Here is a 288,358-nt window from a genome sequence, read left to right as displayed (position 1 = left end):
TGTGACAATGGGTTTTAATCTATTAACAAAAACCTTTGCTATAGTTTTGTATAAAGTGTTGCAAAGGCATATGGGCTAAAATTGAGTAGCTGATTCTAGGTTTTTGCACTTTGGAATGAGAGCAATAGAGGTTTTATTTATGTCTTCATGGAAAACACCCTTCTTGATGAATTCCTTAACTATTTTTTTGAAAATTGGATCAACATATCTCCAATATCTTTGAAAAAAAGAGTTTGGATACCCATCAGGACCTGGAGATTTATGGGGCTCATTTGACACAAGGCCTCTTTGATTTTCTCATCATCAACTTCTCTTTGTAGTCAGGAATTATCTTCTTCATTAACAATTTCAGGAATTACATTCTGCACTTCTATTCCAAGAATTGGGTTTGCTGATTTAAACATTTTTTCAAAATGGTTTATTAGAAGTTTTATGATCTGATCTTCACCTGTAGCCTAGTTGTTATTTTCATCCTTCAGGGTTATTACTCTGTTCCTAGCCCTTCTTCTCAAAGTTGCTTGGTGAAAAACTTTGTGTTTTCACCCTAGCTTTAATCAATTCGACCTAGATTTTTAAGCCCATAAGATTTCCTTCCTCTTTAGTTCTTCATCTAGCTCTTTCTCAAGTTGGTACACATTTGATTTCTTGGAAAAACATCTAGGGGCATTCTTTTCTATGTTTAATTCCATTTAGATGGATTTGATCCTGTCTTGGATTTTGCCGAACACTTTTTTATTCCACTTCCCTAGCTCAATCTGCAAATTCTTGCATTTTTTTTATTATTTCTCTTTGTTTCCTACCATAATCCTCCTTTCTCCAAATATCCTCATTGATTTCTAGGTAGTCCTCATGAATTGTCCAAGCATTTTCAAATATGAAAGGTCTTTTGGTCTTTTTCAGCTCTAGGTTTGTCTCTAGCACAATAGGAATATGGTCTGGCCCTCCAATTGATAAGTGTATAACTCTTGTCTCCTTAAACAACTCAAACCAATCATGGTTTTCCACAACCATATCCATCCTTTTTCTAACATTATCAATCCCTTCCCTTTTGTTATTCTAGTTTATTTTGTTTCATAACTAGGTAAGATTTTACAACCAATGTCTCTTAGAAAATCCATATTCCTCCTTAATGTTTTCCTATTCAATTGTTTCCCTCCCACCTTATCTTTCCTATTAAAGACAAGGTTAAAATCCCCCAAATTTACCCAAGGGCCACTGATTAAAAAAGTCACTCTCCTCTAAATTTGTCAAAAAAGAAAAATCTTCCTTTTCTCTTTTATTTGGCTCCCTATATACAAAAGACATACTCCACAGACTCAAATCCTCTTCTATTATCTCTGCAATTATCATTCTCTCACACACATTTTTAATTTTAATTTTGATATCCAATTTCCAGAGCACTAGTAAACCCCCGACTAGTCCAGCCGCATCTACCCCCCCAAAGAATCCTTTTCCTATACAATAGAACAGAGCACTTTGTCTCCATCAAGAAAATAATATTAGGTCTTATTTCCACACAAGTTCTTTTAAGAGGTCGAATTGTCAAGGGAAAGCCTAGACCGTAGCTAAGGATGATCATTGCTCCTTTGGGGGCTGAGTAAGGGTAGCCTCCTAGACCTTATCCACAGAATTCTGAATTCCTATTAGTTGAAGCATCATTACTTCCCAAGAGAAAATCATGCCCATTTACCAATGAGTTTTCTTTTTATTTTCATTACATTCATGAATCCAAAAATTCCTTCTTTTTCTTTTAAAATATCTATACAACTTTCTTTTTTTGGCAACTGTTTTCATGTTTGTATGCTTTTTCTTGACATTACGTCTTTTTGTTCTCATGAATTCCATTCTTTTTTTTATTTAAACACTCACTATTGTCAATTTTCTTTTGGTTCCACTTCTTCCAGGTATAAAACATGCAATACATAAAGAGAGTATTCTTTGTACCTCAATTTATGTTTCTGCATCATCGCCTCCAACGAAGTTGGTTCCAACTTTGGCGTCTTCATTCTCAGATTTATCTTTAAGACTTTAAACATAGTGGCATTACCTTCCATCTAGGTATCTGATACGACTTCCATCTCATTTATTACCAGGTTCTCACTTTCTTTCTTCCTTTTTGGTTCTTTTCGATCTTCCTCATTAGGGAGGTCAATGAGTTGGGCTAAATGGTAAAACCGACTTGATAGGGTCGGATTAGGATCAAGTATATTTGGTTTAGGGTCGGGTTACGGGTTTTGATTCTTTGACCCAAGTCAAGTTCGGGTTTTGGCTGACTTGCCCCATCAGGTCATGATACATTGCATATATACCGTATTCTTGCAATTCTTTGACTTTTAACTTTATAGGCTTAAAGTTTATAATTTATTTATTTGTTGATTTTGATATTCTTATTTTTTAAATGGAAAAAATAACACCTTAGAATATATAAAACAATTTCCTTATTTAAATTAATGTATTTTAGGTCTTCAAAATGAGTTAAAAAATACATTTAAAACTATATAGGTCAAGTCGGGTCGAAATTGAGTTAAACCCTATATGGTTGAGTCAAGATTGGGAATCGTATTTTTAAGCCGGGTCAAGTTTGAGTTTGGGTTGGAGTGCTATAGGGTCGGGTTAGGGTTGAGGCAAGCTCGTGTCGAACCCGACTCATTGGCATCCCTTCTCCTCATCACTAGTATCCAATATAAAAGATCTAGCTTGGAATGACAACAAGGTGGGGTAGGACCAGGTTTTGCTTGCCCCATCCCCGACCCCAAACTCAAAGGCCCTGCCCCATCCCCACCCCGAACCCTAGTGGGGCAAGAAATTCTAACCCCATCCCCGGTCCCTTGGGAACAAGGATCCCCAAATTTGCCTTGCCCCGCCTTGGTCGTTCCTATTTGTATACTTGGGATGGGGTGGACAAATACCATCCTTGCTCGTCCCCAAACCCAATAAGTAGTCATAAAACCCGCCCCGAGGGTAGAGCAAAGTGGGGCCCGTAGGGATGGGTCAAATTGCCCTTTCTAGATTTAGCCCTTTTTTGCAATTTCCTGAACCCGACTCCATATCTTACCCACTATTAGCAGTATTGTTCTCAACCTCATGCTTAGGGATTTGGATTTCTATATCTTCTTTCCTACATCAACTCTCAGTTGGTAGTAGACCTATTCATGGGCTAGGTAGCCCGATGGCCCAGTACGGCCCGACTTGTTATTTTTCAGTCTTGGACAAAACTTCAGGCCTATGGGCTTGGGCTCGGGCTTTAAATACCAGGCTCGATGATTTTTTTGAGTCGGGTTTGGGCTTTCTCAAATAAGCCCGACCTGATAATATTACATATAATAAAAAAGCATTTATGTTGTATATAATATATATTTGTTTCTTAAATTATTAATAAATATTAATTTACTGTTAGGAAATACAAATTAGTTTATTAATTTATTAAATTATTACTAAATTAATAGAATATTAGTTTATAAAAGTACACTGAACCCACTATTAGCAGTACTGTTCTCAACCTCATGCTCAAGGATTTGGATTTCTAGATCTTCTTTCCTACATCAACTCTCAGTTGGTAGTAGACCTATTCATGGGCTAGGTAGCCCGACGACCCAGTACGGCCCGACTTGTTATTTTTCAGCCTTGGACAAAACTTTAGGCCTATGGGCTTGGGCTCGGGCTTTAAATACCAGGCCCGATGTTTTTTTTGAGCCGGGTTTGGGCTTTCTCAAATAAGCCCGACCCGATACTATTACATATAGAAAAAAGCATTTATGTTGTATATAATAAATATATATAATATATATTTGTTTCTTAAATTATTAATAAATATTAATTTACTCTTAGGAAATACAAATTAGTTTATTAATTTATTAAACTATTACTAAATTAATATAATATTAGTTTATAAAAGTACATTGAAAATAAGACATTTTGTGTACAGATCGGGCTTTGGGCTCAGGCTTGGGTTTCAAGCTTTATATAAGGATCGGATTCGGGTTCAGGCCTGCACATTTTCTGTTGATAAAGAGGCAAAGGCTGGCCCGAGCCCGACCTGACCCATGAACAAGTCTAGTCATGGTTTTCAAAACCTCACAAGACTGGATGGTCAGATTGAAAAACCGGGAACTGGTTAACTGACTAGTTTCGTTTTACCCCAAAACTGTTATTCCAAAAATCGTTAACCCGGGCGGTCGAATCATTCGAACCGTCCAATGGTTTTGGCCATTTTTTAATTTTTTAATTTTTTTTTGTCAGAACAGGCCATCCATTCGATTCAAACGGTCAAACTGTTTGACCCAGGAATTGGACCCTGACTGGGTCATTGTTCGGTTCGGTTTTACTTGGGTCTAGTTGGTAGTAACTTGTCTAATCCAAGTCGCCTTTACTTGCTTCTAACAATCTCTACAAATCTTTCAGTCTTGTCAGAGTCCTCTTCAAGTCTTCATTTCTTTTCATCCTGCCCGTGGATTTGACATCAATCCACAGTCAGGATTCATTCCACCCCTAGGGTGAGCTAAGATTTCTAGGGGTGAAGTGAACAGTTAAAACCCCTTGATTGATCTTTTCTATCTCACTAACTTGTCATGGGGCTAGTCATTGGGGCCCCATGCGGCACTTGAATGTGACGAGTAAGCCTAAGCAACAAGCAACAACACAAGAAAAGGCAACAAATATGGCAAACGAATTTGACAAAAGGCAAATTGTATGGCATTAATGGATGAGAAGCATAAGCACATAGTTCAGTGTCGAGGGGATCTCATGCTTAATCTTTACATGCTCTTGATTCACTCGACTACCTACCTTCCCTCAAAGAGTACGTTAAGCTTTTGGGGGAGTGACAATAAGAAACGTAAAAAATGTGAAAAATCATACTACAAAATTACAGTAATGTCATTGGCATTCCCCTCATACAAAATACATGCAATGCCCCACCCAAGACATACACTCAGACACTCGGATGGCAGGCTATGGGCGTGGTGAAGGCACTTGATGGCGCGGAAAATTGGTCACTTGTGACAGTCTCCCCCACTCAATTCGATCTTCGTCCTTGAAGACCAACTTCTGCTTGTGACGTGAAATTGCTGTTGGTGAAGGATTCTTCAGTGGCTCCATGAGCTTCTTTCTTCTCTTCCAAGGCCTGGGCTAGTGCTTGGGTGATGGGATTGAAGGTTCATGTGATGCTGGGGAGACCTAAGGCTAGATGTTAGATTAAGTCCTTGGCTAGCGGCTTGTAGGTATGTCAAATGAGGCCTAGGTTGGCTTGCACTACTAGTTAAGGGAAAGATTGGTGCAAAAGGTGAGTTTGTGATTGAGAGGGGGTTGGACGCGGAGGGGTGTTTCCCAAGGTTCTCTCCTCACAGGGCTACTATATGGGTTGGATGAAGGTCAAGTGTTGGAATGGTCCCTATTGAGTTGGGGAGGCACTCTCTTCCCATTATGGTAGGTAAACTGGGTGTTGGAGTTGGCCTTGGGTCTTCCCTTGGGCCCATCACTTGCGGGCGCTTGCGGCTTTTGCTGTGAAGTTGGCTTCTGCTGATGTTGATGCTGATGTTGGTGCTGGCGCGGGCGCTGGTGTTGGTGTTGGCACTGGAAATGGAACGGCTTTGGGGGAGACTTCTTCCTGGCAACGACTTCCCAACTCGTTCCAGTGCTGATGTGAGATGATTGACAGGGGGTCTTCCGTGTTGACACGACGCTGGCTTCATGGTTGCTTGTTTCTTGGTACAACTGTAAGGCTGAAAGCTACTTCCCATGTATCTTCAGGGCTGATGATACAAGAACCATGCAAGGGGAGTGCTCATCCAAGATAAGTAAGCTGCTGATGTGTGGCATAAGTGTTGCTTCTGCTTGCGTGAGGAACTCTACTCCAAGAACAACCTGAAAATCATCCAAAGGTACCATAGATAGATTGATGGGTCCTTTCCATGGTCCAACTTGGAGTTCTACTCCACAAGCCATGCCTTCTATTGCTTTGGCCTCAGAGTTGACAGCCTTGACCTACCCTATTTGTTTGGTGGTGGTCAAGCCGAGTCACTTTGCCTCTGCAAGCGAAATGAAGTTGTGGGTGGCCCCAGTGTCCACCAAGGCTTGGGTCGGCCTCCCGCCGAGGGTGATGTCTACATAATTCAGCTCCTTGTGGGCTTTGGAGGGCCGCTTGGATGTGGCCTCTTTCTTAACCATGGCATTGATAAGTTGAAGGGTGTCTATTCTTGGCGCCGCTGTGGTTTTCTCCTCATCACTCTCTTCATCATCATTGAGTTTGGTAATGAAGGCATTGATTTTCTTCCGCACAAGACAGTCGCTAGTCCAGTGCTTTCCATTGCAAATGTAACAAGGTGCGGGAGGAGTAGTGGGTCTTCTAGTGTACCGGTGGCCCTGATGGCTTTGGGCTCCTCGTGGCTTCTTCCCTTGTTGGAGATTGATGGGCTTGTCAGTGCGCACTGGCTTCTCCTTTGTAGAGGTTGATTGTTGATCTCCCCCATTCAAGCTCATGGTACGTGGGCTGGATGGTTTTTGCTCTTCTTCCCTAGGTGCCCTCAGATCAATAAGCTGCTCAGCTATGGCCATGGCAGTGGCGAGGTCCTTAACCCCGCGTCGTTGAAGTTCAAGCTCAGTCCATGGCTTGAGACCGTTCATGAAATTGAACTGAAGGTCCTTGTCTGACATGTCAGAGATCTCAAGTGTCAAGGCCGAGAATTCCTTGGCATAGTCATGTAGTGAATCTTGATGTCTAAGGTTCTTCATTCTTCGGCGCGCCATGTACTCCACATTTTCAGGGTAGAACTGACGCTTGATCTCAAGCTTGAATCCAACCCAAGTGTCAATGGTGCGAGTTCCACATTCAATGTCTTGGCAACACCTACGCCACCATAACATTGCGATATCAATCAAATACATAGCAGTTATACGTACCTGAGTTTGGTTGTCAATGATGCCAGTGGCAAAGAAATATTGCTCCAATTAGGGCTGTTCACGGGTCGGGTTGGGTCGGTTTACTACAGTTTTTCCAACCGACACGACCTGGTCGGGTTACCTGACATAGAAAGCGAAACCAATCCAGTGTTAAGAAAAACTGACCTGATCGATTTGAGTCGGTTTGGGTCAGTTTCGGTTCTATGTTCATCCCTGTGATAAAATCTTGCTAATTTTAAAAACAATCATAAATTGAACATCATTTCAGCCATCTCCTATGATAAAATTTAAATGAAAAGTTAATCACAAAAGTTGTTCATTAATCACTATTCACTAATCCAAAGTTTCCTACAACCATTCAAAAACTAGGTGGCCTAATGGGCTTTGGAACTTCATGTTTGAACTAGGAACTAAGTCAGTTCGGTTCGGGTCAGTTTCAGTTTTCTTGTGTGAAAACCGAAACCGACCCGAATCATCGGTTTAGGAATTTGCACAACCCGAAAGTGATCCGTGCTGATGAAAACCCAGCCGACTTGGGTTGGGTCGGTCCGGGTTGGTCGGTTTGGTCGGGTTGGGCCTTCTAATGAACAACCCTAGCTCCAATTGCCACAAGAATTTGTCAAGCTCCCTAGCATCCCGAGCACCCGAATAAGGTGTTGGCTCGTGGATCTTGATGTGCATGGAAGCTAGGGTGGAGGGAGTGCTAGATGAGTTGGCCACCGCCCTCTTTAGGAGAGTCATCTCGTCCAATTGCGCTTGAAATTTGTCTAGTAAGCCCTATAGGCTACTTTGGGAAGTTCCCGCTCCCGAGTTTTATAGGGTGGTGTGCATGTCTCTGAAGGTGCCATTGAAACGCCCTTCTAGTTCCACCAACTGCATTCTCAACAGTCTCTAGGTTGAGGTAGAGTTCATCGACCCGATCTCGGGTTTCTCCTACTACCGCCTCGCAATGTAGGATGCACATGCCCATGCTAGATAACTGGTCGACTGACTTGTTGCGCTTGCTAGCTTTAGTTGTGCGGCCCTTTGGGGCTTGTGTCTTGGTGGATTCATCGAGTGGTGCCTCATCAGTGTCGTGGGCTTGGTGCAGCCCGTGTAGTGTGTCATCGGAAATGTCATGGTTGCTCTTCTTTGTATTGAAGTAAGGGCGAAGACAGGGTCCAATATGTGTATAAGGAACTCCTACTCTGATACCAACTATCACGGGGCTAGTCGTTGGGGCCCGTGCGGCACTCGAATGCGACGAGTAAGCCTAAGCAACAAGCAACAACACAAGAAAAGGCAACAAAGATGACACACGAATTAGACAAAAGGCAAATTATATTGCATTAATGGATGGCAAGCATAAGCACACAGTTCAGTGTCGAGGGGATCTCATGCTTATCCTTTGCATGCTCTTGATTTACTCGACTACCTACCTCCCCTCAAAGTGTACATTAAGCTTTTGGGGGAGTGACAATAAGAAACACCAAAAAGGTGAAAAATCATACTACAGAATTACAATAATGCTATTGCCAATCCCCCATATAAAATAGATGCAATGCCCCACCCAAAACATACACTTGGACACTCAGATGGCACGCCGTGGGCGTGGTGAAAACACTTGATGACGCGGCAAATTAGTCACTTGTGACACACTGGCATTGCTAGAAGGCCACGTGGTCCTTTTCCAACAACCACTCTAAACTTTGGATTTGATCCCTTGTATGCACCTTCCTCTACCTGCCACTCCTGGCAATTTATTTCACTGGCCCCAAGATTTCTGCTAACTGATTTTACAGGTGAGAAGATCACCTCGAAACTCGTTCCATTAGGGAAGGGTAGACGGACCGATCCCAATGATGAACTAGGTTCTCCAATGAATAATCTTCGGCAAGCTGGAGGAGATTTCTCATCGAGTGTGATCAGCTCATTGCTTTCCGGCCGACTTCTTCCACCCTTGGATGATGCCAACACCTGTCCTATCTTCAGACACTGCTGATTCACCTGAACCCACGCTTCCAAAATGTTATTGTTGCTTGTTCGACATTGAGGATTTTTTTTCTGCTTTGCTTGTATTCGCCCTCAGCCAAGGTCCAAATCCGTTAACACTTACTTCGATTGTGAACTTTTGATCCCCTAACATGTTAATAACCTTCCCAACTAGGTCCTCACCCTCTAGCATGTTTAACCTTTGGTCCTCCAACTTGTTGATGCCTCGACCTTCCACATTTTTCATAGAAAATAGGTAGCCTTTCATATTGAATGGGATACCATTTGCTCTGTCCATTTAGTAATCTCCGTTATACTGTGCAAACCAATGGTTTGGAGATATCTATCTAGACCCTGATCTTAAGGTTATGTTTGTTTTTAGGTGGATATCACTTATTGGGATGAGTGATACCTAAGAAAATAAAATTTCACTGATTTTCACATAAATCTTAAATAAGAACATGGGATTTTTGGCTAATAAAATTTTTCCCCTCTCAAAATCCGAAAAAAGAACACCTCCTAAAGAATAAACCTGCTACCAGAGCATTACTGGTATCCTCAGGTTTAATTTCCTTCACCGCCGGCACCTTTCCTATTTGCCTTCCTAGATTTTCCCCGATTGCTTTTGTCATACATTCCACCCGGTATTGAGATCCAGCTCCCATTCTTTCAGAACCATCGGATTAGAATAGTCCTTGATGAGCCAGGGTTCTCTGTTCAAGAAAGTCATTTTATCCTCAGCTGTCTTGAATCTGAACCAAATAATATCGCCCCTTAGCATTTTGACCTTGTAGCCCCTTCCAGTTGTAGGACGCTTTTTGCTCGTTCAATGATGCCTATAACATTCAATTTTTTGTCAGCTAAAATTTGCCCAAACACGCTCTCTTTGCATTTTTTTCTTCGCTAGGTTTTCCTCGCGAAATTCTTCTTTGTGCACCATCCCATCAGCTTTTCCCTTTTTCTTTGTACACCATCAGCCTCCTTGAAGTCGACATATCACACTGTAGATCCTACTTTAGTCTCAACAGAATTTATCACCTTGTTTTCTTCTTACTCAATCTTCTCGAAGATACTACCTACACTTCACAGTTTACAGAGCGCGACTCCTTCGCTCTTCACAAATCTTAGACCCACTTCAACTTACAGTGGAAAGATCATGATTATTCAAGTAGTAGATTCAGAAAAGGAACCAGACCGCCTTCAATGAAAAAGGAAATGGTTCCCACTTTATATGAAAGAAAACAAAAATTGGAGGAGAGTTATTTATTTGAGAGTGTGATAAGGAAGCCAGATGTTGTGATCCCCACTTATATGAGAGTGAATTGAAGAAGTCGGGATCTCCTGAAAGCCAAACTATGTATGCATGGAATTTAGCTGCACAGCAGAAATATCTCCCATGTGTAATTCAGATGTTTTCAGGATGCTTGTGCTTTCATAGTGTGTAGAATTTTTGCTTTTAGGGGATCTTGTCACAAGAAGAAGGTGATGCAAAATTTGCACCAGTTTTTTAGGTATAAAATTTGCACTACCAATGAGTACAAATGAGAAAAAAAAAGCTATTAATTTTACACCACACAAGAGTAAAAAATTATAATCACAAATAAGCAGAAGCAAAACTGAACCAGCTACAAAAATTTGTACTTAATTCAGATTTGCACTTATAACAAACATGGCTTAAGAACTTTCATTGTTTCCAATCACAAAAAACACAATTATAAGGCAAATAATGATAATAATAATATAACAACTCGAAGAGGTATATGATTTTTATTTTCTATGAAAAGAAAAATAAAATACTATGGAAAAGAAGAAAATAAATAAATACCTCATTATATTTATATACTATTAAGTGTTCATAAAATCTTTGAAGGAAAATTCAAAAGAGAAGGGGAAATAATAGAGTAAAGGACGATAATATGACTATGAGATGAAGGTAAATGGTGAATGGAAAGGTAGATAAAAAATTAGTTGATAGAAGTGGTCATGGTGGCTAAAATCTTTCTTTCAGTACCAATTTTAGGTTGTATTTAGCATTTCTAAAGATTTATCTCCCTTTAGGGGTTAAAAATTCAGTGTTTAATATTTATAAGAGCATTTTAACTGTAAAAAAAAGATAAGCCCTTAAAATAAGGAATGCTAAATGCAGCCTTTAATCCCCTTTATGGGCTTATTGATAGGGTGATATATTTCTGGCCCGGGCCCAGAAATTTTAGACCGCGGACGTAGATTTTGTGTCTAAGCCCGATATGGTTTATCTCTTTTAAGGGCTTTCACTTGAACTGTAGCTCCAGATTTTCTTGTTTCTACTATTGTATCGGACATTTCTACCGAGAAAGATGAATGCAATTTTCCTAAAAAACCTTTGAACTGCTCATAATATTGAGTTCGATCATAAATTTCAAAGAGATCGTATCTAAGCTCATCTCAATTGATTCAAATCAAGACACTTAGCATGCTGTTCATCATTAGCGTGAGTGAAATGAATTAATTAAATTAAGGGAAAGTTCTTGATCAGTACTACTTTGGCGACAATTTGGTCCCTGAATTTTAAAATGCGACAATTTTATACCCAAATTTTTAAATGTGATAATCCAATACCCAAACTATCAAAATATGACAATGTTTGGATTTGGAATTGTTCAGTTTTTGGTCAACGTTTGGATTATTGATATAGAGAATAAGATGGTATTTGAAAAGCACTTTTGACTTTCAAATGCCACTTAATAAGTGATTAACATACTGCTTAACCACAGGTATTGGATTGTCACATTTTGAAAGTTTGGATACTGGATTATCACATTTTGAAAATCCGGATACTAAATTGTCGTATTTTAAAGTTTGGAGACCAAATTGTCACTTAAGCCAAACTATAAGGTACTGATTGAGAATTTTTCCCTTAAATTAATTATACGCTTGGATAGATTAGTTTTATCTTAGGTGGCGTTTGATAATTGGAGTCCGGTACGAAGCACAATTTTAGATCTGAAAAGGAAAGTTGAGTCAGTCTCTTCTACATTTACGTAAATGACTCGAGATGTTCCAGATTCCACCCGATATTGAGGGCATTCGAACTCTTCTTCTCAAAGAGGAAAGGAGCTCCACCACCGTCTGGCTTTTCTCTCACAGGTACATTCTTCATCCAATTCTCCATTTTTAACTTTTCTTTTCTGCTATTTTCTTAAGTTTCGAACTCTCCAACTCAAATCTCCATTTTTACTTCTTGTTTTTCAATTCAAATCTCATTATTTTGTTTATTTTTTTTTCCATTTTCTCTAGGGTTTTACAGCATTACGACTGGTGAACGCTTAACAGTGGTGAAGTAGCGGCAAAGGTGAATATGCCCAATACACCAAGGTTTCTTCTAGATTTTTCTTTATTTTATTTTGTCTTGTTCATTTTTTCTTGTTTTGGTTATATCCGTTTTGCTCCTAGGTTTACTTCGGTAAACAGGTCGTAATGCTAGCTCCATTTTCTCCTGGTTTTCTTTTAGCTCCATTTTTCCTTGTTCATTTTATATTCTTTTGCTTGCAGCTAGTGACGACAACCCCATTCATATGCAAAACCTTACAGATGTTTCCATATATTTCTGTACATTACGAGGTTTTTTGGCATGGATGGTGTTTATAAGATAAACGTTTTGTACGATTTTGTCTTAAAAAACGAGACAAAACCTGTTTTAAACATTGTGTAAGATTTTTTCACACATCAGCGCCATTATTTAGGCGCCACTAGAAGCCATCAGGCATCATACAAGCTAAATAGTAAAAAATTGATCTTGAAAATGAAAAACGTCAAAATTAGTGCTTTTTAAATAATTGGTTCACACGATTTTCGAGAGAGCCATTTATCAAATAAACGTCTCAACCAAATAACTTTTTAGGCGTTTTTTTGTTAAACGCATTTCCAATGTTGAACTGGCACCATTTCTTTCAAAAGCTATATCGATACCAAACACCATCTCTACATCTCAAACGACTGTTAAGTATATTTTTTAATAATTTATTTTTAATTTTCAAAATTTTCAAGTTGAATTCTTAAATTTGTACATATTTTCGATTTTATTTTTATTTTAATCAATTATTTGTAATTTTTAACGTATTCATAATTTTCAATGTTATTTTGAATTGAATAATTTTTATTTTTTATCAATTATTTGTATTAATTATTTATTATTTTTATTAAGTGTTAATTATTTTAATTTTTACTAGATATTAATAATTTATTTGTTTTAATTATTAATTATTTTAATCTCTATGTAGTGTTAATTATTTTATTTTTTAGTAATTATTAATTATTATATTAATTTTTTGTTCGTATTATTTCAATTATTTTGAATTTGATAAATTATTTTTATGAGATAATGCAAATTGATCTCAAATTTACCAAATAGTCTGTTCTAGGGATAAAATAATAAAATCGAGGAATTTCATATGTTAAAGGTTTGATCCAATACAAACAAACTTGTCTATTTAGAGCTTCTAAAAAGTCGAAAAGCATATATTATTCTTTTCAGATTTTAGAAACAAATAATATCCTTTTAACTTTTTCAGACTTAGATTTAAGATTTATCAAAGTCACCATAATCTATTACTTTTTTTTTGGATAATTATTTTGGATTTGTGTATGCATGAATTAAGATGAAATCCAACTTGGAGTTGTTGCCAAAGAATTCTCCTTGGCAAATGGAACTCCCAAAAGATTGTTGAATCTCTATGACGATAGTTAAGAGAAGAACCCAAATATTGAAACCTAACACTATGTTTGGTTTGAATGGAAAGGTAGGAAAACCTTGAGATGAATATCGACATCCAACTAGACATAACTCTCAAATTTAGGAAATTATAAATTAATCACATATCCACCGTTCATCACATCAACTTCCTTTTTAATGGCCTTGGTCCAACGATCTATTGCCTCAAGAGCACTAGGATATATAATCAACTAACAAATCTTACTATAAGTCTACAACAATCAACCTTAAAAGCGCCAAGATCTTATTCTAACATCCTTGCGCAACTAGAATTAGAAAACCTAGATTAACCATTTCTTTTTTAGATCAGAATCATCCACTTGGCTCCTCACCTTAATCCATGCCTACTCACCAAATTTCATCCCAAAATTCCCCTATTATACCTACTATCAAGCCTAGATCCTATTTTAGCAAATCTCATTGATTATAGCTTATCATCCATCATCCTAGATTCATTTGACCAAACAAACCTCCCCACTATGTTCGTAAACCCATAAAACCCTGGCACGTCAAATTTCATAACCAAACTCCTTCATTTGACCATTAAAAAAGTGAGATTTCATTTTGAGCCCTCTCGTTAACTAATAAACCATTGGCTGAAACCTGGAAGTCCCGAACCCAAACTAAATATGTAATTCTACACCTTTGGTCAAAGATCCATCACTTCTATCAGATTTAGGATATTTAAAAATGCCTACCCATCAAATTTCATCTCAAAATTTTCTTGTTTGACTTACCATTAAGCAAATATTCTATTTTAATAAATCTTGTTGATCCGAACTTGGCAGCCACAGATCTCCATCATCTCGACCCTATTTGGCCAATCAAACATCACCACCATGATTAGAAATCCAGAAAACCCTAACATGTCAAATTTCATAGCTTAATTCACCCATTTGACTGTTAAACTAAAAAGATACAATTTTGATATACTAAATTAAATTGCCACGTCATTTGTTCCAACCTGAAACCCCAAAATGGTGTTGGCTGATGTTAGTCCCTTTCCTGACCCACTAAGACACCAAGACAAATGAAGTCAAGTTTAATAGGCTTAAAAAGCTCAAAATACCAAAGATATCGTTACTTAAAACTAAGAAAAGACAAAACCACATTTAAAGTCCATCAAATTTACATTTTTTGCCACTAACAAGGGGTGAGCATTTGGTTATTTGGTTAAAAATTGAACCGAGTAAACCAAAATTTTAAAAACCGAACTAAAAAAATTAAAACCAAAATTGAAACCGAAACCAAATTATAGAAAAACCGAAATAATCAAAACCGGATTTTTTTATTCGGTTTTAGGTTAAAATCTAATTTTAATAATATAAACTTTATTATATATATTGTAACATATAATATATATAATATATTATAAAATATATATTATGAAATCAAAATTTATTATATTATATATATTATATATATATATATATATAATAGAAAGTTCGGTTAACTGAATTTCTAATTCTAAAAACCGAAACTGAAAACTGAATTAGTCAAAAACCAAATTAACCAAAAACCAAAAAGACCGAACCAAACAAAGCGAAACTAAAAATTTTTGTTTAGTTTTTCAATTTTAACCGAATAGTGCTCACCCTTACCACTAACAACCCCAAATACAAGACTGCTATGATAGGCATGCCCCAAGTTCTCAATGGACACACAAAACCCGTGAAAACCACCTCCAAATCAAAGACAATCTTTCAACAAAGAAGAAATGTTGACTAATCACCTTTTTCCTTGAAAAATCTTTGCCCATTTTCTTGTAAAAACCCTTTTAAAGCCCAAGCTCTTTGATGGAATGAATTTTTGAACTCTCCCCCTTCCTTTCTTTATAAATGCTGATCCAACTCGAGATCAAAAAAAGAGAGAGATCTAAAAGGGAAAGAAAGAAGAGAGCATTTTCCCAGTCTTTATATTTGCCTTCCTTCCACCCAAAATCCCAAACTACTCTGAACCTCAAATTTCAAACTCTCCTCCATTATTTTCAAGCGGAAGTTTTTGCAACCAAAAGCACTCCCTAACTCAAGAACCCATTCAAACTTCATTCTAACTCATCCCTAGCTTCTAGAAAACTTTTGACAAAGTTACATACGACAGTTAAATCTCCCACTCCATCTATAGCTCGAGTTTGTTTTTTTAGGTTGCTTAAAGTTCTGAAACCTCGAAGAACATACATTCTTGACTTCTTCTAAACTAAGTTTAGAGGTGGAGAGGCGAGGGTCTTAAGGAAATCAATACCTAAGGCCCAACAACATCACCTCAAGGTTGGTTTCAGGGGGAAGTTGAGAGCATGTTTCTCTAGATTTTGGAAATTCTAGCAATCATTTCTCTTGGTTTTCCATAAGAAATTAAGCTTGAATAATTCCCGTATTGGGCTACTACAGTAGATTGAAGAGAGGGGTCCCTAACACCTTCCCTTTCCCAATCCCTGGAACTTGAAGTCTCTCGGTTGTGTGCCTTTTTTGAGGAGAACAGAGTCACTTCCAAAGCAAGTGAATTGGTTTTTGAATCTAAAAGCGAGGGCCCATTTCCTCTGAAAAATGGGTGACGACGCCATTTCTTTGAGCTAGCCATGATCTTTCTAGAGCTTATAGCTAGAGAATGGGAAGTCCTCCCAATGGTGATGGCTGGCAACTTGGCATTCAGAGAGGGCATTGAACACATCAAGGAGACATGGACCAAAGATGTGGAAAGGATTACCCAGCATCAGAGCATTTGATAACCAGTAGAATCTTCTCATAGGGTTTTAGCGATTGAAGCATATCCATATGAATACTTGTCAACACTAGGAGTGATTCCTAATGGGGTAAGTCAGCATGTATACTACACGATTATAAATCCGGGTTCCATTCTGGCTTTCCCTTTTGCAACGCTCCTGACTAGGGCTGAGTTGCACCTAGTTACTATAGAGACGAAGGTTCAGGTTTCTCAGTCACTCTCAAAGACATGATATGGGTATAGCCATATAGGACATTGGGAATATAATAGTTTCAAATGTTAGGCAAAATCAATAGGGGGAGGCACCAAACCAAAGAACAAGAAAAATTGGAAATGAAAGGTGAAGCGATGAAGGAAACGAGGAAAATTCCTCTCATTTGAGAACCCCGTTCCCTTAAGGTCCGAGAAGATATGATTGGAATGTTGACCAAATTGACAAAGACAACAACTTCTCCACATAAGCTCTCTTAGAATCTGTTTTCAAGAAGAATTTGACATTTTCTTGGGTTTTATTAGATGGGTTTCATTTTGAAGAAGTTCTCTTGAACCAATTCCCTCAACTTCCTCAAAATTTCCATCAAATGGGTTTTATTTTGAAAATTTGAGGAATAGTGGAGGGTAGATTTGATATTTTGTTGTTTTCTGTTAGTGCTTAATGCCAATGTCAATTGTTAGAAACAGTAGGGGTACTTTTAAGGAAATAACATAATAGTAAGGGTAGAGTGCCTCATTTGGCGCATCTTTTTTGCGCGGTCTTTTGGTTGTTTACAAGCTGCACAGACTATGCCGTGATCTTTTACCGTTTGGTTTGTAACAGATCTAGCCACCAAAAGTCAATGTGCCGAAAAGACGTGAGAAACCCATTTTGGGCTGATTTTGGGAAGCTCCAAATGGAGCTTTTCGCGTCTTTCTCGCTTTATTCTCACGCAGAAAACATGGAAAGACGCACAGTAGCCAAACTTGCTTCAGGCTGTTCAGATCTTCATCTTCATAAAAAAGCTCAATGTGTCTTTTGACTGTTAGAGCTACCAGAAGATCTTCCTAAAAAGATTTTCCAAACGACCCCTTAGTCAATTAGCTAAACCATAAGGATAGTTTAAGAAAGTTGCCCTTCAATTAATTTGTGATATATTTTTTATAATTTTAATAATTACTGATATTATTGTATATTATTCAATAAATATCAACACCTAAACTATACTTTTTTGTAATTTTGGTAAATTGGAAAATTTAATTACTAAAAATTACTTGCTGAAAATTATTGATTTTGGTAATTTAATTTCAAAATTTTTTGAAAATTAATTATTGAAATCAATAATTACTTAAAATTAATAATTAGTTCAAATATTAATAAATACAAATTTAATAATTAAGAATTATTAGTAATGTTTCATATGAAAATTTATTTCAATAAATATAAATTTATTTTGTTACATTTTCAGTAATTTTTTAGCAATAAGTAGTTCTTGATATTTTCAATAATTTTGGTCAATTTATTATTTAATGATATTATCATATAGTAATTAAATGTTTTTAGTAATTTTTCAATAGAAAATTAGTTTCAATAAATATAAATTTATTTTTTTATATTTTCAGTAGTTTTATTATTTACCATAATTTTTTAGCAATAATTAGTGATTTTGGTAATTTAATTTAATGAAAGTTAAATTATAAAACTTTCAATTATTCTATAAATAATTGGAAAATTTTAATAATTTCCATAAGTATTGGATACTACATTTATAACTACCATAATTATTGGAACTGTATTTATGGGCTTGGGGGATGACCCTCAATATAGGCTCATCTCATTTTCTAATCAAGTCGAGATCGAGCCCAGTGAAGGTCGGCTCATAAGACTTGCGATCCTAATCGAGCCTAGTATAATAAATAAATCTTTTTTATTATATACATACATACATACATGCATATACATATAAATATATATAATAAATAATTTTTATAATTATTATTTTTTTGTATGTAAAATAAAAAAAATATTTTTATATTTATAATTTTTATTTTCTAGAAAAAAACTTGGCTTGCAGTCAAGCTGAGCTCGAACTTGCAAGCTTTGAACCAAGCTGAGCTTGAGCTCAAGTCTCGATCTCGAGCCTAACACAATTTCAACGAGTAGGGGTAAGCAATATAGAAACCAGTTCGGTTTTGGTTTGGTATTTTTAAAAAATCGAAGGTACCAGTTCGGTTTCGGTTAACTAATATAGAAACCAGCGGTTAACCGAACCGATTGGTATACATATATTTCTATATATTTGCAATATTTTTATGTATATTATATATATTTTATATATGTATTATAGATTAATAAATATGCATTATATATATATATATAAATATATATATATAATATGATATATTATTTATTATTTAAAATATAATTTTTTATATATTTATATATTTTTATAATATATATTGTAAAAATTAAAAAATAAAAAAACTGACGAACCGAACCGACGGTTACGAATTGATCAATCTATTAACCGATAGGTTTCGGTTCGGTTTCAGTTACCGGTCTTCCAAAAACCAGTACTACCGGCTCGGTTACAAAATATGCCCCATAGTTCGGTTACCGTGAGCACCCCTATCAATGAGCCAAGCTCAAATAGCCAAGCATTTGGCTCGGCTCGGCTCGAATACACCCTTAGAACCCCAGGTAGGAATGGTAATGGGAATCCCTCCGTCTCTAACCTCAATCCTTATCGGGAAAAAATATTGCCTACAACCTTGGTCCACAATGGAGATAGGTTCCTCATCAGGGACGTGAAACCCTAAATGTTTTAATTAAAAGATTGTTTTCAAAATGGTATTTGTTTAAAATAAAGACAAAATTATAATGCAAATAATATTTTAAATATATTTTGATATATAATATAAATAACATAAATAATATTATATATTTATATAATATATACACATATTTACTATATATAATTGTGTCAGGGCGGAGTATAGACTCCACTCCCGGTCCCCGTCCCCAATCGGGTATTCCTATTAATCCCATCCCCACCCTGTCCCCTCTAAAACAGTCTCCATCCCATCTCCACTTGGTCAAAAAGGTCGGTTATCCCATCTCCCCCTGGTCAAATAGGCCGGGTAATTGATGGGAATGGAAAAAATGTAGCCCATACAGCAATAAATTTTAAATTTTCACATTCATTGATGATCTATCCCCACACCAATGAGGCAATGATTCCTCCAAAAACGTACTCTCTTTCGCGTCGCAACCTTGACTTGCAAAGCTTTCTATCCCCTTCCAAACTAAATAATACGCAAAACTATCTCTTATCCAACTCCGGATCTCCTGTCCACGCCTATCCACAATACACTATTCTCATGGAATATCTCACCCTACATAATATTATGTAGAGGATGAGATATTCTCTACGTATGACTACAATAAACATAGGCAGAGTTCTCGTGGACAGAAGATCCGGACTCCACTTATACCCATATCCAAATATATAGTTCCTGCTCCCATACTTCTCTGCAATTAGCTTCGTCCACATCATTCATCAGTTGTGTGCTGAAATTCCACAACATACCTTCGATGATGGGAGCCATGTTCCATGGAGTGTCCACGCTACCTTGAAAACCACTGATAACAAGTGAATATTTAGCACAAACCTCAATAATTTACCCAATAAAAAAGAAAAAATTCCCAAAATATACCGTATACTATACAAGTGACAATTTATTATCCGAATATTAAAATGCCACAATTTCATATCCAAACTTTCATTTTGCGACGATTCAATATTCACATTAGTTACCATCAATCAGAACCATCACTAACCTTTAATAAAATATTTGAACCGTTATACCTTTTTCCCTTCCTACTCTCTTGGATTGATCGAACGAGAGAGGAAAGGTCACTCAGTTCCGACCATTTTACCCGGTGTTAACTCCCGCTCTTCGTTCCGAGCACGGTACACTCAACTCCGGCTTCGCATTTTGATTGTTGGCTTCACCCGCCGTAGTACAAGTGCTGACTGGTAGTGTTTGACAGGGGTGAGAGCATGCATTAAAGCTTCTCTACAATTGTCTCTGTGCATTCTGTAACACTTGTTCGAAACTAGTTGTCTCAAGTCTCAACCTGACTTGAGCAAAAAGGTTAGCTTCGCCCATATATAGGAAAAGGGAGAAAGAAAAGCGATGGATTACCGGGAACATACATAGACGGGCCTCTTCCATTTCTTTCTCCAATTACATAACCGAAAAAGACCTCACGAACAAGGTAACACATTGAGCTTGACAGATTGGGTCTCTCCAAAGCTCTTTTTTATGATTCTCTTTTTCTCTTTCTTGTTTGTTGTTTCTTTGTGAAAGCTGTAATTTAAGAGGAACGGAATTTCTTTTGTTTGATCCTGGTTCATATATATCTGCTTTCAATTTCTAGGGTTTAATCTAATATTTTGTCTCTCTTACTGTATGTTTCTATTGATGCTGTGCAATCTGGCTGCTCCTAGTTGGTGGTGGCTTAGCTTCCAGTAGACGACGGACATGGAGAATCTACATAGAAAGAATCAGAGAACCTGGGGGTGCTTACCCGGTAAGATCGATCCGATGCTTAAGTCAGTATGTGTGAGCCGAGAATAATAAGAGAGCAAGAGAGCTAGTTAGCAGTAAAATGCGCATCCCTTGGTTCCCGGGAAAGAGGCCTTTATATAATGGAGTCCTCGCGGGCTTTACGGAGTAGTTCCGAGATCTTTGCCACGATAGAATTTGTTTCCGCGTTATCTGGAGATAACGTTATCAGTTGACAAGGCTAATCACCTCTGCCCGGATCGGACGGGAAGATAATGCTTAGCTGTTACAAGGCGTGATCGCGTGAAATTCAGGAACCGTTGGAGTGACTTTCGGGATTATATCGAGGGCAGATTGACATGCCCGAGCTGGTTTCCTCTCGAACTGATGTTCTCGAGCTAAGGCTCGTACACCTCGAACTGAACTAGGTGCTGGTGTCACAACTTGGTACCGAGGTGCCCTTAGCTTGGGGTGATCTTAGCTCGAAGAATTTTAGTTCGGGGTAGTGGAGTATCACTTTGTAGCGAGCTGGCCATGCCGAGTTGGCACCTATGTCGAGTCATGTCCACGTGTCCCCTTATTATGAGGTCAGGCCAAATCACCCTTCATCAATTGCCCCCCACTCCCCGAGCCAGGGGTCCTAACCTGGTGTGGGGAGTTCACGACAAGACGGGTGGATTTGGCTCGAAGTCTAGGCCATCCAGTCGAATAATTCGTCGGTTGGACCAGTTCATTGCTAGACTCAATCAAGGATAGACTGGGTTGCGTATAGTTTACGCGCGGACGTCACGCGATCTATAAATTCCGTGGACACCAAAAAACACGCTAAATTGATTTCAACCTCGGGGGTCGCGCAGCCGGTTTTCTTGAGAGCCGTTAGATTGCCTTGATCTTGACCATTGATTCTCGGATATTGTTAGACAGTTTTGTATGCCCTTAGCTCCAATCGGTTTTGATGTACTTTTGACATTTAGTGTAAATGAATAAAGTGCATGTTTGATTCATGTTGTGTGGTATGTTTCTGTGTAAGACCCTTAAACTGGACACTTAATGAGACTCGTGTTAGTTTAGAACGTTCACAGCCAGTGGATAAGTCTGGGGAGATTTATCCTGCCAAGGCTGACACTGGTGTGCTACCAAGTGTTGGGGTAGCCTGTCTCAGCTACCAGGGTGAGACCCAAAGCACATGTAGTGTGGGATTACTTGAATCTTTGAACCGGACCAGATTTCCAGTATTGCCCTGGACGTTGGTGATTGATGGGCAAAACTGAAAAGTTACACCTGACCCCTAGACTCGATTATGATACTGCACTACGTGTCGGATTGGGCTGTCTTTGATATGCCAATCAGTGAGATCCTTAGCGGGGGTCAAAACCTGGGTATGTTGGGACAGTCTGAGAATTCATCTGAGTGGGTGATCATAGTGACAGGATCAGCCCCTTTGTTGGACAAAGGTCATGATCAGGGATGCACTCTCTCTAATGGAAACCAAACTGCCGACAGTTGATTTCAATCGTTGGAATTTTGTTTTGCAAAATTTATATATAAGATATATAGATATGTATGGTTTCAAAATGTTTGCAAATGGTTTTAATTCCCAGGATCCATAGGAGCGGAGAGTGCAACACTGTTCCTTGCAGCCGAGGGAGAGATCCTCTCTTGTCGGGCAGTGTTTGATCATTATGGGCTGAGAGGTTAAGTGTAAGGCCATTTAGGGTTACACCTGATGGCCTAATCTTGCATCTGCCCACAGTCCCTGGGTTTTTATAAGATGGCTTGGCCCAGGGACCACTTAGTGTAAGTGTTGGGCCCATAGAGTCCATGTGATGGGCTTAGGGGGTTCGCTGGGCTATCCAATGAATTTGGCTAGGCCTTGTAACAAAGGTTGGGCCGAACTCATGTGGCTGATGTGTAGATCATAGCTTGGGTCCCACGCCATACAAAGAAGACCAATTGGGCAGCAGTTTGGAAGCTTGTTGAGCACTTAATACTTATTGGGCCTAAAACCCATTTCGAACTGGCTGATTTAATAATCCTCTTAAAGGGGCGAATTTGAGATTCAAATAAAGATTTGAATCTGGTAACCTCCTGATAAGATCAGGAGTGGACTGACCTAATCTGCAGATAGGATTAAGATAATTTCCTATCCAAATACAGATTTGGATTGGGATAACTCCTAATAGGATTAGGAGGTTTCTTAATCATTAAGAAAGAGGAGAAACCCTAGTCTTAGATTACTAGAATTCGAACCAAGGTTTCAGTAGAACTTTCTCCTGCAATTTGAGATTGGATCTCAGAAACCCTAGAGAGAAGAAAAGCAAATACGCCAACTTCAGCTCTAGAGTTCTTCTTCAGCCACCGCCGCCATTCACTGCCTAGTTCGATCTCTCTGAGAGGGAAAGATCAATAAGGTGTTCTTGATATCAGTCTTTGTTGAAAGGCTGATTGTGTACGGTGCTCTTCGCTTCCATCGAATTCTTGTGAAGAATTTGGTTCGTGGGACGAACACTACTGGTTCTGCTCCAGCATCATTGCGTCATCTTCAATGGGAGCAGATCTTGGGAGTATTCTTTGGGCGTGAACACCGACGTTGGGAGATACCGATTCTCCGTATCAGGTATAACCCTTCCCTTTCTGTTTGGTTTAGATCTGGTTCGGTTTTGGTTCGATTAGATCCTTGAATATTGTATTCTAAAATCAGGGAATATGATTCCCAGTTTGAAGGGACGAGAGAAATTTTTGAAATTCACCCACCCTATTCCCCTGCATTCTTGGTGTCCATACAATGGATCTCTCCCTCCTTTCAGTGGTATCAGAGCCACATGTTCAAATATTGAACCAAGAAAATCATATCTGAACCTGCACAAATGGGCAGAAGCTGTTCTACCAGGATTTGCGCAGATTGTTGTTTTTATTCCAAGAAATTGTACCTAGATGTGGGCGATTGATCTAAAATTAATTTTTGTTAAATCTGAAATTTATTTGGTTCGGTTTTTGTTCTTAATTATTTCTTGATTTAAATGGGTTGTTCGTACATGGAGACTGAAGTGCAGATTTGGCACAGATAGTCTGCGCAATCTTTTTGCAATTTCTATTCTATTCGGTCTGTAAAATATATTTTTTTTCTAGACTGAATGTATAGGATTCAATAAAGAATGTAATTAATTAATAGAAATTAGGGTTTTGTAATATTTTATTTTCTTGATTAGAGATGGCGGCGGCGTTGGAGATTTGCAAATCGTGATATCACATTCTGTGTTTTGCAATTTATGAAACTGCAACCCTTGATTGGACCAAAGCTGTTTGGACCGTTTCGGACTAGATTGTTTCTTGAATTAAAAATTGGTTTTGGACCGTTTCGGACCAGATTGGACCAAAGCTGTTTGGACCGAATCTAGGGTTCGGACGGGGCTGTTCTCAACTCTGTTTTCTCCCACTTTCCGGTCTGAAACTAATCTTTAATTGGAAGAACCAATTCGGCCCAACCTATAAAGCCCAGTTTTAAAGATTTAAAACCGCAAAAGCCCACTTTTGTGTAAAAGCTATATGGGCCGAACTGCTACCTGCTATTCAGCCCATATACCTAGATAATGTTATTTGTTAATATTATGGTTTTTAAATGGGATTGTTAATGGGCTTTACAACAAGTAATTGATTGGATCAATTCTTCCATTAAATGCAATGTGTAGATGTTTGATGTGCTGCGACCATGGGCCATAAGCATTGGCCCGTGATGATATGATAGTGGCTCTTTCGCACACCATGGATGAATGCACATCATTGCCATGGTGTCCCTTACAGTCATTGGATGACCCCTTCCCTTCGTGGTGGGCCTCACAACCCTGAAAGGGGTCGTGTGCGGAAACCCTAGCCGAATTGGGCCACCAGAAATCTGACTTTATGAAATTCAGTGGGAGCCACTTTGGTTTTACCTAAATTAACTGGGGCGTAATTACTTGTTCCCTCCAGTAATAGGAGTGCATGTGATAGGGAGATCCATATGATGGACTCTCTAAAGGTCTTCCATCACTAGCACAATGATAGATCCTTCAGTAATGAGGAAACGCCCCATAAAATTGGACTATCCATTTGTTGTTGGGTCTGTCAGAGTGTTTCATAAGATGATAGGGGCATCATAGACCGATGTGGGAGGGGCTTCACCAGAAAATGAGAACTCTCTCACGGTACCTTGGCGTAACCTGAATATGATGGGTGAGCACTCACTAGACATAAAGGTTTACCCTAAAATGGCTATGAACCTTTTCTAGGTGAGTCTCTCCTAACCTCTTTTTCAATTTAGTTCAGTTCGTAGTTATGTCCAACCTTAGTTTTGATAGTCTTTTAGATGAGCCCGATGAAGGTACCTCGGCTCAGGTCGGTCCTCCCGAAGTGGAGTCATCCTGGGAGGCGCGAGTGGCAACCAATAACCCAGCGTCCACTTCTCATCGAGGTACAAGTTCGGTCCCTCAACGCTGACCGTGGATAGACTTAGGGCTTTAATAGGTCAATACCACCTCTCGGACGAGTACACCTATAGTCTCCCCGTAAGTAACTTCCCTTGGGAACACGATCATAATGAGATCGTAATTTTCGAAGAGCAGCTCGTGGCTAGTCTTCACTTACCTTCGCACCCCTTGATCATAGAGGTCCTGAAGTTCTTCAACATCACCATAAACCAATTACACTCGAACTCAATCCGAAATGTAGTAGGGACCTGAAGGGATGAGAGATCCATCGTATGGACGCCCAAATCTTGCGGAATAAAGGGGGCGAATTTCAAAAATTTTTCTCTCCCTTCAATTGAGAATCGCATTCCCTATTTAGAAAATCATCTTTTCAAGGATCAATCTTGAACCATAAACTGAACTAGATCTGAACCAAAAGGAGTATGAGAGAGGTATACCTGATACAGAGAAATATTATCTCTCAATGAAGGTGTTCACGCCCAAGGAAGGATCCAAAGACTGCTCCCACAGAAGATGACGCAGTGTAGGATGGGGCAGAATCAGCAGTGTTCTTCTCCAAGAACTCTGTCCTTCGCAAGAAATAACAGGATGGCACGTGAGCACAACTTCCTATCAATCCTTTCACAAAGAACTGATGTCAAGATCGAATCTTGACTTCTCCCACAACTAGAGATCGAACTGGCAAACTTGGGCGGCAAGAACAAGGAGGCGGCAAGAAAGAATTCTACAGGGTTGCTTAATTCTTCCTTCTGTGATTTCAGCTCTCAAGGGGATGTGAGTAGGTGTGTCTTCTAAAAGCTGTCGCGCCCTCCTTTTGCAACCCTAAAAGATCACCTCCTAATCCAATTAGGAGTTGCTGATCCAAATCATATTTGGATGAGACATCCTTTTAGGTGATAAGGATAAACCCTTATCTTATCTGCAGATTAGATCAGCCTTCTCCTAATCTCATTAGGAGGTTTCTAGATCTGAATCATATTCAGATCTGGACTCTCTGAGTGGATGGGGTTAAGACCCTATCCTATCTGCTAATCCATCTCAGATTTCGCCCATATTTAACTTATTAAATTAGTCCAGTTCAAAATGGGTTTTAGGCCCATTAAGCTTATGTGCTCACTTAGCCTTCCTAACTGCTGCCCAGTTGGGCTTCCTTGTATGGCGTGGGACTCAAACATTGATCTACACATCAGCCACATGGGTTCGGCTAGCCTTTGTTACAAGGCCTGGCCGAATACACTGCTATGGACAGTGCACCCCTGAAACCCAACAAATGGGCTCTATGGGCCCAACACTTACCCTAAGTGGTCCCTGGGCCAAGCCACCTTGTAACACCCAGGGACTGTGGGCAGATGCAAGATTAGCACATCAGGTATTGCCCTCAATGGTCTTACACATAACCACTCAGCACATAATGATCAAACACTGCCCGACAAGAGAGGACCTCTCCCTCGATTGCAAGGAACAGTGTTGCACTCTCTGCTTATATGGATCCCGGGAATTGAAACCTTTTGCAAACATTTTAGAAACCATAATATATGTATACTTTTATATCTCATATAAAATATATTTTGCAAAACAAATTTCAACGATTGAAATCGGCTGCCAACAGTCTTGGTTTCCGCAGTGAGAGTGCATCCCCGATCATTACCTTTGTCCGACAAAGGGGCTAATCCTGTCACTATGATCACCCACTTAGATGAACTCTCAGACTGTCCCAACATACCTAGGTTTTGACCCCCCCTAAGGATCTCACTGATTGGTACATCAAAGACAGCCCAATCCGACACCTAGTGCAGTATCATAATCGAGTCTAGGGGTCGGGTGTAACTTTCCAGTTTTGCCCATTAATCTCCAAGGTCTAGGGCAATACTGGAAATCTGGTCCAGTTCAAAGATTCAATTAATCCTACACTATATGTGCCTAGGGTCTTACCCTGGCAGCTGAGACAGGCCACCCCAACCGACTTGGTGGCACAACAGTGTCAGCCTTATCAGGATAGGTCTCCCCAGACCAACCCACTGGCTGCGAACATTCTAAACTAACACGAGTCTCATTAAGTGTCCAGTTTAAGGGTATTACACAGAAACATACTAAGGGAACATGAATCAAATATGCACTTTTATTCATTTACAATAAACTCATAAAGTACATCATTCTGATTGAAGCTAAGGGCATACAAAACTGTCCAATAGGACCATCTCTCTTTTTTACGAGTACTGTCTACCTCTTGACCTCGATATTTTCTCTTCTATCTTGTCAATCAAGAGGAACTCTTCCAGCATCCTTCCCGAGCATAGGCGAACCTACTATCTGTCTCCTCACCCAGGCTATAAGCTTTTGCACGAACTACCCAATAGGATCCCGACCTGGAAACGGAGTTATTTCGTAGTTCGTAATCCCGCAGGGTGGCCTTTTCCTACCCATTGGAGGGCTGCCATTCAGGATTCCGATGTTAGGCTGGACCTGAAGACAAGGGAGACGCTCCATTCTTGGGCGGAGCTCGACTTCCACTATAAGGACTACCTTGCCAAAGATAAGCTCATGCAGTTCGGCTTGAGTCTTGGTAGGTCATCTTGGATTAGAGTTTTATTCTGATAGCTGGTACTCTATTCTTGTTGACGTCACTAACGTTGAGTTTTGTTGCAGATCCCATGAATCTCAGTGCGGACAAGCTTCTTGGGCAAATGAAAGGAAAGAAGAAGTGAGCTACTAAAAGAACTCATACTGAGTCCCCAGAAGGTCCCACCTCGTGCGCCGAAGACATCTTCAGGACCCGCCCCTACGACAACTGTTGCTTCTTCAGGGAGCGAAGAGACAGTTCGGAGTATCCTGACTCTGCAATGCAACCTCCAAAAGAGGAAAGGAGCTGTGTATTCTGAGGAAGTCGCGAGCTGGGCTGAACTAACACCTGCTCAGCTCGGGGCTCTTGCGGCTACCCACTGTATGGTGGTAAGTCTCGTTCTACTTTGATTTTTGTATTTGTAGCTTTGCTGGTACTAATTTATACACTCTTGGCAGGTGAACACCGTGGTGCACGCCTTGACTTACCAATCCGAGCAGCACTTGAAGCGGGCTTTAGCTGCTAAGAGTTCATCCCGCGAGGCTCATACTGAGCTGAATTTAGCTCGTGGCAAGATCAGTTAGCTGGAGAACAGTGTGCGAGCTCAGAAAGAGCTTATCGAGTCGCTGATGTCGGAGAAGGTGGATCTGAAGCGCCAGGTGGAGAACCTTGTGGCCGACGTCAAGGAGCAAACTGAAATTCTTCTCCATGCCGTAGAGGAAGCCAAGGTCAAGGCCGTCAAGGATTATAAGAGCTTGGAAGAGTTCGAGGGAGAGTTGATCGAGGCCAGGTCGGAGGGCTACCGTAAAGGGTTCAAGCTCAGTAGGTGGCTGACCAACCTCAAGTTTCCACAGCTCGATATGAGTGCCATCACTACTTTGCGGATCACAAAAGAGATGGCCCTTGAAGCCGTCGGAGACCCGGACTCCAAAGCAGAGAACGATGATGAGCTACTTGACACTGAAGAGGTCGGTGCCGACGACAAGGTTGGTTCTTCCGCCGAGACTTCGGGCAAGGGTGATGAGTCCCCCGAATAGTCCTTTGTACTCCGAGCCTGCGAGCTCAGCATCTGTTCCTTTTCTCTCCCCTTTTGTAACGAACTCTTTATAATGAAATATACTTTTTTGCTAAGTATTGTGCAATTAACCTTTTCTGACCGTAGTGATGATTTTTTTTTCGAACTGTTGAGCTATCGAGGTAGATAACCGAAGTGGGGGGTTCCCACTTGTCGTTGCCCCGAACTATCGCCCAATACTTAGGGCAGTTTTATGGTGTACGCCGAGGTGAGCGACATAGTAGGGTATATGCCCGACCTGTCTGCACACGGGCTACTTGAAAGTACTTTGCCTATGCCGATGAGATGATTAGGTCTTATATGGTGCCAAGGTCTTTCGTGAGCTCGGCGCTTTTAGCCCTTAGGCTGAGGGAGCGACTCATAGTCCACTCTCCTTTGGAGTTCACCCATGCCGATGAGGCAACTGGGTCTTGTGTTGCCGAGGTCTTTTTATTAGCTCGGCATCTTGGCCCTTAGGCCTTGAGGGGGGCGACTCGCTGTCCACTCCCTAGTTCGGCAATTATAGATAGTATTGCCTTAGGTTGACGATGTTCCATGCCTGAGGTACCTGTTTCCCTTCTAAGGTTTCGAGCTCGTACGTGCCTTCCCCGAGCTGCTGCTTTACCCGGTAGGGTCCTTCCCAATTTGGTCCGAGCTTACCAACACGGGGCTCAGGCACCGTAACTTTGCGAAGAACCAGGTCTCCAACGCGGAGATTCCGCTTCTTGACTCTGGCGTTATAGTACCGAGCTACTCTCTGCTGGTAGGCCGCGGTCCTAATGTATGCGAGGTCCCGTACCTCTTCAAGTAGGTCGAGGTTGGTGCGTAGCTCGCTCTCATTCGCTTCTTCGTCGTGTCCCTCCAGGCGTAGCGTAGGCACCTCAATCTCAGCTGGGATCACTGCCTCCGTGCCGTAGGTGAAGTTGAAGGGGGTCTCACCCGTGGCGGTTTTCACAGTGGTTCGATAAGCCCAATGTACACTAGGTAGCTCGTCAACCCATAATCCTTTAGCTCGGACTAAGCATGCCTTCATTCCGCGGAGGATGGCCCTATTCGTGACTTCCGCTTGGCCGTTGGCTTGAGGGTGTGCCACCAAGGTGAAATTTTGTTGTATCCCCATGTCTTTGCACTAGTTTTGGAACTTTATGTCTTCGAACTGCTTGCCGTTGTCAGAGATGAGTACTCGAGGTAGTCCGAAACGGAAAACTATATTCCTCTAGAAGAAGTATTGTATGCTTCGCGCTATGATCGTTGCAAGAGGTTCGGCCTCCACCCACTTCGTGAAGTTTTGTAAGCTTCGAACTGCTTTCCATTGTCAGAGATGAGTACTCGAGGTAGTCCAAAACGGAAAACAATATTCCTCTAGAAGAAGTTTTGTATGCTTCGCGCTATGATCGTCGCAAGAGGTTCGGCCTCCACCCACTTCGTGAAGTAGTCCACTGCTACCACTAGGAATCTCCTCTGTTCTGTCGCCGGCAGGAATGGTCCAAGTATGTCAATTCCCCACTGTGCAAAAGGACAAGGACTGGTGAGGTACTTTAGGTCGGCAGTGGGCTGGTGGTGGATGTTGGCGTGCCTTTGACATTTACCGCATCTTTAGATGAGCTCGATCGCATCTGCCTTCATCGTTGGCCAGTAGTAGCCTTGTCGTAGCGCTTTTTGGGCGAGAGCCTTCCCCCCAAGTGTCCACCGCAGAAACCTTCATGAGTGTTGCGGAGTACAAGCTTAGTCTCGGAAGGTCGTAAGCCACGCAGATAAGGAAGTGTGTAGGATCTTCGGTACAGCCGTCCATCTATCATGACGTATTTGGCTGCCTAACGCTCTACCCTTCTAGCAGCATTACGATCTGTAGGGAGGGTCCCGTGGAGCAGATAGCTCACAAGTGGATCAATCCAACTCAGCTCTGCTTGCGCAACAGGAGCGACCTCTCCTCCCCCCCCAAGAAAGCTAGGCTGAGGCAAGTTCTCTATGTACACGATTCTCATGGTGTTGTCGCTTGTGCTGGCTAATCGGGATAGGGCATCAGCCTCAGCATTCTCGGACCTCAGGATCTACCTGATGAAGTGGGACTGGAAGTCGTGCAGAGCTTCTCTGACTTTGGCTAGGTAAGCGACCATGGTCGGTTCGCGGGCTTCATAGTCACCGGTGACCAGGTTGACCACGAGCTGGGAATCGGTGCAGATAACGAGGTGTTTAGCTCGTACTTCGTTTGCTAAGACAAGCCCGACTATCAACGCTTCGTACTCTGTTTCATTGTTGGACGCAGCGAACTCGAACCGAAGTGCGTACTCTAGTTTCACCTCGCTTGGCCCGTACAGAATGATTCCAGCTCCACTACCTTGTTGATTTGACGAGCCGTCCACATGGAGGATCCAGGGCTCCTCGTCCCAGGTCGGGCTCGTTCCAACCGGAAGTGGTGTCGCACTAATTGAAACTTCTCGGTGCTCGGGCTTGATCAAATCAGGGACTGCAGTGCTGAAGGTACATTCTGCGACAAAGTCGGCTAAGGCTTAGGCCTTGATGGCAGTTCGGGGCTCGTACTGGATGTCATACTCGCTTAGCTCAATCGCCCACTTTGTCAATCTACCGGAAACCTCAGGCTTGAGCAAGACTTGCTTCAGAGGTTTGTTGGTGAGGACGACGATGGGATGAGTCTAGAAGTATGGCCGAAGCTTCCGAGCTGCAATGACTAGCGCGTACGCTAACTTTTCAATTTCTGGATACCTCATTTATACGTCCTACAAAACTTTAGTAACATAGTAGACGGGTCGTTGAACCCGATCCACCTCTTTTACCAGTACCGAGCTAACTACCTTGTCGCTCGCGGACAGGTTCAACTTCAAAATATCTCCCTCCTCGGGTCGGATCAAAACCGGGATGCTGGCGAGCTACCTTTTGAGCTCGTTGAAAGCGAGCTAGCACTCTTCGGTCCATTCAAAGTCTTTTCTTCTTTTGATTGCCTTGAAGAAAGGCAGGCAGCAATCTGTCAATTTAGACATGAAACAGCACAGAGCGGCTATTTGACCGTTCAACCTCTGAACCTCTTTCAATTTTCGAGGCGGTCTCATGTCTAGGATTGCCTTAATTTTCTCGGGGTTGGCCTCGATACCGCGTCGGTTAACAATGTAACCCAGGAACTTACCCAAAGTGACACCGAAGATGCATTTATTGGGATTCAATTTCATATGTATTTGCACAAAATTTGAAAAACACAATATAAGTCTTTTATTAAATCATTGGAAAATTGAGTTTTGACGGCCATGTCGTCTACATAACACTCTACTTTTTTGTCGATCAACGGCTCAAACAATCGGTTTACAAGTCTTTGAAAAGTTGCCTCGACATTTTTCAGTCCGAAGGGCATGACCTTGTAATAGTACAAGCCGAGCTCGGTTATAAAGGTTGTTTTTTCCTCATCGACAGGGTCCATCCTGATCTGGTTGTAGCTCGAATAAGCATCCAAGAAGCTCAGCAACTCGTACCCTGAGGTCGCGTCCACCAAACGGTCGATTTTGGGAAGTGGGAAGCAGTCCTTTGGGTAAGCTTGATTCAGGTCGGTATAGTCGACGCACATGTGCTGTTATGGACACACCACCCGGCAGCGCACTGCAGCGCAATCATAGGCAGCAGCACACACAGCGGGCCGCCCAGCAGCACACACCGCCCGGCCACGCCGCACAGCAGGCTGGCAGCGTGCGGCACATACTGCCCGACAAAGCAGTGCACGCACACGCCCGGCACCGCATGACAGCAACACCATGGCGCGCAGCACGCACCGCCAGGCAGCAGCGCGCACTGCACGACAGCGGCACCCTGAGCCGCGTGCACGCACCCGGCAGCAGCAGCAGAGTGGGGCCCACACAATAGCTCATAGGGGTGGGCCCACCCTTATCTGGACACGTCAACTCGCCGCCAGCTTAATCTTATCCCTTATCCCTTATCCCTTATCTTATCCTTATCTTATTTTATCTTCTTAAGTAAGAGTTATGAGTTTTAGTTTGAGTTTGAGTAGGAAATTAGGAGTTTAAGTTAGAGTTGGATTACCCTAGCCTAGCCAAATCCAACAAGGAATTCTCTTTTGTAATCTCCTATTTAAGGAGCTACGAATTAAAGTAAAGGCATTCAGTTTTCCAGTCAAGAAACGAGTGAGGAGAGTTCGGGTGGTCTCTTGGACAAATCACCCACTAGATAGGCAAAATAGGGTCTGTGCGCAAGGCCAAAGAGAAGGGAAGATCAGGGGTTCCTGCCGTGGAATGACCCATGACGCGATCCTACGCTCAGGTCTATAACATTTTGGTATCAGAGCCTACCGTCATGGGGAAACAGAAGCCGCTATCTTCCAGGGTCCACGAGCTAGAGAATAGGTTCGCCGAAACCTGCTTGGAAGTTCGTGAGGTCAAGGATGATGTCCGGGAGCTGCGACGCCTTCTGGAAGCGTTTCTCTCCAACAATGAAAGAAGCTCGGAGGGAACCGCCACCACCAACAGCCGCCGTCCAGATAGGGCGGAGACATCCAGCGAACAGCAGACCGCTACCCCAACAGCCGCTGTTATTCCCAAGTACAGCCGGCTGGAATTTCCATCCTACAACGGCGCTGGAGACCCACTAGGATGGTTGCACCGCTGTGAACAGTTCTTCCGCAACCAGCGCACCGATGACAAGGACAAGGTCAGCTTGGCCGCGTTCCACCTGACCGAAGAAGCGCAGCTCTGGTTCTACCAAGTGGACCAGGAAGAACCAAGTCTTAGTTGGGGGCAGTTCAAGTCGTACTGCCTCCTTCAGTTCGGACCCCCACTAACAAACAACCCTTTGGGGGAACTCATTAATCTCAAGCAGACCGGTACCGTAGCAGAGTATCAGCGGCAGTTCCAGACCCTTCTCGCCAGGGCCTCTTCAGTACGCCCAGACTAGCAGGTTGATATGTTCACAACTGGTCTAGCTGAACCCCTGAGAGTTGATGTAGAGATGCAAAGCCCGCCTAACCTGGTCACGGCAATGAATTTAGCCCGAGCCTTCGAACGCAAACTGCAGATTAGCAGAGGGTTGTTCAGCATGGGATGCCCAGCGGTGGCTTGGACAAACCCGAAGCCTACTAAAGGAGGGTCTTTGCTGGCAGACAACAAGGAACCACTCGGAATGGCACCATATCCAGCAGCCAGCCCAGAACGGAAGCCACAGACGAGCACCAATTCCAGATCAGCATCCAGTGTGGGGAGCAGCGGCGATACACCCCCTATCAAGCACTTGTCAATGGCTAAGATGGCAGAACGCAGGGCGAGGGGGCAATGTTTTAATTGCGATGAACTCTACTCGGCAGGGCACAGGTGCAAGAGACTTTTCTACCTCCTAGTGAAACAAGAGGAAGATGAGGATGAACCCCCTCCATGGGAACCCGATCCAGGAGGGCAAAGCCACCCAAGATTCCCTTTAGGGTGTTTTGACACCTAATTCGAGCTTGGGGACAAGCTCGTAGTCCAGGAGGGGTGTGATGTTATGGACACACCACCCGGTAGCGCACTGCGGCGCAATCATAGGTAGTAGCAGCACACACAGCGGGCCGCCCAGCAGCACGCACCGCCCGGCTGCGCCACACAGCAGGCTGGCAGCGCGCAACACATACTACCCGATAGAGCGGTGCACGCACATGCCCGGCACCGCACGGCAGCAGCACCCTAAGCCGTGCACACGCACTGCGCGGCAGCAGCACTGCGCGCACGCACCGCGCGGCAGCGGCACCATGAGCCGTGCGCACGCACCCAACAGCAGCAAAGTGGGGCCCACGCGATAGCTCATAGGGGTGGGCCCACCCTTATTTGGACACGTCAACTCGCCGCCAGCTTAATCTTATCCCTTATCCCTTATCCCTTATCTTATCCTTATCTTATTTTATCTTCTTAAGTAAGAGTTATGAGTTTTAGTTTGAGTAGGAAATTAGGAGTTTTAGTTAGAGTTGGATTACCCTAGCCTAGCCGAATCCAACAAGGAATTCTCTTTTGTAATCTCCTATTTAAGGAACTACGAATTAAAATAAAGGCATTCAGTTTTCCAGTCAAGAAACGAGTGAGGAGAGTTCGGGTGGTCTCTTGGACAAATCACCCACTAGATAGGCAAAATAGGGTCTATGTGCAAGGCCAAAGGCAAGGGAAGATCAGGGGTTCCTGCCGTGGAATGACCCATGACGCGATCCTACGCTCGGGCCCATAACATGCGCCACTTACTGTTGACCTTTTTTACCAGAACGGGGTTAGCCCCCCAGCTCGGGTAATGGACCTCCTTAATGAAATCGGCTGCAAGGAGTTTCCCGACCTCTTCGTCAACTGTTCTCTAGCGCTCTAGGGCTAAGTTGCATTTCTTCTGTCTAACGGGCCTAACTACAGGATCAATGTTCAACTTGTGAGTGATTATTCTAGGGTCTATGTCGGGCATCTCTGCCGCGGACCATGCAAAAACATCTAAGTTTTGAAGTAAGAAGCTTACCAGCTGAGATCGTAGAGGCTCCTCAATCGAAGCGTCGATCTAGAGAGTCTTGGCTGGATCTTCTGCTGAAATGGGTATAGAGGTCGTCTCTTCTATTGGTGAAGCTCGCTCCTCATGGTACTCCGTAGGTCGCTCCAACTCGAGGTCGTCTGCTGCCTTGGCTTTCCCTTTGAGGGCAGCGACGTAGCATTTGCAAGACTCGAGCTGGTCACCTCACGCTACCCCAACTCCAAAGTCCGTGGAGAACTTCATGGCCAAGTAATTGGTTGACACCATGCACGTAGAGTGTGGGTGATAGGTCGACCTATTATGGCATTGTACGGGGAGGGAGTTGCGACCACTAAGGAAGTATGGTCAAATCTCACTATGCTAGGCCAGGTACCGACCTCCACAGGTACTGTAACTCTCCCCAAGGGCCTGACTTCCTCTCCGTTGAAGCCTACCAAAGGAGTGTTCGCGGGCTTGATGTCGCTCTCCTAAAGCTGTAGCTTGTCAAACGCATCCCTGAAGAGTATGTCTTCCGAGTTGCCAGAGTCGACCAGGACACGCTTCACCTCAAAATCATTAATTCTCATCTTTATGATGAGCGCGTCATCATGGGGGTACTGGACTCCACGCGCGTCGTCTTCGGTGAAGAAAATGGGTTCTTCTAGCCTTAGCCACTTCGAAGGAATTTGTTCTTCTCTTTCTATTTCACGAGCTGATGTCTTCGCCGCGGCTGAGGTGCAACCCGCAACAATCGATCCGCCGGTGATCATGTGTATTACTCCTCGAACTAGCCTCTCTTCGGGCAGCTGTCTCTATGGCTGCTCGTTTTGTCTATTGTTGGACTCGGGGACATCTCTACTTTGCTCCCCCTACCGACCTGTTTGATTTTTATTATCATTTAGTACAAAATTTTTCAGATATCCGCGATGGATGAGTTCTTCTATCTCATCGCAGAGGTTTTTACAATTCTCGGTGCTATGACCGTGATCTCTATGAAAGTGGTAGTATACACTTCACGTAAAATGCGTCCTTGATCGCCAAGAGGATTTCTGCTCGCTTTACGTTCAAGGGAGTGTAATTTCTTTCAGCTTAACGAGCTCGGGAATACTGATCCGGTTTTCCTCCACGAACTGGCTTGTCTTTCTTTCTTTTGTTGTCCCCGTTAGTTGAGGTCTCACCTTCTCTGGTGGATTCTCGCTCTTCTGGTTCATCTCTTCTTTTGTTCCGATGAACTGGTCAGCAAGCTTGAGAAACGCTGTGACATCCTTTGGTTTGTTAGCGACCACATGCCACCTGAATTCTTTGTGGGTGATTCCTCTCTTTACAACTGTAAGTCTCACAGTGGGGTCTAGATCGGGAATCTGCAAGCACGCGTCGTTGAAACGCTTGATGTAATTCTGGATGGATTCTCCCTCTTTTTGGACTATTCCAAGCAGGCTTTCCTGGGACCTCGGGCACCTCTTACTAGTAATGAAGTGCGAGGTGAAGATCTGTACAAACTGCGCCCAACTCTTGATTGTCCCGGGCGCAAGGTTTCTATACCATGTGCGAGCTACCCCCTTAAAAGTTGTGGAGAAAGCAACGCACATGCAGGATTCATCTGCTCCGGCCAGGTGCATTTGAGATTAAAATGAATCTATATGGTCGTTCAGATCGAACGACCCATCATACTTGTCTAAGGGAGGTACCTTGAAATCCTTTGGCATTGGGATGGCCAAGAGTTCGGGAGATAGGGGAGAAGGCATAGACAGGAGCGGAATGGTCTTCACGGTCCCCGAGCTCGCCTCTTCTTTTCCCTTAGGCAGTTCGGGGGAGTTCTGGACTACTGCTCGGCGAGCTCTACGGCATCACCTTTGTTGCCTCTTTACCGGTTCCGCATTAGTGCTACTAGCTTCAGTATTGTCAGGTACCGTTCTCACTAGCAACTGCTCGGACTGCTGACGACGGCTACTGTGGACTGAAGGGCCTTGTCAGGAGTCCGCGGCCAGAGCCCCAAACCGGTTCTTCGTGAGTGGAACTTCGAATTGCGAAGGCTGAGGTGAAGCGGGCCTGGTGGGCTGGGTGTCTCCCGACCTATCTACTTGCTGCGAGGTGGGAGGAGTAATTTGTCTCTCCCTCCTGCCGCGAGACGAGACTTGACTTCCCAGAAGGTTCTGGATTTGGGGGGTCTCTCCCCGGCGAGGAGGGCGTTCACTGTGGCGGCGAGGCTTGGTTTGCTGCGTAGCCGAATGCCGAGGTGGAACAGGCTGTTGGTTCTACGGCAGCAGGGGAACAGTTGCTGGTATTGCTGCTGATAAACATGGTGGAGGACTTGCTGCTGGTACAACTGGAACTGCTGGACTTGCTGCATTTTGGCCTGCATGGCCCGCATGCAGTGTACCAGGTCGTCGAGTTGATTCTGTCCTACTACCGGGGGAATAACAGAGGGCTCTGCGAAGACCGTACCCACTGTAGAAGGGAGCGACGCGTTCACTGGTGCAATGACTTGAGGCGCGTTCAGTGTAGGGACCCCGTCTGCAGAGAAGGGTATTGTGAATTGTCCAATGCACACGGTTGGGACTTGGAGTTGTCCCCCGGAGACGTTCATGTCAGCGCTGCATCCGGCGTTACTGGAAGATGCCATGGGAACAGGATATGAAATGCTTTGTGGAAAAGGGCTTTTGAAGCGTTCCCACAGACGACGCCAATTGATGTTGCGCAATCTGGCTGCTCTTAGCTGATGGTGGCTTAGCTTTCAGTAGATGACTGACATGGAGAATCTACACAGAAAGAATCAGAGAACACGAGGGTGCTTACCCGGCAAGGTCGCTCTAATGCTTAAGTCAGTATGTGGGAAATGAGAATAATTAGAGAGCAAGAGAGCTAGTAAGCAGTAAAATGCGCATCCCTTGGGCCCCAGGAAGGAGGCCTTTATATAGTGGACTCCTCGCGGGCTTTACGGAGTAGTTCCGAGATCTTTGCCACGATAGAATTTGTTTCCACATTATCTGGAGATAGCGTTATCAGTTGATAAGGCTAATCACCTCTGCCCGGATCGGACGGGAAGATAATGCTCAGCTGTTACGAGGTGTGATCCTGCGGAATTCAGGAACCGTTGGAGTGACTTTCGGAATTATATCGAGGGAAGATCGGCATGTTGGACAATTTTTGTATGCCCTTAGCTTCAATCAGTTTTGATGTACTTTTGTTATTTAATGTAAACAAATGAAGTACATGTTTCTTTCATGTTGTGTGGTATACTTCTGTATAAGACCCTAAAACTGGACACTTAATGAGACTTGTGTTGGTTTTAAATGTTCACAGTCGTTGGATAAGTCTGGGGAGATTTATACTGCCAAGGCTGACACTGGTGTGCTGCCAACTGTTGGGGCGGCTTATCTCAGCCGGCATGGTGAGACCTAAGGCACATGCAGTGTAGGAATACTTGAACCCTTGAACCGGACCAAATTTCCAGTATTGCCCTGGACCTTGGAGATTGATGGGAAAAACTGGAAAGTTACACCTGACCCTTAGACCCGATTATGATATTGCACAAGGTGTCGGATTGAGCTATCTTTGATATGCCAATCAGTGAGATCCTTAGAGGGGGTCAAAACCTGGGTATGTTGGGACAGTCTGAGAATTCATCTGAGTGGGTGATCATAGTGACGGCATCAGCCCCTTTGTCGAACAAAGGTAATGATCGGGGATGCACTCTCTCTGATGGAAACCAAACTGCCAGCAATTGATTTCAATCGTTGGAATTTTGTTTTGCAAAATTTATATATATGATATATACCTAAGAATGGTTTCAAAATGTTTGCAAATGGTTTTAATTCCCGGGATCCATGTAAGTAGAGAATGCAGCACTGTACGTTGCAGCCGAGGGAGAGGTCCTCTCTTGTCGGGCAGTGCTTGATCATTATGGGCTGAGAGGTTAAGTGTAAGGCCATTTGGGATAATACCTGATGGGCTAATCGTGCACCTGCCCACAGTCCCTGGGTTTTTATAAGATGGCTTGGCCCAGGGACCACTTACTGTAAGTGTTGGGCCCATAGGGTCCATGTGATGGGCTTAGGGGGTTCATTGGACTCTCCAATGAATTCGGCTAGGCCTTGTAACAGAGGCTGGGCCGAACCCATGTGGCTGGTGTGTAGATCAATGCTTGGGTCCCACGCCATACAAAGAAGCCCAACTGGGCAGCAGTTTGAAAGATTTTTGAGCACTTGATTCTTATTGGACCTAAAGCCCATTTCGAACTGGGCTAATTTGATCAGTCATTAACAGGGGGCGGATCTGAGATTAGGATGAGCCCATCCAAGAGTCCTAATCCAAATACAGATTTGGATAAGGGCAACTCCTGAAGCTGATGAAGTATACATGTTGGTTACGACTCCTAACATTCAGGGGTCCGCATACATCACTATGTATGAGGTCAAGCGTGCCTGTACATCTTTCAGGCTTGCCACCGAATGGTCGTTTTGTCATCTTACCACGAAGGCAAGACTCACAGGTGGGAATATCTTCTACAGTTAGAAAATCCAAAGGACCATCCTTTACGAACCTTGTGATTCGGTCAATACCAATATGGCCAAGACGGTAATGCCACAAGCACGTGGGACTAACGGTATCACAAGTTCTTTTGGGAACGTCAACCGACGTAGTTTCGGCTATGTTGGTTTCTAGAGAAGGATGCAGAACCTAGAAACCGTTCTCCAGTTCCCCGTATGCGATGAATTTGTTGTTTCTTTTAATAATAATCGTATTACTAAAGAAAATAGAATATCCATCAACACATAGTTTTGAGACAGAAATCAAATTTCTTCTTAAATTTTGTACATAAAGACAATCTTTAAGTACAAGTGATCCTTCTCTAAAAAACAATTCTACGGTTCCGATGGCAGTAGCTGCACGCTTGCAGAAGTTCCCAAGAAGAGCGTCAATTCTCCCTCACTCAGTCTTCTGCTTATTTTGAAACCCTGCAATGTGTTACATGCTTGAGTCAAAGCCCCGGAGTCAATACATTAGGAAGCAGAAGTAACCAACAAATTGGTTTCTATGACATAGGATTCAGGATTACCTTTCTTGGATTCCAGGTAGGCAGGACAGTTCCTTCTCCAGTGGCCGGTCTGGTGACAATGGTGACAGGCATCGGATGCCCTTTTTCTGGGGCCTTCTCCAGTGGCCGGATAGTTCCTTCTCCAGGTAGGCAGGACAGTTCCTTCTCCAGTGGCCGGTCTGGTGACAATGGTGACAGGCGTCGAATGCCCTGTCTTTCTTCTGTCTCTTGGATTTGTTGCCCTTTTCCTGGGGCCTCTTCTTAGACCTCCTCTTCTTTCCACGCTTGCCTGCTTCCATAAGCATAGCGACGGGCTCATCCTTACGAATCAGTTCCTCAGCTTGTTGCAACATATTGTTGAACTCTTGTAAGCTGATGTTCAGCTTATTCATGTTATAATTCATGATAAACTGATTGTAGAACGGAGGCAAAGAATTCAGAATGGTGTCTACCTTGGTGAAGTGGTCTAGCCCGGACCCTAGGGCTTCCAGCTTGTTTATGTATCCCATCATCCAAAGACAATGGTCATGCACTTGTTGTCCCTTGGTCATTTGAGCGGTCATGAACTGTTTCAAGACCTTCTGTCGAGTAGAACGATTCTGCTCTTCGTACGTAGTTTTCAGACTGTCCAATATATCCTTGTTCAGTTCGATCTGATCGAACTGCCTCTGTATTGGATTGTCCAGAGAAGCTATGATATAGCAGCGGGCTAGGGAGTTCTTTTCCTCCCACTCAAGGTAGTCCCTTCTGCGGGCCTTAGAAGCCCGATCAACCGGACGCTTTGGGGCAGGGTTTTTGGCAACTTTATCCAATTTTTCAGAAGTCAATACCAGCATGAGGTTACGGTACCAGTCAGCGTAATTAGGGCCTTTAAGTTTGTTGTCATCAAGAAACTTGGCAAATTGTCCGTTAGCCATTTTCTGGTAAAATAGCAAGACATCAGTCCACAACCTAATTTGATTCATGTTAACTACATAGATAAGGCTTTTAATCTATCCCATTTCCATTTGTTCATCACCGGGATTTCCCTCCTATCTCAATGATGGAGACAGCGACAATTATGTCTCTTGGAAATGTGAGAAACCACATAGGGTGCATGGAGCCAACTGTTTCAGTTGCATAACCCCACCACCTTTCTGTGAAGGATCATATCCACTCATCACATGAGCTTTCCCTTTGTTCTCTGTCAGACAAGGTTCATAGCCGTTTACGGGTAAACCTTTCTATCCAGTGAGTGATCACCCATCATATTCGACCACGCCAAGGTACCGTGAGAGAGTTCCCATTTTCTGGTGAAGCCCCTCCCACATCGGTCTATGACGTCCCTATCATCATATGAAACAATCCAACAAATCCTACAGCAAATCGGTTGGCCCATTTTCTGGTGCTTCCCCTCATCACTTGAAGGACCCGTCTTCATGCTAATGACGGAAGGCCTTTAGAGAGTCCATCATATGGATCTCCCTATCACATGCACTCATATTTCAGGAGGGAACAAGTTACGCCCTAGTTTTAGGTCAAACCTGAGTGGCTCCCACTAGCTTTCATAAAGCTAGATTTCTGGTGGCCCAATTCGACTAGGGTTTCTGCACGTGTCCTTTTCAGGGGTGTGGGGCCCACCACGAAGGGAAGGTCATCCAATGACCATAAGGGACACCATGGCAATGATGTGCATTCAGCTATGGTGCGCGCAAGAGCCACTATCATATCTGCATGGGCCAAGTGCTTATGACCCATGAACGCAGCACATCACACATCCATACATCACATGCAGGAAGAATTGATCCAATCAATTAAATATCTGTAAAGCCCATTTTAAAGCCCTTTTAAAGTCCATAACATTAACATTTAATATTGTCTAGGTATATGGGTTGAATAGTAGTTAGCAGTTCGACCCATATAGCTTTCATGCGAATGGTGGGCTTTTGCAGTTTTAACGATTTAAAACTGGGCCTTATAGGTTGGGCCGAATTAATACTTGCAATTAAACATCAATCTCTAACCCAAAAGTGGGAGAAATCAGGACTGAAATCAGCCCCCATCGAACCCTAGATTCGGTCCAACTGATTTGGTCCAAATCTAGTTCGAATTGGTCTGGGTTTGATTTTTAATTCAAGAATTAATTCAAGATTAATGATCAGAAATTAAATACTGATAAAAAGACATAAATCAGTCAAGTAGGGCTGTTCGCACACTCCATTCTGCAAAAATAATAGTTCACAGTTTTGCAGTTTCACAAACTGCAAATCACAGATAGCGATTTTCATATCTGCGAATTTTCCTTCCAGCGCCGCCAACTTCAATCCAAAAATAATACAGAAATAGAAAAACCTAATTCTCTATTAATTATTACATCAGATCGAATCCTATACATTCAGTCTAAAAAAATAAAAAAAATTATTTACAGACCAAATGTAAAGAATAAACAAGAATCTGCAAATCGCAGATATCCACGTGTCAAGAATAAAAGATTTCGATCTCCATTGTACAAACAGCCCATAAATCAAGAAAATTATAAAGAACCATTCCATATAAAATTCAGATTTATATAAAATTTAATTCCAGATCATTCGCCCATATTTATGGGAACAATTTCCCAAAAACAAAATCTGCGCAAATAGGGTAGAATGCCTTCTGCCCATTTGCGCAAGTTCAGATCTGAACAATTTTGATTCAAGATTTGAACCATGGCTCTGATACCACTAAAGGAATAGAAAGATCCATTGTATGGATGCCCGGATAAAGTGGAATGGAATGGGCGAATTTCAAAAATTTCTTTCCTTCCTATAACTGGGAATCGCATTCCCTATTTTAGAAAACTAGTTTTCAGGGATCAATCTTGAATCAAGAACCGAACCAGATCTGAACAAAACAGTAGGAGAGGGAAATACCTGATACGGAGAATTAGTATCCCCCAACGAAGGTGTTCACGCCCAAAAAAGTCACCAAAGACTGCTCCCACTAAAGATGGTGCAGTGTAGGACGGAGCAGAATCAGAAACGTTCTTCACAAGAACTGGATCCTTCGCAAGAACCCACTGGACGGCAGGTGAACACAACTTTTTTTCAATTCTTTCACAAAGAACTGAAACCAAGAACGCTTCTTGATGACGCCCACATGAGTGGAGACGAACTGCTAATGGCGACGGCGGTAGGAAGGAGGCAGCAGAGAGAAATTGGCACAGTCTCACTATATGCTGATTTCTCTCTTTTATGTTGTATCTGTATCTCAGATGAGTGTGTTTAGAGGCTGCCATCCCCTCCTCCTTTTATAATCCTAAAGGGATCAGCTCCTAATCCCATTAGGAGATGTTGATCCCCTTAAGTGATAAGGTAGAGTCCTTATCTAATCTGCAGATCATGATCAGCCCTCCTAATTTGATTAGGAGTTTCCAGTTTTGAATCATATTCAAATTTGGACTCTTACTGAGTGGATAGGGACTTTCCCTTATCCTTTAAGGCTGGTCCACATCTCAGATTCACCCCATTCAAGCCAATCTAATTAGCTCAGCTCGTATTGGGCTTTTGGCCCATTAAATGTATATGCTCACTTAAGCCTTCCAAATTGTTGCCTAGTTGGGCTTTCTCTGTATGGTGTGGGACCCAAACGTTGATCTACACATCAGCCACAAGGGTTCGGCCCAGCCTCTGTCACGAGGCCTAGCCGAATTCACTGGAGAGCCCAATGAACCCCTTGAGCCCATCATATGGACTCTATGGGCCCAACACTTACACTAAGTGGTCCTTGGGCCAAGCCACCTTGTAACACCCAAGGACTGCGGGCAGATGTAAGATTAGCCCATCAGGTTTAACCCTCAATGGCGTTACACTTAACCTCTCAGCCCATAATGATCAAACACTGCCCGATAAGGGAGGACCTCTCCCCCGACTGCAAGGTACAGTGCTGCACTCTCCTCTTAAATGGACCCTGGGGATTAAAACCTTTTGGAAACAATTTTGGAAACCTATAATATATATATATCGCATAAATATATTTTGCAAAACAAAATTTCAATGATTGAAATCAACTGTCGGCAGCTTTGGTTTCCATCAAAGAGAGAGCATTTCCCCGATCATTACCTTTATCCAACAAAGGGGTTAATCCTGTCACTATGATCACCCACTCAGATGGGTTCATGAACCATCTCAACATACCCAGGTTTTGACCCCCTCTAAGGGTCTCACTGATTGGCATATCAAAGATGGCCTAATCCGCCACCTAGTGCGGTACCACAATCGAGTCTAGGGGTCAGGTGTAACATTCCAGTTTTGCCCACTAATCGCCAAGGTCCAGGGCAATACTGGAATTCTGGTCCGGTTCAACGTCTCAAGCTGATCCCATACTATATGTACCTTGGGTCTCACCCAGGTGGCAAAGACAGGCCACCCCAACCGACTTGGCGGCACATCAGTGTCAGCCTTATCAGGATAGGTCTCCCTAGACCGACCCACTGGCTGTGAACGTTCTAAACCAACACAAGTCTCATAAGTGTCTGGTTTCAAGGGTATTACATAGAAACACACCACATAACATGAATCAAATATGCACTTTATTCATTTACAATAAATGTCATAAGTACATCAAACTGATTGGAGCTAAGGGCATACAAAACTGTCTAACAGCATGTGCCTTGGGTCTCACTCTTGCGGCTGAGACAAACCACCCCAACACTTGGCAGCACACCAGTGTCAGCCTTGGCAGGATAAATCTCCCCAGACTTATCCAATGGCGATGAAAGTTCTAAACAAACACGAGTCTCATTAAGTGTCGAGTTTAAGGGTCTTACATACAAACATACCACACAACATGAATCAAACATGTACTTTATTTATTTACACTAAATGTCAAAAGTATATCAAAACTGATTGGAGCTAAGGGCATACAAAACTGTCTAACAGCTCCCATTTGCACTTAGGTCCAATTTGGTACAAGCCGGAGTCCCATACTTTCCACATGTTTCTCAAACGCCTTCTATGTTAGTGGCTTAGTTAATGGGTCTGCCACATTTTCCGCTAATGCTACCTTCTGAATCAGGACGTCCCCTCTACCAACGATCTCCCACAGTACATGGTACTTCCTCTCGATGTGCTTTGACTTCGAGTGGGCCCGAGGTTCCTTAGCCTGGGCGATCGCTCCATTGTTGTCACACAACAACGGGATAGGTGATGTGCTAGACAGAACCACTCCTAATTCGTGAACGAACTTCTTCATCCACACGGCTTCCTTGGTAGCTTCACTTGCGGCAATGTACACGGCTTCGGTTGTGGAGTCTTCCGTGGACCTCTGTTTGCTGCTTTTCCAGCAAACAGCACACAATCCTATCGTGAAAACATACCCAGACGTAGACTTTCTATCGTCTGGATCCGACTGGAAATCGGCATCAGTATACCCCAGAATTTGTAGTAAACTACCATCGAATACCAGACAAAACTCTTTTGTCCTTCGAAGGTATTTGAGTATGTTCTTCACAGCAGTCCAATGCTCCTGCTCTGGGTTGGCCTGAAACCTGCTTACGACACTCACCGCCTGAGCAATGTCAGGGCAAGTGCACAGCATGGCATACATGAAGCTCCCTACGGCTGAGGCATAGGGAACGTCTTTCATGCCCTCAATCTCCTCAAAAGTCATGGGAGACATCTTCTTGGAGAGTGTGACTCCGTACCTGAAAGGAACGTTTCCTTTCTTGGAGTTCTCCATGTTGTACCTTTTGACAATTTTGTCAATGTAAGCAGCCAGGAATAATCCAATTATCCGCTTTGATCTATCTCTGTAGAGTCAAAGACCCAGTATATAGGAAGCTTCTCCAAGATCTTTCATGGAGAATTGCTGCGAAAGCCACACCTTGACCGAAGTCAACATTCCTACATCATTCCCAATGAGTAGGATATCGTCCACATACAACACCAAGAAGGTGACCTTATCCCTACTGGACTTCCTATATACACAAGGCTCATCCAGATTCTGCTCAAAGTTAAACGATTTGACGGCAGAGTCAAAACGGATGTTCCAACTCCTAGAAGTCTGCTTAAGTCCATATATGGATCTATTAAGTTTATATACCATGTGTTCCTGACCAGCAGCAATGAAGCCTTGCGGTTGCTGCATGTAGATATCTTCACTAAGATCTCCATTCAGGAATGCGGTTTTTACATCCATTTGCCAAATCTCGTAGTCATGGTATGCTGCTACAGCTAGCAGGATCCTAATGGATTTAAGCATGGCCACGGGCGAAAAGGTTTCCTCATAGTCGATGCCTTCTTTTTGAGTATACCCTTTCGCCACCAAACAAGCTTTGTAGGTCTCAATCTTTCCATCGGGGCCCTTCTTCCTCTTATAGATCCATTTGCAACCAATTGCTTTTACCCCGGAGGGCGGATCTACCAAAGTCCAGACTCCATTGGCATCCATCGAGTCCATCTCAGCTCTCATGGCCTCCACCCACTTCTGGGAATCTATGTCCAACATAGCTTCCGCGTAAGTCACGGGATCCTCCTCACTAGTCAAGGCTTCCACCAGGTAACTATCCTGGTCATAACCATAACGGACCGGCGGCCTGGATACCCGAGTGGATCTTCTAGGTTGGTCACTACCAGGAACTTGTGGGACATCTCCCACTGCTCCTGAGCTCTCCTCATCAAGAACTATTTCCTGATGATGGGTGTCCAGGATGTAATCGATCTTTAAGAACTGGGCATTTCGACTGTAGAACACTTTCTGATCACTTGGGTCATAGAATAGATAACCCACCAAATCTTTTGTGTAGCCTATAAATAGGCAACGACTGGTCTTAGATTCCAACTTGTCTGCACTTGTTCTTTTAACGTGCGCAGGACAACCCTAAATCTTCAAGTGTTTAACACTTGGTTTCTTTCCGGTCTAGAGTTCATATGGAGTTTTCGGAACCGAATTGGTTGGAACCCGATTCAGCACGTAGATAGTAGTCTCTAATGCATATTCCCAAAAGGATGTGGGCAATTCCGAGTGTATGAGAAGTGACCAGACCATGTCCAACAAGGTCCTATTCCTCCTCTCTGAAACACCATTGAGTTGTGGTGTAGCAGGAGGAGCTAATTGTGATACTATCCCGTTGACCTTCAAGTAGTCCCTGAATTCGTCAGAGAGATACTCACCACCTCGATCCGATCGAAGGGCCTTAATTTATCTCCCTAACTATTTCTCGATTTCTTGTCTGAACTCTTTGAACCTTTCAAAGGATTCGAACTTATGTCTCATTAGGTACGCGTAACCATACCGAGAATAATCATCAGTAAATGTAATGAACTACACGTGTTGGTTACGAGTCCTAACACTCAGGGGACCACATAAATCAGTATGTATAAGGTCAAGTGTGCATGTACATCTTTCAGGCTTACCGTTAAATGGTCATTTTGTCATCTTGCCTCGGAGGCAAGGCTCACAAGTAAGAAGATCTTCTACGGTTAGAAAATCCAAATGACCATCCTTTACCAGCCTTGTGATTCGGTCAATACCGATATGGCCAAGTCAGTAATGCCATAGGCACGTGGGACTAACTGTATCACGAGTTCTTTTCTTTGGGTTTTCAACCGACGTAGTTTCGGTTAAGTTAGTTTCTAGAGAATGACGTAGAACATAGAGACCGTTCTCCAGTTCCCCGCATGCGATGAATTTATTGTTCCGTTTAACAGTAATCATATTACTAAAATAAACAGTATATCCATCAGCACACAGTTTAGAAACAGAAATCAAATTTCTTTTCAAGTTCTGTACATAAAGACAATCTTTAAGTACAAGAATTCCTTCTCTAAAAACTAATTCTACGGTTCCTATTGCCACAGTTGCAACACTTGCAGTCGTTCCCAAGAAAAGTGTCACTTTCCCTTCACTCAGCCTTCTGCTAACTTTGAACCCCTGCAGTGAATTACACACATGAGTTGAAGCCCCGAAGTCAACACACCAGGACACAAAAGTGACTAACAAATTAGTCTCTATGATACAAGTTTTGAAGTTACCTTTCTTAAATTCCAGGTAGGCGGGACAGTTCATCTTCTAGTGGTCGGCCTGCTTGTAGAAGTGATAGGCATCGGATGCCTTGTTTTTCTTCTGCTTCTTAGGTTTGGCAGCTTTCTTCTGGGGCTTCTTTGCCTTCCTCTTTTTCTTTCCCGATTTGCTAGCTTCAACAAGCATAGCCACAGGCTCATCCTTTTTGATCAAATCCTCGGCCCTCTGCAAGTTGCTGAGTTCCTGGACGCTGACATTCAGCTTGTTCATATTGTAGTTCATTATGAACGGATTAAAGGAAGGAGGTAGAGAATTAAGGATGGCATCCACTTGCGTGGCAAGATCTAGCCCGGATCCAAGAGCCTCGAGTTCGCTAATGTAGCTCATCATCCGAAGACAATGCTCATGAACTTTCTGCCCCTTGGACATCTGCGCGGTCATGAACAACTTCAAGACCTTCTGCCAAGTAAAATGATTCTGCTCTTGGTACATCGTCTTTAAACTATTCAATATGTCATTGGCTAGTTCGATCTGATCGAACTGCCTCTGTATTGGATTGTCCAGGGAGGCAATGACATAGCAGCGAGCTAGGGAGTTTTTATCCTCCCAATCTTGGAATTCTCTCCTTCGGGCATCAGAAGCCCTGTCACCCGGACGCTCCGGGGCAGGATTTTTAACTACCTTATCCAACTTCTCGGAAGTTAAGACCAGCATAAAATTTATGTACCAGTCGGCATAGTTTGGGCCCTTAAACTTGTTATAGTCAAGCAACTTAGCAAATTGTTTGTTTGCCATTTTCTGATAAAACAGCAAAACGTTGGTCCACAACCTTAGTTTTGATTATGTTACCTACATAGATATGGCTTTTAATCTATGTTCTATTTCCATTTGTCCATCTTTGAGATTTCCCTCCTATCTCAGTGATGGAGACGGCGAAGATGTCTCTGGAAATGTGGGAAATCACATAGGATGCGTAGAGCCAACTGTTTCAGCTGCATAACCCCACCACCTTTTTGTGACAGATCATATCCACTCATCGTATGAGTTTCCCTTTGGCCTTTGTCAGACAAGGTTTAGAGCCGTTTTCAGGTAAACCTTTCTATCCAGTGAGTGCTCACCCATCATATTCAGGTTACGCCAAGGTACCGTGAGAGAGTTCCCATTTTCTGGTGAAGCCCCTCCCACATCGGTCTATGACGCCCCTATCATCTTATGAAACACTCTGACAGACCCAACAACAAATGGATAGCCCAATTTTATGGTGTGTTTCCTCATTACTGAATGACTCATCATCGTGCTAATGACGGAAGGCCTCATCACATGAATCTCCCTATCACACACACCCATATTTGCTAGAGGGAACAAAATTTTATGCCCTAGTTAATTTAGGTCAAACCAAAGGGGATCCCACTGACTTTCATAAAGTCAGATTTATGGTGGCCCAATTTGGCTAGGGTTTCCGCACACGTCCCTTTTCAGGGTTGTGGGGGCCCACCATCAAAGGAAGGGGTCATCCAATGACTGTATGGGACACCATGGCAATGATGTGCATTCAGCCATGGTGTGCGCAAGAGCCACTAACGTCCATAATATTAACCATTAATATCATCTAGGTATATGGGATGAATCGCAATTAGCAGTTCGGCCCATATAGCTTTTATGTAAAACTGGGCTTTTGTAGTTTTAACCCCTTAAAACTAGGCTTTACAGGTTGGGCCGAATTGGTTCTTCCAATTAAAAATTGATTTCAGACTTGAAAGTGGGAAATAACAGGACTGAATACTGTCCCTTTCGAACCCTAGATTCGGTCCAAATAGTTTTGGTCCAATCTAGTCCAAAACGGTCCAAAAACAATTTTTAATTCAAAAAACAATTCAATGAAAGATCTGAAATTAAAATTCCAAATTTTTGAAAATCAAAAACTGATCTGGATTGTTCGTACAACCTGCAAAACAAAGGTTAGTAATCAGGGTTGCAGTTTCCCAAACTGCAAAAACGCAGATAGCGAACTCCTCATCTGCAAATCTCCAGCGCCGCCGCCTTCTCAATCAAGAAAAAAAAAATAAAAAATAGAAATCCTATTTCTATTAATTAATTACATTCTTGATTGAATCTTATACATTCAGTCTAAAAAAAAAATTATTTTACAGACCAGAATGAATAGAAACTACAAATAATAGGTGCGCAGACATTCTGCGCCAAATCTGATCTTCGAACTCCATGTATGAACAGTCCATTAAATCAAAAATAAAATAATAACAGTTCTAAATTAAATTTCAGATTTAACAAAAATTAATTTCAGATCAATCGCCCATACAAGAAACAATTTCTTGAAATAAAACTGCAATCTACGCAATACCCGGATAGAACAGCTTCTACCGAATTGCACAGCTTCAGATCTGATTTCTTGGTTCAAGATTCGAACCTATGGCTCTGATACCACTGAAAGGAGGGAGAAATCCATCGTATGGATGCCAAGAAAGCAGCGGAATAGGTGGGTGAATTTCAAAAATTTTTCTCCCTTCAATCAACTGGGAATCATATTCCCTTATTTTAGAATCAATTATTCAAGGACCTACTCGAACCAAACCTAACCATTTCTGAACCAAGATCAAGGGAAGGGTTATACCTGATACGGAGAATCAAAATCTCCCAACGTCGGTGTTCACGCCCAAAGAAAGATCCAAGATCTGCTCCCGTAGAAGATGACACAGCGATGGTGGGGCAGAACCAACAGTGTACGTCCTACGTACCGAACTCTTCGCAAGAATCCGTTGGAGGCTTAGAGCACCGAACCAAATTAGTCTTTCAGCAAAGACTAATCTCAAGAACCAGCTTCTTGATCATCCCTTTAGAGGAGTTTGAACCAAGCAGTAAGGTGGCGGCGGATGGAGGAGTTTCTAAGGCTGAAAGTGGCGTGGATGCAGATTTCAGCTTAGGAAGAAGAGATCCTATCTCAAACTTGTAGAAGTTGTTACTACAAAACCCTAGGTCAAATTCTTGCAATTCAAGATCAGGGTTTCCTCCTTTCATAGTGATTAAGAAACCTCATAATCCTATTAGGAGTTATCCCAATCCAAATTAGCATTTGGATAGGGGATAATCTTAATCCTATCTGCAGATTAGGTCAGCTCACTCCTGATCTTATTAGGAGGTTACCAGATTCAAATCACATTTGAATTTGGTCTCCAAGAGTGGACAGGGTTAGAACCCTAATCCTTTAGCTAACCCTAATCCCAGATACGACCCCTTAAGTGGGTGATCATATTAGCCAAGTCGAAATGGGCTTTAGGCCCAATAAGTAATTAGTACTCAATAAGTTTCCAAACTGCTGCCCAGTTGGGCTTCTTTGTATGGCATGGGACCCAAGAATTGATCTACACATTAGCCACATGGGTTCGGCCCAGCCTTTGTTACAAGGCCTAGCCGAATTCACTAGAAAGCCCAATGAACCCCTTGAGCCCATCACATGGACTCTATGGGCCCAACACTTACACTTAGTGGTCCCTGGGCCAAGCCATCTTATAAAAACTCAGGGACTATGGGCAGATGCAAGATTAGCCCATCAGGTATTACCCCCAATGGTCTTACATTTAACCTCTCAGCCCATAATGATCAAACATTGCCCGACAAGAGAGGACCTTTCCCTCGGCTGCAAGGAACAGTGTTGTACTCTCTGCTCACATGGATCCCGGGAATTAAAACCATTTGCAAACATTTTGAAACCATATATGTATATATATCATATATATAAAATTTGCATAACAAAATTCCAATGATTGAAATCAACTGCCGGCAGTTTGGTTTCCATCAGAGAGAGTGCATCCCCGATCATTACCTTTGTCCGACAAAATGGTTGATCCTGTCACTATGATCACCCACTCAGATGAATTCTCAAACTGTCCCAACATACCCAGGTTTTGACCCCCGCTAAGAATCTCACTGATTGGCCTATCAAAGACAGCCCAATCCGACACCTAGTGTAGTATCATAATCGAGTCTAGGGGTCAGGTGTAACTTTCCAGTTTTGCCCGTCAATCTCCAAGGTCCAGGGCAATACTGGAAATCTGGTCCGGTTCAAAGATTCAAGTAATCATACACTGCATGTGCCTTGGGTTTCACCCTAGCGGCTGAGACAAGCCACCCCAACACTTGGCAGCACACCAGTGTCAGCCTTGATAGGATAAATCTCTCCAGACTTATCCAACGGCTGTAAAGGTTCTAAACTAACACGAGTCTCATTAAGTGTTCAGTTTAAGGGTCTTATACAGAAATATACCACACAACATGAATCAAATATGTACTTTATTTATTTACACTAAATGTCAAAAGTACATCATAACTGATTGGAGCTAAGGGCATACAAAACTGTCTAACAAGGACATGGACGTACATCTTCGTCGCACGGTGTTCATACTTTCCTTCCACAACTATCGAATTTGGTCTTTTCTAGGGCTCGGGATGACCACTTACACCGCCCGGTATCTGGCCAAGCCCATCAACAGCAACTCTGAATGATTTGTCTTGCTTCTCTCAGCCACGTCTTAGTTCATCCACCGTTAACAGATCTATTCATTCCAAGACCCTGACCCCTTCAAACCTTGAGGATCACTTCACTGCTGAAATCTCCTCGTCGTCCTGGTATTCAGATTAGACAGCGTCGATCTTTTCCCCATCTCACAAATCAGTGGTTCTCAACCAGTTCCGGCAATAACAGAGCATGCCATCGCCAATCAATCCTAATGCTTTCTCCCCAAAAATCGTTGATCATTCACTCTTACAGTTATCTTCTGGTGTTCCATCCCCGGGCAGGATGTCTACCTTGAAGCATGGAACCTCTCTCCGATGAGCTCTCAACTCTTGCATTTGCTCAGTGTGAGAAGCAGCAGCAGCAGGGTATCTGTCGAGAACTTCTCTCCACTTGCAGAGAAATTATAACTGAAGTCAATTTTGTAATTTTGATCAGGAATCATGCATTGCTCAAAATAGATGATGGATAATCAAGTCTTTGTCTTCTAACGATAAATTATGTACTAAAATTATTATCGCAAAATAAAAATTTAAAATTGACACTCAACTTAAAAGAGCAGGTACTTATCGAGAATTTTCCCAAAAAAAAATACTACGAATTGCGACCTAACGTTTTGGGGATGAGGACAATGGTTCAGTTCTTTCAAAGGAAGGATCCATGTGTGTATCATCCTACTCATACCTTACCTAACAGGATACGCAGAGGGATAGTATAAGGTGACTGATGATGAAAAATGAACACCGACTGAAGTTGGCTAAAAAATTGCTAACAATTAGCCCCTTTTACTCCTAATTCCTAAAATCGTAGATAGTGCAAGCATTGACCGCCTCTAATCCAATTTACCATCCGTCCTCCAAGAAATTTGTCTGGCTACTTACATTGCAACAGCAACATGCCAACCTGTGCCATTCTCAGATTCTCTTCTTTCGAAATGTCTGTATCCCTACCGGAGGAAAAGCATCAATTACATAAACAGAAAAATATTTATCAACCGTGTTCTAAGAGCTTTTAAAATTCCTGAATTAATAATTTAATTGGCATTGACTAGAGCTGTAGTTTCTTTCTTTAATTAAAACTCCAAATCCTAAGAATATATCCCTTTACATGGCTAACCCAGTATTATATCATCATCGTCATCGTCATAGTTTCAAGTTTTCAAAGATCCGCTCTGGGCTCAACTTGAACCCCTGGCTTTTCTTACACCCAACTATTGAACAGACTAGTTGAGACCCCAAAATCCAAATTTGCTTAGAGGAGAGGAGTTGCAGTTGCAGGATTCAAATTTACTTGGCCAACACACAAATGAGACTAGAGGAAATTAGCGAAGCACCATAGTCCATAGAGATTTTATTCACATAGAATTATACTTAAGTACCTTCATTACTGCAACGGCCTCATGGAGACCACCACTTGACACCAAGAGAAAAGAAACATTTAAAGGTTTTTTTAAGTTTTTAACTTTTCCAAATTAAACAGAGACACAGATCAAAGTAGCAGGATCGACATGATACGAATTAAGGGAGCCTAGCCCGTTCAGAAACCACCACGAAGACGAAGGACAAGGTGGAGAGTGGATTCCTTCTGGATATTGTAATCGGCCAGAGTACGCCCATCCTCAAGCTGCTTTCCAGCGAAGATGAGACGCTGCTGGTCAGGAGGAATGCCCTCCTTGTCCTGGATTTTCGCCTTGACATTATCAATCGTGTCCGAGCTCTCCACCTCCAGAGTGATGGTCTTCCCTGTCAGGGTCTTCACGAAAATTTGCATCCCACCACGCAGACGCAGCACCAAGTGGAGGGTTGATTCCTTCTGAATGTTGTAGTCGGCCAAGGTTCGGCCATCCTCAAGCTGTTTCCCAGCGAAGATGAGCCTCTGCTGGTCCGGGGGAATACCCTCCTTGTCCTGGATCTTGGCCTTTACGTTGTCGATCGTGTCGGAACTCTCTACCTCCAGGGTGATAGTCTTGCCGGTAAGGGTCTTGACGAAAATCTGCATTCCTCCCCTGAGACGAAGCACAAGGTGGAGGGTGGATTCCTTCTGGATGTTGTAGTCGGCGAGGGTTCTTCCATCTTCGAGTTGCTTTCCGGCGAAGATCAACCTTTGCTGGTCTGGTGGGATACCCTCCTTGTCCTGGATCTTGGCCTTGACGTTATCGATGGTGTCCGAGCTCTCGACCTCAAGAGTGATGGTCTTGCCAGTCAAAGTCTTGACGAAAATCTGCATACCTCCCCTCAGACGGAGCACGAGGTGGAGGGTGGACTCCTTCTGGATGTTGTAATCGGCAAGGGTCCTGCCGTCCTCGAGTTGCTTGCCGGCGAAGATGAGACGCTGCTGGTCAGGGGGGATGCCCTCCTTGTCCTGGATCTTGGCCTTGACGTTGTCAATGGTGTCGGAGCTTTCGACCTCGAGGGTGATGGTCTTACCGGTCAAGGTCTTGACGAAGATCTGCATCCCACCCCTAAGACGGAGAACGAGGTGGAGGGTGGACTCCTTCTGGACGTTGTAGTCGGCAAGGGTCCTGCCGTCCTCGAGTTGCTTGCCGGCGAAGATGAGACGCTGCTGGTCAGGGGGGATGCCCTCCTTGTCCTGGATCTTCGCCTTGACGTTATCAATGGTGTCGGAGCTTTCGACCTCGAGGGTGATGGTCTTACCGGTGAGGGTCTTGACGAAGATCTGCATCTGCACGATTTAAATTAAAAAAAAAAAAAAGAAGAAGAAGAAAAAATCTATGAGATTAATTTGCAGGAGTAGTATACCCGCGTCGGGGGCTCTCTCAGACAAAAATGAAAAAAGAAGGAAAAACACAGAAGAAAAAGAAAAAGAAAAGAAAGCGGTGGTGGGAGATGTACCTTGAAAATTGGAGAGACTGGATGAGAAGATGAGAAATCTGGATGAGACTTGAGAGAAGAATGCAAAAGGAGAGGCACCGAGAATCCCTATTTAAAAGTGGCGATGGGCGAAAAAATATAGAACCCGTGAATCAAGTCAAGAAACTGCCCCTATAAGAAATCCAATAACACGATGACACGTAGAAGAGATGTTCTGGCACGCATCCGTCTACACGCCAACACGGAACGTCTTATATTTTGTTGTGTGTTCCTTCTCACCTCCGAACTTCTGCCATTAATAATTAATAATAATTTAAAAGTAGGTTTAGGTTTAGGTAAGCATTATGTTAATAAATGAAACATAAACGCCGTTAAAGGGGGAAAGGTCCACTTTACTTATAATAGAAGAAAATCATAACGGAATTAGTGGACAAAAATAGGAACTCCGTTACCTTCTTAAATTATTAAATCCAGTGGACCCCATTTTAGCAAGTTGCAGTTGCAGATTGCAACAGTGACGTTAATAAAAGGGAAATAGACCGACTTTGCCGGTGAAGCCGTAGACTTGTAGTTGGTTGGTAGATGCACAATCCTCTTCGGCTCTTCCTAAACCTACTAAATCCATTTCCTAAATGTATATCTATATATATATATATATTAAAATCGGTCCTGCCAGGTCAGTATAGCTTTTCTTACCGAAAACTCCCTTCTTAATTTTTTATTTTTTTTTAATTTTACATAATTACCCATTAAACCAATAAAGAAATTACATATATCTAATTATTTCTAACAACCATAAAGCTTTTCTAATGTTTAGCTAAGTGGCACCACTTCCCCCCACTTCTTCCTAACTTATCTCTAATTCCAATTAATCTCTTAAATTATCTCTAACTCCTATTTAACTCTTAAAATATCTCTAATTTAGTAGAGAGATTCTCTCCTAAACTATTTCTAATTCCTATTTATCCTCTCTCCCACTTTTTATTTATATCTATCTAAATATAATTTCAATTAAAAATCAATTCAGAACTATTTAAATGTTATAACAAAACTATATACTAAATTTAAAATATTTATTCAAAACACAAAATTAATAGATTTAATCATATTCATATTATTAATAATTCAATCTTTTTACAAAATTCATCATGAAATTATGTAGTAACAATAAAAATTATAATTTGATGAATTATTCAATTTAAATGTTATTCAAATAATAAGAATTTAACATTAAAAATAAAACAGTATTTAAATATTTCAATAACTAAAACTTAAAATAAAAAAGATTAAAATAGCTAAATAATATAACAAAATATTTACTATTATGTAATAACATTAAAATAAATAAAATTCAAATAATTTAAATTTTTAAATATTTTACATATTATTTAAATATTTAAATAACAAAATATTTTACATGACAAAATTTTGAATAGTTAAAATAACGAAATTATGTAATAAATTAAAAAAATTTCTTAAAGTAGAAAATTAATTATAATAGAATTCATAATATTCATATTAATAATAATTTAATATTTTATAAAATTAATAACGAATTATGTAATAATAGTATAATTATAATTTTACGGATTATTAAATTCAATAAATAATTAATATTTTAAGAAATTAAATAACAATATTATTTAAATAAGTAAATAATATTGTAAATAACTAATTTCACTTATATCAATTAATAATTATAGAAAATAACTATCAATAAAATTATATTTATTAGTAATAATTTTACAATAATAGTGTATATTTATTATATATTTATATTTACTATAATTAATATTTATTTTATTTTCAGTATTTATTTATTTATTTTTAATAAATATGCTTTCAATAATTATTTTTAAATGTATTTTTATTTTGTTATTTAAAGCAATAGGAAAGTATCGGGTTGCCCTACACCCTAATGAATTCCTAAAATGCATCCCCCCAATCTATATCCACTCTCCCTCATTTAAAATATCCATATTAATTAATAAATAGTTTAATACGATTAATATTTAATCCCACCCATATTCAATGAGCATTAAATAGTGTTATTAACAAAAGTTAATAAATACGGTTAGTAAATTACCAAAAGTTAATAAATATTGTTATTAATTAACCCATTAACAACATTTTACAGAAATTGAAAACTCTTTAACTAATTTCTATAAAATTGAGAATTATATTAACAATTATCAAAAAGTATAAAATTTTAGTTATTGTTATTATTATAATTAATAATCAAATACAAGTAGGGAACAAAATATTATAATGTTAGAAAATGAAACTATTAATTAATTTATATTGAAAAATAAAAGATAAATTAGTGTAATTTTGTTTGTAAACTACCAAATAAAAATATATATTTAATAACAATTTAAAAAAAAATCTAAATCACCATAGTTTACACAAATGTAATAAAATTTTCAAAATTTTTCATAAAGCTACATTTTCATAAAATAACATTTTTGAAATTAAAAGATATAAAGTATGTGAAAGTTTATTTAAAATGCACTAAATAATTATTAAAAATTATTAGAATATTTTGGAAATTTTAGGAAAATTTATTACATTTGATAGATTTTGGATCATTAAAAAATTATGTAATTTTCATTGAAAATTATTAAAGATAAATGACTATGGGAAATGAAAAACTATAATTTGAACAAATAATTACACAAATTATTAAGATAAAATAGTATAATATTGGAAAAGGAAATTATTGGTTAGTTTATATTAGAAATTATAAGATAAATTAGTATAATTCTGTAATTAAACCATTTTAAAAAGAAAATAAATTATTTAATAAAAATTTAAATAAATTTTCAAAATTACACAAGCACAATAAATTTTCCAAAACTTTTATAAAATTACATTTTTGAATACTAAAGACAATTTAGTATACTTTTAGAAATTTACCATGTGGTTGATACTCAATATATCCTTTTGATCATTTCTATCATCAAATTGAATATTGGGCTGACGGGGACAGTGTTTTCAAAACTGGATCAAAACAAATGGTTAGACCAAAAAATTGAGAACCGGACACTGTTTCTCCTCAAAACCTCTTTTTGTCCAAAAACCATTTATTTGGTTAGCAAACCGCTAACCTGGGCAGTCGAACCGTCAACCCGGACAATTGTTTTTGGCCTTTTTTGTTTTTATATTTATTTATTTTTTTTGTAAGAGTGGGTCATCTGTTTGACAAATAGTCTGTTTTGACCCCATAATGGTTCCCTATCCGGTCCAATTTTAAAAACCTTGGACAGGGAGTGGGTGCCTTGCCTTGAGATTGGCTTGGTGTGTGGCATGGCCTGGCCCATGGACCAACCCGACCCACGGCATGGCACGGGCCCGTGTGGGCTCGAGTCGTGGGCCGTGCCGAATTGACCCCCCAAATTATCCTAGAGGAGGAAGGCATGGCCCGGGATGCCTCGTGGGCCAACACATTACAGCTTGCACTTTGTGCGGGCCAAATGTGGGTCGTGTCGTGCTGACCCAGCACGACCCAATTTACACCTCTATTTGAACCCACCTAATACTGGGGATGGGGCAATGAAATTCGAGGATTCTTCATCCTTGATGAGGAGTGGGGTGCCTTGCCCTTGAACTCACTCGACACTGAGGAGTGGTTACCTTGCCTTGAACCCGCGTGACATTGGGGACGGGGCGGGGATGGGGTGCCTTGCCCTAAATCCACTCCGTTGTCATTCCTTTATAATTATTAATTATTAGTGGAATTAATAAAAATGTTAGGTTTTATAATTATTTTTATTTATTTTAAAAATAATCAAAATTTCATTTAAAAATAATAAAAAGGATAAAAATTATTAAAATTACTACAAATTATTAATAAAACTAAATTTATTAAAAAATATTTATTCATATTCAATTAATAATTATTATTTTCTATAAATCAACATTAAATAAAAAATAAAATTATTAAATCTTTCAAATTTTTTCCATGCATCGCACGGTCCGAGCTAGTTATTTAATAAATGTATATAACAGTACTCTGTTTGTTTGCTTTTGCAAATTGCAAATTGCAAATTCCAACGTCTCCGTCTCGGCTTTCTTTTCAATGCAATTGTCCTCTTTTTCCTTTCCGTAGGTGTATGCATATGTGGTCAAGGATTCACCACTATGACTCTGCTAGGACTAGGAGGCGGCCCACCGACTGGTGGACAATTATAACGAGCCCACCATTAAATGGAGCCGATCCCATTATGACAGATTCTGATCTGAAAATGAATGAATTTGGACCATGTTTCCATCTCCATCTGATTTTAATTTTTAAATTTAAATCTTAATCTTCTTCTTTGTGAAGAGAAGAGAATCATTAAATGAAAACTGGAAAAGCAGTTAGCCGGTCCCCTTCTTCCAATAGTCCAATGGGGTTACATAATTTATCTATCTTTTGTTCTCCACCGTTCGAGTGGGAGTGGCGGTCTGAGCAGCTGCTTTTGGCTTTTCAATCCTATCCATCTCTCTTTTTTTTTTTCTCTCTCAATTTTATTTTACTATTTTTTTTTCTTTCATAAACTCATGTCATCCATTTCCACCCATTTTAAAACATGGGAATGGGTATGGGAGGGACCCATGAAGACTAAAGAGATCTACACTCCTACGTTTCTCTCAACTAACTTCATTTTTCATTTCATGATAAAGCAGAATAAAGAAAAAAAATTAAGGCCACATAAACCAGTGAATAGTGATCCTCCAAATCAATGCTCAATTCTAATGAACTTTGATTGTTTCAAAATATGACTTAGACTTATGGGTTGTAAAAGAAATTCATTCAAACTCTATTTTTTTCTTTTTTTAAAGGGTAAATTACAGACCCTCTATACTATAGGGTTTCTGACAAAGACCCTTTTGTACTTTGTTCTGCGACAAAGACTCCCTTGTACTTTGATCATGAGAGAAAGACCCCCTTTGATCGTTAAGTTAGATAACAGAATGTATTAAGTTACCAAAATACTTTGCTAAATTTTTTCTATTTTCTTTTTTTGCCCTTTTTCTCTTAAAACCTATTTAACCTATTGTTTTCCCTTTCTTCTCTTCTTTTCCCCTCCCTCACCATCCTCTCTCACTCTTTCTCTATCCCAACTCTCTTAAATTCTGTATTCTCTTTTCCGTGGGGCACAAGTGATGATTTCATCAGCTCTAAGTATCATCTCTGTAGATTCAGTTGTAGAAACTAGCACGGTTTGTTTGACTTTGAATGACTCTGAGATTCCAAGTTTCTCCATGCCTCCTACTGCCCCTAAGAGGATGTCGATTCCAGCAGTACACCCTTCCTTGTGATGCTCTGCACGAAGCTGAGAAATCAATTCTGCACTGTCCAAACCTGCATTATCTGCAATAGTTGTAGGGATGGCCTGTAAGGCCCGTGAGAATGCCTCAATTGCATGAGACTTCTTTCCTAGAGTCCTACGGGCCAATTCATCAACTTCCTTTGCCATCATTGTGCCACCCTCCTCCAAGTAAAACTCTGTTGTCAACAACAGTTTGAGAGAGTACACACAGGGCATCATGTAGAGACCTTTCAGCCTCATCAAGCACATGAAAACTAGCACCTCTTAATACTATGCTGCAAGCTTGACCCATTTCAACCCCAGGGAAGTGAATTAATTTGTCTTCACCAATCATGATTTCTTCAATGAGCTTACAGTGCCCAAGCTTAATCGACTCTGGATTATCAAAGGTTGATGCAATCTCACCACCAGTTACCAGAGCAAGATGCTCAATTCCATCAAAATCAGCATGCTTAATCGCCAAAATTCCCGCATATGCAAATAGTTCCTCAGGGAAATTGTAAATCAATCGTCTATTCACAAAGCAATTGATCCCATGCGCTATAATCTTCTGCACCTTCTCTTTCATTTTCTCTTTTTCTGCCCCTTCAATCTGTGCAACTATGACATAGAATCAACACGAACACATGCCCATAGATCTTTACTTTGTCAGTGTCCATTGTAGTGTTTGCTACCAAAATCTTAGTAATTTCTATGCGCTTCGGTTGGAGGCATTATTTATGACTACATTTTTAACAGGTTAGAAATGGAAAGTTATTGGGCAGCTCCAATTTATGGCAGGAAGGGGGAGTGTACGTGTTGAATGGGGTTGGGGGTAAATAGGGGTCAGGGGGAGGGTCAAAAAATTGACGAATTCATGCTGAGTGGTGAGGAAGGAACCCTAGAGGCCCTAAAATGCACCACATGCGACTGCCACAGGAATTTCCACCGGAAAGAGATGAAGGGGGAGCCTCAATCGGGGGTGAATTGCTATTACTACCATAACAAGAACCACGACGGCAGCAGAAGTAGGATCTCACCTACCCAACCCCAACTACCTCCTCCACCTCTTCAACAACACCAAAAATTCCAACTGGGGTTACCTACTAGTTCATCACCGAGATCAATTCCTCCCATGATGATGGCCTTCGGAGGCGGTGGTGGAATTGGTGGCAGAGCAACTAAGTAGTCAAGCGAGGACCTCAATGCGTACCAATCCAATGCACCTGAGGGAGCAACACAACTTCCACAACCATTGTCTCTATCAAAGAAGAAAGACAGCATGTTGGAGGGGAACGAAAAACATTTACTCTCTCTCTCTCTCCATCTGCAAGGAATAGAAAACAGAGGAAATCGGGAAGAAAGGAGAGGAGAGAAAGGGGAAGGGGAAGAAGAGAGATCGGGAGAGAGAGAGAGAGGGGACTTCGGAAGTCTACCGCCGCTACAACAACTACCATTGCTACTATTCGTATATCCTGAGGTCAGAGAAGATGAATAATACTTTTTCTTTGAATAAGTATTACAAAAGTAGTATGGGGATTAAAAAATATTGCAACGATGGATTTTAACGAAAAGCTAATGGAAGGGGGTTTTTGTCTCACGATCAAAGTATAAGGGGGTCTTTATAATTTACCCTTTTTCAAATTATATTGACTTATATCAAAATTCATACCATCACAAAAACCTGTTTGGTATAGAGTCCAATCGCCCTGCAACTCAGTATTGTGGTGGAGGAGTTGCAGCTGCTCCAACTGAAATGCCAGTGGTTTGGCGAATTTTGTGCTTCAAGTTCTAAATCATTATCGTTGGCTAATTCCAACCAATTAAGCGACAGCCTTTGCTGACCCACTCCCAGTATAGAAGTCTTCTATGGTTTCTTTCACTTCCAAAACAGTTGTGGACGATAACTCTCCATTCATTTTGTACTCCCTGTCCTCAACACTTATGAAGATCCTCATCTTCTTATCCTCGTTAATAATAAAGTAAGAGTTAATGTAATTAAATGAATTTGTAGCTAGCAGTAGCAGTAGTAGTAGCAGCGGGGAGAGAGCTAGTTAGACTCATGCATTAGTATTAGTATTCTCACCTACCGTCCTCCTTCGCTACTTTCCGGGTTGGCCATTGATGACGATCACGTACGGAAAATAATGTTGCAACAAGTAAGAAAAGAAATTACCAAGAAACAAAATTATTAGTAAAGATAAGGACAAACCTGTTGTAACATGATGGAGGGAGATTTGGCCCGATCCTTTAGTCATGCGACATGTGGAAGCAATTGAGAGTGACCTGGCAGAAGTGCTAGTTCGGTACGGCAGCGGGCTCATAATCCGAGCTTCGAGAAAAGGAGTCCCGAGTTCTCCCGAAAATGGAACCCACGACCTGAGCTCCCCAAGGAAGAACCCGAGCTCTCCGTTGGAGGTCCTGAGCCTTACAAGGAGCGCAAAGGGCAAAAACCCGAGCTGACCCACCCCGGGGCAGTTCGGGCCACACTTCTATCCGAACTCAAGACTTCACCTCGCACACCACTTCGGCTCCAAGTTGCCTGACTGAACAACCGTACCTGACGCCCAGGAAGCTCGTACACGGAGGCGGGGTGCCTGACTGATTAGGGGTCCGACACATGACATCCGCCCTCCAACGGCCACCTGCCACCGCCATCTCAGACGTGGCAGAGACGGCCCTGACAATGAAGACAGTGGCGGTTATGACACCCGAACTGGCAACTGGCAGAGGTTATGACACCCGAACTGGCATCTGGCAAAGGTTATGACACCCGAACTGGCGTCTGGCAGAGATGATGACACCCGATCTGGTGGAGGTGATGATGCCCGATCTAGCAGAGGTATGGGAGTGAGTGTACCAGGGTGATTATAAAAGGCCCCTTTCCCCAAAGAAGGAGGTACGTGATTCTTGTGCTTTCTGGTCTTGAAATCCCTCATTCCCCTTGCCTTCTCAAGAACACTAACTTGAGCTTCGAAGTGTTCTAACCGGGTTCCTCCCCGGAAGTCTCCAATTTTTTCCTTGTTTCAGGCACCTCCAATTAGTCAGAGGCAAGGTAACCGGCAGCGAGGACCGACCGGATTGCACATCATCATTTGGCGTCGTCAGCAGCAAGTACTACACCACATTTCTTAGTGTCACTACCAGCAGCAGTTCCCCCAACTGCCTCTGAACCAACTGCAGCTCTCACCTCGGCACCCTGCTGCCAAGCCGGTCAAGCCCTCCCCTCAAGGCGGGCGCCTTCACCGAGGGGAAGCTTCCCAACTTCAACACCCCTCTAGCCAGGCCTCATCCCCGGGCAGGAGTGAAAGACTGATTACCCCCGCCTCGCAGCTCGCCAGTGGATCAGGAACTTCCTTGCCGATCAAGTTAGCACCTCGGCACTCCAAGTTTGAGCTCTCGCTCGCAGAGAACCAATTCGGCGTCCTGGCCCATTGAGCTCGGCAACACCGAGGCAAGCAACGCCAATACCAGGCCTTCTAAGCAGCAGCGAAGACGCCAGCGAAGTTGCCGAACTACCACCCGCATCCTGCCCGAGCTCCGAGGTAAAGAAGAAACAAGCTCGGATGAGATGGAAGTTGCCCCTATTCTTTCAATCCCTTTCCCCCTGTCATCAGAACTCCTTGCAGTCCCCATGCCCAAAGATTTCAAACTCCCTCCTTTAGACAAGTATGATGGGTGCTTTGACCCCAATGACCATGTCAATGCTTTCCAGTCCCAAATGCACCTGGCAAGGGCCAGTGAATCCTGCATGTGTGTGGCGTTCACTACAACCTTCAGGGGAGTGGCCCGCACCTGGTACAGGAACTAGCCCCCGGGTCGATAAGAAGCTGGACCTAGTTCGTGCAGGTCTTCACTGCACACTTTGTTACCAGCAAGCGGTGTCCCCGAACCGAGGAGAGCCTCCTCGGAATAGTCCAGAGGGAAGGAGAGTCCAGAGGGAAGGAGAGTCCATCCGGGGCTATATCAAACGGTTCAATGACGCGTGCTTGCAGATACCGCGCCTAGACCCCGCGGTGCAGCTCGCAGCAGCCAAGAGGGGAGTGGCGCACAAGGAGTTCAAGTGGCACACGGTAGTTAACCAGCCCACGACCGTGGCTGAATTCCTCAAGCTCGCGGACAAATTCATAAGAATAGAGGAGGAGATCAACCAAAGGACTGAAAGCGGGATCGAAAAAAGGAAGAGGGAAGGCGAGCCCTTCAACCCAGATGACAGGAAAAGGAAAGACCCACCTCAGGGGACGAAGCCAAGCCAGCCATTCTGAGCTCCCTTAGCAGGTCGGACAGACTACACGCCCTTAAACGCGAAGCAGGCTAAGATCTTAATGACGATCAAAGACGCCTCGTACGTGAAATGGCCACCTTGTCTGAAGGGAAACCCGAACGAGAGGAATAAAAACTTGTACTGCAATTTCCATAGAGACCACGGTCATAGCATCGAACATTGTAATAATCTCCGCGACGAGATAGAAAAACTTATCCGTCGCGGGTACCTAAGGAATTTTGTACAACATAATAATAATAATAATAGTAATAAGACAGGTCAGCAGGGAGAGCACAACAGAGATGTTCCCGAGTCCAGTAGCCGGCCAGCTGAACCCCAGAAGCAGCCCCCAAAGGAAAGACCAGTTCGGGGAACAATCCACGTAATCGTTGGAGGATCGATCGTAGCAGGATGCACCTCGGTAGCAGCTCGAGCATCAACCCGAGAGGCCGCTAGAGAAGAACAAAATCCCCCAAAGCGGCCTAGGACAGAAGACCCCATATTCTTCACCGAAGACGATGCGCGCGGGGTCCACTACCCCCACGACGATGCACTTGTCATAAAGGTAAAGATCAACGACTTCGAAGTCCGGCGCGTACTCGCTGACTCCGGCAGTTCGACAGACATCCTTTTTAAAGCGGCATTCGACAAACTCCAGTTCCGAGAGAGTGACTTGAAGCCCGCGAACACCCCGCTGGTCGGCTTCAGTGGAGAAGAGGTTAGACCCTTGGGAAAGGTCACAGTACCTATGGAAGTCGGCACGTGGCCTAGCACGGTAAGACTCAGTCACGATTTATTGGTGGTCGCGACCCCCTCCCCCTACAATGCCATAGTAGGTCGGCCGATCACCCACGCTTTAAAAGCCGCGGTGTCCACTTACTATTTGGCCATGAAGTTCCCAACGAACTTTGGCATCGGGGTAGTGCGGGGTGACCAGCTCGAGTCCCGCAAGTGCTACGTTGCCGCCCTCAAGGGAAAGGCCAAGGTAACTGGCGACCTCGAACTGGAGTGACTGGTGGAACAGAACGAGGAGCGAGTTGCACCAACGGAGGAAACTGTTCCCATCCCTGTCTCGGCAGAAGACCCCGCCAGATCACTTCAGGTTGGTGCGTCCCTGGAAGAACCCCTGCGATCCGAACTGGTACGCTTCTTACTCAATAACTTAGATGTCCCCGCTTGGTCCGTGACAGAAATGCCCAGCATAGACCCTAAGCTCATAACTCACAAGTTCAATACTGACCCTGTAGTTAGACTCATTAGATAGAAGAAACGCAACTTAGCCTCAGAACGCTGGAGGGCGGTCGATGAGGAGGTTGAGAAGCTCCTCGCAGTAGACTTCATAAGGGAAGTTCATTACCCGAGCTAGGTAGCCAACCCCGTTCTGGTAAAAAAGGCAAACGGCAAGTGGCGCATGTGCGTCGACTACACTGTCCTGAACCGAGCTTGCCCAAAAGATTACTTCCCCCTCCCTAGGATTGACCGCCTAGTGGATGCAATCTCGGGACATGAGTTGCTAAGCTTCCTGGATGCCTACTCAGGCTACAACCAAATCAGGATGGACCCAGTTGGCGAGGAAAAAACCACCTTCGTAACCGAGTTCGGCCTGTACTGCTACAAGGTTATGCCCTTCGGAATGAAAAATGCTGGGGCAACCTTTCAAAGGCTTGTGAATAAGCTGTTTCAACCCTTAATTAGCACAAAGATAGAATGTTATGTAGACGACATGGTCATCAAGACACAGTTTTCACATCAATTAATACAAGATTTGCATTCTGCCTTTCAAATCCTGCGTCAATTTAACATGAAACTAAACCCAAATAAGTGTGTCTTCTGACCTTGGGTAAGTTCTTAGGGTACATCGTCAACTGGCGCAGTATTGAGGCCAACCCGGACAAGATAAAAGCCATCCTAGATATGAGACCACCCCGAAAAGTGAAAGAGATTCAGAGGCTAAACAGCAGAATAGCCGCTCTGAGTCGTTTCATGTCTAAGTCAGCAGACCGTTGCCTGCCCTTCTTCAAGGAAATAAAAGGCAAAGGGTTCAAGTGGAACCCGAAATGCCAGCTCGCATTTGACGAGCTCAAAAAATACCTCGCCAGTATCCCTGTGTTGACCCGACCCGAAGAGGGCGATGTTTTAGAACTATACCTCTCAGCAAGTGACAGAGTGGTCAGTTCGGTGCTGGTAAAGGAAGCAGATCGGGTCCAACGACCCATCTACTATGTTAGTAAAATATTGCAGGGAGCAGAAACAAGATATCCGGAGATAGAAAAGCTAGCCTATGCGCTGGTCATTACGGCTCGCAAACTCCGTCCGTATTTCCAAGCCCATACCATCATCGTCCTCACTGACAAACCCTTGAGGCAAGTATTACTCAGGCTCAAGGTCTCTGGTTGATTGACGAAGTTGGCCATCGAACTCAATGAGTACGACCTCCAATACAAGCCCCGAACCGCTATCAAAGCCCAAGCCTTGGCGGATTTTGTTGCAGAATGCACGTTCAGCTCTGAGGTCCTCAGCCCGGTTGAGCACGAGGCTCCCAGTTCGGGTGAGCTCGGTGCTCCCAGGCTGGTTGAGTCCGAGCCCCGTGAGGTCGCACCCAGTTCGGTATCTCTCCTGGTTAGGCCGAACGCGAACTGGGATGAAGAGCACTGGGTCCTTCACGTAGATGGCTCCTCAAATCAGCAGGGCAGCGGAGCCGGTGTAGTTCTTCACGGTCCGAGTGGCACGAAACTGGAGTACGTGCTACGCTTTGAGTTCGCGGCATCCAACAATGAGGCGGAATATGAGGCGTTGATAGCAGGGCTAGCCTTGGCGCAAGAGGTGAAAGCCAAACACATAGTTATCTGTAGTGATTCCCAACTCGTGGTCAACTAATTTACGGGGGAATACGAAGCCCGCGAGCCAACTATGATCGCTTACTTAGCAAAGGTAAAAGAGGCTCTGCTTAGTTTCCAGTCACACTTCATCAAGCAAATCCCGAGGTCAAAGAACACTGAGGCCGACGCCCTGTCCCGGCTAGCCAGCACTAGTGACAACACCATGAGAACTGTGTACATAGAAGACTTACCTCGACCTAGCGTTCTCCGGGGGGCAGAGGAGGTCGCTCCTGTCGCCCAAGAAGAATCGAGCTGGATTGATCCACTCGCGAGCTTCCTGCTACACGGAACCCTCCCCGCGGACCGCAACGCCGCCAGGAGGGTAGAGCACCAGGCAACCAAGTACGTCATGATAGACGGACGGCTGTACCGAAGATCCTACACGCTCCCCTACCTGCGCTGCTTGCGGCCTCCCGAAGCCAAGCTCGTACTCCACGACATTCATGAAGGCCTATGTGGCGGACACCTGAGGGGCAGGGCCATCGCTTAGAAAGCACTACGACAGGGGTACTATTGTCCAACAATGAAAGCAGACGCCGTCGGGCTAGTCAGAAAGTGCGAGAAATGCCAAAAGCACGCCAATATTCACCACCAGCCCGCCGCCGACCTCAAGTACCTCACCAGCCCGTGGCCCTTCGCACAATGGGGTATCGACCTACTTGGGCCATTCCCGCCAGCAACAGGAGGAAGGAAGTTCCTATTAGTGGCAGTAGACTACTTCACCAAGTGGGTTGAAGTTGAAACTCTCGTAACCATCACAACTCGAAACATCCAGAACTTCTTCTAGAAGAATATAGTGTGCCGCTTCGGGCTACCTCAGGTGCTGATCTCCGACAATGGCAAGCAGTTCGAGGACATCAAATTCCAAGAGTGGTGCCAAGACATGGGGATCTGGCAAAACTTCACGTCGGTTGCGTACCCATAAGCAAACGGTCAGGCAGAAGTCACGACCAGAGCTATCCTCTGCGGATTGAAAGCCAGGCTAGACCGAGCTAAAGGGTTAAGGGCAGATGAGCTGCCCATCGTCCTATGGGCATACCGAACTACAAATAAGACCGCCACTGGAGAAACTCCCTTCAACCTCACCTATGGCACGGAGGCATTCATCCCAGCCAAAATCGAAATCCCCTCACTTCGGTTGGAAGCATACATCAACAATACTAATAACGACGAGCTGCGTACCAACCTCGACTTACTTGACGAGGTGAGGGACCTCTTATACATCAAGACAGCGTCATACCAGCAAAAGGTAGCTCGGTACTACAACGCCAGAGTTAAGAGACGAAACTTCCGCGTCAGCAACCTGGTTCTCCACAAGGTCATGGTACCTGAGCCCGGCGTTGGCAAACTCAGGCCGAACTGGGAAGGACCCTACCGAGTAAAGAAAGCACTCGGGGTAGCATACGAGCTCGAGACCTTGGAGGGTAAACAGATACCCCGGGCATGGAACATCGTCAACTTAAGACGATTTTACCTATAATTTATCAAACTAAGCAGGCCATGAGTCATTACTAGAGCCTAAGGGCCAAAATGCCGAGCTAACAAAGACCTCGGCACCCTAAGGCTCATAATGCTGAGCTAACAAGGACCTCGACACCGTAAGGGCCAGAATATCGAGCTAAAGATGACCTCGACACCTCATCAATGAAGCAAGCTGCACGAGTATGGATCTTGAGGTGCATAGCCCAGGGCCCAATTCTAAGCCTATGTTAACTAACCCGGGCAGAGAACAGATCGGGCGTATAGCCTTACTATGTTAACTCGCCTCGGGGCCTAAGTCTAGCAGTTCGGCAACATAGTCAGCTCGGCGAAAAGAGAAAATGACTGCCCAACACTTAACCAAAAAAGGGGGACTATTCATTGCAAAATAATCTTGCTTACACTTCATTCCAAAAAAAAAAAAACAAAAACAACAACAACGAGCTCACAGACCCGGAGGCACATCTTCCTCGCCTTTAGAAGGGACTTTGACAATACCCGAAGGTCCCGCTTCGTCTTCGGAATCTGCGTCATCATCAGTTGCAGCATCCATTTCCGGAGTGATGTGCGAAGTGGTTATGGCACTAATGTCGAGCTTGGGGTACGTGTTCCTTATCATCCATCGGCTCAACTTGAAACCCCTTCTGTACGAGCCCACCATCATGTCATCAAAGCGCGGAGAAGTGATGTAATCGTTAATGGCCTTCACCTTCGCCTCCTCGATGGCCTGAGAGAAGATCTCAGTCTTCTCCTTGATATCATTCTGAAGGTACCCGACCTGATGCTCCAGGTCCAGCTTCAGGTCCGCCATGTGTTTCACCACCAATCCTAAGGCCTCGTTGTCCCTCCGAAACCTCGTTAGCTCGACTCGCGCAGCGCGGGAAGCCTTTTCGACAGCTTGCGCTCGCTTCAAGCCCCTTTCCGCCTGGATTGTTAGAGCGTGGATAGAGGAGTTCACCTGCCAAAATGAGAACAAATCAGCCCGGCAAAAAAAAAAAACTACTTCGATTTACCACCATGGCGTGAGTAGCAGCACGCACGCCTATGTGTTGCGGAGGAAGATCAGCCCATGCCGCGACCTCCTTAGGGCAAATAGCCTTCTTACTTTTTCGGAGAGCGTAGCTCGACGTCAGCACGCTCCCAGCCCCATCTTGACTTCCCGGGCCTGAAGGCACAGCCCGCGTATAAGTAGTATTGGCATAGGGGACCCCTGCCGCTTCATGAACTGGAGGGGCCACCTCGGGCTCACCAAGAGGCTCCATTCTCGGTGCCTCGGGCTCCGCAACCCGGGAAGGATCGGCACAGACCCGCTTAGCAACTCGCTTCCTCCTCCTCATACCATCAAACAAGTTCGCACCTCGAGTCTTCTCTGCCTCCATAACACCTGCAAAAAGAGCTCGACGTCAAAAGACAAGAATAAAAAACAAAGCAAAAGCAAGCCTCTGAGCAAGAAACCTACCCGAACTCAGACCGGCCTGGATAAGCTTGACCTCCGTCAGCTAGACTTGGCATTTGAGTCCAAGCCGAGCCCAGTCCTGGAGGCCCTTCACCGTTTCTTCATCTAACATGGCATCGGGATCAGGAACGGCCAATCCCCACTCAGTAGGAAACGACCACCCCGTAGTACTTCGAACCACGAAGTAGTCCCGCTTCCATGCCGGGACCTTATTCGGAAGATCGTGCAAAAGCTTGAACCTCGGACGAGGAGACAAGTAGTAGGCCCGCCTACGCCCGGGCAGGGGACCCGCTTGTTTCTTGAGCATAAGAATGGCGGAAAAGATTTCCAGGTCCAATGGAAGGCAGTGTTTGCAACAAAGGGAGATGGTCCCAACAAGGTTACGAATGAAGTTCGGGTGGAGCTGACTGACAGTAACGCCGAAGTGATTCATGACCTCGACGATAAGGGGATGGAAAGGAAGGCGCAGCCCGGCAACAAGCTGCTCCCGGAATATCACGATCTCGTCCGAACTGTGCTCCCAAGGAAAGTCGCCCGAGGGTAAAATATAAGTATACTCCCCGGGCAGGTTATACTGAGCGATAAGGGACCAAAGTCTCTTGGGCGTCATAGTGGAAGGCTCGAACTTATCTGGCACCCGACCTCGACGGGAGGTGGATGCCAAGCTACTCGAGGTGACTCGGCCTGTGGGCTCGAACTCGAGCTCTACCTCGGGCCCCGCCTCAGACTCACTAAGGCTGTCTGAGGCAGCAACTCGGTTTGTAGAACCAGCATCTGACCCCCCCAGAAGACTATCTAACCTACCCGAGCTAGACATTGAATCAAAAAGAAGGCTGAGGACTCACTGGGGAAAAGCCACCGAACTACGAAGAATGACGCGAGCTGACAGCCTTGGACGCGAGCTCAAGAAATGAATGCTGAAGAATGGCGAAGGAAAGTGACCAGGGGCCCCCCACTATTTATAGCCACTGTACTCGCACATCAATGACCAAGATCAAAACCATCCAATGGCTCCCCGCAAAACCGGCTGTGCGCCCCCCGAGGAGAAGTCAGTTTAGCGCGCATTTTCGACGTTCAAAAATTTAAAATCGTTTGGCGTCCGTGCGTGAGCTGCACGCAACTTGGGATTGACCCCTGGTCGAACCAAGCTGACCCTGATTGGGCCAAAAACATAAGCAGGTCAGACCGGAGAAGCTCCAAACCAAGGCCAAAGCGTCACAAGGCAAATCCACCCATCATCCTGTGAACTTCCCACGCCAGGTCAGGACCCCGGGCACGGGGAGTGGGGGGCAATTGATGGAGGGAGATTTGGCCTGACCCCTTGGCCACGCGACACGTGGAAGCAACCGAGAGTGACCTGGCAGAAGGCCAGCTCGGCACGGCAGCGGGCCCACAACCCGAGCTCCGAGAAAAGGAGTCCGAGCTCCCCCAAAAAAGGAACCCATGACCTGAGCTTCCCAAGGAAGAACCCGAGCTCTTCCTTGGAGGTCCTGAGCCTTACAAGGAGCGCAAAGGGCAAAAACCCGAGCTGACCCACCCCAGGGCAATTCGGGCCACACTTCTATCCAAACTCAAGACTTCACCTCACACACCACTTCGGCTCCAAGTCGCCTGACTGAACAACCGTACCTGATGCCCAGGAAGCCCGTACACGGAAGTGGCGCGCCTGACTGATTAGGGGTCCGACACATGACAGCCGCCCTCCAACGGCTACCTGCCGCTGCCATCTCAGACGTGGCAGAGACGGCCCTGACAAGGAAGACAGTGGTAGTTATGACACCCGAACTGGCATTTGACAGAGATGATGACACCCGATCTGGTGGAGGTGGTGATGCCCGATCTGGAAGAGGTATGGTGAGTGTACCAGGGTGATTATAAAAGGCCCCCTTTCCCCAAAGAAGGAGGTACGTGATTCTTGTGCTTTTTGGTCTTGAAATCCCTCATTCCCCTTGCCTTCTCAAGAACACTAACTTGAGATCCAGAGTGTTCTAACCGGGATCCTCCCCGAAAGTCTCGAATTTCTTCCTTGTTTCAGACACCTCCAATTCCGTCAGAGGCAAGGTAACCAGTAGCTAGGACCGACCGGATTGCACATCATTATAACACAAGATATTAAGTATTATTATTGTAGGAGCTAGTGCATATAGTAGATGAATTTGATTTGATCTTTTAGCTAGCTATAATTAATTTATATATGGAACGCATAGTGGAATGTTAGTGGGTTCAGATTTATACATGGGAAATCATACCAAAAACATACTTGCATGGAGTACTGTACTGTTCATTCGAAATAATTAAATACATACATGTCTCAAAAATCATGATATGATTATTAAATTGGGCATATTTAGATGAAAATTTGATTAGTTAATACTTTAATTTAAATGAAATCTTACGCTATGTTTGGTTTAAAGGAAAAAGTAGGGAAAGGAAAAGAAAGAAAATAAAACCTTTTAGGCTCTGTTTGATTTGCTGGAAAGAGGTGAAAAAGATGGAATATTCCTAATATATTCCACTTTCCCATGTTTGTTTTGTAAGACACACGGAAATGGGATGGAAAAATAGGGGAACGCACTTTCTCAAAAACTGGGATTTGGGGCCGCACAAAAACAGTGTGACCCCAGTGAGAAAATAAAGGGAAAGAGTATCGGGCTGGCTTGTTAAAAGAGTTTGTTGTCTGTCTTCTCCACTTCCTATGCCCAATAGCAACGTCCAAGCTTCCGGTGACATTTTCAGATAGATGTTGTTTCCACTTCCTATGCTGCAATTACAATGGGCCTGGCTGCCATGGTTTCCGACAACCAATGCCAATTCTCTCTCTCTCTTCCGCGTTTGATTTCCTTCTACCAATTTACTTCGATTAAGATACAACCTATTTTTTCTTGAAAAAACAGAGCTCTTTTCTTCTCTTCAACTCTCCATCTCTTACTCTATCTTATCTCCTACAATGATTTCCACCAAATGTTTCCAAACACCACTATCGTTCGATTAAAATTGTGATTTTCATAAATTATTTCCAAATGCACTCGACTCATTCTGTTAATTAATTATTTTCAGAATTTATCCAACTACAGAACAAATAGGTGCCCTTCAATTGTAACAGATACAATGTTCAAAGCCCAGAAACCAATAAACGAATCCCAACTTTGGCAAGCCAGTAGTGTTGAAGCCCAGCTTTAAATCTCCTCTAAACCTGAAAAATTGCAATCACCCACCATATGTTCGACCAAGTTCCTTGTCAAACACCTTCGCTTGGAACAGTCTCATCCAAGCCCATGTCACCAGTCGTGATCCCTATCATCTAATTTGGAGCCTACGGGCACTTGAAATCACAACAGGAAGAAAAAGAATTTATGAATCATGATACTATAGGACAAAGTGGGTTAAAGTGCCTTCTCACAAATGACATTTCATGGATAGCAGTGGTCCCTTGTTATGTGAAAAATTATAGATTCAATGAGAGTTTGAAACTTTTTAGAGGGGCAATTGTTTTTTGGACCTAAATAGGCTAAATAGTTTTATTTTCAACTCTGATTTATGTCATATTTTTTCTCAATAATTTTCTCATAAACCAAATGATGGAAAATGAAAACTTCACACTTTTTCATTACATCCCATCCTTTCCCATCTCACTCAAATCATCCCACAAACCAAACAAAACCTTACAAATCTTGTATAGATTTTCCTGCATTTTCCTTCATTTCCTTACCTTTTTCTTCAAACCAAACATAGCCTTAGTGATTGAATTTAGATCGGACTTAAATATTGAATACTGTAGTGTTGTTTCAAGCAGTAACAACTGCCTCTCAATGCCATGTAGGTTGTTTGATTTCAATGGTTGAACATCTATTTGATTTGAATACATTACTTAAATGGTTACAAAACAAGATTCAAATTAAAAAAAAAACAAATGGTGTTTTTGTTTCAAAATGGAAGGGTGTTCCAACTTAATTTCAACCCAAAACACTTGGGCTGAAACCCATTGTGCCAAAGACGATCAGTGGTTGAACCATCTGAGTTAAAACTCAAATGGTTCAACCTGCAATATTGTATTAAATAAAATACAAAATATATAAATATAAATAATTATAAAAAATGAAAAATTACAAAAATCTGTGAAAATTGGACACATGCTATATATCCAATATTTTAAATAGAATAAATATGATGAAAATGAATTATTAGCTAAAACTTAAAAAAAAAACAGGTTCATGAGCTGCTGATCGGATTGAAGGATTCAGCTATTCAACCAGCAAATTAAGTCATTAGATTGTTTACCAAGTCAATGTTTTCTGATAACTGCATGGTTCATGGTGAAATGGAAAGTAATGTGGCTAGGTGGTGGATTGAATGATCCAACCATTTGGGCAGGACCACGGGTTAAAAACATTGCTCATAACAGAAACAATTAATCCTGCAAAAACCCTTTTTTATGAGCAACCATTCTATGCCTTCTGATTGTTCAAATAAAAAAAAAAGCTACAGTGAGGTCTGTGGATTCCCACAACGAGATGTTTTATGATTATTAATTTGGACAAAAGAGTTGAAATAATTAGAAAAAAAAAGGAAAAATGCCCCAATTATCTTTTCCCCAAAGTTAGCCTTAAGGCCCCATTCGTTTATTATTGGGTAAGTTGGTCAACCGGGTAATTGATCGTGATTCTTATGTTCTTATGTCATTATACTAGGTCCCATAGTAAGCGGATTTTCCATAGAGTCAATTATTTGGGTAATTGATACCCTCCAAGTAGGGGTATAACTTGGGTGGGCCCAGTCTGAAATTTTATATAGGTTGGGCTTCAATTTTTGGTCCTCGAGCTAAGCTCAGGCCCAAGAAGTTGAGCTTTTTTATTTTTTGGCTGAGCTTAGGCCTAGCCATTAGGTAGCCTAAACCTGGCCCAACCACACACATACACATGTATATAAATTTTGCATACATATTTGCAGAAATACATGTATATGTATAATTTTAGAGTAGGTTCATTGACCAAACCGAGTGCATCAAATTACATAAGAACGCTGACACCAATCTTACTAGGGCAACTTTTGCCCGAATAAACTCAACTACCCAAGTAAGTGAATATGGACAGGGCCTAAGTAGTCCAAAGAGAATCACCATCATTGGTGAAGAAAAATTGATCAGGTGTGATTGAGACCAGTCTCCCATCTTGCTGAGTAGGGGTGGCCATGAGACGAGCCTTTCACGAGCTATTCGAGCTTGGCTCAGCTCGGTTAAAATTGAGCTTCGAGTCGAATTTGAGCCCGATATATAGGCTCGTTTGCTAATCGAGTCGAGCTCGAGCCTAGTGAAGCTCGGCTCGTGAGGCTCGCGAGCCTAGTATTAAATAAATAAATTTTGTTATATAATAAATAATTTTATTATATATATAATAATATTTATTCTTTATGAATAATATTAAATATTTTTATACATAATTTTTATTTTCAAAAAAAAAATTTGGCTTATAGTCGAGTTCGAACTTGCAAGTTATGAACCAAGGCGAGCTCGAGCTCAAGTCTCTAGCTTGAATTGAGCTCAAGCCTGATACTATTCCCGTGAGCCGAGCTTGAATAGCCAACTATTCGACTCGACTTGGCTCGAATCCACCCCTAATGCTGAGATATTTAAGATTTCCAAAGCTACAGATGTGTTAGAATCAACATTTATTTATTCGATCTGTTTGTTCTTCAAAATTAATTAATTAGTCTAGGTGTAGACACTCACCACTCAGAGATTGAAGCTTTATTAGAAGAGGTAGTATTTAAGCCTACACAAAATAAGAATACTGTAGCCTTATAATTAGGCCTATTCACCAGTCGGGTTCAGACCAGGCTTTTTCTTTGCATCAACAAAATACATTTAGGCTCGAGCCTGAACCCGACCCTCAAATAAAGCCCGAGCCCAGTCAGAAATTTGAAAACAGATTTTTTTTTCTTTTTTATTCAATAGAAAAAGTGTTTTATTTATGGAAAAGATATGGTATCTAAAAAAGATATGATATGGAAAAGATATAATAAAGGGTGCCACTATGATAGGGAAAAGATATGATATCTGAAAAACAACTGACCAATAAAGTGGAATCATAAATGTGGTAGCAAATAAAGGGTTTTTTTTTTATCAAAATTCATGGGTGGGTTTTGATTGGTCAAAACTCTTTCTATACCATATCTTTCCTGCATCATAGATTTACCCTATATTAAAAACCCTCAAAACCAAAAAGTAATAAAAGATCTCACAAATACTTGAAAAAAGAGAACATAAACAAAGAAAAAATGTTGTATATGTATTTTTTATTAAATACAATATTCTGTTACATATTGAACTTGATTCTTTGTTAATGAGATTCAGACAGTTTTTATTATATAATATATATTATCAAGTCGGGCTTGAACTCGAGCTGGGCTTTTCTGAGAAAACCCAAGTTGGCTCAAAAAAGGTCAGGCCCAATGTTTTAGGCTCGAGCTCAAACCCACGGGCCTAAAATCATATCCAAGCCTAGTTTAGAATGGCCTGAGCCAGGCAAGCCCGACCGGCTATTCAGCTCATGAATAGGTCAACTTGTAATAAAAAAATATAAAAAAAGAGAGAGATTGATTCGTTGGTAAGGGTTCCTTCTGCCTGTAGCGGAGACTTGGGAATGAATCCCTCCTGAACTAGGGTTGGGTGGTTTATGGGTTTAGGGATAGACCACCCCTTAGATTTTTTTTTTTTTTTTTTTTTTTAATGCATGAGAAAATATCCGTAGGGTTAGAAACAGATTAAATTGAATTCAGTAAGAGGTATGTCCAACCGGATTTGATAAAAAATCCAATCGGATTTTTAATACTATGATTCGAATATCTCATCAGATATACGTTTCGAATCTGATCGATTTGAATTGTGGAAAAAGTTGATGATATAATGTAAATTATAATATATAATATTAAATAACTAACAAATCGAATCAGGTTATGGCGGATCAGATTGGAGAATATTTAAATAAGATCCATTTAACTAAATGGATCAACTTTTTCAATTTGATCTGATTTATTAGGATCAAATGAAATATCCAAATCCGACTCTTACTAGATCGAATTCAAATAGGATCTAATCCAATTTATTTACAACCTTAAATATACGGTGAAGGCAAAATCCCAAGTCACAGCTACAATCATGGTTTTTAAAAACGAACCGGTGACTGAATCGGTTAAGAGTTGGGTTATCGGTTTGAATGGTCCGATCGTTCGATCTGAACGATCAATCATTCTGACAAAAAAAATAAAAAATAGTTAAAACTGTTTGAACGATTAATCATCCGATTCAATGGTTTATTGACCAAAATCAACAGTTTTAAGAAAAAACAATATCGGTCAAATGACCAATTCCCGGTTTTTCCGGTCCGACCGACTACAACCAGCCAGACTTCAAGAGCAAGTAACTGGCACCATCACAAGCTTCATCGCTTTGACCTTTTCATAAGGACTTCCTTACTTTGTCGCTAAGGATTTAGAAATTCTGAGTTGGATAATGGATGAATTAGGTATTTGACATGGTGGTCTGACGTGAAGCCAAAGCCAGTATCGGCGTAATATAAATGAGATAAGGATAACCATGAAAGAACTTCAATTATCTGGAGATGCAAACACAGTTCGGTTTGGTTGAAACTTGAGAGACAATCCAGGCACAAATCCACACCGTCAAAGTCAAACACAATCAAATATCCAACCCGAGCTAATCTTATCAAACACTTTGCCCATAAAATAAAAAAATCAAACACTTTACAACTCTTCTTGGGTCGTCCAACTGATGCAACTTCGCTGGGTTGGGTTGAGAGAAAACACCCATGCATGAAGAATCCACACCATTGCAGTTGAGTTTCTTATTCTTTGTTCCACCTGGCGCATGTGCTGATACGTGAGATCGATCGATCAAGATCAATTAGCATTCCATCTTAGAGCTCATAAAACTCCAACATTATAATCATCTCCTATTTTCAATCCACAAAGCCAGAGGGTTTGCCTTTCCACCTTCTTACTTGAACTAAGAGTCACGGTTGAAAATACATCGATTATGCATAGTTGCCCCTCTTCGTTTGAAACCATGAATATTGTCTCACTTGAGCTAGGGGTGTCAATGGACCGGTTTTAGATTGGACCCTGTCCAAACCAAAATCAATTTGGACAGATTGTAAGAACCAACAAGACATATTGAATCGGATCAGCCCAGACTTAATGGTTCAAAGTATTTATTGGATTAGATTGGACCTGGTCCATCTGTAATGAATTTATATATTGGATTGGTTAGATTGAGCCAATATCTCCTTTGATAAAAGATAGGAATATATATATAGGTGTCAATAGACCAGGTATGGGTAAGAATTAATCTAAATTAAAACAAATTTTTGAACAGATTGATTGGTTCAAAATATTCATTGGATTGGATTGGACTTGGTCGATTTGCAAAGGGCTCACATTAGACTTGATATATGGGACTACTTGTTTCCTCACAGTTTGATGGAATATGCCTCTCATGCATCTCTTGATTGTGTTATTCTTAGAAACTGAAGTTTTATTTTTCCTGTGGAAGTCATGATAAAAGGAAAGAGTGTTGTGAGTTGCATGTTTAACTCATGCATCTTATGATTGTGCACGACAAAACCAGAGCTTAAACCTGGTCGTTGAAGCTAAACCAACATCATAATTAGTATGATGAGATGCAATAGAACCTAGCTCCCACGCTCCATTTTAGAAGCAATTAAAGTATTTCTTTTCAATTTGGTGAACCCAAAATGCGTGAAATGGCCAAACATTAATTCCCAATCTGAAACGCGTTGGGCCTGCTACTTTTTCTAACATTTGTTGGAGTTGGGACCTATTTTCTGTGTTTTATTAAAGGGATACGAGAGATTTAAAAGTATTATCTTTTATGAAGTTAAAGATTCACAAGTGATGAAATCAAGCTACAATAATTCATAAATCACCACATTGAACTATATTTTTTGATAATTAATACAAACTATAACAATGTTTTTGAGGAAGCGTAGGTTGGATTTGTCATTTGTGTATATAAATCCAATCCATCTGCAGCCCAAATATACATTGAACCAACATATATAATAGATAATACTGGGTCGTGTATTGGATGATAATTGAACTTAATATGGCTTTAATTAAGAAGCCAATTAATTAAGCAAATTAAAACCACACAGTAATTTCTGCCTACATTGATTGTATTATCTTATGTCAAAAGAAGAAGAAGAAGAAGAAGAAGAAGAAGAAAATTCAACAACAATTAATAAAAGAGAAGATTCAGGATCCACCAGTTACAGTCCCATTAAAGATCTCTATTGTGTCACCTTGTCGCACATTGTGCCAACGAAACGAGCGATCATCATCCATTACGTTCTGTTTATAGATAAAGAAGTATCCTTCACTAGGAAGATGAAGGTGACGATTTTTGTGCAACCTTTGCAGTTCTTTCCTCAATTCCCCAACATTATCTGAAGGGTTCACCTCTATTTGAATTTTCTTCGTACCACACTTTGGCAGAATCAACAACTTCAGTTTTTTCGAATTCACTGAATTACCTCCTGCACTTGTTATTGTTGTTGGTGTTGGGGTTGGGGTTGGGGTTGGGGTTGGCGTTGGCGTTGGCGTTGGCGTTGGCGGTGGTGGTGTAGTAGAAGAGAAGGGTTTAAAAATGACAGTCACCTCTGATAAATCGGAGAGTCCATAATCACCAAGTGATCGATGAGCATCTTGTAATTGGATATCGGAATGAAGTAATACAAGTCGACTAACACAAACTTCTTCCACTTCTTGAATCTTCTCTTTCAATTGGCCAACGCAATCATTAACATCCATTTCAAGGGAATACTGTTTCTTGGTGGAGGGCACCCTTATAGGGAGTTGAACTTTGGTTGATGGCACCGACTCTTCTACCTTAACAACAGTTTTTGCTGCTTCTGGTTCAAGCTTAAGTTGAATGCGAGACCCTTGTAGGACTTGATAGAACTCGGTGTTTTTATCATCGGCCATGACTTCGCCATTGAAAACCAAGGTTTGTTTGGAAACGGGGACCCCTTGATACTTGTTGATCTTCTCTTTTATCTCAATCACAGTGTCAAAGAAACCCACCTCAATGGTGAACTGCTTTCCTTTTGGGATCTCGAATGTCACATCCATGGCTGAGAGTTACAGAACTCACCTGGGTCCCTTCTGCCTCTTCTGTTTGTGAGTTTATCCTATATTCATGGATGAAGATTGGTAAGGTTAACTGCAAACCCGATACCTTGGGAGAAACATCTTTTCCAGCCGCAATGGTATGGTTTGCTGGATTTCACACCGACATGATTGCAATTTTATGGTAGTTTTGAATTTGAACATTTAATACACGTACCCTGTATGATTTTCAGTTATCCGGACATTAATATCTTATGAGTAACTTTTGATTGTTTACTTGGAATAAATGACGGGAGTGTTAGTGTTACGTAGCAGAAAACTTTTACCAATTTGACGATTTTTGGAGGCGGTTTCCAGCGAGTCCGAAATTAGAAATTGTGGAAAGATAAAATCTCAACGGGACGGGTTTTATATAATCTCACCAACCAAACATTGTTGAAGCTGTCATCGTTTCAGATCCTGTCTCTCTCCATTTGATACGCTCACGACAAACTAATTTGCGAGAGAACATAGCAATTAAACATGACCAACTTTTTGTACTCTCTTCTTCTCTTTCCATTTCATCCTTTTTTTGTGGTGTGGGAGAGAGAGAGAGAGAGATATAATCAAAGGAAATGTAAACCTTACATCATTTGCTCATTTGCCTCGCAAGAAAAAATAATGTAAGAAATAAATTAAGAAAGAAAAAACAACGAAACTTCTTCTATATATAATACATGTTCATCTTCTTTCCAGCCACCTCTTTTCAAAATGAGATTAAAAGAAGTTGCAAAAAATTCTGCATTTTCAGTATTTCTTTCAAATTTCTGCATTGTCTTGAAAATTTTACATTTTTCTGCATTTTTTTTGCAATTTTATGGAAAATTTCTGCAATTCCTTCAGTTTCTTGCAAATGCTCTTAAATAAAATTCTGTAATTTATATTTAACAAATTAATAGAAATTATTGTCAAGTAACAGAAATTAGTGTAAATTAACACAAATCATTGAGTTCTACCTATCTATCAAGTAATAGAAATTAGAGAAAAGTAAAAATACTGTTAATTTGCTAAATAAAGTTAATTACTGTTAATGGTATACTATTAATTTATTGTGAATAAAAGCCAACCTTTATGAGTAAAGGTTGGTTTATATATACACTGTTAATTTATTGCTTTTTGATATAAAATTAAATAAAACACCGTTACTCAATTGAAGTAAATTTGCATCATTTTAGGTGTTAATATGCAACCTAATAACTTAATGTTTAAATTTATAAATAAATTAAGTAAATTAATTAATACTATTTCATGCCAATAATAACCTAATAAACCGATTCGGTCTGGTGTGAATAATCTAGATGATTAAATTGGGCCGTGTCACTTGCGGCCCGATATGATGGCACGCAGGCTGTGCCGAGCTTAAATTTATAAATAAATTAAGTAAATTAATTAATACTATTTCATGCCAATAATAACCTAATAAACCGATTCGGTTTGGTGTGAATAATCTAGATGATTAAATTGGGCCGTGTCACTTGCGGCCCGATATGATGGCACGCAGGCTGTGCCGAGCTCGGCACGATCATGTGGGCCGTGCTGGGCCTAGGGTTTTAGGTTTGCGGGCTGGCCTGGCCTGGCACGACCCATATATTATTTATTATTATATATATAATATTTATATATAATATATAATATATTATATAAATTATAACTATATAATAATATAGTATATAATATATTAATAGAATAAACAATTATTTTCAATTTTATTATACTAATTTATTTAATTATTGTATACATATGCAATTGTATGCATCAGAATTCATAGAAAATTAAAATTTTAAGTTTTTTTTTTCAATTTTTTTAAATAAATAGTTTTGGTCCGATCCACAGCCTAGCTTGGCCCATGGGCTAGCCCAACCCACGGCACAGCATGGGCTCGCATGGGCTTGGGCCATGCCAGGCCGGCCCCCAAGTTTTCTAAGGGAGGGCGGCATGGCCTGGGGTGGCCCATTGGTCAACACGGCACGGCCCACACTTTGTGTAGGCTACCCGCGGGCCGTGCTATGCTAGCCCGACATGGCCCGTTTACACCTCTAGAATAATCTAACCCATAATACTTACTTCCCTTACCTGAATTCTATCAGCAATGTAGGGTCAATACAACTAGGTGTGATTATTTCAGCCTGGCCCGACTTGGCCTGGAAATTCCGGGCTTGGGCCTAGGTTTTGTGTTCAGGCCCGGCCCAGGCCCGGGCCCACATCAAGCCCGCAAATTTTAGGGCCAGGCTTGGGCTTAATATTCCAAGATCGGCTTGGCCCCGGCTCGGCCCGCATATATTTAAACTTACACATTTTATGTATAAGGTATACATACGTATACATGTTATTTTACATTATATTATATATTTTATATATAAATATTATAACATGACATGTATAATTTATATTATATGTAATATTTTTATATTATATAATATATAAAATAAAAGTTTATATGCATATCATGTCATTTAATATAAAATATTATACATGTGTAATGTTTTTATATATGAAAAACATTGGCTCGGAATCAGGCCCGGCCTGGCCTGGGCCCGTGTAGACTTGGGTTAGGGTTTATGTTATAGGCCTGGAACCCCAGGCCAGGCTGGGCCTGAGACTCAGCTATAGCCCTTATCATAAGTGCAAAGCCTGGCCCGGACCCGGCCCATGATCACCCCTAAATACAACCCCATCCTTATCACATCTAAGTAACTATGGATAGGGGTGTCAATGGACTGGTTTTGAATTGGACCCATTCAAATCAAAATCAATTTGAATGGATTGAACGGGCCAATAAGAGATATTGAATTGAACAAGTCCAGTCTTATTGGATTAGATTGGACTTGATCCAATTATAATGGATTTATATTGGATTAGGTCAAATTGTACCAATATCTAGTCCATTGATAAAAGATAAGAATACAGGTGTCAATGGACTAGGTTTTGATTGGAACAAATCTAAATTAAAACCAATTTAAACAGATTGGACAGTCCAAACATTGAATTGGACTGGTCCAAAATGGTCCAAAGTCTTCACCGGATTGGATTGGACCTGGTCCATTTGTAATGGACTCATATTGGAATGGATTAGATTAGACCAAATCTGGTCCAATTGACACCCTTTTGTGGATGCTGGCTGCTCTCTCAGAATCTGATTTCCAACATGAAGCCAGGCAGCCAGCCCAATGAATAAAAAATTTTGAAATGAGTGTGACCCTGTTCAAAGTTCTTTGTGATAAAGGAATAGAAAACACAGATTGGCCATACCTGGTATAAATTGGATGGAAGATCTATTTCGCTCTGTACCTTCCAGATGTAAAAAACTTCTTATGACTTAAAAAAGTTAAGACTTTTGATATTGGAAAATTCCCCATTTTGACAGGTTTCATTTCTTAAAAATATAATGAAAGGGGATAGAGAAGGAAAAAAGGAAGGCGCTAACATGGCACTAAAGAGAGGGCTAGAAAGGAGAAAAGGAAGAAAGAGAGAGTTAAGGAGCATGTGGAAAAGGGGAAAGGGATCAAGGAGAGGGCCAGTGAATTATATCTATCTATCTTTCTATCTATCTATCTATCTATAGAATTCAACTATGATAAATTCATTGCCACATTAAATCCAGATCTCAACCAATCATGTTAGAATCATCTCACTTTTCATTGGTTCACTTTTCACAAGTGTACTTTCACATAATATGAACCAAAGATGTAATTGATTCATGTCTTTTGCGGCATGGTATAGCAGATGCAGCATAGATTGTGTGTGTTGTCATCAATGTTTTGAAAAAAGGTCTGGAATTAGAACTGCTTTAAAAGGTAGCTCATAATATTTTAAAAACTATTGCATGGGTCAGTGGTTCAACCATCCAACCCCAATGAATCAACACAATGTTTTTTAAAAAAACATAAAAAATAAAAATTGACTCAAAAACCATTGTCTAGGTCAAACAGGTTGATGATTCAACCGCCTAATTTTACAATTTTTTTGGAAAAATAATAGTTCGGGGTTGAAACGAGACCAGTACCCTGGCCGATTTCTGAGCTGACCAGTTTGACTGTCCAGTTCAACGATGGTTTTAAAGTCTTACCATTGATCCCTACTATATCTTATGAAAAAGCTCCCCCATCGACATGGGTATTGTGAGAAGAAAAAGATCCTGTAGGACCAGTACCAAAATGTTGTCCAGGCCTCAAATGAAATTTTGCACCCAATTTCTCCAGTAAAATTATTTATTAGGATTGTAGAAAAGAATAGGTATATCCCTTCTTTTTCATACTTGTAGCATCATAGGATTGTAAATGTACTATATGAAATTAGGGTTTCTATAACTTTGGCCTTTTGATTAGAGCTACCTTATCTTCTTTACCATATAATGCGATTACTTGCATTGGCTTCAATGACCATAGAGAAAAAAAATTAGTAATTTATAATTTATTTTCCTCCCCAGTCCCCAGTCCTCTCTCTCTCTCTCTCCACTCCCCAGTCCTCTTTTTCCATTTGCAAATTCACTGCAGATCATCTTGAAATGTTTATCCATATATTTTCCTTAGCTCTGGCCACTTTCTCTTGCACGGGCCACTCAACTACCAAGTCCCTTTGCCAGATTTTCCTCAGCTGTTAGACCTCCTAACAAAATTATCTTTATTCACTGACATGTTTCTGCCTGCTGTAGTCCAATCCTGTCTAAGATACATTAGAATATTAACCATTCCTTACTGGATTAGTAGGAGGATGCATGTGCTGAACAATACTGGATTTTTTCCAATGCAAACAGTGGATTCAGTCCTATATTAACCAACAATTTTCGATTTAATTACTTTCAAGTTGTAACCGGACACGACTCCTTAAACTATATTTGAAATTTAGTAAATAAATGGATTACCTCTTCGTGAATCCTGATGTTCAATTGTGGTGGTTCTTGAAAGACTGCTCGGCTAAGGATATGAAGATGAATCTCATTTTGCTTAAAGAGTGTTGCAGCAAGGGTCATCAAATTACTTTCCTCTAACGAACTCAAGGCTCTGTGGCATATTGCATCTCTTGTTGAAGAGAAGTCACATCTGCCCCCCACAGAATGCGTCCCAAAAACGTCCCACAGCACATCCTAACCGTGTATTTAGATTATCTCCCAGGATATGTTCTCAATGCACGCACACTAAGATGTGCATGTGGGACATTTTTGGGGCACGTTCAGTTGGGGGGCAGATGTAAACTCTGCTGAAGACTAGAGAGATTATCATTACTTTTCAGTTTTGATAAATCCTATACTCATGCATCTCGTTTATGTATTAAGGCAGCTTACGAACAAGTTTCTTTTGCATGTAGATACCGTAAAACAATGGTCTTCGCCACCTCATTTTGATAGGTCATTGTTTCTAAATGAGACGTGATCTTTTGATGGAAAAATGGAATCGGCGTTGGGGCTTTCTATAAAAATAAAAATAAAAATCGTTTTCTTCTTAACATCAAAAGAAACAATTTTTGGAGAATAAAGGAATTACAAAGATTCTAAGCTCTGCTACTGAAAACTGGAATACATTTTTCACTGACTAGAGCTAAATCTATTTTCGGTTTTGTTGTGGGTGGCAACGCTTGAACACGGAATAGAGCTAAACCTATCGTGGCCACACTTGACCGTAAACATCTTTCTTGTAATATCGCCTGTCCCATGACCAAGGCACGTCTGAAAAAGGGCCAGAGACGGGGAACAAAAAGTTAAAAAGGACGCTAGAGGAACAAAAACCAATCATAAGATTCATGACAGTCAAAGAATTAATACAAAAGAACTGGAAATAACCAAAAAATACCTTCAGGTGAGTAGGGTTGTGGAGGAAGTTCATATGGCACGGGTAATTGAATTACTTCAGATGAAGAATTTGAACTTTGGTTTCCTTGCCAACGCAGAGTCACTAATTTTGTTCTGTGTCCTTGGGTATTAGTTTCGGAGGATTTATGGAGATCCTGGACCCAAAGAGCAGAACGTGGACAAAGCAAAACAAAACATAATCTCGTGAGTCTGAAATTCACATAAGCCATAAGCTGGGGATTCTCGTTAACTAACACCTTGATACTAAAACACCAGTGCTAAGTTAGAAGATCATCCGGAAATTAATTTTATTTTGTTGCACATAGCATTTGGAATTTTTGTTCCTCGTAGCACTTGAACAAATCATCTAAGACATGACAAAGCTACAAACAAGGTTTCTGAAAGAAAAAAATGATTTTCCAATGATTTTGTTTCAGGATACGCAAGTGCTTCAAAGAAAAAAATGAAATGATTTTCCAATGTTGTAGGAGGTGAAGGTTATAGTTGTTTACCTTGATGGTATCTCCATTATCTGTACAAGAAAATCCACAGTAATGATCTTTGCTGACAGATGGCAAGAATAGCACCCCTAGCTGAATAGGTTGGGAAAACACCTTTAGGTAAAAACATTCTTATTAAACATTAAGTGCAGGAAAGAAAAGAATGGATGCATCAAGTACTTCTTGCAACAGAATAGATCTTGGAAAGAACCCCAAAGAGGCCATATGGCATGGTTTAGTATCCTCAGATGAAGAGGAAATGTAACCATCCAACAAATTTTCTAGACCGTCTTTAGATAAGTGATGGACATTCGTGGCAGAAAAGGCTATAGAATGTCAATAGAGAAACCTTTTATCTTAAACTTGCAATAACTGAGTTCTGCTGCCACATTGAAAAGTGAAGTGAATTTTAGATAAAGTTTGCAGTTAAGTGAATATCATCTGTGCTCTGGTAAGAAAAGATGTTAACCGCAGCTATTTTGAGCAAAAAAGAACGACCATAGCTTTCTCAAGGTGCATGCAGATATCCTATAGGCTTTCACGCACAGAAAACATGCCAAAATTTAATTCTTAAGTTAAAGAATAAAAAGATGTTGAATTCTAGCAGGCTTTGCAAAGAGTAGCAGCTAACTTCAACCCACTGCAAATATATGGGACCCACGACATCTGACACTAATGGACAAAGCAGACAGGCATCATACCGTGTCTGCACTCTGCACTGTCATGAAATTTACTGACAAACCATACATGACACATGGTAGCATGCCTCGTAAGATAATTATCAGAAAGATGCAATATAGTCTGTTTTTGGACCCAACTCTTTTTCAGCATAGAGAGCTCCAAGGTTGATATTATTTATAAAATACCAAGTTACTTAGCTAATCAAATATAACAATAAAGCTTTTCGCCATAGAATTCATTGCTGCCTTGATCCACAACATACACTTGTAGACAGCCTTGCATTGATCATTAAAATAAAAATAAGAATCTAAGATGGCAAACAGTTGTTGGTTTTGGCTGATCCTCTATTCTGTAAGTCATTAACATTTTATGGTGTAGAAGAAAAAGCTCATTTCATACTATGGAAGAAATAGTATCAATGATATCAAGTTTTATTATATGCTAATAACAAGAATATAAATTGATGTAATATGTTATATTTCCAAACAAAATTCTCAGAAAGGAAAAGTATTAACTAATAATTATTGGTTTATATTATGACAGTAGTAACTGAAAGCTTGCAAATTATCATGAGAGTAAATCATGATTATACATTTATACTTAAATTTTGCTTGTTCGAGTACAAGAGGGTTAGCATGAAAAGTTGTGATTGGATGGGTGAAAAAAGCTGCTTTTCTCATTTCATCAAGTATACCAGTTATCCATCATCAGGCTCAACTAGACCCATGGTGATGAATTCTCTTGCTCTTGCTGAAGATCTTGTGGTGCAGCATCAGTGGGCCTTGCTCTTGGGGCCTTAAGCCCATATCCACTTGGCTACCAAAGTGCCTAAATGCCCCACAACTATAGTAGCTTTGCTCAATGGAAGCCTATTTACTCTTGGTCCATATGCAAGTCCATACCAACCCGAGTTCAGCAGGCACAAGGAAGAAGACACTAGATTGTAAACCTTCCAAAGTAGATTCCAAAGGGACAAGGATGGAATAGAATTGTTGTAATTTTGTTTTCTTGCTTTGCAAGACAAGCCAATCTTTTCCCATAAAAGGAAGTAATAGAAATCACTAATTGCAGATTTAGTCGAGTTTCTTGTGAAAGGAAAGAGGGGGAAGATGAAGATTTCAGCAGTAGAGAAGAAAGGAGAAGAAGAAAAGAGTAGGAAGTCAACCAGGATTGTAAAATTAACCCTATCCGCCTACCTCTCATTATATTTATACTTAACTTAAATGATGAGATATTACAAGGATTCCCTTGGTAGGGCGGCTACTAATATAGCTGAACAATCACAACTTAAAAAAACATAAACTAATGGGCCTAAAGCCCAACAACTTCCTAACTAAATAAAAAACAACTCGGACCAACTCAACACTCCCCCTCAAGTTGGGAGTAAATGTCACACATTCCCAACTTGCGTAGATCATGCTCCAGCTTGTTCTTTGCAACACCTTTTGTGAGAACATCAGCGAGCTGCAGATCAGAAGCAATGTATGGAAGACAAACTTTTCCAGAAGTTACCCTTTCTCTGATAAAATGTCTATCCACTTCAATGTGCTTAGTTCGGTCATGCTGGACTGGGTTATGGGCAATGTTAATTTCTGCCTGGTAATCACAGTATAGCATCATAGGTTCTTCTGCCTGTACACCAATTTCTTCTAACAGGGAACGGATCCAGAGAAGTTCTGAAACTCCATGTGCCATGGCCCTGTATTCGGCTTCAGCACTTGATCTTGCCACCACTGTTTATTTCTTACTCTTCCATGAGACAAGGTTACCCCCAACAAGGGTGCACACTCCTGAAGTTGATCTCCTATCATCAAGGCATCCTGCCCAATCTGCATCTGTATAAGCCTCTAGTTTCAACTGTCCATGATCAGTAAACAATATGCCTCTGCCCGGGTGTTGTTGGACAGTTTTTGTATGCCCTTAGCTTCAATCAGTTTTGATGTACTTTTGATATTTAATGTAAATAAATGAAGTACATGTTTGATTCATGTTGTGTGGTATACTTGTGTGTAAGACCCTAAAACTGGACACTTAATGAGACTTGTGTTGGTTTTAAATGTTCACAGCCATTGGATAAGTCTGGGGAGATTTATCCTGCCAAGGCTGACACTGGTGTGCTGCCAACTGTTGGGGTGGCTTGTCTCAGCCGCTAGGGTGAGACCCAAGGCACATGCAGTGTAGGATTACTTGAACCCTTGAACCAGACCAAATTTCTAGTATTGCCCTGGACCTTGGAGATTGATGGGCAAAATTGGAAAGTTACACCTGACCCCTAGACCCGATTATGGTACTGCACTAGGTGTCGGATTGGGCTGTCTTTGATATGCCAATCAGTGAGATCCTTAGCGGGGGTCAATACCTGGGTATGTTGGGACAGTCTGAGAATTCATCTGAGTGGGTGATCATAGTGACGGGATCAGCCCCTTTGTCGGACAAAGGTAATGATCGGGGATGCACTCTCTCTGATGGAAACCAAACTGCCGGCAGTTGATTTCAATCGTTGGAATTTTGTTTTGCAAAATTTATATATATGATATATATTTAAGTGTGGTTTCAAAATGTTTGCAAATGGTTTTAATTCCCGGGATCCATGTAAGTAGAGAGTGCAACATTGTTCCTTGCAGCCGAGGGAGAGGTCCTCTCTTGTCGGGCAGTGCTTGATCATTATGGGCTGAGAGGTTAAGTGTAAGGCCTTTTGGGATGATACCTGATGGGCTAATCTTGCACCTACCCACAGTCCCTGGGTTTTTTATAAGATGGCTTGGCCTAGGGACCACTTAGTGTAAGTGTTGGGCCCATAGGGTCCATGTGATGGGCTCAAGGGGTTCACTGGACTCTCTAGTGAATTCGGCCAGGCCTTGTAACAGAGGCTGAGCCGAACCCATTTGGCTAGTGTGTAGATTAATGCTTGGGTCCCACGCCATACAAAGAAGCTCAACTGGGCAACAGTTTGGAAGACATTTGAGCACATAACCTTATTGGGCCTAAAGCCCATTTCGAACTAGGCTGATTTGATCAATCACTATTAAGGGGCGGATCTGAGATTAGGATGAGCCCAAAAAGCTTATCTAATCTGTAGATAAGATTAAGAAGAGTTCTAATCCAAATACAGATTTGGATAAAGGCAACTCCTGATATGATCAAGAGATCTTTTTCTTAATCATTAAGCAACTGGAAGAAACCCTAATTCGAATTACAAGAATTCAAACCCTAGGAACACAGAACATACATCCTGCAGTTTTGTGAGATAGAATCTCAGAAACTCTAGAGAAGAAAAGCAGTTCGCCACCTTCTTCTTAGTTTCCTCCAGTTGCAGCCGCCACCATCTGTCATAGTTCGTTTTTCTCTGTCAGAGAAAGATCAAGAAAAGTTCTTGATATCAGTCTTTGTTGAAAAGCTAATTCGGTTTGGTGCTCATTGTCATCCAAAGGATTCTTGTGAAGGATTCAGTGTGTAGGACGCACCCTGCTGGTTCTGTTCCATAGTTGTTGTGTCATCTTTAGCAGGAGCAGATCTTGGTGCCTTCTTTGGGCATGAACACCAACTTTGGGAGATATTATTTCTCTGGATCAGGTATAATTACTCCCTTTACTTTTTGGTTCAGATCTGGTTCGGTTCTGGTTCAAGTAGGATCCTTGAATCTTGATTCTAAAATTAGGGAATGTGATTCCCAGTTGAAAGGTAGGTAGAAAATTTTTGAAATTCGCCCACCCATTCCGCATCTGTTTTGGCGTCCATATGATGGATTCTACCATCCCTTTCAGGTGTCCCTTCAGATAAGCAAGAATCCTGTCAACTGCCTCCCAATGCTGGACTCGTGGAGCATGCATGTATTGACTTACTACACTTACTGCATAGGAAATGTCTGGTCTTGTCATACACAAGTATAGCAGCCGACCCACAAGTCTTTGATATCTCCCAATGTCCTTTATTGGTTCACCTTCTGATGCATTGATTTTATGGTTATGATCAATAGGGGTGCTGATTGCCTTTGTTCCAAGCTTCCCTGTCTCTTGAAGAAGATCCAAGACATACTTCCTTTGAGAGATAAAAATTCATGTTTTGATCTTGCAACTTCAATGCCTAAGAAGTATCTCAGTTCTCCAAGATCCTTAATTTCAAATTCTTTATGTAGGTTCCTTTTCAGACCATCAATCTCACTCAAATCATTCCCGGTGACAACAATATCATCCACATAAACAATTAGGACTGACACCAAAGATCCCCTTCGCTTCACAAACAAGGTGTGATCGGATTGAGTCTAAGTGTAGCCAAAAGCAATCAAGGCCGTTCTGAATCTGTCAAACCATGCTCTGGGAGATAAGCCATAAAGTGACTTCTTAAGCCTGCATACCTTTCCCTTTTCAGTATCATTGTAAAAGCCAACAGGAAGATCCATATACACTTCTTGAAGATCCCCATTTAGGAAAGCATTCTTCACATCAAGTTGAAACAAGGGCCAAGAGTATGAGGCAACAAGAGAAAGAAGTATCCGAACAGAGGTCATCTTTGCAACTGGTGCAAAGGTCTCTAAGTAATCAATGCCATAGGTCTCTGTGTACCCTTTTGCAACAAGTCTTGCCTTGTACCTTTCTATACTTCCATCTGCCTTATATTTTACTGTGTAAACCCATCTGCATCCAACTATCTCCTTGCCTTCTGGTAGATCCAGAATGTCCCATGTCTGATTCTTAATCAAAGTTGTCATCTCTTCCTGCATAGCTGTCTTCCACTCAGGTTTGGAGAGAGCCTCACTAACACCCTTGGGTATAGACACTGAATCAAGAGAGGAAAGAAAAGCACGGTAGGAAGGAGAAAGTCCACTATAGGATAAGTACTGTGAAATACAATGAGCGGTACACTTTCTCTTCCCTTTTTTGAGAGCAATAGGGAGATCAAGGTTATTTGTAACAGTGTTAGTAGAATCAATGGGAACTGAAACAGTAGCGGGACCAAGAGGAATACCTGAATCCATGTCAGCCGAATCTGGAGTCTCCAAGGAATCCATAGGAAGTGATGTGAGTTCTGCTGTAGTGGAATCAACCTCCTTGTGAAGTCTTTGTCATAAGTAATGATGAGAAGCAGAACGCAAAGGAGGTTGCAAGGTAGGTGACACAGGGTGGTGGTCAAGCACAGGAGTAGACACAGGAACTGGAACTGGGAGAGGAATAGACTGCTGACTCACTTCCCCAAAACACTCCCCCTGAGAAGGATTCTTTGAGAAGAAGTATGTGGATTCAAAAAAGGTGACATCCATGGTAACATACTGGCTCCCAGAGACTGGATCATAGTAGTAGTACCCTTTCTGATTCTCTGCATATCCAAGGAAGACACACTTCTTTGCCTTGGGATCAAGCTTCGAGCGGTGAGGACCAAGGATATGTGCAAAGCAGACACACCCAAACACCCTGAGAGGAATATGAAACATCTCCCCCTGAGGAAAAAGGAGACTGAATGGGGTGCTGAATCCAAGTATACGAGAGGGCACCCTGTTAATCAGATATACTGCTGTGAGAACTGCATCACCCCAAAACCGAACTGGAACTGTAGATGTGATCATCATGCTTCTTGCAATCTCAACAATGTGTCTGTTCTTCCTTTCTGCAACACCATTCTGTTGTGGACTGTAGGGACAACTGCTCTGATGGACAACACCATATTCTAACAGATATGAGGCAAGGTGTCTTTCAAAATATTCCCTAGCATTGTCGGTGTTAGACAGTTTTGTATGCCCTTACCTTCAATCCGATTTGATGTACTTTTGACATTTAGTGTAAATAAATAAAGTGCATGTTTGATTCATGTTGTTTGGAATAATTCTTTGTAAGACCCTAAAACTGGACACTTATAGAGACTCGTGTTAGTTTTAAATGTTCACAGCCATTGGATAAGTCTGAGAGATTTATCCTGCCAAGGCTGATACTGGTGTGCCACCAAGTGTTGGGATGGCCTGTCTCGGCCACCAGGGTAAGACCCAAGGCACATGCAGTATGGGATTACTCGAATCTTTGAACTGGACCAGATTTCCAGTGTTGCCCTGGACCTTGGAGACAGATGGGCAAAACTGGAAAGTTACACCTGACCCCTAGACTCGATTATGACACTTCACTAGGTGTCGGATCGGGCTGTCTTTGATATGCCAATCAGTGAGATCCTTAGTGGGGATCAAAACCTGAGGGTATGTTGGGACAGTCTGAGAATTCATCTGAGTGGGTGATCATAGTGACAGGATCAACCCCTTTGTCGGACAAACGTAATGATCGGGAATGCACTCTCTCTGATGGAAACCAAACTGCCGGCAGTTGATTTCAATCGTTGGAATTTTGTTTTGCAAAATTAATATATATATATATATATATATGTATATGTACGGTTTCAAAATGTTTGCAAATGGTTTTAATTCCTGAGATCCATGTGAGTAGAGAGTGCGGCACTGTTCCTTGCAGCCGAGGGAGAGGTCCTCTCTTGTTGGGCAGTGCTTGATCATTAAGGGCTGGGAGGTTAAGTGTAAGACCATTTAGGATAGTACCTGATGGGCTAATCTTGCACCTGCCCACAGTCCCTGGGTTTTTATAAGATGGCTTGGCCCAGGGACCACTTAATGTAAGTGTTGGGCCCATAGGGTCCATGTGATGGGCTCAGGGGTTTACTGAGTTTTTCAGTGAATTCGGCTGGGCCTTGTAATAAAGGCTGGGCCGAACCCATGTGGCTGGTGTGTAGATCAATGCTTGGGTCCCACGCCATGCAAAGAAGCCCAACTGGGCAACAAATTGGAAACTAGTTAAGCACTGAACATTTAATGGGCCAAAAGCCTATTTCGAGCTGGGCTGATATGATCACCCATCTATGGGGCGGATCTGAGATTAATGTTAGCAAAAGGATAGGGCCTTTTAACCTTATCCACTCTGGGAGACCAAATTAAATCAGATTTGAATCTGGTAACCTCCTAATAAGATCAGGAGTAAGCTAACTTAATCTGCAGATAGGATTAAGATCATCCCCTATCCAAATACTGATTTGGATTGGGATAACTCCTAATTAGGGGTTTCTTAATCAAAAAGAAAGGAGGAGAAACCCTAAGAGAAAAATGATTAGATTTCGAACCAAGGGTTGTAAGCAAGAAAGAATCCCGCGAATTGAGATTAGATCTCATTCACACTCCAGAGAGAAAAGAAGCAATTCAGCCATCTTCGTCCCAGGAGTTCTCCTCCAGTCGCCGCCATTCCTTCTGGCAAGATTTGATCTTTGCAGTAGAAAGAAATCAAGAAATCAATTCTTGACATCAGTCTTGCAAAAAAGACTGAAAAAGATTCGGTGCTCAGAGTTTCCAGAGGATTCTTGCGAAGGATCCAGTGTGTAGGACACACTCTGCTGGTTCCGTTCCACATACAGCTGTGTCATCTTCAGCAGGAGCGGATCTTGGTGTCATCTTTGGGCGTGAACACCAACTTTGGGAGATACTGCTTCTCTGGATCAAGTATAATTCCTCCCTTTTCCTTTTGGTTCAGATCTGGTTCGATTATGGTTCAAGTAGGATCCTTGAATATTGTATTCTAAATTTAGGGAATATGATTCCCAATTGGAAGAAGGTAGGAAAATTTTTGAAATTCGCCCACCCATTCCGCAACCTTCATGGCGTCCATTAGATGGATCCTACCATTCTTTTAGTCTGATCTGGACACCTTTATTCTTGTTCCAAACTGTGTTAGTACCATCTGATGAAATTGCCTCCCCAAGGATGGTACTTCATCACGGGATCTCATTAGGTAAATCCAAGAGTATCGTGAGAAATCATCCATAAATAAGAGAAAAACATCTTTTATTACTAGGAACATGGTAAGGGCCCCACACATCCGAATGAATAACATCAAAAGAAGAAGAACATCTTTTATTACTAGGTTTAAATGAATGTCTACAATGCTTTCCAAGTTAACAACCTTCACACTCTAGACTTGACAAACTAACAGACTCAAAAAGTTTTGGAAACAAAAAACTCAAAGAAGAAAAAGGTAAATGGCCCAAACGATTATGCCAAAGCATAATTTGACCCACAGACCCTGACTCACTATCCCTGCTGTCATGATGGCTCTGATGAGGAGGAAGTACATCCGGGAGGTAGATTCCATTCACTTTACGATCACTCCCAATCGTCCTCTTTGAATCCAGATCCTGCAAAATACAATGACCAGGAGAAAAAATTACTAAGCAGTTCAAGTTCTTAGTCAAACTACTAACAGATAACAAATTAGTGCTCAATCTGGGAACATGAAGGACAGAGGGTAGAGAAATAGAATCACTAATCTTGATAGATCCCTTCCCAACAATAGGAACATGGGATCCATCAGCTGTGGAGACCCTATCTCTGCCAGAACAGAGCTGGTAAGTTGAAAAAATAGTAGAGATCTGGGTCATGTGCTCTGAGGCTCCAAAATCTATAATCCAAGGAGGTCCCTCCTTACCTGCAGTAGAAACATAATTTGCAGTGACGTGTGAACTACCTGTGTGAGCAAAAGAAGTAGAGTGGACTCCACCAGTGCCACCTGTACCTTGCTGTCCGCTTGTGGCTGAACTGGAACTGGCTGTATCCCGCTGGTTCAGAAGTAGCCCATACCTCTCAAGTTCGGCCCTTACTGCAGCAGCTGCAACAGACTCCAGAGCAGCTGTAGTAGGAGGGCCCGGAATGTCACCAGTAACTGCCATGTGTGCATTTCCCTTCTTATTTTTCAATCTAGTCGGCACAAGATGTGGGTGAAGCTTCCAACAAGTATCTCTTGTGTGTTTAGGCTTCTTACAGTAGTCACAGATCAAATCTCTTTTATCTTCCTTCTTGATTTCACTACCACCCCGATCTCCACTTTGTTTAGGTTTCACAACACTTACCATGGCAGACTGATCAAGAATAATGTTTTTCATCATCACATCTCTCTTGCACTCCTCCCCTGACACAAAGGCATATGCTTGGGAGAGAGTAAGATTATCCCTGGAAAGAAGGTGATGTCGTGCAATATCATACTCAGGATTAAGGCCAGCAAGAAATTCAAACACCCTATACTTCTCTAGATGTTTCTGATAGGTAGCTGCATCCTTAGTGGTTTCCCAAGCAAATGTCTCTAAATGGTCAATCTCCTGCCACAGGGTTTTAAGGGTTGAAAAATAGGCTGCAACAGGTCTATCTCCCTGCCTTGTAGAAATAATCTGATTTCTCAACTGATAAGCCCTAGCAACATTCTCCCTCTGTGAATAGGTTTCTGCAACCCCATCCCATATTTCCTTAGCTGTATTTGCCCATAAAAAAATTTTACTTATATGGGGCAACATGGAATTACACAACCAAGTCATCACCATATAATTCTCCTGTACCCACCGGGAGTTGCTAGTTTCGGGTTTCACCTCTTCACTAGTGATATACCCTAATTTCCCACGAGCACCAATGGCCATCTTTGCAGATTGTGACCATTCTAAGTAATTTGCACCATCCAACCTAACTATAGTAATGGTCCTAGCCCCGAAAGGGTCTCCAACACCTCCTCCCACTGGTCCCATTTCACTCCCGGGCTTATTTTCAACTCCGTGGTCCTCCATGCTTCTCAAAAAATGTAAAGAAAATAACTGAAATTTGCAACAAGATCAAACAAAACACTTTTTGGAACCAACAACACCTTTCTGGTGTCCTAGACTTTCTTCCCACAAAAGATTCCTTTTCTGTAGGATGGGAGAAGAGAGAGAGAAGAGGCAGCCGCTCTCTCTAGAAGCCTCCAGATCAGGCAGGACTTGAATCGCCCCTTACAAAAAACTCCAAGGAACCCTAAAAAATTAGGGCGCCACTTCCTAGGTCAAAATTGAAGAGTCCAACAGAAACAAGACTCTTCCCCTTTCTCCAGTTTTTCCTGATTTTGATGAGAAACCCTAGACCAGCTACAGGGCACACAAATCCACCAAAAAAAATCCAAAAACTGGGCTTACTTGAGAGCTTCGATCAGCCCTCTTAAATCACCATGCAGTCAGCCGATCTAGGGCTGCATGAGAGAACAACTTCAAGGAACCTTCGGCCCGCTCTGATACCAAGTAGAAATCATTAATTGCAGATTTAGTCGAGTTTCTTGTGAAAGGAAAGAGGGGGAAGATGAAGATTTCAGCAGTAGAGAAGAAAGGAGAAGAAGAAAAGAGTAGGAAGTCAACCAGGATTGTAAAATTACCCTAGCCGTCTACCTCTCATTATATTTATACTTAACTTAAAGGATGAGATATTACAAGGATGCCCAAGGGCGGCTACTAATATAGCTGAACAGTCACAACTTAAAAAAACATAAACTAATGGGCCTAAAGCCCAACAACTTCCTAACTAAATAAAAAACAACTCGGACCAACTCAACAGAAGTTTAACCTTGATCTTTCTAATCTTTGGTAATTTGAACTTTGGAACTTTGTTATTGTTTGAAAAGTGAGAATCTTCTCCTTGATAGTGAAACTCTATCATCCCCATCCTCTAGGCTGGTAAGACTCCAATTCTGAGGTGGGTTGCGTAATGTGACACTACTTGCTATTCTCCTTTGTTTCCATGGTTTTCTATCCTTACTCCTCTCCTCTGCATTGTTTCTTTCAATTTGTGGAAATGCAAAATTAAAGCACCTTCAAGCTTTTACCACATTTACAACTTGAAGCAGCTAGTCACCTAGGATTGTGTGCCAATGTCACCCTGCCATGCACATAGCAGCTAAATTTAAATCCATTTTAAGTTTTCTTCAGTTAGATGTAATTGCTTGGGTTGTGTTTAATTATTTCTTAGCCCTTTTTTGGATCCTTTGTCTCTTTCAGGTTTTGTTAAGAATGTTTCTTTCCTTTCATTCTTTTCTCTTGTATTGTACTATTTTCCTTTACAAATAGAAAAGAAAGTGTTGGTACTGAAAATGCACACCCCAACAATCTAACATATTCAGTTGTTTATATTGTGTTCAACTACACTGAACCCTATTATTTTGGAATCAAATACATAACCATACAACATACATTGAGACGAAACCAAAATTTGACACAGAAGAGGCTAAACATGTACAAAAACTAAACGTGGAAATATATAATTCTGAGGAGCATACTTCATAGGAACGGATCATAAGTTGGGAATTATTCTTCTGAAGTGCACCCCAAGCAGCTTTGCTGAGGTTTGCTGAAGTCAGTAGGAACCAACTGTTCCAAAAAGTGGAATTAGAGCCCCAAAACTAGCATAAATTTGAGTAAGAATATAGAAGAGGAAAAACTGCTTGGAAAGATGATTAGCATATCAAAATTCATCAACAAATGCTTAATGGATCTAAGATTAGTTCTTACGCTAGGTTTTGCCCATTATACCGTGTGAATGTCTTTATATGTGGCATTGCACGACTGAAAATCACATAAATAAAAAAGTAAGGATCATCTGCAGTAATACTTGTTTGGGTCATTTGCAGTGGTGCAGAAGGAAATGCAAATGAGTTGAGAGCAAATTCTGGTTTACTTTTGTTTCAGGTTTTACTTTGTTTTGGTAATTTGCAGTGCAAAGGAAGTAAACCTTGAAGCAAAAGGGAACCAGAATTTGCACTCCCATGCATTTGTACTAGTGGATTTACTGTGCAAACAAACAGAGCAAAAGGAACAATTTAACAGCAAATGAATAAAAACACATTCATAAACATAAGAATCTTTTAAACAATCAATGCTTTTAGTTCTACGTCAAAATATGCAATGAGAGTGTTGCTAAGACTGCACTCATTAAAAACTTAAGAGTAAGACCTACTCAAATGGGATGCCATTTTTAAATGGTTTTCAGTTAGTTAAATTTAATCTTGACTAAATTGATAGGGGAAAATATGGGAAAATTGAGACCAAAGATTTGTATCTGCAGATATGCCAAGAAGTCCTATCATAGAGCCTAAGGCCCAGGAGTTTAAACCATTTTAGTTTGCTAATGGGAAAAAACTTTCTGCCTGGATTACCAGATCATGGGACCACATTTCCAATCTAGTATCCATAAAATTTGATTCTATAAAACATCTAGCAAACCCTGAAAACTTATTAATTCTGGATTTACAAAGATCTGACCTTTTATAAAAAGAAGTCAAAGGAATTGTCTTATCTAGCTTTAGTGTTGAAGAAAGTAGATACTTGGTTGTTACCCCCATGAAATTCTTTTGAGAGTTTATGAGGATTGAATTTTTTCTTGTCATTATTTTGGTCTGGTGCCAATGCATAACTCCATTTGAAATGTTCCTTCAATTCTCTAGGTTCTGGCTCCCGAAGTTGGCTGATGCTAATTCTAGTATAGTATCCTCTACTTCATCTTTCTTTCCAGTATAGTATTCTCTACTTAAGCTTTCTTTACTTTTACCTTTTGTGAGAAACACCCAAACCCTCAATCACCCCATTTACTTTATATTTCAGAACAATTAGAGCCAAGATCCCATCTTATTTTCCAAATTCAGATTTTCCAACAATTTCAAATCCAACTAAACTATACCTTTGACCCACTATAAATATGATTTTTCATTCTAATTTTAATGCATTGACATAGTAGTATCATTCATTCAATTGAAATAAATTATTCTCCATAAACTGCTGCACAAAAATGCTTAAATGGTTAGGGCCAAAAAGAACAATTAAATTTTCACAAGAATTTGATAAATTGGACAATAATGTGCCTGCAACTTAACAAAGCCTTACCCCAACTATGAGAAAATTGAAAAGAAATTGCAAGGTGGGCATTGCAATGAAGCACTTTGTTGCCATATCAGTTTAACCAGAAAGTGGAGCAACATGCAACAGGAATTGCATTCCATACACATCACCACACTTTTAAATGAGCCTTACTGACAAATTTAGCAGTTCAAATTGCTTTTCAAGTCAGTTTAGGATAAGAATATGGGTCACCTATTACGAGCTGTAAGCTTATTGGTCAATCTTTATATTTCATAATCTTCACATGTATCGTCTTCCCCAATCTAATTACTCATTTCATATGTCATATACATTGTGTTCCATTTCTGTATTTTCTTTGAAGTTTGAACTATGATGCATATTTTCAGTTTTTGACATTGTTATCAGCCCCCAGATCATGGTTTTGGCTATCAAAATTTCAATGGGAACCCTTACAAAGAAAATTCTTTTCAATAAAGGGTGAATACAACAGATAATAAATACAATACCAGCGACCAGTATGGCTTGCTTTCCATCTTGCCCAATATTTTTTCAAGAACTCTTTCTCCACATTCTTCTGTGGACTTGGGATGGCACTGCCAGCCGCATAACCCTGAAAATGAAGCAAGACATCTCTTCACTAAGAGACCAGAAAAATTGAAGTTAAGAGGAAATTGAAGATTCTAACATGCAATATATAAAATAAATAAATAAAAGGAAGAAGCCAAAAGTAGTTACCAAGAAAGCAAGATTGCAGTTTCCCAATAAATTATATAATTTAAACCTCAACATGTTCCCCAACAGTAAAGTTTTTTATGCCCAACAAATTTGTGACAAAAAACCACTTGACCAATTCCATGGGTATTTATAGCAAACAAAACCCAGATTGGTTAACCATTCTAGTGCAATTCTAAGACAGTCTTAAGTAGATAGGCCATTACCTATTGTCAGTCCCATCCATCTAGGGTCTTGGGAGGGGTAGATACAAGCCTAACCTTTGGCATTTTTCACACATAGTGGCCACTCTTTAAATACATAGGAAAAATATATTAGTATAAATGAGTTTATATTTGATATGTGTTAGAATACACAAATCAAGGGTATTTTGGTCATTTGGGTTTATCTATTTGAGAGTGAAAGGTCTATTTTGTTTAAGTTTAAGTTGTGTCCCATCACTTATGAGGGACAATATGGTCTTTCTTGTAACTATATTATTTGAGATAAGTACAAGTGAGTCGGCTAGAGGTGGACTGATTTTCTCAGTCTGGCCGAACCCTTCTCCTTCTTCTTCCTCTTCTTCTCTTCTTCTTCTTTCTCTTCTTCTCTACTTTAACCTAGAATCGTATAGGTATTTTACATGGTATCAGAGCCATAAAACCTAGTTCTCTTTTCATTTTTTTTTCTTTCCTTACTGTTTGTCTTCTTCCTGGGTTCGCCGCCAACCATTTCAGCCTTCTTCGATTTTCTGCTAGCCTAAGTGGAAGCTCGACAAGGGGCCCAAAAGGAGTAGTCGTTTTGTGGTTCTGGAGGTGAGTATGCCTTCAGTTACTGTGGTGGTGGTTGTTGAGGTTGTGTACTAGATGCCCTCTATTCTGTGATACGAAGAGGGCTGTTTGTGGACAGGTATGAACAGTTCTGTTTTTTGCCCAAATAGTGGACTGTAAGTGCTGTGTTTTGGTTCAAAATTATTTTTTGTGGAGGTTTGGAGTGACTAGTATGCACATCAGCCTTGTTCTCCTCTGTTTTTACCTCATATATGTGCTGAAAGTAGGGTGTTTCAACTGCTGAAGTTCACAACAACAGTGGTGTGGTGGTAGTTGTACTGTGTTGAATGGTGTGTGGATGATTCTGAATAGTTGAAAGTGAACCCTTGTATCTAGTGTGTGAATGGTTCTGCAGTGTGCAGTACAAGTGTTTGATTTAATGACAGAGTGACTTCAGCCCTTGTATTTGGTGTGTGAATGGTTTTGCAGTGTGCAGTACAGGTGTTTGATTTAATGACTGAGTGATTTCAGCTTTTGTATTTGATGTGCAATGTGTATTTGAAGAAGTTGGTGGTGCTGAAAGTGAGATAAGCTTTGTGGAAGTGCGTAAGTTGTGCTGAATATTTGAAGGTGAATTAGTTAAGATGACATCGTTTGGAGATGGGAATGATAATAAAACATGTGTCATGATTTCTCCAGATTACCTAAATGTTCAAATGACATCTATTAAGTTGAATGGTGAGAATTATGTGCCGTGGGCAAAATTTGTGGAGGTGTTTTTAAAGGCCAAGAAAAAGGTAAAACATGTGAGAGAGGAGAAACCCTCCTCTGATTCTCCGGGGTTTAGTGATTGGGAACAGGAAGATGCACAAATAATGACATGGCTGTGGAATAGCATGGAACCAAAAATTAGTGTGAACTTTATGTTCCTAGATACAACTAAAGAAATTTGGGATCATGCTAAGAAACTATACTCCGGACAAGACAATACAACTAGGGTGAATCAATTGTACCAAGAGTACTTTAATCTGAAGCAAGGCAGTCAAAGCTTGGAGGAATACAATGCAAGTCTGAGGAATATCCGAAATGAGCTCAATGTATATCATCCTCTGACACAGGATGTTCAGATTCAACAACAACAGCGTGAGCAACTTGATGTGACAAGGTTTCTGGTGGGTTTGAAGGCTGAATATGAGCCTGTCCGAGCACAAATACTGGGGGGGTCTGCTCTTCCCTCGCTTGAAGAAGTTTTTGCCCATCTTAGGAGGACATCTATTGAGTCTATAGAGCATTCTTCTCTCTTGCACAAATCTGGTTTTGTGGTGACTAGAGGGGGAGGCCGTGGAAATAGAGGTGGTGGTGGTGGTCATGGACTTCCAAGCAACCGTGGTGGTCCCATGTTTAACCGTGCTGGTGGCCGGAGTGGAGGTCGGGACTCAGGGGAGGTCGTGGTAAAGGAAGAAGTAATGCCCCTAGGAAGTGTACACACTGTGGTTTAGAGGGGCACAGAGTTAATTTCTGCTATGATTTACGTGGTCCACCCAATACTTGGGCTAACCATGCTATGACTAAGGGTAGTGGTACAATTACTGAAAGCCAGCAAATTGACCCGATCCCCTCCACATCTACCAGTGCTTCTGGGAAGGAGATGGTGAGTGTACCCCGTGTAGTATATGAGCAGTTCCTTCAGACATCTCAACAGAACACCACTACCCTTGCCCATTCAGGTATGGCTTGCTTGGCTTCCAAGCCTTCACACTGGATCATTGACTCCGGAGCCTCAGACCATATGTCTGGGACTCCTAATGTATTTTCTTCTCTTTCTCGTCCTCCACATCTCAAACAGTTACTCTTGCTAATGGTTCTACATCTCCCATCTGTGGTGTTGGTGATGTTGATCTCTCCTTGTCTTTATCATCTATTTTATATGTTCCCAAGTTCCCCTTTAACCTTATGTTTGGTAGTAGATTAACCAAGTCACTTAATTGTTCCATAACTTTTTATCCCTCTTCTTGTGTGTTTTAGGATCTCAAGACGGGGGTTCTATTTTGGTTCATATGGATGTTCAAGAAGCCCTTGCCTCTCTAGGGTGGCACCATGCAATGGAAGAACTCTTAGATTTGGCTCATAATCACACGTGGGATCTCACCACACTCCCTCTTGGTAAGCATGCTGTGGTTTGTAAGTGGGCATACACTGTTAAGTATTTACCTTATGGTAGTGTAGAGTGATTGAAAGCTCGACTGGTTGCCAAAGGCTATTCCCAAACATATGGTATTGATTACACGGAGACCTTCTCTCCTGTTGCTAAAATTGGTTCCATTCGTGTTTTGATATCTCTAGCTGCTATGTATGATTAGCCTCTATTTCAACTTGACATGAAGAATGCCTTTTTACATGGTGATCTCCTTGAGGTCTATATGGAGCAACCACTGGGGTTTGTTGCTCAAGGGGAGCATGGTAAGGTGCGCAGACTAAAGAAAGCCATTTATGGACTTAAACAGTCCCCCCATGCATGGTTTGGTAGATTCAGTGAAGTAATAAAGAAGTTTGGTATGAAACAATGTCAGGTTGATCACTCCGTATTCAGCTATGATCCACATGCTGGGAAGATCTTACTGGCGGTATATGTAGATGTAGGGGTGAGTGATATTCGGTTAAAACCTAAATACCGAATTGAAAATTTCGGTTTCAGTTTTTTCGGTTTTTGGGTAATTTGGTTCGGTTAATTCGGTTTTTAGGAATTTCAGTTTTCGGTTTCGGTTTTCAGATTTAGAAATTCGGTTAACCGAAAAAATCGAATTAACTATTTATTACATAATATGTAATATATAATATATAATATATAACATTTAATATATAATATGCTATATATTTATTTATTAATATAATATATAATGTATTATAATGAAATTCAATTTCATAATATATATTATAATAATATATATATTATAGGTTATAATATAATATTATATATATATTAATTAAATTCGATTTTTAACCGAAATATCCAAAAACCGAACTGAAAATTTTGGTTCGATTATTTCGTTTTTATTGTAATCCGGTTTTGGTTTGGTTTTCATTTTTTTTTTTATTTCGGTTTTAAAAATTTTGGTTTATTCGGTTCGGTTTTTAACCGAATAAACCGAATGCTCACCCCTATGTAGATGATATTGTCATTACCGGTAGTGATAGATTAGGGATTGATAGGCTTTCTGCAGGAGCACTTTCAAACAAAGGACCTTGGTAAATTAAAATATTTCTTGGGGATAGAAGTAGCAAGGTCTAAGCATGGTATTAATTTGTGCTAGAGGAAATATGTTCTTGATTTTTTGGAGGAGAGAGGATCGTTAGGTGCCAAACCGGCTGAAACACCTAATGGAACCAAATAACAAGTTGAGTAGTGATATAGGTGAGGAGTTTGAAGATCCTGGGAGGTGTCAATAGACCTAGAGCAGAATACAGAATTTTGGGGATGAAGAATGGATGACTCGACCCTACCCCAAGGGTCCTTTAGATAGAAAGTAAAATTAAAGATATTACAAAGAAGCCCTTGTAGGGCAACACAATTTAGAGAATTTATAGAGAGGCCCTTGCAGGGCTGAAGTGAAAATAATAATAAATAAGAGAAAACAATACAATAAGGACTACAATAAAATGGTACATCGGGGAGTTTCTTCACACTCCCCCTCAAACTGATGCAGAGGCATGAGCATCAGTTTGCTTACTAGAAATAAGTGTCTAGATCTCGTCATGGCCTTTGTGAAGATGTCAGCAACTTGCATATCAAAGGCAACATGAGGGAGAGAGATAGAGTTTGCAAGAAACAAGTCGTGGATAAAGTGGCAATCCACCTCAATATGCTTTGTCCTTTCATGAAAGACAGGATCAGAGGCAATCTTAATAGCACTAGTGTTATCCGTATACAGAGGAATGGGCGTAGGAGAGGAATGACCCAACTCCTGAAATAAAGATTGAAGCCAAACAACTTCACTACAAACAGATGACATTGCCCTGTACTCTGCTTCCATAGAGGACTTGGATTTCCATGAAATTAGAGAATCACCCATGAAGACACACCACCCAGTAGTGGAGTGGCATGTGTCGGGGCATCCAGCCCAATCTGCATCAGCATAGGCCTTCAGTTGGAGAGAAGAAGATGAAGAGAAGAAAAGACCTTGTGATAAAGAGCCTCAAATATAGCGAATGATTCGATGCACCGCAGTCAAATGGGGTTGACGAGGTGCAGAGACAAACTGACTAACAGCTTGAACTGCATGTGAGATGTTAGGACCAGTCGTGGTCAGATAGATGAGAGACCCTACAAGTTGCAGATAGAAGGAAGCATTAGGAAGTAGGGAGCTTTCTGATTTGGATAATTTGACATTCAGCTCCAAGGAAGTATCAACCTGTTTATCAGCAGTGAGGTTGGCCAACTTAACAAGATCAGAGGCATACTTGTGTTGGTAGACAAAATAACCTCGGGAGCTCCGTTGAAATTTAAGTCCCAAGAAATAGTTAAGAGAGCCGAGACCTTTCATGTGAAAGGAACTGTGGAGAAGAAACTTGAGGTCCTGGATTCCTTCTATATAATCTCCAGTCAACAATATGTCATCCACATATAGTAAGAGAATGGTAAGGCCCTAGGGTCTTTTTCAAACAAAGAGAGAGTAGTCCGATGCACTTTGGCTATATCCGACTTGAACGACAACATCTCTAAATTTTTCAAACCAAGTTTGAGGGGCTTGCTTAAGCCTATAGAGGGACTTCTTTAGCCGACAGATGAGGGAGGGATCACTATAGTACCCTGGAGGAGGTTTCATATATACTGTTTCTTTTAGATACCCATGTAAAAAGGCATTTTTCACATCCATTTGAAAGATCATCCAAGAGTGAGCAGCAGAGAGGGCTAAAAGAACATAGCCTATGGTAATCTTGGCCACTAGAGCAAAAGTCTCTTCGTAGTCAATGCCATACTCCTGCGTATATCCTTGTGCCACAAGCCTGGCTTTGTAACGGTTCAGAGTCCCATCAGATTTCAGCTTGATGGAATATACCCATTTGCTCCCAATAATAGAGCCATTTGAAGGTGTTGGGACAAGGTTCTAGGTGCCATTCTCATGCAAGGCTTGAATGTCTACATCCATGGCTTCTTGCCACTGAGGTCTGCTACTAGCCTGCTAGTAAGAATGGGGAATATCTGTAGAGGTCAAAACAGCAGGGAAGGAGCTATGGTTTGAAGGAAAACCATAGCGGTCAGGTGGTCTAGAGAGACGAGCAAAATGGCGTAAAGGTACAAGAGGAATAATTGAGGAATCTAAAACTGGGCATCACCTACAAAGTTGTTTGTGATGGGCGAGGGATCCGGACCAGGAGGAAGAGGGGTCATAGGCGTAGGAGCTGGACCATGAACTTGCTTGCGAGAGGATACGAGAAGTTCCTTCTCAACAGTGGATGGAGTATCCTGTGGTTCAAAATCATACAAAACTGAAACAGAGGGTGAAAATAACTTGGCAAATCTTGAAAAAAGGGAGATATGCTTAAGAAAAATCACATTTTGAGAAATACGAATACAATGTGCTAAGGGAGCATAACAAAGGAATCCCTTGTGGTTAGGGCTATACCTCACAAAAGCACACATAACAGATTGAGCTGAAAGCTTTGAACGTTCACGAGGAGGAAGATGAACAAAGCATAGACACCCAAAGGCATGAACATGAGAAAGATCTGGGGGGATCCAAACATCTTTTGATGAGGAGAAATGTTAGCAAGCACAAAAGATGGGATACAATTGATTAAATATACTGCAGTGCTAGCGGCCTCAACCCAAAATGTGGGAGGCGCATGCGATTCTTGTAGGAGAGTCCTTACAATAATAAGAATGTAACCATTCTTTCTTTTTGCCACACCATTTTGCTGAAGAGTGTTTGGGTAGCATCGTTGGACTCATGCCATGATGTTTCAGGTAAGCCAAAAATTCTTCGTCATTGTATCCTCCCCTTGAGTTTGAGCGTAAGGTTTTCACATTCACTCGGAAACGAACTCAAACCATGTTATGAAACAACCTAAAGGTTGGAAAAACTTCTTATTTGTGTTTGAGAAAGTAGATCCAAGTGTACTTGGTACAGTCATCAATGAATAGCACAAAATACTTGTGTCCCATCCGAGAAACAACAGAAGAAGTCCAAACATCACTATGAATAATTTCAAAAGGCGAAGTAGCATGTTCAACTCGATGAGTTAATGGTAAAATATGACTCTTACTCAAATAACAAGAAACACAAGATGTATCAAAGGATTTCATAGAAGGAATTTTAGTTTTAATAAAACTAGACCCAAATAAGTATTTAAGATTTTTTCAAAATTTGGGTAGACTAAGTGTTTATGCCACAAATCCCAAACATAGTTTCTCTAACTCAAAACAAGACTCAATGTAGAAGAACTCAAATAAGTAGAGGATGATGCTAATGGAGATTTCTCAAACTCCAAAGCTAACAAGTTGCCCATTCTATGCCCCTTCCCTTTCACCTTCCCAGTGCACTGGTCCTGGATCAAACAACCATCAGAGGAAAAGGTTAGAATGTGACCTTCATCAACTAATTGGCCAATTGTAATAAGGTTGGCAATAAGTTTAGGAACAAGGAAAGTTTTAGCAAGGGACAAGGAATTTGAGGGTGTTAGAATACACAAATCAGGGGTATTTTGGTCATTTTGGTTTATCTGTTTGAGAGTGAAAGGTCTATTTTATTTAAGTTTAATTTATGTGTCTCATCTTTCATGAGGGACAATATGGTCTTTCTTGTAACTCTATTGTTTGAAATAAATACAAGTGGGTCGGCTAGGGAGGACTGATTTTTCTTCTTCCTAAAATGGCCGAACCCTTCTTCTTCTCTTCGGTTCTTCTTCTTCTTCTTTCTTTTCTTCTTCTCTACTTTAACCTAGAACCGAATAGGGTTTTCTTACATGGTATCAGAGCGGTAAAACCTTGTTCTCCTTTCACTCTTCCTTGCTGCTGTCTTCTTCTTGGGTTTGCCGCCAACCATTTCAGCTTTCCTCAATTTTCTGCTAGCCTGAGTAGAAGCTCGACAAGGGGCCAAAAAGGAGTCGTCGTTTTGTGGTTTTGGAGGTGAGAATGCCACCAGTTAATGTGGTGGTGGTCGTTGAAGTTGTGTACTAGACGCCCTTTATTCAGTGATAAGAAGAGGGCTGTTAGTGGACATGTATGAACAGTGCTGTTTTTTTGCCCAAATAGTGGACTGTGAATGCTGTGTTTTGCTTCAAATTTTTTTTTTTGTGTGGAGGTTTGGAGTGACTTCAGCCCTTGTATTTTGGTGGGTGAATGGTTCTGCAGTGTGCAGTACAGGTGTTTGATGTAATGACTGAGTGATTTCAGCTTTAGTATTTGATGTGCAATGTGTATTTGAATAAGTTGGGGGTGCTGTAAGTGAGATAAGTTTTGTGGAAGTGTGTGAGGTTGTGTTGCATATTTGAAGGTGAATTAGTTAAGATGGCATCGATTGGAGATGGGAATGACAATAAAACAGGCGTCATGCTTTCTCCATACTACCTAAGTGTTCAAATGACATCTATTAAGCTGAATGGTGAGAATTATGTGCAGTGGGCAAAATCTGTGGAAGTGTTCTTAAAGGCCAAGAGAAAGGTAAAACATGTGAGAGAGGAAAAACCTTCCTCTAATTCTCCGGGGTTCAGTGATTGGGAACAGGAAGATGCACAAATAATGACATGGCTATGGAACAACATGGAACCAAAAATTAGTGTGAACTTTATGTTCCTAGATACAGCTAAAGAAATCTGGGATCATGCTAAGAAGTTGTACTCCGGACAAGACAATACAACTAGGGTGTATCAGTTGTATCAAGAGTACTTTAATCTGAAACAAGGCAGTCAAAGCTTGGAGGAATACTATGCAAGTCTGAGGAATATCAAAAATGAACTCAATGTGTATCTGAAAGAATGGTAGGATCCATCATATGGACGCCAAAAAGGTTGCGGAATGGGTGGACGAATTTCAAAAAAAAATTCCTACCTTCTTCCAATTGGGAATCGTATTCCCTAAATTTAGAATACAATATTCAAAGATCCTACTTGAACCATAACCAAACCAGATCTGAACCAAAAGACAAGGGAGGAATTATACCTGATCCAGAGAAGCAATATCTCCCAAAGTTGGTGTTTACGCCCAAAGAAGACAACAAGAACCGCTCTTGCTGAAGACGACACAGCAATCTGTAGAACGGTACCAGCAAAGTGGGTCCTACACACTGAATCCTTCACAAGAATCCTCTAGAAACACTGAACACCAAATCTTTTCAGTTCTTTCTGCAAAACTGATATCAAGAACTGTTTTCTTGATTTCTTTTCTCAAAGATCGAATCTTTTCAAAGAATGGCGGCAGCTGGAGGAGAACTCCTGAGATGAAGATGGTGAATGCTGCTTCTCTTCTCTTTGGAGTGTATGAGATCCTATCTCAATTCGCAGGAAGGTTTTCTTGCTCAAAACACTAGGTTCAAATTCGGTTATTTCTCTTGGGATTTCTCCTCTTTCTTCTTGATTAAGAAATCTCCTAATCCTATTAGGAGTTATCCCAATCCAAATCAGCATCTAGATTGAGGATGATCTTAATCCTATCTGCAAATTAGGTTAGCTTACTCCTGATCTTATCAGGAGATTACCATATTCAAATCTGATTCGAATTTGGTCTCCTGGAGTGGATTAGGTTAAAGGCCCAATCCTTTTGCTAACCTTAATCTCATATCCGCTCCATAAGTGGGTGATCATATCAGCCCAGTTCGAAATGGGATTTTGGCCCATTAAGTAATCAATGCTCAATTGGTTTCCAATCTGCTGCCCAGTTGGGCTTCTTTGTATGGCGTGGGACCCAAGCATTGATCTACACACTAGCCACATGGGTTTGGCCCAGCCTTTATTACAAGGCCTAGCCGAATTCACTGAGAAGCCCAGTGAACCCCTGAGCCCATCACATGGACCCTATGGGCCCAACACTTACACTAAGTGGTCCCTGGGCCAAGCCATCTTATAAAAACCCAGGGACTGTGGGCAGGTGCAAGATTAGCCTATCAGGTATTATCCTAAATGGCCTTACACTTAACCTCTTAGCCCATAATGATCAAGCACTGCCCGACAAGAGAGGACCTCTCCCTCGGCTGCAAGGAACAGTGCTGCACTCTCTTCTCACTGGATCCCGGGAATTAAAACCATTTGCAAACAACTTGAAAACGAAAATACCTATATATCATATATATAAATTTTGCAAAACAAAATTCCAACGATTGAAATCAACTGCCGGCAGTTTGGTTTCTATCAGAGAGAGTGCATTCCCGATCATTACCTTTGTCCGACAAAGGGGCTGATCCTGTCACTATGATCACCCACTCAGATGAATCCTCACTGTCCCAACATACCCAGGTTTTGACCCCCGCTAAGAATCTCATTGATTGACATATCAAAGACAGCCCAATCCAACACCTAGTGATGTATCATAATCGAGTCTAGGGGTCAAGTGTAACTTTCCAGTTTTGCCCATCTGTCTCTAAGGTCCAGGACAATACTGGAAATCTGGTCCGGTTCAAGGATTCGAGTAATCCCATACTGCATGTGCCTTGGGTCTTACCCTAGTGGCCGAGACAAGCCATCCCAACACTTGGCGGCACACCAGTATCAACCTTGGCAGGATAAATCTCCCCAGACTTATCCAATGGCTGTGAACATTTAAAACTAACACGAGTCTCATTAAGTGTCCAGTTTTAGGGTTTTACACAGAATCATACCATACAACATGAATCAAACATGCACTTTATTTATTTACACTAAATGTCAAAAGTACATCAAATCAGATTGAAGCTAAGGGCATACAAAACTGTCTAACAGCTCCCACTTGCACCTAGGTCCAATCTGGTACAAACCGGAGTCCCATACTTTCCACATGCTTCTCAAACACCTTCTGTGTCAGTGGCTTAGTCAATGGGTCTGCCACATTATCCGCTAATGCTACCTTCTAAATCAAGACGTCCCCTCTACCAACGATCTCCCGCAGTACGTGGTACTTCCTCTCGATGTGCTTTGACTTCGAGTGGGCCCGAGGCTCTTTAGCCTGGCGGTCGCTCCATTGTTGTCACACAACAACAGGATGAGTGATGTGCTGGACGGAATCACTCCCAATTCGTGAACGAATTTCTTCATCCACACGGATTCCTTGGCAGCTTCACTTGCGGCAATGTACTCGGCCTTGGTTGTGGAATCTGCAGTGGACCCCTGTTTGCTGCTTTTCCAACAAACAACACACGATCCTATCGTGAAAACATACCCAGATGTAGACTTTCTATCATCTGGATCTGACTGAAAATCGGCATCAGTATACCCTAGAACTTGTAGTGAACTACCATCGAATACCAGACAAAACTCTTTTGTCCTTCGAAGGTATTTGAGTATGTTCTTCACAGCAGTCCAATGCTCCTGCCCTGGGTTGGCCTGGAATCTGCTTACCACACTCACCGCCTGAGCAATGTTACGGCGAGTGCACAACATGGCATACATGATGCTCCCTATGGCTAAGAAATAGGGAACGTCTTTCATGCCCTCAATCTCCTCAGACGTCTTGGAAGACATCTTCTTGGAGAGAGTGACTCCATGCCTGAAAGGAACGTTTCCTTTCTTGGAGTTCTCCATGCTGTATCTTTTGACAATTTTGTCAATGTAAGCAGCTTGGGATAATCCAATTATCCGCTTCGATCCATCTCTATAGAGTCGAAGACCCAGTATATAGGAGCTTCTCCAAGATCTTTCATGGAGAATTGCTGCGAAACCCATACTTTGACCGAAGTCAACATTCCTACATCATTCCCAATGAGTAGGATATCGTCCACGTACAACACCAAAAAGGTGACCTTATCCCCACTGGTCTTCCTGTATACACAGGGTTCATTCGGGTTCTGCTAAAAGTCAAACGATTTGACGGCAGAGTCAAAACGGATGTTCCAACTCCTAGAAGCCTACTTAAGTCCATATATGGATCTATTAAGTTTACATACCATGTGTTCCTGACTAGCAGCAATGAAGCCTTACGGCTGCTGCATGTAGATATCTTCACCAAGATCTTCATTCAGGAACGCAGTTTTGACATCCATCTACCAAATCTCGTAGTCATGGTATGCTGCTACACCTAGCAGGATCCTAATGGATTTAAGCATGACCACGGGCGAAAAGGTTTCCTCATAATCGATGCCTTCTTTTTGAGTATACCCTTTCGCCACCAAACAAGCTTTGTAGGTCTCATCGGGGCCCTTCTTCCTCTTATAGATCCACTTGCAACCAATTGGTTTTACCCCGGAGGGCGGATCTACAAGAGTCCAGACTCCATTGGCCTCCATCGAGTCCATCCCAGCTCTCATGGGCTAACCATGCTATGACTAAGGATAGTGGTACAATTACTGAAAGCTAGCAAGCTGACCTGATCCCCTCCACATCTACTGGTGCTTCTGGGAAGGAAATGATGAGTGTACCCCGTGCAGTAATATGAGCAGTTCCTTCAGACATCTCAGCAGAACACCACTACCCTTGCCCATTCAGGTATGGCTTGCTTGGCTTCCAAGCCTTCACATTGGATCATTGGCTCCGGAGCCTCAAACCATATGTCTGGGACTCCTAATGTATTTTCTTCCCTTTCTCGGCCCTCCACATCTCAAACAGTTACGCTTGCTAATGGTTCTACATCTCCCATCTGTGGTGTTGATTTCTCCTTGTCTTTATCATCTGTTTTATATGTTCCCAAGTTCCCCTTTAACCTTATGTCTGTTAGTAGATTAACCAAGTCTCTTAATTGTTCTATAACGTTTTATCCCTCTTCCTATGTGTTTCAGGATCTCAAGACGGGGATGAAGATTGGTGGAGGGCATGAGGCAGGTGGATTGTATTACCTTGATGGTGGTGGCCCTCCAGTAGCTTTTCAGTCGTCTCTTACTCCTCTTCAATGGCATTGCAGACTTGGTCATCCTTCTCTCAAGGCTCTGAAATTGCTGGTCCCTTCCTTGAGTTATCTTTCATCTTTGGATTGTGAGTCCTGTCAACTGGGAAAACATCATAGAATCTCTTTTAGTCCAAGAGTTGATAGTCGTGTCTCGAGTCCTTTTTCTTTAGTTCATTCTGATGTCTGGGGTCCAATCAAAGTGATGTCATACAATGGCTATAAGTATTTTGTAATTTTTGTTGATGACTTTTCAAGGATGACATGGATTTATCTTATGAAAGATCACAGTGAATTATTTTCTATTTTTCAAAAATTTTATGTTGAAATACGCACCCAATTTGGTGTTCATATTAAAATTCTTCGCTCCGATAATGCCAAAGAGTACAGCTCATCACCATTTCAGCAATACTTAGAGCACCATGGGATAATTCATCAAACTTCTTGGGCCTACACCCCACAACAGAACGGTGTAGCTGAACAGAAAAATCGACATCTCCTTGAAACTGCTCGGTCCTTGATGCTTAATATGAATGTCTCAAAGCATTTTTGGAGTGATGCCGTCCTCACATCCTGTTTTCTGATCAATCGGATGCCCATGTCCATCCTTGGAAGTCAATCCCCCTTCTCGGTGTTGTTTCCCACCTTGTCTCCATTTCCTCTCACCGCAAGAGTCTTTGGATGTGTTTGTTTTGTTCAACACTTGGGGCCTGGTTTAGACAAGTTAGATGCACGAGCTACTAAGTGTATCTTCCTTGGCTACTCGAGGACTCAGAAAGGGTATAAGTGCTATAACCCTAAATTCCATAAGTCATTTGTGTGCTCTGAAGTCACCTTCTTTGAATCAATTCCTTTTTTCTTAGATGCTGTGGTTTTTCTCCTTCCTCCGTAGTTCCTCTTCCCGTCCTTGTTGCGGATCCCCTTCCCGTGGTTCCCATTCCTGCTGCAAATTCACATCCCATGCCAGTTACTACTGAGAGGCCGCCAATCACACAAGTGTATACCCACAGAAGAGCATCGGCTCCTCCTCCAATTCAGCCCTCGTCGACAGATCCTGCTATTGCTTCTTCTCCCTCAAATCTTGATCTTCCTATTGCTCTGCGGAAAGGTAAACGTACTTGTACTTCTCATCCTATTTCACACTATGTTTCAGCTGCTCACCTTTCTGCTTCTCATCACAACTTTATATCATTGCTCTCATCTGTTTCCATTCCCAAGACTGTCCAGGAAGCCCTTACCTCCCCAGGGTGGAGGCAAGCCATGGAAGAGGAACTCTCTGCTCTACAACACAATCACACGTGGGGGAACTCACTGCTCTTCCTCCTGGTAAGCATGCTGTTGGGTGTAAGTGGGTCTACACAGTGAAGTATCTTCCAGATGGTAGTGTGGAGCGATTGAAGGCCAGGTTAGTGGCCAAGGGCTATTCTCAGTTGTATGGTGTGGACTATATGGAGACATTTTCTCCTGTGGCCAAGATTGGTTCAGTTCGGGTGTTGATTTCATTAGTTGCTATGTATGATTGGCCTCTTGTACAACTTGACATAAAAAATGCTTTCCTACATGGTGATCTCATTGAGGAAGTATATATGGAGCAACCGCCAGGGTTTGTTGCTCAGGAGGAGGATGGTAAGGTTTGTAGACTAAAAAAGGCAATCTATGGACTAAAACAATCTCCACGTGCTTGGTTTGGCAGGTTCAGTGAAGTGGTGAAAGACTTTGGGATGAAACAGTGTCAGGTAGACCATTCTGTGTTCAGCCATGACTCAAAAGATGGGAAAATCTTGCTAGTGATGTATGTGGATGATATTGTCATAACTGGGAGTGATAGTAATGGAATCAACAGGTTGAAGAAATTCCTACAAGATCACTTCAATACGAAAGATTTGGGTAAGCTGAAGTACTTCCTGGGAATAGAGGTTGCAAGGTCAAAACATGGAATTAACTTATGTCAGAGAAAATATGTTCTTGACCTACTTGAAGAAACAGGGTTGTTAGGTGCTAAACCAACAGAGACTCCTATGGAACTCAATGCTAAGTTGAGTGTTTATGCAGGTGAAGAGTTATGATCCTGGAAGATACAGGAGGTTGGTGGGAAAGTTGAACTAACTGACCATTACCCGACCAGATATATCATTTGCTGTGAGTATGGTGAGTCAGTTTATGCAACATCCTCGGATTCCTCATTGGGAAGCAGTTATAAGGATTGTTAGGTACCTGAAGGGTGCTCCAGGTCGTGGTTTGCTATACCGAAGTAGAGGGACCCTTGAGATAGTAGGGTGCACAGACGCTGATTGGGCTGGTTCTATATCAGACAAGAGATCAACTACAGGGTATTGTACCTTCCTTGGTGGCAATCTTGTAACTTGGAAGAGCAAGAAACAAACAGTGGTGGCAAGGAGTAGTGCAGAAGCCGAGTACAGGGCTATGGCTCATACCACATGTGAACTAGTATGGTTGAAGAACATACTACAAGAGATGGGGTTCTCAGTTGATAAACCCATGAAACTATACTGTGATAACGAAGTTGCTGTTCACATCTCTTCCAACCCAGTCTTCCATGAGAGAACTAAGCATATTGAGGCTGATTGTCACTTCGTAAGAGAGAAAGTGATAAGTGGAGTGATAACCACATCTCATGTGAGCTCAGGAAATCAGTGGGCAGATCTCTTTACAAAGGGATTGTCTCGGGGTAGAGTAGATTATATTTGTGACAAGCTGGGACTATATGACATATACTCTCCAGCTTGAGGGGGAGTGTTAGAATACACGAATCAGGGGTATTTTGGTCACTTTGGTTCATCTGTTGGAGAGTGAAAGGTCTATTTTATTTAAGTTTAAGTTGTGTCCCATCTTTCATGAGGGACAATATGGTCTTTCTGTTAGACAGTTTTGTATGCCCTTAGCTTCAATCCGATTTGATGTACTTTTGTTATTTAGTGTAAATAAATAAAGTGCATGTTTGATTCATGTTGTTTGGTATGATTCTGTGTAAGATCCTAAAACTGGACACTCATAGAGACTCGTGTTAGTTTTAAATGTTAGACAGTTTTGTATGCCCTTAGCTTCAATCAGAATGATGTACTTTATGAGTTTATTGTAAATGAATAAAGATACATATTTGATTCATGTTCCCTTGGTATGTTTCTGTGTAATACCCTTAAACTGGACACTTAATGAGACTCGTGTTAGTTTAGAATGTTCACAGCCGGTGGGTCGATCTAGGGAGACCTATCCTGACAAGGCTGACACTGTGGTGCCACCAAGTCGGTTGGGGTGGCTTGTCTCAGCTGCCAGGGTGAGACCCTAGGCACATACAGTGTAGGATTAATTGAATCTTTGAACTGGACCAGATTTCCAGTATTGCCCTGGACCTTGGAGATTGATGGGCAAAATTGGAAAGTTACACCCGACCCCTAGACTCGATTATGATACTGCACTAGGTGTCGAATTGGGCTATCTTTGATGTACCAATCAGTGAGATCCTTAGCGGGGGTCAAAACCTGGGTATGTTGGGACAGTCCGAGAATTCATTTGAGTGGGTGATCATAGTGACAGGATCAGCCCCTTTGTCGGACAAAGGTAATGATCGGGGATGCACTCTCACTGATGGAAACCAAGACTGCCGGCAGCCGATTTCAACCGTTGAGATTTGTTTTGCAAAATATATTTTATATAAGATATAAAAGTATATATATATGGTTTCTAAATTGTTTGCAAGAAGGTTTTAATTCCCGGGATCCATATGAGTGGAGATTGCAACACTGTTCCTTGCAGCCGAGGGAGAGGTCCTCTCTTGTCAGGCAGTGTATGATCATTATGGGCTGAGAGGTTAAGTGTAAGACCATTGAGGATAATGCCTGATGGGCTAATCTTGCATCTGCCCACAGTCCCTGGGTGTTACAAGGTGGCTTGGCCCAGGGACCACTTAGTGTAAGTGTTGGGCCCATAGAGCTCATTTGATGGGTTTCAGGGGGTACACTGTCTTCAGCAGTGCATTCGGCTAGGCCTTGTAACAAAGGCTGGGCTGAACCCATGTGGCTGATGTGTAGATCAATGCTTGGGTCCCACGCCATACAAGGAAGCCCAACTGGGCAGCAATTTGGAAGGTTTTTGAGTACATAACCTTAAATGGGCCTTAAGCCCATTTCGAACTGGGCTGATTTGATCAGTCATCTAAAGGGGGCGAATTCTGAAGTGGGTCAGCTAAAAGGATTGGGCTTAGACCCTATCCACTCAGAGAGTCCAAGATCTAAATAAGATTTAGATATGGAAACCTCCTAATTAGATTAGGAGACAGCTGATCTGATCTGCAGATAAGATAAGGATTATCCCTTATCACTAAGGGACTTCTAACCCAAATATGATTTGGAATTAGCAACTCCTAATCTGATTAGGAGCTGATCCCTTTAAGATTATAAAAGGGGAAGGGGGCGGCAGCCTTAAAGAACACAATAACATCAATAGCTTTCTTCTCTTTAAGAAAGAGAGATTAAGAGATTTCCTGCATACTGCGAATTCTCTTCTGCCACCACCTTCCTGCCATTGCCATTCCTTCAGTTCAATCTCCAGTTCTTGGGAGCAATCAAGATTGGATCTTGATTTCAATCTTTTGGGAAAAGATTGATTGGAGCTGTACTCACAAGCCGTCCAGTTGATTCTTGCGAAGGGTCAAGTTCTTTTTAAGAACATTGTTGATTCTGCTCCATCCTTCACTGCGCCATCTTCAGTGGGAGCAGATTTTGGATCCTTCCTTGGGCGTGAACACCTCCATTGGGAGATAGTATTTCTCCGTATCAGGTATAATCCTCTCCCACTCCTTTTGGTTCAGATCTGGTTCAGTTTATGGTTCAAGATTGATCCTTGAAAATATGATTTTCTAAATAGGGAATACGATTCCTAGTTGAAGGGAGAGATAAAAATTTTAAAATTCGCCCCTTATTCCGCAATCTTTGGGCGTCCATAGGATGGATCTCTCATCCCTTCATTAAATGTTCACAGCCATTGGATAAGTCTGGGGAGATTTATCCTACCAAGGCTGATACTGGTGTGCCACTAAGTGTTGGGATGGCCTGTCTCGGCCACCAGGGTGAGACCCAAGGCACATGCAGTATGGGATTACTCGAATCCTTGAACCGGACCAGATTTCCAGTATTGCCCTGGACCTTGGAGATAGATGGGCAAAACTGGAAAGTTACACCTGACCCCTAGACTCGATTATGACACTTCACTAGGTGTCGGATCGGGCTGTCTTAGATATGCCAATCAGTGAGATCCTTAGATGGGGATCAAAACCTGGGTATGTTGGGACAGTTTGAGAACTCATCTAAGTGGGTGATCATAGTGACAGGATCAGCCCCTTTGTCGGACAAAGGGTAATGATCGAGAATGCACTTTCTCTGATGGAAACCAAACTGCCGGCAGTTGATTTCAATCGTTGGAATTTTGTTTTGCAAAATTAATATATATATATGTACGGTTTCGAAATGTTTGCAAATGGTTTTAATTCCCGGGATCCATGTGAGTGGAGAGTGCGGCACTGTTCCTTGCAGCCGAGGGAGAGGTCCTCTCTTGTCGGGCAGTGCTTGATAATTAAGGGCTGAGAGGTTAAGTGTAAGACCATTTAGGATAGTACCTGATGGGCTAATCTTGCACCTGCCCACAGTCCCTGGGTTTTTATAAGATGGCTTGGCCCAGGGACCACTTAATGTAAGTGTTGGGCCCATAGGGTCCATGTGATGGGCTCAGGGGTTCACTGAGCTTTTCAGTGAATTCGGCTAGGCCTTGTAATAAAGGCTGGGCCTTGTAATAAAAGCTGGGCCGAACCCCTGTGGCTGGTGTGTAGATCAATGCTTGGGTCCCACGCCATACAAAGAAGCCCAACTAGGCAGCAGATTGGAAACAAATTAAGCACTGAACACTTAATGGGCCGAAAGCCCATTTTGAGCTGGGCTGATGTGATCACCCATCTATGGGGCGGATCTGAGATTATGTTAGCAAAAGGATAGGGCCTTTTAACCTTATCCACTCTGGGAGACCAAATTCAAACCAGATTTGAATCTGGTAACCTCCTGATAAGAACAGGAGTAAGCTAACTTAATCTGCAGATATGATTAAGATAATCCCCTATCCAAATACTGATTTGGATTGGGATAACTCCTAATTAGGAGGTTTCTTAACCAAGAAGAAAGGAGGATAAACCCTAAGAGAGAAAAATATCAGATTTCGAATCAAGGGGTTTTAGAGAAAGCAAGAAAGCTTTCTGCGAATAGAGATTAGATCTCATTCATACTCCAGAGAGAAGAGAAGCAATACTTCTGTCTTCGCCCTTAGAGTTCTCCTCCAGCCGCCGCCGCCATTGCTTCTCACAAGATTCGATCTTTGTAGAGGAAAGAAGTCAAGAAACCAATTCTTGACATCAGTCTTGCAGAAAAGACTGAAGAAGATTCGGTGTTCAGAGTTTCCAGAGGATTCTTGCGAAGGATCCAGTGTGTAGGACGCACTCTGCTGGTTCCGTTCCACCCACAGCTGTGTCATCTTCAGCCGGAGCGGATCTTGGTTTCTTCTTTGGGCGTGAACACCAACTTTGGGAGATACTGCTTCTCCGGATCAGGTATATTCCTCCCTTTTGCTTTTGGTTCAGATCTGGTTCGATTATGGTTCAAGTAAGATCCTTGAATATTGAATTCTAAATTTAGGGAATATGATTCCCAGTTGGAAGAAGGTAGGAAAATTTTTGAAATTCGCCCACCCATTCCACAACCTTCTTGGCATCCATTAGATGGATCCTACCATTCTTTCACTTTCTTGTAACTCTATTATTTGAAATAAATACAAGTGGGTTGGCTAGGGAGGACTGATTTTTCTTCTTCCTAATCTAGCCGAACCCTTCTTCTTCTTCTCTTCTCTTCTTCTTCTTCTTCTTCTTTCTTTTCTTCTTCTCTACTTTAACCTAGAATCGAATAGGGTTTTCTTACAGAGGGGAAAAGTTTGATACACAAGTGATCACTCCAAATGATGTCAAGTTTCTCACCATTAGCAATGACAACATGTCTATGGTTGGTCTCAGACAATCTATTTGAAGGTTCAGGATAGGCCTCGGTCATATGATTTGTAGCATTGGAATTAATTATCCAAACGTAAGAGGGAGAAAAGCAATAACCGGAGAACTCACCAGATAGGCCGATAGTAGAAAAGCCAGATGAGATGACAGAGGATACCAGTTGTTGTATCTCTTCCTTATTCATGGAAAGAGAAGATTCTCCCTTGGCAATAGGAGTATCAGACACTTATCCTTTAGACGTCTGATAAGCTCGTGAATGATTCTTCTTCATGGGTCCCTTGGGTGGACGAATTGGGCAATCAGGAATGATATGTCTATGTTGTTTGCAATATGTGCAAACATTCTTCTTTTTGCAATGAAAGGCTATATGTCCATATCCTTTACATTCATAGTATTGAGTTTTAGAAGGATCTTTTTCACCAAATTTTTTATTCCCTCGTGCAAGATAAACAATATCAATCCCTGAATCAAGATGTTTCCCTTCTATGTTTGCAGCGGTTAGGAGTCTAGTTTCTTCCCTCAACAACTCTCCCATTGCAGAGTCTAAGTCTGGAAGAGTTCCTCTACTCAAAATATTTGACCTAATTATTTCATATTCAGGTCTTAGCCTCATGAGAAACTAGTTAACTTTCCTATTTTCAAAATGTTTCTGCAAATACTTGACACATTCAACGAGATCAAAAGGTTCAGTATCAATAAATTCATATTTAACCTAAAGATCAACAAAGCCTAAATAGTATTCTTCTAGCTTTTTGTCCCCCTGGCAATAGGCAAAGATTTTATATTCAATCTGGTATTGCCATGACATATTGGACTGATGATATACATTTTTCAAATAGGCCTACATCTCATAGGAAATCCTCAGTGTGAGGCGGTCAAAATCTAGGAGACTAACTTTCCGTTGTCTAGCTTCCATTGTGTATAGGCTTTACTATCAACCTCATCATGTTTACATATAGTCCCATTCAAGTAACCTTCAAGACCCTTTCCCTCAACATAGAAATCTAAATGGAACTTCCACATATTGTAGTTAGTTCCATCAAATTTTACAGGGAGAAAGTCAACCTTTGCAGCCATCATAAATGAGCAAAAAAACAACCCAGAATAGCAGCATTGATGCTGGTAATGCACTCAAATCAGCAATGAACTAGGCAGAAAATTACTTCAGCCGAACACAATATTCTTCAAAAAAGTAAAATGAGGGCTGAAGCATGAAATGCAAACAAATCCAAGGCAACTTCAGCAAAAACCTTTATAGAAGAATAAAAAAATCCTCCAATAAACACCACAAAATTAAGTCAACACAAACTAGGGTTCCAAGGACTGATAACAGTCGATTATGACAATAGTATGATGCACCAACCTGAAAGGAGAAGTTTTACAGATCAGCTTGAAGAGAGAACCTGATGTCTGTTGAAGTTCCTCAGTTAGAAGCATGAGAAAACCAAAGAAGACAAGTTCGAAACTACTGCTGTTGAGGGAGGAAGAAGCCTGACAGTTGAGATTCCTTAATCTGTGACTGCTCAAAACTGAACCATAAGGAGCAAAGCTGTTGCCGCCCTGGAGAAAAAACCAGAACTCCTCCAAGACTCGTCAATTCCCACTGATTTTTTGAGAGAAAAAGAAGGATCTGGGCAACACAGCCAGTCAGAAATCCTTCCAGACAAAAGCTTCTGAGAGGAACTAGGGTTAGGATTGAAGAGAACAGCCCTAACACCAGCCAAAACACCCTGAGAACAAAAACCCCTAATATGCCCAATGAATGAGAAAGAAAAGAGTAGAGATTATAGAGCAGCCTGCTCTGATACCAATGTCAACAGACCCTAAGCAGAATACAGAATTCTAGGGATGAAGAATGGATGATTCGACCCTACCCCAAGGGTCCTTTATATAGAAAGTAAAATTAAAGATATTATAGAGAGGCCCTTGTAGGGCAACACAATTTAGAATTTACAGAGAGGCCCTTGTAGGGCTGAAGTGAAAATAATAATAAATAAGAGAGAACAATACAATAAGGACTACAATAAAATGGTACATTAGGGAGTTTCTTCATAGAAGGTACAGGTGGTTGATGGGTAAGCTAAACTACCTAACCATTACTTGGCCAGATATTTCATTTGCAGTTAGTGTGGTGAGTTAGTTTATGTAGAAACCTTGGGTTCCACATTGGGATGCTTAAGGATTGCAAGGTATTTAAGGGAGCTCCTGGTCGTAGCTTGATATACAAGAGTGGAGGAAATCTTGAAATAGAGGGATACACCAATGCTGATTAGGCTGATTCTATATTTGACAGAAGGTCCACTACAGGTTATTGTACTTTTCTTGGGGGTAATTTGGTGACATGGAAAAGTAAGAAATAGACAGTTGTGGAAAGAAGCAGTGCAGAAGCTGAATACAGAGCCATGACACATACCACTTGTGAACTAGCGTGGTTGAAAAATCTTCTACAAGAGGATATTTGATTGACACTCCAATGAAGCTTTATTGTGACAACCAAGCTGCAGTCCACATCTCTTCTAATCCAGTGTTTCATGAGAAAACAAAGCATATAGAAGTTGACTCACTTTGTGAGAGAGAAGGTGCTTAGTGGAGTGATAGATACTACATATGTTAACACAGGGAAGTCAATGGGAAGACTTGTTCACCAAAGGGTCGAGTCGGGGAAGAGTGGACTACATATGTAACAAGCTGGAACTATATAATATATACTCACCAGCTTGAGGGGGAGTGTTAGTGTCGACGGTATAGGGATAGTTTAGTCTTTCTATTTATGTTTAAGCTGATGTGTAATGTTTATTTTAAGTGATGTGTCCCATACTTAAGTAGGAACATAATAGTCTTTTGTTTTATTTAATAGAAACATATAAATATAACCTGGCTGACTAGAGAGGGTGACTTTTCTCTCTTGTTCGAACCAGTTTTCTCCTTCTCCTTTCTTCTCTTCTCTCCTCTCTTCTATCTCTTCTAATCTTCCTCTAATACTATGTCTAACAGAATTATAGTGCAGGTCTGAACTTTATCACAGGACAAACTCCAAAACAGAAATATATACAAATTAGCTTGATTAAAAGATAGAGATGCAAAAATCACTTAAAATTACGGTAGTCTAAAATTAATGGAAGAAACCCATGTACTCTTGGATGGAACTAACTTTGACATAGAACTTTATGGATAGGGTTTTGATGAAAGTGAAGGCGAGTACCCAATGTTGGTCCCATAGTTTAAATCTTATGTTTAAGTTTCTTAGTCTTTTATGGGCCTTTGTTAATGGGCCTAAACCTGTTTTATGTTTTATTTATCTTTATTATGTCTAGGTGTCCCATCACTAATCAGGGGCATTCTAGTCCTTTCATGTATCTTCTTATTGTAAATATTTATATTAGCTTCTAGGGCTGGCTGAGACACGATTGTTGCCCATTCTCAGATCTGTTCTCTCCTCTTCTTCTTCCTCTTCTGCAACTGCTATCCAGCAAACATGGTATCAGAGCTCCATTCGACCTGACTGGTTACAGCTAGCTTCTCTCATCTTTCTTTTCCTTCTTTTCTACTCTCTTTCATTCTCTCTTTTTCTGATACTGTGAAGAAAGGACTGACTGTAGACAACAGCAAGGTCTGTATCTAGGGTTTCTCTTGGCTGTAGGGCCCAAGAGGAGTTTTTCTCAGAAGCTTATGCCCTACTAGTGGTTCTGCAGCAATGAGTAGCCAATCGGCTGCTAGAGAGATCTGTGTAGAACAGATCTAGTTTGAAGGACTGAGTAGACAGTCCTAGTTGGTTTCTGGGTGCTTGAACAGACCGTAGGAGTGGTCACAGTTCAGGTTCGACTTCCAGAAAGGGTGCTTTTTTCCTTCAGTCCAGAATTTCCTCTCTACTTTGTGGACACAGTCCAGGTTCGACCTCCAGAAGTAGTGTTGTTTCTTCAGTCCAGAATCTGCTCTCAGCCGTAAGTGATATTGTTTTACAGCCCATAAGTGCTTCAGTGCAGTCTTAGAGGGTGGTTTTTTGCCTTGCAACAGCTCCGGTAAGTCTGAAATCTAGTTTCTTGTGTTGAGGTTTCAGCTGTGATTTCTGTAAGAGAAGGAATATGTCCTCAATATCAGGTGAAGTGTCTTCTAAAGACAAATAGGACTGGTAGGAGGTCTTCGAACCTAGAAAACCCAAATCTGCATAGCTTGCAGATCACCAGTGTGTTGTTAGATGAATACAACTTCAGAGAATGGTCTGTTTCAGCCAAGCTTTTCATTACTTACCGGAAACTTATGGGTTATTTAGATGGACAGAAAAAAGAACCTAAAGAGGATGGTGCTAAATACTCAGTTTGGCATAAGGAAAATGCTATTGTTATGTCCTGGCTGCTTGCCTCAATGACTCCAAGAGTGGCTAGGACTGCTTAGCACTTCCCTACTGCCTCTAAGATTTGGGAGAAGGTGTCTAAAACCTATGGACAGAGAAAGAACAATGCAAGAATCTATAGGATAACCCAAGATATTGTTGCATTGAGATAAGGAGATATGTTTGTTGCAACTTTGCAACTCTAGAAGGACTGTGGGAAGAACTTGACCATCATCTTATACTTGATTGGGAAAACACTAGAGATAAGGAAAGGCATGATAAACAATTTGAAGAAGGTAGAGCTTTTAAGTTGTTGGCTGGCCTAGATCCGATGTATGAGAGCATAAGATCCCAAATCTTGGGAAGGGATGAAATTCTAGATTTACATCATGTCTACTATCTTGTAAGGAATGAAGAGGTTAGAAGGAAAGAAATACAAGTTGACACACAAGTGCAACCTATTGAGCATTCAGCCTTGATTACTTCAACCCAAAAAGGGGGCAAGCATTCAGACAAGAAGCATCTTAAGTGCTCCCATTGTGGAGGTGATAGACATTTGAAAGAGACTTGCTGGATTCTCTATCCTCATCTGAAACCAGCTGCATTAAGGAAAGACAATAAGCCTCAGAGGAGTCAAACAACAAGCGGGAATGTTGTCATAAGCAACAATAGTGAGACCCCAAAGAACACATCTACAGTTGCACCTCCTCCTATGGGACAGACTACTAATTCTCGCACATTTGGGTCCTTTGATTTCACTGCTGATGAGGTAGAAGTCCTTAGTCGGGCCATGGCTCGTCTAAGGAACAACTCCCTTGCTTCCACCTCTCTTGCCAAATCAAGTATTGTCTCTGCTCACAGTGTAACCAGTCCTATAGAGTCTAATTCGTGGATTGTTGATTCCGGTGCTACTGACTACATGACACACATGTCTTCTTATCACTTGATGTCTGGCCAAGATAAGATGAGAGTTGTTGATGGTTCCCTCTCCACCATCTCTGGGAAAGGGGAAGTTGACCTAAGCAAAGATCTCTCTCTTAAATCTGTTCTGCATGTTCCCAATCTTGCTTCAAACTTCTTATTTGTTTCTAACCTTACCAAGAATTTAAACTGTAGCATAACTTTCTTTCCTACTCATTATGTCTTTCAGGACAGATTGACGAAGAGAACGATTGGAAGCGGCCATGAGTCTGGAAGCCTCTATTATTTTGATGCAAACATCAGTTTAGCCTTACAATCATCTTCTGTCAGTGGTTGAGATAATGAGGAGTCAGTAGCCAAGTTACATTTGTGGCATGCCAGACTAGGTTATTTACCTTTTTCGTCAATGCAAGGATTGTTTCCTGAGTTGTTCAAGTTTGTTTTGAGTCAAAGTTTAGTTTGCGAAGTGTGTCAGTTGTCAAAACAATGTAGAACTCTATCCAGTTTCAAGTATTAAAATTCTAGCTTCTTTTGATTTGGTTCATTCTGATGTTGGGGCCCTTCACCTATTGTTTCTATAGATGGCTTTCGTTACTTTATCAGTTTCATTGATCATTATTAACAGTGCACTTGGATCTACTAGTTAAAAGGACATGATGAAGTACCACGGATAACCATGACATTTTGTAAAATGATTGAAACTCAATTTGGCATGAAAATTAAGCAATTCCGTTCAGATAATGCTACTGAATACTTTGAAAGCTCCTTAAATCTGTTCATGGAGGATGCAGGCATGCTACATCAGTCATCTTGTGCTAGTACGCCTCAACAGAATGGGGTTGCTGAGCGCAAAAACAAACATCTATTGGAGACAACTCGAGCCTTACTATTTCAGCACAAGGTTCCCAAGCACTATTGGTCACAAGTAGTCCTTACAACATCATATCTTGTAAATCGGATGCCATCTAGGGTGTTGGGTATGAGAACTCCTTTCTTTGTTCTTTGTCCTAACCTTCTAGATTTTCCTCTACCTCCTAGGGTCTTTGGTTGTGTGTGTTTCATTCATGTCATGGATCCTAAGAAGACTAAGTTGGATCCAAGGGCAGCAAAAGGGGTCTTTCTAGGTACTCTCCCACACAAAAAGGCTATAAGTGCTATGATCCTGTTAACAAGAAAAAATATGTCACCAAGGATGTGGTGTTTTTTGAGTCTCAGTCCTATTTCCATTCTTCCAATAATCCTCTTCAAGGGAAGACTAGTGGGATGGAAGAGTATTCCTCTTCTCCCTCCTTTTTTGTGCCTCTTTCAGCCTCGGGTCTTCCATCTTCTTCCCCTGATCCTCCTGTTTCTAGCAGCCTAAGTGAATCTAGTGAGACTCCCATTGAACCTGTTACTGCTCCTTACTACCTAGGTGAACCCAGTGGGACTCCCACTAAACCTACTACTGCTACTGGTGTTGAGTATGTGACTGATAACACCATTAGGCTGCAAAGAAATATAAGAATTCCCTACAAAAGAAGGAAAAAAGATCCTCCAACTCATGGCAACAACCAATCGGACTCGGATCAATTTGTCTCAATGATTCCAAGTAATCCTACCACTCATACTTCTAATTTGGATCTTCCCATTGCTCTTCGTAACCCTACCCGTTCTTGTACTACCCGACACCCCATTGCTGAATATGTTTCTTACTCATGTTTATCTCCTCGTTATTATTCCTTTGTGTCTACTCTTTCTTCTGTTCATGTCCCTACTAGGTACTCAGAGGCAGTGTCTGATCCAAGATGGAGAGAAGCTATGAATGAAGAAATGAAAGCCTTAATGAAGGCTAGGACTTGGGAATTAGTGGATCTACTAGAAGGGAAGAACATTGTAGGAAGTAAGTGGGTGTTCACTGTGAAGCATAAGGAGGATGGGTCCATTGAAAGATATAAGGCCAGGCTAGTGGTGAAGGGGTTTACTCAAAAGGAAGGGATTGACTACAAGGAGACTTTTGACCCAGTTGCAAAGCTTAACACAATACGGGTTCTATTGTCATTAGCTGCAAATTTCTCATGGGAGCAACATTAGCTGGACGTGAAGAACGCTTTCCTGAATGGTGATCTACATGAGGAGGTATTCATGAATCCTCCACCTGGTTATGATTTTGATGGGAAAGTTTGTAGACTGAGGAAAGCACTATATGGTCTTAAGCAATCCCCTCGAGCTTGGTTTAAAAGGCTCTGTGGGACCATGAAGAAAGTGGGGTACACTCAGAGTGGTGCAGATCATACCTTGTTCATAAGGAAACATGATAGCAAACTTACAACACTTATTGTCTATGTGGATGATATGGTGATTACCGGAAATGATCCAGAAGAGATAAGAAGATTGAAGGAGTTCTTGGCATCTGAGTTCGATATCAAAGATTTAGGTCATCTGAGATACTTCCTTGGAATTGAGGTTGCAAGGTCACAAGAGGGCATTTATATATGTCAAAGGAAGTATGTCCTTGATCTTCTGGAGGAGACATGTACGATGGGGAGTAGACCTACAGATACTCCAATAGAGAAGAATCATTGTCTACAGGAATCAATTGGAGAGGACTACCCTGATAAAAAAGGATACCAAAAGCTGGTGGGAAAATTGATTTATCTATCTCTTACTCGACCTGACATTGCTTATGCGGTGCATATTGTCAGCCAGTTCATGCACTCTCCAAAGATTTCTCATATGAAAGTAGTGGAAAGGATCCTCAAAAATTTGAAGACATGCCCGGGACAAGGAATTTTGTTCAAAAAGCACAATAAAATTGAAATTGAGGCATTTACTGATGCAGATTGGGCCGGTTCTATTGGAGATAGGAAGTCTACTTCTGGATATTGTGAAGGGATGAGAGATCCATCATATGGATGGACGAACCCTGCATGAAGGTTGGGCGAAATTTCAAAAATTTCTCTCTCTCCCATTTGGGAATCGCATTCCCTATTTTAAAAAACTGCATTTTCAATGATCAATCTTGAACCAAACCGGACCGGATCTGAAACCGAAAGGGAGGAAAGGGATATACCTGATACGAAGTAGTAGTAACTCCCAATAAAGGTGTCCACGCCCAAGGAGATAACCAAAACCCGCTTCCACTGAAGATGATACAATGTATGGTGAAGCAAGATCAGCAGGACGACTCTTCAACAAGAACCGAATTCTTCAGCAAGAATGGAGTAGAGGGCTGGTGAGCACGACTTCAGATTGCTTCTTCTACCAATAAGCAATATCAAGAACAATTCTTGATCACTCCCACAAGTGGAGATCGAACTTGGTGGGGCGGCAAGAATAGGGAAGAACTCTGCAGATTGTTGTCTTGTATCTGGTGTATTTTTCATGTCTGCCCTGCTCTCTTATTTATAGCCTTAAAGAGACAACCTCCTAATCTGATTAGGAGTTTCCTGATCAAAATCTTTATTTGGATCTAAACTCTTTAAGTGATAAGGATAATCCCTTATCTTATCTGCAGTTCAAGATTAGCTTAATCCTAATCAAATTAGGAGTTTTCTGATCCAAATCTTTATTTGGATCTGGACTCTTTAAGTGGATAAGACTTATCCTCTTATCTTTATCTACTGATCCAAACCCAGATCCACCCCTATTTAATTAACCTAATTAACCCAGTTCGAAATTGGGCTTTAGGCCCATTAAGTTTATGTGCTCACTTAACCTCTTAACCTACTGCCCAGTTGGCTCTCTTTGTATGGCGTGGGACCCAATCATTGATCTACACATCAGCCACATGGGTTCAGCTCAGCCTTTGTTACAAGGCCTGGCCGAATTCACTGTAGGAGACAGTGAACCCCTGAGTCCATCACTATGGACTCTTAATGGGCCCAACATTTACACTAAATGGTCATTGGGTCCAGCCACCTTATGAAAACCCAAGGATTGTGGGCAAATGCAAGATTAGCCCATCAAGTATTACCCTCAATGGTCTTACACTTAACCTCTCAGCCCATAATGATCAAACACTGCCCGACAAGAGAGGACCTCTCCCTCGGCTGCAAGGAACAATGCTGCACTCTCCACTCACATGGATCCCGGGAATTAAAACCTTTTGCTTACATTTTGAAACCATAATATATATATATATATATATGTATATCTCTATATAAATATATTTTGCAAAAACAAATTTCAACGGTTGAAATCAACTACCGGCAGTTTAGGTTTCCATCAGAGAGAGTGCATCCCCGATCATTCACTTTGTTCGACAAAGGGGCTGATCCTGTCACTATGATCACCCACTCAGATGAATTCTCGGATTGTCCCAACATACACAGGTTTTGACCCCCTCTAAGGATCTCACTGATTGGCATATCAAAGACAAGCCGATCCAACACCTAGTGTAGTACCATAATCGAGTCTAGGGGTCAGGTGTAACATTTTAGTTTTGCCCATCTATCTCCAAGGTCTAGGGCAATACTGTAATTTTGATCTAGTTCAGGGTTTCAAGAAAATCCACACTACATGTACTTCAGGTCTCACCTTGGTAGTTGAGACAAGCCACCCCAACCAACTTGGCGGTACATCAATGCCAGCCTTGGTAGAATAAATCTCCCCAAATCTATCTAACGGTTGTGAAGATTCTAAAGTAACACGAGTCTCATAAGTGTCCAGTTTAAGGGTATTACACAGAAACACACCACAATGACATGAATCAATTATGTACTTTATTCATTTACAATAAATGTCAAAAGATACATCAATCTGATTGGAGCTAAGGGCATAACTGTCTAACATATTGCACATTTGTTGCAGGGAATTTGGTTACATGGTGAAGTAAAAAACAGAATGTAGTAGCTAGATCAAGTTCAAAAGCAGAATATCAGGCTATGGCTCATGGTGTTGCTGAACTATTGTGGCTTAGGACTCTCCTTGGTGAGCTCGGGATAAAGGTTAAGTGTCCTCTCAAGTTGTATTATGACAAGGCTACCATCAACATTGCAAATAACCCAGTGCAACATGATAGGACTAAGCATATTAAGATTGACTGACACTTTGTTAGAGAGAGGATTGTCTCGGGTGAACTTTGCATTCCTTATACTCCTTCTGAGATGCAGGTTGCAGATGTCTTGACAAAAGGACTATCTTCAGTGAAGTTCTTAGGCTTACTTGGCAAACTAAACATGGCTGACATCCATGCTTAGCTTGAGGGGGAGTGTTGGTTTGAGTGGTTAAGTGTTAATGGGTTTAGTTTAACTCTTATGTTTAAGTTTCTTAGTCTTTTATAGGCCTTTGTTAATGGGCCTAAACCTGTTTTATGTTTTATTTATCTTTATTATGTCTAGGTGTCCCATCACTAACCAGTAGACCTGTTCATGGGCCGGGTAGCCCGACGGCCCGGCCCAGCCTGGCCTGCACCCCGGTCGGGCTTGGACATATAATTAGGCCCGCAGGCCTGACCTCGGGCTTAACACAGTAAGCCCGACTATGTTTCGGGCCGGGCTCGGGATTTGTCAAAAAAGCCCGGCCTGAGCCCGGCCTGGCCCGACTCAATATGATATATTTTATAAAATATATAATATGTATTTTATATATTATATAAAATATATAAATAATATAATATTTATTAAAATATATATTTATAATTTACTATATATATATATATATTCTTCTTTTCTTTATAATTTCAATCTATTTCTCTCTCTATTCAGCTGCTTCAACATTAATAATAATAATAATAATAGTATAGGCTAAATTTCGGGCCCGAGCCCAGGCTCGGGCTTCGGGCTTTTTATGAGGGCCGGGCTCGGGCTCGGGCCTTAAAAAAATTTGTTAATACACAGTAAAAGCCCGGCCCAAACCCGGCCCGGCCCATGAACAGGTCTACTAACCAGGGGCATTCTAGTCATTTCATGTATCTTCCTATTGTAAATATTTATATTAGCGTCTAGGGCCGGCTGAGACACTATTGCTGCCCATTACCAGATCTGTTCTCTCCTCTTCTTTTTCCTCTTCTGCAACTGCTATCCAGCAAACAAACTTTATGGATAGGGTTTTGTTGAAAGTGAAGGCGAGTACCCAATGTTGGTCCCATAGGCCAGACCAAGGTAAATTCATTCTTCCAAAAAAAAAAACAACACTTTCCAACTAATGTAAGAGGAGTCTCTGTTCTTGTACAAGGCAGGAGAATTCCACCTTTGGGTGAAAGTGGTTACTGTAATTTTGGATGTATGACCTTTTACTGTGACTTATTTTTCTGCCCTGTATTGTTGACTGAAGCTGACTTCAACTCTTATTTCCAACCTTTTCTGAAGCTTAAGGCCTCTGAACCTCCTTCATGCACCCCTCCAAAGAGAGAGAGAGAGAGAAGAGAAGACAGGGTGATATCCCAATTTTAATTTTTCTTTTCATTTTAACTAATGAAATTTTAAGGCATCCTTCCTCTCCACCTAGTACTTTCTGGGATATTTCCAAAAAAGAAGATTGATAGAGTTTAGACTATAGCTGCACACTTTAAATTTACCACAATTTAATTTCATATATTAAAAGTAGTAAACAATAGATATGTTGACAGAACAGACTTGAATATTCCCTGTTTCATGGATGGAGAATAGTAGTGAAGCAGGATTAAACAAGGAGATGAGTTACAAAAAGCACAATTTAAGGGAAACAAACAAGTTCCATCAAATACTAGATGGCATAATGTAAAAATGTCAAAGTCTCCAGGAGTAGCCAAAACATATTGATTAAAATGAATTAAAGAGATCAGCAATGGTAAAGCTGATTTTCTTACCTCCAAAGAGCATCTAACATCTTCTACGGTGGGCCAAACTATCAAGGGCTTCCCCAAACCCAGAGGCATTTTATCATCAGAAAGTCCTGATGACATTGACAATGCTAACTCAGACATCCACTTTTCATCTAGAGAACCAAGGGAAGAGAACTGCATTATAGCATTGAGGTTACTTTTCAATCTAATATATATTACCAGATCCATTCAGCATCTTGAAAGCATATAACCTTTTTTTATCAATAACCAGATCAACAAGCTTTATTAATGAAAAATCTGAGAAATGTAAAATGATCTAGTTCTAGAAACAAGGGGATCCAGATCCAAATGTTTCGAGGAAAGGCATACTAAAACACAAAATTTATCAAAGGTACATCAGCAACCACAAAGTACCTGCTCTAACTATATTATTATGGTAGTGAATCATCCCCGCAAAACTTGCTCTCCCTACTCCTCTAACTAAGCTGCTGAGAAGTATGTAATTTATTAAAGAGTTCAATCCAAGGATCATGATTTTGAAACCATACCAAGGAAGAGATTCATCAAACTGGAAAAAACTCTCACAAAATAACAGTACAATTAAACCAAGGAAATATTTTTCTGTAAACATTAATCATCTCAAAGAAAATATCAATATTTTATGGGCCACCATGGTAGCACATTAGCACTTAGGTTTGGAAGCATTTTCCCGCAACCATATGACTATCATATCCAGTGGTTGATGGACTTCTGAGCCCTGATTCATATACTTGATACAAATCCCTAATCCCTAGCCTTCCATGAGTTAATCTGGCAATGCTTCCATTCCCCATACAGATGTCCTCTCTTGCAGCGCCAGTTTATATTAATATATATAAGGCGACCATAATTAGAAGGGAAAGGACCCTTATGCCCCTACCTCAGCATAAAAAAACTGGTTTAACTAGTCCAAACGGACCCTAACTCAGCAGAATACAAACATAAGAAATAAAACTAACATTCCAACACTCCCCCTCAAGTTGGGACATGGATGTCAATCATGCCCAACTTGTCACACAAATTATTATGCCGCACATGATGAAGGCCCTTGGTGAAGATGTCTGCATGTTGTTCCTCTGAACTAACATAAGGAGTGCACACTTCTCCGTTCACAAGTTTCTCTCTAATAAAACGCTTGTCCACTTCAATATGTTTTGTTCTATCATGGAGGACTAGGTTAGCAGCAATATTGATAGAAGCTTTGTTGTCACAGTAGAATGACATAGGTTTATTAACTACAAAACCCAATTCTCCTAACAAGTTTTTTATCCCCATCATTTCAGCGACTCCATGAGACATGGTTCTGTATTCTGCCTCAACACTAGATCTAGCCACCACACTTTGCTTCTTACTTCTCCAAGTGACTAGGTTTCTTCCCACAAAAGTACAATACCCACTGGTAGATTTTCTATCATCGATTGCCCCTGCCCAATCAGCATCTATATACACCTTCACTTTCAAATGCCCATGTTTCTAGGAAAGCAAACCAGCTCCTGGGAACTTCTTGAGGTATCTAAGGATTCTTTCTGCAGCTTCAAAGTGAGTTGTCTTAAGGTTATGCATGAACTGACTAAGGACACCCACTGCATAGGCAATATCAGGTCTAGTCATAGACAAATATAAGAGTCTCCCTACGAGTCTCTGGAACTTCTTCACATCTTTCAAACACTCCCCCTGACTGTCTCCTAGTTGATGGTTGGGTTCAATGGGTGAATCATTTGGTTTCACTCCCAACTTGTCTGTATCCTCTAATAGATCTAGTACATATTTCCTTTGGGAAATAAAGATGCCCTTTTTTGAGCAGCAACTTCAATTCCAAGGAAATAATGTAAGGGGCCTAGATCTTTCACCTCAAATTGAGTGGCTAGGAATATCTTCAGCATTTGTATTTTAGTCTTCCAGTCTTTAGTGATTACTATTTCATCAACATACACAATTAAAACTGCAATTTTCCCTTCACCTTTCTTTACAAAGTATGATCTGACTGGCAGTGTTTGAATCCCATCTGTTACTGCTAAATGAAACCTACTAAACCAGGCCCAAGGTGATTGCTTCAACCCTTATAATGATTTTTTTAACTTGCACACCTTCTGCTCACTACCTTTGGCACAGAAACCTGGAGGTTGAGTCATGTAAACCTCCTCCTCTAGGTCACCATTCAAGAATGCATTCTTGATATCCAACTGATGAAGTCCCCAGTCAAGATTAGCTGCCAGTGAGAGGAGGATTCTGATCAAATTCATCTTGGCTACTGGAGCAAAGGTCTCTGCATAGTCTACTCCATACACTTGTGTAAACCCTTTGGCCACCAATCTAGCTTTGTACCTTTCTACTGAACCATCAGCTCTATGCTTTACTGTGAAAACCCACTTGCAACCCACTGGTTCCTTCCCTTCAAGAAGATCCACTAACTCCCAGGTGCCATTTTTGTGTAAGGCATTAATTTCTTCCTTCGTTGCATCTGTCCATTCAAGTTTGGATAAAGCTTCTGCCACATTATTAGGAACAGAGACACTGTCAATAGAGGAAAGGAATGCACGGTATGAAGGTGAAATATGATCATAGGACACAAAGTGAGAGATAGGATGGTAGTACAAGATTTAATACCCTTTCTCTTTGCAATAGGAACTGTTGACAGTTGTTTATGTATTCAGGTTTAGTACCATAAGGGTACTGTTGTAATTTCTCCTCTGTTTATATTGTTCGACTGTACTAGTATAAATAAATAAAATCATTCTTTCGCCCCCTATGTTCTGGAGGGCTTTCAGTCACTCGACTCAGCTCTCTTCTCTCTTCTCCTCTCCTCTCTTCACTTGCTCTTGCTCAACATGGTATCAGAGCAAGTCGTCCAGGCCTGAAGGTTGGTGTCAAGCTAACTACTATTGCATCTAGTGCTGTCTCCAATCGAACTCCTAATCTGGTGAAGTCAGTTCGACCCAGAAGTTACAGAGTCTTTTCGTCTTCCAGCCCAGAAATTGCTCCTCCTGTCTGCTCGACTGTAGAGAGACTATTGTTTGCAGTTCGTAGAGGGTGTTCTGTCTTTAGAAAGGCTAGCATCTGAAACTAAAAGAAGTATTGCTCATCTTCTGTTCGGCTGCCTATTGTTTGAGGATTCGTAGAAGGAGCTCTGGTTTACAGTCAAGGAGTTCTGGTTTACCATAAGGGAGACTATCATCTGAAACTAAAAGAGGTACTATCATCCTTGTCTGTTCGGATGCCTATTGTTTGCTGAACTGTTTGATGACTGTTCGGCTACCCTACTGTTGTTTGTTCGACTGATGAACTGTTCGGTTGCCCTACTGTTAAGCGACTGTATTCCTTAACACAGTAACTGTATTCAAACCTTTTTTTGTTGGTATTGTGGACTGTTGATGGTCTGTTTTAGCCGACTAATTGTCTGCTCAACATTAATCTTATTAATTGACTGTTCGGCTACCCTATTGATCTCCTTGACTGGTTAGCTATCAGCCCTACTAAGTGGGTCATTCAGACCTGTTCTTGTACTGCAACAGCAGTGTTCAGTTTGTTGTTTGTTCTCAGTGAAATTGTAGGTCAAAAGGACCTGTTCTTGTACTGCAACAGCAGTGTTCAGTTTGTTATTTGTTCTCAGTGAAACTGTAGGTCAGAAGGACCTGTTCTTGTACTGCAACAGCAGTGCTCTTTCTTTTGTTCTCAGTGAAACCGGTGGTCAGAAGGACCTATCTCTGAAATAGTCTTGTACGGCTGTACTTTTTTGGTTGCTGTTTCAACTTTTTATTCAGATATCATGGGCAGTGAAGATTCAGCCACATCTGGAGTTTCCTCAATGCTGAATGGAATGGGTGGGGGTGACCTATCCTTTCCTATGGCTGTTGTCCCTCTTGATGGTTTAAATTACCTGGAGTGGTCAAGAGGGATCAAATTATACATCACTGCAAGGGGGAAGATAGGCTATATTAATGAGAGGATAAAAGAACCATCCTCTGGGAGTGCTGAATATGATAGATGGAATCAGGAGAACAGTATTGTTATGTCCTGGCTCTTGGTTTCCATGCAACCTCAAATCAGGAAGAATTTCATGTGGGCTGAAACTGCGAATGAAATCTGGGAACAAGCAAAGTCTACATATTTAGAATTGCGACACTATGCCAAAATTTATCAACTGTAGGCAGCATCTTCTACTTGTAGACAAAGGGAGAGGTGTTTATCGGTCTATTACTCTGACTTAACATCTGTCTGGAAGGAGTTGGATCACTACCAGAGTGTGGATTGGAAGTGTGATGAGGATGCTAAGAAGTACAAACAGCTTGTCTCCCAGCAAAGGGTGTTTGCATTCTTACATGGTCTGAATCCTATGTATGAATCTATCAGGGTTCAGATTCTCAGCTCTAAGGATCTCCCTTCTGTTCAGGAAGTCTATGCTCTTGTACAATCTGAAGAAAGCATGAGAAATTTGATGAACAGCCCTGGTGGGGATGTTGTTGTGTTAGTTGCAAAAGGGGGTGTATCTACTGGTGTGGGATCTTCTTCCCGGAAAGGAGATCTCCAGAAAAAAACAGAAGATAAAGAAAAATTGTGGTGCACTCATTGCCAGAAACCCCGACACACCAAAGATACCTGTTGGGATCTTCATGGTAAACCAAAATGGGCTCAAGATCTGACTAAGAAGCAAGGTTCAGAGGTGAATAAGAAGTACGGACATCAAAGTACAAAGAAACATCACATGGCCAACATGGCTACTCGGGAGAATCAGCCCCCCATTTCTACTGTGACTCAGACACATCTCACTGGACCTGACCCGAGGGAGGACATTATGAATTCCTTCTGTGACCATTTCGAGCTCTATGGTAGAGCAATTCATCAGATGGATACTCCTCCCTCAACCTCATTTGCATCTACGTCAGGTAACCCTGCGACTGCTTTCCATGTTGCTTCTCACACCCCTGACTCTCCATGGATCATTGATTCTGGAGCATCAAAACATGACTGGTACGTCCTCTTACTTTCAAACCTATCACCCTCTTTTTGGAAGAGACAAGGTGAGACTAGCCGATGGATCATACTCTTCCATAGTTGGTCAAGGAACTCTCTCTCTTCCTCTTGGCCTTACCCTTTCTGATGTTCTTCATGTTCCAAATTTTCCCATTAATTTGTTCTCTGTTAGTAGTGTTACTAATTCCTTGAATTGCTTAGTGACTTTTTTCCCTTCTCATTGTGTGATTTAGGATCTGGCCTCGGGGAGGACGATTGGTAGGGGTCGTATGGCTGATGGACTTTACATGCTAGAGAATAAGGCTGGTCTTCATGTTACAGAGTCTATGAGTCAGTCTATGAGTCAGTCCTGTAAGAAAAAAGTCTATTTATGGCATTGTCGTCTTGGTCATTTGTCTTTTGAGTCTTTGAAAGTTGTATTCCCATAACCGTTTAAGTCAATGTCTGTTTCTGATTTTTCTTGTCAAACGTGTCAGTTGAGTAAGCATTGTAGAACTCATTTTCTTCAAAGAAATAGTAAATCTAAATCCTGTTTCACATTGTTCATTCTGATGTGTAGGGCCCTGTTACTTTACCATCTGAGAGTGGCTACAAGTATTTCATTACCCTCATTGATGATTATTCTAGATATACTTGGGTATACCCGATGCGAACCAGGGAAGAAGTACCAAAAATCATTCAAGATTTCCAGCGGATGGTGTTCACTCAATTTCAATCTGAAATCCAAATTTTCCAATCAAATAATGCAAAAGAATTTTTTCATAGTGACCTCACGGAATTTTTTGCTTCGCATGGTTCCCTTCACCGTAGCTCTTGTGCCCGCACACCACAACAAAATGGTGTGGCCGAACGGAAGAACCGACATCTCCTTGAAGTGGCTTGAGGTTTACTACTTCATATGAATGTTCCCAAACGGTTTTGGCTTGAAGCTGTTCTTTGTTCCACTTACCTTATAAACCGTATGCCCTCTCGTCGGTTAGAGTACAAAGCCCCACATCAAATTCTCTTTCCTAAGGCTCCCCTTCTTTCTATTCCTCCTCGTGTCTTTGGTTGCATGTGTTTTGTCCAAAATCTGTCTCCCACCCGTGGGGAATTGGATTCTCATGCTATCCCTTGCATATTTCTTGGTTACTCCTTCACTCAAAAGGGATTCCGTTGTTTTGATCTTGTTTCTCGTAAATTCTATGTCTCCATGGATGTTTCTTTCTTTGAAGATGAGCCTTTCTATCCTGTTTCTCCTCAGGGGGAGTGTAGGCATGAGGAGAAACTGGTTCAGCTTCCCTCTCTCCCTGACCCTCTACCTTTTCGTGTTTTTTCTCGTCGTCGCAAAGGCCAACCAAATTCAAGAGCTATAGAGAATCCGGAAGCTGTACCTCCAGTGCCACCAGACTCCTCGGGGGAGGATCATACTCACTCAAGTATTTTGGCTCCCAATGATGTCCTTGAATCTATTGAAAATGATTCCTCTACTGCTAATGATCTTGACCGTCCTATTGCTCACAGGAAGGGTGTTAGATTGTGCACCACTAAACATCCCATTTCCAACTTTGTCTCCTATGAGAACATTTCATCCTCATTCCGTGCCTTCCTTACCTCTATTGACAGTGTCCCTATCCCTAAGAATGTGGCAGAAGCTCTTTCAGTTCCTGAATGGACAAATGCCATGAGGGAAGAAATTAATGCCCTTCACAAAAATGGCACATGGGAACTTGTTGATCTTCCTAAGGGAAAGGTTCTAGTTGGATGTAAATGGGTGTTCACAGTCAAGCATAAGGCTGATGGAACAGTGGAAAGGTATAAAGCTCGCTTAGTGGCAAAGGGATTTACTCAAGTGTATGGAGTTGATTATGCAAAAACTTTTGCCCCCGTTGCCAAGATGAATTCCATTAGAGTCCTTTTCTCTCTTGCGGCTAATCTGGATTGGGTTTTACACCAGCTGGACATCAAGAATGCATTCTTGAATGGTGACCTTGAAGAGGAAGTGTACATGATTCAACCTCCTGGTTTTCTAGCCCAAGGCAATGAACAGAAAGTGTGCAAGTTGAAGAAGTCCTTATACGGGCTGAAACAATCACCAAGAGCTTGGTTCAGCAGATTCCATGTGGCAGTTCAACAGAAAGGATACAGACAATGTCAATCAGATCACACACTGTTTGTGAAAAAAGGAGAAGGTAAAATTGCTACTCTAATTGTATATGTGGATGACATAATTGTTACTGATGATTGGGAGGATGAAATTCAGAAATTGAAACTTTTTCTTGCCACTCAGTTTGAAGTGAAGGATCTAGGACCTGCCAGATACTTCCTTGGAATTGAAGTTGCCCGATCAAAGAAGGGTATCTTCATTTCTCAAAGGAAATATGTCCTAGATTTACTTCAGGACACTAGAAAGATGGGGGTGAAACCAGTTGACTCTCCCATTGACCCCAACCATAAATTAGGTGACAACTGTGGTGAATCGCTCAAGGATGTGAAACAGTTTCAAAGGTTTGTAGGGAGATTGTTATACCTTTCTATGACTCGCCCAGACATTGCATATGTTGTTGGTGTCCTCAGTCGGTTCATGCATGCTCCTAGGTCTTCTCATCTTGAAGCAGCAGAGAGAATCCTCCGATATCTAAAGAAGTATCCGGGTACTAGTTTGTTATTTTAAAAGCACGGACATTTGAAAGTTGAAGTTTATACAGATGCAGATTGGGCTGGATCACAAAGTGACAGAAACTCTACCAATGGCTACTGCACCTTTATAGGAGGGAACCTTGTTACATGGAGGAGTAAAAAGCAAAATGTGGTAGCTAGATCCAATGCTGAAGCTGAATATCGTGCTATGGCCCACGGGGTTGCTGAAGGCATGTGGATAAAGAATTTGTTGGGGGAGTTGGGTTTCCCAGTGACCAAACCTATAACTCTATTTTGTGATAACAAAGCAGCTATAAGCATTGCTGCCAATCCGGTGCTACATGATAGAACAAAGCACATCGAAGTTGACAAGCATTTTATCAGAGAGAAAGTTATCACAGGCGAAGTGTGTACCCCCTATGTCACTTCTGAGAACCAGCTTGCAGACATCTTTACAAAGGGTTTAAACCTTTCTAGACATCATGATCTTTGTGACAAGTTGGGCATGATTGATATCTATGTTCCAACTTGAGGGGGAGTGTTGACAGTTGTTTATGTATTCAGGTCTAGTACCATAAGGGTACTGTTGTAATTTCTCCTCTGTTTATATTGTTCGACTGTACTAGTATAAATAAATAAAATCATTATTTCGCCCCCTATGTTCTGGAGGGCTTTCAGTCACTCGACTCACCTCTCTTCTCTCTTCTCTCCTCTCTTCACTTGCTCTTGCTCAACAGGAACATCAAGATCATTAACAACAGGAGGATCAATGTTAAGAGGTTCAGGCATATCAATGGAAACAAGTGTACCTGGCTGATGAGGAGGATTACCTCTAGAGAGTCCGATGATATTGGTTGCATAGTTTCAGGTTCCACGGCTCTTGAACTTTGTTGGCTCTTATGGCGGCGAAGAAAGACACGAAATGAAGAAAAGTCAGGGAGAGGAGGTAGTTGAACCTGAGTGTGTTTCTCCTCAACCCTACTCTCCCCCTGAAGAGAAACCGAGAAGAAAGGTTGACTCTCAAAGAATGATACATCCATGGAAACATAGTACTTGTATGAAGCAAGATCATAGCAACGGTAACCCTTTTGAGATAATGGACAACCAAGAAAAACATAAGGAGTGGCACGGGGATCGAGTTTACCACGAGTAGGAGACAAGTCATAAACAAAGCAACCACACCCAAAGACACGCATTGGAATGGGGACAGCGAAGCTGTAGGAAACAAAAGTTGATGTGGGGCCTTATACTGTAGTAACCGAGACGGCATACATTTGATGATATATGCAACACACATAACAACATCCATCCAAAAACGTTTTGGAACATTCATATGATGTAATAAACCACAAGCTACTTCAAGTAGATGACGAATTTTCCTTTCAGCAACACCGTTTTGTTGAGGTGTCCTGGCACAAGAGCTTTGATGAAGGGATCCACACGAAGCAAAGAACTCCGTGAGATCACTATGGAAGTACTCTTTTGCATTATCCGACTGGAAAATGTGAATTTTAGTTTGAAATTGAGTGAAAACCATTCATTGAAAGTCTTTCGCAATCTTTGGCACTTCATCTCTACATCGCATAGGATAAACCCAAGTATATCTAGAGTAGTCATCGATCAAAGTAATGAAATATTTATATCCAGTCTCAGTAGGTAGAGAAATATGGCCCCAAACATCAGAATAGACAATATGAAAAGGAAATTCACATCTTTTACTTCTTAAAGGAAAGGAATTTCTACAATGTTTGCTCAATTGACATGTTTGACACTGCAGTTTACTAGCTGAAAAAGACTTAAACAACTCAAGAAACATAAGTTTTAAAGACTCAAACGAAAGGTGACCAAGACGATTATGCCACAAGTAGGCACGACTCTCACTAGAAGAACTTAAGGACTCTGTAGCCACAAGACTGGCATTATTCTCCAACACATAGAGGCCATCCACCATGCTTCCTCTACCAATTGTCTCCCCCGAGATCAAATCCTGAAATGCACACAAAGGAAAGAAAGTCATTGAACAATTCAAGGAATGAGTAATACTGCTAATGGAAAGTAAATTGATAGGTAATTTAGGAACATGCAACACATTAGAGAGGGTAAGACCAAGAGGAAGGGAGATGGTTCCTTGACTGGCTATGATAGAAAAAGACCCATCAGCCAATCTCACCTTATCTCTCCCAGAGAGGAGGTTATATGCCTGAAATAAATTTGACTTACCAATCATGTGGTTTAAGGCTCCAAAGTCAATTATCCAAGGTGAATCAGATGTATGAGATGACACATGGAAAGCAGTGGCAGTGTTACCTGATGTAGATGCAAAGGAGGTAGAAGGAGTAGGGTCAGAATCCATCTGGCGAAGTGTCCTACCATATAATTCCAAGTGGTCATGAAAGGAGTTGATGGTCTCTTCCTTGGGGTCAAAACCAGAGTATCGCTCCTGGGGTACCATGGGACTAGTCTCTTGAGATGCCACATTTGCTGAGTTATATTTCTTCTGACTCTGCTGGATTGGCTTCTTACTCGGATCAGACTTCTTACTTAATTCCTGAGCCCATTTAGGCTTGCCATGAAGATCCCAACATATGTCTCTAGTGTGCCTGGACTTTTGATAGTGAGTGCACCAAAGTTTGTCTTTGTCATCCACTCTCTTCTGTGAATCACCCTTTTTAAAAGAACCTCCAACATTTGAACTTGTACCCCCTCGGACAGTTAGTGCAATCGGTTCCCCTTCTGTACAATTCATCACAATTATTCTACTCTATTTAGACTGAACTAGGGCATAAACTTCTTGAACTGAAGGTAGATTCTTACTTCCTAAGATTTGTACCCAAATGGATTCATATGTAGGATTCAACCTCAAAAGAAAAGCAAACACCCGTTGCTGGGAAACAAGTGATTTGTAGGCCTTTGCATCCTCATCACACTTCCAATTCACATTTTGATAATGATCCAGTTCCTTCCAAATTGATGTCAGATCTTAATAGTGCACCAAGAGACTCCTCCCCCCCTGCTTGCAAGCGGAGGATTCATCTTGTAATTGATATATCTTTGCATAGTGTCTTTGTTTTGAATAGGTAGATTTTTCTCATTCCCATATTTCACAAGTTGTTTCAGCCCACATAAAAGTCTTCCTTACTTGTGGCAGCATGGAAACCACAAGTCTTCATGGTCCCATCTGTCATGGAAACCAAGAGCCATGTCATTTTCTTAATATACCCAATTTTTCCTCTAGCAGTAATATAAAGTTTAATTCCCCTAGACCATTCAAGATAGTTCAGTCCATCAAAGGGGATTACAGCCATGGGGAAACTCATATCCATCCCCCCACTCATTCCATTTTGTACTCCTAAAATTCTTGAAGTTGCAGAATTCTCAGAGGACATGATTCAAACACCTTTCAGACCTTACACACACCTTATGTGATCCCTCCTATCAACAAAAAACAGTCCTAGAAGCCCACCAAGGATGAAGCCCACATGCACACACTGCAATTTGGACACAATTTGACCACAAACCAGCTTAGATTATCCAAAAAAGGCAAGATTTTAGGGTGATCTCAGAGCTGAACTGACCTAGCAGTCACACTCCAACTTCCAGACCACCCAAACACATCGACTGCTAAGAGGGGTCATAAACCAGTACGGTTACACCACAAGGGATAAAAAATCAGGTCATCCACGACCTACAGAAGACATTCAGCAGTCTGGATTCATATGGTTTCTTCTTGGTACATGACCAAGATAAAAAAAACACTAAAAAAATCTGTACCAGTCGTAGGTCTGTACTTTTGATCTCAGTTGAAGAAGACAGCAGGTTTAAACTTGTTCGATCTGCTCATAGGCCTAGTAGAACCGCTCTGATACCATATTAACAACCAAACAGAGGAGAAGAGAGGAAGAAGAAGAGAAGAGGAAGACAGGAGAAAAGAGAGAAGAGAGGGATTTGGAGTCAACAACCATGACTGGCGGTGCCAGTTTATATTAATAAATATAGGGCAACCATAATTAGAAGGGAAAGGACCCTTATGCCCCTAATTAAGTTATAGTATAAAAAACAAAAGAAAAAACTGCTTTAACTAGTCCAAACGGACCCTAACTCAGCAGAATACAAACATAAGAAATAAAACTAACATTCCAACAGTATTCTGTATTCTTCGTACTTGAGGTTTCAAAATGACTGCTAGAGTATCATAATGGATTCGGGTTACAAATATAGGAGGACATTGAGTAACAAACCATCCAAACCAATTAGATCAAGCCTCTAACTTTGATGAAGAAATCAAATGTTTATGAATCATAGAAGACAAAGGAATGATTGTGCCATGTGAACTTTGGTAGATCCAAGCTAGCCTTTCATTTTCTAGTCATATATTTCGGTTAAGGTAACAGATTCCAAAGTGATTTACTGATTAACCTATCCAGAAAAAAGTGATTGACTGGTTTCTAACTTGCCACCCACATAAGTGTGTTTCAAATAATTATTATTGTTGACATTTCTCTTTCTAGCATGCCAGCTTCTTCTTACTCTAGTTTCTATACTCTGACACACATCAATGTTGTCAGTCAAGCCAACACAAGTTCTTATTGATCAAAAATAAGGAAAAACAAATACCCCATTCAAGTCCTTTTTCTAAGGGAGTAATGGAGGAAATCCTAGCAACTGATGTCCCCAGTCCTTCCAAGGCCCTTAAGTATAATAACGAATGATTGGTGGAGCTTGTGCATCCAGTGCCTTCATTGACTCAATGAGTGTATTTTCTGCTTTGACACTCTTTCCTATTTGGATTTCATACTGATACACTTCCTATCACTTTAACTTTGCTTATTGCTTAAACTGGTAAGATTGAAAATAAGTGAAATTGTATGTAAGGAGAAGAAGCACAGAGAAACCAGAAAAAAAGGTTAGGACATGGTATTGTGATTTGTGCAATACTTGCATGCATGATCTTCTGGAACATAGTTCCTTTTACAGTTTGTTGGAGAGTATAGAGGGAAAGAAACATAAGAATATTTTTTAAGGGTTAGATTGGGTTTGTTTTGATATTGGATCAATGGTTTTGGATTGGCTCCTTGTAAATCCTGGATTTCATGATCTCAACAGAACTTCCTTTCAGCAGTGGCTTTTGGGAAGCATTGTATTCAGCAGCAGATGTTTAAGCGAGTTTTTATCTGTTTCATGGCTATATGTTGTATCTTTCAGTGTCCTCTCATAAACCCTTTTTATATCCTTCTCTTTTAATGAAGTTATTTATTTATTTATTATCAAGTGTAAGAAAAAAGTATACTTGTCTGCACAAGTATACCAACATCCATATGATAGAGGGAAAATGCCATAAATATCAAGAAAGAGATATTATTATACCTGGTAAACAAGAGGGGAGTTTTTAAATTCTTTATCAAAAATACACTCCTGAAGAACTGTACGAAGTTTCATATGCCCCCATTTTTTCAGGTTGGGACCCATATGATACCCAGGAACAGATGCAATTAACCTGACCTGAAAAGTAAAGCAACAGAAAAGAAATATAGCAGTGAATGAGACCAGGAAAGGGAAAGATTCACACTAAGAAGTCTCGAGACTAAAACATGGAAATAACAGGATTAGATCATTAGAATGACCACATTTCAAGAAAATAAAAGAACTAAAAATACAATGGACATATTTATTCAGGAGAAGTTGCATAATTTCTCTACAAATTTGCTACTGCTTCAGGAGAAGTTGCATAATTCCTCTTGTTATGTATTCATGATCATAGTTGTCAAGGCAACGCCTAGGCGGCAAGGTGCCCTTGGAGGCTTGCCTCACCTAATCACCGAGAAGTTTTCTATAGCGTGTTATAAAAAACCTTTATATTCTTAATTTTTTGAGGTTACAATTATAAAATAGACATTGTAAAACTAAAATATTCATTTTGTGTGTTTATATACTAATTTCTTTTTATTATTTTCTTATTTGTTAGGGTTTAATCAACACAAACATTGCTAAATTCTGTATTGAACCCTCAAAGACTTCAAAACCTGAACCAATAAGTAAGGAAGAACAGAAAATGTTTGTCAATCAACACATTTTCTTTTTCTTTACTAATTTTGTGTGTGTATATACTGATTTCTTCTTCTTCTTCTTTTCCTATAACAGAAATAGGGGCTCAGCCCCTATATTTTTTTTAATTTTCTTTTATTTCTTCTTTTTCTTCTCATGAATATGTTGGAATATGTTGATTTTCTATACTATAACATAAAGTTTATACTTTTCTTATGAAAATTATGGATATTTATTAAGGAAATACGATTATGGAACCTAGGGAACTACCCTAGGATACATGATTTTACTTAAAAAAATCCATTGCCTAGGTGACGCCTAGGCACCCGCCTAGGCAACTAGGCGACAAGGCACCCCCCTGTCGCCTAGCCTCACCTTGGCACCTTGAAAACTATGTTCGCGATTTAGAAAGCATAATATTATACTTGCATGTAGCCTTGAAGACATCAATGGATGAACTTATGCATCACAGGCTTTGCATAAACAGTTTAGGTTAGCTCATAGTAAAGTTCAAGAAATCAATGGCAATTTCAACAACCCTTATCTATGGAATTTCCCCTCATGGAAAGTTTTAAACATAATTATCATCCAAGGCATTACTTATCAGTGAAAGAAATGATTCTGAAATCATAGGAAGGAAACGGAATGCTACCACTGCACTTCTATAATCAAACTTCTTAAAAAATGACGGGTTGATAGTGACATTTCCAATGGATGGTAAGTTAACACTCAGCTCGTGCCACTGCAAATATTCAAACGGGACTAATTAGCACAATTTCTACTGAATCTGATCAAACGAGCAACAAAAATATGTTTAAGAAATACCTAGGATATCAGAATTATCCATTCACATCTCATTCCAGTACTATAGTCATGATGAAGCATCAGAATACTTCAGCTGACCAGGACATAATGCTACTGAATAGTAACTTATAACATGATTAAGAACATGTTTGAATCATTTGTTCTCAATCCTTTTAGATATCTTGAAGTAGTCATAAACCGAAAGAGCAGCAAATGATCAAAATTATGATTGGCCTTCCACATAGAAAAGATTGATTGATGGTTCCCATCAAATAAAACATGTCATAATTTTGTATTACAAAAAAAAAAAAAGAAACATTAGTTGATTGAATGTTTCCATACAAAAGAAATAAGGAAATTCATCAGCACAAATCAAAGGCCAGAAAACAAGCCAACCCAAAAGCCTGCTCAGTTACAGTGATGGTATAAAATATGGCTTTGTTATATCTTTGGACACTTCAAGTTGGTACTTGGCCATCATTGGCACTCAGATGTGTGAGGTATTTACTACAGATGCCAAGTAACAGGCTTCTCTAATTTTTCCGGCCAAGTTCCATGGACCACCCAAGTTGCCAGAAAATATCACAGCATATCCTATGACTGATTATAAACTAGGAAGAAAATGTCCCTAAATCATACCTAGGCAAACAACTATGCATATTAGGTTCCCTTGATCTAGTCATCTCAAAGTTAACTATGCAATCCTTCAAAAAGTTTTGCATTCCATCTTCACTGTCATAGTTAGAAAAAAATCCATTCCTACTTCTTTTATATTTGGTGACATGTTCATTACAAATAAGTGGCTTAAGAACCAATAAATGAAAAAATCTTCAACATTTGTAATCACCACATTCTCAAAGCCTACTCCACTTAAAAATACGGATGCTCATTTCTTTGGGAGGATCACAAAAAATGGTGAACATCATTTTTACAAAGAAAGCAACCACTAGGAAGAGAGTCCCAATGTCCCAGTTGTGTATGATGCCCATTAAGGCTTCTTGGATGTCCCCATGTAACACCTGTAAAACACCGACAATCATAATGAAGTTTTCTGCAAAACTACCCAGTAGAATCTATAACCTGGGAAAAGATGATTAGTACAATATTTTCTACTTGCATAGAGCATGCATGTGACAGTTCCCTACTAATCAGCTTCATCTTAGAGACATATATATTGAGAATCACTTTCCACAGAAAGGAATGCTACTTTGCAACAAGCAAGGGAGCTCTATAGGATCTATCTTACAATTGTTACCCTTGACGCCCCCCCCCCAAAAAAAAAAAAAAATGAGATAGGGCAGAATCAAATCCTCCTATATTGTCCCACTCCAACACTACTGCACCATCATATCCCACAATAAACTGGCTTCCAGGTCAAGCTAGAAGCCTAGAAAAGAAACCTGCATTATTATTACTGCCAACAAGTTAATGCCACTGCAACTCTTGAGCAGAAATCTCAGTCTCAAGATGGTGCTTGAATGGATTGTCTACCACAGATAAGGATGACTCTAGAATGGATTGGCTACCACACTATAGATACTCCTAAAATGTAATTGGAATGATTTCATTGAAACAGAGGAGAGTGCTCTGGTTCTGTGGTGGCCACATAGGTGATGCAGATTCTACAAAGGCAAATTTCCTTGCCTTGCCTTCTTCACTGGAACTGGAACCCTTATTGCCAAGAACTTGCAAATTATTGGCTTGACATTGCTTCTTGTTTGGATCTCTTGATAGTCAACCAACCTTTTTCTCTCCTTGATTCCTGTTATTGATTATTAATTAACAACAGAACTAATCATCACCTATCAGAAAGAAAATTACTGAAGTTTTCTCAAAAGAAAAAGTATTAACAGAGAAAGAACAAAAAAATGTCACTTTTAGTCATTTCTATTATCACACACAACTTGAGAAACAACATATAATCACAAAAATCTAGGCACACCCTAAGAAATCTAAGCCTCCATACATTTACTGCATATTTAATACCTTTAGCACACTAAGATAATCTATCAAATCAGTTTCAAAGCTGCATCCTTTCTTCACATCTTTTTGATCTTTCCAAGGAAAATCTTGCATCCATAGTCCTTGGCTTTTGTTGTTCCAGTCAACATATATCAAATTTGCTGTATGTATAACAATCCGCACCCCTCGAGGATAGACAAGAAACATGGCCTTTGAATGGTGTGTCCCAAAAGAAATAGGCAGTGAGGGTTTATGCAGAGACCAATTAGGAGGCTTCTTCCTCTGAAAAGAATTAGAAGTAGTGGAGTTCAATAAGTTAAATGTTCAATAAAAAACATCAACCAAATAGCTCATAATAAATGTAGTTAAAAAAAATACAAGACCTTCATATGATCTACTCCACCATCACCTTCTCCATGAATAACAAGCACATGAGGGATCTTTGAAAGAACTGGACATGCTACAAGAAAGAAAACCTTCATTATTAGATAAAAAATATGGAATAAATTCATCTAAAATAAAATATGCAAATGCACCTTAAATTAACCATATAAACTCCAAAATAATGCATATAACCATCACAAAAATATATAATTGTAGCATGATAATAACTAGATGAATTCATATGTGATATATGGGAGGAGATGATTCCTCCAAACATCTTCTCCAAAGTGCCTAAATTCAGTCATGCTAGAAGGTATGCACCTTTCAGCAGGTCCACTTAGAAAGTCTCCCTCATAAATGTTGTCCAGACTGGAAAATAAAATAATTGTAAGAATAACAAAATGATGAAAACAATCAATCAATAACTCTTGGTTTGGTTGGTCAGAGACAATATACCCAATAGCCCATACAAAGTTCTTTGTTTTCGTGTGATAATTTACTTTTTTTCTAGGGAAGACCTAAAAGAATCGAAAAGAACCCTCAAAAGTGCAAAAATCATGAAAAGATGAAGCGAACATTATGAGAAAATAGAGATCTGTGAAAAAAAGTCTGAAATTATTAATTAATCAAACTCACCAGATAACAACCAATCTATATCCACCATGTAATTTGAAAGAACAGCCACAAGGACATCACCCTGATGACCAATTCAACAAACATAAATTCAGTTTTCATCATTAGTTTCTTGAGAACTTTGCTATAGAAAATGGAAATAAATGCATATTCTGCAGAAATCAAGGATGTTCCAATTGCATTGTATGTTGCAATGGAAGCTAGGACTCTAGGCTCCATGATATAATGACATTAAATCCATGTGGTGTAGGATGAAAAGGAGAATGTCCTAAAATGAATGAAATAGGAAGAACAGGAAATTAAATATCTGGATTATGAGAAGGGGATGCAGATCTGAAAACAGAAGAAAAAGTTAAGAAAGAGAATAAGTACTGCACCTTTATAGAAAGAGCAATAGAAAAGAGAAAACAATAAAAAGGTCACACACATACCCATAGATAACATTACTTCAAAGTAATCTTTTCATTTTGTTAATTTAACTCTAAATTTCAATTACAAAAACTCTATTTATTAAACATAAACTCTCAGATCTCCCTTTACAGACTCAAAATCAACTAGGAAACTTGGCTGACGCAATGGATAAATAGAAAGCAGTAAATAGGGAAGGATGAGGTTAAGTAAAGCATCGACCATAAATACATTATTTTTTTCATTCACAAGCAATAAAATTCATCCTTTATCAATAAAAGAATACTTCAAAGCTAAGGCAAACTGATAGGTAACCTGTAAGGACAAAACTGAAAACTCCAACGCCTAAAATAACTCTAATATCCTACTTCAACCTTCCAAATTTCTAAAACCTCTCTAACAAAAATTTTTTAAACTAATTTGACCCTTTAAATGACTAACTGTATTTCTAAGAACTAATAAACTAGAAAATTAATTTGGAAAAACTCAAAAATAATAAAATCTAAATCTGATAAGGAATTCAGAGAAAACCGATTTCTTTCTCCATGCAGTGTTACATATCCTGGAGTCTGACTCAGCAAGATCAAGAAACTAGAACTCACAAGCACATCTATAGTATAGAAAAACATTGGACTCATGGACCTTCCAAGACTGATCTCTTCATGACAGTTGAAATCCTTTGGTAAGTGGAGCAGAACCCTCTGGAATATAGTTCCTTTAACTCTCTGTTGGTGTGTTTGGAGAGAGCATAACAAAGAACTTTTTTGGATCATTCTTCTTCCTCCTGAGGAGTCCATGGGAATATAGAAAGATGTCTTATTAAATGGACTTCTATTATTAAATGTTTCACAGGAATTAAGTATGATCACTTCAGTAGGCAGTGAAATAGGCTAATCCGGTATGATAGTTTTACTTTGTAATCACCATTTCAGTACTATGGTGGGCCTATCCTCTGCCTTTTTGTGCCTTTGTTTTGAGGGAAGCAGTTCCTCCTTTCTATTAATAATATTTTCATCTTTCAGAACAAAATAAAATAGGCCATATTTTGTTGAATTTTAACATTAAAACCTATAGAGAAAGACCTAAAAGACTATCTTTGTTAATTAATAACATTTTATAGGAAAGTTGACATTATTTGTGTACATTAGCTGTACTCTTATGTTGAATAAGCAAGGAGAAAAAGAGAGATGTCACATAGAAGTATCCTTCATGGAGGTCTGAGTCTGACAATGTCCAACATAGACATTTCATATGTTTAGGAGAGTCCATGCAACAGTCTCCATGATTTTTTTTCCTGCATCAACATGAATCTTCGAACCAACCCACACCTATCTGATTACTGTCAGAGTCAAGTCAAAAGTTCAGAGAGAGAAAGAGAGAAACAAAAGATTGGTGGGAGTGTCACCTTGTAACAGTCAACACCCTAAAAGATATATTTATATTAAAAAAAGGTAAAAGGACAAGTCTTCCCTTAGTGAACAAAAGAAAGAGAGTACATAAATTAGATGTACAACAACGAAGAGTAAAAGTACAAAAATAGCCCTACGGCTAGATCTTCTCACTGTCTCTACACTCCCCCTCAAACTAATGCCTAGGAATAAGCATCAGTTTGTCCATGAGAAATAGATGCCGAGCCCGAGTCATTGCTTTAGTCAACAGGTCTGCTAGTTGGAGCCCGGAGGAGACATGAGGAAGAGATATAATACCCTCAAGGAGATCGTGGATGAAGTGGCAATCAACTTCTATGTGTTTAGTGAGCTCATGGAAGATGGGGTTGGAAGTAATTTTGATTGCACTAACATTGTCTGCATAGAGAGGAACATATGGTGATGGTTCATTAAGTATTTCAAGTAGAAGAACCCGGAGCCATATGATCTCACTACACACGGAAGACATAGCCCTGTATTCAGCTTCAATAGAAGATTTGGATATAGTAGGTTGTTTCTTGCACTTCCACGAGATAAGGGAGTTGCCTAAGAAAACACACCAGCCAGTAGTGAACCGTCAGGTGTCAGAGCACCCAGCCCAATCAACACCCGCATAAGTTGTAAGGTTAATAAGGGATGAGGAGGAGAAAAATATCTCGTGTGATAGGGTGCCTCACACATATCCAATGATCCGATGAACTGCAGATAGATGAGGTTGTCTTGGAGAAGACACGAACTGGCTCACCAGCTGAACTACATAAGATATATCTGGCCGAGTCATGGTGAGATAGATTAAACTGCCCACTAGTTGACGATAAAGGGTAGGGTCTTCAAGAAGAGAACTATCATCTTTGCTGAGTTTCAAATTCAGTTCTAGTGGGGTGTCCACAATCTTGGAATCACTAAGATTTGCTAGTTTAACGAGATCAACCACATACTTTTGTTGGTTAACAAAATAGCCTCGAGAATTTCTGCTCACTTCAAGCCCCAAGTCCTTCATCTTAAAGGACTCACTGAGTAATTGTTGTAGCTTAGAAATCCCTTCTATATCATCCCCTGTAATGAGTATATCATTGACATAAAGAAGTAATATCGTTACTCCCTACTTCCGCCTTAAGGTGAATAAAGAATAATCAGAAGAACTCTAGATAAAGCCAGCAACAGTGATGACACATCTGAACTTCTCAAACCATGCTCTAGGAGCTTGCTTCAGGCCATAAAGTGACTTCTTCAGACTACAAACAAGCTGCAGGTCTGTACAATATCCAGGAGTGGGCTTCATATAGATTGTCTCCTTCAACTCCCCATGGAGAAAAGCATTCTTGACGTCCATCTAATGGATTGTCCACTGTTTGGTTGCAGATACAGCCATCGGAAGTCGTACAGTGGTCATTTTAGCTATAGGAGCAAAAGTCTCCTCATAGTCTATCCCATATTCATGTTTAAAGCTTTGTGCAACCAACCTAGCCTTGTATTTGTCTAAGTTTCCATCAAATTTTAGTTTTACAGAGTAGACCCATCGACTTCCTACGAGAGATGTCTCGGGTGGAGCTTTGACCAAGTCCCAGGTGTCATTTTCAAAGAGGGCTCAAATCTCAAAATCCATGGCATCTTTCCAGTGTGGTTCTGCTACAACCTGCTGGTAAGATCTGGGAATGTCTGTGGTAGATAAAACAGCAGAAAAGGAGCTATAGTCTAGTGAAAAACCATAACGGTCAGGTGGGCGAGAAATTCTAGAGGAACGGCATAAATTGGGTGTAGTGGGTTCAAGGGGAAGATCAGGTGCACTTACTGAGGCAGTTGGAGTGACTAGATCAGCAACTAGTGGTGGAGCAGAGGGGGCGTTGAGACTAAAGAAGACCATTGCTTCTTGAAGTAGGTCTAAAGTTGTGGAGGTGACAATGGTATATCTGAGGTACCAGTAGATTCAAAACTGTACAACAAGGAAATGGAAGGAGCTGGGAATTTTACAATATGTTCAAAAATGGACACACTCTCAAGAAAAACTATATTACGAGAGCTTCTAATACGACAGACCGAAGGATCATAGCAAAGGAATCCTTTATATTCAGAATTGTACCCCATAAAGGCACACAAAGCTACTTGTGTAGTTAACTTTGTGCATTCATGAGGTGGAAGGTGAACAAAACAAACACAACCAAAAACCCTGAGCATAGATAGATCTGGGGGTTTGTTAAAGAGAGATTGAAAATGAGAAGAATTATTCAAAACAAATGACGAAAGACGATTTATGAGATACACAACAGTGTTGGCCACCTCCACCCAAAACCAAGAGGGTATATGGGAATCCTGTAGAAGTGTTCTGACTACACTCAAGATATGTCCATTCTTCCTTTCTACTACCCCATTCTGTTGTGAGGTGCCTGGACAAGATTTTTTGGAATTGAATTCCATGTTGCTTTAAATAAATTTGGAAGTCTCCAAGATACTCTCCCCTTGAATCCGATCGTAGCACACATATCCGAGCATCAAATTGGGCAGTAACATAGGTATATAAGTGTTTAAATACTGTGTACAGATCAAATTTCTTTCGAAGAAAATAAACCCAAGTGAAACGGGTGCAGTCATCAATAAAGGTTACAAAGTACTTATATCCCAACCGTGAGACAACTGGAGACCAGACATCACTATGTATTAAATAAAAAGGGACTGTAGTGAAGGGATGGGATATCCATCGTATGGACGCCCAAGTCTTACGGAATGGGCTGGGCGAATTTCAAAAATTTCTCCCATCTTTGCAGGGAATCGAATTCCCTATTTTAGAAAAACATATTTTTCAAGAATCAATCTTGAACCATGAACCAAACCAGATCTGAACCAAAAGGAGTAGGAGGGAGGATATACCTGATACGGAGAAACAGTATCTCCCAATGGAGGTGTTCACGCCCAAGGAAGGATCCAAAGTCTGATCCCACTGAAAATGGTGCAATGCAGGATGGAGCAGAATCAGCAACGTTCTTCCAAAAGAACTTGACCCTTCGCAAGAATCAACTAGATGGCTTGTGAGTACAGATCCAATCAATCTTTTCCCAAAAGATTGGTATCAAGATCAGATCTTGATTTCTCCCAATAACTGGAGATCGAACTGAAAGTAATGGCGGCGGCAGTAAGGAGGCGGCAAGAGAGTATTCGCAGGGTGCAGAATTCTCTCTTCTTGTGATTTCAGCTCTGAAGAGAATTGAACATCAATCCATAAAAGTTGTCGCCCCTTTCTCCTTTCATAATCTTAAAGGGATCAGCTCCTAATCCCATTAGGAGTTGCTGATCCAAATCATATTTGGATTAGAAGTCCCTTTAAGTGATAAGGGATAACCCTTATCTTATCTGCAGATCAGATCAGCCATCTCCTAATCCAATTAGGAGGCTTCCAGATCTAAATCTCATTTAGATCTTGGACTCTCTAAGTGGATAGGGTCTAGGCCCAATCCTATCAGCTGATCTATCTCAGAATTCGCCCCTTTTTAATTGACTGATCAAATCAGCCCAAATCGAAATGGGCTTAAGGCCCATTTAAGGTTATGTACTCACTTAGCCTTCCAAACTGCTGCCCAGTTGGGCTTCCTTGTATGGCATGGGACCCAAACATTGATCTACACATCAGCCACATGGGTTCAGCCCAGCCTTTGTTACAAGGCCTGGCCGAATACACTGTTATGGACAGTGCACCCCTGAAACCCATCTTATGGGCTCTATGGGCCCAACACTTACCCTAAGTGGTCCCTGGGCCAAGCCACCTTGTAACACCCAGGGACTATGGGCAGATGCAAGATTAGCCATCAGGTATTATCCTCAATGGTCTGACACTTAACCTCTCAGCCCATAATGATCAAACACTACTCGACAATGGAGGACCTCTCCCTCGACTGCGAGGAACAGTGTTGCACTCTCTGCTTACATGGATCCCGGGAATTAAAACCTTTTGCAAATCATTTCGAAACCATAACATATATATATATATATATATCTTTATATAAATATATTTTGCAAAACAAAATCTCAACAATTGAAATCGGCTGTCGGCAGTCTTGGTTTCCATTAGAGAAAGTGCATCCCCGATCATTACCTTTGTCCGACAAAGGGGCTGATCCTGTCACTATGATCACCCACTCAGATGAATTCTCGGGCTACCCCAACATACCCAGGTTTTGACCCCCGCTAAGGATCTCACTGATTGGTACATCAAAGACAGCCCAATCCGACACCTAGTGTAGTATCATAATCGAGTCTAAGGGTTAGGTGTAACTTTCCAGTTTTGCCCATCTATCTCCAAGGTCCAGGGCAATACTGGAAATCTGGTCCGGTTCAAAAGTTCTATTAATCCTACACTGCATGTGCTTCGGGTCTCACCCTGGTAGCTGAGACAAGCCACCCCAACAGTTGGCAGCACACCAGTGTCAGCCTTGGCAGGATAAATCTCCCCAGACTTACCCAATGGCTGTGAACATTCTAAACTAACACAGGTCTCATAAGTGTCCAGGAACATGAATCAAATGTGTACTTTATTCATTTACAATAAATTCATAATGTACATATTTCTGATTGAAGCTAAGGGCATACAACTGTCTAATAGCTCCCACTTGCACTTAGGTTCAATCTGGTACAAGCCGGAGTCCCACGCTTTCCACGTGTTTCTCAAACACTTTCTGTGTCAATGGCTTAGTCAATGGGTCTGCCACATTCTCCGCTGATGCTACCTCTTAACATCAACTTCCCGTAGGTCCAGTGTTGTCACACAACAGTGGAATGGGTAATGTGCTGAATTCAAAATTCAGGAATGAACACCTTCATTCATAAGGTAGCCTCACTTACGGCAATGTGTTCGGCTTGGGTTGTGGACTGTTAATTTGCTACTTAGGACCCCTGTTTGCTGACATTCAGGAAACAACACACGATCCTATCGTGAAAACACACCCAGATGTAGACTTTCTATCATCCTGATCCGACTGGAAATCCGCATCTGTATACCCTTGGATCTGTAGTGAACTACCATCGAATACCAGACAAAACTCTTTTGTCCATCGAAGATACTTAAGTATGCATTTCACAGCAGTCCAATGCTCCTGCCCTGGGTTGGCCTAGAATCTGCTTATTACACTCACTGCCTGGGTGATGTCAGGACAAGTGCACAGCATGGCATACATGATGCTCCCTACAGCTGAGGCATAGGGAACGTCTTTCATGCTCTCGATCTCCTCAGAGGTCTTTGGAGACATCTTCTTGGAGAGATTGACTCCATGCCTGAAAAGAACATTTCCTTTCTTGGAGTTTTCCATGCTATCTCTCTTGACTATTTTGTCAATATAAACAGATTGGGATAATCCTATTATCCGCTTCGATAATCTCTATAGAGTCGAAAACCCAGTATATAGGAGGCTTCTCCAAGGTCTTTCATGGAGAATTGTTGTGATAGCCATACTTTTATCGTAGTTAACATTCCTACATCATTCCCAATGAGCAGAAAGTCATCTACATACAGAACCAGAAACGTAACCTTGTCACCACTGGTCTTCCAGTAAACACAGGGTTCATCCGGATTCTGGTCAAAATCAAACTTTTTTTTTTGACTGTAGAGTCAAATCGGATGTTCCAACTTCTAGAAGCTTGCTTGAGTCCATATATGGATCTATTCAACTTACAGACCATGTGTTCCTGACCCGCAGCTACAAAACCTTGCGGTAGCTGCATATAGATATCTTCAGCAAAATCTCCATTCAGGAACGCAGTTTTGACATCCATCTGCCAAATCTCATAGTCATAGTAAGCTGCTACAGCTAGTAGGATCCTAATGGATTTAAGCATGGCCACGGGCGAAAAGGTTTCCTCATAATCGATGCCTTCTTTCTGAGTGTATCCTTTCGCCACTAGACAAGCTCTGTAGGTCTCAACCCTGCCATCGGGGCCCTTCTTCCTCTTGTAGATCCATTTGCAACCAATTGCTTTTACCTCGGAGGGTGGATCCACTAGAGTCCAGACTCCATTGGTCTCCATTGAGTCCATCTCAGCTCTCATGGCATCTACCCATTTAAGGGAGTCTATGTCCAACATAGCTTCCGTATAAGTCACGGCGTCCTCTTCACTAACCAAGGTTTCGACCAGGTAACTATCCTGATCGTAACCAAAACGGACCGGTGGCCTGGACACCCGGGTAGATCTTCTAGGTTGGTCACTACCTAGAACTTGTGGGACACCTCCCACTGCATCTAAGCTCTCCTCATCAAGAACAATTTCCTGACGAAGATTGTCCAGGATGTAGTCATTTTCCAAGAATTGTGCATTCCGACTGCAGAACACCTTCTGCTCACTTGGATCATAGAATAGGTAGCCCACTGAGCCCTTTGGGTAGCCTACGAATAGGCAACAGCTGGTCTTGGATTCCAATTTGTCCGGATTCGTTCTTTTAACGTGAGCCAGACAACCCCAAATCTTCAAGTGTCGCACACTTGGTTTCTTTTCGGTCCAAAGCTCATAGGGAGTCTTAGGAACCGATTTGATTGGAACCCGGTTCAGCACGTATATCGCAGTCTTTAATGCGTATCCCCAAAAGGATGTGGGTAACTCTGAATGGATGAGAAGTGACCGGACCATATCTAATAGGGTCCTATTCCTCCTTTCTGAAACACCGTTAAGTTGTGGTGTAGCAGGAGGAGCTAACTGTGATACTATCCCGTTTACTTTTAAGTAGTCCCTGAATTCGTCAGAAAGATATTCGCCGCCTCGATCTGATCGAAGGGACTTAATTTCTCTCCCTAACTGTTTCTCGACCTCTTGTCTGAACTCTTTGAACTTTTCAAAGGATTCAGACTTATGTCTCATTAGGTACACGTAACCATACCGAGAATAGTCATCGGTGAATGTAATGAAATACACGTGTTGGTTACGGGTCCTAACACTCAGGGGACCACATACATCAGTATGTATAAGGCCAAGCGTGCCTGTACATCTTTCAGGCTTACCGTTGAATGGCCTCTTTGTCATCTTACCCTAAAGGCAAGGCTCACAAGTGGGAAGATCTTCTACAGTTAGAAAATCCAAAGGACCATCCTTTACCAGTCTTGTGATTCGATCAATACCGATATGGCCAAGTCGGTAATGCCACAGGCACGTGGGATTAACTGTATCACGTGCTCTTTTCTTGGGGATTTCGGTCGACGTAGTTTCAACTATGTTAGTTTCTAGAAAAAGATGTAGAACATAGAGACCGTTCTCCAGTTCCCCATATACGATGAATTTATTGTTTCTTTTAATAGTAATCGTATTACTGAAAAAGACAAAATATCCATCCGCACACAGTTTTGAGACAGAAATCAAATTTCTTCTTAGATTTTGCACAAAAAGACAATCTTTAGGTACAATATTTCCTTCTCTAAATTTTAATTCTACGGTGCCTATTGCCGTAGCTGCAACGCTTGCAGAAGTCCCCAAGTAGAGCATCACTTCTCCATCATTCAGCCCTCTGCTTACCTTGAACCCTACAGTGAGTTACACGCACGAGTTGAAGCCCCGGAGTCAATACACCAGGACGTAGAAGCTACCAATAAGTTGGTTTCTATGACACAAGATTCGAAATTGCCTTTCTTTGATTCCAGGTACTAATGACAGTTCCTCTTCCAGTGGCCGGTTTGTTTGTAGAAGTGGCATGCATCTGCTGTCCTGTCCTTCTGCTTCTTGGGCTTGGTAGTCTTCTTCTGAGGCTTCTTTGCCTTCCTCTTTTTCTTGCCCGTTTTGTTAGCTTCAACAACCATCACCACAGGCTCATCCTTCTTAAGTAAGTCCTTGGCCCTTTGCAACATATTGCTGAGCTCTTGAACGCTGACATTCAGCTTGTTCATATTGTAGTTTAATATGAACCCATTGAAGGAAGAGGGCAAGGAGTTCAGAATGGCATCCACTTAAGTGCCAAAATCTAGCCCGGATCCAAGGGCTTCCAGCTCATTAACGTATCCCATCATCCGAAGACAGTGGTCATGAACTTTCTGCCCCTTGGACATCTGTGTTAGACAGTTTTGTATGCCCTTAGCTTCAATCAGAATGATGTACTTTATGAGTTTATTGTAAATGAATAAAAGTGCATATTTGATTCATGTTCCCCTGGTATGTTTCTGTGTAATACCCTTAAACTGGACACTTAATGAGACTCGTCTTAGTTTAGAATGTTCACAACCAGTGGATCGGTCTGGGGAGACCTATCCTGACAAGGATGACACTGTGGTGCCACCAAGTCGGTTGGGGTGGCCCGTCTCAGCTACCAGGGTGAGACCTTAGGCACATACAGTGTAGGATTAATTGAATCCTTAAACTGGACCAGATTTTCAGTATTGCCCTGGACCTTGGAGATTGATGGGCAAAACTAGAAATTTACACATGACCCCTACACTCGATTATGATACTGCACTAGGTGTCGGATTGGGTTGTCTTTGATGTACCATTCAGTGAAATCCTTAGCGGGGGTCAAAACTTGGGTATGTTGGGACAGTCTGAGAATTCATCTGAGTGGGTGATCATAGTGACAGCATCAGTCCCTTTGTCGGACAAAGGTAATGATCAGGGATGCACTCTCACTGATGGAAACCAAGACTGCCGACAGCCGATTTCAACCGTCGAGATTTGTTTTGCAAAGTATATTTTATATGAGATATAAAAGTATATATATTATGGTTTCTAAAATGTTTGCAAGAAGGTTTTAATTCCCGGGATCCATAAAAGTAGAGAGTGCAACACTGTTCCTTGCAGCCGAGGGAGAGGTCCACTCTTGTCGGGCAGTGTATGATCATTATGGGCTGAGAGGTTAAGTGTAAGACCATTGAGGATAATACCTGATGGGCTAATCTTGCATCTGCCCACAGTCCATGGGTGTAACAAGGTGGATTGGCCCAGGAACCACTTAGGGTAAGTGTTGGGCCCATAGAGCCCATTTGATGGGTTTCAAGGGGTGCACTGTCCATAACAGTGTATTCGGCCAGGCCTTGTAACAAAGGTTGGGCCGAACCCATGTGGCTGATGTGTAGATCAATGCTTGGGTCCCACGCCATACAAGGAAGCCCAACTGGGCAGCGGTTAGGAAGGTTAAGTGAGCACATAAGCTTAATGGGCCTAAAGCCCATTTCGAACTGGCTATTTTATTAGTTAATAAAGGGGCGAATTCTGAGATGGATTAGCAGATAGGATAGGGTCTTAACCCTATCCACTCATAGAGTCCAGATTTGAATGTGATTCAGATCTAGAAACCTCCTAATGAGATTAGGACAAAAGCTAATCTAATCTGCAGATAAGATAAGGGTTTATCCCTATCACCTAAAAGGGGTCTTATCCAAATATGATTTGAATAAGCAGCTCCTAATTGGATTAGGAGCTGATCTTTTAGGTTAACAAAAGGAGGGGGCGGCAGCCTTTATGAGACACACAATCAGATTTTCTTCAGTGCTGAAATCACAAGAAAAGACAATTCTGCACCCTGCGAATTCTTTTTTGCCGCCTCCCTATTCTTGCCGCCCTGTTTTGCCAATTCGATCTCCACCAGTGGGAGAAGTCAAGATTTGAACTTGACATCAGTTCTTGGAGGAAGAATTGATAGGAAGCTGTGCTCACGTGCCATCCTGCTGTTTCTTGCGAAGGACAGAGTTCTTGGAGAAGAACATTGCTTATTCTGCTCCATCCTGCATTGCGCCATCTTCGGTGGGAGCAGATTTTGGATTCTTCCTTGGGCATGAACACCTCCATTGGGAGATACTGTTTCTCCGTATCAGGTATAATCCTCTCCTACTCCTTTTGGTTCAGATCTGGTTCAGTTTATTGTTCAAGAAAGATCCTTGAAAATATGATTTTCTAAATAGGGAATGCGATTCCCAGTTGAAGGGAGAGAAATTTTTTAAATTCGCCCCCTTATTCGGCAATCTTTGGGCGTCCATGGGATGGATCTCTCATCCCTTCAATCTGAGCGGTCATGAACATTTTCAAGACCATCTATCGAGTAGACCGGTTCTGCTCTTCGTACATTGTTTTCAGACTATCCAATATGTCTTTACCGAGTTCGATCTGATCGAACTGCCTCTGTATTGAGTTGTCCAAAGACGCAACGACATAGCAACGGGCTAGGGAGTTTTTATCCTCCCAATCTTGGAATTCTCTCCAACGGGCTTCAGAAGCCCTATCACCCGGATGTTCCTGAAGGAATGGTAGGATCCATCTAATGGACGCCAAAAAGGTGGTGGAATGGGTGGCCGAATTTCAAAAATTTCCTACCTTCCTCCAACTGTTAATCGTATTCCCTAAATTTAGAATACCATATTCAAGGATCTTATTTGAACCATAATCGAACCAGATCTGAACCACAAGGTAAAAGGGAGGATTATACCTGATCCGGAGAAGCAGTATCTCCCAAAGTTGGTGTTCACGCCCAAAGAAGAAACCAAGATCCGCTCCTGCTGAAGATGACACAGCTGGGGATGGAACGGAACCAGCAGGGTGCGTCCTACACACTGGATCCTACGCAAGAATCCTCTGGAAACTCTAAACACCGAATCTTCTTCAGTCTTTCTTGCAGGACTGATGTCAAGAACTGATTTCTTGACTTCCTATTGTTGCAAAGATCGAATCTTGCAATAGTGAATGGCGGCGGCAGGAAGAGAACTCCAGGGACGAACATGGCTGAACTGCTTTTCTTCTCTCTGGAGTATGAATGAGATCTAATCTCAATTCGCAGGGAGTTTTCTTTCACCAAAACTCTAGTTCGAATTTTGGTGTATTTTCTCTTGTTTTTCTCCTCCTTTCTCCTTGATTAAAAAACCTCCTAATTAGGAGTTATCCCAATCCAAATCTATATTTGGATAGGGGATTATCTCAATCCTATCTGCAGATTAAGTTAGTTTACTCATGATCTTATCAGGAGGTTACCAGATTCAAATCTAATTTGAATTTGGTTTCCTGGAGTGGATAAGGTTAAAGGCCCAATCCTTTTACTAACATTAATCTCAGATTCGCCCCATAGATGGGTGATCATATCAGCCCAGCTCGAAATGGGATTTTGGCCCATTAGATGTTCAATATTTAACTAGTTTCCAATCTGCTGCCCAGTTGGGCTTCTTTGTATGGCGTGGGACCCAAGCATTGATCTACACACCAGCCACATGGGTTCGGCCCAGCCTTTAATACAAGGCCCAGCCGAATTCACTGAAAGACTCAGTAAACCCCTGAGCCCATCATATGGACCCTATGGGCCCAACACTTACATTAAGTGGTCCCTGGGCCAAGCCATCTTATAAAAACCCAGGGACTGTGGGCAGGTGCAAGATTAGCCCATCAGGTACTACCCTAAATGGTCTTACACTTAACCTCTCAGCCCTTAATGATCAAGCACTGCCCGACAAGAGAGGACCTCTCCCTCGGCTGCAAGGAACAGTGCCGCACTCTCCACTCACATGGATCCCGGGAATTAAAACCATTTGCAAACATTTTGAAATCGTACATATATATGTAAATATATTAATTTTGCAAAACAAAATTCCAACGATTGAAATCAACTGCCGGCAGTTTGGTTTCCATCAGAGAGAGTGTCTTTCCCGATCATTACCCTTTGTCCGACAAAGGGGCCAATCCTGTCACTATGATCACCCACTCAGATGAATTATCAGACTGTCCCAACATACCCAGGTTTTGACCCCCATCTAAGGATCTCACTGATTGGCATATCAAAGACAGCCCGATCCGACACCTAGTGAAATGTCATAATCGAGTCTAGGGGTCAGGTGTAACTTTCCAATTTTGCCCATCTGTCTCCAAGGTCCAGGGCAATACTGGAAATCAGGTCCGATTCAAGGATTCAAGTAATCCCATACTGCATGTGCCTTGGGTCTTACCCCGGTGGCTGAGACAGGCCATCCCAACACTTGGTAGCACACCAGTATCAGCCTTGGCAGGATAAATCTCCCCAGACTTATCCAATGGCTGTGAATATTTAAAACTAACACAAGTCTCTATAAGTGTCCAGTTTTAGGGTCTTACACAGAATTAAACCAAACAACATGAATCAAACATGTACTTTATTTATTTCCACTAAATAACAAAAGTACATCAAATCGGATTGAATCTAAGGGCATACAAAACTGTCTAACAGCTCCCACTTGCACTTAGGTCCAATCTGGTACAAGCCGGAGTCCCATACTTTCCACGTGCTTCCCAAACACCTTCTGTGTCAGTGGCTTAGTCAATGTGTCTGCCACATCATCCGCTGATGCTACCTTCTGAATTAGGACATCCCCTCTACCAACGATCTCCCGCAGTACATGGTACCTTCTCTCGATGTGCTTTGACTTTGAGTGAGCCCGAGGCTCTTTAGCCTGGGCGATCGCTCCATTGTTGTCGCACAACAACGGGATGGGTGATGTGTTGGATGGAATCGCTCCCATTTCTTGTATGAATTTCTTCATCCACACGGCTTCCTTGGCAGCTTCACTTGCAGCAATGTACTTGGCCTTGGTTGTGGAGTCTACAGTGGACCCCTGTTTGCTGCTTTTTCAGCAAACAGCACATGATCCTATCGTGAAATCATACCCAGATGTAGACTTTCTATCATCTGGATCCGACTGGAAATCGGCATCGGTATACCCTAGAACTTGTAGTGAACTACCATCGAATACCAGACAAAACTCTTTTGTCCTTCGAAGGTATTTGAGTATGTTTTTCACAGCCGTCCAATGCTCCTGCCCTGGGTTTGCCTGGAATCTGCTTACCACACTCACCGCCTGAGCAATGTCCGGGCAACTACACAGCATGGCATACATGATGCTCCCTACGGCTGAGGCATAGGGAACGTCTCTCATGCTCTCAATCTCTTCAGAAGTCTTGGGAGACATCTTCTTGGAGAGAGTGACTCCGTGCCTGAAAGGAATGTTTCCTTTCTTGGAGTTTTCCATGTTGTATCTTTTGACAATTTTGTCAATATAAGCAGCTTGGGATAATCCAATTATCCGCTTCGATCTATCTCTATCGAAGACCCAGTATGTATGAAGCTTCTCCAAGATCTTTCATGGAGAACTGCTGTGATAGCCATACCTTGACCGAAATCAACATTCCTACATCATTCCCAATGAGTAAGATATCGTCCATGTACAACACCAAAAAGGTGATCTTATCCCCACTGGATTTCCTATAAACACAGGGCTCATCCTGATTTTGCTCAAAGTCAAACGTTTTGACTGCAGAATCAAATCGGATGTTCCAACTCCTTGAAGCCTGCTTAAGTCCATATATGGATCTATTAAGTTTACATACCATGTGTTCCTGACCAGCAGCAATGAACCTTGCGGCTGCTGCATGTAGATATCTTCACTAAGATCTCCATTCAGGAACGCGGTTTTGACATCCATTTGCCAAATCTCGTAGTCATGGTACGCTGCTACAGCTAGCAGGATCCTAATGGATTTAAGCATGGCCACGGGCGAAAAGGTTTCTTCATAATCGATGCCTTCTTTCTGAGTATACCCTATCGCCACCAAACGAGCTTTGTAGGTCTCAATCCTGCCATCGGGGCCCTTCTTCCTCTTGTAGATCCATTTGCAACCAATTGTTTTTACCCCGAAAGGCGGGTCTACTAGAGTCCAGACTCCATTGGTCTCCATCGAGTCCATCTCAGCTCTCATGGCCTCCACCCACTTCTGGGAGTCTATGTCTAACATAGCTTCCGCGTAAATCACGGGATCCTCTTCACTAGTCAAGGCCTCCACCAGGTAACTATCCTAGTCATAACCATATCGGACTGGTGGTCTGGATACCCGGGTGGACCTTCTAGGTTGGTCATTACCTGGAACTTGTGGGACATCTCCCACTGCTCCTGAGCTCTCCTCATCAAGAACTATTTCCTGACGTGGGTGTCCAGGATGTATTCGGATTCTAAGAATTGGGCGTTTCGACTGCAAAACACTTTCTGCTCACTTGGGTCATAGAATAGATAACCCACTGAATCCTTTGGGTAGCCTATAAACAGGCAACGACTGGTTTTAGATTTCAACTTGTCCGCACTTGTTCTTTTAACGTGTGCAGGACAACCCCAAATCTTCAAGTGTCTTACACTTGGCTTCCTTCCAGTCCAAAGTTCATATGGAGTTTTCGGAACTGATTTGGTTGGAACCCGATTCAGCACGTAGATAGCAGTCTCTAATGCGTATCCCCAAAAGGATGTGGGTAATTCTGAGCGTACGAGAAGTGACCGGACCATGTCCAACAAGGTCCTATTCCTCCTCTCTGAAACACCGTTGAGTTGAGGTGTAGCAGGAGGAACTAATTGTGACACTATCTCATTGTCCTTTAAGTAGTCCCTGAATTCGTCAGAGAGATACTCGCCACCTCGATCTGATCGAAGGGCCTTAATTTCTCTCTCTAACTGTTTTTCGACTTCCTGTCTGAACTCCTTGAACTTTTCAAAGGATTCAGACTTATGTCTCATTAGGTACACGTAACTATATCGTGAAAAATCATCTGTAAAAGTGATGAAATACACGTGTTGATTCCGTGTCCTAACACTCAGGGGACCACATACATCAGTATGTATTAGGTCAAGTGTGCCTTCAGATTTTTCAAGCTTACCGTCAAATGGCCGCTTAGACATCTTACCTTGAAGGCAAGGTTCACAAGTGGGAAGATTTACTAGGGTTAGAAAATCCAAAGGACCATCCTTTACCAGTCTTGTGATTCGGTCAACACCGATATGGCCAAGTCGGTAATGCCAGAGGCACGTGGGATTTACTGTATAACGATTCCTTTTCTTGGGATTTTCGACCGACGTAGTTTCGGTTAAGTTAGTTTCCAGAGAAGGATGTAGAACATAGAGACCGTTCTCCAGTTCCCCGCATGCGATGAATTTGTTATTCCGTTTAACAGTAATCATATTACTAAAATAAACAGTATATCCATCAGCACACAGTTTAGAAACAGAAATTAAATTTCTTCTCAAGTTCTGTACATAAAGACAATCTTTAAGCACAAATACTCCTCTAAAAACTAATTCTACGGTTCCTATTGCCGCAGCTACAACACTTGCAGTTGTTCCCAAAAATAGTGTCACTTCGCCTTCACTCAATCTTCTGTTAACTTTGAACCCCTGCAATGAGTTACACGCATGAGTTGAAGCCCCGGAGTCAACGCACCAAGACACAGAAGTAACTAACATATTAGTTTCTATGACACAAGTTTCGATGTTACCTTTCTTAGATTCCAGGTAGGCAGGACAATTCCTCTTCCAATGGCCGGTCTGCTTGCAGAAGTGACAGACATCAGATGCCTTGTTCTTCTGCTTCTTAGGTTTGGCAGCTTTCTTCTGGGGCTTCTTTGCCTTTCTCTTTTTCTTGCCCGATTTGTTAGCTTCGGCAAGCATAACCACAGGCTCATCCTTCTTGAGTAGATCCTCGGCTCTCTGCAACATATTGCTGAGTTCCTGGACACTGACATTCAGCTTATTCATATTATAGTTCATTGTGAACGCATTGAAGGAAGAGGGCAAAGAATTTAGGATGGCATCCACTTGCGTGCCAAGATCTAGCCCGGATCCAAGAGCTTCTAGTTCATTAATGTATCCCATCATCCGAAGACAATGGTCATGAACTTTCTGCCCTTTGGACATCTGCACGGTCATGAACAATTTCAGGATCTTCTGTCGAGTAGAACGGTTCTGCTCTTCATACATTGTTCTTAGACTGTCCAATATGTCATTGGCTAGTTCGATCTGATCGAACTGCCTCTGTATTGAGTTGTCTAATGAGGCAATGACAAAGCAGCGGGCTAGGGAATTCTTATCCTCCCAATCTTGGTAGTCCCTCCTACGGGCCTCAGAAGCCCTATCACTCGGACGTTCCGGGGCAGGATTTTTCACCACCTTGTCTAACTTTTCGAAAGTTAGGACCAGCATAAGATTTTTGTACCAGTCGGCATAGTTTAGGCCCTTAAGCTTGTTATCGTCTAGCAGCTTTGCAAATTGACCGTTTGCCATTTTCTGATAAAACAACAGACATTAGTCCACAACCTTAATTTGATTCAAGTTACTTACATAGACATGGATTTTAATCTATGTTTCATTCCCATTTGTTCATCTCTGAGATTTCACTCCTATCTCAGTGACGGAGACGACGAAATGTCTCTGGAAATGTGGGAAATCACATGGGGTGCGTGAAGCCAACTGTTTCAGCTGCATAACCCCACCACCTTTCTGTGACGGATCATATCCACTCATCAAATGAGTTTCCCTTTGGCCTCTGTCAGACAAGGTTCGGAGCCGTTTTCAAGTAAACCTTTCTGTCCAGTGAGTGCACACCCATCATATTCAGGTTACGCCAAGGTACCGTGAGAGAGTTCCCATTTTCTGGTGAAGCCCCTCCCACATCGGTCTATGACGCCCCTATCATCTTATGAAACACTCTGACAGATCCAACAGCAAATGGATAGCCCAATTTTATGGTGCGTTTCCTCATTACTGAAGGACCCATCACTGTGCCAATGATGGAAGGCCTTTAGAGAGTCCATCATATGGATCTCCCTATCGCATGCATTCATATTTGCTGGAGGGAACGAAATTACGCCCTAGTTCTAATTTAGGTCAAACCAGAGTGGCTCCCACTGACTTTCATGAAGTCAGATTTCTGGTGGGCCTTAATCGGCTAGGGGTTCCGTACGCATCCCTTTTCAGGGTTGTGGGGCCCACCAAACAAAGAGGGGTCATCTAATGACCTTAAGGGACACCATGGCAATGATGTGCATTCAGCCATGGTGTGCGCAAGAGCCACTAACGAGTCTTCATGGGCCAAGTGCTTATGGCTTATGATCGCAGCACATCAAACATCCAAACATCACATGTAAAGGAGGAATTGATCCAATCAAATAACTGCTGTAAAGCCCATCGAATAGCCCATTTAAAATCTAAATCATTAACAATTAATGTTTACTAGGTGTATGGGCTGAATCGCAGTTAGCAGTTCGGCCCATACAGCTTATCTCACAATAATGGGCTTTTGTAGTTTTAACCCTTTAAAACTGGGCTTTACAGGTGGGCCGAATTAATCCCTGTTATTGAACATCAGATTTGGAACAGCAAGTGTGAGAAATATGGACTGAAAAATCAGTCCCCTTTGAAACCCAGATTCAGTCCAAACAGTTTTGGTCCAATCTAGTCCGAAAAAGGTCCAAAACTGATTTTCAATTCAAGAATTAATTCATGAAAGATCTGAAATTAATAAACTTGATTTTTAAACAAACACAAATCAATTATGGACTGTTCGCACCACCTGCAAAACAGAGGTTAATCACCAATGTTGCAGTTTCACAAACTGCAAATCGCAGGAAGCGATTTCTCCATCTGCAAATCTCCAGCGCTGCCATCTTCTTCCTTCTTCTTTAATCAAGAAAATAAATAACAGAAATCCTATTTCTATTAATTAATTACATTCTTGATCAAATCCTATACATTCAGTCTAGAAAATAAAAAAAAAATTATTTACAGACCGAATTAAATGAAATAAATAAATAGAAAGGAAAACGGGTGCGCAGACCATCTATGCCAAATCTGCACTGCAATCTCCAGGTTCGAACAGTCCATTAAATCAAAATAAATAAAGAACAATTCTGAATAAATTTTGGATTTAACAAAATAAATTTCAGATCAATCGCCCTTAACAAGAAACCATTTCTTGAAAAAAAAGAAAGTAATCTGCGCAAATCGTGTAACAATAGTTTCTATCCATCTACGCAGGGTCAGATCTGATTTTCTTTTAATTCAAGATTCGAACCTGTGACTCTGATACCACTGAAGGAATGGTAGGATCCATCTAATGGACGCCAAAAAGGTTGCGGAATGGGTGGCCGAATTTCAAAAATTTCCTACCTTCCTCCAACTGTTAATCGTATTCCCTAAATTTAGAATACCATATTCAAGGATCTTATTTGAACCATAATCGAACCAGGTCTGAACCACAAGGTAAAAGGGAGGATTATACCTGATCCGGAGAAGCAGAATCTCCCAAAGTTGGTGTTCACGTCCAAAGAAGAAACCAAGATCCGCTCCTGCTGAAGATGACACAGCTGTGGATGGAACGGAACCAGCAGGGTGCGTCCTACACACTGGATCCTTCGCAAGAATCCTCTAGAAACTCTAAACACCGAATCTTCTTCAGTCTTTCTTGCAGGACTGATGTCAAGAACTGATTTCTTGACTTCCTATTGTTGCAAAGATCGAATCTTGCAATAGTGAATGGCGGCGGCAGGAAGAGAACTCCAGGGACGAACATGGCTGAACTGCTTTTCTTCTCTCTGGAGTATGAATGAGATCTAATCTCAATTCGCAGGGAGTTTTCTTTCACCAAAACTCTAGTTCGAATTTTGATGTATTTTCTCTTGTTTTTCTCCTCCTTTCTCCTTGATTAAAAAACCTCCTAATTAGGAGTTATCCCAATCCAAATCTATATTTGGATAGGGGATTATCTCAATCCTATCTGCAGATTAAGTTAGTTTACTCATGATCTTATCAGGAGGTTACCAGATTCAAATCTAATTTGAATTTGGTCTCCTGGAGTGGATAAGGTTAAAGGCCCAATCCTTTTACTAACATTAATCTCAGATTCGCCCCATAGATGGGTGATCATATCAGCCCAGCTCGAAATGGGCTTTTGGCCCATTAGATGTTCAATATTTAACTAGTTTCCAATCTGCTGCCCAGTTGGGCTTCTTTGTATGGCGTGGGACCCAAGCATTGATCTACACACCAGCCACATGGGTTCGGCCCAGCCTTGAATACAAGGCCCAGCCGAATTCACTGAAAGACTCAGTAAACCCCTGAGCCCATCATATGGACCCTATGGGCCCAACACTTACATTAAGTGGTCCCTGGGCCAAGCCATCTTATAAAATCCCAGGGACTGTGGGCAGGTGCAAGATTAGCCCATCAGGTACTACCCTAAATGGTCTTACACTTAACCTCTCAGCCCTTAATGATCAAGCACTGCCCGACAAGAGAGGACCTCTCCCTCGGCTGCAAGGAACAGTGTCGCACTCTCCACTCACACGGATCCCGGGAATTAAAACCATTTGCAAACATTTTGAAATCGTACATATATATGTAAATATATTAATTTTGCAAAACAAAATTCCAACGATTGAAATCAACTGCCGGCGGTTTGGTTTCCATCAGAGAGAGTGTCTTTCCCGATCATTACCCTTTGTCCGACAAAGGGGCCAATCCTGTCACTATGATCACCCACTCAGATGAATTCTCAGACTGTCCCAACATACCCAGGTTTTGACCCCCATCTAAGGATCTCACTGATTGGCATATCAAAGACAGCCCGATCCGACACCTAGTGAAATGTCATAATCGAGTCTAGGGGTCAGGTGTAACTTTCCAATTTTGCCCATTTGTCTCCAAGGTCCAAGGCAATACTGGAAATCTGGTCCGGTTCAAGGATTCAAGTAATCCCATACTACATGTGCCTTGGGTCTTACCCCGGTGGCTGAGACAGGCCATCCCAACACTTGGTGGCACACCAGTATCAGCCTTGGCAGGATAAATCTCCCCAGACTTATCCAATGGCTGTGAATATTTAAAACTAACACGAGTCTCTATAAGTGTCCAGTTTTAGGGTCTTACACAGAATTAAACCAAACAACATGAATCAAACATGTACTTTATTTATTTCCACTAAATAACAAAAGTACATCAAATCGGATTGAATCTAAGGGCATACAAAATTGTCTAACAGTTCCGGGGCAGGAGACTTGACTACCTTGTCCAATTTTTCAGATGTTAAAACCAGCATTAGGTTACGGTACCAGTCGGCATAGTTTGGGCCCTTAAGCTTGTTGTCATCAATAAGCTTTGCAAATTGTCCGTTTGCCATTTTCTGATAAAACAACAAATATCAGTCCACAACCTTATTTGATTCATGTTCAAATCACAGACATGGATTTTAATCTATGTTCCATTCTCTTTTGTTCATCTCTGAGTTTTCCCTCCTTCTCAGGGACGGAGACAGCGACTTGTCTCTGGAAATGTGGGAAACCACATAGGGTGCATGGAGCCAACTGTTTCAGCTGCAAAACCCCACCACCTTTCTGTGAAGGATCATATCCACTCATCATATGAGTTTTCCCTTTGGCCTCTGTCAGACAAGGTTCAGAGCCGTTTTCAGGTAAACCTTTCTGTCCAGTGAGTGTTCACCCATCATATTCGTGAACGCCAAGTTACCGTGAGAGAGTTCCCATTTTCTGGTGAAGCCCCTCCCACATCGGTCTATGACGCCGCTATCATCTTATGAGACACTTGGACAAGCCCATCAGCAAATGGATAGCCCATTTTCTGGTGCGTTTCCTCATTACTAAAGGACTCATCCTCATGCTAATGATGGAAGGCCTTTAGAGAGTTCATCATATGAATCTCCCTATCACGTGCACTCATATTTACTGGAGGGAACAAGAATTACGCCCTAGTTTATTTTAGGTCAAACCAAAGTGGCTCCCACTGACTTTCATAAAGCCAAATTTCGGTGGACCTAAATCGGCTAGGGTTCCACACGTAACCTCTTCAAGAGGTGTGGGGCCCACCATTGAGGGAGGTCATCCAATGACCAGGAGGGACACCATGGCAATGATGTGCATTCAGCTATGGTGTGCGCAAAAGCCACTATTGAATCTGCATGGGCCAAGTACATATGGCCCATGAACGTAGCACATCACACATCCATACATCACATGCAGGGAGGAATTGATCCAATCAATTAATTGTCTGTAAAATCCCATTTTAATCCATAATATTAACAATTAATATCATCTAGGTATATGGGCTGAATTAGGGTTACCCAGTTCGGCCCATATAGCTTTATCCTTTGAAGTGAGCTTTTGGCAGTTTTAACAATTTAAAACTGGGCCTTACAGGTTGGGCCGAATTAAATGTCCAATTAATTATCAATCCTTAAGCCCATTAAAAAAAAATAGGGCTGATATTCAGCCTTGATTCAAGACTTGAACCTGGCTCTGATACCACTGAAGGGATGGGATATCCATCGTATGGACGCCCAAGTCTTGCAGAATGGACTGGGCGAATTTCAAAAATTTCTCCCAATTTTTGCAGGGAATCGAATTCCCTATTTTAGAAAAACATATTTTTCAAGGATCAATCTTGAACCATGAACCAAACCAGATCTGAACCAAAAGGAGTAGGAGGGAGGATATACCTGATACGGAGAAACAGTATCTCCCAATGGAGGTGTTCACGCCCAAGGAAGGATCCAAAGTCTGATCCCACTGAAAATGGCGCAATGCAGGATGGAGCAGAATCAGCAATGTTCTTCCAAAAGAACTTGACCATTCGCAAGAATCAACTGGATGGCTTGTGAGTACAGCTCCAATCAATCTTTTCCAAAAAGATTGGTATCAAGATCAGATCTTGATTTCTCCCAATAACTGGAGATCGAACTGAAAGTAATGGCGGCGGCAGTAAGGAGGCGGCAAGAGAGTATTCGTAGGGTGCAGAATTCTCTCTTCTTGTGATTTCAGCTCTGAAGAGAATTGAACATCAATCCATAAAAGTTGTCGCCCCTTTCTCCTTTCATAATCTTAAAGGGATCAGCTCCTAATCCCATTAGGAGTTGCTAATCCAAATCATATTTGAATTAGAAGTCCCTTTAAGTGATAAGGGATAACCCTTATCTTATCTACAGATCAGATCAGCCATCTCCTAATCCAATTAGGAGGCTTCCAGATCTAAATCTCATTTAGATCTTGGACTCTCTAAGTGGATAGGGTCTAGGCCCAATCCTATCAGCTGATCTATCTCAGAATTCGCCCCTTTTTAATTGACTGATCAAATCAGCCCAAATCGAAATGGGCTTAAGGCCCAATCCTATCACTTAGCCTTCCAAACTGCTGCCCAGTTGGGCTTCCTTGTATGGCATGGGACCCAAACATTGATCTACACATCAGCCACATAGGTTCAGCCCAGCCTTTGTTACAAGGCCTGGCCGAATACACTGTTATGGACAGTGCACCCCTGAAACCCATCTTATGGGCTCTATGGGCCCAACACTTACCCTAAGTGGTCCCTGGGCCAAGCCACCTTGTAACACCCAGGGACTGTGGGCAGATGCAAGATTAGCCATCAGGTATTATCCTCAATGGTCTGACACTTAACCTCTCAACCCATAATGATCAAACACTGCCCGACAGGGGAGGACCTCTCCCTCGACTGCAAGGAACAGTGTTGCACTCTCTGCTTACATGGATCCCGGGAATTAAAACATTTTGCAAATCATTTCGAAACCATAACATATATATATAGATATATATATATTTTATATAAATATGTTTTGCAAAACAAAATCTCAACAATTGAAATCGGCTGCCGGCAGTCTTGGTTTCCATCAGAGAGAGTGCATCCCCGATCATTACCTTTGTCCGACAAAGGGGCTGATCTTATCACTATGATCACCCACTCAGATGAATTCTCGGACTGTCCCAACATACCCAGGTTTTGACCCCCGCAAAGGATCTCACTGATTGGTACATCAAAGACAGCCCAATCCGACACCTAGTGTAATATCATAATCGAGTCTAGGGGTTAGGTGTAACTTTCCAGTTTTGCCCATCTATCTCCAAGGTCCAGGGCAATACTGGAAATCTGGTCCGGTTCAAAGGTTCTATTAATCCTACACTACATGTGCTTCGGGTCTCACCCTGGTAGCTGAGACAAGCCACCCCAATAGTTGGCAGCACACCAGTGTCAACCTTGGCAGGATAAATCTCCCCAGACTTACCCAATGGTTGTGAACATTGTAAACTAACACAAGTCTCATTAAGTGTCCAGTTTAACGATATTACACAGAAACACACCACAGGAACATGAATCAAATGTGTACTTTATTCATTTACAATAAATTCATAATGTACATATTTCTGATTGAACCTAAGGGCATACAACTGTCTAACATGTAGCATGCTCAAAGTAAGAAGGAAAAGGTAAAATATAACTCTTACATAAACCACAAGTAATGCAATATTTACTGACATTCTTAAAAGAAACTGCAGAAACAAGTAAACTACCGAAAGCAAATAATTGATTTAACTTCTTAGAAAACGGATTGACAAGGCGTTTATGCCACAAAAGCCAATCATTATTACAATTAAAAGATTCAAAGCCATAAGTGGTAGAAAGCAAACACGAAGTAGAAACAGGTGCAGTCCTATTCTTTTCAAACTCCAAAGCAAATAGTCTTCCCAATCTACGCCCCTTCCCCTTCACCTCCCCAGTTTTCCGGTCCTGTATCAAACAACCGTCAGAAGTGAATGAGACAGTGTTACCTTCCTCTACAAGTTGGCCAACAGAAATCAAATTGGTGGTGAGCTTAGGTACAAATAAAGTTTAGGATAAATGAAACGGAGATGACTTAGAAGTAGATAAATACAAATCATCACAGCCAAATATATCCAATTTTTCACCATTTGCAGTGATAATATGTTTATTGGGAGGATGGGGTTTGGAATACTAACCGAGTATGGCCCCTGTCATATGGTTAGAGGCTCCTGAGTCAATATACAAAAGGTGGTTTGGTGAAGGACAATAGGTTCGTGACTTACCATACAGACCAATAGCATAGAAGGCTGAGGAGATGACCAAGGACATGAGTTGTCGAATCTGTTCTTCAGACATGTCACCGGAGGTGTCATTTTGGCCAGCTATAGAAGTAATCGAGGAGGCATTTGAACCATCTACAACAGTCTAATAGGCCTTGTAGCTTCATTTCTTTTGATTTGATCCACAACCTTTCTGAGGCCGAGTAGGACATTCAGTAATAATATGGCCGAACTACTTGCAATAAGTGCATGTATTCTTCTTCTTACAATAGGAGACAATGTGCCCAAACTCCTTACATTCATAACATTGTACCTTAGAGAGGTCCTTTTTCCCTTTCAGTTTAGTTGCCAGGAAGACAGCATCAATGTTGGGATCTTTTCTCCTATCCAGTGTAGCCTGTGTAGCAAATCTGGTTTCCACTCTCAAAATTTCCCCAAGGATAGTATCTAAGTCAAGAAGTGTTCCTCGGCTCAAGATATTAGATCTGTCAGCTTTAAACTCAGGCCTTAGATGTATTAGGAAATGCATAATCTTCCTTCTATCAAAGTGTTCATTCATGTACTTCACACAACAATCTACCGGATCCCATGTGAACTAACTCATATTCTATCCAAAGGTTGATGAACCCTGCATAATATTCTTATACCTTTCTGTCTCCTTAATAGTATGAGAAGATATCAACCTCTATCTGATTCTGATACTGTCTAGAGGTGTTCAATTGCAGATAAACCTTCTTGAGATACTGGTACATCTCATAGGCCATCCTGTACCCTTTCATAGGGATAACAATATCAGTTTCGACTGAACCTAGGATCCATAACGCAATTTTTGCATTGTCGATCTTCCATTGATTAAGGCCCTTAATATCAGAATCATCAGGTTTAGATACAAAGCCATCCAGATATCCCCAAAGACCCTTAGCTTCGACATGGAATTGAAAGTTAAACTTCCATAATGCGTAGTTTGTGCCATTGAATTTAATAGGAAGAACCTCCATCCTTTCTAATTCCATTGGGAGACAAAAGGCAACAACACACACTTCCAGAAAACCAATAAAATTCGAGCCAGAGGATGAAGAAGAAAGTACCTTTTAGTTGATGTCCAAAAAAGGTAATTGTAATGCTCTGCCGAACTAAAGAGTGGATCGAAACCCCTCAAAATCAAAACTGATCTAAACCAAACCAAAAGGATTCGGTAGATCTGCTCTGGGAGACACCAAATCTAAGATTTCAGGCTGATCCGATGTCTCTACAAGGAGATCTAAGAAGAAAGATGAATCCAATGGCACGGCAGTCCAAGAAGATGATCTGTAAAGTTCAGATCTGTAGCCAATCTAGGAAGAGGATAAAGGACACTCAAGAACCTCCTAAATTCTGTTAGAGAGTTCTTGAAGCAGTAGTAAAAGAGATGATCGAGGAGATATTGTGTAGATCAGGTCGTGACCTGCTCTGGTACCATGTCAGAGTCAAGTCGAAAGTTCAGAGAGAGAGAAAGAGAGAAACAAAAGATTGGTGGGAGTGTTACCTTGTAACAGTCAACACCTTAAAAGATATATTTATATTAAAAAAGGTAAAAGGGCAAATCTGTCCTTGGTGTACAAAAGAAAGAGAGTACATTGATTAGATGTACAACAATGAAGAGTAAAAGTACAAAAATAGCCATACGGCTAGATCTTCTCACTGTCTCTACAATTACAACCTAAAAATTACTTTTCATCAATACTGTCAAAACTAGGAAAAACACCAACCCGGGCCCCTAAAACAAAGCTAAGATCACAGCTATAAGAGAATCACTAAAGTGAATTGATCCAAAGAAAATAAAGATGACCCTTTATGACTATATGAGGGATAGTGTTAGTGCTTCCTCTTGTTGGACAAGTGAAGTAACAGAACAAGTAGAAATCCTTTAGTTTGCATACATGGAACATTTATACTAAATACTAAGAGCCTAAAACGTATTTTTTACTAATATGCATACTACACATCATCTTACCTTGTTAAATAGTTCTTTATAGACAGAAGAATAACAAAAATCAGTTTTTCCCACTATAAAAAGACAAACAACCATTATCTTTATATTTCAAAATACAGTTGCACTGAACAAAACAGAATGGCCAAAAAGGATTCATGTAGCTGACCCCATATAGTCGGGACAAGGTTTAGATGATAACAACGATTAGTTCACCAATGCAGTCATGGATTGTAAAATACTATGGCATCATGTACAATTACCTGAATCACATCTCCAATAGAAATTGAAGAGGAATTTGCCCATGGAGGTAGCCCTTGAACTTGCAAGAGCCGAAAGGACAAATGAAATTTCTCTTTTGGGACACTAAAATGGCGAATTGCCTCCAAACCCTCGTTAGAATTCGCAGGTGGAAGTTCATTCATCTGAGAAAGGGTAATCAAAATCTTCAGTCACCATAGAGCTTTGGAAATAGTTTGAACAATAGCATCAGAATAAAATACCAAGATGCATCAGGTAATTGATTAGCAATGTTATAGAGAAGTGGATAAAAGAAACCACAAAAAAAAAGATCTTTTTCTTTTCTTTATTTTAACCTTTGCATATAAAACTATGATCACATGTAGCATATTGTCATATATAAAAAGAATGTAACAATCATGACTGGTAAAAGAAGCACGGGCTAAAAAGTTTGTTTTTTATAATAAACAAAATTCTGGTTGAAAAGCTAGTCTTCAAAACTTCAAACCACACCAATGCCAAGTAAGTTTCGGATGAAGCATTTACATGATTGATAAAGCATAAAGACAAATTAATTAAAGGCAAAAAGCACAAAAGCATTCATGGTCTGGAGAGTAATGGCTAGGATGCTGAAGTTAATCCTCACTCGTCTTCAACTTCACCTTGGAAAACAATTCATGAGGTATATGCATCTTTCCTTAGCTTGATCCTGTTTAATGTGAGAAGGGATGATAAAATCCAGTTCTGGGTAGACCTTTGGATAGGGGAAACACCACTAAAAGATCAATTTCCTGAACTTTTTTCCCTATCTAACCAAAAGGGTGAACCTATGTCTAGTTTGGGAATACCCTCTCCTTTAGGCTTCAATTGGAACCTTGGTTTCAAAAGAGGCCTACGAGAAAGTGAGCATTTTTCTTTAATTACCTATTTGACATTTTAGAGATAGCTTTCATATACCCAAACTTGAAACACTCTAGAATTTGGGTTGTAATCTGAAGAGCTATACTCGAAGTAGCAAGGAGGAGAAGAGAACCACAGAACTGAAGAGAATGTCGAACTGTACTAGCCAGTCGACCAGTCTTTTATTTATAGATGAATATAGTACAAGGTACAAGAAATTACTGGGATGCCCCTGATTAGTGATGGGACACCCAGATGACTTAAATCATTAAACAAGATTAGGCCCATTAACACAGGCCCAGTTACAAGATAAGTTAAACATAAGACTGGGCTAATAAGAACTCTTATCAGCCGAACATCACTTTAACATTCTAACATGGGTTTCCTCCTCTAATGAACTTCACTTGTTCCCCCTTTTTCAAGCATCTAGCCTTACTTGGTTCTCAAGGGGTTGTTTTCCCAGTGAAAGAAATTTGGAGTAAGCCAATCCCACCAAAAATTCAAGCCTTCCACTGGGAAATTTTCCTTGTAAAGGTAAATACTTGTGATATGTTGCAAAGAAGAAGACCCTCTTATTTGATCGGAAAAAAAAAAAAAACCCTCTTCTTGACTTTTTCTTCATATGTGTTTCTTATGTAGGGGTAGTGGAGACTGTCAACACTCTTGGCCGAATAGAGAAGAGAACAAGAATAATCTTAGAAGTGTCCAGAATAGTCAACCTGATGCAGTATGAGATTCAGACCAATTGAGTAAGCATTTACAAAGTTGGTTTTCAAAGACCCATCTTAGTATGTATAGGGGGAGGATGATACAATACAGAAAATAGATAATAAGTTTTATGCATGTTGAGAACAATCCAAGACACGTAAGAAGCTGGGATGACATTACTGATCCAACCGAGTAATTAATTACCAAGTTAGCACCAGCAAGGAATTCCTATCTTAGTTTGAACTTACCAAGTTAGCATCAACGCGTAACTTCTATCTTAGTTCAAATTTACCAAATTAGCATCAACATGGAATTTCTATCTTAGTTTGTAGTTACCAAGTTAGCATTAAATCATGATTTCTGAATTTTTGTTCAATTAGGACTTTCTTTTTGAGGAGTTTTAGTAGGTTTCTATTAAGGAGTGTTATCTTAGATTAGGAAACTTTCTTGTAGGAACCGTAAGGGCGTAAGTCTATATAAAGAGTAGCTAGGGAAAAACTAGGGGAGTTTTATGTTGATTTTCTCTTAATTATTCAGTGAAGAATTACTCTTCTTGTTTATTTCGGCTTTTGCTCTTTTCTTTGAAGCTTCTCCGAACGTGGTTTGTTTCCATACTACACCACAACCCCCACCTCAAAGAGTCTCTTATATATTAAAGGATATGTACAATTACAAGAATGCCCATATAGGGCTGAAAGAGGAAAGAATAAAAAATACAAGTAATGTAATACACAAGAAGGACTATACTAATAAGATACATCAAGTCACAGAATCTCCATACTCCCCCTCAAATTGATGCATAGACATAAGCATCAATTTGCCTTTAAGAAAGAGGTGTCAAACTCTAGTCATGGCCTTGGTGAAGATATTGGCAATCTACATGTCCAAGGCTACATGAGGAAGCGATATAGACCCAACAGTGAAAAGATCTCGGATAAAGTGGCAATCCACCTTGATGTGCTTGGTCCCCTCATGGAAGACAAGTTAGATGCAATCTTGATAGCACTCGTAAATTGTCTACATAGACAGCAAGAAGAAGAAGGGAGAAAAAAGGAGTTCGATAATCTCCTCTTTCTCCTCTCTAATCTTTTATTAATCTTACTAAGATTACATAAATTACAAGTCTGCCCTTAAGTGGGTGTCCACCTCATCAACATACTTAGAAAACATAAAAAGAATTAAAGGCCCATTAAGAAAAATAACAAGAACTAATCAATAAGATAGAAATGGGCTAGGACCCATTCGACCCAATCTCTCTACACTCCCCCTCAAGCTAAGCATAGATATCAATCATGCCCAACTTGCTTATATAGTGAATCAGCTTTCCTTCAGGAACACCTTTTGTCAAAACATCAGCCAATTGTTCTTCAGAAGCAATAAATGGCAGACAGACTTCTCCTGAAGCAACTCACTCCCGTATAAAGTGCTTGTCAACTTCTATGTGTTTAGTTCTACCATGTTGAATAGGATTATGTGCAATGTTGATAGCGGCCTAGTTGTCACAATATAACATCATTAGCTTCTCACAGTCTATACCCAATTCTTCTAAAAGTGATCTCAAGCAAAAAGTTCTGAAACTCTAGGTGCCATTGCCCTGTACTCTGCTTCAACCAAGGATCTAGCCACTACAGACTGCTTCTTACTCCTCCATGATACAATGCTCCATAGCACAGTAACCTAAAGTGGACCTCCTATCATCAATATATCTAGCCCAGTCAGCATCAGTGTATGCTTCTAGCTTCATTTGCCCATGCTTAGCAAATAAAATAACTTTCCCTGGAGTCCCTTTTAGATAACACAGAACCCTCTCAGCAGTTGCTAAATGTGTATCTCTGGGAGAATGCATGAACTAACTAATTACGCTAACTACATAGGAAATATCTAGTCGAGTCATTCAAAAATATAATAACTTCCCAACCAGTCTCTGGAACACTCCCCTATCAGTCAACAGTTCACCATCCATAGCTGACAGCTTATGATTTAGGTCTATAGGAGTGGAAGCTGGTCGACACCCAGTTTGCCAATCTCTGCAAGAAGATCAAGAACATACTTACGTTGAGAAATGAATATACCATCCTTAGACCTGGCAACTTCAATTCTCAAGAAATATCTGAGTTCACCCAAGTCTTTAATATCAAACACGGTGTTAAGAAATCTTTTGAGATGAGTAACTTCCTGAGTATCACTACCAGTAACTATAATATCATCAACATATACAATCAAAAGGGTCACTAAGGAATCTCTCCTCTTAACAAACAGGGTATGATTAGACTGAGTCTACGTATACTCAAAAGTAACAAGGGCAGCCCAAAATCTGTCAAACTAGGCTCTAGGAGATTGCTTAAAGCCTGTAGAGAACACTCATGTGGGCCCCACTGCAGTGGTCCCCACTGTGTTCGTAGGACAGCATGTGTAGTTATTTGTTTCAGTTATAGTAGTGTCAGTTTGAGTTAGTTTGTTAATTCAGTTGTTATTTATTTCAGCTTTTATTTACTTTATTTATTATGTAAGTACTAAGGGCAGATGTGTCCTTTCCATTATGTACTAAACATAACCTATAAATAATAAGAAAGTGGCGATGGCAGATCTGTTAGAATCTGTCCCTCCTTTCAACCACTTGTGTTCTCCTGTTTCTCTTCTATTCTCTCTCCTTTCTCTCACTTTTCTTCTATTTTGTAAACCTAAAACCTATTAGGATTCAAGACTGATTACAGTCTTGATCTTCTACTAGGCCATAAAGGGACTTCTTCAATTTACAGGCTTTCCCTTGCATCTCCTTCCCATACACCCCTAGAGGTAAAGACATATAGACCTCTTCATGTAGGTCTCCATTCAAGAAAGCATTTTTAACATCAAATTGATGAAGTAGCCAATCAAAGATAGCAAAACTCGAACTGAAGTCATTTTGGCCACTAGGGCAAAAGTTTCCAGGTAATCAATACCATACATCTGAGTGTATCCTTTAGCAATCAAACGGGCCTTAAATCTTTCAATAGTACCATCCGAATGATACTTGATAGTGAACACCCACTTACAGCTAACCGGTTCCTTTCCCTTAGGAAAATCCATAATTTCCCAAGTATTGTTCTTATGCAAAGCATCTAATTCAATCATCATAGCATCCTTCCATTCTAGTTTGGATAAAGCTTCTGGGACAAACCTGGGAATCACATGTGTGGAAACAAAGGCAAGAAAGGAATAGTAGGAGGGGGAAAGAAGGTTGTAGGACAGGTGTTTGGAAATGCAATGAGTTGTACATTTTCGTTTGCCTTTGCGAAGAGCACTGGGGAGATCAAGGTTAGGAAAGGTATCAAAAGTGGTAGAAGGGGGCTGACCTATTACCTCAGTAGTGATGGGAGGTGCAAGAGGCTCATCTAAAGGTGTGGAAACAACTTGCACATCCTTGAGTCTTTGTTTCTGGTACCACCTTTAAACAATAGGATGGGAAGAAAATGTGGGAGGATGAGCAAGACGAGGGGAAACAGAAACATGAGAAGAAGACCCAATAGAAGACTCGATGAGAGGAGACTCAATAGAAGACTCAATGGGGATTGGAAGAGGGACAGATGGTGACATCACAAACAACTCCTCTGAATGCTCCCCCTCAGGAGAAGTACTAAAGAAACGAACAAACTCAGCAAATGTGACACCTTTGGAAACAAAGAAAGTGCCATGAATTGGATCAAAACAGCAATACCCCTTTTGTGTGGAGGCATATCCCAAGAAGACACATTTATGTGCTTTAGGCTCAAACTTATGTCTCTGATGGCTATGAACATGAACATAACAAGTGCACCCAAATACTTGGAGAGAGAGAGAGAGAGAAGAGATCCTCATTTGGAAATAAGAGGCTAAAGGGGGTTTTAAAACCCAAAACTCGATAAATTACCAAAAAAAAAAAACCAAAACTTGGGAAGGCATCCAGTTTGTCAAGTATGTAGCTGTAAGGACAGCATCCCTGTTAGACAGTTGTATGCCCTTAGCTTCAATCAGAAATATGTACATTATGAATTTATTGTAAATGAATAAAGTACACATTTGATTCATGTTCCTGTGGTGTGTTTCTGTGTAATACCCTTAAACTGGACACTTAATGAGACGTGTTAGTTTAGAATGCTCACAGCCATTGGGTAAGTCTGGGGAGATTTATCCTGCCAAGGCTGACACTGGTGTCCTACCAACTATTGGGGTGGCTTGTCTCAGCTACCAGGGTGAGACCCGAAGCACATGCAGTGTAGGATTAGTAGAACCTTTGAACCGGACCAGATTTCCAGTATTGCCCTGGACCTTGGAGATAGATGGGCAAAACTGGAAAGTTACACCTAACCCCTAAACTCGATTATGATACTACACTAGGTGTCGGATTGGGCTGTCTTTGATGTACCAATCAGTGAGATCCTTAGCGGGGGTCAAAACCTGGGTATGTTGGGACAGTCCGAGAATTCACCTGAGTGGCTAAAGGAATGAGAGATCCATCCAATGGACGCCCAAAAGATTGCGGAATAAGGGGCGAATTTCAAAAATTTTTCTCTCCCTTCAACTGGGAATCGTATTCCCCATTTAGAAAATCATATTTTCAAGGATCAATTCCGAACCATAAACTGAACCAGATCTGAACCAAAAAGGAGTGGGAAGGATTATACCTGATACGGAGAAGTAATATCTCCCAACGAAGGTGTTCACGCCCAAGGAAGGATCCAAAGACTGCTCCCATTGAAGATGGCGCAGTGCAGGTGGAGTAGAATCAGCAGTGTTCTTCTCCAAGAACTCTGTTCATCGCAAGAATCAGCAAGATGGTATGTGAGCACAGCTTCCTTTCAATCCTTTCTCAAAGGACTGATGTCAAGATCCAATCTTGACTTCTCCCACAAGTGGAGATCGAACTGGCAAACAGGGCGGCAAGAACAGGGAGGCGGCAAGAGAGTATTTGCAGGGAGCAGAATTCTCTCTTCTTGATTTCAGCACTAAAGAAAACCTGATGATCTGTGTGTATTGTGTGTCTAAAGGCTGCCGCCCCCTTCTTCTTTTATAGTCTTAAAGGGATCAGCTCCTAATCAGATTAGGAGTTGCTAATCCAAATCATATTTGGTTTAGAAGTCCCTTTAAGTGATAAGGGATAATCCTTATCTTATCTGGAGATCAGATCAGCCATCTCCTAATCTGATTAGGAGGTTTCCAGATCTAAATCTCATTTAGATCTTGGACTCTCTAAGTGGATAGGGTCTAAGCCCAATCCTATTAGCTGATCCACTTCAGATTTCGCCCCTTTATTAACTAAATAAGCAGCCCAGTTCGAAATGGGCTTTAGGCCCATTAAGCTTATGTGCTCACTTAACCCTCTTAACTGCTGCCCAGTTGGGCTTCCTTGTATGGCGTGGGACCCAAGCATTGATCTACACATCAGCCACATGGGTTCGGCCCAGCCTTTGTTACAAGGCCTGGCCGAATACACTGTTAAAGACAGTGCACCCCCTGAAACCCATCAAATGGGCTCTACGGGCACCTAGTGCAATATCATAATCGAGTCTAGGGGTCGGGTGTAACTTTCTAGTTTTGCCCATCAATCTCCAAGGTCCAGGGCAATACTGGAAATCTGGTCCAGTTCAAAGATTCAATTAATCCTACACTGTATATGCCGAGGGTCTCACCCTGGCAGCTGAGACAAGCCACCCCAACCGACTTGGTGGCACTACAGTGTCAGCCTTGTCAGGATAGGTCTCCCCAGACCGACCCACTGGCTGTGAACATTCTAAACTAACACGAGTCTCATTAAGTGTCCAGTTTAAGGGTATTACACAGAAACATACCAAGGGAACATGAATCAAATATGTATCTTTATTCATTTACAATAAACTCATAAAGTACATCATTCTGATTGAAGCTAAGGGCATACAAAATTGTCTAACAGTGATCATAGTGACAGGATCAGCCCCTTTGTCGGTCAAAGGTAATGATCGGGGATGCACTCTCTCTGATGGAAACCAAGACTGCCGGCAGCCGATTTCAATTGTTGAGATTTTGTTTTGCAAAATATATTTATATAAAGATATACATATATATGTTATGGTTTTGAAATGATTTGCAAAAGGTTTTAATTCCCAGGATCCATGTAAGAAGAGAGTGCAACACTGTTCCTTGCAGTCGAGGGAGAGGTCCTCCCTTGTCGGGTAGTGTTTGATCATTATGGGCTGAGAGGTTAAGTGTCAGACCATTGAAGATAATACCTGATGGCTAATCTTGCATCTGCCCACAGTCCCTGGGTGTTACAAGGTGGCTTGGCCTAAGGACCACTTAGGGTAAGTGTTGAGCCCATAGAGCCCATAAGATGGGTTTCAGGGGTGCACTGTCCATAACAGTGTATTCGGCCAAGCCTTGTAACAAAGGCTGGACTGAACCCATGTGGCTGATGTGTAGATCAATGTTTGGGTCCCACGCCATACAAGGAAGCCCAACTGGGCAGTAGTTTGGAAGGCTAAGTGAGTACATAACCTTAAATGGGCCTTAAGCCCATTTCGAACTAGGCTCATTTGATTAGTCAATTAAAAAGGGGCGAATTCTGAGATGGATCAGCTGATGGGATTGGGCCTAGACCCTATCCACTTAGAGAGTCCAAGATCTAAATGAGATTTAGATCTGGAAGCCTCCTAATTGGATTAGGAGATGGCTGATCTGATCTACAGATAAGATAAGGGTTATCCCTTATCACTTAAAGGGACTTCTAATCCAAATATGATTTGGATCAGCAACTCCTAATAGGATTAGGAGCTGATCCCTTTAAGATTATGAAAGGAGAAAGGGGCGGCAACTTTTATGGATTGATGTTCAATTCTCTTCAGAGCTGAAATCACAAGAAGAGAGAATTTTGCACCCTACGAATACTCTCTTGCCGCCTCCTTACTGTCGCCACCATTACCTTCAGTTCGATCTCCAGTTCTTGGGAGAAATCAAGATCTGATCTTGATACCAATCTTTTGGGAAAAGATTGATTGGAGCTGTACTCACAAGCCATCCAGTTGATTCTTGCGAAGGGCCAAGTTCTTTTGGAAGAACATTGCTAATTCTGCTCCATCCTGCACTGCGCCATCTTTAGTGGGAGCAGATTTTGGATCCTTCCTTGGGCGTGAACACCTCCATTGGGAGATACTATTTCTCCGTATCAGGTATATCCTCCCTCCTACTCCTTTTGGTTCAGATCTGGTTTGGTTCATGGTTCAAGATTGATCCTTGAAAAATATGTTTTTCTAAAATAGGGAATTCGATTCCCAGAAAAGATGGGAGAAATTTTTGAAATTCGCCCAGTCCATTCCGCAAGACTTGGGCGTCCATGCGATGGATATCCCATCCCTTCAATCCCCTCGAAACTTAACAGGAACATGAGAAGCAAAAAGGAGGTTCCTCACAACCTCAACCACATGTCGGTTCTTCCTTTCCGCCACTCCATTTTGTTGTGGAGTGTAGGAACAAGAACTCTGATGAATAACTCCAAAGGTATTAAACTAGGAGGAAAGGTTCTTCTCAAAATATTCATTTGCATTATCAGATCAAAATATTTTGATCTGAGTATTAAACTAGGTAAGAATAAGTTCATGAAATTTTTGTACAATATTTGACACATCATCCCGGGATCTCATAAGGTAAATCCAGGTGTAATGAGCAAAATCATCAATGAAAATGATGAAATACTTGTAACCCCCCATAGCAAATAAATGATATGACCCCCACACATCATAGTGCACAATATGGAAAGGAGAAACTAATCTTTTATTACTCACTGAAAAAGATTGTCTACAATGTTTTGCAAGTTCACATGACTCACAATAAAGACTCATGGATATTCCCTTCAACATTTTTGAAAACAAATGGCTCAAAGCTGAAAAAGACAAATGACCAAATCTCAAATGACATAGCATGACTCTATCAACTGACTCTGATAAGATAGACTCCAAAGCTACTCCACTAGATGGTCCAAGACTTCGATCAAAGATATCCAGCAAATATATTCCATTCGCCTCATTGCCACTTCCAATCGTCCTCTGAGTTTTCAGGTCCTAAAAAACACAATGAGTAGGAAATAAGGTTATGCTGCAATTCATTGATTTAGTTAAGCTAATAGTAGATAAAAGGTTAGTGTTAAGTTTGGGAACACGAAGGACAAAGGACAAAACAAGGAAGTCAGAGGCTCTAATATTCCTTTTGCTAGAGATGGGAGCAAGAGACCCATCGGCAAGGGAAATCTTCTCTTTACCAGAGAGGAGCTAATATGAACAAAAAAGGTTAAATATGCTAGTCATATGGTCTAATGCACCAGAATCTATAATCCAAAGAATTCTACGATTACCTGAGGTTGTAGCATGATTTGCAGAGCATGGATACCTGAATGGGCAAATGCAGATGAAGAGGCATTGCCTGAGGAGGAAGCTGCAACAATAGTCTCCAAGTGATTAATTAACCTCCCATATCTCTCAAATTCTGCCTTCACTACTGCAAGCTGCTCCATAGAAAATTTTTCTTCAGTCTCTATTTCCACCTTCAGATGTTGTAGCAACATTTGCATTCTTGAGCTTTCTAGACTAACCACCTTTCTTAAAGTTATTGTTCCGAAACCTATCTGGAAGAAGATCTGGATAAAGTTTCCAACAAGTATCCTTAATATGTTTTGGTTTCTTGCAGTATTCACATATCACCTCTTTCTTCTCAGTTGGCCCCTTTGGTTTTATTCCAACATGTGCAAAATGTTATGGAGGTGGTGAACCCTGTAACTATACCTGTCGCCTACTCGCTTCACTACTCACCATAGTATATGCCTGAGCAAGTGTTACTTCTTCCTTGGCCAAAATATTTTGTCTTGTAATATCAAATTCAGGGTTGAGTCCTGTAAGAAACTCAAACACCCTGTTTCTTTCCACAAATTTCCTTAATGTCTCTGCATCCTTGGTGCTTTCCTATACAACTACTTCCATAACATTAATCTCCCACCAATGTGACTTCAACATTGAGTAGTAGACAACTACATTCTTCTCCCCCTGTTTCAGATTTTTCACATCATTCTTCAGTTTGTAGGCCCTTGCAACATTCAACTTCTGAGAATATATTTCTATAACACTATCCCAAAGATAATGTTGACTTATGTAGGGCTGCATAGAATTTACCAACCATCCAATAATAGTTATCCTGCACCCATTTCTCATATATAGGATCAGTCTCTTCCGGTTTCTCCTTACTGTCCGTGAGAAACCCTAGTTTACCTCTATTACAAACATGAATCTTTATAGATATTGCCCAAGATAAATAATTTGTTCCATCAAGTTTGATTGTAGTCACTCCTATCAAAATGGAATCTACGAGACCAACCCCCAGCACCGGGATCTGCTTCATCTCACTTCTAGATTGCTCCATTGATCAAATAAAAATCAAAAAACAAGGTTTTCAAGCTTTATAGACCTAATTGAGGTCAGTCTAGCACTTAAAAATCCCAAAACTAGGGTTTCACTATACCTGGCCTCCGAGGAAAAAGAGAGAAAAAGTAGTCGCTCTAACCAGAGCTTCCCAAACCTCTTCCAACTGCAACCGCCCACTTTTGGAGATCAAAAGGAACTCTCCAAGCCTTGAGCACCACACCCAAACAGTCTCTTTAACCTATAACTGGAAACTCTATAATCGGCTAGGGTTTTGGGCAAAAAATCAGCAGCCCCACTTTCTTGACAATCTACAGCCAGATTCTGACTCTCCAAACCCTCTACCAACTAGGATTACAAGTTCTTTGAATAATCAGCAACTTATCTCTCCATACACTCTTTTAATCAAAAGGTGTATGGGAAAAGAAAAAAATAAAAGAGAAGGAAGACTTGCTCTGATACCAAGATGTGATTCAGACCAATAAAAAATAGTAAAAATATTTCAAATTATAGCAGAAGATGAAGAGAAGAAGAAGAAGGGAGAATGAAGGAGTTCGATAATCTCCTCTTTCTCCTCTCTAATCTTTTATTAATCTTAATAAGATTACATAAATTAAAAGTTTGCCCTTAAGTGGGCGTCCACCTCATCAGCATACATAGAAAACATAAAGAGAATTAAAGGCCCAGAAAGAAAAGGCCCATTAAGAAAAATAACAAGAACTAATCAATAAGATAGAAATGGGCTAGGGCCCATTCAGCCCAATCTCTCTACAGAGAGGAATAGGAGTAGAAAGCGGAATACCAAGATTCATAAAAAGAGACTGTAACCAAACAATCTCACTGCAAACAAAAGACATTGCCCTATACTCTGCTTCAGTGGAAGACTTGGAGATTGTTTGTTGTTTCTTACACTTCCAAAAGATGAGTAAATCACCAATTAAGACACACCAACCAGAAGTGGGTGGACCTATGGGTGTTAGGACAACCAGCCCAATCTGCATCAGCATATGCTCTCAACTAAATAGGGGAGGAGGAGAACAGTCCTTGAGATGTGCCTCTAACATACTGAATGATGTGATGAACAACAGTCATATGAGGCTGACGAGGAGCAGAAACAAATTGACTAACAACCTGAACAGCATGAGAAATATCAAGCCAAGTCATAGTGAGATAAATGAGAGACCCCACAAGCCGGCGATACAAGGTAGCATTGGGAAGGTTCAGCTCCATAGGTGTATTGACATGCTTCTCATCAATAATACCAGCAAGTTTAACAAGGTCAAAGGTGTTTGTATTCTGATTCAAGAAGAAGAAGCCCATGCCCATTAACTCTACCCAGCCCATCAAACTAATATTTATATTAGGGCAACATTAAAAAACATAAGATTGCAACTTTAACCCCCCCCCCCCCATTAGTAAGGGATGGAATAACTTAAAATAAGGAAGCCCATGCCCATTAACACTTACTAATAGAAGTATAGCCCAAAAGGAAATAGGAAGACAACACAAATGGGCTAACGCCCACACTATCAAGTCCCACAACACTTCCCCACAAGCTGAGCATAGATGTCCATCATGCCCAGCTTGTAGATGGCATGTAGTTATAGAACAAATCTGTACTGGTTTCAGCCCTAGATTAGCAGAGAAGAAAGACAGAAGAAAGAGAGAGAAGAGAGAAAGAAGAGAAGGAGGAGAAAAATAGTTCAATCTAGAGAAGATCTTTCTCTAGTTGGTTAGATTGTATTTATATCTTTCCGATTAAGTACATAAAGACTCTTATGCCCCTAATTAAGTATGGGACATATAACTTAAACCGGAACATAATAGACATTATATCACACTAATAATATATTGAAAATACAAAACTACCCCTATATAGTTGACTCTAACACTCCCCCTCAAGTTGGTGAGTACATATCATATAGTCCTAGCTTGTCACAAATGTAGTCCACTCTTCCCCGACTCAACCCTTTAGTGAACAGGTCTGCCCATTGGTTTCCTGTGTTTACATATGCAGTACTTATTACTCCACTGAGCACCTTCTCTCTCACAAAGTGATAGTCAACTTCTATGTGCTTTGTTCTCTCATGGAAAATTGGATTAGATGAAATGTGGACTGTAACTTGGTTGTCACAATAAAGCTTCATAGGACGATCAATTGTATATCCCATCTCTTGTAGAAGGTTCTTCAACCATACTAGTTCACATGTAGTGTGTCATGGCTCTATATTCAGTTTTTGCACTACTCATTGCTACCACAGTCTACTTCTTCTTACTTTTCCATGTCACCAAGTTGCTCCAAGAAAGTTGCAATACCCCATAGTGGACCTCCTGTCAGATATTGAACCAACCCAATCAGCATCTGTGTATCCCTCTATCTCAAGATTTCCTCCACCCTTGTATAACAAACCACGACCTGGAGCTCCCTTCAAGTACTAAACAATCCTTAAAACTGCATCCCAATGTGGAACTCGAGGATTCTGCATGAATTGACTTACTACACTGACTACAAAAGATACATCTAGCCAGGTAATGGTCAAACAATTTAACTTTTCTACCAACCTCTGGTACCTTCCTGGGTCCTCAAATTCCTCACTTGCATCACTACTCAACATTCAGTCCCATGGGTGTTTTAGCTAGCTTCTCATCCAACAAATCAAGAACATACTTCCACTACACAAATTAATACCATGCTTAGACCTCACTACCTCTATCCTCAATAAGTATTTTAACTTCCCATACTGACACGACTCACATTCCAAAGTAGAAAGACTACCCAAAGGCGAAACAAGTAACTTGAGAGCTTTAAGATGGATGACCAAGCCAACAATGCCACTGAAGAGGAGAAAGAGACGACTAAAGAGCTATTGAAGAGCCACCACCATCAAGGTAATACAATCCACCAACTTTATGCCCTCCACCAATCTTCATCCATGTCTTGAGATCCTAAAAAACACAAGAAGGGTAAAAAGTGATGGAGCAATTAAGAGACTTGTTTAATTTACTAACAGACATAAGATTAAAAGGAAATTTGGGAACATACAAAACTAAGGACAAGGGTAAGGAGTCTAGATTAACATTATCAACACCAAAGATAGAAGATGTGGAACCATTAGCAAGGGTAACTGTGTGTGAAGTAAGGGACTAAGAATGAGAAGAAAACAGACTTGGAGTCCCAGTCATGTGATCGGAAGCTCCATAATCAATAATCCAATTGGAGGAGGATTTGGATGCTAGACAAGCCATAACTGAGTGGGCAAGGGTAGTTGTATTCTACTGTGAAGTAGCTTAAAGAAACCGCTCATACTCGTCACGTGGAACACTCATCATCTCTTTCCCAGAGACATTTGTAAGTGTAGAAGGTGCCAGATCACTCTGCTGAATTTCATCTCTCGTACCACCACTACTAGCCACCGCATGATTGGCCCAAGTAAAGGGTGGCCCATGTAAATTAGAACAAAAATTGATAGTATGCCCCTCCAAACCACAGTGTGTACACCTCACACCATTACCATGTCCTCTACCATATGCTCCCCCCGAGTTCCGACCTCCAAAGCATCCACCACCACGGCTGAACATGGGACCATTACTACCACGAGGACCTCCACCCCTAGTTGTTGCAAAGGTAGATCTATCAGTCACAATAGGATGCTCTGAAGGTCCAACAGAAATCCTCCAGAGACAAGAAAACACTTCCTCCAAAGAGGGAAGAACAGATCCGCCTAGCATCTGTCCTCTCACCATAGTTGTCAAGGAGACACCTAGGCGACTAGGCGGCTTTCCATGGGCGCCTCGCCCAAACGCCACGGATTTTGTATACTAGGCGCTCGCCCAAAGACTTAAGCGGGCGCCTAGGTGACTAGGCGGGCACCTACATACATCTAATAATTTTTTTTTTAATTTGTTATTTTGATATTTTATTATATGTTTTATTCTTTTAAAATAAAACTGGTTACATACTATCATTATTTTATTATTAAGACAACAATACAAAGCCTTTTTCTTCTTCTTCGTTTGCATGCATAAGGGTTTTATCAGTTCAATTGGAGAGGGAGGAGAACCAAAGACTTCATTCCCCAATCCAACTCCATCGCACCTCAGCTTCAGCAGGTAAGTTTTTCTCTTCTTCTTCTTCTTCCAGCCTAGCTCCAGTCATTTTTTGCTTTTTTTTCAAAAAAAATAGGGGCTCCGCCCCTATACTCCTCCCTTCCTCCACAGCTCCACTCATTCTTCCGCCGCTGATTGTTCTCAGTCGCTAGTCCTAGTCTCGGTCCCTTTTTTTTTTTTTGAAAAAACAGGGGCTCCGCCCCTATACTCTCCACCCCTGACTGTTCTCAGTCAATAATCTCAAACTCTCAGTCCCTTTTTTTTTTTGAAAAAACAAGGGTCTATACTCCTCCCTGCCCCTAATCCCCTATACTTCTTCTTCTTCCTCTTCTTCTTCCGCCCCTATACTCCTCTCCTCCCTTACTAGTTCCTACACTTATTTATTTTTTTTTTTTCAGTTAATAGTTAGCGTACATGCTTGCTAGTTAGTGTATTGTGTATATGCTTGCTAGTTATATGAAATTTATAGTTTTATACTCATTTGAATGATTTATAGAGTTAATAGTTAGTGTGCATGCTTGCTAGTTAGCACATGAAACCAATAAAATAGCTTACAAAAGCATAGATAAAGTAAAAACTCAAGAAAATTAATATTTTAAAATTCCAGTGCCTAGGAACCTGGGTGCCCTGTGGTCGCCTAGCCTCGCCTGCGCCTTGAAAACTATGGCTCTCACCGGTTCATATTCGGCCTTCAACCCTACTAGAAATCTGGTTACATCAAGTTGTTCTCTTCGTTGTTGCTGAACTTTGACATCAGGTGTAAGGGGATGATAAACATTCAATTCATTCCAAAGATTCCTTATACTATCATAATACTCCTCAAGACTTTGATTGCCTTGTTTTAAAATACTCCTAGTAAAGCTGATATACTTTGGTAGTGTTGTCTTGTCCAAAGTACAACTTCTTTGCATGGCCCCAAATCTCCTTGGTTGTATCTAATAAAAAAAAATTACACTAATCTTCGGTTCCATACTATTCCATAACCATGTCATAACCTGTGCATCTTCTTGTTCCCACTCACTATAACCCTAAGAATCGGTTGAGGGTTTCTCCTCTTTCACATGTTTCACCTTCTTCTTAGCCCTAAGAAAGACTTCTACAAATTTAGCTCAAGGTACATAATTCTCACCATTCAACTCAATAGAGGTCATCTGCACACTAAGATAATCAAGGGGAATCATAACACTAGATTTATGTCCACTGTTGTCTCCCATTGCTGCCATAAAAAAAAAAAACACCCACTATTACTTCACACCACTTCACTTGCTAACCACCACACTACACATATGTTTTTTCCTTAACCCTAACTGTCACTGTAGCCCTACTGTTTCAATATCATAGAAGAAACCCAAATGCACCAAAATACATACTACCAACCTGCAACTGATTACTACCTATCTCACACTGTATCGCAAATATAACCTACATGTTTGAACTTCAGAAATCAATCCTGCACTGATCTGATCACCACACCACCTGAAAAGCCCTCTTCAATCCATCGAGTAGAGGGTTTCTACAAACCACATGAAACGAGCACCACACAACCAACTGGAGGCATGAAGACCTCCAAAAGGTAAAAAACGAAAACTCCCTTCCAGCCTTTCTATGAAACTCCAAGGGATCGATGAGATCTCTACAGAGATCTAGGGCAAAAGACAAACCAGGAAATTCTGGGTTAACCTGAACTGTTATAAAGGGTTTCTATAAACCACATCAAACGAGCACCACACAACCAACTGGAGGCATGAAGACCTCCAAAAGGGAAAAACAAAAACTCCCTTTTAGCCTTTCTGTGAAACTCCAAGGGATCAATGAATTCTCTGCAGAGATCTAGGGCAAAAGACGAACCAGGAAATTCTGGGTTAACCTGAACTGTTTACAGTGGCTCTGATACCATTGTACAGAACAAATCTGTACTGGTTTCAGCCTTAGATTGGCAGAGAATAAAAACAGAAGAAAGAGAGAGAAGAGAGAAAGAAGAAAAGAAGAAAGAGAAAACTGATTCGATCAAGAGAAGATCTTTCTTTAGTTGGCCAGATTGTATTTATATGTTTCTGATTAAGTACATAAAGACTCTTGTGCCCCTAATTAAGTATGGGACAATTGTTTTGGGCAATCCTGTAATTTTCTTGTTATTTTGGGGGAGTTTAAGTCATTTTATCTCTCCCTGAAATCTTGTATGTATCCTTGATTTCTTTTAATAAAATTGAATTCTGTTATTGATCCAAAAAAAAAATTATGGGACATAACTTAAACCTGAACATAATAGACACTACACACTAATAATATATACTGAAAAGATAAAACTACCTCTATATAGTTGACTCTAACAGAATACATAACTCTCCAAACGCAATCCTTTCTCTCGCAAAGTGTCTATCAATCTCATGGTCCGTTTGGTTCACAGTTGGAATCGGAACCGGAATAGGAATCAAAATCCTCCGGAATGGAGTTTCCTGACCCCTATTCCCGCTAATCAAACTAGCCCTCAATGTGTTTGGTCCTATAATGCTGAACTAGATCATTAGCAATATTTATTGCAGCTTGGTTGTCACAATAGAGCTTTAAGGGTCCTGACATTGTGATTCTGAGTTCCTTTAGGAGTATCCTGAGCCAAAGAAGTTCAGCTACTCCAAGTGCCATTGCTTGGTATTCAACCTCAGCACTTGGCCGAGCCACTACAATTTGTTTTTTGCTTCTCCAAGTTACAAGATTTCCACCCACAAATGTGTAATATCTGGTTGTAGACCTCCTGTCTCCAGCTGATCCGACCCAATCAGCATCAATATAGGCTTCAACGTTAAGTTTATCATGCTTCTTGAATAACAACCCCCTTCCAGGACATGTCTTCAAGTACCTTAGTATTCTCTCCACTGCCTTCATGTGTGCAACTTGAAGACCATGCATAAATTGACTAACGACATGAACAGCATAAGCAATATCAGGTCTAGTGAGAGGTAGATACAGAAATTTACCCACAAGTCATTGATATCTTTCCTTGTCTAGGTAAAGGTCCTCATCCTTTTCCTGCAATCCATGGTTTTGTTCAATAGGAGTCTCAATGGGTCTGCTACCTAATTTTCCTATCCCCTTTAGGAGGTCCAAGGCATACTTCCTTTAACAAATACAAAATTCCTCCCTTAGACTTGGTCACCTCTATTCCCAGGAAGTACCTTAAAGGTCCCAAGTCCTTTATCTCAAATTTGGAGGCCAAAAACTTCTTAATCTTTTGATCTCTTCTAGATCTTTTCCTGTCACCACCATGTCATCCACATAAACAATCAATGTTGTCAGTTTCTCTCCATTTCTTTTATAGAATAGTGTGTGATCAACATTACTTTGATAATATCCCACAGTCTTCATTGCCTTGCACAATCTTTCAAACCATGCCCTAGAAGACTACTTAAGTCCATATAGGGCTCTCCTCAATCATCATACTTTTCCATTCATGTTATACCCCAGTGGAGGATCCATATAAACCTCCTCTAGAATATTTCCATTTATAAAAGCATTCTTGACATCCAATTGGTGCAATTCCCAATGTAGTTGGTTGCTAGAGACAATAACACCTGTATAGTGTTCAACTTGGCAACTAGAGCAAAGGTCTTTGTATAGTCAATGCCCTCCTTCTGTGTGAACCCTTTTGCCACCAACCTTGCTTTAAATCTCCACTAATCCATCGGCCTTATGTTTCATAGTGTACACCCATTTACACCCAAAAGTGCAGAAGAAAAACAGCCTTTTGAGAAGAAATGATTGTTTAGAAAGATGCAAAAAATGAAAAGAATGTAACAGAAATCAGAGTTCAAGAGAAGAGATGAAGAAGAAGGTGGCGGCAACTTGGGTTCAGAGAGAGATTTTCGAACATAATCTCTTCTCTTACACCCTTAATTCTATTTTATTAAGTTAAACTTTGGTAATTTACAGATAAGCCCTTAGTTGGGCAGAAAATTAAAAAGGCATAACATAAGAAAGAATAAGCCCAGATTAAGGCCCATTATAGCAAAGAATAAACAGCCTATAGGCCATTCGGCCCATCTTCTCTACACTCCCCCTCAAGCTGAGCATAGATGTCAATCATGCCAAGCTTGCCAGTATCATGCTGAAGTTTAGCCTTGGGAATGCCCTTGGTGAGGAAATCTGCTAACTATCCTTCAGAGGTGATGAAAGGTAGACACACTTCTCCAGAAGCCACTCTTTCTCGAATGAAGTGTCTGTCAACTTCATATGCTTAGTTCTGTCATGTTGCACTGGGTTGTAAGCAATGTTGATGGGGCCTGATTATCACAGTATAACATCATTGGCTTATCATGCTCAATACCCAGTTCCTCCATCAAGGATTTAAGCCACAATAGTTCAAAAACTCCATGAGCCATGGCTCTGTATTCTGCTTCGGCTGAAGATCGAGCAACAACTGATTGTTTCTTGCTTCTCCAAGAAACAATATTACCTGCCACCAAGGTACAGTACCCAGAGGTAGATCTTCTGTCATCAATGTTTCCAGCCCAGTCAGCATCTGTGTAGGCTTCAAGTTTCATATGGCCATGCTTGGCAAATAGAATTCCCTTTCCAGGGGAGCCCTTCAAATAACACAGAATCCGCTCTGCTGCTGCCATATGAGTATCCTTGGGAGCATGCATGAACTGACTGATGCAACTGACAGCGTATGCAATGTCTGGCCGAGTCATGCATAGATAAAGAAGTTTTCCAAGTAGTCTCTAGAAGACTCCTTTATCTTCTAACAATATTCCATCTGAAGTAGAGAGTTTATGGCTCATATCGATAGGAGAAGCAACTGGTCTAGCACCCGTCTTCCCTGTTTCAGAGAGCAAATCAAAAACATACTTCCTCTGAGAGATAAGGATCCCATCATTGGATCTAGCAACTTCTATGCCAAGAAAGTATCTCAATTTCCCTAGATCTTTGATCTCAAACTCTGTATGAAGAAAAGATTTGAGATCATTGATTCCTAAGACATCATTACTAGTCAGTCAGTCACAACAATATCATCAACATACACAATTAAGTAAACGGCCAAGGATCCTCTCCTCTTCACAAAGAGAGTATGATCAGACTGTGTCTGTACATAGCCAAACCTAACAAGGGCAGCCCTAAACCTTTCAAACCATGCTTTAGGGGACTGTTTGAGTTCATAAAGAGATTTCTTCAACCTGCAGACCTTTCCTTTCATATCTGTTTCATACATCCCTGGAGGAAGAGACATATAAACCTCCTCATGTAATTCTCCATTCAGAAATGCATTCTTTACATCCAGTTGATAAAGTGGTCAGTCTGAGTGTGTAGCCAAAGATAACAGAACTCTCACAAAAGTCATCTTGGCAACAGCGGCAAATGTTTCCAGATAATCAATCCCATATGTCTGTGTATAGCCTTTTGCAACCAGCCTAGCCTTGTACCTTTCAATGGTGCCATCAGCATGATATTTGATAATAAAGACCCACTTACAGCCTACTAGATCCTTCCCTTCAGGCAAATCAACCACTTCCCAAGTGTCATTCTTGTGTAGGGCATCAATTTCTGTTCTCATAGCATCCCTCCACTCTGGAATATTAAGAGCTTCTGACACAGACTTGGGAATTGGGTTAGAAGCAACAGAAGAAAGGTAGGCAAAATATGAAGGAGAGAGACAACTATAAGAAAGGTGTTTGGAAATGCAATGTGCAGTACACTTCCTTTTCCTTTCCTAATAGCAATGGGGATATCAAGGTCTGGGAAGGATGGCTCCAAAGAAGTTGTAACAGTACCTGTTGTCTCATCTGTAACTGGAAGTGCATGAGGCTCATGTGTTTTAGGGGAAACAACCTGCTCATTTCTGGTTCTTTGTCGTTGATACAACCTGGGATTAAAAAGAGGGCAAGGAGGTAAAGGAGGAGGAATAGGAACACTGGAATGAGAGTGAAGTGACTGATCCTCCCTTGATTCATTTGAAGGAGGAAGAGACTCAGCAAAAGACTCAACTGGGACAGGAAGAGGAAGAGCAAACACCTGTGACAAATCCTCCCCCTTTGGACAATGTCTCTCCAGAGAAGAACCATAAAAGGAAGACAGCTCATCAAAGGTGACATCCACTGAGATGTACCGAGTGCCAGTCTTCGGATCAAAACAACAATAACCCTTCTATGTGGGGGAATAACCAAGGAATATACACTTGTGGGCTTTTGGTTCAAATTTATGTCTTTGGACACAGGATATGTACATAACAGGTGCAGCCAAAAACACAAAGAGGAATAGGAAAAAGATCCTTGTCCGGATGAAGAAGACTGAAGGGAGACTTAAACCCTAAAACCCTAGATGGCATACAGTTTATAAGGTAGGTAGCAGTGAGAACAGCATCACCCCAAAACTTTGTAGGGACATGTGAGACAAATAGAATACTTCTTCCAACTTCAACAATATGTCTATTTTTTCTTTCAGCAACTCCATTCTGTTCTGGGGTCCTAACACAAGAGCTTTGATGAATAACCCCTAAATCAGTGAGATAGCAGGTCAAGTTTTTCTCAAAATATTCTTTTGCATTGTCGGATCTGAAAATTTTAATCCTGGTATCAAACTGGGTTAGGACAAATTCATGGAATTGCCTCACGAGTCTGGGAACTTCATCACGGGACTTCATCAAAAATATCCAAGTGAACCGAGAAAAGTCATCAATGAACAAGATAAAATATTTGTAGCCACCCATAGAGGGTAAGTGGTAAAGCCCCCACACATCAGAGTGCAAAATATTAAAAGGAGAAGATTTTTTATTACTCAAAGGATAATTGTTTCTACAATGTTTTGACAGTTCACAAGACTCACAATGAGACTGGACAAACTAATTCCCTTAAACAGTTCTGGGAATAAATGACTTAATGCAGAAAAAGAAAGATGACCCAAATGAAAATGACATAACATGACTCGACTGATGGACTCTGTAGATGTAGACCCAAAAGTAGCTTTTCCAGGTTGTTCATGGCACTGTCCAGGAGTATCTAGCAGGTATATTCCATTCGTCTCACGGCCACTTCCAATCACCTTTTGAGACTCCAGATCCTGGAAAACACAGTAGGAAGGGAAGAAGGTTACACAACAGTTTAATGACTTAGGCTACTTACAGATAACAAGTTTGTATTTAGTCTAGGTACATGAAGATCAAAAGGAAGAACCAAGGAGTCTGTAGCCTTGATGATTCCCTTGCCGGAGATGGGGGCAAGAGAGCCATCGACTAGGGTGATTTTGTCACGTCTAGGAAGTAAATCATATGAAACAAACAAAGTAGAAAGGCTGGTCATATGATCAGAAGCACCAGAATCAATAATCCAAGGGATCCTACGATTACCTGAAATGGTTGCATGATTGGCAGAAGCCCGTATACCTGAATGAGCAAATGCAAAAGAGGTTGAATTTTCTAAAGGGTTGGAAGAAGAGGTCACACCCTCTAGGTGACTGATCATCTCTTCAGTTTGGTATTTGTCACTATCTGGACCAGCAGCAACATTAGCACTCATTGCCCTTTTATTATCAGGCTTCTTCTGAAGCCGAAGTGGTAGGAGCTCAGGATGCAATTTCCATCACTTGTCTTTAGTGTGTTTTGGCTTTTTACAGTACTCACAAACAATCTCGTTCTTCCTTGAGCTACTTGGAGTCCCTACGACCCCCTTGGGTTTCACTCCCATATTAGCAAAGTGATCATTTAGACCAGCCCCTTGAACCTGGACAAGTCTTCTGCTTTCTTCACTATTTACCAAGGCATATGCCTGAAACAGTGAGACATTATCCTTGGATAAAACATTTTGTTTTGTAATATCATACTCTGGATTTAGTCCTGTCAAGAACTCGAACACCCTGTTTCTCTCAACCAATTTTCTGTAGGTCTCAGCATCATTAGTGGTGTCCCAGGTTACGGCTTCTATCAAATCTATTTCTTGCCATAAAGACTTCAGTGTTGAGAAGTATACAGCTAATGGTTTCTCCCCCTGTCTCAAATTCTTCACATCACTTCCCAACTTGAAAGCTCTGGCCACATTTAATTTTTGGGAATAGGTTTTAGCAACACTATCCCAAATTTCCTTTGCTGAATTCATCCACAAATAGTGCTGACTAATCTGTGGTTGCATTGAATTCACAAGCCACCCAATAACAGTACAATTTTCTTGCATCCACTTTTCATGTGATGGATCATCTTCCGAATGAGCCTTTTTGCTCCTGGAGATAAAACCCCACTTGCCTCTACTACAAATATGAATTCTTTACTGATTGTGACCAAGCCGGATAATTAGTTCCATCCAGCTTGACTGTGGTCACAGCCAGTAGAGAGTCTACAGAGACTCCCAGAACCTGTCCGGATTCAGCAACATGCTTGTTTTCAAAGTTGGAGGAGCTCATCTTCTTAAACACTTCAAAAATGATTTCAAACAACTTCAAAAAACACAAAATGAAGACAGAACAAAACTGTGTTGTGAGCCAACCTCTATGCAGTCGTACCAGTAATCTGCGTCACACCCGGAAGCTGGGAGAAACGGAGAAAATTCAGCCGCTCCTTGTAGACTTCACAAAACACCAATCCACTTGATTCGATCTTCAAGAAGGAGAATGAGAAAGCCTTTAGTCACTGAGCGCCCAAGTCAAACTCCCTGTGGGGCCCGCAATCAGATTTCTCCAAAAAATTAGGGTTTCGGGCAACACACTTGAATCTGTCAAGGGGGCGACAAAGCCTGTCCTCTTTTCTCCATAAACCAACAACTGGGCTGAGAAAAGTGTCTTTAACTATTCATACAATTCAGTTCTCCATACACACCGTGTATGGGAAGAAAAAGGTGAAAAAAGGAAAAAACGAGCATGCTCTGATACCAAGAAGAAAAACAGCCTTTTGAGAAGAAAGGACTGTTTAGAAAGATGCAAAAAATCAAAAGAAAGTAGCAGAAATCAGAGTTCAAGAGGAGAGGAGATGAAGAAGGTGGCGGCAACTTGGGTTCAAAGAGAGAGATTTTCGAACATAATCTCTTCTCTTACACCCTTAATTCTATTTTATTAAGTTAAACTTTGGTAATTTACAGAGAATCCCTTAGTTGGGCAGATCCTCTTCACAAAGAGGGTATGATCAGATTGAGTCTGTATATAGCCAAAGTTAACAAGGGCAGCCCTAAACCTTTCAAACCATGCCCTAGGTAACTGTTTAAGTCCATAAAGAGATTTCTTCAGCTTGCATACCTTTCCCTCCATATTTGTGTCATACATCCCCGATGGAAGAGACATATAGACCTCCTCATGTAACTCCCCATTCAAGAATGCATTTTTCATATCCAGCTGGTAAAGTGGCCAATCTGAATGTGCAACCAGAGATAGCAGAACCCTCACAGAAGTCATCTTTGCAACAAGAGCAAAGGTTTCCAGATAGTCAATCCCATATGTCTGTGTATAACCTTTGGCAACCAACCTAGCTTTGTACCTTTCAATGGTGCCACCAACATGGTATTTGATGGTGAAAGCCCACTTGCAGCTCACTAGTTCCTTCCCTTCAGGCAAATCAACCACTTCCCAAGTGTCATTTTATGCAGGGCATCAATTTCCATTCTCATAGCATCCCTCCATTCTAGAATAGTAAGAGCTTCTGACACTGACCTGGGGTATTGGATTAGAAGCAACAGAAGAAAGATAGCCAAAATATGGAGAGAGCAAACTATAAGAAAGGTGTTTGGAAATGCAATGTGCAGTACACTTCCTTTTATCTTTCCTGATAACAATAGGGATATCAAGGTCTAGGAAAGGTGGCTCCAAAGGGACTGTATCAGTACCTGTTGTCTCTTCTATGACTGGAAGTGTAGGAGGCTCATGTGATGTAGAGGAAACAATCTGCCCACTTCTAGTTCTCTACCACTGGTACAACCTAGGACTAAAGAGAGGACGAAGAGGTAACAAAGGAGGAATAGGAATATTATAAGGAGAATGAGATGAATGTTCCTCCCTTGACGCATTTGAAATAGAAGGAGGCTCAAAAGAAGACTCAACTGGGACAGGAAGGGGGAGAGCAAACAACTGTGACAAATTCTCCCCCTTTGGACAATGCTTCTCCAAAGAAGGATCATAGAAAGAAGAAGACTCATCAAAGGTGACATCCATTGAGACATACTGAGTTCCAAACTTTGGATCAAAACAACGATAACCCTTTTGTGTGGAGGCATAACCAAGGAAAATGCACTTGTGGTCCTTTGGTTCAAATTTATGTCTCTAGGTACTTGGAATGTGTAACAGGTGCAGCCAAAGACACGGAGTGGAATAGGAAAAAGGTTTTTGCCCGGATGAGGGAGACTAAAAGGAGACTTAAAACCAAACGCCCTAGATGGCATATGGTTAATTAGGTAGGTTGCAGTGAGAACAACATCCCCCCAAAATCTTGTAGGAACATGCGAGGCAAACAGGATACTTCTTGCAACTTCAACAATATGCCGGTTTTTTCTTTCAGCAACTCCATTCTTTTCTGGAGTCCTAACACAGAAACTTTGGTGAATAACCCCCAAATCAGTGAGATAACAGGTTAGGTTTTTCTCAAAATATTCTTTTGCATTGCCGAATCTGAAAATTTTGATTCTAGTATCAAATTGGGTAAGAACAAATTCATGGAACTGCCTCACAAGTTTGGGAACTTCATCACGGGACTTTATAAAAAATAGCCAAGTATATCGTGAAAAACCATCAATGAACAAGATAAAATATTTATAGCCACCCATAGAGGGTAAGTGGTATGGCCCCCACACATCAGAGTGCACAATATGGAATGGAGAAGATCTTTTATTACTCAAAGGGTAACTGCTTCTACAATGTTTTGACAACTCACAAGACTCACAATGGAGACTAGACAAATTAATTCCCTTAAATAGTTCTGGGAATAAATGACTCAATGTAGAAAAAGAAAGATGACCCAAACGAAAATGACATAACATGACACAACTGACATACTCTGAAGATGTAGATCCAAAAGCAGCTTTCCCAGGTTGTCCTTGACACTGTCCAAGAGTATCTAGCAGATATATTCCATTCGCCTCATGGCCACTCCCAATCACTTTCTAAGACTCTAGGTCCTGAAAGACACAGTATGAAGGTAAAAGGGTTACACTGCAATTCAAAGACTTAGTTAGACAGACTACTTACAAATAACAAATTTGTATTCAATTTGAGCACATGAAGAGCAGAAGGAAGTAAAAAAGAGTCTATAACCTTGATAGTTCCCTTGCCAGAGATAGGAGCAAGAGAGCCATCGGCTAAGGTGATCTTATCCCGGCCAGGAAGCAAATCATAAAAGATAAACAAAGTGGAAAGGATGGTCATATGATCAGAAGCTCCATAATCAATAATTCAAGGGATCCTACGATTACCTGAGATAGTTGCATGATTGGCAGTGGCCCTTATACCTGAATGAGAAAATGCAGAAGAAGTTGAATTTCCCGGAGGGTTGGAAGAAGAGGCAGCACTCTCAAGGTGACTGATCATCCTTCCATACTTCTCATATTCTGCCTTCATAACTGCTAATTGTTCACTAGCAGTTCTCTCATCAATTAAGTACCTGTAATAATCTGGACCAGTAGCAATGTTGGTACTTCCAGTCTTCACATTATCAGCCTTCTTTTGGAAACGAGGAAGAAGCTCCGGATGCAGTTTCCAGCACTTGTCTTTTGTATGTTTTGGTTTCTTACAATACTCACAAATAACTTCCTTCTTTCCTGAACCACCTTGACTTCCTGTAGTTCCCTTAGGTTTCAGCCCCATGTTAGCAAAGTGGTCATTTAGACCAGCCCCTTGAACCTGGACTAGTCTCCTGTTTTCTTCACTACTCACCAAGGAATAGACCTGAGACAATGAAACGCTATCCTTGGATAAGATTTTCTGTTTTGTGATGTCATACTCAGGATTCAACCCCGTCAAGAATTCAAAAACCCTGTTTCTCTCAACTAATTTTCTGTAGGTTTCAGCATCATTAGTACTTTCCCAGGCAACAATTTCCATCAAGTCAATTTCTTGCCAAAGAGATTTCAGCATTGTGAAATAAATGGCCAAAGGTCTCTCCCCCTGCCTTAAATTTTTCACATCACTCCCCAACTTATATGCCCTGGCTACATTCAGTTTCTAAGAATAGGTTTTAGCAACAATGTCCCATATTTCCTTTGCTGAATTCATCCATAAATAGTATTGACTGATTTGAGGTTGCACCGAATTTACTAACCATCTAATTACGGTGTAATTTTCTTGCATCCATTTTTCATAAGATGGATCATCTTCCGAAGGAGCCTTCTTGCTCCCAGAGATATACCCCCACTTGCCTCTACTGCAGATATGAATTTTTACTGATTGTGACCATGCCAAATAGTTGGTTCCATCTAGCTTGATTGTGGTCACAGCCAGTAGAGAGTCAACAGAGGCCCCCGGAACCTGTCCGGATTCAGCAACATGCTTGTTTTCAACTTCCAAAGGATCCATCTTAAAAACACTCCAAAATAACTTCTAACAACTTCAATTAACAATCAAGGAAGATAGGAAAAAATATAAGTTGTGAATCAACCTTTATGCAGTCGTACATGTTAACTATGTCACACCTAGAACCCGAGAGAAATAGAAAAAACCCAGCCGCACCTTGTAGACTTCACAAAACGCAAAGCTACTTGAATCGATCTTCAAGATGAAGAACAAGAAGTCATTCAACCACTGAGAGCCAAGGTCAAACTCCCTGTGGGGCCCGCAAGCAGATTTCTCCAGTTAATTAGGGTTTTGGGCAACACACCTGAGACTGTCAAAGTGACGACAAGGACATCCTCCTCTCCAAAAACCACTAACAATTGGACTGAGAACAAATTTTTTTAACTACTCATTCAATTCAGTTCTTCATACACATTGTGTATGGGAAGAAAAAGGGAAAAAAGGAGAAAAGGAGAACTTGCTCTGATACCAAGAAGAAAAACAATCTTTTGAAACAAATGGACTAATAAAAAATAGTCAAAAGGATGATAGAGAACAGCAAAAGAGAGAAGCAAGTAGAGAGAAGAGGAAGAAGAAGATGGTGGCAATAAGGGTTCAGAGAAAGATTTTCGAATGTAATCCTCTCTTACACCCTAATCCCTTTTCATTAACTTAATTTTCAGTAATTACAAAGAGTCCCTTAAATGGATGTTGAGGCCCATTACAACAAAGAACATAAACAAAAGAAATAAGTAAACAGTCTATGGGCCATTCGGCCCATCCTCTCTACAGGTTTCTTCATAGTCGATGCCATACTCCTAACTATATCCCTGGGCAACTAAACGAGCATTTTATTGATCAAGAGATCCATCACATTTTAGCTTAATGTTGTAAACCCAACGGATCCCAACAATTAAGGCATTTGGAAGAGCAGGCACAAGGTCCCAAGTGTCATTCTCATGTAAAGCATGAATTTCTGCATCCATGGCTTTCTTCCAATAAGGGCTACTACTGGCTTCTTGGTAGGAGCGAGGAATATCTGTAGAAGATAAAACAACAAACAAAGAGCTATGGTTTAAAGGAATACCGTAGCAGTCAGGAGGTCTAGATATACGAGTAGAACGGTGAAGAGGAACAAAGGTAAGAGGAGTATCTAAAATAAAGGTACCACTTACAGGGGAGTAGTGTTGAGATGATGACCTAAACCAGGAGGAAGGGGCGAGAGAAGACAAGAAGGTCCTTCTTAGCAGAAGGAGGTGGAGTATCCTATGAATCAAAGTTTGGCAAAACAAAAACAGACAGTGTAGACAATCTAGCAATTCCAGTAAAAAAGGAAATGTACTCAAGAAAAACAACATTATGTGAGATACGAATATGACGAATAGAAAGATCATAGCAAAGAAATCCTTTGTGATTAGGACTGTAACCCACAAAGGCAAACATGACAAACTATGCAAACAATTTATAACGTTCACGAGAGGGAAAATGAATAGAGCACACACATCCAAAAATATGAAGCATAGATAAATCTGGAGAACAACCAAACAACTTCTGAAAGGGAGACATATCACCAAGAACAGAGGAAGGAATATAGTTTATCAAAAACACAGCTGTATTGGCTATCTCTACTCAAAAAGAAGATGGTGTATGGGACTCCTGCAATAATGTCCTCACAACACTAAGGACATGCCCATTCTTGCGCTCAGCCACACCATTCTGCTAAGGAGTATCTGGACAAGTTCATTGCACTTGTATTCCATGATTCTTCAAGTAGGATAAAAAGTCTCCATCAGTGTATTCTCCCCTTGAATCTGAATAGAGAATATGCACTTGTGATTGAAACCAAACCCGTACCATAGCATGGAACAGCCTAAATGTTGGGAATGCCTCTAACTTGTGGTGAAGAAAGTATATCCACATGTACTTGGTACAATCTCAATGAACGATACTAAATGTTTGTATCCAAGTCAGGAAGTGACGGATGTAGTCCAAACATCACTACGTATAAGCTCAAAGGGAGAGGAAGCATGCTCAGACATGTGAGGAAAAGGTAAAATACGACTCTTACTTAAACAACAAGAAACACAAGATGTATCAAAGGTCTACAAGGAAGGAACTCTATTCTTAATAGGGCCTGCATCAAACAAAAATTTTAATTTCTTAGCATGTATATGACCCAAACATTTATTCCGTAAGTCCCAAACATTATTTATGTGACTCAGAAAGGAACTAGAAGTGGAGGAACTGAAATAAGTTGATGATGTTGTTGTTTGAGACTTCTTGAACTCCAATGCAAACAAACAACCCAACCTACACCCCTTCCCTTTCACCTTCCCAGTGTTTCGGTCCTGAATCAAACATTCATCATGAGAAAGTGTGAGAATGTTACCTTCATCAACTAACTAGCCAACAAAAATCAAATTTGTAGTGAGATCAAGAAAAAGAAAGATCTTGGTAAGAGGGACGCAGTGGATGAAAGCTTAAGAGACAAATCACTGTTACCAACGATGTTTAACTTTTCACCATTGGAATTAACAATATATTTGTAATGGGTTTTAGCAAGGTTACTTGGTTGGTTAGGGTAGCCTCCTGTCATATGGTTGGTAACTCTAGAGTCGATGAAAAAACATGAGAAGGAGAAGAACAATAGCTGGAGAACTCACCAGATAAACCAATAGCAGAAAAGGCAGAAGAAATAGTAGATGCCACCAGTTTTCAAATGTTTTCCTCAACCATAGATGCCAAAGAATCGCCGCTAATAGAAGCTTTCTTGCTCCCATGTGTTACAACAGTAGTGTCAATCCCATAGGTTGATTTATCTAGTTTCACAAGAATAATACCAACTCTATCAAAGACCATTTCAGTAAGGAAAAAATAGTCCAGACACAAGATATCAGAGAAAACCAAATTCAGCAACAGTCCATTCTAGTCCAGGGGAAAGAGAAGTATTCCAATGCTAGAGGAACTTAAGAGACCCCAAAAAATACCACAAACAACTTCAGCAATCAAGAACTCAAAGTTGATAGTCCAAAAAAGGCAAGTTTTAGGACTGTCGAAACTAAAATCTCTCAAATATCAATTTGAAATCTAAAACAATTAAATGGGAAGCAAGAAAACCCTAGGACGACACTAGATCTAGGGTTATAGGTTGATTGAATCAGAGAATTGAGAGAAAAAAATGTGATTTACCAACATATCAGGTGTCTTTACCAAGAACAAAGAGGTACCATGTGCTGATCAAAACAACCCTCAGAAAACTCCAAACCAGAAACTGAGTGTAGGGTTAAAAAGAGCTTGAGAGAACATTTCAATTTGGAGAGAAAATCCTAAATCGTAGGCTGGTGTAGAAGGCCTAAAGTCTGTTGTAGTCCAAAAAAGGAAACTGTACAGTATTGCCGCACTAAGAAGATCAGAACTCCTTCAAAAACTTCACCAAATCAGATGTTGTTTGTAGGGTGAATAGATCAGGTCTAGGCGACACCAAATCTGAAGTTTGGCCTCGAACCAATGTCTCCCAAGAGAGATCTAATAAAACCTCTCCTGCCGGTTGTGCAAAGTAGACTAAACGGCAATTAGGGTTAATCAAAACAGCCCTAATCTTTTTCAAAGAACAGAGGGCAATAAATTCTAATAGGATGACAGGATTGCTGCTTCTAGTGAGGGATCAAGAGAAGAAAAAATAGATCAAAGAGCAACTTGCCATGATACCATGTCAACACTCTTGGTCGAATAGAGAATAGAACAAGAATAATCTTAGAGGTGTCCAGAATAGTCAACCCCCACCTCAAAGAGTCCCTTATATATTAAAAGATATGTACAATTACAAGAATATCCATATAGGGCTGAAAGAGAAAAAGAATAAAAAATACAAGTGATGTGATATACAACATGGACTATACTAATAAGATACATCAAGTCACAGATCGAAAAAAGAAAAAGAAAACCCTATTCTAGACTTTCTCTTCATATGTGTTTCTTATGTAGGGGCAGTGGAGAGACCATCTCCCATTTACTAATCTCTTGTTCCTTTGTACAATGTATTTGGGAGTTTTCCTATTCTCCTTTTGGCTACAAGTGGGACTCTCCACGTAGAATCAAGAATGCAAGATGTTTTACAACACATTAGCTATTTGAAGTAAAGCAATTGAGGAAAAAAATAAATTGTGGGTTTTACATGCTTGAAAATGTTTTATATGTTAGGTTTTATTTTTAAATTTTCATTTGAATACAATTTACATGTTATGTTTATGTATTTTAATTTTAGATAATAGGTTTTTTAAAATATTTATTTTAAAATTTAAGTTTATATTTTTAGTAATACTATGTTTAATATTTTTTTTGAATTTTTTGGCATTTTTGTATGTTTGTGCCTTTCTTTGAAAAGGCACGCACCTAACCTTACACCTTGGGCCTCGGGCACAAATTCCCCTTAAGCTTTTTTTGCACCTTGCACTTTTAAAACACTACTTGGGAGGAGGCAATAAATGGTATAAAAGTGAAGGTTGCATTATGGGTTAAGACATTGGACTGCTTTCAGAATTACTCAATTACTGACATTCTAAGAGCATGGAAGGAGGTAGCACAGTCTACTAGAGAAAAAGAAAAAATTCAAGTGGAATGGAAACCCTAGAAGGTAACAAAATGAAACTGAACTTTGATGGAAGCTCCTTGGGTAACCCGGGCATGGCAGGAATAGGTGGAGCAATCAGAGATTCAAAGACAAGGATTTGGCATTATATTTAGGGCCAATTGGGTTTGCAAATTCTTTAAAGGCTGAAATGTTGGCATTGCTGTAGGGTCTTCAGCTGGCAAAGCAACTGGGCCAGGGCTATAGACAGGTGGAGGTAGAAGGGGATTCCAAAGTTATTATATCATGGATGAGGTGTAGCAGAGATATACCTTGGACTCTTAAGCATGCCTTCAAAGAAAAAGGATTGTATTGGATTTAAATGTGAAATTCAAATCGATAAGGAGTGCAAATGGGTTAGATGATTCTCTAGCTAAGCAAGGGGCTGCAAGGAAGCAACTGTACTGGACTTCTTTGTAATCAAACCATTGTTTAATTGGGATGACATTCTTGTCATCAAAGTGTACTGATTTCATACATCTAAATTAACAAAACATCTCTTTTGCTGATAAAAAAAGGCAGAAAGCAAAAGGCCAGATTTTATAGTATTCCTGTTTCAGGTCTAACTGCTGCTACATTAACTCTACATAGGTAATGCAACTTTAATGTTCAAAAATCATGTTTGACGTGATTTGTGGTTTGAAGTTTTGAAGTTTTGAAGTTTTGAAATTTTGAAGTTTTAAAGTTTGAGATTGAAACAGGAAAACCACCTGATGTTCAAAAATCATGTTCGAAAGTTCAAAAATCAAGTTTCTATTGATCATAAAAAAATCATGTTCAGTAGAGACGATTCAACTTGAAACAGGAAAACCACAGCTTGCATTGGTTTCACATTAGAAGAAACATCAAAATGACATTTCTTGAATCAAAACATTCCTGCCTCACTTGTCCTTTGCAGCGCTTACTGGCTGGCATCCATGTGTTTGAAATGCACAATAATATCATGCTCCAAATTTTGTGTTAAATCACCTATCACTCTCTCTGTTCGCACTTCTACCTTAAATGCCATCAGCTGAAACACAAATGATACTTAAACACCATTCAAGTTGCTGATGAAAACTCTCATGTCGGTCCACATAAGAGATAATTGTCACCAACTGTAAGTTTTTGGGAAACATAAAAATATTTTATCAAATATATGAATGACAATGACACAAGATAGCATGAACCAAGATTCAGTAATGGCCCTTTTTAATATGAACTGTGAATTTAGTATAGCTAATTGTGGGGTTTTAGAGCACAGTACCTATGAATTAACTATAGTGAGATTTAAGGGATATTCATGGCTGAGAATTATAAAATTGGTGGAGATTGAGAATGTAAATAAAAAAAAAAGAATAAATGAACGAAAAACTAATGGGTAGGAATTAGACTGGTCAAATAGGGATTTAAGGTTTTAAAGTTCAAGAATTTTGGGATGAAATTCATGAACTATCACTTTATTTCAAAAAGTATCAGTATGACATCTATCTTGATAAGTGCAAAGTGGCATCAAACATTCAAACCGGCCCAAGTCACTGAGCTAAGTGTGACACAGAAGCAATAGAGGAGAAAAGCTTCAAAACGATGGTTTATCCATCTACATATCTTATGTTTCTGACAAAACATTTTCCTATAAAGGCAAGTCTGCTGGGATGGTTCACCAGTCAACAGGAAGCTTTCAAATTGACATTTGAGTGCTGAAATAAATCAGGCATGCTTAAACTGATAGTTGATCTACAACTAAACTCCACAACTTAAGTGGCTAAATTGAAAACCTTATTCATTTGTCCTTTAGTAGATAAATTTTTAAGAAGGTTGTGGGCTCCTTAATGGCTGAAGCTGAAGTTGGGTAGATTATTACACCATTGAATATTTTATTATTTAATTATTTTTATCCACTAAAGACAAAAGCAACAAGTCATTCAATTCAGCAACATCAGTCATTATCAAATAGACCCTTAGACTTAAATTAGGATCAAAATTCAACAGGAGAATAAGAACTGACTCAAACAACAATGAGACTTCGAGGAGAATAAAGTAATTACAAACTCTTACTCTGTGAAAACCAAAGATAACAAACTTTCTTATCGAATATTTCCATAGAGAGATTCTAAGACAATCTAAGATACTTAAAAGACAGTTAAACTCCACACAGAAAATAAATTAAATAACTTACAATACAAGACAACTCAAGTAATACTGTTTCACTTCAGAAGCACATGTTGTTTGTATGTTGGCCATAACTCTATCAAATTACATCCAATTTCTGTTATTTAGGGTTCATAAAATAGGTAATCATTAACATTATCAAAAGCAAGGTTCTGGGTACAATTGGCAAAATGTATCCATTAAGAGAGAGGATGGAATGGAAATTTTTATCAGAGTGAGTTGAGTCATTTAAAAGGTCATTACCCTATGTTGGTGACATGGGTCTTATGAGTAGAGTGGACACAGACCTAGGCTCTTGCATTTTCAAAACAAAGTGTCCAATCTTATAATTGAACCAAACATTCCCATGCTTGTCAGCCCAAGATTTTACCATTACACCAAGTAATGACCCCTCATTGAATTTAATAATGTATCCAAGTGCCAAATTCCTCCTCAGCACGTAAATGAATAGAGTTTTCTTTGTCTTGTAAAAGTTGCATTAGTAGATTCTAGAAACTAACTTATGTCCCTTCTGTTAATCCCTTGCAGTCTATTCAGCCCTAATACAAGTACTACCAAATAAATCCACTTCTTATATTATTAACATAAACAGAGAGTATACCAATAAAAATGCCTCTACCACACATCTCAATTTATATTCAACAAAGACAATGTCAAATTGACTCTAGAAAAGCTCTTGAGTCTGCTTTGTGGAAAAAAGAAAGTCAATTATCTTACGAAGGAGAAGTTATAAGCTATGCATTAGAGCTATTTCCAAACAGTCAATCTAGTCTTTTATTTATTTTTTTTTTTTTTTTGATAAGTGAAGGTAAAATTTTATTAAAGAGCAATAAATATAGGCAGTACAAGCATCCCCAAAAAAGAGGCACGAGGTTCTACCTCTCAGATGATAAACAAATTACAACTAAGCCCAATACAAATTAAATCCTTGTTTACCCCTTGTTTAGCTAACACATCCACCAATGCATTAGTCGTTCTCCTAACCCAAGATATCCTCAAATCCATACTTCTATTAAGCCATTTAAATTTCTTCATCTCATCCTTATATCACAAAATTATAGACTTTGGATCCTTGAGCCATCCTACCACCAATTTTGAGTCCCCTTCAATCTCCACATTTATCAAGCCCAACTCACTTGCAATTTGTACCCCTTTCAAAGCAACAAGCAGTTCCGCCCTAATGGAATCCCCCATTCCCACTGCACCAAAGAATAAAGTAATGGTATTTCCTTTTGTGCCTCTCAATGCCCCTCCTATTCCTGAGGGGCCAAGGTAGCCTTGCCTGCTCCCATCAAAGTTTAGTTTAACTAAGTCTTCAACAGGAGGCTTCCACACTAATATCATCAAAGGACAAATGCAAGAAAGAATCTACTTTTCTAATATAGTATATCACCCTCACCATTATACAATCTTTTACTGCTTCCTTATTTCTCTCCTTTCCTGAAAAAAATCTAACATTTCTTTCTTCCCATAAAGTCCATTATACAGCTGCTCTTACACTTCTCCACATAATTCTTCCCCGTCTTTTATGCCAAACAAATCTGAAAGGGTCAAAAAGCTTTTCCACTTTCATTGGCAAAGTTCACCTGCACCCAAACAAAGAGAAAAACCATTTCCGGATGTGTGCAACAAAAGGACAGGGTATTAGTAAGTGGTAACAATTCTTTTCATTGAATTTACAAAGAGTGCACCAATTTGAGGATAAGCACAAGGAGGGTCTTCTTTTTCGTAACATGTCCATAGTGTTAATCTTCCCATGATACACTTGCCAAGAGAAAGCTCCTATTTTGGTTGAAACAGGCTAATACCAAACTTCCTTAGCAGGGAAAGGCTGAGATAGAGAAAACAAACAAAGAGACTTGAAAAATGAGGCACAAGAAAAGCAACCCTTAGGATGTGGAAACCAAATATGACTAACCAGTTTGGAAGGACCCAAGCAAACAAAATCAAGAAGTTGCAACAGCCCATTACCTCAACTAATTCATCATCCCTCAACCCTCTTCAAAAACCAAAATCCCAATTATGACGCAGTAGAAGAATAGGAGGTGCAATAAAACCCAAGACACACTTATTTTATTACTACAACACATCTTTCAAACTTTTCATTTTTCATGTTCATGCTGTCTTGTGTACTTATTCCATGTTAACTCATGGCACAACTTGCTACAACAAAGAGGATAAAAGGCAACTACTTTCAGGTTGTCTTCAGTTGTTTGTGTGTGCTGAAGGGGGTAAGGGATACAATATGATTAAAATAGTTGATATCTAGCCTTCAATGAATATGAAATTCTACAAATAAATTACATAAGACAAAACCAGATGAAGGACAAAGTTAATAGGAACCCAATATCTCAGAAAAAACCTGCAAAATTCTTGCCAAAGCTTCATCTTCAGAAACTTGACGCTGCCTCTTCACAACTAACTTCTTAGCTTCATCAACCCCTTTTCCTTTGTACGAAACCCTTTTATGTGCTTGAGACGAAGCTATATGTTTATCAACAGTCGATCTTACATACTTAAAAGTATAATGCCCAGGAATCAATTCAAGAATATCACCATCTGCAATCCTAATCTTGTCTCTGGAATACAACTTCCTCCTCTGATCGCCAGAATTAATGACAATTGGATTTGATCCCTCCTACAAATCAATTAAAACATTTTCTCCTATCAGTAAACAATCAAAGTGCATCATTAACAGAAACCGTTTCGAAAATTCAACATATGTTCCTGTTCTTATGTACAAAAGAACCAGATGTCAATTAAAACACTTCAATTCAAATATAGAGGGAAAATGCATGAGCCATTATATAATTAGAAAAGCTAATTATTTCTTAAACAGAACATCTCCAGCTACCTAAATTGACTACCAAGTTTTGCAATCAGAGGTATCGAATTGAAAATTGAGCTTGTCAAAGAGCAACTGCTTAGTAATTTCAGTATCTGATACAACTGCAAACAAATTTCACTCATTGAAGAGAACGAGAAGAGGATAAATATAAATATTCCGCAAAAATTAAAATAACTACTTACTACAACTACATCAACGGAACCATCAATCGAAGCATTGAGAGTAATATGTTTACGGCTCAATCTTTTATCAGAGATGCAGATATCATTACGGCCGAAAACATTGGCCCCTTCTGAAATTGGTAATTTTGAGGCTGAATCGTCTTCCTTCAGATTGTTAGTAAGCGGAATCAAAAATCCAATGTTCACCTGGAATGTTAAAATAGCAAAGTAACAAGTTATATTCAGAGTTCAATCCATAGAGTCGTTACACAAGAACGGCTCTAGAGGAAAGAGTAAGCACCTGAGACTTTGACATTAATGAAAGTTTGCTCGCATGAACACTGACGAAATCAAATGAACCCCGAAGCCCACTTCTCAGAGAATCATCAATGGAATGGAGTGAAGAAAGACCAAAGAATTTTGTTGAGACGAGCTGACGCTGCTTATAGAAAAGGGAGGGAAAAGGATGGTTTCGGCTTCGGAAGAGTGGGACCCGGAGAACACTAAACGCATTTGATTTTGATTTGGGGGAGAAATCTGAGAGAATCGTTGTAAATACTGAGCGGCTCTAGTCTATGTAAGGTAACATAAGTTGTTGATTCCGCGCGCCGGAGTAATGGAAGGTATATGCATACGACGCAACATGCGCATTCTAGTTGACAGCAGACACATCCACGTGGATCACGAAGCAGATAATAAAGATCCACGTAGCCAGTCTTTCACTGTTTCTTTGAGTTTTCTGGACGACCAACCACGGGGTTTACCAAAATGGTTCATCGATGGTTTCGGTTTGTTAACGAGTCAATCTACACTCTACTGTCTAGCCGCATGGCTACATTAGATTTAATAAGTTAAACTAATATAATTAAAATAAAGTTCATTTTATTAATAAGATGAATTAAAATTAAGGGAAAATTTCTGAATAATACCCTTAACAAGGTTGTGTCAAGTCAATCTCCCAACTTCAAAACTTGTCTCTATGTACAAGTATTCTGAATTTTCAAAATGTGTCTAATAGGTCTGTTAGTTGATTATCAGTTAACTCCATCAAGTGACATCGGCTATAGTATTTTTTTTTGACATCGGCTTTAGTAAAATGATAAAATTACTCTTTATAATATTTTTTTGACCATTTTACCCATTTTGTTTAAATGTTAAAAGAGTGAAAGGGGAATAAGGATTATGAAACCGAATAGGTGATCGTTTGGTTATAGTTGATCGTTGAATGGGAGATTGAACGGGGGAGTGGGAGCTTCAACATTTGATCGGTGTCCGGTTTCAGACCCTTTTTTCCCCTTTCCTCTTTTAACACTCAGATGAAATGAGTAAAGTGGTCAGATAAATATCATAAAGGGTAATTTTTTCACTTTGAAATTATTTAATGCACACTTGATGTCATGTGATGTGGTTGACTAACAGTGGGACCTATTATTCGATTAGATACAATTTGAAAGTTCAAGGTACTACAGAAACACATTTTGAAGTTTGGGAACCAATTTCATACAAAGATTGGCTTCTACCAGGACAAATCTGTGCCTATACCATTCTAACAGCCTTTTGTAATCTTGTATTGGGAATATCTCCCTATAAAATAAAGCATACAAATACGGAGATATTCTCAATGCCCACACTATTTAAAAAGTACAGAGATATTCTCAATACAAAGCAGTAAAAGCTGCTCGAATGGGCTTTGCTCTGATTGAAGCCGAACTCCTTGACACAATCACCAAAATTTAGAATACTATTCAAGAATTTCCCTAGAATTAATTTTAATATTATATATTATTAATGAAATATATTAAAAATCCCCCTTCTTTAATTCATTAATTAACCATCAATTCTTGGTGTGCAAACCATTTGTAAGAAATATTGTTAAGAAGTCCAGAGGGTGAAATTAGACAAAAGCTCAACCCTGAGCGGTTGGCCGCACCCAACTGACCCAAGTTGGGTGAACTGAAGATTTAGTTGTACATGACTCGAAGAATCTCTACATTGGGCCGAGTTCTTTCAAAATTTTGACTAAGCCCACCCAAGTTGTACCCCTAGACATGGAGTATAGACTGCTAAGGGCCCATTTGGGACGGCTGAAGCTTTGGTTGAGCTGCTATTGAGAAGCACTAAAAGAAGCTTAAATGGAAAGTCTTCTCTTCATTTATTGAATTGTTGTATGACAGTAAATTTGGGTTTCCGGCTCAAAGTGCCTGTTTAGGCTTTGCAAAGTAGGCCGCATAAGCACATCCTTTTCACGAGCAATGTTTGGTGAAAACTTAGAAAACCCAAATTAATTGTATTTCAGAAGAAAAGAAAAATAAAGCCTTTTCATAAAGCTTATTTTACTAGCTTCTGCAAAGCAGTCCAACAAAAGCTTCAGCCCTCGGAAACGAGCCATAAGATGGGGGATTTTTCTTTTTTTAACCTTACCTCTCTGCATTCAGTAATAACAATAGGGATGATTGCAAATCCTCATGTAAATTGAGAAGCATCGGCTTTTGCTACTCCAGCTACACTACGGAAGTCTTTCAAATCCTATACCCATAAGGCCATAACGTTAGAGGAGGTTCCATCCAATGGATACTTTACCAGCATGAGACATGAACTTACAAGTCTCTAAGGCTGTGTTTGGAAATGATGCAAATGGAGTGTAAATTTCAATTTAGGGGAAATTTGTACTCTGGTTCACTTTTGCCTGTATTTAGTAACATTACATTTATACATTGACAAATGACAGACTAATGCATATTTACATTGATAATAAGATGTAAAATCACATCAACAAAAAAGAAGTAAATTTACATTCAAGTGGATTTTTGATAAAAAAAAAAAACATATGCTTTATTGGAATTCATGTTTGCATCCATTACAGTTAATTAAAAGTCTGTTTGATAAGAATGTAAATTTGTCAATACAAAATTAACCTAATTTTACAATTTATATGAACCGTTTTACACTACATATTTGCATCATTTCCAAATACAGCCTAATGGATGAATTGGATTGAGATGGACAAAAATGATTCTATTTTTGAGATTCAGAACCAGCTTATTGGGATTAGGTTCCAAATTCAGACTTAGACAATCAAGTACCATTTACAGTCTCATCACTGATTGTTGTTTTGCTTTGGATCACATGTTGGCGTAGCTTGGTTTCATGCAAATCCAATAGGCTACTGTCACAAATGCCAAATGAATGATGGTTTTGTATTTGCAGTGTGTTACAATGCAAAAGCAAAACCCCAGTGAACATGATCCACAAAAAAATAGAGATATTGGAGAAAATTCACGGAGAATAAAAGAATTTTCTGTGAACAAAATAAAGGGGATAAGATAAAATTCTGAAGAAAAAAAAAATACTATATGAAGTGGAAGAGAGATAAGTGAGTCCCACTGTGGTACCTAAAAGGTATGGTACCTGATAACCAATTAATGAGTATTCATCCTAGTGGCAACTAATCAATTGCTATTCATCCAAACAAATTCACATGAATTTCTGATTAGTTAAAGTTTACATGTACCATTTCTGGCACCACAGAAATTGTTAAGAGGAAAACAAAATTATGAATAAAAATCGAGAAGGATCACATGCCTAATCTGACATACAAACCTAATTTTACAAATTATTGGAAAAACTGCAAATTTGTAAGAGAGTCGCGTCGCCCTCTCCCTGCAAATCATATATGCATCTTTTTATTTAACACTTTTGTTTTTGTTTGGATGAAGAATCTGTGAACTATCTGATTCTCTAATCCATTTATATAGCTAACATGGACATAGTTTGTTGAGTAAATCCCTTTTTATCTATTATGAACTGTTAAACTCCAATACAAAAATGAAGGTCTGATATCCAATACTATGATAAAATTGATTCTATATGCTTCCAGTTGTTTTTATTTGTTAATTTAAAGGATTTTGGTAACACTTCACCCTTTTTGGAAAATTAAAGGTAAAACAATCTGGTGGATAAGTATTGTGCAATGAGAAAGTTATCAAAACTAGAGAATTTGTGCACACATAAGACTATAATACAAAAGAGTTTAATATCATCCTTAACTCAAAATCTTAAACCTTTGGTAGTGGGTCAATCCTTGTATATAAGTTCCTTAAAATTCTTATTTCTTTTTAATATCAAACTTTTTCATCTTACACTTGCGCATGCATCCCAACATTAAGTTCAAACCTTGAAAAAGCAGTCTGTTTTACCCATAACATCTGATGACAGATGGTTCAATCAAATGGTATAAAGAAGAAATAGAAGACTCTTCAAGGTGATACCATTTCTTTCTAAAACCCTTAAAACCAATATTCATTGCCATAGCATTCAAAACTCAAAAGAGCCGGATGAAATGCCTCCTGATGTCAGTCAGCAAGGCAAAGTGAGTGAATAGACTTCTCATTGCAAGGTTCGAAATTTCGATACATATTAGATCATATTGGGAGCCTTCCAATACGTCCCTATAAAGAATGTTTCAAGGTTTAACCCGGTTCAGAGGGTAAAAGGGGTATATCGGGCTGTATCAATATTTTGAACTTTGCTCATGTGTGATAAAGTGAGCATTGATATCTTCATTGACTCCATGAAAAACATCAAACTCATTAATAATCAAAAATCTTATCAAGTGGGTTTCGACTATAATATGGAAAAGATATGATATCTGAAATATTTTTGACTAATCAACTGGATCATAAACGTGATAGCCAATCAGGTATTATCTATCAAAATTCATAAGTGGATTTTAATTGGTCAAAACTCTTGCGATACTATATCTTTCCCGCATCATAGATTTTCCCTATCAAGTATATTATATTATCCGCGTGTAAAAAGCAGAAACCTTTAAGGGGACATTAAATCCCAAATCCATCAGCTTCCAAATGAAGATTAGAGTTTGAGACAATTTAGAGATGCAACTTGGATCCCTGAATTTTGAGGGAATTTATAGGTATTATTAAAAATTCAATAAATGTTCAACGCAAGCGGGCCAAAGCCTGCCCAAGTTGGGGAATATGATTTCAGACTAAAGTGATATGCATCAATGTATGTCCGTCCTTCCTTGTGAATTGTGAACAAACACAGAAAATTACGTACTATCACTGATGATACAAAATGGGGATTGGGGCATAATATTGTGGACCCAATAAACGATATATTCTCTGCATGATATGATTTGGTATATGAATTGGATGGTTTGGATTGATCATTGATCAGCTCATCCATGATGGTATCCAACTGTCCTGCTGTATGATCTGATGAGTAGAGCACATAGAAATTTTGGATGGTGCGGATGGCATTGGGATTTGGGAGGAATCCCTAATTCCATTATCCATACCACAGGGCGTAGGATTATGTTTATGTTGTGGGCGGGAACCCGATTTTGAGAGCTTTTTGTTGCATTAAAATTTGCAAGCTTGCAATTAAAGGAAAAGGGTGGGATAGGTGTCTCAGTTGTGGATGGGCTTGGATCAGTAGTTTGATAGGAGAATGGTTGGTCGTTGTCTCGTAGACAGAGAGGTCTCCTAACGAGAGGCCCATTATCATCCATGATCCAGCAACTGTCCTGTCCTCAGTCCTGCCCATTAGGCCATTAAGGCAGGTGTTCAGAACGGGCCATGTGGTACAGCCAGGATTTGTGTCAGCCTAAAATCAGTGGGGATTGTACGCTCTGCGGCCTGCAGTGCAGTCTGCCGGCGTTTAAGCAGATGTGCTTTTAATAAAAAATTCCAATCCAAAGGGCATGAGTAATGACACATAACCATCAACTTGTTGCGTGGTACATAGTACTAAACGGTGCGGAGGGTTGTTAGTAGTGGAATCCACTTGTATGGTGTAAGGAGGTGTTGTGTTGCAACCCTGAACCCTACACGGGAGCCCCAGAATACCCATATGCCATGTTAGCCCTGACTTGTGGGACTCGTGTAAAGCTGTCACTTGTCCGGGTTAACCTGTTGACGGACCAAACCAACTTGACCTGACATGCTGACTGCTGACCTTAATTAGTTTCTTTTTTTTTTAATCTGGTAATATTACATACATAGTACACATTAGGGGCCTGCTTGCAGTTTTTGCCAGTTTGGTCCCATGCCCTTTTTTTCTGAGTCACGCAACGCTATGTGACCATGGCAATTCCCAACTATAGGGCAATGGACAACCTGACCGTATTAGTTATTGCGCAGGTCTGCATTTGAAATCCCTATTTCTTCGGGGATTCAGTTAAAATTCAAAAATTGAATAAAAAAATTTTGGTTTCAGTTTTTGATTAATTTAATTTTTATAATTAAAAATTCGGTTCATTGAATTAATCGAGTTTTCTATTATTATATATAATATGTAAGATATAATATAATGTAATATATATTTATATATTAAAATGAAATTTGATTTTATAATATACAATATACATTATATGTTATAATACATATAATAGAGTATATATTATTAAAATTTGGTTTTAACTGAAATAACTGAAAACCAAACCGAAAATTTTGGTTTTGGTTACTTTGGTTTTTCTATAATTTGGTTTTGGTTCGGTTTTTAAAATTTCGGTTTATTCTTTTCAGTTTTTAACCGAATAAACCGGCTGCTCACCCCTACTATTGTTTAATAGGGTTAATTCTTTTGATTATTGGAGAGGGAGGGAGGAAGGGAACCAAATCTTATTAATTTCTTAGAAAAAAGTTTAATAAGAAAAAAATTTCCTTCGAAATTGTTTTATCAGAAATCGCCCTATTTTGAGGCAATTTTTTTAGAAATGCTTTTGATTTCTTAGGCTTAGTTTGGAAGGAGTACAAATACAAACATGTAAATTGCAAAACCTTGTATTTTTTTATTAGGAAAAATTCCGATTAGTACCCTATACTTGGGGCCTAGTGCCACTTTGGTCCCCGAACTTTAAAATATGACAATTCAGTACCCAAACTTTCAAACATGTCAATCTAATACCTGTCTTTAACCAGCCAGTAAGTGGTATTTGAAAAGATACAAATGCCCTTTGAGTGTCATCTAGTTCTCTTTATCAACATCCAAATGTTAATAAAAATGAACAGCTCCAAATCCTTGCCTCTTCTATTCAAGAAAGTTGGGGTCACCAAAGTGCCCACTGACTGGAGACCCCAACTTTCTTGAATATAAGAGGCAAAGATTTGGGACTGTTCATTTTTTGTCAACGTTTGGATGGTTGATAAAGAAAATTAGATGACACTCGAAGGGCATTTATGTGTTTTCAAATAACACTTAACGGTTGGTTAACGACATGTACTGGATTGGCACGTTTTGAAAGTTCATGTACTAAACTGTCACATTTTAAAGATTGGGAACCAAAGTGACATTAGGCCCAAAGTACACAATACTAATTGGGAAATTTCCCTTATTATTTTGTATGTATTTGTACCATACACATTTGTATTTGTACTCTTTCCAAACTGAACCTAAAGAAACATATTTAGCATAATAAACGCTAACATGATACTTTTCATGTTTCCTCCATAAATTCTAGAATTAGGTTTGGTATTTGGTGTTTGTACACTAGGGATGGCCACGAGTCGAGCTGTTCACAAGATGTTCGAGCTCGGCTCGTGAAAAGCTCAGATTGGATCGGTATAAACCAAGCTTCGAGCCGAACTTGAACCTAATATATAGGCTCGTTTTCTAATCGAGCCAAGTTCAAGCTTAATAAAGCTCGGCTTCTAAGACTCGTGAGCCTAATCGAGTATATATATACATAGGGTGTGACCTCAGCTACTGAGGGAGACCTCGGCTCTACACCTCAATAATTGAGGGAGACCTCGGCTCGACACTTTAGCAGTAGAGGGAGGCCTCGGGTCAACACCTCAGCTGCTAGGGAGACCTCAACTCAGCACTTCAGCAGCTGAGGGAGACCTACAATCAGAGGCAGCCGAGCCGAGCTTAAACTTCCAAGCTTTTGACTCGAGTTGACCTCAGGCTCAAGTCTATAGTTTGAATCAAGCTCTAGCTTGATAGTTTATGAGTGAGCCGAGCTCGAATAGAAAGATATTCGATTAGGCTCGGCTCGAACCCACCCCTATTGTACACATTGACACAAACGTATCAATGCGAGTTTGGATCTCCTACCCACATCTACCCACATAATATCACAGCTACACATGGAGAACATCTCATCCTCCTACATAGTATTATGCACAAGGGTAGTGTGTTGTGGGTAGACATGGGCAGAGTTCTTGTGGGTAGGAGAATCGGAGTTTATTAATGCCACTTTTGGGGAGACTTCGAGAAATAATCGCCCCATCAAATCAGAAAAATAGTAATAAACCTTTTTAGGCTTTCAAAATTGCACCCATATATTGGTTCTGAATACACAAGACCTTTTTTTGGCATCATTGATGATGGGCAAAATCAACAAACTAACCACCTAGCGCCATGACACCCCAAATACATCCGAATTTGCGAGAGCGACATCGAAAAATCATCAACAACGTTCAAACCAAAGATGCCTAAGACATCTGTTCCACCTCGGACACCTCGGCCTCAGTTTTCAAGTGACCCAGGTGTGGATTAGCACTATGGAAAAATTACCTCGACCTTCCACACCAACATGGGGAATGCGTTTCCAAGCACTTAACGCCTTTGAGATCCTTAGGAACGTGTTGAGCAACTAATGGAAACAACAAGAAGCCCATCAAGAGAACACTCTTGTGGGCCCTAAGAATCTGATTGCCAAGATCAATTACCTCTAAAAATCTTGGAAGCGCCTTGATCATCCCCCGAATCTATAAAAGGGGGTGCCTTCACCTTCGCAAGGTACGTTTTGTGATAAAGTGCTCTAGCTCTCTTTGCTCTCTATGCTCGGAGTTATTTCTCAACTCGTCTAGCTCGGGCACTAACTTGACCGTCGGAGCTTCCTTACCTGGGCTCACCACCCAGGCTCTTTGACATCCTCACTCTTGTAGGGCCAGTGTCATTCCTCGCTCTAACTCAAGGACTTGAGCAGATCGAGCACCATCAATTGGCATCATCTGTGGGAAACAATAGAAAAGTCATTCTCATTTCCCACCACTTTCAGTACCAATTCCCTTAATTGATCAACATGACTTCACACAACGAAAAGGATACTCAGACCAATACTACTGGAGCAACACCATTTGACCCCTCAACATTCCCATAGGGGATGACCCCCACCAATTGTTAGACAGTTTTTGTATGCCCTTAGCTTCAATCAGAATGATGTACATTATGAGTTTATTGTAAATGAATAAAGTACATATTTGATTCATGTTCCTTTGGTATGTTTCTGTGTAATACCCTTAAACTAGACACTTAATGAGACTCGTGTTAGTTTAGAATGTTCACAGCCAGTGGGTTGGTTTGGGGAGACCTATCCTAATAAGGCTGACACTAATGTGCCACCAAGTCGGTTGGGGTGGCCTGTCTCAGCCGCCAGGGTGAGACCCAAGGCACATGCAGTGTAGGATTAATTGAATCTTTGAATCGGACCAGATTTCCAGTATTGCCCTGGACCTTGAGATTAATGGGCAAAACTAGAAAGTTACACCCAACCCCTACACTCGATTATGATACTACACTAAGTGTCGGATTGGGTTGTCTTTGATGTACCAATCAATGAGATCCTTAGCGGGGGTCAAAACCTGGGTATGTTGGGACAGTCTGAGAATTCATCTGAGTAGGTGATCATAGTGATAGGATCAGCCCCTTTGTTAGACAAATGTAATGATGGGGGATGCACTCTCACTGATGGAAACCAAGACTGCCGGCAGCCGATTTCAATCATTGAGATTTGTTTTGCAAAATATATTTTATATGAGATATAAAAGTATATATATATTATGGTTTCCAAAATGTTTGTAAAAGGTTTTAATTCCCGGGATCTATATAAATAGAGAGTGCAACACCGTTCCTTGCAGCCAAGGGAGAGGTCCTCTCTTATCGGGCAGTGTTTGATCGTTATGGGCTGAGAGGTTGAGTGTAAGACCATTGAGGGTAATACCTGATGGGCAAATCTTGCATCTGCCCACAGTCCCTGGGTGTTACAAGGTGGCTTGGCCCAGGGACCACTTAGGGTAAGTGTTGGGCCCAAGGACCACTTATCACCTAAAGGGATGTCTGACCCAAATATGATTTGGATCAACAACTCCTAATGAGATTAGGAGCTGATCCTTTGAGGTTACAAAAGAAGGAAGAGGTGGCAGCCTTTACATCATCACAAGATCATCAGATCACTGCAAGTCTTTGGAGCTGAAATCACAGAAGAGAGAATTGAGCATACCTGCGAAAATACTCTCTTGCCGCCTCCTTCCTGTTGCCGCCTCACCTGCCAGTTTGACCTCCTCTTTAGTGGGAGAAATCAAGATTCGATCTTGATATTAGTTCCTTCTAAAGGGACTGATAGGAAGCTGTGCTCACGTGCCATCCCGCTATCTCTTGTGGAGGAATAGGTTCTTGGAGAAGAACACTACTGATTCTGCTCCATCCTACACTGTGCCATCTTCACTGGGAGCAGTCTTTGGATCCTTCCTTGGGCGTGAACACCTTCGTTGGGAGATACTATTTCTCCGTATCAAGTATAATCCTCTCCTACTGCTTTTGTTCAGATCTGATTTAGTTTATGGTTCAAGATTGATCTTTGAAAATATGATTTTCTAAATAGGGAATGCGATTCCCGATTGAAGGGAGAGAATTTTTTTTTTTAAATTCGCCCACCTTATTCCGCAAGATTTGGGCGTCCATACGATGGATCTCTCATCCCTTCACCAATTTCAGGAATTGATGATTTACGTGTAGGGCATCCATCTCTGGATGAAGACATGGGAACAACACAAGGCTGCTATAAAACAACCCTCCATGCAAGCACCAATACAGAACCCTCTGCCAAACACCAGCAAGTAGAACCCCAGTGGTAGGGGCCGGCCCCAGAACCGGGGCAAACAAGTCGCCGATGGGAGGGACTGTGGCAAGCAGGTCGCCTTGAACGGTGATTGCCAACCTTCACAAGCTCATTCTCCGTGAAGTTGTACATGGACAGTTACATCGAGGTAAAAGGACCCACATATGCCCCTAATAGTGTTGACAACTAGAACTCCACATTGCTTGGAATTGGAGCATCTCACTCTGTGGCCGGTTTATGACATAATAAACCCAGGAGGCACTCATGCCGCACCTTGGTACTTAACTATCTAGGACCTTGCATGGAACAACATGCCACCGCTACTCAGCTGGAAAGCCATGCAGAGACCTCTGGGGTCCCCGAACTTGCTTGCCTCTCTCCTTCGTTTGTCGAGATCATTACAGAGCCATGGCCAAAGGACTTCAAGACATTGAACTTTGAAACTTACGGCGATATGACAGATCCTGTGGATCACGTAGAAATCTTCCAGGCTCTCATGCTTCTTCAGGGGGCCATAGAGGCTACTATGTGTCTGGCCTTCCCCACAACGTTTTTCCAAACAACTCGGATGTCATATTCCAGGCTTGATTCAAGCTCCATCACAAGTTGGAAGAAGTAATCTGACTTGTTCATTTCTCACTTCGCTACTAACAGGAGATACACTAAGATCACGACAAGCTTGATGCCTATTCAACAGTGTTCTGGAGAGAGTATTCGTGAGTATGTGCACAGATTCAACCTGGACTGCCTGCAAGTCTAGGATCTCAGCCCAATAGTGTAGGTCACTACCTCGACCTGTGGAGTACGAAACCAGTTCCTTAAAGTCTCCCTAACCAAGAATCCCCTGCAGAACATGAAGAGCTTCATCGGTCGAGCATAGAAATACATGAATGCAGAAGAGCTCACGGAAAATCAAGGAGACATGGACCACGGTGACCAAGGAGACAGGAAGAGGAAAAGTAGAGACGAGCATTGTTGGGAAAACAACAAAAGAGGGTGACGTGAGCATAGGTCACACAAGAGATTGAAGTTGCTAGTCATGAGATCGCGAACCCCCTCAGCCAAGTACCATAATTTTACACCACTTAATGCAAAACGAAGGGAGATGGAGATTCTCATGTAGATCAAATGAAGTGGTCACCTCGCATGAAGGGAAACCTAGAGAATAGGAACCAAGACAGGTATTGCCACTTCCATAAAGTGAAGGGCCATGACATTGAATACTACCAAGATCTCAAAAATGAGATCGAGGAGTTAATCAGAAGGGGCTACCTAAAACAGTTTATAAAAAAAAGAAGAACGTGTACCCAAGCAACACAAGAACCAACGTAATGAGATAGATGACAAGGAGTAGATCGCGGGGGTGATAGCTACTATCACCTAAGGGTCGATGGTGGCCGATTGTAGTACCTCGGCAAGAAAGAATTCAGTTTAAGAGTTGCAACATGAAGAAGAAAACCCTACCAAGAAGCCGAGATCCGAAGAGGCCATCTCTTTCACTAAAGACAATATCTAGGGAGTATATTTCCCGCACGATGACGTGCTAATTGTAAAGCTTATCATTGCCAAGTACGAGGTAAAATTCATACTCATGGACAATGGGAGCTCGACTGAAATCCTGTTCCTGGATGCCTTTAAGAAGATGAAGTTGAAAATGAAGGACCTTACCCCAACTGACGTACCTCTGGTCAACGGAGATGTTGTATGCCCTATGGACAAAATAAACCTGTCAATTTTACCAGAGACCGCATCGAACATGCAGAGGTTAAAGCATGATTTCTTGATTGTAGATTCACCATCACCCAACAATGCCATTGTAGGCCAGCATTTGCTCCATTCTCTTCATGCAGTGGTATCAACGTACCACCTCGCAATGAAATTCTTGACCAAGCATGGGGTTGACATAGTCCGAGGGGACCAACTTGTATCCCGCAAATGTTACAAGGCAGCCCTGAAAAGGCAAGGGCAAACAACCTTTGGTTGTAGTCGTCAACCTCAACCCACTTGAGCAGACCAAGGAAGAGCACGACAATCTTGCTGAGGAGACAGTTTCGGTTCCTCTCTTTGAGACCAAGCTAGAGAATAAAGTACAGGTTGGATCGCTCCTTGAGAAACCCCAATGCACCGAGCTAGTAAGATTCCTAGTCCTAAATTCTAATGTTTTTGCTTGGTCATCGCCGATATACTCGGCATAGACCCCTTTATGATAATCCATAAATTAAATATGAACCATTTGATTAGACCTGTAAAGTAGAGGAAAAGGAACTTCGTCGTTGATCGGTGGAGGACCATAGACAAGGAGGTTGGGAAGTTACTAAATGCCGGCTTCATCATAGAAGTTGAGTACCCAAACAGGATTGTTAACGTGGTACTCGTAAAAAAGGTGAACGAAAAGTGGCGAATGTGCATAGATGATATCGACCTTAATAGAGCCTGCTCCAAAGACTGTTTCCCGTTTCCTTGGATAGATCATCTAGTAGATGCCACTTTGGGGTTCAAATTACTGAGCTTCATGGATACCTACTCAGGCTATAACCAGATCTTGATGGACTCCTCAGACCAAGAAAAAACTACTTTTGTAACCGAGACCATCTTGTACTACTACAAGGTCATGCCCTTTGGCCTTAAAAATGTTGGGGCAACCTACCAAAGGCTTGTAAATAATTATTTTTGAGTTAATATGAAATAAAGTTTAAGTGTACGTCGATGATATGGTTATAAAAAGTCATTTTACTAACTCTCTTATTTTTTACCTCATTGAGGTCTTTTATGTTTTAAGAGAATATCAGTTAAAGATAAATCTAAGAAAGTGCATTTTCAGTGTTACCTCGGGTAAATTCTTAGGCGACATAGTAACCCGATGTAACATTAAAGCTAACCAAGAAAAATCCAAGCGATTTTGGATATGACACTACCTTGATCCATTAAGGAAGTCTAGAGACTTACTAGCTGGGTTGTCGCCCTTAGTTGCTTCATGTCCAAATCGACAAAGCAGAGCCTCCCTTTCTTTCAAGCAATCAAAAAATCTCAAGACTTCTAATTGACAAAGGAATGCTAAGTTGCGTTTGAAGAACTTAAGCTCTACCTGGACTTGCCACTGTTGTCAACAAAGTTGAAGCCAAGTGATCAGTTCATTTTGTACCTATGTGTTAGTGACAAAGTCATCAGCTTGGTGCTAGTCTGGGCAGTTGACAAAGTACAAAAGCGTGTCTATTACGTGAACAGAGTCCTACATGCAACCAAGGCCTGATACCCCAACATCGAGAAACTAGCTTTTGCGGTCATCATCTCGACCACAAAGCTATGACCTAACTTTCAGGCACACATCATCATTACTCACCAACCAACCGCTCCACTGAGTCCTATAGAATCCCAAGGTATTAGGGCGGTAACAAAATGGGTAATCGAGTTAAGCAAGTACAACATTCGCTTCGAACCGTGGCCAACAATAAAAGCTTAAGTGTTTGCAGACTTCACCTAAGAATGGACGTTCAGTACATTGGCAACTGATGACCTGCCCCTAAAGTCAAGAAGCATCCACCAATGCGGCACCGACCGAAGAATCTGGGTAAGAACCTTGGATCCTCCATGTGGACGAATACTCAAACAAGAGGGGCAATGAGGCCAAACTCATTCTGTTCGGTTCGGATGAAGGAAGCCTCAAGTATGGCCTAAGGTTCAGATTTCAAGCATCCAATAATGAAGCAGAGTATGAAACCTTGATAACCGACATATCCTTGGCCAAAGAGATTTGCATGAGAGATCTACAGGTGTGTTGCGACTCGTATCTCGTCCTCAACCAAGTAAACGGGCACTACAAAGCTTGGAAACTAGCAATGATCAAATACTTGGCCAAAGATCACGTACTCATTTGGAAATTTGATTCACTCTCCATCCATCACAGATCGAGGTCAGAGAATGAACAGGCTAATGCGCTTTCAAAGCTGGCCAGTGCCATAGATAATACAAGGAGGACAGTTCATATTGAAGACTTACCCTGACCTAGTATAGCGACAATAACTGAAGAAGTAGCCCCCCAGGCAAGTCACTAAATTTAGTTAGATAGACCCATTTTTCGAGTACTTGTAGCATGAGGCAGGACCATCAGACAAGAATGCTACTCGGAATCTTAGACAGAAGTTGGCTCACTATGTGATAATTGGCAAGCAATTGTACATGGAATCCTTCCTCCCGTACCTTGTTGCCTTTGACCTACTGAAGCAGAACGTGTTCTTCATGAAATCCATGGGGAACTGTGTGGTGAACACTTGGGGGGCAGGGCCCTAGCACAGAAATCCCTTAAACAAGGTTACTATTGGCCGACAATGAAAGTTGATGCCATCAAGCTTATCTAATGATGTGAAAGATGCCAACGGCATGCTAATATACCTCGACAACCTACTACCGACCTGCAGCACCTCACTAGTTTGTGGCCTTGTACACAGTGAGGATAGATATCCTCAGCTTATTCCATGTAGCAACTAAGTGCAAAAAGTTTCTGGTCGTAGCAGTAGATTACTTCACCAAATGGGTTGAAGCAAAGCCGCTGGCGACCATTACAGCTCGAAATGTGCAAAGTTTCTCATAGAAAAACATTGTTTGCCAGTATGGACTACCTCATGCACTGATGTTAGATAATGATAAACAATTTAAAAACGTTAGGTTCTAGAACTAGTGTAATGAACTAGGGATCAAACAACACTTTACGTTCGTAGCCCATCCCTAGGAAAACAGGCTGGTTGAGGTGATGAACCAAGCTATTCTGAAAGGTTTGAAGGCTCGGCTGGCCCAAGCGAAGGGGTTATGGGTAGATGAGCTCCCTAATATCCTCTAGGTGTATTGAACGACCTGCACAATGGCCACCGACGAGACCCCTTTCAACCTTACTTATGGGACCAAGGTCATAATACTAATCAGAATCGAAGTACCAACACTCATGATAGAAACGTATGATGAGGACGGTAATGACAATGAATTACGCACAAACCTCGACCTCATCAAAGAAATAAGAGACTGAGCTCAAGTTAAGGCTGCAACGTACCAGCAAAGGGTAGCCCGCTATCATAATGCTTGGGTCAAAAGGCAAGATTTCCGAGTTGTCAATCTTGTTCTTTGGAAAGTCATGGTACCTAATCCAGGCTTAAGTAAGCTCAAGCTGAACTGGGAGGGCCCATACAAGGTGACAAAAGCCATCGGTCTTAGCACCTATGAGCTTGAAACCCTGGAAGGGAGGTCAGTACCCCATACATGGAACGCTGAGAACCTAAGATAACTCTACGCCTAGAATTTTCAAGGTCATCATGTAACGAGTGACTCACTTTTAAAATTTCATCAGCACAAATGCTTCGATTTAATTCAGCCTAAGTGCCTCTATTTAATTCATACATTGAATTTTAATTTTATTTACTTGGCTTTCTTTGATTTGCGTCATCCTGACAATATTTCATTGAGAAACTGCCCTGTGCAGGGATCGAGCTCCGTTTTTATGGTATTCGCATAACGACTTCGCTTAAATTAAGCAATCAATCACCTCAGTCAGGAGCCTACACCTCGAACCATGACCTCTAGGTCACTATCATTTTAACACCCCGAGTTACCTCAAAGCTCACACTTTGGCAAAATTTCATATAGTTTTGGATAAGCCAACCTACTATCACGTCGTAAACCTTTTACATTCAAAAATTTAAGGGAATGAGGATACAAAAAAGAAATGCTTTGTTGCAACAAAATAAGAGAAGTTCGATACATTCATCAAGAAAAAGGAGAGAGAAGTCCAAGAAAGCCGAGCTCGGAGGCTCGAATATTAATTGTAAACAAAATGTTGAAGAAAAGAGGTAAAAGAAATTAATGTTGATTGGGGGGGGGGCCAGATCATCAGCCCTTGTGCTTGCTTTGTCCTCGTTGATCACGCCACCTGCCACTTCGTCACCGACCTCATTACGTTCTCCTCAAAGTCATCCTCTTGGCTAACCTCGTCTCCCCTAGAGTCCACCTCGTTATGCACCTCCATGACCATTTTGGGGCTGACAGTGTCTTTAACCAGGGAGCTGATGTCGTACTCAAGAGTGAGCGAACTAACGAGCTTATGACATAACTTGAAGCCTTCCTTCATGGCACTAGTGGCATATTTATCCATCTCCTTGGCAAAGCGGTGCGAGGCTCGAAAAGCAACGACAACCCTTGCTTCAACAGCCCGGATGTCCTCATCGTGTTTGGCTTGCTGTTCCTTTAGCTCGGCAGATTGCTCACTCAATTTTATCATTAGAGAATCAACGCTCTTCTCTAACTCGGACAACTGCCTAGTCAGCTCCGCCTTCTCAGACTCTACAACGATGACTTGCTTGGACAGCCATGCAACATTAACCTAACACCCCTCCAGCTAAGCACAGAGATCCTTCACTTCTCTTCCTTATAGCTCGCGTTGACGCTCAGAGTTCGTGCATCGGTCCATAATGACCATAGCCAAGGTATTTGACTGCAAACCAAGCTCAAGTCAGAACAAATAGAATCAAAAGCTATAAAAGAAGTTTGCTCAAGTCCTTACCAACAAAACAACTTGGGAGAGCCTCCCTCTGAGCACTTGAGTGGGCTGGCTGGTGAAGTCCTTGATGTCCTCGCGGAGGAGAATGCCCTACTCATCTTGAGTGCTAGCTGGGGTCCATAATCTGACTCGACGTCGTTATGGACCACTCCAAAGAAAACTATGGCAGTGGCATGGCGGCAACTGGTGAAACTTTCCCGACCACGTCTACTTGTTCGGGCTTAGAGCTTGGGTAAACTAGCTCATAGCTCGACCCAATCTCTTCGGCACAAGGGCAGTTAGTGTACATCGCCTTAGTTTCCTCCTCTCCCTCCAAGTCAACCACAGGTGTTGGTTGTCGTTCCGCCTGCACATTGGGAGTAGCCTGAGACAACTCTTCGGCCTTTCTCTTCCTCATCTTCTTCTTACCTCGGTCGAGGATTCCCATAGTGTTGACACCACCCATTTTACCTGCACACGCATGAACAAACCATAAGACGAAAAGAATAACATGATCAAGGAAAATACTTAAGTGTCGGTGGACAACCTACCCTGAGGACTCATCCCAGTTCGGATCAGTGCCTCCTTAGTTAGGTAGTTTTTGACCCGTGTTTTCTTCTTGATCAACCCTTTCAACCGCTCCTGTAAGGCCTCACTTAAGGTAAACTCCCCGGTATCCCTAATGGCCGATCTCCACTTAGAATTGAAGGGTCACCCCTCCTTGGAGGCGAGGAAGAAGAACTTGTTTTTCCAGTCTAGCACCTTGGATGGAAAACCACCCAACAACTTTCTCCCAAACTAGTAAGAAAGATAATAGCTATATACGTTAGTGGAGTTTTTCTTCAGGCGACAAAGGCAGGTGAAGGTGCTGAGGTCTAGAGGAAAACCGAAGTGATGACAGAATGAAATGGTCCCTACTAAGGTCCTTACAAAGTTTGGATGAAGCTAAGAAAGGGTAATGTTGTAATAATTCAACACCTTGACTATGAAGGGGTGTAGCGGAAATCTCAATCCAACCTCTAGACATGTCATGTTGCCAAGGCATCTGGCCACTGACGGGGGAGCATACACTCAAAGTGGTTTGGGATCCTATACCGACCTCCTCGAAAGTGAGCTCGGTTGGGCTGAACTCGGATTTTTTGGGTGGACTTTGGGAGGTCGAGGCTCCTTATGGGAACCTTATCACTCTTGGGATGAGGACCCCTCCTCGGCAGGGGGGCACGTTGGCCTCCCCCTTCAAACTTGCTACCAGACATTAAGAAAGGAGAGAGGAAAAACTTACCGAAAATTTCTAAGGATGACTGAGTCCGCAAGGTTATATTGGTCAAACCGACGTGACCGAGCTCTCTGCAACTCAAATGTCACTCAAAGACAAGGGAATGGACCCCCCAAGGCCAACTATTTATAGCCAGAGGGCCTGGGTCCACGACGACTATGATCAACTTCATTTCACGGTCCAGGTTGACGTGACGTTTCTGTTTTTGAGATCCCAAACCAAATTTAACAGATAGTTGGTGTCTGTGATAGCCTAATGAGGCGCCACATCCGCACATATACACACACAACCCTCTAAAAGCTTCCATTCAAGAGACACTGTTTGAACCATGGTTCGCTTGACCTCGGCTCCAACCTGAAGAAAACAAGTGATCATAAGCCCTCTTTACCGATCTACTCCCTTCGCCTGAACTCTTCCCCCTCGGGCTAGGGAGTGGGGGTCAATTGATGATGGGCAAAATCAACACACCGATCACCTGGTGCCACGACACCCCAGATACGTTGGGACCTGCGGGAGCGACCTCGAAAAATCGTCAACAACGTTCAAACCAAAGTTGCCTAAGACATTGGTTCCACCTCGGACACCTCAGGATATTAGGCAACCCAGGCATGGATTAGCACTCTGGCAAAATTACCTTGACCTGCCATGCCAACATGGGAAATGTGTTTCCAAGCACTTAACGCCTTTGTGATCCTTGGGAATGTGTTAAGCAACCGACGGAAATGACAAGCGGCCCATCCAGAGAACGCTCCCATGGACCCCTAAGAATCTAGTTGCCAAGATCAATAATGTCCGAGAATCTCGGAAGCGCCTTGGTCATCCCCTGACTCTATAAAAGGGGGTGCCTTCAGCTTTGCAAGGTACACTTTCTGATAAGGTACTCTAACTCCCTTTGCTCGGAGTTATTTCTCAGCCTGTCTATCTCGGCTCTAACTTGATCATTGGAGTTTCCTCGCCTGGGCTCACCACTGAGGCTTTCTGACATCCTCTCTCTTGTAGGGCCCGTGCCATTTTTCGCTCTCACTCGAAGACCCAAGCTGATCAAGCACCATCACATTGAAATTTGTTTATGAAAGAAAAATAAAAAATCCATCTGATACTATTATTGGCTTTGAAAATATGAGATGTGAAATCAAGAATACAATGGATCATATCAATAATGACCGTTTGATTAGACAGAATTAAAATCTCATTTCCATTCTAGCTAGAACGACATTTCCAATTTGAGAGAATGATCATTTCCTCCTTTCTTCAAGATGAAATCAGTTTATTCCAATTTTAATTCTGATCTATGTTTAAGTGAAATAATAAATCATTCAAATTCCGATTTGAAAAGATTTTGATTTTGATTTCGTTTTGGACGGCAAACCAAACCAATGAGAGGGGTTGAGGGTTCCATTACGAAACTAGGATCCAATAGAACGGAAACTATAGAGTTTTGGGCCCATAAGAATCTAGTTGAAGGCATAGCCATAAGCCATCTTCTTGGGTGTGGGCTGTGGGCAAGAAAGCCTCTCTCAGACCGGATAACATCAACATCCAATCATCCATAAATGGTGACGCCAATGCTGACAATGCTTCCTGCTACCAGTCAACTGAAGATTGGGAAGAAGATACGAGTCTTTTTTTTTTTTTTGACTTCCAATCATTGGTAGGCGCGTAAAAATATCGTGTGTGATGCTGATAGCTGAAATGACTGGCAGCCAGGCAGGCTCCAAATGCAGGGATCTAATCTTCTTCCACATGGGCCAGGCGGCCCAGGCCCATATTTACCATATCACCACCAACTGGCCTTCGACATGTGTTCTACCACCGACACGGTCATGACCCACCCTTTCCTTGGGCTACCGCGGGCTCACCAGAGAAAGCTACGTGACCAGTGATCACCGTCCCATTAATAAATAAATAAATTATTATCAAATGCTTTTCACCGATACTGTTCACCCTCCACCTTACACACATCCATATCATGCTGACTGTCCATTGTTTCGTCAACAAAAAGCTAGTCCGGCCGACTGGCCCCATTTTCATCTTTTATAATTTATGGGGTTGTTGAAAGATTTATAAAATCGGCAGAAATGTGGTGCAAAATTTAAAATAAGTGATATGGTGTTATAGTTAATCTTTAACATTGTTAAATCTTTAATAATAAATATATTTTTTGACATGTGAATTAATGAAAAATAAATAAATTATATGATATATTTAATATTATTGATTGAAAAATGCATGGTAGTTGGTTGGTCATTTCCATCGTTTATATTCAACGATTTAATTATTACATTTCATTTTTTATTTTAAATGAAAGATATTTTGCAAAGAGTTGCTCTTGGTGAAGTTTACATTCACCAATAGGATGTTGGTCCAACTCGATCAGGTCCAATATCAGTTGTGATGTAGGGATACGTGCTACATGGCATCGGCACTCCTAAGGTAAGGTTATCTTTAAAAGGGGCACTCACATCAAGGTAAAGCATATTAAGGATTGAGTTATTAACTCTCGTCTTTTGCTTGGTCCGATCTTTCTTAAGAATTCGGCTAATTTGATTATCGAAGTCTTTGCCCCTATGATAATACTCAGGGCCTCTCATGTATAATTTTCTCTTGCTTGTAGATTGAATTTATTAGCCTTGGATATTTGTGAAATCCTCTTGTTGCTTTCGGCTTCATTTTTAGCAGCAATAATTTGTGCCATTTGTAGGAACATTTTTAAGACTTCCCTCTAAAAACAAGCTAACTTAATCTAGTCACGATGGATTAATTCAAGCTGGTCCCAGACAGGCTAGACAACCTAGCCCAACGGTTGGATGAGGTAGGGCATCCGATAGGAGGTCGCTCGCAGGGTAACTGCCCTATCGGAAGCCAAGGGCAATATAGTGGATGATACACCCATAATCAACGCCACCGCACGCAAAGAGCAATTGGGACGATAGCGGGTGCTCTGTCTACTACAATCCGTTTCTGAGGGCTGAAGGCCAACACTACGCCTCTCCCCCACTAGTGTCTGACCTTCGCGATCTCTTTAATGATCGTTGAGATTGCAATTAGGGGTGGATTTGAGCCGAGCCAAGCTGAATATCTAGCTATTAAAGCTCAACTCACTCATAAATTATCAAGCTCGAGCTTGATTCAAACTAGAAACTTGAGCTCAAGTTGAGTTGCCTCTGATTGCAGGTCACCCTAGCAGTTGAGGTCTCCCTCAGATGTTGTGGTGCCAAGCTGAGGTCTCCCTTAGCTGATGAGGTGCCGAGCCAAGGTCTCCCTATCAGCCGAGGTGCTGAGCCGAGGTCTCCCTTAGTTGTTGAGGTGCTGAACCGAGGTCTCCCTCAGTAGCCGAGGTGACACCCTATGTACATATACTTAACTAGGCTCGTGAGCCTCACGAGCCAAGCTATATTAAGCTCGAGCTCAACTTGATTAGCGAATGATCCCATATATTAGGCTCGAGTTCGACTTGAAGCTCATTTTAGACCGAGCCAATATGGCCACCCCTACTCGTAAGGCTTAGGATGTACTAGCATCCAACATCCAAGCACTCCGGGAACAGGGCCGACATCCGACATCCGCATGAAAGAAAACCTAGACGAGGTCGAGGTCCTGATCAACCAACATCTTGGTGACCTATAGGCGCAGATAGGTGTCATCCAAGATTAGATCCGATAGGTAAGGAGGGCCGAGGTAATGCCTCCACCGGTTAGAACCTCTTATCTACCTAGATGGAGGCCTTTACATCGACTCCATCACCTCGGAGTCACTCCCACCTAACTTTAAGGCCCCCACCCTGGAGACCTATGATAGGAGCATAGATCTAGATGACCACTTGGAGAGCATCAGTGCCCTCATGCTCGTCTACAGGTACTTCAATGCCCTAATGTGCCGAATCTTCCAAGCCACCTTCAAGGGAGTAGCACGCAGATGGTTTTCCATGCTGCCCCTCGGTTCGTCACCTCTTGGGACCAGTTTGCGGATCTATTCCTTTTCCACTTTGTCAGTAGCTAATAGTGCCAAAATACCATTGCTTTCCTAATATCCATCAAGCAAAAGCACGGGGAAAGCCTTTGGGTGTGCATGAACTGATTCAATTGGAAAGAGCTCGAAGTAAGGGATCTTGACCCCTCGGTATATTTGCACGTGGATATCAACGGCCTCCGACTTGGACCCCTTAGTTGGTCCATCTCTAAGACTTCATCCTAGAACAAGGCTAAATTCTTGAAAAAAGTCCAAAAATACATCACCGTCGAGGAGAATGAAGCCAACAAGTGCCTCCACGAACCAAAAGCTGAGGCCAGCCAAGGGGCCCCTGACAAGAAGAGGAAGGAAAGGGATGGATATGACTGCGACCACGACCACACCAGTAAAGATAGCGAGAAAAAGCCACTGACCCCTTCATTCAACAAATATACACCACTGAACTCGACCCAAATGCATATACTAATGCAAATAGGGAATGATGAATACATGAAATGGCCGGCCAAACTGAAGAGGAACCCTAAAAGAGGTAACCCCAAGAAGTACTACAAGTACCGCCACAACACCGGTGCCTCCTCCTCGTAGCAGCAACAGGCCGAGCCCTAGGCCTGTCACTCACTAGCTGGAATTATTAAAGTCATCACTGGGGGCTTGACCTTAGGTGGAGCATCTGCCTTGACCCGAAAGGCAAACACCAGGCAATGCAACGTCCAGAGCCTGATGCCTAAAAGGTCGAGGCTAGAAGACACCATCTCCTTCTCCGATGATGACTTGCAAGGGGTCTCATTGCCCCATGACAATGTGTTGGTGGTGTCTATGACTATCACCAACTACTTGGTGAAGAGAAACCTCATGGACAGTGGCTCCTCAGCTGACATCTTGTTATACGACACATATGAGAAGATGGGGTTGATGCCAAATTGGATGCAACCTGTGGACATGCCACTAGTTGGGTTCTCCAGAGCAATCATCAAGCCTGAAGGGAAGATAACCCTACCAGTCACAATAGGAATCGAGCCTCAGCAAGTCACCCGGATGATCAAGCTCTTCGTCGTGAAGATAGGCTCCCTATATAATGCCATCACAGGGAGGCCGACCCTTCATACATTCAAGGCAGCCATCTCGTTCTATCACCTCACCATGAAGTTCCTCACTAAACATGGCGTGGGAGTGGTCAGGGGGAACTAGAAAGTTCATAGATAGTGCTATGTAGCAGCACTAAAATGCAAGAACTAAGAAGCCTTAGAAATGGAAGGGCTCGACCTTGGGGATGAACCAGCGAGCCGAGGCTAGCCAGCTGAGGATCCCATCTCGGTTCCCCTACACAAGGCTGAGCCTAAGAAGACAACATGAGTCAGGTTGAGACCACAATAAAAGCACAAGCATTGACGGACTTTGTGGTCGAATGCACTTTCATTCGCGCCCTCGGCCAGGCCCCCAAAGAGGATGTGAGGCTTTGGCCCACCTAGACTTTGTTTGTGGATGGATCCTTCAATGCCAAAGGAAGTAGGGCCGGCCTTATACTTCTCACCCTAGATGACAACAAGTTAGAGTATGCGCCGCATTTTGGCTTTTCTACCTCCAACAATGAAGTCGAGTACGAGGCCCTACTCGCTAGCTTATAGCTCGCCAAAGACCTCAGAGCCAAGGACATTGAGGTCTTCAATGACTCATAGCTTGTCATGTACAAAGTGAATGGGGAATGGGAAGCCAGGGAACCAAATATGGCTAAGCACTTTGCTAAAGTCCGAGAACTGATCAACCACTTCCATCGCTTCACCCTGCACTAGGTGCCACGGGTCGAGAACACAAGAGTCGACGCCTTGTCCAAACTAGCAAGTTGTTCGGGATCGGCCCTTGGCCGTATAGTACACATCGAGAGTTTAGCATGACCTTGCATTGAAGAGAAGCAAGTATATCCCATCCAAGCCGAGCCCGACACCTCTTAGTTGTAGTACATGAGTGGAAGACCAATACCCTGTACCTGGAACTCCGTGGACCTCCAAATGTATTATTAGTGATGTAAACATTGCTAGTGAAAATTTTGTGAATAAAGTGTGCAAGGTCCTCTCACCTCGACTTGATTCACCCTAGTGTACACATACTCTTTTTATCCAATTGTCAGGACCCCTCAGTTGAACGAATTGATGTAGCACACAACCTTCATTAAGGTTATATCCTCAGACTAGACGTTGGTCCAAGGCACACAACTCTTTGAGAGCCATACACCTAGTCGCCTTTTTAGTTAAGGCAAGAATTTCTAGGACCTAGGCCATTATTAATGAGTGGCTTACAACACCGGCCTTGGCCTCAAAGACCCTTAAGTCTGTGTGTAGGCCAAAGAGCCGATGTCATCCCATTACTTAACACAAAACACGATGAACAATATAATGCTACTACACCAAGGCAAAGGCACTCTATGACCTTGGCCACATGCCATTTGATGGTTCTCGTCCATGTGCGAGTCCATTCTCTAAGTCCCTAAGGAAGAACATGCTAGGTAGGCTAAGGCAATCACCTCCCTTTTTTCTAAGGAAGAGGGTCTTGGAACATGCTAGGCAGCCATAAGGAGAAACACCGTCGTGAGTAGCTAAGTTAGGAGTTACGAGTTTCTTTGCAAAATATGCCCCTTCGGGGGAGGCATTGACCCCTTGTGTGAGAGAAAAGAAGAAAACAGAAAAAGAAAGAAACAACACAATTTTGACAAAAAACTCAATATGGAAAAAGTTCATATATTCATTCGATTCCCTTTACAAAAAGAGGCCTATGATAGGGGAGATCGAGCCCGTACAAAAAGAATTCCAAAACAAAAGAAAAAGAAACAAAAAGCTGTCCAAAGGAAGCCTCAACCCTATGTAAGAATCCTCACTCACCCTCAATGTCAACATGATTGTTGGCCGCCACCTCCTGTGCGTGGGCTGTTTGAGCGCCGCCCTGGCCCTTGGTTGGACTTACCACCTTGGTCGCTTGGTGGCTCGGAAGGCGAGGACCCAACTGGTTGACGTTGAAATCGGGGAAGAATGCCAACACGTGAGCCTGAGTGTCTTTGATCCCCTCTAGATAGGAAGAGGCGTTGAACTCGGATAGTTCCTCCATGTGGGCCTCAGAGGCCTTGTACTCCTTCGAAGCTCAGGAGGACGTCTATTGAAGCCTTTGCTTCGCCTCATCCAGTAAGGCCCTAGTGGCCCTCAACTACTCCCTCTTAGCCGCCACGTCAGCCTCAAGCTTCTTACGACGGTTGTGTTCCCCACGAGTCATCTCAATAGCGACCTCTCAACTGGCCTGCTCCTCGGTCAGCTAGCGCTTTAGCTTTTCGATTTCCTTCTGCGACATCTACAACTGCTGTATCATCACTTCCATTTTGTCATAGAGGTTGATAACACAAGAAGACGTTTACGAAGAAACAAGAAATCCCCGTCAGTTAGAAAAGTCTAAGTAAAAAAGTAGTGTCATAAAGAAAGTGAAGGTTCAACCTTACCTCGGCCAACTTGTCAAGTAGCATGTCTCGGACAGCCTGGGGGAGACCTAGGTACATGACTGTCGATTTGCAGCAGAAAGCACCCCGGTGATCAAGGTGTAGCTGATGCCTACGTTGCTCAGAGAGTCGCCCTCCCTGATGTTCCAGTTCGGGGGGAACACCCAATGTGCCGTTAGAGGGAATGTCATCCCACGAGCTCGAGGAGTGAGGTCTTGACTTTTGAGGTCCTCCTACAGCACCCCCCGACTCTGTGGTCCCTCACTGCAACTTTCTTCACCCTCGGTTCTTGAGGGGCATCGGTCAGTCGCTTGGGAGTGGCTATCTTCCTCTTCTTAGCCTCGACATTCCCCTTTGGCCAAGGTGGTTCCCTCTTGCTCGGCCTCTATGAAGGCCCCTTGGCTGAGCCCTTCCTGGACTTTGCTACTACTGCTTGTAGAAGTCTCTCCATCAAGCTGTTGTCCGTCTCTGCAACCAAGGAAGATGACCAACGTTAGAAGAAAGGCAATGAACATTAAACAAGTGACACAAATAGCCGACAATAGGAGTGCCCATACAAAGGGGAGCAGGACTAAGGCCAACCAACACCAAGACCTCCTTCGCCACTAGGGGTCCAACATGAATTATCCCAATTAGTCAAATCCGATTCATCACAACTGAATCCTCCTCGCTCTGCATGGCCTGATCCTCTTGGTTGACGAGTCCGATGCTCCCCAGTAAAATTGGAAGGACCATCCTTGTGGACAGCTAATGATGAAAAACTTCTTCTTCTAGTTGTGGATAGACGACGTATTGTCCACTACCCTACCTTGTCAGCCTTGGAAGTACCACAGACCTTCCTTGTCAGAATGCTTCCTCAATGCGAACAGACCCCAGAAGACTTTCAGGGTCACAGACACATCTTGGAGGCAAGCTATCACCAACACGACTATAATGGTCCTAATGGAGTTCAGAGCAAGTTGGCTAAGGGAAATGTTGTAGTAGTTAAGGATTTATGGGACAAGAGGAGGCAAGGGAAAACGAAGACTGAAGTGGAGGTAGTGCTCATTCACACACACCTCCCCCTTGGTGGGCTACCATGACCGGTCACCTATGTAGGGGACTTTAACCCTATAGCTCCCTGGGATATGATACATGTCAGACAAAGCCCTCACTTGCTCTTTGCCGAGCTTACTATCAAAGTCGGAGTGGGGGTGACACACCAATGTCACACCTTGTGGCTGATGTGTAGATCAATGCTTGGGTCCCACGCCATACAAGGAAGCCCAACTGGGCAGCAGTTTGGAAGGCTAAGTGAGCATATACTATTGATGGGCCTAAAGCCCATTTCGAACTGGGCTGATTTGATTAGTTAAAGAAGGGGCGAATATGAGATTAGATTAGCAAATAGGATAGGGTCTTACTCTATCCACTCAGAGAGTCCAAATCTGAATACAGATTTAGATCTGGAAACCTCATAATCAGATTAGGAGAGGGCTGATCTAATCTGCAGATAAGATAAGGGTCTATCCTTATCTCTTAAAGGGAATTCAGGTCCAAATATGATTTGTATCAGCAACTCCTAATGGGATTAGGAGCTGATCCCTTTTAAGGTTATAAAAGGAGAAGGGGGCAACATATAAAAGATCAATCACTTTCGAAATTCAGAGAGAGAACACAACACCCAGTGAGACTGAGTTGTTTTCTCCTTGCCGCCTCCTTCCTGCCGCCACCATTACTGCCAATTCAATCTCCTCTTTCTAGTAAGAGCGATCAAGATTGGATCTTGATATCAGTCTTTGGAGAAAGGCTGATCTGAAGGTGTGCTCACTGCCTCCAGCGAATTCTTGTGAAGGGTTCGGTTCTTTTGTAAGAACACTGCTGATTCTGCTCCATCCTACACTGCGCCATTTTCAGTGGGAGCAGTTTTTGGTTCCTACCTTCGGCGTGAACACCTCCATTGGGAGATACTGCTTCTCCGTATCAGGTATATCCCTCTCCTGCTTCTGATTTCAGATTTGGTTTGGTTTATGGTTCAAGATTGATAATTGAAAATGCAGATTTTCTAAAACAGGGAATGTGATTCCCAAATGAGGGGAGAGGAAATTTTTGAAATTTCGCCTAACCTACCTTCAGGGAATGTGAACAAGGAAACAGTCGTTGCACAACCGCCACGAAGAATCCTCTACAACCAAGGCTGACGCCTCCACGCAACTCTACTATATACTCTCTTCAGCCTAAGCCGAGGTCTCTGCATAGCACACCATCCGACCTTGTCCATTACGGCCTTGAGAGTGGGAGCAAATGATGTAGGGATACTTGGTGGGCCTCATATCATGCCATGTGGCATCAACTAGATCAAATCCTAGCCACACATCACCAATTGCTTCCAACCATTCCTAAGGCAAGGTTAGCTATAAAAGGGGGCACTCGCCTCAAGGTAAGCATATTCAAAATCCCAAGTGAATCATCCTCGGCTGTTAAGGACTAAGCTCTGAGCTCTTGTCTCTTGCCTGGTCTGACCCTTATATAAGAACTCGGCTAACTTAACCGTTGGAGTCTCCTCCCTTGGGATAACACCCAGGGCTTCTGACGTATGCTCTTCTCTTGTTTACATATTGGACCTGTCAGCCTCGGATACATGCAAAATCCCCTTGTTGCCCTCAGCCTCATATTTGGCAGCACCAAGTCCAATATAGATGTACTATTATGGACTGATCCAATTCAATGTCTAAACGATTCAATTTGTTCAGAATTGATTTTAATTTAGATTGGGTACAACCCAAGCTTGGTCCATTGATACTTGTACTTTTATTTTTTGTTAAGGTTGCATTTGTTTGAAGTGTAAATACAAATCGACAGAAAATTCTACCACCGCTTCATTTGTCAGCGTTTGTATTCAGTGTAATATGGACCAGTGTAAAACTTCATTCTCAGTTTGTATTTTCGTGCGTTAGGTTGGAGTGTAAGTTTTTCATTGAAAAATGATGTAAACCTCATGATTGAATTTTACACCGATAATCAATGTAAATACTACATCAATTTTATCATTATACTTTTAGATTGATGATAATTTACATTGAAAACAAACACAACCTAATGGATTGGATATTGCTTCAATTTGACCACAATCCAGTATAAATTCATTATAGATGGAATAGGTCCAATCCAATACAATAAATACTTTGGATCATTAGATTAATTTTGATTCAGGCAGAATCCAACCCAAACCTGGTCCATTGATGCCCCCTAAGTATTAGCTGGAAGAGTCGACACCGAGACAACCATCGCAATAATTCTACCCCTTTTGAATTCTTGGACCTCGCTTCATAACAAAGCTTTTCTTGTTATTAATAAACTAAGACAAAGAAATGAAACGAAAAGAAAAGAAAATCTCAATTGTAATTGGATATTTAACAATTAATTCTAGTATGGGTTTAACAATTAGTTTTGGTATGAGTTTAATGTTCTTGGAATGAAACAAGATTGTGGAGGCACACATGAAAGTATGTTGCAATATCTTATTCTTATACTAATTATTAGTTCTACATAGGGACTTTTTTTTTTGTAACCGAACCGGTACTACCGGTTTTTGGAAAACCGGTAACTGAAACCGAACCAAAGCCAATCGGTTTGGTTTGTCGATTTTTCAGCTTTTTAATTTTCACAATATATTATAAAATATATATAAATATATAATATAATATTTTAAATAATAAATAATATATCATATATTATAAATATATATTTATATATATAATGCATATTTATTAAATTTATAATATATATAATACATAAATATATAAAATATATAGAAATAGATGTATACCAGTCAGTTTGGTTAACCGTCGGTTTTCTATATTGGTTAACTAAAACTAAACCAGTACCTTTGGTTTTTTAAAAACATCAAATCGAAACCAAACCGACCAATTCAGTTAACTGATTTTTTGGTTCAATTTCGGTTGGTTCGATTTTTCGGTTTTTTTGCTCACCCCTAATTCTACATGAAATTGTGTTGTAATATCTTATTCATATACTAGTTATTAGTTCTACATGAAATTATTTGCAATATCTTATTCCTAATACTAGTTTTTAGTTCTAGCAACTCTCCAACTCTTTTAGCTTTGATTCGTCCAGGAAGCCATTTTTTTTTGAAGGCCACGAAGCCATATTTGGGTCATTTACTAAGAAAACCCATATTATAGTTTCATATGAATACTAAGACTTACCCTATAATTTGCATATTACTAAGGCACCCCTTCTGTTAGGAATGTTTTATATTTCCTGTTAGGAATTTTTTATATAAAAATAAAAATACAAGCATAATAGACAATTATAGAAATTTTTTTTATTATCTATTTTATTTTCTATTATGTTCCTTTGTTTTTTATTTTAATTTATTAATTTTCTATTATTGTCTATTTTATTTTTTGTATTGACATTTAGTTACTTTTTTTTCTTTCTTTTTAACTATTTTGGTCAACCAAATGATAGGGCAAAAAATATCACTTTACAATTCCATCTAAAAGAACCAGCAACAACCAACAAGTATAGTGGTTGAAAAGTAGAGGGGGTGTCTTAGTAATAGGCAAACTAGAGGATGGGTCTTAGTAAACGATCCTTATTGTTAATTTTTTATTCGGGTTGCTTACATAATTACCCATTAAAAATACTTATAAGCTATGGGAGAGAATGAGGTCCTGTTCATTTTTTGAATTTTGAGAGGAGGAAAGTTGGTCAATGAGATTTTGTTTCCCATTGACCAAGATATTCATATATATTTTTTTAGATTTATGAGGGGTCTATGAAAAATTTATTTTCTGTGGGTGGGATAAGTGATACCCATATCCCAAGTGGATAAGTAACTCTCTCAATTATAAGAAAAATTGTCAACACTTAGATGGAACAAAATTACCCTTTTTAATAATTGCCTTTTATGCTTAAAATGGTCATTGCCTTTATTTACCATAGAAATAAAAGAACATAATGAGTAAATGCACTTACCTGTGTGAAAATAATCATCTTGGTAAGTGCATTTACTAAGTAACTTCCCAAAAATGAATGAGGCCTGAATTTGAAGCCACCCATCTTTCTCTCTCTCATGGTTTTTAGAACCTGACCAGACTGGACGGTTGGACTGGAAAAACTGAGAATCGATCACCTGACTGGTTCCATTTTACCCCAGAACCGTTATTTTGACCAAAAACCGTTGATTTAGATAATAAACTATTGACCCAAGCGGTCAAACTATTCGAACTGTCCAACGGTTTTTGGCCAATTTATTTTATTTTATTTTAATTTTTGTTTATTAAAATGTGTCGTCCATTCAATTAGAACAATCAAACCATTGGACCCGGTAACTGAAAATGAACAGGTCGTTATCTGGTTCGATTTTAAAACCTTGCGCCCTCTCTCTCCATCGTTTTTTTCTTTTTTCAATGTGTAACTCTACCACAACTCTGTCATGTGCAATACTGTACGTGCCCCATCTAATGCATATATTAACATAGAGAAATATTTAGTAAGTTTACCAACTATTCTCATTATTTAGCTCCTTTTTTTTACCTAATTCCAGTTCATTTCCATTCTCATCTAAACATATGATTGGAGCTGGCCAAATGGCCAGCTGATTGTAGCGTAGATCAGAAGGGAATGATCCTATTGAAGATGGATTGCCTATGTCTCCCATGTTTTAGAAAATTTTGAAGACATTGATTATAAGATCGAGTGAGGTTATGAGAAAAAAAAGTGGATACAGTATAAAGTCTCAAGTCTCAAGTCTCAACCACCGACCTGAATTATTTGAAGAAATCTGAGAGGCCGGGAAATAAATAAAAGGAAAACAAATTAATTAAAAGAAGATAGAGTACACTACATTAACAGTAGCTTTGATCATGGTTTGGGCAGTAGGGCAGTAATTGAATGCCGGTAAACGCGTAGCGAGCACAGAGGTGGTGCCATGGAACACGTCCTTATCCGGTGGGCAGAGCACATGCATTACTATTGTTCATCGGAGGTCAATAAGCAGTGCTGACGTGGAGGTCAGAGTAAGCTGGTGCGAGACCCCAAATGTTGTTGAGTGCTGCCACGTCGTATATGATCTAAACAGTAGTACAGTTATAGTGCAGAAGAATCATGTGCCTTGTTTGTTGAACACCTTTGCTGATCTCTCTCTTTCTCTCTCTCTGTAGACTTGGAGACCTGTTACATGCTTAAGACCCCAAATTGTTTGCATTCATCTGGGTTTATCACTTGTATTTGGTTGTCGTTTATCCATGTCTCACCCCTTTCCATTCTCTCTCTCTCTAGTGTCATCTACAACTACGAGTACTCTTCTCTCAAATCTCAATCGAAAAATCTGGTGTATTTCTCTGATACCATCTGGAGACGCGTGTTCCTCTCTTCCACCAGAGAATATAGACCCGTGTACATCCTTTGGTTTTCTGGTTGCTTTTCATAAGTCACTAATGATTGATAAAGGGACTCCTCCCTTTCCCTATCCCTATAAATTAATGCATCCATCTATTTGTGCAAATCTTCACTTATGTGCTGCCGCTTTCCTTGGTCTGCTTGTCTTTCTCCTCCTCATCCTCACAACTTCTCTTCTCCCCTGTAAGTTTACACAACTTTTCATTCTTTATTTGTATACATCTTTCACTCTCTTTTAGATTAGCGTTTATCTCTTTTTGTCTTCTAAGTTCTAACATGATATGGGTATTAACTAGAGAAGCAGAGTCTTGATTTTGTTAAGTAATAAATAAGCCCCCTCGGCTCCCTTTCTCTCTCTAGTGTGTGTATGTGACTCTTCTGAAACCCAGTCCCTTGATGGAAGTTTTCTCATCATAATTGTTTCCAAAACTATAGTGGATAATGGAAAGAGCTGTTTCATTTTCTCCATGTAGCGACCTGTCGAAAAGTAAAGGCAATGATAAGCTCCAACACCTTTCCTTCGTCTTATTCTTCTTAGTTGTTGTTATCTTCTGTTTCTCTCCTACTATCTTCATCAACTTCGCCACCAAGAAAGTAACCAACAAAAGAGACGTATGATATGGACATTTCCTTGTTTTGTTTATTGATCTTATCATTTGGCTCTAGGCTGTTAAGGGATGTGTTTGCTATGCCTCATAATAATTAGAAGAGCAGATATCGTGCCTTTTCTTTTTAATTTGATTACTTGAGCAAATTCTTCTTCTTCTTCTTCTTAAGTTTATTTTTCCCCTTTAAATACTGGATTGCAGAGGTAACACAAAACCACATCGATTGGAGGCCTGAAACGAGAAGCTTGCTCTGCTGTCTTTGAGCTATAAACAAACCGAACTCACACTGCCGGCGCTCAGATAAGCTGACGGTAAAGGTGTTGCATTTTGCTTCCAAGGAGCTGAAATGGGGGTGGAGGATGCCAATGTTTTTGAAACGTTAACGAAGGTACTCAACGCTGTTGTGTCATTCAAAAGTTTAACACACTCACTCGCATATTTGCAAAAAGAAAAAAAGAAAAAAGAAATCTTTAATCTTCTACTTTATATATTTTATTTGTATAACTTAATATCGGATGGTAAGGAAGTAAGGATCATTGAAAGAATTAATTCTTTTATTATTTAAAAAATCGAGTCATCGTCCCGTCATCCCTTTTTCTGTTTTTAAGCATTTTTCTATTGTTTTACTTTTTGTTAGGGCCTTGGGGATAATCTTTTTTGTATTATTTCCTTTTTTTTTGAAAAAAAAAGGTTCACTTGTTCCCTCCCAGCAGCTCCCCCCGTCCACACCCTCTTTCCTCGTACAAAAGGTATAAAGCTGGTTATGACAATCACGAGTTTCACAGACTTTAAGGCCCCTGAAATTAGACAAACAAAATAATCTCCAAACATTTTTCCCTAGACGGGCCACGTGGAGCTTCTTGTCCAGACACCTATAGGACACAACCTCTAACTTGTACACGTGTTCCACTTCAGCTTCACACTATTAAGGGATGCACATTCTCTGCCTCCACCCCACTAGTTTGGGCCTCAATTTCAATTGCAACTATAAAACAGGCCGAAATTTGGGCTCAGGCCTCTTCACAAATGAACAAATATAAAGCCCAGGCCAAGATTTTTGCTTCTACTTTTTTTTTTTTTTTATATTGCCAGTGGAAGATTTGGAAGATTCCATTTAGATGGACTTAGAAGTGTGTCGGGCACCGTAAATTTGGAATCTTCTATTCACAAAATGAAATGTTCAATGTTTTCAATCTTCCTATTTCTATAGGTTAGTAAATAGTGATTTACTCCTTGAGATTAGAAATCCACTTATTCCGGTATTATTTGGTTGCACATAAAATGAAGGAAAAAAAATCTAAAAATTCCCATTTCCTGATGTTTGATTGAGCGTAAATTTGGGCTGTGAAAAATGAATATTTTCCGAAAACTGAATTCTAGTCGAAGGAAATCAACTTTTTTTTTTTTGTTTTTAGATTTTCAATAAGTGATTTTGTAAACAGAGATTGGTAAAAAAGTTATTTTGGAGTGTAAAGAAAGCTGTACTGATTAGGGTAAAACGGTCACATTGGGACATTTATCAGGGATAGATTGAACACACACGTATTGGATTCTAGAACCTACACGAAAATAGTAGATCATATGACAATGATTTCTCGAGCTGGGTCTCCAATTCAAAACCTGAAAAGTGAAAAGTACCGATCTAACAATGCTAGCCTTATAAACAGACCCTCACTTATTAATTATAGGAGACCAGGCCCTAATAATTATCAATCTAAAATAGACAATACGCAGGAAAAGAAATAATAAAAGAGGGGGAGGGTGGAGGCAGCAGTATATATTTGCCATTAAACATCATGTAATGTTTTCTGCATTAAAAGAAAAAACGATCCCCATCTTTTCACACCGGACAAATATAAAATATGTACAATATAAATACATATAAAATATAAAATTTTACAATTTATTCTTTCCAAACTGATCCTTTAGAAGTCCAAATACTGAGTGCAAGTTGCACCTGGTTGGGTTGGGTTGAGATCAGCCCAAACCCAACCGGAGCTATTGAACCCCCAACCGTAACCCAAATACAGCCTGAAGTTTCTAGATTGCGTTGGACTCGGGCTGGCCTGACTTTTTTTACGTTTTTTTTTTCTCAAATGTTCTTGTTCTAAGACTGAAGGGTTTAGATTAATTCAATTTAAGCATTATTATATATAAAAGGATATAGTCATTATATTTTAGAAAAAAACTATCAAACTTATAATTGCTGACATATGTAATTAAGTACTTATATATCTATGTAAATCGGTTTTGGCCTTTGGGATGTTTAAGTCTCTAACCAAATCCAAATTTAAGTCTAATTCATACTTTTCCTTCCTAATCCAAACTTCAACCCGACTCTTTGGGCTAAGCTGAATATCTCATTAGTCATTACCATTGAAGACCATTTATAGTAAAAGATCTAGTAATGATGATTGGATTTAAGGCCCATCACGCTACACTATCTAAGAATAGAAGACGCAAGTAAAAAGATCGTACACCAGATGACGTTCATTGCAATTCCCAACAACCTCGTTGTGAATAGTGGTGCAAGTTTGAGGTCAATCCTAGTCCAACTTGAACTTTTGAACCCCCAACTCTAAAACTTTGGTTTGGCTCGGATTGGCCCGACTTTACTACTTCCTTTGGCCTAATTATTCTTATTCCTTGGATTCAAGGTTTCAGGTAAATTCAATTTTACAATAATTATGTCTAAAAGAAAATAATAATAATAATTTATAAAAATAAGATATACATAAGTATTTAGAACTCCAGCATTAACCCAACCCAACCTTTTCTTGCTGGGTTCGACTAACCTAGCCCTAGTCATGAAACCTGGAAATGCAAATGTGGAAACATTTTCATCCAATAGGAACACAACACAACTTACCTGTATTTCCATTTTCCAATCTTTTCTCTGTCACTCTTCTAGACTTTCAAGCTAATTCTCTTTAGTCTGTATATAAGCTTAAAACTTCTCAGCCTTGAGTGTTTTTAACTCCTCCTTCTCTTTCTCTCTATTCCGGTGTCTCCAGCCACTAAGGATGGATGCAGATCCACCATTTGAAGAGACCTACAAGACCCTCTTCCAGAACTCCATTGGAAAAGCAACAGGAGGAAAAGTTAATGACATCATTGAAGAATGCGAGCTCCCTGTGATTGATCTGAGCGGCCTGAATCGCAGCAAATCAGATAGAGAGAAGTGCAAAAGAGAAATCGCTGAAGCTTCAGCACAGTGGGGTTTCTTTCAGGCCGTGAATCATGGGATACCGAGGGAGATTTTGGAAAGGATGCACCATGAACAGGTGAAACTGTTCCAACATCCGTTTGATAAGAAGGCTAGTAAGAATCTTTTGAACTTCTCTGTGGATAGTTACCGCTGGGGGACGCCTTCAGCAACTTGTCTGAGGCAGTTCTCGTGGTCAGAAGCCTTCCATATTCCACTGACCGATATTTCGAAATCGGTCGATTCCAACAGTCTCAGGTACGTATAAACATTTCTCATTAGTTATTACAAAATAAATAAATTTTAATAAAAAAAAACTCCGTCGTTCTGCAATTACTATGATTATTTATTTATTTTTTCGCTGTAATCTGTGACTAGTTTGTTAAAAAAAGTTGGTATTTTTGGACTGATTGATCCTTCCTCGGATCGGTTCCGCCCGATATTGATTAGGATCGTGCTCCTGATTCCTGAGGAATCAAGGAAAGGCCATAGCCCATAAGCCAAGGCCCGCGGCCCTCGGCCCTCGGCCCAACGGCCCTCGGCCCAACGGCCCATGTATATAACAATGGAAGAGGAAATTTATTGTAAATTATGGCATATATAAAAGCTTTTCCTTTTAAATAATTAGTTTCTAGAGGAAAAAAAATTAATGCACGATTATTATGGTGATTAAAGTACAGTTCATTAGTTCCTGACCATAGCTGGACGATGACACGTGGAAAGGATAGCTTCAGCTCATGACCTAATCTAAAGAAGAAAATTGCCACGTATCCAAAATAAGTCCTATTTGGGGACAAAAAGATTGAACATGTGGTGATGAGCTAAATTATTAATTATCTCAAGATAATCAATATCAAAAGTATAAAACTATGAACTAGGGACCCCCCCCCCCCCCCCCCCGGTGTACGTTATGTCGTGAAAACTAATCCCAACGCTTTTGAATTTTTAAATTTTAATCCTCTTCATAGTAAAAAGGGATAGGTGTGCATCTCTCTCAATTCCATTATTATGATTTATGAGGAAAACATATTACATATCCACTCATGTACCTCCTTATCCCTTTCCAGTGATTCTACTTTTTTTTTTTTTAAATAATGAAATTTCATATATATCCAGATGCATATGCATGTGCCCACTACTGCTATTGCCTAAAAGAGAATGAGAAGCAATAAGATGTTTTCTTCCTGTAAATTCTATGTTTATAACTAATAACAAAAAAATATAAACAAGAGTCTGGCTCATACAACTCAGGGAGAGCATGGATCCCATCATACGAGCACTTTCCTTCCAAGATCTGACCCACTACAAACCCAAATGCACAAAATGGATTGAACAGGGAGCCCACCTTCCCAGATCTGATGGGGATGGAAACCCATTTCCCCCCCACTCAAATGCTGATAGAGATTTGGCTGGGTATATCCATTCCAGATCCAACGGCGTGTCATTGCCCTAATGATGACATGTGAACCCAAAGCAGGAAAATCGATGGGTGGGTGGGCTTCACTCTTCAGCATTTGGATAGGGAGTGTTATTCTTGTACTGCATGTAGCCCAGAAAATTCCCAAACCCCTCAATTATTGAGGTTTTGCCTTACAAAGCGATACAAAGCCAGCAAAATGGCCCATCCATAGTTCCATATCCTAATATTATATATATAATATCACATGTTTTTCAAGTCAGTAGTTCTACTGGGCCGGCAGGATCACTCACCAATGGAATTGATACAATTCTGGCATTCAACGTGGAAAATCAATAAAAGTACTGTACAAAGTATAAACCAGACTTTACTATATATATATAATATATTCTCTTTTTTACAAGCATGGACCCTTCACAAGTCTATCAAATCAAATGTGACTCTGCTCTACTGTAGTAGTACCGCATGCACTACTCAATTGTACCCACACCTCACAAAGTCACAGATACACTCACTCCTGTCTTGCTCTCGTGAACATCATGTGCTGTGGCATCACCGGGGCCTAGTCTTTGGTGTGTTATTCTACACTTGTCTAAGTCCAAGGCCTAGTTGGACGGGTTTGATGGGCCCCTCCATATGGGCTGAAGATAAGTGTTCTGACACTGAATACCACGTGTCTTCTCTTCGTGGGAAAACATTAGCCTCTCTGAAAAGTGGCCCCGTCTCATCCATGGAGTTCCACAGATTCGATTCCAAGCTGGAATTGGATTACATTCTTGTTTACTCAGTTGTTTCACTTGTTTGTTCTCGGACTAGTAAAAGCCTAAAAGCCTAAAAGGATGGGTGTCAGTTGTCAAAAAGGCCACCTCTGCAACTCTTACCCGCGCGCCCAAGTCCCAACCACCTTCTGGCTTCTAGTTCTGGACGACAGGTCGACAGGTGCCAGCAGCCAGCCCAGTCCAACTACTTTCTCTCGTGTCCGGCCCATCGTTTGTTATCCTGTCACTGGGCCCAACTACTTAATGACTGTGTGTGAGAGTTGCAACAGTTTTTGTTAGGAAACTGGACACTTCATGTCCAACTCAAATATATGTCAGGTACAACTTTTCTGTGTAAATACGGCCTTAATGGATGGAAATGTTCTTGTTTCAGCTCAACAATTAAAGAATATGAGGCAACAGTTTCAGTGTTGGCGCAAAGTATAGCTGCAATTCTAGCAGAGAATCTGGGTGTTAAATCCAACTTCTTTGCGGAAAATTGCTTGCCCAGCACTTGCTATCTCCGAATGAACAGATATCCTCCATGCCCAATTTCTTCCGAGGTCTTTGGGTTGATGCCACATACCGACAGTGACTTCCTCACAATCTTGTATCAAGATCAAGTTGGAGGATTGCAGCTGGTGAAAGATGGGAGATGGATCACTGTCAAACCAAACCCAGATGCTCTAATCGTCAACATTGGTGATTTATTTGAGGTACTTCAATTTCTTTTCACCATTATAGCATACTAGAATCTTTCAGAGTTCACAAGTGAACATTTGGTACACTTTTACATTAGTTGGATTCCAATTGCTGAACCAAGAATATTCTTACGATGCAGGCGTGGAGCAATGGCGTTTACAAGAGTGTTCAACACAGAGTTATGACCAACAGACAAGTTCAAAGATTCTCCGTAGCATATTTCTTTTGCCCGTCCTACGACACTGTAATACAGAGTTGCAGAGAGCCCTCGCTTTACAGAAAGTTTAACTTTAGAGAATATAGGCAGCAGGTCCAAGAGGACGTCCGGGCGAGAGGCTATAAGATAGGGCTTCCTAGGTTTCTCCTTCGAAGCCAGTTGGGTTAAAAACCAGAAAAAAAAAAAAACATTTTGAGCGTGTTTGGGTTCAGGGTTTTCTTCTCTGCTTAATTAGATTATGTACGTAGGATAAGATATTATTGCTGTTTGGGGATCTTTGTTTTCTATTTTTTTCTTCTTTAGACTTTAGCTGTATAGCCCTGAACCTTGGGGAACTGGGGAAGAGAGTCTGGCCTGCATCCAAACATATCCCATAGCTCTTAGGCAACCACAACAAATATATAATGTCGTAAGGAGAGGGGGTTTAGTTATGAGTTTTGTTCAAAATTGGGTTCGAATTTCGAAATAGATTGTCAAGAGGTTGTTTGCTGTTGCACCAATTCAGTCCAGAAGACATCACTACTATCATATTTCCTTGGGAGAATCACCAATCCGCCCAGATCAAAATTTTATAGCCCCAAAGTTCAGTTACTAATAGAGGGGCTGGAATTCAGAATTCTGCATGGTGTGTATCCGTACTTGTCCGTATTTCCTTTGCTTGTTATGCAAGGTTCAAGTAAAAAGATGAGGAGTAAAATCTCGATGGAATACTGGACTCGATTATCCATGTGAATGTGAATAGATATGGTAATGGTTTACCATTAGTTATGTAACTATTACTCTATTAGATGGATAAAAGGTAAGTTGCTAACGAAAACATCTCTCTCGATCCATGTGTTTTGTTATTTAATCATTATTTATTTTTTTCATATGCTAATTTTTTTATGCTGTGTTTGGCTGCAATTAAAATTGCACTAGTACAAATGTATGAGAGTGCAAATGAAAAAGTGTAAATTTTAGTTTGGTTTTATTTTAGATTTTACTTTGTTATGTTTTGGGTTTTATTTTTCTTCATTTGTACTGCAACCAAATAAATTATTTGCATTACAATAGTTTTGCATCAGTGCAAATAAATTTGCACTGCAACTAAACACAAAACCTTAAAGTTCTGTTCGTTCGCAGCGCAAAATCTGAAATGGATTGTATACCAATTTTGCATCTGGTTCAGATTTGCATCAGTCTATTTGTAACTATGATTGCACTTGATGAATATATTTTGCATCACCTCTCTCCAAAATCAATAGACCAATACTTTCATATACTTTAAAAAAAACCCAAACTCCTAGTATTCTGGTATATTTTGGTATATCCATGAGTCTCCATGACCTTATAACCTTAGATACGGATACAATACCCCCAATCTTACTCATGTATTAATAATTTAATATTTTGATCTTTGTCGATGTCAAGAGGAGATCATATCATTTCACTCCTCCATTCTTATGGCATCCTTTTATTAATATCTATTTATTTCACACAAATAAAACAAAATCAAACATGACACTTGATTTAGTCTTAAAAACTCTATTTTTATCTTTTCAGTATGATGTATAACGTCTCACTGAAAAATTTTGAATGATTATTGATGAGGGTGGATTTGGCCCTCCAATGATATTATGACACCTGGTAGCCTTTTGACAATTAAGTGCAGCCTCTTGACAACTAGGCAGCTCGCCACAGACAGCTCGCCATAGGCAGCTCGCTACAGACAGTTCGCTACAGGTAATTCGCTACAGGCAGTTCGCTATAGGCAGCTCGCTACAGGTAGCTCGCCACTAGGCAGCTCGCCATCATGCAACACTAACAGGAAGCTCGCCACTAGGCAGCTCATCATCATGCAACACTCACAGGCATCTCGCCATCATGTAGCCTGGCAACTCAGAACAATTAGGTGACACCTGGGACCACTTTGGCAACAACTTGCCTTTGCTAAGATGATGGTGTCCCACAGGCATGGCCTGGCACAGGTGTGACCTGGTGGCTTGGCCCTGGCACGACCTGGCAGCCTGACCCTGGTGCGACCTGGCCCAGGCCCGACCTGGCGGCCTGGCACAGGCACGAGCTGGCAGCTTGGCCTTGACACGATCTGGCAGCCTGGCCTTGGCACGAGCTGGCAGCCTGACTGGCGCGACCTGGCCCTGGCACGACCTGGCGGCCTGACACAGGTGCCAACCTAACAACCTCGAGGAGCTCACCACCGTACCCCGCATTTTATGGGTTTGTGACTTGTAACGGCTATATTAGCTCACCCACTCCCCGGTTCTGACGAGAATGGACAGTTTTACAGTTTGATGGCATTTCATCCACTTAACACGCAAGCTAGTCCCATCACAACTGGGATCCAGGAACTGCTCCACCTAACCCATGAGGACTCCAATATATAAAGACCTCACCCCCCAGGGGCAAAGGTATGTGAAAAGAGGCTGAAGGAAGAGGTGGTAACCCCTGCTCTCTAGCTCTCTCATTCTCTAATATCATTCTTCAAGCTCTCTTTACTAAGTGCTAACTTAGCCATCAGAGTGACCTCGCCGGGTTAGCCACCCTGGGTCCTCTGACATCTGGTTCCTTGCAGGTCTCTAAAAGAGCAACAGAGCTCAAGGTATCTCACCTCCAGGCAGCTCATCAAGGTGGCTAACCACTAGGCAGCTCATCAAGGTGGCTAACCACTAGGCAGCTCATCAAGGTAGCTCACCTCCAGGCAGCTCATCAAGGTGGCTCACCACCAGGCAGCTCATCAAGGTAGCTCACCTCCAGGCAGTTCATCAAGGTAGCTCGCCACCAGGCAGCTCGCCACTAGGGAGCTCCACTTCAGCCCCTGAGTCACAGGCCACTGGGAGCAGACGAGATGACGAGGTACTTTGCCAAAAAATTGACACATCACGAAAAAAATGATACATGACCGGAAACCGTCACATCAGTTGGCGTCGTCTGTGGGAACACGCTACAAAAGGCTAAATTCTCATCCTACAAAAGCTAAGTTCTTATCTTACAAAAAGCTAAGTCCTCTTCTCCCAGATAGCTAAGTCCTCAAATTTTTAGAAACTAAAGCTCTCGCTTTATAGTTTCCATTTTTTATGAAATCAAAGACTATGCAGGGACCTAACATGCTAAGTAGCTCTAAGACGCCCCCCTGGCAGCCTGGCGCGCGCACGGCCTTGGCGGTCTGCGCGCGGCCTGGCACGGGCGCCAACCTGGCGGCCTGGCCCAGGCGCGAACTAATGAACTGAAAAGGCACCAGCCTCAGAAACAAGTAAGCAAGCTCTAGCTCCCAGATTGTGATTTCTAGTTCGTAGTCTACTATGAGAGTACTAACATAGCCATCGGAGTGACTTCACCGGGTTAGCCACCCCAGGTCCTCTGACATTTAGTTCCTTGCAGGTCTCTAAAGAGCAACGAAGCTCATCAATCCAGCTCGGCACCTAGTCAGCCCAGCGTCTCACAGGCAGCTTGGCACCTCACAGGCAAACCTCGGTGCTACAATAAGACCCAGTCGCCTCTACGACATGGACAAAGTTCAGGAGTGGACTACGAGTCGCTCCCAAAGCCTAAGGGCCACAATACTACTGAAAGACCTAGTCGCCTCTATGGCATGGGCAAAATTTAAGAGTGCACTACGGGTCCCTCCCAAAGCCTAAGGGCCTACTACTGAAAGACCTAGTCGCCTCTACGACATGGGCAAAGTTCAGGAGTGGACTACGGGTCCCTCCCAAAGCCTAAGGGCCACAATACTACTGAAAGACCTAGTCGCCTCTACGGCATGGGCAAAGTTCAGGAGTGGACTACGAGTCGCTCCCAAAGCCTATGGGCCACACTACTGCTGAAAGACCCAGTCGCCTCTACGGCATGGGAAGCACTACTGCACAAGACCTAGCTGCCTCGTCGGCATGGGCAAAGTCAAGGAGAGTGGACTACAAGTCGCTCCCAGAATCTAAGGGCTAAAATACCGAACTGGCAGAGACCTCAGCACCTTACGAGCAACTTGCTTCCAAGCAGCTCCCAGAACCTAAGAAACTGAATCAGCGCTTAGAAGCTCATCGAATTACGGGCCAAAAGGAGAAATCTACTCCCTTCGCCTACTTTCAACTCGGGAGTGGGGGGCAAATGATGAGGGCGGATTTGGCCCTCCAATGACATTATGACACCTGGTAGCCTCTTGACAAATAGACAGCTCGCCATAGGTAGCTCACCACAGACAGCTCGCTACAGGTAACTTGCTACAGGCAGTTCGCTATAGGCAGCTCGCTACAGACAGCTTGCCACTAGGTAGTTCGCCATCATGCAGCAGTCAAAGGCAGCTCGCCATCATGCAGCACTCACAGGCAGCTCGCCATCATGCAGCACTCACAGGCAGCTCGCCTCTAGGCAGCTCACCATCATGAGGCCTGGCAACTCAGAACAACTAGGTGACACCCGGGACCACTTTGTCAACAACTTGCCTTTGCTAAGATGATGGTGTCCCATAGGCACGACCTAGCACAGGCGCGACCTGGTGGCCTGGCCCTGGCGCGACGTGGCCCCTGGCATGAGCTGGCAGCCTGGCCTTGGCACGACCTGGCAGCATGACCCTAGCGCGACCTAGCCCTGGCCCGACCTGGCGGCCTGGCACAGGCACAAGCTGGCAGCCTGGCCTTGACACGAGCTGGTAGCCTGGCCTTGGCACGAGCTGGCAGCCTGACCCAGGCGCGACCTGGCCCTGGCACGAGCTAGTGGCCTGGCCCAAGCACCAACCTGGCGGCCTGACACCGGCGCCAACCTAACAACCTCGAGGAGCTCACCACCGTACCCCACATTTTACGGGATTGTTACTTGTAACGGCTATACTAGCTCACCCACTCCCCGGTTCTGACGAGAAGGGACAGTTTTACCGTTTGATGGCATTTCATCCACCTAACACGCAAGTTAGTCCCATCACAGCTGGGATCCAGGAACTGCTCCACCTAACCCACGAGGACTCCAGTATATAAAGACCTCATCCCCAGGGGCAAAGGTATGCGAAAAGAGGCTGAAGGAAGAGGTGGTAACCCCTGCTCTCTAGCTCTCTCATTCTCTAATATCATTCTTCAAGCTCTCTTTACTAAGTGCTAACTTAGCCATCGGAGTGACCTCGCCGGGTTAGCCACCCCGGGTCCTCTGACATCTGGTTCCTTGCAGGCCTCTAAAAGAGCAACAGAGCTCAAGGTATCTCACCTCTAGACAGCTCATCAAGGTGGCTCACCACCAGGTAGCTCATCAAGGTAGCTCACTTCCAAGTAGCTCATCAAGGTGGCTCACCACCAGGCAGCTCATCAAGGTAGCTCACCTCCAGGCAGCTCATCAAGGTGGCTCACCACCAGGCAGCTCATCAAGGTGGCTCACCTCCAGGCAGCTCATTAAGGTAGCTCTACACCAGGGAGCTCCACTTCAGCCCCTGAGTCACATGCCACTGGGAGCAGACGAGATGACAAGGTACTTAGCCAAAAAATTGACACATCACGAAAAAATGATAGATGACCGGAAACCGTCACATCAATTATTAAACTACTCTTTTATCATGAAAACTTTATTTAACTCGTTGATTACTCAAAAAAAGGGTGGAGCAGAAATAGGGATGTCAATGAATAGGTTAAGTGGTAAATCTACCTTCGTCCAACCTGAATTAATTGTGTGTCGACGCTGTAATGCTGCATGCACCAAACCCGACCCAATGGCATAGATTATGTTTGGTTTGAAGGAAAATGTAGGGAAAAGAAGGAAAAAAGGTTTCCCTACCTTTTTCTTTCTTTCCTTACCTTTTCCTTCAAACCAAACATAGCCGAAATGTCTCTTTTTCTGATAGATATCTTACCTGAACTCGACCAAATGACATTGATTATGTTTGGTACTGATGAGGGTGGATTTGGCCCTCCAGTGAAATTGTGACACCTGGCACCTCATGCAAACCAAGTGTATCCTCTTGATGACTGGGCAACTCGGGCAGATCGGCATAGGCAGCTCGCCACTCCGCAGTAAGCCTGACGTCTTTTGAAGAGCTCGCCACTTAGGGGCAGCTCGACACTTACAGGTAGCTCGGCATAGGCAGCTCGCCACAGGCAGCTGGCCACTCTGCAGGCAGCCTGGTGTCTTACGAAGAGCTCGCCACTTAGGGGCAGCTCGGCACTTACAAGCAGCTCGGCACTTAGGGGCAGCTCGGCGTATCACAGGAAGATCTCCTGCCTGACAACTATACCTGACAAATCCGGAGACCTGTGCCCACGTCTCTCGCTAGGCGGCGCCGTGCCTGCCAGTCTTGAGAGCTCTCCCTTGACTGGCAGAGCCGTACTCTGCAGCAGCCGCCTGCACTCGCCCCCTCAGCTCTGACAGTAACGGCTACGGCAGAGAGACAGAGGCGGTTATGCCTGACTTGATAGAGGCTGTAAAGCTTGATTTGATAGGACACCACTATATAAGGACTCCGACCCCCAAAGACAAGGGGGAGAGAGGGAAAAAAGGATGGTAACCCCTGCTCTCTAGCTCTCTCATTTCTCTCCAAGCTCTCTGTAATCAGAATGCTAACTTAGGCATCGGAGAGTCCCCGTCAGGAAAATACCCCCGGGTCCTCTGATTCAGTTCTTGTAGGTCCCTCAGCTCCCGTTGCCTACAAAGGAGAGGAAATCACCTCATGCAGAGGGTAGTCGGGTTGCGCTGCACCAGGGAGCTCCACCATCCTCTGAGTTGTTGGCCGCCTAGGAGCAGGTCAAATGACGAGTCCACCAGGGAGCTCGCCACTAGGCAGTTTGCCACTAGGCAATTCGTCACTAGGTAGTTCGCCACTAGGTAGCTCTCTACCAAGGAGCTCGCCACCAGGCAATTCGCCACCAGGGAGTTCGCCACCAGGCAGCTCGCCCCTAGGCAATTCGCCACTAGGGAGCTCACCACCAAGCAATTCGCCACCAGGGAGCTCGCCACCGGGCAGTTCTCCACCAGGGAGTTTGCCACCAAGCAGTTCGCCACCAAGTAGCTCTCCACTAGGGAGCTCGCCACCAGTAGTTCTCCACTAGGGAGTTTGCCACCAAGTAGCTCATCACCAAGGCATGTCACCACTGGGTCAAATGACGAGGTACTTAGCCAAAAAAATTTATACATCACAAAAAATGGTACGTGACCAAAAATGGTTACATCAATTGGCACCGTCTGTGGGAACACGCTACAGAAAGCTAAGTTCTCATCCTACAAAAGCTAAGTTCTCATCCTACAAAAGCTAAGTTCTCATCTTACAAAAGCTAAGTCCTCTTCTCCCAGAAAGCTAAGTCCTCACTTTTTTGAAATTAAAGCTCTCGCTCTATAGTTTACAATTTTTATGAACTCAAAGACTATGCAGGGAGCTAACAGACTAAGTAACTTTACTTTCAATTCGGATAAAGCCTCATCAGTCCTCTCCGCAAGGTCCCCCCTACAGAGATGAGCTCTTCGTGGCTTCCGTGGGAGTTGGCGGCCAACGGACTACATAGGCACCCTTATCGGTCGAGCCTTCCAAGGCTCCCGTGTGAGCTGGTGACCTAAAGTTAGTAGTGCGGCCCCCGAAGGTCGAGCTCCTAGTAGCTTCTTGTAGGAGTGGGTGACCGGCATTACAAAGCTGATGCAGTGCAATCATAGCTCTAAGGCACCCACCTGGTCGGTTCGGCACCTCACTGGTAGTTCGGCACCTGGTCAACTCGGCACCTCGCAGGTAGCTCGGCACCTCACTGGTAGGTCGACACCTGGTTAGCTCGGCACCTCGCAGGCAGCTTAGCACCTGGTCAGTTCGGCACCTCACAGGCAAAGCCTACGGGCCACATTACTACTTAAGACCCAGCCGCCTCTTCGGCATGGGCAAAGTCAAGAAGAGTGGACTACGAGTCGCTCCCAAAGCCCACGGGCTACACTATTGCTAAATACACAGTCGCATCCTCAGCATGAGCAAAATCAGCAAAAGTGAACTATAAGTTGTCCCCAGAGCCTAAGGGCTACACTACTGAACTGGCGGAGACCTCCTCACCTTACAGGCAGCTCGCCATTGGCAGGCAGCTCACCACATACAGGTAGCTCCCAAAGCCTAAGGAATTGGATCAGCACTTACTAGCTCATCGACTTACGGGCCAAAAGAAGAAATCTACTCCCTTCGCTAAGTTACTCTCAGCTCGGGAGTGGGGGGCAAATGATGAGGGCGGATTTGGCCCTCTAGTGAAATTGTGACACCTGGCACCTCATGCAAACCAAGTGCAGCCTCTTGACGACTAGGCAGCTCGGGCAGCTCGGCATAGGCAGCTCGGTACAACTCGGGCAGCTCGGCATAGGCAGCTCGGTATAGCTAGGGCAACTCGGCATAGGCAGCTGGCCACTCCGCAGTCAGCCTGGCGTCTTACGAAGAGCTCGCCACTTAGGGGCAGCTCGGCACTTACAGGCAACTCGGCACTTAGGGGCAGCTCAGCATATCGCAGGAAGATCTCCTGCCTGACAACTGTACCTGACTGATCCGGAGACCTGCGCCCACGTCTCTCGCTAGGCGGCGCCGTGCCTGCTAGTCCTGAGAGCTGTCCCTTGACTGGCAGAGTCGTACTCTGCAGCAGCCGCCTGCACTCGCCACCTCAGCTCTAACAGTAATGGCTGCGGTAGAGAGACAAAGGCGGTTATGCCTGACTTGACAGAGGCTGTTATGCCTGATTTGACAGGACACAACTATATAAGGAATTTGACCCCCAAAGACAAGGGGGAGAGGAAATCACCTCATGCAGAGGATAGTCGGGTTGCGCTGCACCAGGGAGCTCCACCATCCTCTGAGTTGCAGGCCGCCTAGGAGCAGGTCAAATGACGAGTCCACCAGGGAGCTCGCCACCAGGCAGTTCACCACCAGGGAGCTCGCCACCAGGTAGCTCTCCACCAGGGATTTTGCCACCAGGGAGCTCGCCACCAGGCAGTTCGCCACTAGGGTGCTCACCACCAAGCAGTTCGCCACCAGGGAGCTCGCCACCGAGCAGTTCTCTACCAGGGAGTTTGCCACCAAGCAGTTCATCACCAAGTAGCTCTCCACCAGGGAGCTTGCCACCAGGCAGTTCTCCACCAGGGAATTTGCCACCAAGTAGCTCATCACCAAGGCACGTCACCACCGGGTCAAATAACGAGGTACTTAGCCAAAAAATTTTATACATCACAAAAAATAGTACGTGACCAGAAACGATTACATCAGGTACCATTGATTTTTCTACTTGAAATGCCTCGTAGGAATTAATTGGACTGTATTGATAGTTCGATATAATTTTTTTTTAAATTCGGTTAAGGGGGTCGGTTTAAGGTTCTTCTACCCCTTAATCAATCAAAACCCTGATACACTTTCTGTAAGGGCATATTGGAATGCTGTTTAAAATAAAAATGCACATATCTGTTTTTATTTGGAAACATTAAATTGACATTTCCTTACGTGATACTCACATGTGATGTGACAATAGTAACTCTCACCGATTTGTATTGATCACAGTAATGGTACTAAACAAAACTATAAAAAAGTATAAACAACCATTATTAAGACCAGTGGTACCGTTCGTGAGATAGGGCAGGGTGGGTTATCTAACGTTACTTATTTCAACTAGTCGGATTAGCGTATTTGTATTGAATCCGATCCATTAATTTCCCTAGGCATAAATGGATATTTCAATATAAAAAGTTGTAAAAAATAATAAATAGGAAGGTAGAATGGAATTTATCGGTCAACGCTTTCTAAATTCAAAATGCAAAAGAGTTGTGGAACTGTTGCTAAGAAATGAAAATCACAATGAATATAAGGGATGAGTTGTGCCACTTAGTCATTCTCCTTAAAACTATATTTCTCCTTACGGTGCAGCCGAGTAAATGCAAATCGATCAATAAAACAACCCATAAGCTATTGGTAGACGTGCACTTTCTTACTAGACCTCTACAAACCACCAAGAATGATGCTTAAAGATAAGTGATTGACAAAGAAGAAAAACCGTGTTGTGTGTACTAGTATATGTTATTAGGTCGACCAACAGAAGATGAAGAAAATGCTTAAAAAATAAAATAAAATTTAAGTTCAAACCAAACAGCGATTAAGAAACAAACGGTTAGGGAGGAAAACGATAGGGTGTGTGTGCATACACTTGTACCTACACTCATGCCCATTCCCTCACCCATGCCCCAACCCGACCTGCACCCTTGCAAGCCTACTAATATACTTAAGTCCATCTCTTTCCCAAGCAAGGATTAAGGTATTGATACGATACTCCTGATATGGGGCATATTGTATTTATATCCATGATCATGGATATAAGATATGCTACGACTTGATATGTATCCCATGAGTTGTGTGTATCGGTACGATATGCCTCCATATTGGGTCGTATCGCACCGCATCGGTGGATACAATCCGATACACACCCATACGAAGGCGTATCCTTGTCTAGTTTGACAAAATTGTACATTGAGTACTTTTGGATTGTTTTTCATCTTTAATACAATTTAAAAGATAGTATTATGAAAACATAGTATTTCATCTACCTTAGATGATTTATATATTTTATTTTACACATAATTATATGTTAAAAATGAAAAATAGTTATTATTTGAAAAAATAGTTATTATATAAAAATACTAAATAAATAAAATTTGCCAACAAAATTAATGGAAAACAGAAAATTATAATTATAAAAACTAAAACAAATAATTTAAGATTTAATTTTCCTAGAAGATTTAATAAAAACTGAAATTTAAATATAATTTATTTTATCTACCTTAAATAATTTATTTGTTTTATTTTACAATTATGTGTAAAATAAAAACATTATATGTTAAAAATGAAAACATATTTACTATTTAAAAAATAGTTGTTATTTACATAAAATACTAAATTAATAAATATTCTCAAAAATTAATAAAAATTGAAAATTATAATTATAAAATTGAAAGAATGATAAATATTGTACAATGTTTGAATATTCTAGAGTCCCGGTATTGTTTATTGTAATATTTCTCTTCATATAACCTATTGAAGTATGTCTTTCTCATGTCTTTATATCTTATTCATAGATAATTCAGCTTTTGGTTTAGTATTATTAATGTATTTATGTGATTTGTATGCATTTCACTAGCACATCCAAGCGTTTCTATATATTTCATTCATATCCATATGTTTCCAAAGTGTTTTTGTATCTGTATCCGCATCCAACTTATTCGATACAATACCTGATATCGATAGTTTGATCTTTGTTCCCAAGTAGACCTGTTCATGGGCCGGGTAGCCCGATGGCCCGGCCTGCACCCCGGTCGGGCTTGGTCATGTAATTAGGCCCACGGGCCTAACACAGTAAGCCCGATTGTGTTTCGGGCCGGGCTCGGGATTTGTCAAAAAAGCCCGGCTCGGCCCAACTCAGCATTATATATTTTATAAAATATATAATATGTATTTTATATATTATATAAAATATATAAATAATATAATATTTATTAAAAAATATATTTATAATTTAATATATACAACTTTTATTCTTTTCTTTATAATCTCTCTCTCTCTCTCTCTCTCTATTCAGCCGCTAACAGTATGGGCTAAATTTCGGGCTCGGGCCCAAGCCCGAGCTTCAGGCTTTTTATGAGGGCCGGGCTCGGGCCCTTGTTGTAGGCCTGATGATCGGGCCGGGCTCGGGCTCGGGCCTTAGAAAATTCTGTTAATCCAGAGTGAAAGCCCGGCCCGACCCATGAACATGTCTATTCCCAAGCAATGTGAGACAAGAGCTCTTCACCTACATGCAAGAGGAGAGAAGAGAAAAAAGGCAAAAATAAAAGAGCAAAGATGAGGGGGGTGAGATTCTTGAAATTTTGAATCTCCCTCCAACAACAATACTCATCCATTTTATAGAAAACAAACACAAACAAGGGCATGAGCCTAAGCAATCCTAGGTGACATGTTGAGTGAGCCATCTGATAACTTGAATGGGCTTCAAGGAATATCCTATTTCTTTGTCACTTGGTAATTAAAATGGCCTTATATTGAAATATTTTAGGGCTTGACATTCAACAATTAAGGAGCTTGCCTCCAATTGGGGCCAGTTGAAGTGGCTGAATTGAATGACTTGTTTTTTTCTTACTTAACTCATGAATGAAACAGAAAACATGTTCTTGAATCTGGTTTCAAAAACATATTTTCATGTGATTATTCGACATTATGCTCTATAAATCATATAATTTCTATATATACTAGAAAATTTGTTTTTGTTTTAAAAATCAACATTTTATTGATTTTAAAAACATGTATTATTTTTTTTTGAAATAAAATCAATTTGTTTTTCCCTTTGAAAACAAAATAGAGTTAAAGAACATGTTTTGTTTTTTGCTGATATGGCAATTCCAAAAACAAAAACATTTATGTTGTAGAACACCCCAACATTTGTAACTTTGGGTTGTTTCTATTTTAATTTAAATTTTAAAATGAACAAAAAAATTTTACGCCGAAATATTTGTACTATATTGTTACCCCTTTCTATAATGAACATTTTTTCTTTATCATTCACATCAAAAGGGAATAGAAGGGCAGAAAACAAAATTTTGTTCTAAAGGAATGGAAGTAACAACTCAAATATCTTAATTTTGAAAAGTTTAGTCAATTTTATAAAGAAAGAAACAATGGTAAGAAAAACTTTTCGCATTAAATTCAATAAAATAGTCATTGTGTTGTTCATGCTGATTTTGGGTTCTTTTAAGGGGCTACAAAGAACGAGGGGTAGCATGTCCCCAAGGCTCAGTTTGGAACAAGTACAAATGCAAATATGTAGGGTGCAAAACTTTGTACTTTCTACTACTTTGTATGTATTTGCACTATACATATTTGTATTTATACTTTTTTCAAACTAAGCACAAAAATCAAAACAGCTAATTACACTTAAGGGTTTTGGCTCAAAAGAATCAGATACATCACTTGAGTGAGCGAAGTTTGCCAACCAGTCTGCTGCAATGTTGCCTTTTCTGAGGTGTGATGATACGCCTTTGAATCTCTCAATCAACAATCTGCAACCCTCTATGATTGACGCCATTCTCCATGGGAGATACACGAGTTTATTCAGACAGTCAATAAACAAGTTTGGAGTCACCCTTAATAGTGAATATTCTTGTTTGGGAAGTTCAAAGCCACATTATGGGCTTCCCACAAAGCCGGACCGGACGATTGGATTGGAAAAACTGGGAATCAGTCAGGTGATCAATTTCGTTTTACCCCAAAACCGTTGATTTGGTCAGCAAACCGCTGACTCAGGTGGTCAAATCATTCAAACTGTTCAACGATTTGGCCAGTTTTTATTTTTATTTTTTTATTTTTTGCCAGAACGGACTGTCTGTTCGGTTCGAACGGTCAGACCATTCGACCCAAAAACTGGACTCTTAACTGGTTCGTTGTTCGGGTCAATTTTAAAAACCTTCGTTTCACCAACCCTATGAACTTTGAAGTCCAATTTTTGGCCTAAAAAATTTCTATCCACGCTTGCAATGTTACACTTACCATTGATGTAGGAGGCATCGAAATTAATTTGAATTGATTCCATGCGGAACTAGTCGACCTAATCGAGATAATGTTTGGAGGCTGTTTTTTTATTAAACACACTCATTTCGATTTTTTCATAACTTAAGAAGGTTCCTCAAAAAATCCTTACAATTTCTCCTCTCGTTATCATTCATGGCGGACCACCAATCCAGAATTTGAACTACTAAGTAGGGACTGATCTCAGGTTATGTAGGTCCCGTCCCTAGGCCATCTATCCCCAAGACATATCTATCTGTCTGTGTTACATCTTCTACCCAAGATTTAGAATGTACCGTGCATTTGAACACATTTTTACTTATTTCATTTCATGACTTTAAGGCTCAGTTTGGAAAAGTATAAATACATATATATACAGTGTAAATACATATAAAATAATACAAAATATAAGGTTTTGCACTCTATATACTTGCATTGGTACTCATTCCAAACTGAGCCGAATACTCATAATTAGGTATTATCCAAAATGAACTTCGTTGTGGACATAGTGTTTTCTTCGGATGCCATAATTAGGCTTAAGTATAAGGGTCTGTTTGGTTAGCAGCCGGAATTGGAATCGGAATGGTCTATTCCTGGCATCTGTTTGGTTAAGTCAGGAATCAGAATCGGCTGTTTGATTCAATTAGAAACTGGAATCGGAATCAACCAAAAATTTCAATTCTACCCTTATTAAAAGAACCTCAAAAACATCCACTAATTATATATTTTCAACATATACACACATTGGGAATTCATGTAATTAATTTGGTTCTGTCATAAGAACTTCCATCTGATGACATCTTTAAAATCAAATCATCCTCACTAGCAATTATAATTTATGAATTATATCTAATAAAACATGAACAAATTCATGGTAGTTCAACACAGTACCTAAATATTGCATTTAGGATGAGGACAGGAGCATAATGGAAGTCACTATCATCAAATAAGCCTTCAGTCGAGCCTAATCCCTAAAAGTTTGGCAGTGAGCTCCCATGCAACAATAATTGAAGTTTAGTTCTCCCTTCACAAACAAGACATAGTACAAATGTTTAATTAACCAGGGATTAAAATTAACAGCATATTCAATCACTCTAGAAAAACCTGAAGTGATTTTTTGGTTTGGGAATTGATGAGGGCAGATTTGGCCCTCCAGTGAAATTGCGACACGTGGCACCTCGTGACAATTAGGAAAGCACCCAGGCAACAACTTACCAAGTTGGTCTCCCCCCGGGCACCGGTCTGGCTGGCCTGGTGTGACCTGCGCGCGGCCTGCGCACGGCCTATGCGCGACCTGCATGCGGCCTGTGCGTGGCCTGCGCGCGACCTGCGCGACCTGGCCGGATCAGTCTGCCACAGGCGCCGACCTGGCAACCTGGCCCGAACACAGGCACCGACCTGGCAACCTGGCCCGGACACAGGCGCCGACCTGGCAATCTGGCCCGGACACAGGCGCCGACCTGACAACCTGACCCGGACACAGGCGCCGACCTAACAACCTGACCCGGACATAGGCGCCGGCCTGGCAACCTGGCCCGGACACCGACCCGCCGATTGACACAGGCGCCGACCTGGCAATCTGGCCCGGACACCGACCCGCCAACAGACACAGGCGCCGGCCTGGCAACCTGGCCCGGACACCGACCCGCCGACTGATAGGTGCCGACCTGACAACCTGGCCCGGGCGCCGACCTGGCCGCTTGGCACAAGCGCCAGCCTGACAACCTCGAGGAATTCATCACCGTACCCCGGTTCTGACGGGATATGACGTCTTACCATTTGAAAGCTTTTCACCCACCTAACCCGCGAGGGCACCACTATATAAGGACTCCGACCCCCAAAGCCAAAAAGGGAAAAAATGTATGGTAACCCCCGCTCTCTAGCTCTCCCATTTCTCTCCAAGCCCTCTGTAATCAGAATGCTAACTTAGGCATCGGAGAGTCCCCGCCGGAAAAATACCCCCGGGTCCTCTGATTCAGTTCCCGCAGGTCCCTCAGCTCCCGCCGTCTACAAAGGAGAGAAAATCACCTCACGCGGAGGGTAGTCGGGTTGCGCTGCACCAGGGAGCTCCACCATCCTCTGAGTTGTAGACCGCCTAGGAGCAAGTCAAGTGACGAGTTCGCCATCAGGCAGTTTGCCATCAGGCAGTTCGTCACCAGGCAGTTCGCCACCAGGGAGCACTACCAGGCAGTTCGCCATCAGGCAGTTTGCCACCAGGGAGCACTGCCGGGCATTTCGCCACCAGGCAGTTCGCCACCAGGGAGCACTACCAGGCAGTTCGCCACCAGGCAGTTCACCATCAGGCAGTTCGCCACCAGGGAGCACTGCCAGGCAGTTCGCCACCAGGCAGTTCGCCATCAGGCAGTTCGCCACCAGGGAGCACTACCAGGCAGCTCGCCACCGGGCAGTTCTTCACCAGGCAGTTCGCCCCTAGGTAGTTCGCCACCAGGGAGCACTGCCGGGCAGTTCGCCATCAGGCAGTTCGCCACCAGGGAGCACTACCAGGCAGTTCGCCACCGGGCAGTTAGCCACCAGGCAGTTCGCCCCTAGGCAGTTCGCCACCAGGGAGCATCACCAGGCAGTTCGTCACCAAGTAGTTCTCCCCCAGGGAGTTCGCCACCAAGTAGCTCATCACCAAGGCACGTCACCACTAGGTCAAACACGAGGTACTTAGCCAAAAAATTTATACATCACAAAAAATGGTACGTGACCAAAAAACAGTTACATCAGGAATAAATGTCAAGAAGGATTGGTTATTGATATTAAATGAGTTGAAAATTTACCCCTCTATATTTAAATTTATTGATAAAAAGGAGGGCAAATAGGACAATTCATTATTGATATTAAATGAGTTGAAAAGAGGTAATTTTAAGATATTCAATGCATTCAATTCTCTTTCATTAAATACAACATTTAAGGTATTAACTTGCATTCAACTTCATTGAATCATATATTTAATGCATTTTTGTTTCTTCTCATCATTAAATTTTATTAATTAAATTCATACATAATAAATTAATAATTCCAATAACATAAAAATTCAAAAATATATCAAATGGACCAATCTATGTTGCCACAATTAAATAATAAAATTCAAAAGTAGATAAAATGCAAAAAAAAGTATAAAAGTTTAAAAATGGGTCCATTTTTAACATCATATATTCAACATATTAAACAATAATAAGTATGATAAATAACAACTTTTTTTATAATGATGGAAATGGAATGTAAGATTTAAAACCAATTAGAAATAAAACTATTTTCCTATTCTCTTTCATTAAATCTTATATTTAAGGTATATTCTCTCATTAAATCCTATTTTCTATGGATAAAATTTACCCCTCCATATTTAATTGGTTATTGATAGCTGAAAAGAGGCAATTTTAATGCATTCAATTCCCTTTCATTAAATACAACATTTAAGGTATTAACTTGCATTCAACTTCATTGAATCATATATTTAAGGCATTTTTATTTCTTTTCATCATTAAATTCTATTATTTAAATCCGTACGTAATAAATTAATAATTCCAATAACATAAAATTCAAAAATAGATAAAATGGACCAATCCATGTTGCCACAATTAAATAATAAAATTCAAAAGTAGATAAAATGCAAAAAAGTATAAAAATTAAAAAATGTGACCATTTTTAACATCATATATTCAACATATTAAATAATAATAAGTATGATAAATAACAATTGCTTTTATAATGATGAAAATGAAATCTAAAATTTAAAACCAATTAGAAATAAAACAATTTTCCTATTCTCATTCATTAAATCTTATATTTAATGTATATTCTCTCATTAAATCCTATATTTAAGATATATTTTTCTTCTACTAATTAAATCTACAATACTAATTTTATTAGTATAAAAATAAATATTTTGAAAAGTAATTTGAAAACAAAACCATTTTCTTCCCTCCTAGTGATGGGCGAGTAGAGATGTAAAACAGGTCGTGCTGGGCCAACACAGCACAACCCTTGACCTGAGCCTGTATGGGCTCACGTTGTGCCGTGCCGTGCCATGCCATAGGCCGGGCGGGTTCATGGGCCGAGCCTTAGGCCAGGACGGGCCATGGACAAGGCCAAAGCTATTTATTTAAAAAATTGAAAAAAACTTAAAATTTTTATTTTATATGAATTTGATGTATATAATTGTTTATATATACAATAATTAAATAAAATAGTATAATAAAATTGAAAACAATTGTTTATTTTATTAATATATTATATACTATATATTATACATATTATATATAATATATTACTAATATATATGGGTCGTGTTGGGCCATGTTGGCATGCAGGTTGCGGGTGGGAACAACCCGATCGGTTGTGCCATATCGGCTTGACCAGTGGACCTAAAACCTCAAGCCTAGTATGGCCCATGAACCATCGTGCTGGGTCAGGCCAGGCCGGCTCAAAATTATGCCGAGCTGTGCTAAGCCGTGGACGACATGACTAGATTTACACCTCTATGGCTAAGCAATTCAACCATTTGGGGTTAAATGGGTTAATAAATAATGCCACAATTAAATAATAATAAATTAAAATAAATAAAATATATAATACAAAAAAAGAATTGGTCATATCTCTATTATTTTATATTCATTATACTTAACAAAAATAAGTATGAAATGTAAAAAGTATTTTTATTAATGATGAAAATGGAATGCCAAATTTAAAATCAACCTAGAAATGAAATGATGTCATAATTAAACAATATTTTTTTTTAAAATAGAAAATACAAAGAATCACAAAAATAAAAAAAATAGAGAAAATTTTGGGCACATATCTAATGTTATATATTTATAAAAAATAAAATATTTGGTACATTTCTAACGTTATACATTCATTATATTGAACAAAAATAAGTATTTTACATAAGAAATAATTTTATCTATGATAGAAATGTAAAAAAATTCTTGATCAGTACCCTGTACTTTGGCTTGAGTGACAATTTGGTCCCAAAACTTTAAAATGCAACAATTCAATACATTCATTATATTGAACAAAAATGTGACAATCTAATACCCCGAACTTTCAAAATGTGACAATCTAATACCTACCTCTACCGTTAACCAATCTGCTAATCAGTCGTTAAGTGACATTTAAAAAGTCAAAAATGCCCTTCGAATGCCATCTAATTCTCTTTATCAAGCATCCCAACATTGACAATAAAATGAATAGTCCCAATTTCTAGATTCTTTTAAATAGCCACCAAGTTTTTTGAATAGAAGAGGCTAGGATTTGGGACTGCTCAATTTTTTGTCAATGTTCGGATGGTTGATAAAGAGAATTAGATGGCATTCGAAGGGCATTTTTGACTTTTCAAATGTCACTTAACGGTTGATTAACGAATTGGTTAACGACAGGTACTAGATTGTCACATTTTGAAAGTTCAGGGACCAAATTGTCACTCAAGCCAAAGTATAGGGTACTGATCGGGAATTTTCTCTAAAAAATTTAATGTCAATCTAGAAATCAAACTATTTTCCTTTTAGGGTGGTGGGTTAGTGGTTTGAGACTTTGAGTCAAATGGATTAATTGATGATATGATAGTTAAATAACAAATCTTAAAAATATAAAAAGTACAAGTAATCAAAAGAATATATAAAAAATTATATATTAATTATGTCAAACAAAAATTAAGTGTGACAAGTAAAAGTTATTTATATAATGTAGATGAAATATATAATTTAAAACTAATCCGAAAGCAAAACTATTTTCTTGGCTAGATGGTGGGTCAATGATCCAACTCTTCAAAAAAACTCATAATGTCATAATTGAATAATAAATATTTAAAAAAGATAGAACACAAAAAATGAAAAGGTGCAGAATTTTGTTAAAAACATTTGGGAATATTTCTAATGTTATATATTTATCATATTAAATAGGGCAAATTTCTTAAACTACCCTTATGGTTTAGTTAATTAACTAATTCAACCCTTACTGTTTACATATTGTCTTATAGTACCCCTATTGTTTCTAAAAATTGATATCTTCCTTAAGTGCTAACATAAAGAAATGAAATGTAGAATTTTTCCTTTACTATTCCTCAAATTTTTAAAATGAAACCTATCTGGGTAAAAAATTTGTCCCCCTCTCTTCCCTTCCATCTTCCTCTCCAGCTGTGGGGCCTATGTTCATTGACGGACTTGCACCATTCTTTGATGGTCTAGAGGTCACAAAGAGCCGTGCTAGAAGAAGATTTGACGCTATTGATGACGAGAGAGGAGGTGCCAATCTGTACAGAATCGTTGCCAGCAAAGTTGAAGCATTTGGGAGCGGAGAAGAAGCAGAAGTCGGGATCACAAGATCCAACTCCCTGGATTTTTTTTTTTCCTCTTTGCTTATCTTCAAATTCTGTTCTCTCTTTTATTGTTTTCTGATGTTGATTTCCAGTATTTTCCAAAATTCGTAGGCTGTTTTGAAAGAAAGTTTATGTTTCGTGTGAAAACCAAAAAGACGCCATTGTTGACTATGGCAAAGCTGTGAGGTGGGACAAAAGCTGTTAATTCTTTTGAGCTAGTTCGTGGATTTCTCTTAGTTTGTATTTGAAGTGAAAATTCAATTTTTCGTTATTGGTGTAATATAAGTTATGGAAAAGCTGTTAGACTAGTAGCCCTGCACACCTCAGCTCCAAGACTATCCATGAGTAGGGTGTCAATTGGATTGGATTTGGTCCAATCCGATCCAGTCTAATGTGAGCCCATTATAAATGAGCCAGGTCCAATCCAATCCAATGAATGTTTTGGATCAATATGGACCAGTCCAAGTCAATGTCTGGACCATTCAATATGTTTAAATTTATTTTGATTTAAATTGGTTTCAACCCAAATTCGGTCCATTGACACATATATTCTTATCTTATATGAATGGACTAGATATTGGCTTAATTCAACCCACTTTAATATAAATTTGTTATCAACAGAGTAGGTCCAATCTAATCTAATAAACATTTTGGACCGGATTGGTTCAATCCAATATATCTTGTTGGTTGGTCCAATCCATCCAAATTGATTTTGAACTAGACAGGGTCCAATCCAAAACCGGTACTTTGACACCCTTATCCATGATAATCAAACAACTCATGGAAGAACTCTACTCCAATCTCCTCCGTTGCAGCTTTGAATGCAAATTCAAATGCATTCCCCTGGACATGGGTTAAGCAAGAACATATCAGAGGTTTCACTTTTGCACCTTTCTTCTCCTGCAGAAGTGCAGAGCATCTATCAAGAAATAACAGAATTTGGTCAAGGGCCTCAAGGCTTGTGGATATCCCAACAGCTTTGTGTCAACAACATCTTCAAGCTTCAACCACCTGAATTTCCTCCCACTCGTTATGGAACCACTCTTCGTTATGGCAGCACTTCCTTGTCGTAGGATGGCTCTCTGTATCCTAATCACATAAAGTTTCAAGATTCTCCCATCTTCAACTATATCAATAGCTTTTCATTAAACTAGTTATCTATATACATTACTCACACATTCAACTCCCTGAACTTTGCATCCATTCTATGTATTTACATCACCACATTTTAGTTCTTAGAAGGAATCAAGTTTATTGAGAAAGTAAAAAGTACTTCTGGATGTATTTATGCAAATACATCAATCTAGAAGTTGCATCTGCTTACCCTTTTCACCTCTAACCGTGACACAAAAAGCGATTTTCTCATTACACCGGATACCAAATGACTGCACAGTAGCTTTAGAGAAAATTGGAGTTTGACCACTGAGTTTCTCTAGTTGAGGGGAGAAAGGGAAGATGGAGATAGTGAGAGGACAGAGAGCATTCGGAAGGAGAAAGGGTTCTTGTCACCACCGCTTTGCTCTTCGTCTCAAGGTTGAGGACAATGAATAATTCACAAGATGGATATATACTTTAGGAATTTAAAAAAAAAAAAAAATTACCAGTCATGTGATGTTACATGTGAACGGAATGCAATGGAAAATTAATGGCAATGGAGGTTTTAGACAATTGTCAGAAACAACAGGACTACTTTAAGAAAATATGTAAACAATAAGAATAGAATTAGTCAATTAACTAAACCATAAGGGTAGTTTAAGAAATTTTCCCTAAATAAAAATAATTGTTAAAATAAAATTATTTTTATTTATGACAGAAATGGAATATAGAATTTAATTTTAATAATAGTAATAATAATAGTAATAATAGTAATAATAATAATAATAATTGTCATTAAAATTTAAAATTTTCATGTAAAATGCACGTGCACATGCATTTACTACAACCGTTTATATGCATGTGTGTACTATGTATTGCTTATGTGCATTAATCATTTTAAGTTTAATGGTTAAGATTTTTTAGTGTAACATAAATATACTACTTCTAAAGGACCATAACTCTATCCCCCTTCAATATAAATGTATTAAAATAATCCCTTACGCTATGTTTGATTTGAAGGAAAAAGTAGAGAAAGGGAAATTCATACAAGGTTTGTAAAGGTTTTCCCAACTTTTCCTTCCTTTCCCTATTTTTTTCTTCAAACCAAATACAACCTTAGATAAAAGGGTTTCTCCTTCAGCTTCCTTTTCAGAAAAGAAGGAATAAATAATTTTTAACCAAGAATAAAAAGTAACATTATAGGGCATAAACATGCTGGGTAAATACCTACGAAATCCTATGACAAATTGTTGGTACCTGACTTTTTCTAATTAACCAAGAATAAAAAGTAGCATTTTTGGTACCTGACTTTTTCTAATTATTCAACATTATAATATACCTACGAAATCCTATGACAACTGATACATGTTTACTTTAGTAATTAAAAATGTAATTTAAAACATCTAGTAATTTAAAGATTAATTATATTAAAAATTTCAAAAACAAATTGTTCAAATACAATACCAATTGACATATTAACAATACAAGAACCTTAAAAACTTTCAAATTTTCCAACAATATCCAATTAACATATTAATAGTACAAGCCACGGTTAATGGTAGTTGTCTTCCTTTTGGATATTCAAATTTGGCTTTCTTGAATTCCTTCACCACTCCCTGCAAATCAAGCATTAAAATGTTAGCAACAATTTTCATTCAATAGATGTGTTAAAATCATAATTTCTTTCGTTATAGATCAAACAAATACCTTGATGGCCTCTTGGATGAAAAGAACAATTATATATTAACAGTAAGGCAAGCCAGTCTCTGTGAGTCAAGCATTAGAGTGTTAGCCATATCATTTTTTTTTGTTCTTGAAACGATGCCTTATCTCTGCTCGGAAAAGATGTGAACTCTGACTAACCTAGACATTCATTCCTTATTCAGTTCACCGCTCCTTTAGAATCCTCTTCCACCAATATGTTCCTAAAGGCATAGGATCTAGCCAGTCCCAACACTTATAAAACTACTAATTCTTCAGCTCTAGTGGTGTCCCCAGTCCCTATGGGAGCTCAATATTTGGCTAAAATATTACCAAGATTAGTTCTCAATTTTTCACCAATGTCTGAATACTCCACCAATATTTCCAGGGTGCTGATTGATTCCTTATTGCATTTTCCATATGACAATCAACTTGCCTCAACTTTGAGCAATAGCATTATTTCTAGTAGAGGAAAATATTTAGTAAGAAATGCTTTTTATTCTTGAAGACAAATGGTTTGGCTGATTCTTTAGCCAAACAAGATTCTTTAGCCAAGCAATAGCATTATTTCTAGTATATGGAAATATTTCCAAATTAATGAAATTTACCATTTCCAATAAAAAAAGACAATGACAATTTCCAGTAAAAGGTTTTAGTAGGAAAATCATGGAAATGGTGTACCTATCCAAAAGAAAATCATGGAAATGGTGTCATTTTGATGTCCACAGCTCCCCCTTGCTTTCTCTTATACTTTTTTCTCTCATTGTGGTCTAAAAGCATTGAGGTTGGTTTATTCTTTGTAGCTCCATTATTGATAAAAAAAATTACTCTGTAATTCCATAAGTTTGCTTTAGACTTTTAATTTTAGCTTCATAGTCCATTGCATAGCTTTAGATTTGAAGCCTTCATTAACACTAATCAACAATAGCGATTTTCCTTAGATAAAATCCAACAAACTCTGATTATAGCACAGTCCCTTTCCTAAGTTTACCATTGACCAAAGCAACAGCCTTGGGAACCCCGTAAGCTTCAGTCCAGTTTATCTCTGCAGTGTACTGATCACAACAGCCTTAGGAACCCAATCAATAATATCTCTGCATGTACAGACGACGACTAAAAATCACAAAGGGAAGCTTCAAAAGCACTACTATTTCTCTGTAATTTCTTCAAATATAAATTTATTGGCTTCAAATGTAATCTGCTTATTCCATTTGTTTGCAGATCTTAAGTTCTCCAAAATATTTCTACTTTAAGGAATTAGTAATGTGTGTGTGTTAGAGAAACGTGAATATCTTAATCAAGTACTATTTGAATGTGTAAGAGATGGGGGATTTATGTTTACAATATGTTGGGAACTTATTATGTTTGAACAAACACGAAGAAAGAAGCAATTTTCATGTCAAAACTTCAATTTATGTTTGCTGCCTTGCAACTTTTGGTTTTATTTTCAGGTTGTTGATGGTCGGATTTCACAAACATAAATTCTTTCATAAATCTACCACAAATCCCAATAAAGATTATTATACTTGAATTTAAGTTGGAAGGAGATTTAAGCTTTGGAATACACCAAAAAGCCCTGTTTTCTCATCAATGGAGAATTAGAGTTTGGTCTCTGATGGAACATAAAAAGATCAAAGAGTTGTAGATCCCATTTTTAACATAAACAAGGTAACTTTAAAATTTTATATGTACTAGTCTATTAGCATGCTTCAGTATGTGGATTTTCATTTTCATTAGTAAAACAAAGATAATATGCTGGAAAGGAGGTTTTTGAGGTCAAAGTGTGAAGGTTAAAGTATTTCGTCAGAAAACATGGGAAGTTCTAGGAATTATGGTGGCTTTTAGATTTCCCAGGGGATACTACCATTTATAATTTCAAGGTGGAAACTGAACTAAGTCAATTATCTCTTCTTAGAATGCAGCTAAGAGATAATGAGCTAATGGTAATGCTCACTTCAGCATATACTTTCACAAACAATTGAAGCCAGATAATATCATATATCATGAATATGAATAAAATAACTTATGAATAGCGTCTATGAGATCTTTGAACCTGACTCTTTAGTAAGCATACAACATTCACACCAACTCTAACAGATAATATATTTTTTTTATCAATAACAGAATATTCACTAATTGAGAATAATATTACAAACGAGAGGAGCTAAAATAACTCTAACAGATAATATTAATTCCATCACATGTAGATGTATTCAAATATTATCAAATCGGATTAGGTTGGGGGCAGATCCATATTTGATCCAATTATGAACAAATCCAATTAAAAAAAAGGCTAAACAAGACCACCACTCTTGTCCAGGCCAAGATAGGATGAGCTTGAGGTTAACTTGATTCCCATATGCATCAACCACATGCACACGCAGTCATGCTAAACGGGGAAAAAGAAAAAGTTATTTTAGACTGAACATTTGTGTTGGGAGATGAAACGGATTTTCCATGTTGCTGTTGAAAGCAAAAGAAAAGTGATGATCATGATCATGTGATCATGATCATTAATGGAAACAATGGTATTTCCTGGACAAGACCAAATGAATCTTAACTGCGAAGAGAGTATGTACTTGGGCTATAGATATAGGGACAAAAACTAAGAATTTACCTGGGATTGTTGGGCAGTACTTGTTCCAGAAGATGTTATATTGCCCTGCTAGATTGAACCTGCATTGCCTTCAACAGATTGCCTATCATTAATTGACTTCCAGTTAGTTGCAGGTGCAACAGACTGTTTTGACCTCACAATTGAGGTGACTGAACCAATCAATAGATACTTGTTGTTGCTTGTGGTGATTGAGAGAGAGAGAGAGAGAAAGAGAGGTACGAATGATAGAAAGAAAAGCAAAAAACCGTACTGGCAGCCGCCAATCTTCTATTTATATTAATTTTTATCAAAAAGACAAAATTACAAGTATGCCCCTGGCTGCATATCCTAGGATAAGAACAATAAGAAAAAAAAGAAAGAAAGGACTAGTAGCTGAAACTGTCCCACTAACATCAGTTACAAGGAACAGTTATGCCTTACAACACTCCCCCTCAAGTTGGGCTGAAGATGTCTATCATGCCCAGCTTGTCACATAGCTCATTGTGCCGCAAATACGGAAGTCCTTTTGTGAGGACATCAACAAGTTGTTCCTTGGAGTTGACATAAGGGATACAAATTTCCCTTTTTTCCAGTTTCTCTCTTATGAAGTGCTTATCCACCTCAATATGCTTAGTCCTCTCATGTAGGACCGGGTTGCTGGCGATGTTTATTGCAGCCTTGTTGTCACAGTAAAGAGACATAGGATTATGAACAGCAACTCCAAGCTCACCTAGGAAGTTCTTTAGCCAAAGGACTTCAGCCACCCCATGTGCCATAGCTCTATACTCAGCTTCTGCACTTGATCTTGCTACCACACTTTGCTTCTTGCTCTTCCAGGTCACCAGATTTCCTCCCACAAATGTGCAATACCCACTAGTGAACTTTCTATCATCCACGGCTCCTGCCCAATCAGCATCTGTAAAGACTTCCACCTTTAGGTGATTGTGTTTACTGAATAGTAGGCCTGTTCCTGAATGTTTCTTCAGGTATCTAAGGACTCTCTCTGCTGCCTCCATATGTGGCTTCTTAGGAGAGTGCATAAACTGGCTTAGAACTCCAACTGAATAGGCAATATCTGGACGGGTCATGGATAGATAAATTAGTTTTCCCACTAACCTTTGGAACTGCTTTACATCTTTCAAAGGTTCACCAATACAGTCACCTAGCTTGTGGTCCGCATCCATAGGAGTGTCTGTCGGCTTTGCACCTAATTTACCTGTATCCCGTAATAGATCAAGGGTGTATTTCCTTTGAGAGACAAAGATACCCCTTTTTGAACAGGAAACTTCGACCCCAAGGAAATACTTTAGGAGTCCTAGATCTTTCACTTCAAATTTGGATGCAAGGAATTGTTTCAATTTCTGTATCTCCGAACTCCAACTCCCTGCAATGATGATATCGTCTACATACACTATCAATACGGCAACCTGCTCCTGACATCTCTTCACAAAAAGTGTATGATCAGACTGGCACTGTTGGAACCCCATCTCTTGAACTGTCATGTGAAACTTACTGAACCAGGCTCTGGGAGACTGTTTTAAGCCGTAGAGAGACTTCCGTAGCTTGCACACCTTGTTTTCACTTCCCTTGGCAGAGAATCCAAGTGGTTGAACCATGTATACCTCTTCTTCCAAGTCACCATTCAGGAAGGCATTCTTTATGTCCAGTTGATGCAATTCCCAGTCAAAGTTAGCAGCTAAGGATAGGAGAACCCTAATCGAGTTCATCTTAGCCACCGGAGCAAAAGTCTCATCATAGTCAACTCCATATACCTGTGTGTACCCTTTGGCTACTAATCTTGCTTTGTACCTTTCAACTGTTCCATCTGCCTTGTGCTTAATTGTGAACACCCATTTGCACCCCACAGGTTCTTTCCCCTCTGGAGGATCCACCAATTCCCAAGTCTGATTTTTGTAGAGGGCATCAATCTCCTCCTTCATGGCATCTATCCATTCAGGGTATTTTAAGGCTTCTGCAACATTCTTGGGAACAGGGATGCAGTCAACTGCCGATAGGAAGGCTCAATACGAAGGAGAGATGTGGTCATAGGAAACAAAGTGGGTAATGGGGTGTTTGGTAGTGCAAGACCAGACTCCCTTTCGTTGAGCAATAGGGATGTCTAGGTCGTCCACAGTGGGAGTAGGGTTAGGGGTTGGACTTACCTCCTAAGATTCTGATGATGTCAGTTGCTCAGTGTTTGGCTGCTCCACATTTCTATCACACTGCTGATCTCTCCAACGAGTACGTTGGAAGACACGGAAGGGAGTGAGGTCCGGAATAGAAGGAAGAGACACCTGAACCTGCTTCTCCTCTTCCACACTACGGCTCTCCCCCTGAGGAGGAGGGAAAAACGGCTCGGACTCAAAGAAGGACACATCCATAGACACAAAATATTTACGACTAACTGGGTCAAAACACCGATACCCCTTTTGAGAGGATGGGTACCCCAAGAAGACACAAGGAATGGACCGAGGGTCTAACTTACCTCTAGATGGAGACAAATCATGGACAAAGGCCCGACAACCAAAGACTCTCATGGGGATGGAAAATAAAGGTGACTGAGGGTACAGTAACTGATGAGGGCGGCCATGTAATTCAATACTCTGGAGGGCATGCGGTTGATGACATACGCAGCTGTAAGTATAGCATCCACCCAAAACCTTTTTGGGACATTCATGTGTAACATCATCCCGCGGGCTACCTCAAGGAGGTGTCTATTTTTTCATTCTGCAACCCCATTTTGCTGTGGTTTTTTGGCGCATGAGCTTCTATGAATAGACCCATGGGAGGCGAAGAATTCATTTAGCTCCCCATGGAAGTATTCCTTCGCATTATCGGATTGGAAGATCTGTATTTCAACATGGAACTGTGTAAACACCATCCTCTAGAAGTCTTTCACTATCTTTGGAACCTCGTCTCTGCTACACATAGGGATTACCCATGTATAGCGAGAGTAATCATCAATCAATGTAATAAAATACTTATATCCACCCTCAGAGATTACATTTGTAGGCCCCCATACATTAGAATACACAACATGAAAAGGGACATTTGATCTTTTATTTCTTGAATGAAAGGTTGTTCTACATTGTTTACTCAACTGACACGTTTGACACATGAACTCTGACACTGAACACGACTTAAATAAAAGTGGAAACAAACATTTTATTACTTCGAAAGAAACATGACCTAAACAACTGTGCCACAACAAAATTTGACTGACTATGTGACTGAGGATGACACGGAGAGACCAGCTTTGTTGTCGAGAATGTAGAGACCGTCCACCAGGCTTCCTCTACCAATCGTCCTCCCAGAAGTTAGGTCCTGAAAAACACATGAGTCAGCAAAAAAGGTTACACTACAGTTTAAAGAACTTGTAATGCTACTAATTGAAAGCAAATTTATGGGAAGTTGAGGGACATGCAATATACAATTCAGGTTAAGGCCATGGGGAAGGGATATCGATCCTTAACCTACAATGGAAGAAAATGAACCATCTACAAGTCTCACTCTATCCCTTCCTGACAAAAGGCTATAAGAATGGAATAGGTTAGGCTTACCGGTCATGTGATTTGAGGCCCCTGAGTCAATAATCCAAGGGGAATCTGTGGGAGTGACATGGAATGCAGAAGCCACATTACCTGAAGTAGATGCAAAAGAGGTAGAAGGAGTACCAGTGACTAAGCTGTCCAATTGCCGCAATGCCCTACCATAAGATTCCAGATGCTCTCTGAATGAATTCATTATATCCTCCTTGGGGTCAGGCTTATTAAGAGGGTCCCAGGTACTACCGGCAACCTGAGTGTCTTGGGTTGCCACATTTGTTGCACTTGTTCTTTTCAAGTGACCTTTACCCTATTCTTGATTCTTTGCTGCCCACTTGGGTTTCCCGTGGATGTCCCAATAGGTGTCACGTGTATGTCGTGACCTTTTACAGTGGGTACAAAAGAGTTTATCTTTATCATCTACCTTCTTAGGATCACTTTTCTTCCTTGTTGAGTTGTTATTCACCGCAGCCAAGGCAACTTGTTGCTCCCCCTCAGCTGTAAGCATCACACTTCGCCTTCTTTCTTTAGATTGGACAAGGGAGTATATTCCGTGTACTGTAGGCAATTCTTTGCTTCCTAGGATCTGCATCCTTAATGGTTCATAGACAGGGTTCAGCCCTAACAAGAAAGCAAACACTCATTGCTGAGAGATCAGCTTCCTGTAGGCCTTAGCATCATCATCGTGCTTCCACTCTATGGCCTGATAATGGTCCAACTCCTTCCATATGGAGGTAAGAGTTGAATAATATGAGGACAAGCTACGGTTTCCCTGTTTACATGTTGAGGACTCAGCTTGTAGTTGGTAAATTTTGGCATAATGCCTTTGCTCAGAATAGGTAATTATGGCTTGTTTCCAAATCTCACTGGCGGTGTCTGCTCACATAAAATTCTTTTTCACATCAGGTTCCATGGCTGCGAGGAGCCAAGACATCACCGTACTGTTTTCTTGGTCCCACCTATCATGTTCAACCGTCTCACCCTTGGGTTCTTTCACCCTTCCATTGATGTAACCGGCCTTACCCCTTGCCGTTACATAGAATTTTACACTCTTAGCCCACTCCAAGTAGTTCAGACCGTTCAAGGGGGTAATTGGCATGGAAAAAACCATGGTTTCACCTCCCATACCTGCTGTGTTGCGGGTTGGGGTGTTGCCCGGTGAGGTCAATTCATGACTTGCCATTGAATATTACAACCAACCAGTCCAAATGCCACCTAACAGCACAGCCGCCACAACTGGAATGTGGCAACTCAGGGTTTACTCCTAGAATGTGAGCAACAAACTATTGAATATTGCTGAGAGCACAAGAACTACTGCTGAGAATAAGAGATCAGTAACTACAACGTCCAAACAGAACAATAAATAGTCTGGTCATCGGTTCAGCACCACCAATACAGACATTACTGTCAGTCTGAATGCGGTTCCCCCACTCTAACCATCCAATTATTCAAACTAGTAATCATATAATCAAGGCATAATCCCTACGCACCATTGGATAAAGAATACTGAGATAAACTGAAACAAAACCACACCTGTTCAGCACTAGATCAGAACCTGCTAGGGTTTCATTGCACCATCAACACCCTCCTTCGATTAGGGTTTCAACAGTCCAGCACCATCCCACGGCCAGACACAGCTAGGGTTTTTCAGTAACTGTCGCTTGGGGCCACTAGGGTTTCAGTAGAAGTACAGCCGTAGGACTTACTAGGGTTTCTGCAAGTGCAGCCTCCAGAGAGAACTGAGACCAGCCGCCGCTAGGTTTTTTTTTTTTGATACAAAAGTAGCCACGTCTAATCCTCTTTAGAAAGGCTGATGCTAGGATCGTAGGTCTTCTCCAGCCCAGAAATTCTGCTCTGATACCATGTTGTTGCTTGTGGTGATTGAGAGAGAGAGAGAGAAAGAGAGGTACGAATGATAGAAAGAAAAGCAAAAAACCGTACTGGCAGTCGCCAGTCTTCTATTTATATTAATCTTTATAAAAAAGACAAAATTACAAGTATGCCCCTGGCGGCATATCCTAGGATAAGAACAATAAGAAAAAAAAGAAAGAAAGGACTAGTAGCTGAAACCGCCCCACTAACATCAGTTACAAGGAACACTTAAGCCTTACAACAATACTAATGCAGGCTATAGAGCAGACCTTATCTATGATCAAACCGTTGCTGTCCTCACTCCTCATGGATTACTGATCTGTCTTGAACATCCTTTGTAGTGGAATGTAAAGCCAAGCTCTCTTCTAACTGGGGCACAAGTTCTGAACTTTCATCTGGAGATGCAATCTTTACATCACAATTGATTGTCTTGTTAACTTTCTCCAACATTATATCTTCCTTATCTTGGCAAAGAAGCTACTCAAGAACACCATTTTCATGGATCATATTGCTCCCACCACCGATTATAATATTATCAGCATCTATTTCCCATTGAAAATGCAGAAAAAATATCAAAAGTGAAATTATGTTAAATTTATTTAGTTCTGGTCTCGCAGTTATATGTTTAGAGAATCTGTGCATGTAACATAGATAACTTAATAATTATCAAAAAAAGGCTATCACTCCCACCCAATGTAACTACCTATATATTTGATTTCTTTATGTTGATATTTTTGTCCTTGTGTATATGCTATCTATAGTTTATGGGGAGAATTTAGGATGAGTTCCATTCCTTGGATTTAGTACTTTATCTATTATTTTACCTCTTTTTGTTTTTTTATCATTAATAGAATCTATTACTATAACAAAGAACAACAATTTTACCTCTTCTTCTAGTCAACCCAATGGATTTCTCTCCACCCTCCACCCTTTCCAAGCAATTCCCTTTGGATTCTTCCTAACTTCTTAGCTATGTTACTAATGATAGGGAACATTGACATGTAGTAGGATGGTAAATTAGCTAATGTACTTTTTTATGAATGTCACCCTCCCTCCCTTTGAAAGGTACTTAGTTCTCAGAGAAGATAGTCTCTTTTCAAACTCATTATCTGTTTATTGTGGGATGGAAAAGAGGTTCTGAACTATCACATGTTAAATAGGGAGGATAAAATGTAGACTAGAGAAGGGGAGAAAAATAATTCTTATAGTAGGGTGGGAATACCTGATCTGACATAAAGATAGAAAAGTGGCTAGTCTCATTTTACCTCCACACCAAGCAATGGGCCCCTTCTAATGATCAAAACATAAAGATAGAAAAGGGCATGCCAAAGATAAATTATGTATTCTCAATATTGTAAACAAGATATAAAATTGCTTCTTTGGGAAATTGTGGCTGAGTTTCAAATTAGAACTTAAAAGACAACAAAGAGTAGTAGGTGGACTGCTTGGGTAGGCTTAAATTCAACTTTGATGATTGCTGCCTTTTAAATCCGGGAGTGTCAAGAGTAGGGATCATAATGACAATATAGTACTCAGCTTTTGTGGCCCAATTGGATATGGTAACTTTCAATGGCTGAAACAAAAGCATTACACAAAAGTGATAATCTGCTTAATCAGAGCTTAAGAAGAGATCCCATGGAAATTCAGGCCAATTGGATAATGGTAACTCATTCTGATACCATTGTAGATGAGGTTTTCCCCTTCTATATGTAATGCTAAACCATTCTACTTTGAAAATGTAGAATTCAATAGCATGGACATTTTAGCAGTAGCATGTATATCTGATTATATGCTGAGTTGGTAACATGGTATGTTGAACTAATGTTTTCTAGAGGAATTTTTCAACAAACTAGTTGTGGAAAACTGGCGAATTAAGCACTGAGGGAGTTTATGTTTGTGAACTGGTTTTGTTTTATTTTTTATAGCTCCTACTTTGTTTTTTAACTCTGTTGGCTACCACATGCTCATACATGCAGCCACAACAATATGCTGAGTGGACAACCTTTAACTTGCCAAGTACAAAGATGCAACTCAATTCAACTGTAAACATTGTAATCAGCAAATCACAATAAAGCATATCTGTAGATGAAGCTTTTGGTATGACTTGTTAATGTCCTTTTCCTCTTCATTTGCAGGTTGGGTGGTTCAAAGGATTTTGATGATCCCTTTGGCAAATTAGTACAAATATCCCCTGGTGAAGCAGATTTGTGGAAGAAGTTACAGTCCAAGGTGGAGATAACTTTAAATGTTTCTATATAATTTCTTACTTACCATTGGAAACCATCTCAGGAA

At 41.0% G+C, this 288,358-nt stretch overlaps 5 protein-coding genes, 1 long non-coding RNA gene and 1 pseudogene across 10 annotated transcripts; 3 read left to right on the top strand and 4 right to left on the bottom strand.

Moving 5' to 3' along the window:
• Positions 1 to 11,899: 11,899 nt before the first annotated feature.
• LOC148803934 (uncharacterized) lies at positions 11,900 to 14,712 on the top strand. Its single transcript, XR_016078666.1, has 2 exons — positions 11,900 to 11,994; positions 12,145 to 14,712. It is a non-coding gene; the product is annotated as an uncharacterized LOC148803934 (long non-coding RNA).
• A 39,584-nt stretch (positions 14,713 to 54,296) lies between these two features.
• On the bottom strand, positions 54,297 to 56,033 carry LOC104585668 (polyubiquitin-like). The gene is made up of 2 exons (XM_010242619.3): positions 55,828 to 56,033; positions 54,297 to 55,657 (listed from the first exon to the last, which is right to left on the bottom strand). The coding sequence occupies exon 2, from the start codon at positions 55,655 to 55,657 to the stop codon at positions 54,512 to 54,514; it is 1,146 nt and encodes a 381-aa protein (XP_010240921.1). The 5' UTR covers positions 55,828 to 56,033; the 3' UTR covers positions 54,297 to 54,511.
• Positions 56,034 to 60,645: 4,612 nt separating this feature from the next.
• On the bottom strand, positions 60,646 to 61,822 carry LOC104585669 (T-complex protein 1 subunit beta pseudogene; annotated as a pseudogene).
• An 18,388-nt stretch (positions 61,823 to 80,210) lies between these two features.
• On the bottom strand, positions 80,211 to 81,495 carry LOC104585670 (ubiquitin domain-containing protein 7SL RNA2-like). Its single transcript, XM_088896877.1, has one exon. It carries the CDS (start codon positions 81,340 to 81,342, stop codon positions 80,467 to 80,469), a length of 876 nt encoding a protein of 291 aa, XP_088753003.1. The 5' UTR covers positions 81,343 to 81,495; the 3' UTR covers positions 80,211 to 80,466.
• A 5,254-nt stretch (positions 81,496 to 86,749) lies between these two features.
• TDP1 (tyrosyl-DNA phosphodiesterase-like protein) lies at positions 86,750 to 216,602 on the bottom strand. Of its 4 annotated transcripts, none has more exons than XM_010242623.3 (16): positions 216,305 to 216,598; positions 216,025 to 216,210; positions 215,357 to 215,632; positions 178,686 to 178,847; positions 151,006 to 151,066; positions 150,369 to 150,445; positions 150,010 to 150,267; positions 147,872 to 147,961; positions 146,542 to 146,676; positions 133,573 to 133,722; positions 101,520 to 101,623; positions 99,670 to 99,723; positions 99,438 to 99,528; positions 87,676 to 87,777; positions 87,165 to 87,318; positions 86,750 to 87,040 (listed from the first exon to the last, which is right to left on the bottom strand). In XM_010242623.3, exons 1-16 carry the CDS (start codon positions 216,317 to 216,319, stop codon positions 86,973 to 86,975), a joined length of 1,983 nt encoding a protein of 660 aa, XP_010240925.1. In that variant the 5' UTR covers positions 216,320 to 216,598; the 3' UTR covers positions 86,750 to 86,972. The 4 variants fall into 4 exon arrangements, with proteins under 4 accessions (XP_010240925.1, XP_010240926.1, XP_088750660.1 ...); XM_010242624.3 differs by having other exon boundaries at positions 87,676 to 87,756; positions 216,305 to 216,596; XM_088894534.1 differs by lacking the exons at positions 216,025 to 216,210; positions 216,305 to 216,598 and adding an exon at positions 208,880 to 209,035 and having other exon boundaries at positions 215,357 to 215,496.
• A 22,753-nt stretch (positions 216,603 to 239,355) lies between these two features.
• Positions 239,356 to 239,823, top strand: LOC148803933 (uncharacterized). The gene has a single exon (XM_088898595.1). The coding sequence runs from the start codon at positions 239,356 to 239,358 to the stop codon at positions 239,821 to 239,823; it is 468 nt and encodes a 155-aa protein (XP_088754721.1).
• An 8,519-nt stretch (positions 239,824 to 248,342) lies between these two features.
• Positions 248,343 to 256,412, top strand: LOC104585673 (gibberellin 2-beta-dioxygenase 8-like). 2 transcript variants are annotated; one of them, XM_010242625.3, is made up of 5 exons: positions 248,343 to 248,701; positions 249,328 to 249,514; positions 252,141 to 252,589; positions 254,901 to 255,222; positions 255,348 to 256,412. In XM_010242625.3, the coding sequence occupies exons 2-5, from the start codon at positions 249,473 to 249,475 to the stop codon at positions 255,591 to 255,593; spliced, it is 1,059 nt and encodes a 352-aa protein (XP_010240927.1). In that variant the 5' UTR covers positions 248,343 to 248,701; positions 249,328 to 249,472; the 3' UTR covers positions 255,594 to 256,412. The 2 variants fall into 2 exon arrangements, with proteins under 2 accessions (XP_010240927.1, XP_010240928.1); XM_010242626.3 differs by lacking the exon at positions 248,343 to 248,701 and adding an exon at positions 248,725 to 249,130.
• Positions 256,413 to 288,358: the final 31,946 nt, after the last annotated feature.

This window comes from Nelumbo nucifera, chromosome 1 (genome assembly GCF_055504915.1).
Source record: "Nelumbo nucifera cultivar China Antique chromosome 1, China Antique-T2T, whole genome shotgun sequence".
Lineage (NCBI taxonomy): Eukaryota > Viridiplantae > Streptophyta > Magnoliopsida > Proteales > Nelumbonaceae > Nelumbo > Nelumbo nucifera.
Note: the sequence above shows the minus strand (reverse complement) of the source record. Positions and strands in the feature narration are given on the sequence as shown.

What these genes read in the sequence shown, in the direction of transcription:
- LOC104585670 (XM_088896877.1), bottom strand. Translation starts at nt 81,342, where the DNA reads ATGGATGTGACATTCGAGATCCCAAAAGGAAAGCAGTTCACCATTGAG.
- LOC104585673 (XM_010242625.3), top strand. Translation starts at nt 249,473, where the DNA reads ATGGGGGTGGAGGATGCCAATGTTTTTGAAACGTTAACGAAG. An exon ending in TTTTTGAAACGTTAACGAAG is followed by an intron (nt 249,515 to 252,140) that starts GTACTCAACGCT and finishes CGGTGTCTCCAG; the next exon opens with CCACTAAGGATGGATGCAGA. An exon ending in ACATTGGTGATTTATTTGAG is followed by an intron (nt 255,223 to 255,347) that starts GTACTTCAATTT and finishes CTTACGATGCAG; the next exon opens with GCGTGGAGCAATGGCGTTTA.
- LOC148803933 (XM_088898595.1), top strand. Translation starts at nt 239,356, where the DNA reads ATGCCTAAAAGGTCGAGGCTAGAAGACACCATCTCCTTCTCCGATGAT.
- TDP1 (XM_010242623.3), bottom strand. An exon ending in CTTTGGCAAGAATTTTGCAG is followed by an intron (nt 178,848 to 215,356) that starts GTTTTTTCTGAG and finishes ACCCTTTCTCAG; the next exon opens with ATGAATGAACTTCCACCTGC. An exon ending in ACTCCCCTCTTGTTTACCAG is followed by an intron (nt 133,723 to 146,541) that starts GTATAATAATAT and finishes GCTATAATGCAG; the next exon opens with TTCTCTTCCCTTGGTTCTCT.
- LOC104585668 (XM_010242619.3), bottom strand. Translation starts at nt 55,657, where the DNA reads ATGCAGATCTTCGTCAAGACCCTCACCGGTAAGACCATCACCCTCGAG.